The 288,358-nt window shown below is 36.0% G+C and overlaps 12 protein-coding genes across 12 annotated transcripts in view; 3 read left to right on the forward strand and 9 right to left on the reverse strand.

The window, feature by feature from the left end:
• Nucleotides 1-22,582: 22,582 nt before the first annotated feature.
• On the reverse strand, nt 22,583-32,287 carry LOC138310004 (keratinocyte proline-rich protein-like). Its single transcript, XM_069251154.1, has 4 exons — nt 32,259-32,287; nt 31,896-32,031; nt 22,866-23,740; nt 22,583-22,646 (listed from the first exon to the last, which is right to left on the reverse strand). Exons 1-4 carry the CDS (start codon nt 32,285-32,287, stop codon nt 22,583-22,585), a joined length of 1,104 nt encoding a protein of 367 aa, XP_069107255.1.
• Nucleotides 32,288-32,473: 186 nt separating this feature from the next.
• LOC138310006 (keratinocyte proline-rich protein-like) lies at nt 32,474-33,700 on the reverse strand. The gene has a single exon (XM_069251155.1). The coding sequence runs from the start codon at nt 33,698-33,700 to the stop codon at nt 32,474-32,476; it is 1,227 nt and encodes a 408-aa protein (XP_069107256.1).
• A 4,595-nt stretch (nt 33,701-38,295) lies between these two features.
• On the reverse strand, nt 38,296-62,124 carry LOC138311054 (ATP-binding cassette sub-family C member 10-like). Its single transcript, XM_069252484.1, has 17 exons — nt 61,049-62,124; nt 60,700-60,927; nt 60,370-60,532; nt 60,070-60,242; nt 59,705-59,956; nt 59,482-59,580; nt 59,139-59,328; nt 58,764-58,988; nt 58,464-58,581; nt 58,124-58,316; nt 57,267-57,482; nt 56,887-57,014; nt 56,523-56,692; nt 56,228-56,385; nt 55,859-56,112; nt 39,654-39,897; nt 38,296-39,471 (listed from the first exon to the last, which is right to left on the reverse strand). The coding sequence occupies exons 1-17, from the start codon at nt 62,102-62,104 to the stop codon at nt 39,217-39,219; spliced, it is 4,122 nt and encodes a 1,373-aa protein (XP_069108585.1). The 5' UTR covers nt 62,105-62,124; the 3' UTR covers nt 38,296-39,216.
• Nucleotides 62,125-81,344: 19,220 nt separating this feature from the next.
• On the reverse strand, nt 81,345-194,078 carry LOC138311126 (uncharacterized). Its single transcript, XM_069252574.1, is given in 136 exon segments — nt 81,345-83,375; nt 83,672-83,786; nt 84,191-84,354; nt 84,964-85,176; nt 85,537-85,928; nt 86,358-86,959; nt 87,149-87,477; nt 87,835-87,921; nt 88,542-88,727; nt 90,126-90,281; nt 90,550-90,720; nt 91,171-91,404; nt 91,621-91,869; nt 92,201-94,218; nt 94,587-94,757; nt 94,988-95,161; nt 95,509-95,748; nt 96,095-96,430; nt 96,650-96,877; nt 97,047-97,317; nt 97,655-97,903; nt 98,197-98,342; nt 98,709-98,907; nt 99,433-99,621; nt 99,880-100,042; nt 100,705-101,072; nt 101,402-101,590; nt 102,062-102,232; nt 102,648-102,871; nt 103,297-103,542; nt 103,817-103,954; nt 104,363-104,514; nt 104,907-105,264; nt 105,913-106,053; nt 106,507-106,719; nt 107,247-107,504; nt 107,865-108,065; nt 108,382-108,507; nt 108,698-108,868; nt 112,397-112,596; nt 112,974-113,205; nt 113,552-113,710; nt 114,116-114,470; nt 114,841-115,343; nt 116,473-116,667; nt 117,165-117,317; nt 117,842-118,246; nt 118,829-118,963; nt 119,449-119,626; nt 119,976-120,148; nt 120,563-120,742; nt 121,126-121,304; nt 122,337-122,357; nt 122,359-122,432; nt 122,435-122,553; nt 122,818-122,940; nt 123,318-123,498; nt 123,814-123,964; nt 124,314-124,449; nt 125,061-125,348; nt 125,712-125,874; nt 125,876-125,946; nt 126,522-126,854; nt 129,043-129,222; nt 129,571-129,723; nt 130,290-130,448; nt 130,779-130,947; nt 131,510-131,847; nt 132,159-132,383; nt 132,686-132,867; nt 133,348-133,537; nt 133,870-134,258; nt 134,652-134,934; nt 135,246-135,416; nt 135,736-135,939; nt 136,341-136,493; nt 136,820-137,109; nt 137,871-138,148; nt 138,592-138,854; nt 139,204-139,425; nt 139,932-140,180; nt 141,094-141,396; nt 144,088-144,335; nt 144,892-145,171; nt 145,468-145,614; nt 146,203-146,347; nt 146,936-147,063; nt 147,540-147,722; nt 150,163-150,966; nt 151,466-151,750; nt 152,311-152,475; nt 152,689-152,931; nt 153,398-153,635; nt 156,384-156,499; nt 157,187-157,300; nt 157,761-157,916; nt 158,540-158,718; nt 159,091-159,259; nt 159,522-159,992; nt 160,240-160,433; nt 161,246-161,507; nt 161,949-162,124; nt 162,525-162,690; nt 163,338-163,481; nt 164,009-164,239; nt 164,670-165,016; nt 165,537-165,750; nt 166,135-166,332; nt 166,909-167,091; nt 167,546-167,738; nt 168,212-168,432; nt 168,824-168,963; nt 169,594-169,732; nt 170,029-170,127; nt 171,206-171,355; nt 172,160-172,330; nt 172,614-172,751; nt 173,010-173,216; nt 174,320-174,517; nt 174,924-175,025; nt 176,048-176,287; nt 176,781-176,965; nt 177,484-177,612; nt 178,090-178,368; nt 178,923-179,094; nt 179,658-179,804; nt 180,522-180,740; nt 181,002-181,118; nt 181,890-182,011; nt 182,910-182,979; nt 183,859-183,984; nt 184,635-184,778; nt 185,342-185,564; nt 185,710-185,797; nt 190,940-191,039; nt 193,753-194,078. Coding segments are annotated over 136 exon segments (29,919 nt in total). The 5' UTR covers nt 193,823-194,078; the 3' UTR covers nt 81,345-83,177.
• Nucleotides 194,079-198,566: 4,488 nt separating this feature from the next.
• LOC138310433 (epidermal growth factor receptor-like) lies at nt 198,567-211,289 on the forward strand. Its single transcript, XM_069251653.1, has 6 exons — nt 198,567-198,761; nt 206,766-207,176; nt 207,601-207,732; nt 208,301-208,384; nt 208,953-209,074; nt 209,357-211,289. The coding sequence occupies exons 1-6, from the start codon at nt 198,665-198,667 to the stop codon at nt 209,447-209,449; spliced, it is 939 nt and encodes a 312-aa protein (XP_069107754.1). The 5' UTR covers nt 198,567-198,664; the 3' UTR covers nt 209,450-211,289.
• A 3,883-nt stretch (nt 211,290-215,172) lies between these two features.
• Nucleotides 215,173-216,218, forward strand: LOC138310007 (uncharacterized). The gene has a single exon (XM_069251156.1). It carries the CDS (start codon nt 215,173-215,175, stop codon nt 216,136-216,138), a length of 966 nt encoding a protein of 321 aa, XP_069107257.1. The 3' UTR covers nt 216,139-216,218.
• A 9,388-nt stretch (nt 216,219-225,606) lies between these two features.
• Nucleotides 225,607-226,566, reverse strand: LOC138310008 (uncharacterized). Its single transcript, XM_069251157.1, has one exon. It carries the CDS (start codon nt 226,564-226,566, stop codon nt 225,607-225,609), a length of 960 nt encoding a protein of 319 aa, XP_069107258.1.
• Nucleotides 226,567-235,465: 8,899 nt separating this feature from the next.
• On the forward strand, nt 235,466-244,370 carry LOC138310009 (uncharacterized). The gene is made up of 2 exons (XM_069251158.1): nt 235,466-237,010; nt 242,827-244,370. Exons 1-2 carry the CDS (start codon nt 235,495-235,497, stop codon nt 244,368-244,370), a joined length of 3,060 nt encoding a protein of 1,019 aa, XP_069107259.1. The 5' UTR covers nt 235,466-235,494.
• A 13,007-nt stretch (nt 244,371-257,377) lies between these two features.
• On the reverse strand, nt 257,378-258,283 carry LOC138310010 (uncharacterized). Its single transcript, XM_069251159.1, has 2 exons — nt 258,085-258,283; nt 257,378-257,949 (listed from the first exon to the last, which is right to left on the reverse strand). Exons 1-2 carry the CDS (start codon nt 258,281-258,283, stop codon nt 257,378-257,380), a joined length of 771 nt encoding a protein of 256 aa, XP_069107260.1.
• Nucleotides 258,280-258,897, reverse strand: LOC138310011 (E3 ubiquitin-protein ligase TRIM13-like). Its single transcript, XM_069251160.1, has one exon. It carries the CDS (start codon nt 258,895-258,897, stop codon nt 258,280-258,282), a length of 618 nt encoding a protein of 205 aa, XP_069107261.1.
• A 12,964-nt stretch (nt 258,898-271,861) lies between these two features.
• On the reverse strand, nt 271,862-273,793 carry LOC138310927 (uncharacterized). Its single transcript, XM_069252256.1, has one exon. It carries the CDS (start codon nt 273,441-273,443, stop codon nt 271,935-271,937), a length of 1,509 nt encoding a protein of 502 aa, XP_069108357.1. The 5' UTR covers nt 273,444-273,793; the 3' UTR covers nt 271,862-271,934.
• A 13,160-nt stretch (nt 273,794-286,953) lies between these two features.
• The window catches only part of LOC138310013 (uncharacterized), a 2,390-nt gene continuing 985 nt past the window's right edge, over nt 286,954-288,358 (reverse strand). Inside the window, exons 2-3 of the mRNA XM_069251161.1 lie at nt 288,088-288,129; nt 286,954-287,626 (exon numbers count right to left, since the gene is read on the reverse strand). Coding sequence (XP_069107262.1) covers nt 286,954-287,626; nt 288,088-288,129 — 715 coding nt within the window. The remainder of the gene's footprint in view (nt 287,627-288,087; nt 288,130-288,358) is intronic.

Below are 288,358 nucleotides of genomic sequence, written 5' to 3' on the forward strand. Positions count from 1 at the left end.
TGTTAGAGTTGTCTTTCTACCATTAATAACACAGCCGTGATGCATCTCCATTTCGCCATGAAATGTATTTGCTCCGAGACAAATTTGATTCAAATTACAAAATTCATTATGGTAACAATTTTGATGTTCGAGGTGAAATATTGATTTCATTTTTTTTCCGTTGCGGGATAACTGTCACTAATAGGGAGTAAACGTCTGGGGGGAACCAGCTTTGGAGCTAAGCATTTTTGGGACGAAACGTCTTCATTCATTGTAAACACCATTTTGGGGACGAAAAGTCGAGATACTTTGTAAACAATTCAGGTGAAAATTTCAAACAGAAGATCTTTTTGGATAGTGTATATAGTAAGGATATGAAAGCCGTAATATACTATTCCTATTTCAACGTTACAGATACGCTTGTTTCAGTAACTTTCATATTCAAAACTTGCTATTTAAAATTCCCGGTAAAATCAAAGTTGTTGAATACACTGCCGCTAGAAGCGCTAGTATCTGCGAGCAATTTCTAAGGCAATCATATTGAGGAAATTGACTGTAAGAGAATTTTGCAACCACGATCACAATGGCACGTGCTATTTTATCAGTAGACCAAGTTTGTTCAAAATTTTGTTAGAGTTGTCTTTCTTCCATTGTAGTAATAACACAGCCGTGATGCATCTCCATTTCGCCATGAAATGTATTTGCTCCGAGACAAATTTGATTCAAATTACAAAATTCATTATGGTAACAATTTTGATGTTCGAGGTGAAATATTGATTTCATTTTTTTCCGTTGCGGGATAACTGTCACTAATAGGGAGTAAACGTCTGGGGGGAACCAGCTTTGGAGCGAAGCATTTTTGGGACGAAACGTCTTCATTCATTGTAAACACCATTTTGGGGACGAAAAGTCGAGATACTTTGTAAACAATTCAGGTGAAAATTTTCAAACAGAAGATCTTTTGGATAGTATATATAGTAAGGATATGAAAGCCGTAATAAAAACCTGGTAAACTATCTAAATTCAAACCATTTACACATGAACACTTCATTAAGAAGTTTTTTGTATCAAATTTTTGGTCATATTTATTCAAATAGAACATTCCTATCCTACTCCAACTTTCATTTTTTGAGTGGTAAATGTTGTAAATTGTTTTGATGTACCTACTTTCAATAAAAGTGTCAAAGCTTATCATCCCCATACCCCCTTTTCCAGTTTCTGTGCAGCATACTTTACGATCTATTTGATTTGGTTTGCCGTCCCAAATGAAGTTCCTAATAAGTCTGTTTATTTCATTTTGGAATTTTAATGGTATACCACGTACTTCGATTTCATATCCAATTACAGACAATATGAAAGTTTTTTACAATCACGGTTTTTCCAATAAAAGTTAAATTTCTTCTCTTCCATATTTGTAAACAATTTTTTATTTTTTCTATTTTCTCCATCCACACTTTTTCATTGTTTATTTGGTGTCCATGATAAATTCCCAATGTTTTTACTGATGTCTTAGACCATTTAATTTTAGTGAAATCAGGGTTTTTATTTTTCCATGGTCCAAGATATAAACCTTCTGTTTTTTTCATAATTTATACTGGCTCCTGATGCTTTCTCATAAACTGCTAATAGTTTGAAGGCTTCTTTTATTGAGTTTTCTGATCTATTAAAAATGTTGGGTGTCATCTGCAAACATGCATAATTTTGCTTCTACATTTCCAGGACCAGGTAGTTGCATCCCCCTAATGCTATTGTTAGCTCGTTTAGCACAGGCGAGTGGCTCTGCTTGTACAATATAGATTAACGGAGAAATTGGGCATCCTTATCTAGCTGATCTATTTATATTAAAATAAGATGATGTAAATCCATTAGTTTGAATACATGTTTTTGGCATCTTTTAGTGGCTTTCAATCCAATCACAAAAGTTTTGGCCAAAATTGAATTTCTTTAGACATTTAATCACCCAATCCCACTCGATTCTATCAAATGCTTTTTTTTGGTCTAGAAAAATAATACTACCCTCTTTATTTTCTCTGTCGCTATATTCTATAATGTCTTGGATAAGTCTGTTTGCTTCCGAAATTTTCCGTCCTGGAACAAATCCTTTTTGGTCAGGATGTATGATTGTATTTAAAGTACTCTTCAATCTAAAGGCTAGTATTTTAGAAATAATTTTGTAGTCTGTATTAAGCAATGTCAATGGTCTCCAGTTTTTTATTTCATCCCTATCCCCCTTTTTGTATAACAGTTTTAGTATTCCCCTGCCCTGTGATTCTGTCATTTTCTTTTCTGAAAATATTTTCTTTATAACTTTTGTAATTTCTGGTTTAACTAATACCCAAAACTTTTTTATAGAACTCTGCTATTATTCCGTCTTCGCCTGGCGATTTATCGTTTTTTCAATGATTTTACCGCTTTCTCTATTTCTTCATCTTGGATTTGTCTATCAATGTTATGTCTGTCATTATCAGATATTTTATTTTCTACATACTGCAGTAAATAATTTCCCTTTTCATCATCACATCCTTCAGATGTAAACAGCTTCGTATAAAATTTAACTTGTTCCTTGAGTATATTTTTTATCCCTGTTTTTATAATTTCCATCTTCACATTTTACTCTGTGCCACAGTTTGTTTTCAGCATTTTTCTTCTCTAGATCAAAAAAATATTTTGTTGATTTTTCATTCTCCTCATAGATTTGTGTGCGAGATCTAATTCTTGCAGCCTCTGCTTTATTATTGTAGTATTGTTTAAGTTTTAATTTTATCAATTCTATTTGTTCTATCATTTCATCTGGTTGGTTACTTTCAAGCAATTTAGCTAACTCATTTTCCATATCCTTAACATCCTTCTTCTTGATATTAATTTTTTCCCTATTTCGATTGTTAATGATTTTATTCTTATCTTAATTAGATCCCACCATGTGAGTATATCTGTTTCATAGAGTCTTTCATTAAGCCATATATCCCAACAGGCACGCAAAGTTTTATCAAATAAGTCACTTTGTATTACATTGCTGTTCATTTTCCAGGTGCCTGGCCCTTTTTCATATCTATTTAATGTTACTTTGATATCTATTGCCTCGTAGGGCGTTAGAATTGTACCTGCTGCCCCTATTGCATGATCGTAAAAGGCGACTAAATTTAGGATCTTATCTTTTCTCTTCTTCCTAACTGACTTTATCTTTCCTAATGCCTACCTTGGCACCGCCTCACTTTTGGCCTTGAGTTGAGCGTTCGCCCCTGTGAGGAAGGCTCTGGGTTCTGTCCCCTGGCCGAGACACACCAAAGTCTATAAAAGTGGTAGTTTCTGCTCCTGCTTAGCGTTCAGCATACAGGGAGTGGGACGACTGGTTCGCCCGTTGTCAGTATAATGTGACCGGGTGGGGTGTGTTGCTTGGTGTCTTCGGCGGCATGCTTCAGTGATATAGCACTATAAAAAGGGCAACAGTTCCACTATACAAGAAGACACAACACGAATATACCGCAGTCTCCCAGTCCACTCACAACTCGCACAACATACACGCAACACACCGCATACATGGGAGGCCGTCCTTACTTGACCATAGCTGTTAATAGGACGTTAATAAATCAAACAAACAAACAAAACAAACTATTGCCTCGTGATCACTAAATGGACAATGTTTGATACCTGCCCCAATAACTAGATGGTTGATAGCAGTTTGTGTAAGGAAAAAAATCTATTCTAGATTTTGATGTGCCTCTCTGGAATGTTTAATTTTTCAAGTCAGGATTACAAGTGCTCCATATATCTTTTAAGTTGTGAGTATTAATGAAGGATTTTAATTCTGTATATCCAATATCATTTTTTTATAGCATGGTTTCCTATCAAGATCTGGGTCCATAACACAATTGAAATCCCCACAAATAATTTTGTCATAATTATTGTAAGTATTGAGAAAAATTGGTAGATTATCAAAAAAGATCTTTCTGTCATTACCTTAATTTGGTGAATAGATGTTTAAGAATTCTATTGTATTGTCTTCGGCTTCTACTTTTCATGATAAAATGCGACCTTCTTGATCATTCTTTTCTTTACTTATTCTGTTACAAAGTGAATTTTTCCATAATATTGCCACACCTTTTGATTCTGAACTACCATTATTCCATATGCTGCCACCTTTTGTTATATCTTTCCAATTGTTTTGCCATGTCACTATGTCTAAGCCAGTCCAATGTGTTTCTTGTAGACAAATGATATTATACTTCTGACTATTTAACCAATGGAAAATCTTGTTCCGTTTCTTCTCATCTCTCAAACCGTTAACATTCAGACTAGCTATGAAATATAAATTATTCATATATGAAAAAATAAAATACATTAATTACTAATTACATCTATATATACAATAAGTTGATTTACAACTACGTGTAGCGTAACTAGTCACGTTATCGCGATATGACGAGTTATATATATTAGCTGTAAACATTGTCTTTCATTTGTCTTTCTCATCATGGCGACTTACTTTGGACATTTGACGCTCTGAGGGGGTTGATTTACTGCTCAGAAAACGTTTACGGGACATTGGTGTGTCTTTATTGTCCTCGAATTTGCTCACAACATACCTTGAAGTCTCGTACAAGAAGTTGTCAATTAAGTCAAGGATTGTGCTTGCACCTTTGTGGTTTATTGGATACATGACGAGTCTTTCGTGTCAAAGTTCGTCGCAATAGGCTTACCATTTTTCACGAAGGACTTGTGGAGATCTATAACACGCATGTCATTTGTTTGAGTAGATATTTCTTTATAGGGATTGGATTTCGTTTTTATGTTAACCATGCTTGTATGGAGCAATTCCTCTAAGAATATATCCTATGGGGCGCGGCCCCATATTGAATATATTCTTAGAGGAATTGCTCCATACAAGCATGGTTAACATAAAAACGAAATCCAATCCCTATATTTACACTCACACGACTTTTTATTTATATTTTTATGCAATGAAAATCGTCATTTGAAAGTGACGTAATTATTCAACAAAAGTCGGTCAAAAGTGGGAGGAGCTTACTCAATTGAACAGCGAAATGATGACGCTTCACGTAAGGTAGAATTATTCATCCGCGACGACAAAAAAAGTTCAATATTTTAGTGTAAAATTAAACATGACAAACAAAGTAAATTTCAGAGATAATTTTTATTTAATCAGATCAGAACTTTAAATATATATTCAATTTTGCTAAAAGTTAATATATAGCGTAATAACATAAAGAATTTGTACACGGCCACATGTGTGAACTCGGTGACCGTTATTGTGCAGCGAGGCGAAGCTGACGCACGCTTACACACTTTAGGTTGCCGAAGTTGCGAAAACACCGATTTTCAAGTAGCTCAATGTGTTTGAGATGTCGTCTGACTTGACGATATTACATCCTTGGGAGCCATGTGATTATATAATCTACGCTTTAGATCCATATCGCCATCGATAGATGAAACAAATTCACTTGTGTTCGATGGATACAATGTATTTGTGGTGACGCGGAACTGTCAACACGTGGATTATTAGCGGTGCATGTTTTATAATACACATGATTAAATACTCAAAGAACAAAGACAAGAGGATATGTTTATAACTGACCTCTATCAGAGGGTCTCACACCCGTCCACCCCAAAGGCTCGATCGTAGGACGAACATAGGCACAGAGGTAATGTTTACATTTGACACCCATCATTTTTAACAAAAAATGAAAGCACGTCGCCCCGGTCGGGATATTTTTCCGTTTCTTTATACAATTGTTAATTTTAAAAATTGTTTGAATCACATATAAATATAAAAACATGTATATATTGTTTACATTTTTCCAAAATTCTATGAAAGACAACAATATACAAGTAATGTTTCGTCAAAATGTAAACAAAGCCATGTGTTTCTTTAAAAAAAGTAGTCCTTTTACGTTGCACAGAACATTTCCTTACGCAAGTTCAAAGTTCAATGTTACCATGCAGTTATGGTAAACAAAATCGGCTAGTATTAGCGTATAGTGACCAAGCCTAGCAAGTGTAAATATAATGAATTGGTTAACTTTCAGGGTCGTTTGGGTAATCGGCGCCTTTGGTTTCTCACCATTTCGAGGTATTACCGTACACATAGACTGGTTCCCGCCTCAGTTACCTCCCTTGCGTACGCTTCACTGAGGACCGGTAGCGAGTAGCCATCTTGAGTGAGAATTCCAACTCCAGAGTAGTGCGCATCATTTCTGCGCATGATATGTCATCATGGAGACGGCTACTTCCGTTAAGAGAAAATAACGTCATTAACGTCGTTCCTATGAACACACTAAACTCTGTTAGCACGAAATGATTTCAAAACTTAAGATCTTATTTAATTTTGTTTTATATATCGTTCAAATAAATTATTTATTCTTTACGTTAAGATCCGTCGCTTCGTGCGTAAAACGGGTTTCCCACGTCTAAAAAAGTAATACCAGCGAACCGGATATGTAGATTGACCAATCAAAAAAATCATCATGGTTACCCGCTACCGGTCTCTAGTGAGCGGAGCGCAGCCTGGCGGAGTAGAGAACTAAGGGAAAGGAACCAGTCTAACCGTAACACAGACCTAAAGCCTCCATTTCCGGAAACGCTTCCCTTAGTGATTCAAGCGCCTCTTTGATTTTGATGTAAAACAGAATCTGGGTCCTCCTGTGTTACGACTTATATCATTCGTACCTAAACAAACGATCACTTTGTCCACTTTCTGGCCTTTAGTTAGTTTGTTTTTTGACAGGTCGATATTTCTTTGGATTGTGGCATACGATGCTCCACTAATCGAAGCGTTTATGATTTGACTATCGCTGTCTATTGTGTTTAATCGAGTACCGTTGGAGGCTCCAATGAGTTCACAAACTTTGTTGTCGGTCCAGTTGTGAGTTTCAGTTTCAGAATCTGATGAAGTACGGTCGTCATGTGAAACTGTTTCTGATTCAACTACATTGTCATGGGTTTGTCCGTCTAAGATTTCGTGTGCATAATCACCGAACTTTTTTACGGCCTTGTCGGTTGTTTTTTTTTCTCGCACAGTTTTTCGATATGCCCTTCTTGGCCACAATAGTTACAGATCCGTTTGTCTTTGATGACTTTATTACAGTCTCTGATCATGTGATCATGGGCACCACAGTTAAAACATGCTTTTAGTCTGTCCGATGTAGATTTTTGGACACATTTGAAAGATGGATGGTCTGTGTTGCCACACCTAAAGCAATGTGTTATATTATTGTCAGCAAAGATCCGTACTTGGAATCGACCAAAATATGTTTTAAGGGAAGCTGGGGTTTACATTTCAACATTTGTTACGTACCTTGTACCGTTTTCAATGTTTGTTCCTCGTATAGTTCCCCGTTTTACTGATCCATTTAGCACTTCTCCAAATTGGGACATAAATGAAGATATCGCAGTGTCTGACATTTCACATGGCGCGTCCTTAATGGTCACATTCGTGATATTCTTTTCCACTTCGAATAGTCTTTACAGTTTTGGTTGAAAAATTTCTAGATTTCCGATCAAAATCTTATTTTTTAGAGTCGATATCAGTCAATGTTATGATGCATTCTCTCTCAGTTATCTGTATAGACCTGTCAGTTCCTTTCAGAATATCGTCGTAGTTAATCCCTCGAAGGAATTTGTGGTTGAAAACTAAAGACATTGGTCTTTGTAGGAGATTTGTACTTGTGCTAGTACCAGTAGCCATTATACAGTAGTGAGTAGATTTCACAGCGGACCACAACGGACACTTGTAAGTTCCAAATAAAGTTCATTTCTTGGATATAAACATAAATCCCGCTGCTGCCTGTGGATTCTAACGCTAGTTGGAAAGATCTGTATCCTAAAGAGACTAAAAAGGAGGCTTAAAAGCCAGTTTCAAACGAAAAATCAAAGTACTGAAAGTACTGAGAGCTTAAGGCAAGTGAAGAAATTTAATTTGCAGGTATTCAGATGAGTAGACATAAAAAACAAGTGTTAGCTACCCAAAAAGCTAAGAAGGCTACCATACAGTATTGTTTATTAGGAAGCAATGATAGGAAAGCTTGACAAATTGTTCTTTTCACAGTTACCTAGGGTAGCTGCCATAGTTCTTATTCTCGTTTTTTGAATAATGATAATTCAAATGCTTTCACATTCAATGTAAAAGATTATCAACTTCATGATATTCATGAAAGGGCCACTAGGCTACCTTTCCGAAACAAAAAATTAAAAATCTTTTTATAACAATTATAATATAATAAATTGAAGTTTTGCCTTGTGGCGCAGAAATGGTCAACTAACCCATTGTAATTATGACGACGCCAGGAACATAATACAACCTGCGATATGAAACTTAACCTTTTATTTATTTCAATAAAGTTGTTCATAATGTGAAGAGGGCCTTTTCCTTATGCTAACAAGTTTTCCGTCAAATATACACTATACTGATATACATTTACATGTACTTGGACAAGTTGGTGAAATACATTAGTATACAAGCATAACTTTTCGGTTAAAACTGTACTTTAATTTAGCGCATACAGATCCACAAATATCCCCTAAGTAAAGCCTAACTTTGTTTCAGCATCTCCCATGTACCGACAGTTTTTACAAGTAGGTCATGGCCATCTAGCGTACAGTACCAGTTAGGCTATATCTAGATGCTCCACATGCTCCCGGCAATGTTTCTATTCAGTACGTGTAGCGACGCCTTATGTGATTTCTGAGAATAATGTCCAACAACCAGAAAAAAACATTCAGACTTCTCTGGGTTTATCTAATGATAATTTGTTTGCAATGATTCCCCACTGGTACCCCTTACACACATGAAATCTTCAACAACAAGTAACCAATATTTTTTGTTGGCCCTGCAGGTAGGGCGTTAGAATTGTACCTGCTGCCCTTATTGCATGATCGTAAAAGGTGACTAAATTTAGGATCTTATCTTTTCTATTCTTCCTAACTTACTTTATCTTTCCCAATGCCTCCATTGGCACTGCCTCACTTTTGGCCTTGAGATGAGCGTTCGCCCCTGTTAAAGGAAGGCTCTGGGTTCTGTCCCCTGGCCGAGACAGACCAAAGTCTATAAAAGTTGTAGTTTCCGCTCCTGCTTAGCGTTCAGCATAAGGGGAGTGGGACGACTGGTTTGCCCGTTGTCAGTATAATGTGACCGGATGGGGAGTGTTGTTTGGTGTCTTCAGTTGCATGCTTCAGTGATATAGCACTATAAAAAGGGCAACAGTTCCACTATACAAGAAGACACAACATGAATTTACTGCAGTCTCCCAAAACACGCACCTCGCACAACATTCACGCAACACACTGCATACATAGGAGGCCATAGCTGTTAATAGGACGTTAATTAATCAAAAAAACAAACAACACACGTAAATCATTTGGGAAAGCCAATCAAAGTGCAGTGATAGGGAAGGCCACGCGCCCTGCGCCATACGCGCATTTGTTGGATAAATGACGCATCAAAAAACATACTTAGACATTTTTGATTGATCATCGGTAAGATATTATGGTTTTTGAGACGGACCCCGGTTTCTAAACACGATGACGTAAGGTCTTTTTTTATTGGTTCCCCACCTGCTGATTTGTCAAATGTATACAGAGGTTATATGACATGTATTACAAACCACTAATGCATTGAAATATCGAGTTTTGTTTATCGTTTTTTAAGAAAATGTAACTATTTATCGTGTTCTGCCTTCGAGTGTAAGCGTTTTTCATCTAAATAAGCGACTTGTCACGTGACACTCAGCAATGGTATAAGCGGTCCGATGTAAACAAAGATGTCATAACGCAAAATCTGATACTGTTCAGGGAGTTCCCTGCGTTAGAACCTAGATGTAAATCTGATACTGTACTTGCTGGTCGAAATCATCTATGAGAGATAATTTCCATTCTTTTCACTCAACAGCTTGAAAGCGACAGAGACAATTTCTTTAGCATCCCCCCGATGTGGTCGATCACATTCACGTAACTTTATCTGAAGAACACCTGAACAACGCAACCACGTGCATTACGCTAGTAATCTTCAACATCCCTTCCGTATTTGGAGACAGAAACAGTAAAATTCGTAAGCGTTCATTTCGTTTTGTTTCTACACTTGTGTTTCTGATTTTGTATTTGACAAACAATGACGCATGAAGTGAACTAGGTAACATGTCTGTGTATTTCTGCTAACATACATATAATCAATGTTTTGTTTTACAACAAGAAAAAAAAAGTTTAATATTACTTCTAATTTTGAAGCAGTTTCTGGTTAAATTATCAGTTAACAAATTCATCTGCTAGCATTATTTACTTATTTGCTGAATCAACAGTACACTGACTAATGAGTGACTAATAAAACATTGATGATACATGCTGATGTTAATTTTTGTTTTCGCCTCAATGTCCCTAGAAAATGTTGTTTTGGCGCATTGTCTGATCAAATGTCCCATCGAAATTTTATTTCAAGGGGACATAGTCGCATCGTAACAAATCTCCTTCCCTATCACTGAAGTGAACTGTGTTTAATTATGTTTGTTCAAAAATACTTGAATAAAATAACATAGCATAACATAACAAAACATTATTTTATTTTACTCTTTAGTGATACATGTCCATCTGAACGTATGCTTTTTGATATGTTTTTTACATACCGTAAATCTGTTCAATTGCAAATTTACTTGAAACCTGCAGTCCGCTAATTATGTCATGTTCATCATTAGATGTTTTGCAACACTACGGTCAATTAGACAGAATTGTAACCCTAGATCTGACGACAAAGTTGTCTAGAGCTTTATATATCTGCCATTGCAGCTAGTTAATATATGCCCGGTATTATTTCACTGCTTCTTGATAATCTCAATTCTTCAACATTTTGAGTCTGCTGTGGATGACTAGCAAAATATTGGGTCCTGTTATTTTTTAGAATTTAACAAAATATGCAATAATTTCAATAAAAAGTTATAGAGTCCTCTAACATAAACTTAAAGAATTTTGTTAAGTTCAAGTCAGTTGTGGAGTCTTGTTTACAAGTAATTTGAGTTAATATATTAGCATCATTTTTAATCTTTTTATTTTTAATTTTTATCAATATTTTAAGCTCATGTTTCCAGTTTTTAAATCAGAGATAATAATTGTCTTAATAAAATCTAGCCTTATTAGTGATTACACTTGTCTCTTTAAACTTCATATACACACATGTATATTATGTACAAATGTATTGTGTATGCATGATTGTGTAACAGGAGAGGAGAAAATGTAGCGGCCAGACCGGGATTCAAACCCGGGACCCTCAGAACACTAGCCGAGTGCTCTACCGACTGAGCTACCTGGTCTCCGATGATTGAACCCAGTCCAATCCTGCTACACTCCTCCCTCCTTTCTCGAAGTCTTCACCCTCGAAGACATACGAGAATCTTCCAAATACCACCAACGTGGGTTATTTAGTTGGGCGCCAATTTTGTAACAGGAGAGGAGAAAATGTAGCGGCCAGACCGGGATTCAAATCCGGGACCCTCAGAGCACTAGCCGAGTGCTCTACCGACTGAGCTACCTGGTCACCGATGATCGACCCAGTCCAATCCCGCTACAATTGTATCTCTATATTGATTAGCTACTGTTGTAGCAGAGTCAGTCAGAAGGTGATATCTTTTCCTCTACAACAGTAGCTATATATTAATTGATTACATCAATATGCTAATTCATTGTCATGTATGTTACACACTATACAAAATCCTACATACTGTTATGTTTTGTGATGTGACACTCCATTAACACGGTATCAATATGGACAATTTGGCAAATTAAATCTGTTATACCTACTGAATTAAATGCATTAAATTGTATGTCATAAAATTAGAAAATAATGCTAGCAGTTAATTTTTGTCAACTTCGAATTTGAAAAGGAAACTGCTCCAAAATATAAAGTAATGTTCTTGTTCTTGTAATAAAATAAAACATCTATATCACATACGTTAGCAGAAATACACAGAGACACGTAAGTTCACTTCATGTGTAATTTATTTACTGTAGACATGTATAAGCAAAACGAAATGAACACTTACGATTTTTGCTGTTTCTGTGTCCAAATACGAATGGGATGTTGTAGGCCTTGATTATTGCCACACGGGTCGTGTTGGGGAAGTACCCGGGTACCCGTCAAAATACACGTAGGAACCATGTGTAGGCTTCCCGGCCGGGCATCCGTCAAAATACTGACGAAACATACTGATACTGAGTGTTAGATGTCTGTGTAAACGTAAAATTCAGTAACAAGAAGTACAAAATAGCACTCTTTTGTTCTATTATACTCACAAAGGATGACACTTCATCTGCTAACGACATGTTCACAAGCAACATTGTTGCAATTCTTATTTCCCATGATCGGAGAAGTGATCATGAATGGCGCACATGTTTACTTTCACTATCGGTATGCTGTATATGACAACACCAGAGGCTATCCGAATGAAGACTACGTCACTCTTTTGTACTTCCTGTTGCGCATGTGCGGTAAACAACATATGTCACGGACATTCTGGGCTCTGTCAGCTTGTTACATTACGATTGTATGATGTTACCGATTGATATTAAATTGATATACCAATGCCATTTGCAGTATTGGAGAATAAATCTCTCACATTTCATTATGATTACATTGAAATTTGCTCCATCTGCAGATCGCCCCAAACAACATCGGTAAATTGTACCACTAAGCTAACTCACGAAGTTGATACGTTCACATAGGAATACGTTCACATACTGTAGGAATACATGTCGAGTATCTAGGTACGGATCGGATACTTCAATTCGGGTACACGAGGACAAAATTTAGTACCCATACCAACCCTACTTATACATACTTAAATCCTGTCAATTCCTTTATTTAGTGTTATCTAAACTAGAAGTTCATCCTATATGCAAATGATTGGCGAGAATTTAGGTCATCGATCGCTATCATTCATGCAAATTATTCTCACTATTTTCCATTAATAGACCATGATATTATAGCTTTGGACACATTTTTGAAACTATAACACTTAAGGAAATACTACAGATTTTTTTCATGCAATCATAATTACACCATGACAGCATATTTGCTTTAGAAAGCGGATTTTTTGGACCTGAGGTGTAGTACTTTTTCACGCTAGGTGGTGTCGTAGTCGAAAAGGCATTTCCAGTATTTCCGGTATCGAAGGCAATGACAATACGCTGTAAGGCTATATAGCCTTAAGCGTAAAAATAAAAATACTTTCCGACGTATATCACAACCACTCCGAATCAAGGGCAGTAACTCTCTCCTAATTCCTTCACATTAATGTGCTGAGAAAACATCGCTGGTAGGTCCAAAGCCCAGTTATAATAGAAATAGTCTCCATTGCAATACCCACCTGCACCTTCATTGCAAGCGTCTGTTTGTAGGGATGTCACAGGTTTGGGATCCAATATTAAACGATTGTCATTAAAGACAATGATGAATGAAATCCACCATTTTAGGTCATCGAAGAAATCTGGTGACAAAATTATTTTATGATGACGGTCGATTGCAGATCTCTTTTAGGTTAATTATTCTACGGAGAAAAGTCCTGCCCCCACATATAACTTGAGAAGCCCAGCTAAGTTTATCGCACAATGTTTCCAATTGTGGTCTACTGGCCCTTTTCTTAGTAGAGAATGACTGTAACAGTTGTGTAAATTCCTTCACCTTCAATTCTGGCAGTTCAAGAGTCATATGATCACTATCGAGGATGACTCCTAGAAAACAGTGTACGCGTAGCTGGGCCCTCTACTTTATTCCAGTAAATCGCGAAACCGAGGTCATGGAGTACAGCGATGAGGGTGTTTAGTTAATAGAGACATGCATTAAAGGTCTGTCCAAATACTAAGAAATCGTCTAAATACGCTATCACTTTGTAGCCATATTTCTTTTTAATAATTCTACAAACCGCACTACTCAAACGTTGAAATATCTGTGGTCTCTTTGATACACCGAAGGGTAAACGAGAATCAAACATATAAGTGGGCTCCGATTCTCCTGTAAATGTCCATTTAAGACCTGTCGCTTCGAAATTAGACGGATGGATTGATACCGATCTGTATGCACTAGACAGGTCCACTTTTTCCATAAAACATCATGGACAGATTAATTTTTTAGCCTCGCGGAGGTCCATATAGGAACATTGAAGTGTCAGATACATATAGTTGATGAGGCATGTCTGTAGTATCAGATTAAACGAATCTTGTCTGATTTTTTGTATAGCCCCGAATGCGCTTACGATTTTTGGTTTTTTCTGGGTAATGACATGATTTACCATGTTTAAGTCGTGCATTATTTGTTCCTCAACCAGGTTGGCTTATTGTTTATGCAATGAATGAATAATTGTCAACTTCAATATCTGATAATGTGTTTACATCACAATCAACAAAAATTTTAAAGCCATATTTAAACGCCCTCCAATCAGATATTCACGATCAAAATCATCATCTTGTGTCCAACATTGTTTCCCAGCTCTACTATCACCTGAGAGGCCCAAGACCCCCCGTCCGATTTATGGACGTATCATAGCTAGGTAGGAGGGAGGTACTGTGCTTTTGGGTACCCCTATGTTTTATAGTTTTTTGTTGAACGGGGTGCTTTTGTAGGCCGGAGTGATCTGCTAGAATAAACAGATCATACGAGTTGTGGGCCATTTTACATACCACCAAAGAACAATTTTCTACTGATTGAAGCGACGGCAAATTTCGCGAACCCATAATCGACAGGAATGGACCTCTGCGTTTTCTCGGACGTGACACCTTGCTGTTTGTTAGTGTTAGCATTGTCAGATTGTAGCAGTTTCGTGGCCGCGTTCATTTTTGGTAATCAGTTGAAAATCCTGAATATCCGTCCGCGATGAGGCACCATTTAAACCTTCCTTTTTCTGCAATTCCCCGGTACTCCATGTTGTAACATAAGGACACTTCCTCTAACATACACGCCTAATTTGACTCATGATTTGTTGAGCGGGAAATTGGTAACCTAAGCCTTCACACCTTCCGAAATCAATTCTGATAGTTTTTCGATCATAATGTAGAAGGTGAATGCCTAACGTGCCGTATCCCCTCATTGTTCTATTGTCAGTTTTCTAAGTATGTGGGTTATGCTTTTTGTTTACCTGGCGAACCTATTCTTATTGTAAACCACGACCGCGATTTCGTACCAGAATTAAACTGGGGCTCCATCCCTCAGATTATCAGTGACTTTTTGTCTTATGACTTTAATGCTTTTATTGAACACATGATTCATATATCCTTTATATAATGTTTTACCCAAGAAGCTTAAACATACTGTCTGGGTAACACTCTGCCTTATCCACTTCATTTTACCCGACTCACCCGAAACAGTTACTTGGTCCCTCGCGCGGAAAGTGGGGCGAATTGACGGGGGCTGGAACTCGACAACCTATCCCGTTTTTCAGCTATTTCGTTTAGCAGTTTCCGTTTCCTTTCCGCTAGCTTAAGCTCATTCAATTCCTTCTCTAGTCTCAAGATTTCCTGTTCTTAAGGTTCTATATCATTAAAATCGTCTGGCCAAGCCTCGCCATGTGGTTGTCTCGTTGTTGTCGGGGAGGCCAACTCGTTAAAAATTAAAGTTGCTTAAAAGTTGTATGGTCTATAAAACTTTTTGTCATAGTGAAAACTGTATAAGTGTTATACATATTTTTCTCCGTCTGCCTGAGTTTTAAACTTTCTAATTTTAAATAAAAAGGCAGCACTGGAAGTATCTTTAATTATAAAAGTAAAAAATCTTTTTAACGTGTGTACACGTGAAAAATAGGCTCGAAAGATGCCGAATCATTCCGAACTCTTCCGAACATCGTCGCGACAATCTCGAAGTAAAACGAGAGTTGTGAAACCAAGAGAAAATATCAACAATTTTTCATAAACAAAAATATGTGGTCGACCTCATCAGACTCTATCTACAAAGAAAATAATGCTCGCACATTACAATATTTGATACACACAACATTTTACGGTAATGTGTAAATTGGATGTTTCAAATACTCAATCTTTGGACATATACTAGCATGATTTGCTCATATAGGCCAGAAGGAAAACGTAAACAAACACATGTGTGCTTACGCTAGTTACTGGCTCACCACGTGCAGGTCGTGTCGAACGTCAGTCACGTGATACGATTAAGAATCCGACAAAACCCGAAGTCACTGAACTTGGCGGTGATTGAAGGCGCTTTATTCAAAACCAGGAAGGTATGATTCCTAGATTTCAGGCTCTCTTATAGGCCGACATATGCTTTTGGGGAGCTAAATCATCAAGTAACATGTCAATGTTTTTTAAAAAATATCAAATGTTTAAGTTACATATCGATACAGTGAAATTAGCAGCAATACAACTTTAATTCCCCCAACGGGCTGAAAACCGACTTAGTTCGCCAATCTTACTGGAGATGTTGAGCTCAGTTCTCTTTCGCAGCTCCATTTAAAATTTTTGAGCAGGGAGCATCCTTGCTGCAAGCCAACAGCGGTGGCGCCAAAAGCACATGATGCGGGAAGGGAGATCACTCTGACATCCCCGCGCAAAGCCATCAAAAAGGCCCCAGAGGGCCTGAAACCCCAGACATACACAAAACTCAATTTATTCTAAATTATCACATGTTTACCTGTCGTAGAGGTCTTTATATTATAGGCCGGAGGCCTCTCTGACCCATCACATTTTAGTCTCCTATACCGAGAATTCAACAAATACCAAGACCATCAATTATTACAGGATGACCTACACAATTTAGAACAATGGGCAACCAATTGGGGAATGAAATTTAATGCAAAAAAAGTGCTACATCATGAACATGAAAAGGAAAAAGTCACAATTCTACATCTTAAACGGACATATCCTGGAGCAAGTAAAAAACGATCCATATCTTGGTCTTACAGTTTTCGGACGATTTGAAATAGGGACACTTATATAACAAAAATAATATAAAAAAAAAGCTAGCTCCACATTGGGCTTTCTAAAACGGAACCTGAAAAAACTGCCCAACTACATGCAAAAAATAGCATATATTTCACTGTTGCGCTCCATTCTTGAGTATGGCGCAATAATTTGGGACCCTTTATTATATCAAAAAAGACATTGACAAACTTGAAAGAATACAAAGACTAGCAGCGAGATTCATTTCCAACGACTACAAGACCAGAGAGGAAGGATACCGTTACAAGAATGATTGAGGATCTGAAACTACCATCACTTCAGATCAGACGTGAACAACAGAGACTGACCTTCCTCCTATATAAAGTGGTGGAGGGGATGCTACCATCAATACCCCCAGATGATACTTAACAAAACAAACGACCCAAAAGAAAACACCAAAGCTAAGTATTACGAAAATCGAACATGTCATCATCACCACCCAAAATATTGTTGAAAAACAAAATGTCCCCAGAAATTCAAAACCCCTCACGGATAACCGACAACGCACACACCCAACTGTGAGCAATACAGGAATTCTTTGTAAACATCGTCTCCTCTACCGTTATTAAAACCGGAAACGGGTTCTACAACGTACCATATAGAGATATATAGATATAGATTTCTTTTCCGAACAGTATTTAGCTTTTTCAGACATAGCGGCCGTCAGTGCTTGGTAGTGACATTTAATATACCTCTACTTTATTTACACTATATAAAAGATACTTTGTTAAATTTACTAGCTCCCTGCTTTTTCCAAAAACCTCTCTCAGCTGTGTGTTAGTCATCGAACTAGCACACCCCTGGAAGCTAGCACACCCTTGCACTCGGGTATTTCCGTTTAACCAATCAGAATTGAGGTGGGCGGGACTTGTTTCCGATGACGCCATCAGTTGCTAGGTGACGTAACAATTGGACGGAGCTAGTTTCCGATCACGCCATCTCCGTTGACGTACTCAGACGACGTAAGTATCGATCGGAAACTGTTACCGAACACGTCGTCATGTTTATCTTGTAAGTGAGAGGCTTGTGAATATATGTAATGGGGTCAGAGGACAATACCTTTTACATGTATGTACAGTTGTTATGTATATACATGTATTTAGGCTACCTGTAAGTGGTTAACGTTTTCGGAATTTCAACAATATTTATATACAAATTTAGTATTTTGCCTAGTGGTATAAATGTTGAAATATCGAGAAATCATAGCGGAATCAAATTTTAACCTGCGGTTTGAATAGAAGCAAAACAAAACGGACATAGAATCACAGTTATCATCTCAGAATAATTTGTATGTTTGAAGATAAGATTACGTAGATCGATTACAATGTAAAAGTATCTCAATCTCCAATGGCCATTGCCGTACGCGACAGGAATAGAGAGAACGTTAGCGCATGAAAGAAATATATTTTTAGTCTTATCATAGCTTTTTGTATGTATCGGTATATCAAAACATTTAAAGTATGGGATTGAGTGATATATCAAGTTTCCGGTTTCCCTCGAACTTGCCTATTTCCCTCGGCTCCGCCTCGGGAAATAGACAAGTCTCGGGAAACCAGAAACTTGCTATATCCCTCAACCCCATACTTTAACTGTATAATATTACATGACGTTGTTGTGTGATTGAGAGGTTGGTAAATACTGTATTGGGAAAACTCGCTACATCTTCGCCAGATACACGATAACACGTCTTTCTTGTTCCAAGTCTATCTTTATTCTCTCAATACGTAGAGATTCAGCAAAGGGGAATAACCCATATACAGTAAGGGTTATGATTATCTCCCTTAGACCGTACAGTGTGTAAACTAGCTACACCCATGCAACCATATACACAACATCGCCGCCCACAAAATAAAATTGGGCTTATACAATTTTACCATGGGTGTAGTAGATTACAATTTACAATAGAAAATGATGTGATATTTAGAAATATTGAACTCAACATTTAACAATGTCATAAAACTTATAATAGAAAATTTGTTAAGTTTTTGTTGTAGCACAAAATCATTTTCATACAATGCAATTCTATATATATCAAACACTCACGCTTACACTTTCCATTGAGCTCAAGATGGATCATACATACACCACACAGATAAAATAGCAAGGATAGAAGAGATTTAAGATACACAGAATATATAAGTCAACCAAAATATCTAGTTAAACCAGAGAGACGTTTTATCAAGCTCAATTTTTAAGACATCAATAGCAAAGGTAGTACATATTTATTAATTATTAAATGTCACATATTTCGTTTGTTCTGGTACTACTCAACTTACTGTTTATTATAACAGTATCAACATGTTGCGTCATATGACCAATGTGATTTTAAAGTTATAGAGTAAATGACAATAATAAAACTTACAATATATCAACAATACATAATATTATTAACCTTCCAGCTTTATAATCTATCCCTATCAGCCTGACCGTAGCTTTATATACGTGCTGAAAAATATCTCAGCATGGCCTTATGGTTCCTCAAAATCATACAATTCCATAATATATAACAAAGTCACAAATTTACAATAATGAAATCACAAAACCTTCAAAAAAAACCATTAAAATCAATGTTAACAATAATATAATCCTACTCATCAACTCCAGAAGTTGGTATGTATGAATTTATATGCTTATCTCTGGAAATGTTTTACCAAATATGACATGTTTATTCACAGTAATATCAGCATAAGTTTCGATCTTAATTAACATAGTATATTTCTGATATATTTATCTCATAAAACATTTCATTTAGAAAACATTTATGCTGTGCAATAAAATCAATTAATAACAGAAGGGCAATTATACACATATGAAAAAAATCATGAGTTAGATAAAAGGTGCAAATTTATGAATAACTTTCAATACAATAAAGTTCAGATATATCTATTTATATTCAAATGTCAAAATCAAGAGTTCCGTTTATTTTCATTTCGGTGACAGTTCAAATTTCTGTAGATCTAGAGTAGTGGGCGGATTTAAAAATGTCAGACTGGAACCGTTCAACTTATAAAAAATCAACAACGAACAAACTTCAAAGTTCTCCTTGAACATCAAGAAAATTCAGCAGGTACAAGACATCAGACGACGACATCGAGTTGTCTGTACTATCTGGGCCGAGTTGATACAAAGTAACAATTATTCCTGCAAGGGATGGGCCAAGGACGTCTCACTTATAAATCCTTGTGTGGGCTGATAGTAATCCGGCCGGGCTCGCTTGCTGGACAGTTAAAAAGACGAAGATGGGAACTCCTATCTTGGAAAACTATGTTCTGAGGGTCATCGAAAAATAAATCGGACAGTATAACAGCATTTATGAACAAATACGAAGATGGAATTCCACTCTCTTGAAAACAAAGTCCACACAAACAGGTACAGATCAACATTCGGTGAGGTCAAATCGACGAGGAAAAAATCCACACATCAGAATAAATCAAAGTCAAAGTTAAAGGCATAACAGTAAAAAAAATTACGCATGATCGATATGTAAAGCATTCTAAAATGTCACCATGAATACGTAAACCATTCAAGGAATGTAATGTCCAAAGATATAAACGTGACGAGAAATCACAATAAACATATATCAGTTTCTCCGCCAAAAAAAGCACATGGCACGGGAACAATGTCTGTCTGGCCGGCAAGTCCAAGACCCGACGAGTACCGAGACTCGCCGGCCACACGGGTGAAACGCTATCTAAAAGTTACATACTGCTAGCTGCTTGTAGTCATCGAATAAGGATTCTCCACCATGTTGTGTGATTGAGAGGTTGGTAAATAGTGTATCGGGGAAACTCGTTTACATCTTCGCCAGATTGTCTTAAATTGACTAATTACATGCAGAGATTTAGATGGTAAATTATCTTTGTCTTTGTTGCATGCAATATAATTTGATTAAGAGAAAAACATCGAGGACGAAAAATGTCTGCTTTTTGACATATTGACCCATGTCCATTTTAAGGCAATTATGATAACATTTTAATCATCAGTTGCATGATGTTGTATAGATGTACTTGTTATTCATTAAATAAACACCCAATCAACCCCAGGCCCTAGATGGTCCCAACGTAATTACTACCAAGTATTAACTTCCCAATGTTCTGTTCACAGTTAGCTGCCATAGTTCTTATGACTATTCATTTTTGAAGAATGATAATTTAAATGCATTCGCATTCAACGTAAAAATAATCAACTTTCATGATATTCATGAAAGGGCCACTAGGCTACCTTTCCGAAACAAAAAAATAATAATAGTTTCTCCGAAGATGAGGTTACAACACCAAACAAGTTGAAGTTTGCTGTCTGGCGCAGAAATAGTCCACTAACGCGTTGTAATTATGACGACGTCGGGAACCATAATACGACCTGCGTTATGAAAACTTGAACGTTTCGTTTAATTTTAATAAAGTTGTTGATGGTGCAGTGGGCCTTTTCCTAATGCTAAAGCAACAAGTTTTCCATCTGATATACACTGTACTGATGTACATGTACATGTACTTGGACAAGCTGGTGTAATGCATATACGCATAGAAACAAGCATAACATTTCGGTTAAAACTGTACTTTACTTAAGCGCATACAGTCGCACAAATTGAAATACCCCCTAAGTAAAGCCTAACTTTGTTTCAGCATTTCCCATGTACGGACAGTTTTTACAAGTAGGTCATGATCATTATATAGATGCTCCACGCGCTCCCGTCAATCTAAACACAATCGCGACATCTCGGAGTACCTGCCTAGTGTGATTTCTGAGAATAATGTCCGACAACCAGAAAAAAACATTCGGACTTCTCTGGGTTTATCAAATAATAATTTGTTTGCAATAATTTCCCCACTGGTACCCCATACACACATGAAATCTTCAACAACAAGTAACCAATCAACACACGTAAATCGTTTTGGCCAGAATCAAAGTGAACAGACTATCTATAACCATGTGAAATCCCAACAACATTGCAGGCGAAGCGACCAATTATAAAAGAGCAAAAACAAGATTTTATGCGAAATTTAGTGTATGTGGAGTGATTTTTTTTATATATGTTACCGATAAAAGGTTTCAAGTTTCAATATTTTTGTTTATCAAATGCAATACAACATATGTGCCGTAACTGGGCGATAATTTTGACATGCTATTTTTTTCATCATTACTTTATTAAAAACTATAAGTTTTGATGAATAAAGTTGTAAAAATCATTCAAATGGCTTCAGATGACTTATAAACGTTAGTTATAACACAGAAAATTTGTACTGAAAAAAATGTGTTTTTATGCCTTAAATATGTTTAAGTGAAAACATACCTGCATAAGTCACTTTATAATTACTAATAACATTGCAAAAATGTGTAATGAAATTGTAGACCACAATTTGGCTTCATGGTCTGACCGTATGTACTCATTTCACTTCACTATTGATGTAAATAAATGATTTTTGGCAGTACTGCCATAAATCATTTTTCAGCTCTTATTTGTTACATGTAAAATTAAAACCTATGCATTGAAAACACTGTGATTATCAAAATGTTAGTAACTTTTTGGTGATGAATGACATATTAAAAGCTCATCTTGATTGGTTGAGTATGAAAAATACGGCATATATAACTTTGAAATAACTGTATAGCTGTAGCCATTCCGAACTTTCTTGCCCCCACTCGCTTTGTACCAACATCAACAACCTCATAGGAAAACAGCGACGTCATCTACGACGGATACATCTATGGGAGTCCCATCGTCTAAATCGCTAAATACAATTTTAAAAATGATAAAATACTCAAGATTTGAATCAAATAAATACATGATAAAAATAAATGTGCTTCATTACGTACACAACCAGTGTTTGTTGGATATGAAAATTATTTCACGCGATCATTATTAAGGCTTTTTACCTTCACCTTTTTGACAAAATTATCTTGCAACAATCAACGTAGGATACTTTGTTTTAAATAAGTAAGAAACTTACTTCCCACAGTGAATCTCCACGGACTCCATAGATGTTTTGCTGGCGTTAAAGGACACGTGAAAATTTCCTTCTGGAGTTGACGTCGAGATCGTTCGTCCGGATGACAGAGGTGTTGATAACTCAGCAGGAACACGAGCTATTCTCGGGACGGGAACAGGGAGTCTCCATGGGGCAGGTACATGGGCTGTCCGTGGGGCAGGAACAGGGAGTCTCCGTTGGGCAGGAACAGGGGCTGACCTTACAGGGGCTGTTCGTGGGGCAGGAACAGGGATTCTCCGTTGGGCAGGAACAGGGCTGACCGTGGGGCAGGAATATGGGCTGTCCGTGGGGCAGGAACAGGGGCTGTCCGTGGGGCAGGAACAGAGAGTCTCCGTGGGGCAGGAACAGGGAGTCTTCGTGGGACAGGAACAGGGGCTATCCGTGGGGCAGGAACAGGGTCTGTCCTTGGGGCAGGAACAAGGAGTCTCCGTGGGGCAGGAACAGGGAGTCTCCGTGGGGCAGGAACAGGGGCTGAACCTTGAGGCAGAAACAGGGGCTGTCCGTGGGGCAGGAACAGGGACTGCCCTTGGGGCAGGAACAGGGAGTCTCCGTGGGGCAGGAACAGGGGCTGTCCGTGGGGCAGGAACAGGGAGTCTCCGTGGGCAGCAGGAACAGGGGCTGACCGTGGGGCAGGAACAGGCGCTTTCCGTGGGGCAAGAACAGGACTGTCCGTGGCGGGGGAACAGGGAGTCTCCGTGGGGCAGGAACAGGGACTGTCCGTGGGGAAGGAACAGGGAGTTTCCGTGGGACAGGAACAGGGGCTTACCGTGGGGCAGGAACAGGGGCTGTCCGTTGGGCGGGAACAGGATATGTCTGCGGTAAATTATCGGTTGACTCTACAAAGATTATGGAGTAAACATTCATTTTCGAAATCAATTTATCCCATAACTATATGCATGTTTCACAACGGAAAAACCATGTGATAAATTACATAGCAGTTGGTTATCATTTATGTTTTCACACTCCAGTGTCTAAACACCTACGGCGCCTCTGATTTGTCAATGCCAAGATCTTTTGATTCCGATTGGCTTTCAACTTTAGGCTACATTTCATAACATCATTTTCTTTAAAACAGCATTGTAATAAACTGTATAATAGGCAAATGCTTATTCAAAGTATTAAACAATAGAATATTAGTTCACTATATAAGGCACTATATTTTATATGGCGGAAAGATATCATTACACATTGTATGGTGGAGTTAGTTTTCCGAAGCGAACACGAGAAAATGGTCACCAAGGTATGAATATAGAGAAGTAATGGGATAAATAAGTTTCCCCAACGCATGCCAGTTCTTTATGATGTTTATCTAAAACTCTCGTAAGTTTATTTTCAAAATTTCAAAAGACACTCGCTAAAGCTTTTTGTCTTTTAAAAATTTGAAAATTAACTATCTCGAGTTTGATTAATATGATAAACAACAGTCACTTATTAGGGAACCTCAATGTTTTACATATGTGTAATAATTAGGTGAATTTTTATTGATAGGATACAGTTATTTATTAAGTTATCAAACACGATGTATATACATATAGATCACAATTATATTAGAGAATGGAATATACATGTAAATATCAAATACTAAATTAAGAAGTATATATATCTAAGTTAGATTATGAAGTACATACATCTTAGGTGAAAATACATGTACTTAGTTATATATTGAAATGGCGACTGATGCCTTATGAACATTAGTTACAACACAGAAAAATAGATGCAACATGATGATTTTTAACAGTACTGCTAAAAATAATTTCCAGCTCTTAATTGTAATTATAAAATCAAAACCAATGCATTGAAAGTATTGAAAATTATGAACTTATATATATATCTGTGGTGAAAATACTAGAAGTTTATATATTCTAAGATCAAAAATACTAAACTAAGAAGTTTTTATATATAAGTTAAAAATACTAAAATTAAGAAGTATTTATATCTAAGTTAAAAAATACTTGATTATGAACTATATATATCTAAGGTAAAAATACTTTATAAGAAGTATATATATATATCTGAAGTGAAAATATGTAGAAGAATATATATCTAACCTAAATACTAAATTAAGAAAGTACTGTAGTTACTATTATAAAACTCATTTAAAAAGGAATTTGCGAAATTTAATAGCCGCGAATAAAGGTTGGGTTGAGAGTATACATATCTATGTTAAAAAAAAACATTTATTTAAGAAGTATATATATATCTGACCTAAATACAAAATCAAAAGTATATATATATTCTAAATTAATTTAAATATGTGTACATAAATATTACAAACTTCGGTAAACTTATAAACTAAGAAGAAATATATATCTAACCTAAATACTAAATTAAGAAAGTACATATACATATCTATCCTAAATACTAATTAAGAAAATACATATGCATATCTAACCTTAATACATACTAAATTAAGAAAATAAAATACATGACTAAATTAAGAAAATACATATACACATCTAACTTAAATACTAAAGTAAGAAGTATATATATCTAAGATAAAAATACTAAACTAAGAAGTTTATATATAAGTTAAAAATACTAAATTAATAAGTATATATATCTAAGGTGAAAATACTTTATAAGAAGTATAAATATCTGAAGCGAAAATACTAAATTAATAAGTATATATATCTAAGGTGAAAATACTTTATAAGAAGTATACATATCTGAGGCAAAAATACCAAATTAATAAGTATATATATCTAAGATGAAAATACTTACGGTAATTACGATATATACATATCGAACTTACATGTTTTCAAAGTAAGAAATAGGGGCCTTTCTAACTTAAATACTAAATTAACATAATTTAAATATGTGTACCTTAATGCTCTGCTTCAAACAATCCTAAGACTTTTGTTTAAAAGCATACGATGGAACCACATGTGGTGACCACCAAGGAACCGGATGTGACATCAGCACCATCACCAGTGTACCACCTCCTATTCCAGCACCTGGAGTGACCAGATCTGGAAGGATTGTGAAGGCACCAACCCGCCTAGATGTGTGATGTTCTTATAGACAGACTGTGTATATTTGTAAATATTCAAGTTTTGTGTTCGAGTTTAAAAGACTTATAATTCGTGTTTTCTAGTCAAACATCTTCATGCTAAGTTAGAAAGACAACAGACAATCTAGTGCAGTGAAACAAATTTATTTCTAATTATTCAGTTTTGAGTTTGTGTTCAATCAGCTACAGATAAACAAATGAACATTCAAGCTTAAGTGATTCTACAATTTACGAACTGTAATTGTGTTCTAGAGACAGTAAAATACAAAGACATTTATCTGGTAATTTAAACTTATATGCTGAAGTATATTTCTAATAACTTGCAGTTATGATTTATAAATATACTATTGTGTTCTTAGATATCATATTCTTTGGTATGGTAAAGATTATCTAGAAGATAATAATTTAGTATACTTTGTGCTATATGCTTAAGGAGGGGGATGTAACGTATCTATCAGTTAGGTTCGCTTACTTGTGTAAAGTACTAGTAGCACTACTTACTGTATAACTGATATGCTTGTGTTGAGTAACTTGTTGAATAAAAACATGGCTGTTCGATATACATGGTTGTTGTCTAGCTGCTGCATTGTGTGTGCTATAGAAGCCATTAACCCACGTAACAATAATCACCTGCGGTTGTTTTTTTTCTCGCACAGGTTTGTCTTTTGAATAGAAGCAAAACAAAACGGACATACGGACATAGAATCACAGTTATCATCTCAGAATAATTTGTATGTTTGAAGATAAGATTACGTAGATCGATTACAATGTAAAAGTATCTCAATCTCCAATGGCCATTGCCGTACGCGACAGGAATAGAGAGAACGTTAGCGCATGAAAGAAATATATTTTTAGTCTTATCATAGCTTTTGTATGTATCGGTATATCAAAACATTTAAAGTATGGGATTGAGTGATATATCAAGTTTCCGGTTTCCCTCGAACTTGCCTATTTCCCTCGGCTCCGCCTCGGGAAAAAGACAAGTCTCGGGAAACCAGAAACTTGCTATATCCCTCAACCCCATACTTTAACTGTATAATATTACATGACGTTGTTGTGTGATTGAGAGGTTGGTAAATACTGTATTGGGAAAACTCGCTACATCTTCGCCAGATAAACGATAACACGTCTTTCTTTTTCCAAGTCTATCTTTATTCTCTCAATACGTAGAGATTCAGCAAAGGGGAATAACCCATATACAGTAAGGGTTATGATTATCTCCCTTAGACCGTACAGTGTGTAAACTAGCTACACCCATGCAACCATATACACAACATCGCCGCCCACAAAATACAATTGGGCTTATACAATTTTACCATGGGTGTAGTAGATTACAATTTACAATAGAAAATGATGTGATATTTAGAAATATTGAACTCAACATTTAACAATGTCATAAAACTTATAATAGAGAATTTGTTAAGTTTTTGTTGTAGCACAAAATCATTTTCATACAATGCAATTCTATATATATCAAACACTCACGCTTACACTTTCCATTGAGCTCAAGATGGATCATACATACACCACACAGAGAAAATAGCAAGGATGGAAGAGATTTAAGATACACAGAATATATAGTCAACCAAGATATCTAGTTAAACCAGAGAGACGTTTTATCAAGCTCAAATTTTTTATACATCAATAGCAAAGGTAGTACATATTTATTATTAAATGTCACCCATTTCGTTTGTTCTGGTAATACTCAACAACTGTTTGTTATAACAGTATCAACATGTTGCGTCATATGACCATGTGATTGTAAAGTTATAGAGTAAATGACCATAATAAAACTTACAATATATCAACAATACACATTATTAACATGCCAGCTTTATATCTCTCCCTATCAGCCTGACCATAGCTTTAAATCCGCGCTGAAAAATATCTCAGCATGGCCTTATGGTTCCTCAAAATCATTCAACTCCATAATATATAACAAAGTCACAAATTACAATAATGAAATCAGAAAACCTTCAAAAAAACCATTAAAATCAATGTTAGCAATTATAGAATCCTACTCATCAACTCCAGAAGTTGGTATGTATGAATTATATGCTTATCTCTGGAAATGTTTACCAAATATGACATGTTATTCACAGTAATATCAGCAGAGATTTCGCTCTTAATTAACATAGTATATTTCTGATATATTTATCTGATAAAACAGACATTTGCATTTAGAAAACATTTATGCTGTGCAATAAAATCAATTAATAGCAGAAGGGCAATTATACACATATGAAAAAAAATCATGAGTTAGATAAAAGGTGCAAATTTATGAATAACTTTCAATACAATAAAGTTCAGATATATCTATTATTCAAATGTCAAAATCAAGAGTTCCGTTTCTTTTCATTTCGGTGACAGTTCAAATTTCTATAGATCTAGAGTAGTGGGCGGATTTAAAAATGTCAGACTGGAACCGTTCAACTTATAAAAAATTAACAACGAACAAAACTTCAAAGTTCTCCTTGAACATCAAGAAAATTCAGCAGGTACAAGACATCAGACGACTTCATCGTTGTCTGTACGATCTGGGCCGGGTTGAAACAAAGTAACAATTATTCCTGCAAGGGATGGGCCAAGGACGTCTCACTTATAAATCCTTGTGTGGGCTGATAGTATCCGGGCCGGGCTCGCTTGCTGGACAGTTTAAATATCGGACAATAACAGATTTATGAACAAAGACGAAGATGGAACTCCTCTCTTGGAAAACTAAGTCATCACAGGTTGATCATCGGTGAGGTCATCGACGAGGAAAAATCCCCACATCAGAATAGAATAAAAGTCAATAAAGGCATAACAGTAAAAATGCAGCAATTATATGCATTCTAAATGTCACCATGAATACGTAACCATTCAATGAATGTAATGTCCAATGATATAAAAGTGACGAGAAGTCCACAATAAACAATACAGTTTCCCGCCAAAAAGCACTTGGCACGGGAACAATGTCTGTCTGGCCGGCAATCCAAGACCCGACGAGTACCGAGACTCGCCGGCCACACGGGTGAAACGCTATCTAAAAGTTACATACTGTTGCTTGTACATAGTCACCGAATAAGGATTCTCCACCATGTTGTGTGATTGAGAGGTTGGTAAATACTGTATTGGGGAAACTAGTCGCTACATCTTCCGCCAGATAAACATCCTTCTTGTTCCAAGTCTATCTTTATTCTCTCAAAACGTAGAGATTCAGCAAAGGGGAATAACCCATATAAGTAAGGGTTATGATTATCTCCCGTAGACCGTACAGTGTGTAAACTAGCAACACCCATATAACCATATACACAACAACGTATTTAACAGTAGTCTGACACAAATTCTAGTCGTAGATTTTCTGCTGAACCACGTAGATTTTCTGGTAAACCATGATTTAAAAAATCATACAAAATGCCATTTATTTTAGAAACATGTCCAAAAGAAATTCGAAAATTCACTTAAATATTAAAGCTGGCTTTATTTAATGTGTATAATACCAGGTTAAAAATTAAATTAATATTATTATGTATATTTTATATAGAATTGCCTCGTAATATGTTTGTAAAACACCAAAGACATTATGTAAAAAATGTTAGATGCATTAGGATTGGACTTTTAGATTCAGCTTAACCCTATTTATTTGACAGTAACACAGACATTTGGCACTTTTTGTAAATATGTTTTCTTAAAAATCATTTAATAATTTTTTTCTATTATTTTGAATAATTTCAACCTAGAATCTATTCTTAATGCTGTCCTAAATTGACAAATTACATGCAGAGATTTAGATAGTAAATTATCTTGTCTTTGTTGCATGCAATATATTTGATTAAGAGAAAAATATCGAGGACGAAAATGTCTGCTTTTGACATATTGACCCATGTCCATTTTAAGGTAATTATGATAACATTTTCATCAGTTGCATGATGTTGTATAGATGTACTTGTTATTCATTAAATAAACACCCAATTAACCCCAGGACCTAGATGGTCCAACGTAATTACTACCAAGTATTAACTTCCCAATGTTCTGTTCACAGTTAGCTGCCATAGTTCTTATGACAATTCATTTTGGAAGAATGATAATTTAAATGCATTCGCATTCAACGTAAAAAATAATCAACTTCATGATATTTATGAAAGGGCCACTAGGCAACCTTTCCGAAACAAAAAAACAAGAGGCCCAGTGGGCCTGCATCGCTCACCTGGTTTGTAATGCCAAGTAATGTTCTGAATACAGGTTCAATGTTTCTTTTCTGAAGGAATTTTAATATTAACCTCTCAATCCGCTATTGGGCCCCACCCCTCCTACCCCCAGGGGGGTTAGAGCCAAAATTTATACAAGTTCTGTTCCCCTTACCCCAAGGATGTTTATGGCCAAATTTGGTCACAATCCAAGCAAAACTCTAGGACAAGTAGCGATTTAAAGGATTTTACCTCTATTTCCCCTATTGGGCCCCGCCCCTCCTGCCCCCGGGGGACCAGAGCCAAAATTTATACAAGTTCTGTTCCCCCCTCCCCCAAGGATGTGTGTGGCCAAATTTGGTTACAATCCATGCAGAACTCTATGACTAGTAGCGATTTAAAGGAATGTTGACGGACAGACGGACGGACGACGGACGCCGCGCCATGACATAAAGCTCACCGGGCCCTTCGGGCCAGGTGAGCTAAAATAATTTTAACATAAAATGTCCAAAGATAAGGTTACAGCACCAAACAAGTTGAAGTTTTGCCGTCTGGCGCAGAAATAGTCCACTAACGCGTTGTAATTATGACGACGTCGGGAACCATAATACGACCTGCGTTATGAAAACTTGAACGTTTTGTTTATTTTAATAAATTAAAGTTGTTAAGATGGTGCAGTGGGCCTTTTCCTAATGCTAAAGCAACAAGTTTTCCATCTGATATACACTGTACTGATGTACATGTACATGTACTTGGACAAGCTGGTGTAATGCATATACGCATAGAAACAAGCATAACATTTCGGTTAAAACTGTACTTTACTTAAGCGCATACAGTCGCACAAATTGAAATACCCCCTAAGTAAAGCCTAACTTTGTTTCAGCATTTCCCATGTACGGACAGTTTTTACAAGTAGGTAATGATCATCTAGCCAACAGTACTAGTTAGGCTACATATAGATGCTCCACGCGCTCCCGTCAATCTAAACAAAGCTCGGCAAATCACCGAACTTATACAATCGCGACATCTCGGAGTACCGCCTAGTGTGATTTCTGAGAATAATGTCCGACAACCAGAAAAAAACATTCGGACTTCTCTGGGTTTATCAAATAATGATTTGTTTGCAATAATTTCCCCACTGGTACCCCATACACACATGAAATCTGCAACAACAAGTAACCAATCAACACACGTAAATCGTTTTGGCCAGCCAATCAAAGTGAACAGACTATCTATAACCATGTGGAATCCCAACTACATTTTTTATATACTACATTAAATGTGTGTTGATCTGCTATAAGCTCATCAGAGTTATTCCCCTTTACTTATCGTTCCAATTATATAAATGCTGCTTTGCTATAAATCTAGTTTATTTCTGAATCCTGAGAATGTTACAATAAATCTATTTTATTTCTAAAGTAATGTAAATTATGTATTTCTGAGTCAAGATTTTTTTATATTCTGAATATTTGTTATAATTAGTTTTCCGGATAATTTTGTATTCGTTTCCGTTTTGTATTTTATGATGGATATCTGCGTCAGGAGGGCGCTTGTGAAAAGAAGAAAAGAAGAGAAGGGAAGACTTGAATTGTTGTTATTTTATTAACTAGCTCCCTGCAATGAAATTATGAACAGCCATACCGGTAGCACATTGCAGGCGAAGCGACCGATTATAAAAGAGCAAAAACACGACTTTATGCGAAATTAAGTATATGTGGTGTGATTTTTTTGTATATATGTTACCGATTAAAAGTTTCAAGTTTCAATATTTTTGTTTATCAAATGCAATACAACATATACACATTAACATACCTTAACTGTATAGCTGTAACTTTCGAACATCCGAACTTTCTTGCCCCCTCGCTTAGTACCACCATCAACAACCTCATAGGAAACAGCGACGTCATCTACGACGGATACGTCCATGGAAGTCCCATCGTCTAAATCGCTAAATACAATTTTAAAAATTATAAAATACTCAAGATTTAAATCAAATAAATACATGATAAAAATATATGTGCTTCATTACGTACACAACCAGTGTTTGTTAGTTTGTTGGATATGGAAATTATTTCACGCGATCATTATTAAGGCTTTTTACTTTCACCTTTTTGACAAAATTATCTTGCAACAATCAACGTAGGATACTTTGTTTTAAATAAGTAAGAAACTTACTTCCCACAGTGAATCTCCACGGACTCCATAGATGTTTTGCTGGCGTTAAAGGACACGTGAAAATTTCCTTCTGGAGTTGACGTCGAGATCGTTCGTCCGGATGACAGAGGTGTTGATAACTCAGCAGGAACACGAGCTATTCTCGGGACGGGAACAGGGAGTCTCCATGGGGCAGGTACAGGGGCTGTCCGTGGGGCAGGAACAGGGAGTCTCCGTTAGGCAGGAACAGGGGCTGACCGTGGGGCAGGAACAGGGACTGCCCTGGGGCAGGAACATGGAGTCTCCGTGGGGCAGGAACAGGGGCTGTCCGTGGGGCAGGAATAGGGGCTGTCCGTGGGGCAGGAACAGAGAGTCTCCGTGGGGCAGGAACAGGGAGTCTTCGTGGGACAGGAACAGGGGCTGACCGTGGGGCAGGAACAGGGGCTGTCCTTGGGGCAGGAACAAAGAGTCTCCGTGGGGCAGGAACAGGGAGTCTCCGTGGGGCAGGAACAGTTGCTGACCGTGAGGCAGGAACAAAGGCTATCCGTGGGGCAGGAACAGGGACTGCCCTTGGGGCAGGAACAGGGGCTGTCCGTGGAGCAGGAACAGGGAGTCTCCGTGGGCAGGAACAGGGGTTGATTGTAGGTCAGGAACAGGTGATGTCCGTGGGGCAGGAACAGGGGCTGTCCGTGGGGCAGGAACAGGGAGTCTCCGTGGGGCAGGAACAGGGGCTGACCGTGGGGCAGGAACAGGGACTGCCCTGGGGCAGGAACATGGAGTCTCCGTGGGGCAGGAACAGGGGCTGTTCGTGGGGCAGGAATAGGGGCTGTCCGTGGGGCAGGAACAGGGGCTGTCCGTGGGGCAGGAACAGAGAGTCTCCGTGGGGCAGGAACAGGGAGTCTTCGTGGGACAGGAACAGGGGCTGCCCGTGGGGCAGGAACAAGGAGTCTACGTGGAGCAGGAACAGGGAGTCTCCGTGGGGCAGGAACAAGGGCTGACCGTGACGCAGGAACAAAGGCTATCCGTGGGGCAGGAACAGGGACTGCCCTTGGGGCAGGAACAGGGACTGCCCTTGGGGCAGGAACAGGGGCTGTCCGTGGGGCAGGAACAGGGAGTCTCCGTGGGGCAGGAACAGGGGTTGTCCGTGGGCAGGAACAGGGGCTGACCGTGGGGCAGGAACAGGGGATGTCCGTGGGGCAGGAACAGGGGCTGTCCGTGGGGCGGGAACAGGGAGTCTCCGTGGGGCAGGAACAGGGACTGTCCGTGGCGCGGGAACAGGGAGTCTCCGTGGGGCAGGAACAGGGAGTCTCCGTGGGCAGGAACAGGGGCTGTCCGTGGGGAAGGAACAGAGAATCTCCGTGGGACAGGAACAGGGGCTGTCCGTGGGGAAGGAACAGGGAGTCTCCGTGGGGAAGGAACAGGGAGTCTCCGTGGGACAGGAACAGGGGCTGACCGTGGGGCATGAACAGGGGCTGTCCGTTGGGCGGGAACAGGATATGTCTGCGGTAAATTATCGGTTGACTCTACAAAGATTATGGAGTAAACATTCATTTTCGAAATCAATTTATCCCATAACTATATGCATGTTTCACAACGGAAAAACCATGTGATAAATTACATAGCAGTTGGTTATCATTTATGTTTTCACACTCCAGTGTGTGAACACCTACAGCGCCTCTGATTGGTCAATGTCAAGATTTTTTGATTCCGATTGGCTTTCAACTTTAGGCTACTTTTCATAACACATTTTCTTTAAAACAGCACTGTATAAACTGTATAATAGGCAAATGCTTATTCAAAGTATTAAACAATAGAATATTAGTTCACTATTAAGGCACTATATTTTATGGCGGAAAGATATCATTACACATTGTATGGTGGTTAGTTTCCCGAAGCGAACACGAGGAAATGGTCACCAAGGTATAAATATAGAGAAGTAATCGGATAAATAAGTTCCCCAAAGCGTGACAGTTCTTTATGATGTTTATCTAAACTCTCTTAAGTTCATTTCAAAATTTCAAAATACACTCGCTAAAGCTTTTGTCTTTTAAAAATTTGAAAATTAACTATCTCGAGTGTGATTAACATGATAAACAACAGTCACTTATTAGGGAACCTCAATGTTTTACATATGTGTAATAATTAGGTGAAATTTTTTATTGATAGGATACAGTTATTTATTAAGTTAACAAACACGATGTATATACATGTAGATCACAATTATATTAGAGGATGGAATATACATGTAAATATCAAATACTAAATTAAGAAGTATATATATATCTAAGTTAGATTAAGAAGTACATATATCTTAGGTGGAAAATACTTAGTTATATATTGAAATGGCGACTGATGCCTTATGAACATTAGTTACAACACAGAAATAGATGCAACATGATGATTTTTGACAGTACCGCTAAAAATAATTTCCAGCTCTTAATTGTAATTATAAAATCAAAACCAATGCATTGAAAGTATTGAAATTATGAAATATATATATCTGAGGTGAAAATACTGGAAATTTATATATCTAAGATCAAAATCCTAAACTAAGAAGTTTATATATAAGTTAAAAATACTAAATTAAGAAAGAAGTGATTATGAACTATATATATCTAAGGTAAAAATACTTTATAAGAAGTATATATATATATCTGAAGTGAAAATATTAGAAGAATATATATCTAACTTAAATACTAAATTAACTTAAGAAAGTACTGTAGTTACTATATGAACTCGTTTAAAAAGGAATTTAATAGCCGCGAATAAAAGTTGGTTGACAGTATACATATCTATGTTAAAAACATTCATATTAAGAAGTATATATATATATCTAACCTAAATACAAAATCAAGAATATATATATATATCTTATAAATTAAGATAATTTAAATATGTGTACATAAATATTACAAACTTCGGTAAACTTACTAACCTAAATACTAAATTAAGAAAGTACATATACATATCTATCCTAAATACTAATTAAGAAAATACATATGCATATCTAACCTTAATACATACTAAATTAAGAAAATAAAATACATGACTAAATTAAGAAAATACATATACACATCTAACTTAAATACTAAAGTAAGAAGTATATATATCTAAGATAAAAAAATACTAAACTAAGAAGTTTATATATAAGTTAAAAATACTAAATTACGATATAGACATATCGAACGTAGATCTAAGTTAAAAATACTAAATTATGAACTAAATATATATATCTAAGGTGAAAATACTTTATAAGAAGTATACATATCTGAGGCAAAAATACTAAATTAATAAGTATATATCTAAGATGAAAATACTTACGGTAATTACGATATATACATATCGAACTTACATGTTTTCAAAGTAAGAAATAGGGGCCTTTCTAACTTAAATACTAAATTAACATAATTTAAATATGTGTACCTTAATATTACAAACTTCGGTAAACTTATGTTAAAGATGCTCCACCGCCGACAAATGCTATTTTTCACTATCAAAAACAGGAGCAGACGATTTAGTATTTTTTTTCAGTTAAAAAAGTTACTTACTTTACACCATTACCACCATTGGCAAGTTTGAGCTTCTAATTTTACTTCAAGTTAAAAATATGGAAAATAATTAATTGCATCCCGAAACAATTCCGTGGCACTATATCCTATATGGAATGAAGTACTGATTGCGCATGCACCAAAGGCAAAACGAATTATTTCATATTATTTTTTGTGTTAATTAGACATATATATATATATACACGATTAAATACCAATTATTGTTCAAATGATGGATATCATTTATGCTCTGTCGGCGTAGGAGCATCTTTAATATCGAAGTAAGTTGTCATGTTTTAGGGGTATAAAATAGTCCCCCTGTCCCCTAGGTCCCCTTGTATGTCCCCTGGTCCCCTAGTATGTCCCCTTGTATTGGAGCTCTCGTTCTCCTGCTGTACACTTGTAAGAAGAACACACTTCATAATTGGTATAGTATTGCACATTATAAACGTAAAAGTACTATAGATAAAAACGTATACCCAGGGGAAAAGAGTTTTAATATGAAAACGGATACTAATTTTCTCATAACAACTGTCACCTACTGAGAAGGTATACAATTAGACACTGATGAAGTTTTCCGATAATAGCGGAACGACACTAAGGCGACAGGACCCGACTGGCTCATTTTTATCATAATTACACTGTATCATATTTCACAATGAGCATTAAAAAACCATCAGTGGTGACCTATCCTTTGGGTGTATTCTAAAATATATAGTCGATATATCTGGTGTTAAAAGGTTAGTTCAGAAGCCACGATGGAAGGTAGCAACACCATACCAAAGTGTATGGCAAGCCAACATGACATTTATTGAAAGAGCAATGTCGATCCTTAACTTCACTGCATACATATAAGATATCTTGATTGAAATATAAGATATCTTATATAGAATATGAGATATATCATATAATATATAAAATATTTTATTTAATATATAAGATATCTTAAATACTATATAATATATCTTATATATTATCTTATATACTATATAAGATATCTTATATATTATAAATGAGATATCTCATATAATTTTTTTTAAATTAATCCTATATAAGATATCTTATATCGTACATGAGATATCTCATTTAAGTTATCTATATAAGATATCTTATGTAATATATAAGATATCTTATATAATTGAAATCTCCTTGCTTTATAAGATATCTTATATAACAACAAGATTTCAATTATATAAGATATCTTTATATATAAATTGAAAATATCTTATATACGATATAAGATTTCTTATATAGAAAATTAAATAAGATATCTTAACTACTATATGAGATATCTTATATACGTATATAAGATATCTTATTTATTTTTTATATGACATATCTTTTATACTATATAAGATATTTTATATGATTATATAAGATATCTTATATGATATATCCGATATCATATAGACTTTATGAGATATATTATATGCTTTTATAAGATATCTTATATGTTATATCTTATATACTTTATAAGATATATTATATACTTTGTTAGATATCTTATATATATCTTATATATTTTATTTTATTATATAGATACAAGTTATCTCATATATAAGATATCTTACATAATTCTATAAGATATCTTATATAATTCGATTAAATACGGGATAGACCTTGCTCCTTCAATAAATATTAAATTGGCTTGCCATAAAAGTGGGCTGTACGCTTTTAAACATCATTCAAAATACTTCACAAGGAGCATTTAAAAAAAGTTCACAGTGAACTTAAACTCTGCGTGCAAACGCACACAGAGGAAATAAATGCCTCTGTGGAGAAATGGAGGGAGGCTTTTATGCTTTCTCAATCTATAGTGGTCGAGACCCGACAGGGGGTCTCTAGTATTGAAGACTACCATTCCTACCCAGAAAGGGTAGTCTTCTTGTTAATTCGACATTCATAACAAGAAGGAAATGTTGACGGACGGACGATACGAATCTAAAACAGCATGTATCGGTCCAAAGCCCGATCAGCCGGATTTCCGGCCAATGGTGATAAGAGTCAAAACACCAAAAAATTACAACGTTAGAATTCATTTACATGATCAGTTTCAATAAATGTATCCTAGATACCCATAAAACGAGAGAGTAAATTTAGTAATGTATTGATGGACCAAAGACAAAGTATCTCGATATTTTATGAATTGAAAAATCATTACACTTTTGAAGTTAAAATAAATCGAGATCCCATCCAAACCATTTCAACCATGTTATCATCTAAACATATAGAAATCAGGTCATCCTAGTAAATATCAGGCTGACCTCCCATTACGTATCATTGTGAAATAACCAAATGGATAACGAGGCTAGCAATACCAAATTCTACGAAATACGAACGTATAATCAAAGATATAGATTTTTTGTGCACAACATTGACACAGAAAGTGTTCGAATCGAGCCATTTTTTTGCGTATGATAGTGAGAATGACCGTTGTCAAGCTTTCATTTATTTGAGAGAAAAAATCTGCAGTTTGAAAATTCATATGGACCCAGCATTTGAGTAGCATTGTGTGATAACTCTACTCGAAGTGTTGAAAGCAATGGATATAATTTTAATGCAAATCTCTCTTTCGATAGACAAGCCAGACAGGTCTCCATCCATGTGTTGTTGAGAGAGGAGGTAAGAATAACTATGACATGCAGTCTTTCGTGTGATTATGATATGAACGAAACAATAATGGGACCTCTCTCCGTCAATGCGGTCGTGAAATTACGGAACTTGTGACGTAATATATCCATCAAATGTACCATTCGAGTGATAACTCAGTGTTCGTAAGGTAAATATTCACGCATTTAGCATTAAATATAGCTTACTCCACTATATATTTTTTTTCCAGTAAAAAATACTGGAGAGAGCAGATCATCATACACTACCATACAAAACTAAAGTACATTAATAATCATCTACAAAACACCATACAAAAGATTATTTATCATTACAGTCTTAAAACGTCTATCTTTTATCCTTCTTCTAATGCACAATCCCTATTTTCCCGCGTTATTCCCAATACTCGTTATTTACATCAAACATGCAAGATTGCATAATATTCAGAGAACTAAAAGGACATAATTTGATCCGATAAAATAGACTTTTAAAGTTTTATTATATTGAAAAGTAAAATAAATATTTATAGAACAAGTTTAAATAAAGTAACTATTTATCAATATAGCATCTCGAATAAAATCTATATTTCTAGACTTCTGACTAACAACCTGGATCCAGCACCTATGATAGCAACAGTAAACAACAAACAATTCAAATATCTGTCAAAAGTCAATGATTACATTAATTAAAATTATTCATGGAATGAATCATCGGTATTTTAAATTTAAACTTAATGATTCCTGTAAATTTCTGCGACAATAACAATCTTTGAATGTATTATTATTATATGAATATTACAAGATAAACGAAACTCCGTGTCTCAGCTAATGATCAGATTGTTTCCCATGAACTAATTGGTAGAATTTAGACTGTGGGTTTTTGAGAAGGTTTTCAGGGGAGTCCAGTTCAGCCACTCGACCTTGGTCCATGACCAACACCCTATCATTGTCCATTATGGTATTGATACGATGAGCGATGGTTAACACGGTACTGTTCCCGAACTCCTGGCGAATTGTTTCCTGAATCAATTTGTCTGTCTCCAGATCTACACTGGCAGTGGCTTCGTCAATACACAACACCTATAAAGCAACGCATAACATTGAATTACATACATTGGTTTCAAATTACATTCATTAATGCTTGTATTATTTAATTGATAAACATTTATTTAGTTGTTACTTGTTACAGTTCAACGTGAATACATATTTGGGGATTTCATTTCTATAACAAATACTCTCAGTTCCGATAACTGGTAACTTACCTTTGCCTTAGTGAGGAGTGCTCTAGCCAAACACATGAGTTGTTTCTGACCCACAGAAAAATGTCGTCCCTTCTCTCCCACTTCTCCCTCGAGTCCCCCCAATCTGTCGACAGGTACACGGAGATGACATCTATCCAGAACACCCCAGAGTTCCTCGTCACTGTAAGAGGATGTGGGGTCCAGATTCTGTCTGACGGTGCCACTAAAGAGGAACGGATCCTGGGGAATCACAGCCAGACGTCGTCTGGAAAAGTTTAATTTTTATATTAAATTGCTATTATTTCTCATATTATTTTTCTTACTAAAACACGTTAAAACCAATAGTAATCTATGGAACGCCATAGCTGCCTTAAGACTATAGGTTTTATAGCATCACGTCCCCATATTATAGCATCGTGTCACTATGTTACAGCATCGTGTCACTATGTTATAGCATCAGATCATCAGGTTATAGCATCGTGTCATCAGGTTATAGCATCGTGTCACCACGTTATAAGATCATGTTATCGTGTTTTTGCATCATGTCACCATATTACAGCATGATGTCACCATGTTATAACATCGCGTCACCATGTTATAGCATTCTGTCACTATAATATAGCGTCGTGTCACTATGTTATAGCATCAGGTCATCAAGTTATAGCATCGTGTCACCACGTTATAGCATCATGTCACCATATTATAGCATGATGTCACCATGTTATAACATTGTGTCACTATGTTATAACATCGCGCCACCATATTATAGCATCATGTCACCGTGTTATTGCACCGTGTAACATTATGTATTTAACATCATGTCACCATGTTGTAGCATCGTGTCATGACTATGTTATAGCATCATGTCACCGTGTTATACATCTGATTCATGTCACACCGTGTTATTGCATCGTGTCACCATGTTATAACATCGCGTCACCATGTTATAGCATCATGTCACCTTGTTATAGCATTTCTCAAATGTACTGATAATAATCAAGCTGAAACACTTCTTCGATGTTTCACTGCAGTAGTTACAAAATACGGGTTTGTTAGGGGTCTAAAATGTAGCAACTGCAGAATTTATGATTTCAAAGCGAGGCACTGCGAATCGAAGTATAATTACAGGAAGAAGTGTACACAATTAACGCATTGAGCGACTTTGGAGGGATGTCTATACAGGGGTTTTGTCATACTATTACCAACTATTCTTTCATATGGAAAATGCAGGACTTTTGGACCCCTTAAATGATAAACGTATTGCAGCTCTACATTATGTATTTCTCACAAAGATTAATGAGAAATCACAAGTCTGGGGAACTGCATGGGCAGGCCATCGACTGCGAACAGTTGGATCGTCTCCTCATGATCATGTGTTGTGGATCTCCGGACAGCTACAATACCCAGTGGGTGTTGATGTAGAAGACGCGATATTTATGGTGTTGAAGGATTCATTGACACAATTCCAGGCGGTGATGTTGATGGTCAACGAACTATCATTGATCCAACCGCATGCAAAGTGCTGAATGTGGCTTGTCGTCAAGACCTTGAATCGATCATTTCATCTTTGATATCTTCCAACTTTGCAATGGATGCTTATTCAAGAGCTTTAGATATCATCAACATACATGGTGATTAGTATGTTCACTAAGCATCCAGGTTAATGAATCAAGTGTGAAATTTTGCAATTTTTAGTATGTAAATAAAAAAACAGGAGCGAGTCATCTTATCATCAGCAATGTTTAATTTGAAACAAAAGCAGAAACTTCTCGAGAATAAATGGTAAGATGGGTAGTGTATTGCAAGTATTTCTTTTTTTATTACAACTCAAGTAATGTATCTGAAAGAAAAACTCAGTGCTGAAAACAACATAATTTTTAAAGATATACACCCCAGGGCACGCGAGTTTAAAAGTTACATTTGGATTTCAAAGAAATTAACCTCAATCATTTCCCAAAATTTCGGCAGTTTATTTCGTCAAACATTGGAGGAAAAGAGGTTAAATATTGTGAATTGAATATCATTTAACAATATTGTTTTAAAGAAATGGATTTATGAACTTTTATTTTCCAGTATTAATGCCCATCCAAAAATTCTTAAGTGTTAAATATATGGTATATGAAAACGGAATAAAAATCAATATCAATGACTGCACTTAACTGTTCAAATCCATGAAGACAGCTAATTCAAAATTACATGGAGAACCTACATGTGAAATATACCTTCATTTCTTCTTGAACGGACAATATCCAAAATTGTTATCGGTCAGCCATTTTGCTCTTTCTTATTGGAAAAAACTGAAACTGAAACTGACTTATTGCAAATCTTAATATGCCAACCTACATAGTCCATTATTTGCATACACTCTGCTTGTACAGTTTCCTGAACTAACATAAACAGTAATTTATATACATAACAAGTCGACTATGATAATGATAAGCAGTGAACAATACTATACTTATCAACCAAAAAATATTCAATATTTTTTAGCCAAACTTATCCTTCATTTGCCATAACATTTTTAATAGCTCATGAATTGTATACTGAATTAAACAAAGTCATGTCATTTACTAATCTGAAGGTTTCAGATGTTATATCTGTCTTTTAAACAAGAGGCCTTAATGGTCACCTGACATCTGATACAAATTAATGAAAGAATGTCAACCTGGAACAACTTATTGATAGATGTGAACATCAAAGCTTTGTCAATCTCTTGATCATTTACTGATCTCATATTGTTGTGAAGTATTTCATATATAATTGAAATATTCCAGAAGCTTCATCAATCTTGGTTCATATTTATCATATGACAAGGTCAAGAAACTCTTAACAATACATTGGATTTCATTTTTTACATTTTCAAACTCTATAATAATATAAAGCTGTAATAGCTGTTCACAAATGATAAGAAGGAGCATTATCCCTGTAAGAAAATCCCATGTTATAAGCCATATGGTTTATATTTACTCAAGTTATCTTGTTCATGATATTCATTCTTAAATTTTAACAAAGTGCAAAATTTAAAAATTACTGTAGAAAAAATAAAAATAAATCCATTTTTAGTCCCGTCCGAGATCTCACTGATACAAGGCTGCATACAAATACATGTAGGTCCAACACTTGCGATGACCATAGGTCAAGGTGAAGGTGACCTATTGTGATGGCCTTTTGTCTATCATTATGCGTTGTCTGTTAACAATTCCTTGTGAACAGAATAACGTTTTGAACAGTAAATATTATCTGAGATTGATGAGACCGAGATAAATACTCAAAGTACTGCAAATGCAACAGCAGAAAAAGAATGAAATCAAACGAATTTCCAAAATTATAATAAATTAACCATTATAAAGACTTTCATAACAATTCAACTGCTCACAGAAAATGCATGTTTTGTTTGACATTCTTCTAAATTAAAATTTCTAAATCAAATAAAAGATTTTAAATAAACAAGCAAATTCGTGGAATTTCCATCACCCGCTTTCAGGATATATTGTAGGTAAACATTACCTTCCATTCCACTCCAGAAAAATCTGGGTTTGAGTAGCGACAGTGTTCTGTCACGACATTGATGACCTCGGTCATCATGATATGCACCTAAAACTCTTGATTTCCACTGATATGGGAGTACGATCCTCCAAACGTGCTCTCCATCAAGTTGTATCCTATGCACCAGCTTTCCTTGTCTAATATCAAATCTTTCCCAATCCTTTAATAGTTTCTTTACAGACACAGATTCTCGAGATAATTTGTTCCCTCTTGCCCAGCTGAACTAATTCTACTACTCGCCTAAAAACAGTATCCTTCTGTTGCTCTTCAAGCCAATCAACTTGAGTAAAACTTTCACCAGACAGTCTCTCATCTTGCTCTGAAACAGGTAACTGTAATGAGCTGGTGACTACCATAGCTTCTGCTAAAGGCAACTCACCCCTACGTATAGAAGCAGCCATACATACAGCCTTAACAACTTCCGGAAAAAATGCATTCCTCCCCCTGACCAGGCTTACGAGATAAGCCATCTGCATCCCGGTTTTTTTTACCAGACCTACAGACCAACTTAAATGCATAATTGGCCAATTCAGCTACCCATCTATGACCTGTTGCATCCAACCTGGCTGAAGTTGTTACATATGTCAGCGGATTGTTATTATTATACACTCAAACACTTACAAACTGTTCCTGCCCAAAAAAACAGATAATCCTTAAACATAAGTATCCGTCACAGCCCATTTAAGACACAAAAATTCCAGTTTATGGGCTGGATAGAGTTTTTCACTAGGTTTCAACCCACGGCTAGCATAATAGCCAGTGAAACCCAGAAAAGTGCGAACTTCCTTAACTGACTGAGAAGGTTTCCAGGACCTCAAAGCTTCAACTTTCTCATCATCAGCAGCTATACCCTGTTCGCTCACCAGGTGCCCCAAATACTTGACCTCGGTCTTGAAGAACTCGCATTTGGTGGAGTGAGCTTTAAACCATTTGCTTTAAGCCTCTCTCAAACACTGCCTCAAGTCTCTCAATATGTTGCTCAAAACTCTGTGAAAACACCAACACATCATCTAAAATATCAAACATTAGGTAAAACTAGGATCCTAAAACAGTTGATTTGATTAGCCAACCATTTGATGATGGTGTGCTAAAAAAACCTGAATTAATCTATTATAAAAAACAAGATGCACATAATATACCGAAGCCCATCTCAATGTACCATTCGAATCAGATCTAATCTACTCATTAAAGCAAATTTCTGTCAAATTTGATCAGTAGTTTGACTTCTACGAGCAATTCAATTTTCGACCAATCAAATGCAGCTGCAATCTTAAAAAGATTTTGAAAATACGAAATAAAACAAGAGGCAAATGGGCCTTAACGGTCATCGGACTACTGACACAATACAACACCCGAAAGAACACAGTAGTATATCCTTGTCCTTTGATTACATAGATGTACTGTATATATAAAATACAAACTCTTAATATATATTTTTTTTCTTTCCTTTTCCCCCTTAAGTATTTTTTTTTCAAACTATTTTATATACATGTCTTTTTATGGTCTTTTTTCTGTTTTTGTTTTAAATCCTAAACCAAGTATGATTGAGTGAGAGAAGAATGTCACAGTGAGTAAATTGAATTCGAAATAATTGCAGAATTGAAAATGTGGTGGCGAGGAAGTATGTATGTAATGATTGCGTGTAAATTAATATGTATATATTTACTGTATAGATGACATGACACTTTGGAAAATAAAAGAATTACAAAAAAAAAAAAAAAACAATAATTAGGAAACAACCACAAAATTTGATATTTGATTTTTTCAGTGAGATAGCTAGACTAATAACCATTGACTTAGATTCATGGACTCCTCATTTTACTTAGATAATGGCATATATCAAAAAAGATATATATTTCAAGAGGCCAACATGTCTAAACGGTAAACCATCATCTGATTTTAAATATTTGAAGCGTGGAAAATAATTCATCAGTATTAAAAACAGGTACCTTTCGTCCAAAGACCTTGACCTTTGGTCAGTTGATTTCATGTTTAATTCTTGCCAACTTTACTTCATAGTAAACATAACAAAATGTTTCATCAGTGAAAATGTGCATAAATTAATCTTTAAAAAGTTCCAATTTTTGGGCCCCATCCGTATGTCCCAAAAGGCTGAACCAGACTCATTTATACAAATTAAGATAGCATTCCCCGCTTTTCGTTATTTAATGGGGCGTAACTCAGCCAAAAAGGGTCCAATCAAAGTCTTGATTTACATTAGCCAAGGCCCTGAGACATATAACTATGTTAAAAACTTTCTAGAAGATCCGATATTATTTGCGAGAGTTTGTATATGGAAACAGCCAAAAATATAATCAAAGGGCCATAACTCCGCCAAATAGAGTCAAAAGAAAATGCCGAGCAAAGTCATCAGAGTTCTTGGCCTATTTAACCATATGTGACCAATTTACAAAACCAACGCTGAAGATTTGTGGCAGTCATTGCAGGGAAACCAAGTGTTACACACAGACAGACAGACAAACAGAAGGACAGATAACCTAAATCAAGATCCCCTGTTACGGTAAAAGCGGGGAAACAAACTAAATATGTCCACACAATTTCTTTGTACTGTAAACCAACTTAATATTTTGGGGAAAGATCCCAACACATCTGGGTTCCAGCATAGGCTAAAAGGTTATTCGTAACCAGTGGACTAAATGTTGAAAGTTCAGGTGAGCTGAAGTATTACAAGATGCCATCTATTTGATCCAGCTATATATGTTGAGCTATGCCAGTTTGGTTTAAGATAGGAAAAATGGCACTATGATAGCTCTAAAATCATTGCAGTCCATAAAACGTGTTAGAAAATGCATAGTCATAAATTTAGCTTCTTCTGGGAGCTGCATATGAACAGTCAGTCTTGGCATCCTCATCACATTGATGCATGTATTAGCTGTGGGAATGAACAATTCATCAACGCCATGAAAAACTATGGAAGGATGAAGTTCAAAACCAAGAACAGGCTCCTCCTCTGATGATGTTGTGAATTGTAGCACTTTTCCCAGAGTAACACATCTTCTTCTGACGCCTATAAAATATTAATAATATTAGGCATTAGAATAGAAAACAACCCATACCTTGACCAGTTAAAGTTTAATGACTTATATTTAATATATGACATTACCCATAATCCCATTATAATATTTACTGAATAAGGTTATGTATGGCTGCATATAAGGTCAAAGTTTTATTTTTTCCTTGAAGTCTTTTCTCCACCATACTGACATGGAACTATAGCTCTATTGATTACATGTAAATTATAAACACTCATTCAACCATAGATATCCTGTCAAAAGTTTTGGATTATAGGAAAATGGATTAAATTACTTTTAAAGATGGAGGACAAAACAGGGTCTCTGGCTCATGGGATTTTGCAGACAGACTACAATTTCTTCCTAGAATGTAGTAAAGTTATTAAAAATACTTACTGGCGACTTCTCTCAAATATCGCAGGAATGCTGCATATACTTTCTTTTCCATTTCTTTACTGTTACTTCCATCTTCAGCAATGTGGTCAACATTCTGTATGTCATTTTATTGGTTGTTGGTTGAAACAAGAATTGGAAAGCTGGAACGTTCTTGCAAAGCTGTAGAAATGTAAGAGAAAAGAACAGGCGACATCAATTAAGTTAAAACTCAATAAATCTCCAGTAACATCATATAAATTGAAATCCACATCTTCAAACAAAAACTTAACCAATATATATATGTCTCTGTCTCAACCCAAGTACACCTACTAGTATTTTTACGATGTGTATATAGTGAAAACAATAAGATTTCATATCAGTTAAGTTTCAGTAACCTGCCACAGGTGCATCTTAAGAGAAGTTTACAGTTTCCAGGAAAATTTCAATTCCATTGACATGATACAAAATGGTCATCACACATTTGACTGTTATTGTGCTATAACCATTTTCCCCCAAGGTCAAGAGTTAACAAACTTTTTATATATGGACATACAAGAACAATTAATTCGAATAGCCCATTACTCAATAATGATCACTGTATTCACATGCAAAGAAAGGAATTTATGAAACACACATTAGGCATAAAAATTGTTAAGAGGCCAAAGGGCCTTCACAGTTATCTGACTATTAGCAGAAACAACATACAAATGTAGTAGAAATATACAAATACAAATAACCAAATGGGTTGAAAATATTCCAATGTTCTCCACTTTAAGTCCAAATATCCATATCTGTCTTATATTTTCATGATTTAGAAATATGTTGAAAAAAATTCCTGTTGTAAATCATGCAGATACAAGACTAAATCGAAGTCAAGATGACGATAACGATTAGGAAACTTTCAACTACATCTACAAATACTAACAATATCGGGGTCGAATCAATCTAGATTTTTTTTGTTGAAAGTTACGTATAGTGTGGCTTTAACTAATACATTATGTACATTAGTAGAAGTTGTTAGTTCATGATATATTTGACTCTATGTGCATCACCTTGAAACAGGGTCATATTTTCAAGTAGAGAAACTTAAAAGTGCTTCGAATTCATGCAACATGCGACAAATAAAATATCTAAGTACTTTTAGCATTTGTTTTCTTTAGAACTTTCACATTTAACCTGAGACCTTGAAAAAGGTTGTTTGTTCATATTTGGTAGCACTCCATCCCAGCATGCTTCATGCCCAATATTAGTACACTGATCCATTATTATTGAGAGGTTATTTGAATGAAAAGTTTACAGACGGCACAAGGTAGCGGAGGAAGCATAATGACCATAGCTCATTTGGATACTTTAGGTCAGATGACCTAAACTGTATGTAGCATAAAATGATTCTTTATGATAATGTTTGTAAATCATATTAAAATGTATGTAAAGCTTTTAAAATGTGTCAATAAATCAACAAACCTGATAAACTCTGAGAGTGTCAAGGCCAGAATGCAGACTGGTAATGCATGGGTTTACTGGGTTCTCTCCAAACAGTTCTTATTGGACTTCTTGTGACATAAAAGTCGGGATGCTTCCATTTTGTCTTAATGGTAATTGAAACAACTACAACTGTAAGACGATGGCTGACTTATACCCCCCCCCCCCCCCCCCCCCCCCGCCACTTCCACTATTCATAGGTGCCCGGTTTGTTTTAAAATATCTTTACATAGTCCCCTACATTGCTGCGAGGTCTCATTGAAATTGACCCAGTAGGAGGGACAATATATCTACAATAACCTGTGTATAATGACCTGGTTACCAAGAAATGATAATAGAATACTTACCAAATATCTTTCCAACAACTTCATAATCTTCCCTTAGAAAATGGCGAAGTACTCTATCGAAGTAGATGTCTTTGATTTCCCCAAAGTCAAGAGCAGTCTGAAGAAAACATGTTTTTAAATTGACATCATATTTCCTTTCCATTGAAAATGCTGTTTGGTGGTCATAAAACATTCATCGAATAGTCATTTGATATTTTGACCTTGATCCGACAACTCTGAAACTTTAACTTGTCCAAGATATTTTTGTCCTCGACATCTAGATCTGTTTGAAGCCTAATGAAAATCCGTGACATAGTAAAGTCGCTATACTTCAGCTATATAGAGCACCGACAAAGATCTAGCAAATAGTTACTGGTACGTACATACTTTAAGAGAAAAACTGATCTAAAAGCATCCTGCTGATACAAAATTAATTATTGTATAATGCTTGTTTAAACATGCAAAATGTGTACCTAGCATAAAGGATGGATATTGAAAATATTATATGTTTATCATTTATGTAAAGGAAGGGTATCAATATGGGCCGTTTTACGGTTACTCAGTGATAAGCAAAATATTTTGTATGAATATACATTAGGGTCAGCTGCATATTTTATGCTATTCAAATTAGGGCTGTTACGAGTACCCGAGTACCCGGTTACGGGTCGGGTTGGGGATGTAACCGGGTCAAAAAATGTGTACCCGGGTACCGGTCAAAATAGGACAATTCGTCTGGATGTACGTAAACAAGTCTAGAATTTATATTAAAAGTATTACAAAATCCAACTCATTTGTTTTGTTTTCACTCAACAAGGATGCCACCTTATCTTTTCACAACATTCTCACATGCAACATTGTTACAATTTTTATTTTTGATGCGAGAACAATCTACTTGACGGACATGTGCTCTCAAATAGGTCACACTATAGTCATATCCGATAACACTAGAGACCGTCCGAATGAAGACCGGAAGGTTTCCGGTTGTATTGTTGAGCATGTGCAAAAACATTTCCTCTCGGACTGGTATATGCTACAGACACGCTGGTTAGACTGACAGTTTACGGCAGCTCATTATCAATAATGAATGTCCAATAGAAATGAAGTAGACAATTAACGACTGAAGCTATCTTTACTGAACTTACATATGATTTCATTGAATTTCCATCGATCAACCGATCTTCCCAAACAGCAAACATAACGTAACCCAATTTGTTACAAAAGCAGTAGATCTGTGTCGAGTACCTGGGTACGGGTCGGGTACTAAATTTCGGGTACCCGGGGACAAAATTTAGTACCCGTGACAGCCCTAATTCAAATATCCGATTTTTTCTGCGCTCATGGTAATTTCAATTAAAAGTCAAAGGTCAAAGGGTAAAAAATTCACATTTTCATTGTTAAAGTGCTTATTAATTAAATACTAGAATAGAGATAACATTTTTGCAGATTTTGCCTGTAAATATTGGGTTTGTAAAGTTCAGTTCAGAAAACAGATGAAAAGTTCAAAAAGTAGTTCACAGTGACCTATTGATAAGGATCTTGACATGACCTGCTTAAGATAATTACATCCTAGGGTCACGTGCATAAACCAGGTCATATTTAATGATGTCCAAAAGATTTCCAAAAGCATGATTTGAAATTATTAAGACTTGTTTTATGAGCTTAATTCAATCAACGGCTTCACAGAGGTAGGATGTTAGAATTATGCCTGCTGTCCCACTGTATGATCATGAAAGGGACTAAAGGAATCTTAATATCACCGTTATTGAGATGAAAATATTTACTCTTTCAACCATTTCAAAGCTTTAGAGTAATGTTTAGCACTTGATTTGTATTTTGTCCTTTCACCTCTGAAATTACACAGAAAGAACACAGAAAATCGGCTCCAAATCATGTTGTAATATGCAGATATATCTGGTTTTGTGGTTCCCCAGGGGTTCTTTCTGTCAATAAGTATAAAATTTGTACTTCCTTCAATAATCTCAGCTTCATTTTTTATTTCCAATGGTCTGCCCGTGACAATTTTGGATTGAAACACCCTTAAGATTTCAATCTGGTTTGAAAAATTTTCTGTCGGGCACAATGCTGATATATTGCTGACAATACCACTAACAGCTTCTTGAGGCACAGAAGAAGATGCGTCAACAGGATTTGGCACTGGTGTATCCTCATCACGATGAAATGATGGACGAGACAGCGATGTATCTCGACGGTTTGGCAAAACTGACAAAGAGTTGTGTTGATTTGGCACTGGTGTATCCTCATCACGATGAAATGATGGACGAGACAGTGATGTATCTTGACGGTTTGGCAAAACTGGCGATAAAGAGTTGTGTTGATTTGTTTCTATGATAGGCTCATGATTATCATATATTCCTTCTGATCCTTGATTTGTCCTATACAATCCTTCACATGACTCAACATGTTGTCTCAAAGTTTTTATTGGATAAGTTTTCTTACATAAATTACATTTACTTTTTACCTCTTCCATTTCTTCAGCATTGGCAATTGGATCACAGTTCACGTTGAATAGGTCTTAGATAAATTGTTGACTGTGGATTTGTGTGATTTTGTTCTTTCCTGACCAAGCTGAATGAATAAGTTCCAAATTCCGGCTCTCAACAGTTCAAAACCACCAGCATTCTGCAATTTTGGAAATCCAGAGATTTGGCCTTTTCTCTCCAAAATATATGATGATAATTTCTCTAGGATATCATTTGGGGTATCAAATTTTGAATGTTTCATTCTTTTGATTCCTAGTCGTGCACTTAAAAGGACCTTTTCTTTTGGTGTTGATACTTTTTCTTGGTTTTTAGAGGCTAAACACAAAAGATTTTGTGAAAATGTTTTATCAGCCCTATTGTTTCTAGTACCCTGTCTTGACCGAGACCTAATCTGTGTGTATCCATTTGATGAAAATAAACGTGTTTTTCCAGCACTGATTTCCTGTACAAGGTTTCTGGCTGATGAACCTGATTGAGAGACGACGCCACGCTCATTTTCTGGATATGTTTCAAGTACTACGAAACCTATATCTCTCTCCTATTGTTACGATTCCTAACCGTGAAAGCTCTGTGTCAGATAATTTCTTGGTTGTATTTATGTCCACTCTTTCCCTGTCAACGTTTGACAGCAGACTTTGCAAGCATATTTTCTTCAAAAGGTCTTCCATAGTGAAAATAATCTGGGGAAAAAACAAGGGCCTTAATAGTCATTTGATAAATGATGAAATTAGAACTGGCATGCAAGAAAAGGACAATAGCTCAAAAAGAAGTCCTGTATCTTAATGTGCTTTGATTGATAGCTCAATACAAAATTTCATGATATGTGATATTTTATCATTTTATCTAAACAATTAAGTTTATATATGTTTCCAGGTCAATTAATTTTCATTTGTAGAATAACTGTGATTTTCCAGTAATTACTGTCTTTAATGATTTTCAATAACAAATCCAAAACATTTTGTCAACATTATTCTAGTTATAATGTTCACAAGGTAAAAATAATATATTATTCCAAAGGGCGATAACTTTGTAAGTTACAATCCAAGATATAAAAAATTATAAGGCACCATATGTTTTATCACTCAAGTTATCTGTTTAACAAGGGAAAGTTCAGACCAAATTTAAACAAAATCCATTATAACATTTTAAAATTAAAAGAACTATTGATGAACGTAGAGACTTGCCATGACCGCTGTTCAACAGCCCTTTGGTTTTGGATAGGTTGAGACTATATACTATTATAATACAATTGTAAATTTTTTTTAAAATTCTGGAAAGATTTCCAACATAACAAGAACTGTTTGAGAACAGCAAACCTCGCTTCTGGAATTTTGTTGTCTTAAACCAGGTCCCTTGTATGTTATTTACCAGCATTGTAAAATATAACAGGCTCCATGTATGTAATTTACGAGTATTGTAAAATATAACAATGTCATTACATAACTTAACCTTTTAGCCCAATGGGCCTCTTGAAATTATTAAAATTCGGCAGTTTCCTCCTTTCAGTGATTGTCAATATTGTCAATACCCAATTATAATCATAATGATTGTTCAACACTTTCACTAAAACCTTAACCTGGCTATTATGGCCTATTGGGCCTCTTAAAATTCTAAAAATCCTGTATTTGGTTCCATAAAAGTGACAGATACGTTTTTCGACACTTCCACCAAAACCTTAACCTGGGATTTTCAACGCTGACGCCGGAGTGATATCACAAGCCCCCTCCCCCACCTCTCTCTCCGAGGGGAGATAAAAATGTACTAATGAAAATATATTAAGAAATTATCTAAATAAGGTGGTTTATAAATCAATTTTATTGAAACAAGAGGCCCATTCACCGGAATTCGGATACAGAATGAAACAAAGATCTAGGCATATAAACACTATACATGTACGTATATATTGGCCTATCAGGCCCTTGAAATCAGTCAGTGACTTTATAAATTTGACTTTAAAATGTATTTGATTCTGGAATTTCAGAAGAAGATTTTTGAAGTTTTAGCCTATTTGACTCCCTTTGGCCCCACCCATCAGGCTCCTGGCCCTAGGGATCAGTCATGGAAAAATTGTTAACATGATTCAATGGTCATTCATACTGATAATTCAGACAACATTTGACTTATGTCCTATTACAAATGACCAAATAATGCTTTAAAATGTGCTTTTCCAATATAAACTATAGTAAACTTGGTCCCCTCCCGAGGGGGAAAAGTGAGACCGCAGGATCATATAATTCACACATTTTGTAAAGGATCTTGAGATTTTTCCATCTATGAAGAGCATTTAATTCTACCATTTCTGGAATTTGAGAAGAAGGTTTTTGAAGTTTTAGTCTAGTTGACCCCTTTTGACCCCACCCCTCAGGCCCCTTGGGGTTTGGGACTCATAATTCACAATTTTGGTTGACCTTTGGCTATGGAAGGTTTCTGCAAAATTTCAACAAATTGTCCGTCGTCGTGCATCGTATGGCGATAAACATTTTACATTTTTGACGTTTTCTCCAAAGCTGCTGAACCAAATTTGTTGAAAGTTTGGAGAAACCTTCCATGGCATCAAAATCCACCTTCTTGATCCTGCGATATTAGCCTTTAAACATGACTATTTTTACCTGTTTGTCACTAGCTTTGACTCTCTTCGTCTTTTATTTGCAAAGTTAGCTTAACTTTTAGTTCACGAGTGTTGGTACTCTGATATATTTTTTAATGAAGCATGGATGCAGAATCAAGTATGATTTACGGGACTCGCCTAGACCAGTCCTGGACTCATGATTTTCCTGTGGGACTCAACAAAATTTTGAGAACCCTCTATATTTCTTTGTATTGGGACTCATCAAAATTTGAAAATTAGTCTTCTGGACTCGCCTTCAAAAATCTTACATAGATTGCTGAGTGCAATTTGATGTACAATCTACATTTTCATTAGTGCCAGGCTGTGAATCAACTGTGTGCATCATTTGTTCATACAGATACAGAATGGGTAGCATATATTGTACATATATACTTGTACATTATACATTATTTCCAACCCAATTAAAATCCCTATAAAATATACTATACTGCAATGATCTGCATTTTCAACACATTTTGAGTGCATTCTGTACAGACTAACTAGTAAAAGTTCCAACACCCCAATAAAAAAAACCTTTGTATTTCTGAAACATCTTCTACCTATTCTGATTTATTTTAAGGATTTAGACCGTTATTTCTCAAAACAGCAACAAACAGTATTTTCTTATTCCATAACCTATTCATATTAGACAAAAAACAAAGTCAACTATTTCGTGGATAATACACCGGAATTCATGTGTCAGGCTACACACGTTTTAACAAGGCGGGAAGTGAACCAAACTTGAGAAAATCACATTTTTTCGCAATTCATGCCAAAATATGCTATTTTTCTTAAAGAAGAGAAATTTTGCTATCTATCATTTAAAGATAATTAAATATTTTTAGAATACTTCTAACTTTTCATGCGATGATGTTTATTTTGGCGATCGTCAATTTTGCTATTTACCGTTAGACATCGTCTGCTCATATTCAAATGTTTCTTATCAATTGGCGGAAAAACAGTGTTAACACACACCACAATTACCATGCACCATGAACAAAGTGGTAGGCCTATGAAACGACAGAAACAAATAATTTTCTTTCCATGTTTCTTTTCATATTTTCAGAAAGCCGTTTTAGCTGTTTATCTAACAGATAATATGACCTACCACTGAAACGTCCTCCCGCCAAACAACACTGCAGAAAAGGATTTCCGAGTAGCAGATGGTGATCGCGATCGTGTTGCACTTGACTGTAAGGTAGAATCCAACTGCTTCCGAGTAGTCTTAATAACTTCGCGACACGATGCAATAACATGGTGATATGATGCTTAATATGGAGACATGTTGCTGTTACATGATAACACGATGCTTTTATATAGTGACATGATGCTATAACATTGTTACATGATGCAATTAACGATGCTATAACATGGTGATGCGGTTTTATAACACGAAGAAGTGATGCTATAAAACACGAGTCTTAAGACAGCTATGGCGTTTCGTACCTGGTGCTATAACATGGTGAAATGCTGATGTTGACATGATTTTAAAACATGGTGACATGATGCTATAACATGTGACGCGCGGTTTTATAACATGGTGACACGATGCTAGATAACATGGTGACACGATGCTAGAAAATGGTGACACGATGCTAGAAAATGGGACATGATGCTATAGCCTGATGACCAGATGCTAACATAGAGACACGATGCTATAACATAGTGACACGATGTTATAGCCTGATGACCTGATGCTATAGCATAGAGACACGATGCTATAACATAGTGACACGATGCTATAACGCGAAGACGTGATGCTATAAAACATATAGTCTTAAGGCAGCTATGGCGTTTCATACCTGGTGCTCTAACATGGTGACACGATGCTGTAACATGTTGACATGATGTTATAACACAATGACAGGATGCTATTACATGGTGACATATGCTATAACATGGGCGACGCGATGCTATAGCATGATGACACGATGCTTAAACATGGTGACATGATGCTATAACATGGTGACATTATGCTATAACATGGTGACATGATGCAATAACACGGTGACATCACGATATAACCTGGTGACACGATGCAATATCATGGTGACACGATGCTATAACATGGTGACATAATGCTATAATATGGCGACGCGATGCGATATCATGGTGACATGATGCTATAACATGGCGACGCGATGATGCATGATGCTATAACATGACGTGATGCACATGATAAAATGCTATATCATGGGGACGTGATGCTGTCAAACATATAGTCTTAAGATAGCTTTGGCGTTCCATAGTATTCACTGAAACTCTGTCTTACGACTTAGAACATGGAATAATGTAACTGCCAAGTATACTGGTTGTATAGTGGTAGTTATACGAGTTAGTTGACTGTGACAGTTACCTGACGTCTGTAAGATTCAGTTGCTGGATGTTCACTCCATCGATTGTAATATCGCCAGAGCTAATCTCTACTATACGGAACAATGTTTGGAAAAGACTGGACTTCCCGGATCCAGTACGTCCCACAATTCCCATCTTTTCTGCAGATCGCGTGCTGAACGTGAAGCCTTTGAGGACATTAGGTAACCCATCTCGATATTTCATATAAACGTCACTATAGCTGATGACGCCTGCAGATGGCCATGCCGGGGATGACTGCAAATTTAAATATCAATGGAATAAAATAATCTGCATTTTAATTTAGATATAAATTGATCGATTTGGTATATGTATGAGCGATGATTCTCACTCTAATCCAATGAAAACTCACCTGTGAACCTTCCCATTTCTCGCTGGGCGTGTCTTCTATGTACTCATGAATCCTTTCTACACTGACCATTTGTTTCTCTGTTTCAGTCACGCAGTTGACGAATCCATTTAAAAGTCCAGACAGTGATAGGATATAGGATATGGCAAGTCCGACAACTCCTGCAGGGTTAAAGAAAATATTTGTGATATGGAAATATAATTTTCGCAAAAATCTTGATAATCATTTTCATGTGATGGAATTTCGAATAAAAAGATATATATACAGAAACAAAATAGCACAGTCAACAAAAATGTACCTGGGTCGATGCCGTAAAAACTCTGTTGGATCACAGCCATTGTAGCTCTTCCAGTAATCATAATAATTCCAAACATTTGCGTCCGGAGCCAAAGCCACATCCCTAAATTGTGAGCTGTATAAATGGTTCTTAACCACTTGTCAACACGATTAATGTGTTGGTCTGTGAATCTGTAGGAATAAAACCACCAAATACAATTAGAGGTATCTTAACACTAGTTCATAATATAACGTATAATGTAGCATTGTTTGTTATGATAATTTAATCATATCTTTGCAACACATTTACAATTAAATGTAAGCATATTCCGTTTAACCTTTGTGATTAATTGTCATTATCATATAGGTTTACAAATATCACTGACCTTTCAGATTCGCGAAATGCTCTTATAGTGACCAATCCCGACAATGTCTCCGAGAAGTGGGAGAAGATAGGTGAGCGGTTAAGACTTCCAATTCGTTTGACTTCTCGAGATGTGTGGCGATATTTCTCCTGCAAATTAACACATACATGACCAATAAGTTTTTAACCAATACCCACCGTCAGTTACTTTACTTAATTAGCTTAAAAAGAACTTCTTTTTTTAAATAGATCAAATATGGCACGAATGAGGCCTTGAATATATATATATCATCGCTTCTCAGCTTCTTAAAAAAGGAATTTGCCATGAATGATCGAAAATTTTGTATTTCTAATGACTAGAAAATGAACTACGGAATATGATTTCGCATGAAAGAACTTTACCTGTAGCCGATAGTAGATTGAACCCACGGGTATAACGATAGCAATGAACCAAGGCATTCCGTAACACACCATGACTACAGTTCCAACAACTTCAAATAATTGACTGACAATCACCATCACCATGTGACTTAAGGAGGCGTCGATGGTCCCCATGTCCGATGATAATCTGTTAAGGATTCGTCCAACTGGAGTTACATCATAGAAGGACATTGGCGCCTAAAAGCAAAAGAAAAACGCATTTGTATTAGAACCATTTAAAGTAAACAGATAAACATCAATCGAGATCCTGTAACACAAATCCTGTCTGATGAACAGCCGTGATATTTTTGGAGTTAATAAAGTGTTTTTCTTTCATACCTAGGGGTGTAATACTGGCTGGTCTAGGGCATTACACTCATGTCGCCTGAGGCTGTATTGCATGGCTACCCATGCAATAAAGCCTCGTGACGTCACGGCGTCAACAAAAAAAACTATTTTTTTCGGTTAAATTTCACATTTTTTTCACCAACTTGACTTGTGTTACTATAAAAGATGCATCAACAGAAATTTTGTTGAAAATATCATGTAATTTTTCATGTATTGAAAATTGACTTCCAGTCGTGAATTTCTTCGAATTTATTTCAAAATGGCGGGATATCATAGTTGTAAAATTACAATAAAACGTCGAGGTATGAAAGAAAAATACTCTTTCATAAGTGAATATGAAGGAAAGGAATATTCTACTCTCGGGATCACAAAATGTTGCAAAACCCTCGGCAAGCCTCGGGTTTCATTACATTTTGTGACCCTCGGGCAGAATATCCCTATCTTTCACATCCACATATGAAAGAGTCTTATATAATTTAATAGTGACTTACTTTCAGCATGGTGTTGAGTAGATTACGGTGTATGTTCCTAGATACATTCATCCCACTATAGACAAAGAGAATCTCCCTGGCCAAAGAGAAGAGAGAGTAAACGGCAGAGAGGCACGCATATACCACCATATAGTAGACGAGTCTTGTTTGTCCTGATGTCTCACTTGGTGTTGAGCCATAACGTTCGAAGAAGCTAAAATAAAAAAAATACCATATTGTTTACTCAAAATTTTGTCAATATATCGTTCTTATTTAGATATCATTATTTAGTTTATTTCATTTATCATTTTTATCATCTAAACATTAAAAAAATAAACTTAACTATTACAAAGTCACTTACCTGACGGGTGTTGACATATTGTCGTGGAAACATTGGTATCCAGAGAGGGAAGAATTCACACCAGTGTTAGAATTAGATACCCAGTGAGTCAGCCACCAGTCCTTCATCCTCTCTGACACTGAAACAGTAATATATATCATGAATGTATTTTGTATCACATCACTATCAATACTACACTATGACGTTATCATCATAACCGCGATTCAATGTTATTATTATGAATACATCTGTATAATAAATCAAACCTCCACGGATAATGTCAGAAAATTAAGGACATATCAAGGTATATCACAAACTTACCTTGCATGAAGACGATGGACATAACCATTGTCAGGGCCAGCCATTGACCTAGCGCGGCCAGGTATGCTTTGTACACTTTTAACTTCACTTCTCCGGTAGCCTTGGTTTCCTCTCCCAGTTTCCCGTCATTGCCGCTTTTGTCATTGTGTTCAACTTCCACGTTTTCTTTTCCCGATGATTTGCGTTCAGCGAATTTGATATCGGCAAGGACCTCAGATGGAGAACCTGATAAAGATAGTAATGTATTTTATATTAGTGTTAGATTTCTAATGTGATCGAATTTTTATACAAACATAATTCCTCTATCCTCACTGGAAATGGAAAAAACTCCAATATAAATAATATCTATTTGGACGGAATTATTGCCTGACGTACCCATTTTCGAGATTATTCCATCGTCCATAACAATAATTAGATCTGCCTCACCAAGGAAATGGGTGTGATGTGTACATAAAATTCTGGTCTTGTTTTTCAATAATCCCATGATGCATTTGTCATACATTTGTTGTGCCACGTGAGCGTCAACTGCTGCTAAAGGATCGTCAAGGAGGTACACATCCTTATCCTGGGGAAAGAATTCAAATCTACATAAACGAACGGTCTTGAGGTCATAATTGAGATAATGTTAAAACATGCCGTTCTTAAAGCTTTCCTATATATGTTTTTTTTTAAATCAATGATACAATTCATTACATTAATATAATAATTCTTAATTTACCTGATACAATGCCCGCGCTAAAGCCAGTCTGGCTTTCTGACCACCACTCAATGTAACGCCATTCTCACCAACTTCTGTTTTGTCACCTGCCGGTAACATCTGCAATCAAACGTAAATAAGAGTATTGGATGTGTATGGATAACGGCGGAGATCACCAACATTTACTGAGGATATACTGAAGCTATATATCGTCATTGTAGATCACAAATCTTATTATACCAACCTCAATGTCTTTCTTGAGAGATGCTGCATCCAGAACCTCAGCGTATTTCTTGGCGTTAAATGGACTCCCAAATGTAACATTATCTCGAACGGTAGCTTGTTGTATCCAAGGTTGTTGATTCGCCAGAGCAAAACCATTTTTGAGGATAGACACGGAAATTTCACCTTCTTTCCGATACATCTCAGCAAGAATAGCACTTAATAAGGAACTTTTCCCAGAACCAACTTTGCCGATCACTCCTATAAACTGACCCTATAAAATAGATATAAAGGGCTTGTTTTAACTGTAACAGACAGAAATAATCTTATTTAAATATTGTTATTGTCCATCGCGTTGATATAAATAATTATTTAAAGACTACTTACGTCTTTGATATCGACACTAATATCTCGCAGACAAAGGGTTCCGGATGTAGTGGTTGTCTCCCCTGACCTGTTTGCAGTCTCAGTTTGCCTTGATTCGTTGATTTCTAACTTCTCGTCTTCCCATGTAAACTTTCCTGTGTTCACCGATATCACATTTTTGTTTTCCGTCGATTCTGCAAACATATCAATGATGTTATTAATATCCAGTATTAGCTGTCAATTACTTATTTTACCGAAAACCATTCGATTAAATAAGTTCATTGTATTGATAAATGTTCGTTAAAAAGATAACGAGCTTACCTTGTATTTTTGCGTAATAGCTTTTGAGGTCAATATCTTCCAATGCCACGAATTTCTCAATCCTTCCAAGGGAGATAAATGCTTCCATTATGCCATTAACGACCCATGGGAGATAGTTGAGTGATCCTAGGAGCTTGAGAAACAGTGCCAGACTTGCAAACATCTGTAATAGATTTATAAATATTGATTACCAAAGTCAATCATTGTTATTCAATATATACAGTAATTACAAAAACGAATGAATGAATAGACAAACGAAGTATGAAACGCATCGAGAAATTAGTATTCAGATAATAAGTTCAATCCCAAATCTACGGGTTATTGTCTTACATAAGCGGCAGTTAGGGTATTTTCCATCATAGAGTAGGCGCTGAATGTCAGTACAGTCATACAGATTGGGGTCAGAGTCCACAAATATTCAGTGATGGCTTGAAGATTTTTTTGTTGTTTGATGATCTTTAACTCGGAGTCCCGAAGTTTCTCAATCATCTTCTGGAAGTGATCTTCCCAAGTGTAAAGCTTGATTATATTCATTCCACCCAGTATCTCGTTCATCAACTGTAGAAAAGAAAGTCTGAATTAGATATCTTATCTTAACAGGTGAATAGCCAACCATCTGTTTGCACTACTACAAATGTGTACACTTGAAATAAAATTAGAAGTAAAATAATCTACTAACCTTCGTTCTCTTGTCTTTTTGTTCCATGAGTGCCTGTCCGAGAGCAATCTGTTTCGATGATACGATCTTGTTAATAGGGACAAGCACCAAAGCAGCAACCAGTCCTCCCAACATGGCGATCCCAACCAGTTGATACATGATATACATGCATATAACGGTTTCAAATGGAAGACTCCATAGGGCATGGAAACAGTGGCAAAAGCGCATCATTCGATCGGTATCAGTTCCAAGAAAATTGACAATCTCACCTGTGCTAAACTTTGATTGTGATACAGTACTTATATTTAATGCTTTCTTATATATTGCTGTCATTATGGAAATTCTCACTTTCATAAAGACGTGCATTCGTATGAAGTGAAATCTACTCTCCAGAAGAGCTTTTCCAAAACTGGACAAGAACAAGAAGAATGCATAGCGATATCCGATGTGTGATGGTTCCTCTCCATTCTCGAAAAATGCAATCAACAAACAAAGAGATATGGGACCTGTGAAGCTAATGAGTTTGGCAATCAACTCTAGGATACCACAATACAGAAAGAAAGCCAGTCCGTAGACTTTGAATAACGTCTGAAGTAGAGTAGGCTTTTTCTGATCTGTCTTTGTACCAAGATTATCTTTTGGCTGGAATCTCTTAGAAAACGCTTCTTGTACATTTTTTACGTTAAGACTTTTTGGCAAATGGAATATGTCCTCAGATGAGAGACTGACCGCTTTATTTCCTTTCTTCAGAAGTGGATGTACCCAATAGTAGGTTAGACTCGAGAGCAGGGAAACGCCATCCTCATTAACTGGGTAATCTGTTATATCAGAAGATGCATTATTCTCTTGCTTTTTAGACTCGTTTTCAACGCCATCTTGTTTTCGGTGTGATGTTTTTCTGGTGAGGAAATAGAAGAGAGACAATGTGACGACGGCCAACAGGACATTGACGATGATTGATGTTTCCATGTTGAACGTTCCCTCAGTAACAAATCCCCGGGGATTCGTAGAATTGTAGCTTTGTAAGACTGATGTATTAATGTCTTTGTGAAATGTGACGTTGTCATCCATCACCATGGTCCCTGTTCATTCCTCCAGAATGGATACTCTATATATGTTACCTGAAATGTATTTAACCATTATTTTAAATCATAAAATGTACCTTACCATAGTTATATACACAATAGTTGTATACGTCAAATATATTTAACCGCAGTTAAAGATAATTTTTTCACTTTAAATAATTCACTCTCTTATTTGTCTATTCATGTTTGCTATATCTTATTTGTGATACGCATAATTTAATAAGGAAATGGCAAAATAATTATTTCGTCGTATAATTGAAATGTATAGATATATGCCCTATGGTGGAATTTGTAAATCCTGTCGGTATTGTAATAACATAATTTTAATATATATATATTTCATTCGCTTACACTTTAGAATAAAACTCTTTCCATATGTGGTCGAAATAAAAAATATACAATGTTAAAGATGCTCCACCGCCGACAGAGCATAAGTGATATTCATCAATTGAATGATAATTGGTGTTTAATCGTGTATATATATGTCTAATTAGCATAAAAAATAATACAAAATAGTTGATTTTGCCTTTGGTGCATGAGCAATCAGTACTTCATTCCATATGGGATATAGTGCCATGGAATTTTTTCGGGATGCAATTAATTATTTTTGATATTTTCAACTTGAAGTAAAATTAGATGCTCAAACTTTTCAATGGCGGTAATGGTATAAATTAAATAATTTTTGTAACCGAAGAAAAATACTAAATCGTCTGCTCCTGTTTTTAATAGTGAAAAAATACCATTTGTCAGCAGTGGAGCATCTTTAAACATTTTCATGTATTTAGTTACTCATTCGTCAATCTGCTGTATACTGATAGTCGAAACTGTTGTAGAATTTACTTTGAGTAGAGTATGGTATAACTTTGATTTGTCTGTGGCTGAGCGTTTTAAGTGGAGCTATATGAATATGCATACGGTGTTTAACCAATAGCTTTAAATATCCGTTCGATATTATACTTACTCTACGGCCAGGTCTACTGATTGTAGGATATGTCTCAAAATAATGTTTCAAGTAGAAGGCTTTAAAGTTGTTTCTAGGTGTACTCCTGCGAGGCTGAATGACCAAACCTATCCGATACCTCATTTTATTTACCATTTTGGCCCAAATTTCTGGAATTCAGTATGCTGATGATTTTCCTGGTTATGGGTAAAGGGGAATATATTCTGACTAGAAATAGAAATATTATCGTTCCAGCCAAGCCAGTACTTAGTGGTACAAGTATTAGCTTCCCAAAAAGCTAAGAAGGCTACCATACAGAAGTATTTAATAGGAAGCAATAATAGGAAAGCTTGACGAATTGTTCTGTTCACAATTAGCTGTCATAGTTCTTATGACAATTCAGTTTTGAAGAATAATGATTTTAATGCTTTCACATTCAATGTAAAACATAATCAACTTCATGATATTCATGAAAGGGCCAATAGGCTACCTTTCCGAAACAAAAAATAAAAGTCTCTTTAAAACAATTATAACATAATAAAATTGATAATGATGGCCAAAGATGAGGTTACAACACTAACGAAGTTGAAGTTTTGCGGTCTGGCGCAGAAATAGTCAACTAACACGACGTCGGGAAACATAATACGACCTGCGTTATGAAACTTTGTTTTGTTTATTTTAATAAAGTTGTGCCTTGTGTGATTTCTGAGTATTATGTCCGACAGCCACAAAAAACATTCGGACTTCTCTGGGTTTATCTGATGATAATTTGTTTACAATAATTTTCCCACTGTTACCCCTTACACACATGAAATCTCCAACAACAAGTAACCAATCAACACACGTAAATCGTTTTGGCCAGCCAATCAAAGTAAACAGACTATTTATAACCATGTGAAATCCCAACAACATGGCAGGCAAAGCGACCGATTATAGCAATAATATCGAGGTGCGTGACTGTATTCACCGAACGACATAGTTTATGTCAATAGAGATTTAAATGCCGTTTACATGCATGTGTTTATATTCAATGTTCGTCACTGATAGATATTACCGTTATGACTTTCCTTTGTATTTTCCAAACTTACTAGACAGACCAGTCATATTATAAGAAAAACAAACAAGATATGTAATTTGTTATCTAAGCAGTTTGACCAACAGGGGCTGTCAGCCACATCCCTGGCTGTACCCGTCTACGTACGTACTAGAAGCCTGTAAATGTACCGAATGATATATAGTCTGTTACATGTATCTATAAATGTTTCGGTCCGTTCGAACGTCAGCATAACAACGCACATAATGTATTTGATTTATAATCCGTCTCTTATTAGGCCTACTCCGGAAATCCAAATCTGTGAAAATATTTTTCGCCCATCACAAGATCAGGAAAATAGTGAATTTCACACAAATGACAAATTTTTAAAGGGTGATCTCTGTCTCATTTGCAATACGGGGGGGGGGGGTGTACAAATTTAACTGTATGTGGAGTTCAAATATGTTCTGGAACATAGCAATTTTATCATGTATCCCTCTTCAGATACAGAAAACACTAATAGTTTTCCCTAAACAAATATAGTTTTTTATTAGATTCTTCAAACATGACATTTTTGTTTAGCATCATTGCATATAAGATCATGCATCCACATGATACAAATAAACAGAAACATCAAAGTTGGTCGGTCATGTCAGTGTTATACTGTATGGAAAATAACCGTTGATATTACTCCCTTGATCCTAACCCAAATCAACAATTTACATAATTCTTGAACAAGTATTTTAGGTAAAAAAAGTAATTCCACTTATAAATTTCTTTTTAAATGTGGAGTGCATATTGAAAATGTATTTTTTTGTTAAGCAGATTTTTAAATAATTCATTATGTACTGAAAACTACTGTATTTTATGCAATTCGGCATAAGTGCTGAAAAAGTTCATGAATCTGAACAACAACAAAAATCATTTTCTGGATATATTCATCCTATTAAAATAAAATTTTAAACGAAAATACAATAAATGATTTATATTTGACCCATAGATAACTTCATAAATTTCTCCAAGTTATGTATTATCCCATAACTTTATATTGGGGAAAAGGGAAAATTCTCAATTAAAAAAAGACCAAATTGGAGTTGTAATCCCCATTAATCCCAAAGTCCACGCCATAATGGCAATTTGAAAAATACAGAAATATATCCATATTTAGTTCAAAATTTGTGGATATTTGCCACCAAATGAGCTTTTCGTGAAGCTGAATTCAATCATTATTAGTAAACATCTTAACTTTATTTTCTTAATGTTTGCGGGGTTGAAATAACCACTTTCCCAACTTTCGATTCCTTATTTTTTCCCTCTATCAATACATACTTTAATCTTTATGAAAACCCAAAAATAAAACCCTATATTGGCTGAACTATTAACAAGGCTACTGAACTGAGAAATTAACAAGTTCTACAATAATATCTTTGAACTCTACAATAATAATGAAATAATACAATAAATAAACTGTTCCTTGAATGTAATTTAATCTTGTTACCAGTCTAACTGTACTACTGATAGATGATAGAGTGTCCATTGTTTTAACGCCATCAACATAGCAATTAAGTTGTGTATTATGTGGAGAATTATGTGGTGAGAAAATTGAAAATATAAAAGAGTGACAAAGGCTTGTAACAAACAAAGGTGAAATGACAGAATATTTCTTTTTAACTGAAAACAAATCATCTAAGTTACAACCTATTCAGAAGGATCTAACGATGTTTGCTGCCGTCGATGTGTGCGTAAATTGTTTATTATTGATATTATTATTATCAATCTGTCAAGAAACACGTGTGTCGACAAGCGAAAAACTTAAACTAAAACAACAAAACGTAATGTCTACAAGAACAAGTTTGTCCAAATCCAGTAAGTGGAAAGTTCTTTTTGAAATTGAAAATGCCAAGATTGAGTTTAATGGTACATACAATATCTGAATGCAATGTGCCTCATCTACAACTATTGATCTATAGCTTTCAATGCACGGTATTATACATATCTGTTATTAGTGATCTGTGATCTCCAATGAGTGACTCGGGGCTTGCACAAATGATGCCAATGCCACACAATAAGGTATATCTTGTAAATAGATGACATTGAGTCCTTTCTTTGAAATGTTCTCAGCTTGATATTTCATTAGTGCTACCAACGGTGAGATCACATACACAGATTTGATCAGACCTTAAGTTTCAAACTAGGGGTGATAAACTTGTAAAGAACTCTGTTGAGAAAGTCTTATCAACAACTTAGGGTCTTATGGCCAGCCTAATGTTCGTGTAAACTTCGCTATAATGTTTAATATGTATTTTCGTTTCCTTCACAGTTCTCTGACTTAATTATTCTCCTCTTAATTGATGAAAATGGTTCGCACAATGATAATTTCATGGAAAGTGTTTAACTGGATTGAACATTTAACACCGGTAATGAAGTCATAATCTAGACACTATATACATAGTTTCTTATATTTATGGCACAGGTATACTCAGTGATGTAAGTTATATAATGTTTGATGGTATGGGTAAAGTCAGGGATGTAATTAATATACGTTGTATAGTACGGATACAGTTAGGGATGTAAGTTACATATGTTGAATAGTACGGGTACAGCCAGGGATGTACGTTATATATGTTGTACAGCACGGGTGCTGTCAGGAATGTAAGTTATACATGTTGTACAGTGCTGGTACAGTCAAGGATGTAAGTTATATATGTTGTACAGTACGGGTACAGTGAGGGATGTAAGTTATATACATTTTGTATGTTGTATAGCACGAGTACAGTCAGGGATGTAATTTATATATAATGTATAGTACGGGTATGTTGAATAGTACGGGTACAGTCAGGTATGTATATATGTTATAAACGTTTGATAGTACAGTCAAGGATGTAATATATGTATATGTGTTGTATAGTATGGGTACAGTCAGGGATGTACGTTATACATGTTATACAGTTAGGGTACAGTCAGGGATGTAAGTTATATATGTTGTACAGCACTGGTACAGTCAGGGATGTAAGTTATATATGTTGTATAGTACGGGTACAGTCAGGGATGTAAGTTATATATGTTGTATAGTACGGGTACAGTCAGGGATGTAAGTTATATATGTTGTATAGGACGGGTACAGTCAGGGATGTAAGTTATATATGTTGTATAGTACGGGTACAGTCAGGGATGTAAGTTATATATGTTGTATAGGACGGGTACAGTCAGGGATGTAAGTTATATATGTTGTATAGTACGGGTACAGTCAGGGATGTAAGTTATATATGTTTGTATAGGACGGGTACAGTCAGGGATGTAAGTTATAAATGTTGTATAGTACGGGTACAGTCAGGGATGTAAGTTATATATGTTGTATAGGACGGGTACAGTCAGGGATGTTCGTTATATATGTTGTATGAGACGGGTACAGTCAGGGATGTAAGTTATATATGTTTGATATTACGGGTACACATGGTTGTAGGTTATATTTGTTGTATAGTACATATTTAGACAGAGATTTAATTCATATATGTTGTATAGCACGGATACAGTCAGGCATGTCAGTTATACATGTTGTATAGTGCCGGTACACTCAGGGATCGATGTAAGTAATATTTTTGTATAGTATACATGTATGTTTATAGTCCGGGTACAGTCTGGGATGCAACTTATTTATTATGCATAGGACATATTTAGACAGAGATTTAATTGATATATGTTGTATAATATTTTTACATTGTCAATACACCGAAAAAGTCTAGTAACTGAAATCAGTAGTGATACGGCTACAGTCACGGATGCGCCTGACTGCCCTTACTCTGTTTGACCTCGTGAAATTTATTTTCTACACACGTGCTGAACATGTGGTAATATTTCTACCTTATTGTCACGACTATATATTTTGTTTATTAGAATTCGATATGTATTCATCCGATGCCCAATGTCCTCGTACCTCCCTGGACACGACGACAAGGCTACGATGTAGCTGAAAGCGGACAACAGTCCCATGTGTAAAGTCATCAATCAAAGTAAATATACCCCGAACCAAACACAGATTTGGCCGAAAATATTTAAATCTAGAGGACATCCAAATAGATATTTCTATTTATTTTTTAAGTTTCTGTTTGCCTCTTTATTTTCAACGTAATTGCAAAACGAAAACTCTTTTTTTAAATCCCCGCAATGACTTCATAATGTTATTGTTTTCATTTTCCCGATAAAAGTGGCAGCAGCATCTTTCAAGCTCTAGTTAAAACACGTAAGGGCAAAAGCAAGCGCTCGCCCAGTAACAAAAAGATCACACCAAGTTCACAACGTTGATGCAAAGCATCAAAGATCGACCCCAACACTTTTGAAATGAAAATACAATTTAAAATACAATGCTAGTCTTATTTTTATCAGAATAAACGAAACCAATAAATCCTAGATAGAAAGACCCTAGCGGCATGTGAAACTATATATGTTACATGAATATTGAGGTTTCGACTTCATTTCGAAGTTCTCTCTTTCTAAAAAAAAATGCTTGATCGCGTAAGCTCTCTAGCTTGCCATAGACGTCAGCTTATCTGGAGTCCAGTACAGAATTTAGACATGAGATATACACTGCTACGGGAGTGGCAGGCAAGAAATGTTACCCCCTCATCTCTAGTTCAGCAGGAGGACTGTGTGTTCAATTCTTTTTTTCTTTTATTACCTTGAGCCTTTCGGCTCATCGGTTTGAAACAAACATATATACAAATACAATACACAAAAACCACACTCACATCCATGCTCTCGCCATACTTACATACACACTGATACACAAACAACCCTCGTAAGTATACATAAGGCTAGTGTAGAGGGATTTTGCTAATATTTAACTTATAAAATGTTATTTCTTATTTTATTACTTAATTTAATATATCTTGCTAAATTTGACAACTCTTTTTGTTCTCTGTTTCTAAAAGTTGAACTAATTTGTACATACTCGGTCTTATGAAGTAACATTTTTTCATAAAACGCTTTCTTAAAGCTAAATAACATTCACATTTTAAAATAAAATGAAACTCATCTTCAATGTCCTCACTGTTACAGTATCTGCATGTTCTTTCATTTCTTTCTAAATTGTTATACCTTCCCGTTTCAATGTTTAATTTGTGAGATGACAATCGTATTTTTGTTACTTCTCTTAAATTCATGACACAAATTGGTTTTGTTAAATAAGGTTGTAAGCAGAAATTTTGACCAATAAACTTGAACAATGAACACTTTGAAGAAGAATCAATTTTTTCTTTACATTCCTGCTTGAATATATCACATAATTTACATTTTATATACATCCCCAAACTGCCACAAATACCCCACCCCTATCCTAAATAATTCAGTTCTCCCTCCATCCAACCATTCACTTCCATTTTCTAACATTTCATGATAGCAAGCGTTCAAAACACAATTGTCAGTCTGTTTAAGTTTTATCCAATATTTGAAAATTTTAAGTTTTCTCCCTATTTCTAAAGGCATTCTTCCTAATTCTTGATATACCATAAAGTTTGCTGTAGTTTTTTTAACGCCCAATAATGGTTTACAAAAACCTAAATGAATTTTTTCTATGTCAGGCGCCTGATGAAACCCCCAAACTTCAGCCCCATAATTAAAGATACTACTGACATATATATCAAACTCAGATTATGTATTGTTTGTTTCTATTTTAATGTCCTTGCTGTGACTACGATATGGTATATATATAAGCACAAGGTTTTCCTGATTACTATACACCGTCAACTGTAGTACTTCATGGAAAGGTTCAATACTCTTAACCAACCTTCACCATGACGTGGGTATCATCGGGTTACTGGCTGGCTGATACACAAGGCCAGGATAGGGACTCTGAGGAATTAATCATTCAGATATATATGTATATATATGTATTAAATATATTCGCCCGAATTTTAAAATGATAATAATGACATAGGTTGTCACAAAAAAGGTCCGTAATGTTAAATAACGTTTAAATTTTTGGCCATTGATACACACATACACACGTACACGGAACAAAATCATAATTCAGCTATAAACGAATTATAACGTCAACGGCTGCAGGCTGCTGAGCTGCCAACACCTCTTCGTAGTGTAAATTGTGTTTCCATAAGAATGAGAGTTTTCCTTACTTACTCGCTGATGAGTTAAATTAATCAAATAAGAATCTTTCCAGATCGAACTCAGTAACATATCTTTCGGTGTATTAAAATAATTGCTTCCTAAAAGTTATACAAAAGCGTAACGTAAGAATTTTCATATCGCTATACATTATTACAGTATAATGTAATAGTGTAATATTTATAGTAACAGAAATAAAAGTTTTCCCTAAATACTCGCTAATGAGTTGCGTTACTGCTATCATAATCCTTTCAGGTCGAGCTTAGTATCATATCTTCGATATATTTAATCAATTGTTTCCTGTATGTAATATGCCGTAATCGTTGACGAAAGGCACACAAAAGATGCGACCCATAACTATACCTCCCTCAAACTACATCCGGCGAGATAAATATATCTTATTCTCTATAATAACAAATCAAACCAAAAATTTCGAATTATATGATATCTCAAATAAAATGCTTGTTATATCGGTATTCATTCGACGGATGATCTGTCTTAATACTTCCCCTTTAAAACAGCTTAACCTTACCGAGGATCGCTTACAGTTTTCTCCATCCTTCTCGCACCTTCCGGGTAGAAAAACAACTTTGTGAATGGGATGTGATATATAAATGACAATAGATAAAATAGGAGTGCTGCGAAACGCGTCACCGGAGCGTGAACCTCCGTATTACAGCTGATGATGAAATAGTATCACTGGTAACCCCAAATGTGTTTATATTGCCGAAACTTGTTACAACAACGACAGAATAGTTAATTTTTAACAAGTTTCGTCAGAATTAGCATATGTGCTTTTTTATTCAGTGTTAACCCTTAATATTAGCACTTTTCCTCAGAATTCCAATTCGATCAGAAAAGTTAACTATTCTGCCGTAAAATTAACTATTTTTCTGTCCGCTGTCGGCGCCGTGACGGCCGATTAACAAACCATCAGAGGCTATCAGTTACAAGTACCCTCCTTTAATTTGTTAACGTGCACGGCTATCTATTGCTACATAGTCGGGGTCAAACTCCTCCGGGCGCTCCGAGCCGTGACGTCCGAGTACACACGCACTGGTAGCCCTATTCTGTTAATTTTCGTTCTCCAACTATTATTTTAATCAAATTAGTTATTATTTTAAATATTTACGTTAGTTATATATGTTTTAATGTCATTATTAAGATTTTAGTTATTTTTTACTAATAGCATGTTATATTTTTGCTACTGGGTTATCTTTATCTTTGCATGAGTTAGTCTTTTATAAATGATGTTAGATTTAGTGACTGATGTTATTATTTATTGTGCATTGTTATTAATTTAATTTCCCTTGTTATTGCCAGCATATCACGTTAGTTTTATGTGGAACTTTGGTAGCATCAACAGAACAAATTATTTTTACGTGACCACGTTACAATTAAGTTGAAACGTTATTTTTTCGTGAAAGCGTTATTTTTTCCTTCAAATACCGCTTCCCCATAGTTCCCAGTGACCCACTACAGCGGCAGCGCACTGAGCCGGCGGGAGAGCTTCGCTAGTGCGTTGATCACCTACCTTTGACGAGAAACTCTGCAGAGGTGAGGAGGTTATACCCGATAATGCAACACCATAGATCGGCTGGCCACCACGTTAATCTTGTCAGAGATAGACTCTATATCGACGGCAAACTCTTTCAGGATTCTGCATGGAACACTGAAAACTCACGTCGAAAGGATGAAGAGTTGACTAGTTCTCCCGAAGAGGAAACCTTTCAGAAAAAGGTATATACTAACAGTCCTGAAAACATACACTACATAAATGACTTTGGTAAGAGAAAACGGACGGCATCTACTCCCAACAGTGCTGTGGATCGTCCTACCTCTAGAGCACGATTATCGTCTTTCGAGGCTGGTAATGGGTCTTTTGAAGCCAATGGTCATTCCAGCGAACGTCAGCCCCAACTTAACCTGAGAGGAGACAACGAGTCACGGAACGCCATTCAACCTGAGATAGTGAGGCGCGGAGAGTGACTGTACGGATTCTATATCCGTGGTTTCATGGAATATCGGGAAAGGTCTTTGCAAAAAGTTGAATGACAGTGACTTTTTAGAAACCATTAAAAATACCGATATTGTGTGCATTAGTGAATGTTGGATTTCAGAGGAAGGTTTGATATAATGTCCTGGTTATTCCAGTTTCGCATTTCCTTGAAAAATTGGAAGGGGAGGGGGCATAGTTATTTTTTATAAACATAATTCATTTAATAACATTAGAGTTGCACATAACACTTACGATTCAATAATAGGTCTGAAATACACCAAACAAAATTGTACAATTCATTTCATTTTTTGTTACTTTCCCCCGGAAAATAGTGTATTCTATACATCTAATAATACTGACTTGTTCCAGAGTTTAGAGGAAATACTTGTCAAATATAATAATGAAGGTTCGGTATACGTGCTTGGAGATCTTAATTCGAGAACAAGTGTTAGACATGATTTTATTGAGAATGACATACCAAATAATGATCTACTAGATAAATTAGAAAGTTTAACTACAACAGTGATGTAAACTTAGAGATTAGAAGTAATATGGATGAATATGTGAACTCATTTGGTAGAAGACTTTTATCGTTGTGTAAAGCTAGTGGTTTACGTATTGTCAATGGCCGTCACGAAGGTGACAGAGATGGAAGTTTCACTTTCTACCGTAAAAATGGAAAAAATACTATTGATTATTTATCGACATCTATTGAAAACTCTAATGCTATTATCATGTTTAAGTCTGAAAATTTTTAACGATTTTAGATCATGCACCTATCACTTTTAGAATACGATTGAATTATAAACATGAAGCTTTGTCTATAAATATACGATCTAGAAGTAAGGAAAGAGCTGAGTGTGAGTCTGTTAAATGGAAAAATGAAAATATTAACATCATTCGAAAAAGCTTGAGTGATTATTCAGGTAATTTGATGAATATAAGTAACAGAATATTTAGTTCCCAAAAAGATGTAAATGGTGTAATTGATGATTTTTGTCAAGTTATTGATGCCTGTGTTTTACCTTCTTGTGAAGTTCGTAAAGCGTATTCAAAGTGTAATATGTCTGAGCCAATTAGAGCTCAAAGGTGTGATGATAAATCATGGTTTACAAAGGAATGTAAGAAAAAAGTATGTTGACTATAAAAATGCATTGACAAATTTTAATAAAGTTAAGTCAGAAATTAATCATCATATACTTATTGACAAAAAAAAGAATACAAAAGATATGAGAATAAATTGAAAAGACAATACAAGAGACATGAAGGAGATATGTTAGATCTGATTCGAAAAAAATAATCCGAAACAATTCTTTGACTATTTCTCGAAACAAAAAGCTAAAGTAACGCAGTCGGATTTAAAGATTGATGATTTTTAAACCCACTTCAAAAACTTGAATAATAAGGAGTTTGACAACGACTACATTTCGAGTAACGGAGAGCCTATTTTTGAAGAGTCAGACATGCAGATAAGCACCGATGAAGTGTTAGCTGCCATACAAAATCTGAAAAGGGGCAAAAGCTGTAGCGAAGATAACATTTTAAATGAGGTTTTTATAGACTGTTCGAATTAACTACTTCTGTGTATTACTAATGTTTTCAATAGTATTTTCAAGTCTGTGTTTTTTTCCAGAGTCATGGTCAAAAGGTTGTGTAGTACCAATTTACAAAAAAGGTGATATCAATGACCCAAATAATTACAGGGGGTGACATTAGTTGGTTGTATGGGTAAATTACTCCCATCGATACTTAATAAAAGGCTGATGAAATGAGATCAGAAGTACAATGTAATAACAGATGCCCAATTTGGTTTTAAGCCTGGATGTTGTACAATTTATGCAATTTGTGTTTCAAAAACATTGATAAACAAAACTTTAAAAAGTACAAAAAGATTATATTACTGCTTTATAGATTATAAGAAAACATTTGATCCAATTGATAGAAGTATTTTATGGACTAAACTTATAAATCAGGGAATCGATGAAAACATACTAAATATCATTCAATCACTTTACCAAAATGTGAAATCTTGTATCAAATATAATGGATTTTTGTCTCAATATTATAGAAACACGATCGGTCTATTCCAAGGCGAAATATTGTCACTGATTTTGTACAGTTTATATGTCAATGATTGTGAAATGTGTTTTATTAGAGAGAATTAACTATCCATCAGTAGAAATTGGTTTGATTAACTTGTTTTTGATTATGTATGCAGATGATACAGTTCTACTCGCTGAGTCGCCCAAATCTTTGCAAGAAATTATTGATACGTTATATAAATATAATAACGATTGTAAGTTGACTCTTAATGTTGATAAGACAAAAATAATGATTTTCAGAAACGGGAGTAGACAGAGGGAAAATGAATATTGGACTTACAATAATGTTTACATTGATGTCGTCTACGAATTCAATTACCTTGGTATGTTAAACTCAAATTCATGTTGCAAATCAAGGAAGAAAAGCTTAGTTTTCCATATGTAGTAAGTTGAAAAATCATGCATTTATTATTTCGACACAATGTTCTATTTTGATACATATATTAATAGTATACTGGGATATGCAAGTGAAATTTGGGGACATCATAAAGCTCCTGATTTAGAAAAGGTGCACACTAACTTTTGCAAAAATGTTCTTGGAGTAAATAAAACAACTTTTAATGATTTTGTCTATTTAGAACTAGAAAGGTTGCCTTTGTATATAACCAGAAAAATTAAAATTTTGAAGTATTGGATAAAACTAAAAGGTACTTCTAACTGTATTTTAAAAGAATGTTAGATACCAGAATTGAAACTAATGATAAGTGGTCAATCAACATTTAAATGAACTAGCAAAAATTTGATTAGCATACCTCTGGAATGATAGTTACGTTGACTGTTATACATTTAATATTATTGAGAATAGAATTAATGAGGTATATAGACAAGAGGTTATCAACAATGACAGTTAAATGATAATTTTTATTTACCATTTTATTTAAGAAAGCCTATTTTGACACTGTATATAAAAATAAGAATTTCGGCACACTATCTGAATATTGAAAAGGGTAGAAAACAAAATATCCCACGAAAGAATAGATTTTTTTTATTAAATAGAATTATCCTTAAAGGAACATGAACCTTAAGACGTGTCAGACACCTTACTAAGTAATATATACCAGTTATTTTGCAAATGTGTCAAATAAAATAATCATAATGGAAATGCCATCATTCTATATTTTGAACTGGCCCGGGCGCTCCGAGCCGTGACGGCCGAGTACACACGCACTGGTAGCTCTTTTCTGTTAATTTTCGTTCTCCAACTGTTATTTTAATCAAATTAGTTATTATTTAAATATTTACGTTAGTTATATCTGTTTTACTGTTATTATTAAGATTTTAGTTATTTTTAACTAATAGCATGTCATTATTTTCTAGCACATGTTATATATTGCTACTGAGTTATCTTTATCTTTGTATGTGTTAGTCTTTTATATATGATGTTAGATTTAGTGACTGATGTTATTATTTATCATGCATTGCTATTAATTTAATTTCCCTTGATATTGCCAGCATATCACGTTAGTTTTATGTGGAACTTTAGCATGAACAGTACAAGTTATTTTTTACGTGACCACGTTACGATTAAGTAAAAAACGTTAAAACCAAAACAATGAACGCCATAAATATACTTACACCAAGCTTTATTCATTATCGGTATCCTACAACTACGAACTATAGAACGAATATACGTACCCGGCCTACTATACCTTTCGGCCGGGTACGAATTGGTCCCTATGTGTCGTTGTGGAGCAGCGCCTCCGAAAATCACTCGGGCACAACTTTCTATACTTTGTTGTAGGTTTCCGATTAATTTACGCATATACAAACATTTACATAATGTTGTTATCCTAAACAATCATAGCTACCATTCTTAATATCTACCGTACCGCTCACAAGACGTCAAATTCATAATTTGAAGACTTCCGGTAAAATTTCTCTTCAGAAAGGCCTTCATATGTATATGTAAAAAAATAATGTCTAGCTGAGAATTTGATATTTTATACGGTTTAATTTTTATTGTCTAGTAGGTAAACGATATAAAACAAATAAGATAAAATGCATGCAAACGTTTTAATAATGGTTTGCATAACTATTACTTTGCTCCATTAGCAGTAATAGGCACCAATTGTAGCTCTAAAGACGACATCATTATCTGTCTAAAAGTCTTTTGAGCTACAATATTGCAGCTATACGAACTAGTGCCTGCAAAACTTATCTTCTCCCATAAAAAACCACAATTTAATTTAAGGTAATCTAATCTTCCCCCTTACCATATTTGCACAATTATAGGTCATTGCAATGTCAGGAAGGATCCTAAAAACACGGAACTGACCGCCTGTGTATAACATACACTTAATGGCACATCAGCACCCCCCAGGTAAAGCACGGGTTGGTCTCATATCTCCCCAAAATAATTTTGAGTGAGAGCAATCATACGACAATCCAGTTGATGCACTGCCATTTTGTGCATATCAGCACTGTGCACATAAGCCTTGTATCTATATACATACATCGCATTAAATAGATATTCCATCTATAAATCTGTTGCTCTCCCCTGGGTAAATCATATAACATTGCTTCATATAACATATGATTTTCCATGGTGAACAAGAAATCCCCAGTGGTAATTAACACCAGTGAAGTTACTAGGTCGTCCCACCTGGTGCCTCAGGAGTGAACTAATTTTAGTTTTAAACTAAAATGCTTGTCTCCCTATAGTAAACATGGATGAGACCTAACAGAGCCTACCATGTCCCACCCTGTTTTCTTCGGGAGTGGACTAAAATCCCTGTCCCCCCATGGTTAATCATGGATGAGACCTAACCTAGAACTAGATTGAAGTCTGACTTGATTGCATGCGAGTCCGAATCCCTAGGATCCTGCCATACATTTGGATCAAATTCTGCTACGACAATTTGCTTCAATCATTTTACCATGCTTTTGTTTCCCTTAATTCTCTATTTCTTACATCCATTCCTGTAATGGCACAAAGCATGATTTGTTTGTTTGTTTTTCTTTGTTTTTATGTGTACCTGTATTTCATTTTTCCTTAAATTGTGTCGGTACAGGTAAGATTTGTGATCGTCATACCCAGCAGCATAATAAATTTCATTACACAATATACTTGTTTATCTATTGTCCCCGATAATTTTAGTATCTTTACAGACACTAGTCGCAGACTATACACTTATATATAATTAATAGCAACCATTGCTGAGTTATCAAATATAGCTTTAAAATATAAACAACAAAATAAAGAATAAGCTAAATGGTTAAGACTGTTTAGCTTAAAAAGCATTCAGATCGCGATATATCTATTTCACAAGTTAAAAAACTGCCATTTTGTGACAATGCACTACGAAGTCATCCTCAATCAACCACACATTCTCTTTAGCCGCTGCCAGCGTTGATTGCAGGTATAATATTAATAAGCTTGTCTTTAAATTCTGAAATTCAATGGTCGCTGAACCATGAGAATAATTTGAAAATTGACAACAAAGCACTTGTACCAGGGAATCCAGCACAGAACGTGAAAGGTGTCTTGTTGCGGTGGTTCCTCTCTGTATCATGGCCTACAATTGAAAAACTCAAAGCAGAAAAAAGGTACTGGTTAAAGCAAGGATAAAAGAACAATGCAACTACCTTAAAAACCCTCATATCAGAAAAAGGGGGTGGGAGGGAGGTAAACAAATTTGCACTGCCATGGACTATACAGATGGGTTCAAAAAGTTAAACAAGCATCCAAGTCAAAGAGACGCTTGAGATAACTGTAATCCTATTAATAAACACTCTAACAATCAGAGTTAGTTAGATGCTTAACTATATACAATCTTAAAGGATATTAAGGTAGCTCCATACTTTTGGGAAAACCCATGTCATTTTTTTCTAACAGGTCTTATTTTCTTGCATTTTTCATGTAGATTTCAAATCTGTAAAGATAAATGGGTGTTCTCGAACTACTTTTTGAGATATTTGAGCTTGAAATATACCATCCATGCAGATTTGCTGGCCGAAAATAGAAAATTCATAAAATTAAGTTTTCTGTAATATTAGGGTGAACGTAGTCTCGATCCTGTTGATTTTTTGTCCTAAAGTTCTAACGATAGAACAATATACAAAACTCTTGTATTTTTACAAATGCTAACTAATTTTTGTTATTTTCCAGGACCGTTTCTATACGTAATTATCATGTTTTGCCATATTTTCGCCCGTAAAAAATCAATGAATAGGCCAAAAAGAAAATGATAAAAACCCACATGTCAATTTCACAATATTTGTATATGATATGCCCAATATAATATATTTTTCAAATATCATATAAAAACATAGGGTCCTCGATCAAAATTTAACAATTTTGTAAGCTTGAAGTTTGTAAGTCACAACCCTACCCCCATTTTATCCAGTGCTAAGATGGGTCATATTTGACTATTTTTTGAAAATCATGCCGCAAAAGAACATTCCACATCAGTTCATATGTTTTTGTGATAGTATATCTGGTTTATGTCTGTTTTTATGATTTTCTCCAAATTTTGTGTTTAAAGAAAATCTGTATGCGATTTTTTTAGAATTTCGGTCCGGCGGGTCCCCTCTTATCATTTATAGCGACGAACGGCATTTCCGGTGTTTGAAAATCCATTCCCATTTACGACAGGGAACGCAAAAACCTCAGAGATAGCATATAATTTTCACTTCACTGCTTTTATTTGATTTATTTAATGATTGTAAACATTCAATATTATATGTAGACAATTTTCACCCATTGAAAAAATATCCAATCGGGATGTCGTGGCGTATCGGAAACCATTCTGGAATTCAAAACAACCTCCGCAACTTCCGGTAAAGCGTCATATGAATTGGCGCGGTTTTCAAAAGTATGGACCTACCTTAAGGACGCACCTCCGCTAATCTTGGACAGCTAATCGGCGATCAGCTGACCCAGAGAATTGTCTGTTTTAACCGGCATTTATCATTCATAATTGGATTAATGCATTTATTTTTTCATGAAAGCGTTATTTTGTCATGCAAATACCGCTTCCCCATTGTTCCCAGTGACCCCCTACGGCGGCAGCGTAGTGAGCCGGCGGGATAGTACACTAGTGCGTTGATCACCGACCCATGACGAGAGCACGCGTGCGGCTCACAATATTTGTCGACTATATCGCTACCGCATCACATGTGCTGTGCGATCTGTGCAACTGAACATGGAGTATACAGTTTTCAGTTACTATATTTCTCCCGAGTTTGCTTTAACTGTTTTAACAGTTATTGTGCAAATGTGTCAAATAAAATAATTATAATGAAAATTCCATCTTTCGGTATTTTGAACCGGCCAGGGAGCTCCGAGCCGTGACGGCCGAGTACACACGCACTGGTAGCCCTATTCTGTTAATTTTCGTTCTCAAACTGTTATTTTTTTACGGTTGTTTCTGGTTGATACATGTATCTCTCTTTCAAAAAAAAAAAAGTTTTGTAAATGTAAATCTTTATTTGTAGTCTTCAGAGTATTTACTTGTACTTTAATATCTAAATTACATTTCCACGCTTTGACATTTTCCTAACCACTTATACGTAGTTATAAATGTAATTTATTGTTGTGGTCTTGAACATTGTTTCCGCCAAGGATTTATAAGTCCTTGATTCCGCTAACAAGAAATTCTACATTCAATTTATATGTCAACATATAAAAGAGTTCTGATGATGTAAAATAACATCATCTTAAAAGATGTCTGGATTGTATTCTTGAAAAGTGTCCCTATTTAGTCTCAATAAACAGCAAGGTAGCGACGATTCCGCGTCTGGCCTTCCACAAACCGTTCGCCTTCCTTGCTTTGTCTATTACAACTCGACTTTTAAAGATTGTGTTTATTTCAGAACCTGCTAACCGTGTCCAAGCTAAATACTTCGGATGTTGCTAATGCATTGACAGATGGAAAATCACCAACAGCATCTCTGGTAAGTTCAAAGATATTTTAGCTCAGTGTTCGTCCGTCCCTAACATGCCAAAATTGTTTACTAGTCACATATAACTTTGATATAAAAACAGAAACATCATTGGGGAAGGGAACACATACATATTGGCTCTGACCCCCAGGAGCAGGAGGGGCGGGATCTGTCACATATAGGGAAAATTGCTACTAGTTCTAGTGTTCTGGATAGATTGTTACCAGATGTGGTGAGAAACATCCTTTGGAGAAGGTGAAAGGAGTTTAAATAAATATTGGCTCCGATAGAGACATAGACAGAGACATGGTCAGAGAGGGGAGCATTGGGAAAAATAGAAGAGACATAGTTCCTTTAAATTCGTTGTTTATATGTTTTATATGCAGAAATTTCAATCAGATTTGGTCAGAAACATCCTTGAGAGGGAGGGAGGGAACATATTTTGTTTAAATATTGAATCTGACCCGATGTGGAAGAAGGGATCTGGGCACAATAGGGGTAAATAGAGGTAAGTTCTTTAAATTGTTTCTGGTCATAAAGTTCTAGATTGTGTCCTTTCGGGAGTGGAATTCACAAATGATTTGATATGAATGATGAATCTGAACCACAAAGCCCCTCTCCCATCAGAATGGGACTTAATAAGAATTGGGGTAAATTAATTTTAATACCATCCTTGGATAAAGGGAACCCAATGGTATCCGGAAGTTTGGTGTAAAATATTTTGTCACCATTTGCCAGATGAATGGCGTCCTGTTAGGATTTGTTGAAATGCTTCATTCTCCTTGAAATTTTGTATTTTTGCCGTAATCATTGCAATATCCAGGCGAGTGATACAAGCTCTCTGGGGTTATTTTTTGTTTAACTGAGATCTTTGAAGTCAATAGACTTCTAGAAATATGCTTTGAAATACATCTGTTTAGTTTGGTTTCGTGTTCTTTTAACAGTCAGGGTCATTGAATGACCTGGGACATGTTTATGTGGTGGAGAAACGCCACTGACATGTATGGTTAATATTAGCAACTGCCTCGTGTGGGATTTGATCATGAACTCGTGACCCAGAGGTTGATGTTTTGTGATATGTCTGAACCACTTAGCACTGCGACACCTTGATGCACATACAACAGGCATTCTATTATCAAACAGAACAAACGTCAATAATTATTTTTTAAATTTTTATTATTTTTAGATTTTTTTAATTTAGTTTTTTTTATACAGAAAAATAAACAATTGTATATGTTAACCGGAGTCTGGGGGGAATCGTCATATTTTTAAAAATATTCAAGTTTACAGAATAATTTTGATTAATTATGCAACAAATTTATTGCTTTCCCCTTTCTACTTTAATTCAAAACTGCACCAGACATAATATTGTTATCATTATCTTTAAATAATATTTCGTTTCTATTTCTCTGTGACTAATATGTTAATCTTAAAGTTTCTCAAAATTTGGAAGTTTATCATAAAGTAAATTATCTTGTATTCTGTTGCATAATTAATGGACCAGCCACAAAAATATGTATGTAAAAAACATGGCAATCAAATATATATATTTATCTACAGTAAACTTCTAAACAAATATTAGATACATTGCATCAAAAATTAACACCCCTCCCGTCAAATTAGACATAAATACGAAAATCAAAATACTTTATTTGGACGGAAACAATATCTGATTATATCCATGGAATGTAAATATTAGTAACTTGGAATGTAAACAGAAATAAATTGAAAATTAATGAAATCAAAGTTATAGATATTTTTGTATAAATCTTTATAACACACCAAATTGTGCTGATCGTCATGAAAGTCGTAAAGAAAAATAAATAAGATATTAAAACTACATAATACGAAGTACGATGGTAGCAACAATCTTTATTTGCACCTGCAGTTTTTCTTTTTGAAAAGAAAGAACTATTATTCTGGTCCGGCCAAAATATTTTGATTATAAGAATAAATCTCAGAATGATTGACAAACTGGGTCTGTCGTCAAATAAAAAATGTTGCCAGCTAACAATGGATAATATTAGAAATTTTAGAATTCTGCTTATCCTTATCTCTAAGTAAAATTTTAAAATATATTTTGAATTTATCTCTGTTACTTTTTGTACATGTTCCAAAATAACTTTTCATATACTCACTTTAAATTCTATGTATTCCTTTAAACATAAATTGCATATGATTTTCAAATTAAATTACGACAACGAAATCATAATCTTTCAATTTTACAAAATATTAGAAAAGAGAGCACATTCTTAAAGTTGAAATAGCTTCCATAGAAAAGTTCAAAATTCATAATTAACATTATCAAGTATAGAGAAATGAAATAAAGCAGACAATGTATATTTTTAATATTAGTAACAAATATAATATAAATGGAAAAAAAATGGCAAAATTATATAAAAGTGTATCACAATTTTTCGTTGGGACGGTTTTAAGTTTTTTTGGGACTAATACACAATGTCAAAAGAACAACTGTTTTGTATAATACATACAATAAATATCTAAATTATGGACGGCAATTTTTTATTATATGTTTTTTTCTCCCGAAAAAGTTTCTGAATAAAGCAATGTATGATTAGGATGTCTAAATACTATAACTGTTATAAATATTTTCGAAAAGCACTTTAACAATGAAATTTTTCAAGCTACAAGGAGAAATTTAGTTGTAGAATTTTTCAAAATACACTCTTTAAATTTCTTATCTTTACATTCACACTTAATCTAAAATACATCAATGTCCATCCAAAAAATATAATCCCAAATAGATCTATATCATTAGTTTTCACACCTGTCTTGTAACGTTGATCACCAAAGAATGGAGAAGAATTCTTTAAAACAGAATTTTTGACAGAGAAAACACCCACTGTTGATATATCTTAAAAAATGTCCGTACGTTTGTCCCACTTTAATACAGTGTGTTTGTCTATTTGAATCAACACTGTCACATGCTAAAAATGAATCCTAGTTGTTGCTCGAATTGTTCACAGAAAGTTATCTTCTCTTAGATTTGAGTTCTTTTTCTTTCTTTGCTATGTCTGCCTCCAGACACGAAATTCGCTTCAGCAGATCATTTTTCTTGGCAAGGACTGTCACTAACTGATCACGAGCCTGACTTAACCGATCTCCAGCAGATGGATTCTGTTCCAACTCCTTAATACCTTGTCGAAGATCAGCCTCCGATTTCATTGCCTGATGCAGAAAAAAAGTGATTATTTTGTTTAAAACAAATAATTATATTGGTTGTAAACATTATGACTTAACTTCATTTTCAATATTTTGGTAGATGACTATGATATCTTATAACGGTCAGCTTTGTGAGTCTAGATATATGTCTCAACCTCTTTCTAGAGTTTCTCTTGTCAGAACGTAGCTTAATTTGAATTGGTTTTCTTACAAACAAAAACGTAAAAGAGATGTCAAACATTATCACCACAGAGTCAAAATTAATTCAACTTTACAAATAATCAAAACGTAGGTAGACCAACCTCTGCGAGGTCTTTGTTCATTGCATCATTCCTCGTCTCCATGTCAACCAGTTGAGTGTCCAGGACGTCTCTAGGGGACTTCATGGGGGGCATGTTCCTCGGCCGTCTTAACGGACTGTGGGAAGAGAGTCGTAGTATTATAAATACAGTTTAGATTCTAATATCCTGATTATATTTCTTGCTCTTTTCCTATTGTTTGGGACAGTGTCGGTCAACTGGTCAAGAAGTTTCAAAATTCTACCACTAGCCCTTCTCCGAGAAGTTATGAGTTGAAAACATACATAGGCTACTTATTAGGTTTTGATTTAATGTATGTGGTTTTTGGCTGGGATTAAGCCCTTATTGACATTGATTTTAGGTCTAAGCGTTTTTTTATTTGTTTTTTTTCCCCTCTTTTTTTGAGGATTAAAGCTGATGACTTTTTGATCAGATGTCTTCCTAAGGAACACATGCACTGCTGAACTAAAGAATTATTCACATATGTAAATCATTAGATTTGTATTGCTACACATTTCTCACCTTGGTCGTGGTGACGGTGTCGGACTTCTGATGCCTTTGAGTTCTGACATACGAGAACTGACGAAGTCACTGGACGCTAAGACACCACCCTTTGATGCGAGGTACTGCCGTAAACGGGCGTTACTGGCAAGAGTCTCGGAACCATACAATCTCTGTGACATTTGCTGTGAAATGAAAGATGTCAATATTTATTGAAATAAAAACATATCATTGTGATATTTAAGTTACCATATATTGGGTAACAAATCAAGCCATATATTGCATCGAGTTCACCATCTTTTTATCATACCCGGTATAGAAATGCGGTAATTTCCTTTGTTTTGTTTCTTCTCTTCAATTTCGTACGAAGATCTCAATAAAAACCGTATTTATACATTTCTCATTCTCTTATCAATATGAATTTGATTTCGTTAAAGTTGGAAAATTGGTCTGATGCAGTTCAATAAGGAAGTCAAGGGCTACTACATGTATAGGTTGCTTATTCACAGGACAATTAACCCTACAGAGATCTAAAATGTTACCTGGTCTGAGAAGCTGCTTATTCACGGGATAATTAATCCTACATACAGACAGATTTGAAATATTACCTAGTCTGAGAAACTGTTTATTCACAGGACAGTTAACCCTACCGACAGATCTAAAATGTTACCTGGTCTGAGAAGCTGCTTATTCACGGGACAATAAACCCTAAAGATAGATCTAAAATGTTACCTTGTCTGAGAAGCTGCTTATTCACGGGACAATTAACCCTATCTACATATCTAAAATGTTACCTGGTCTGAGAAGTCCAGCCTTGTCGGTCCATCAATCTTCATATCCACAATCTCATCAATCATAAGTATCTTCTCATCTTGGTTTTTCACACTACCCAAAGCCTGTTCAAGAGCCACTCTGCTATTGGTCGACGATGAGCCAATGAGATTCTGTGTCGTTGGTGTGTTTCTTGCTCTTGAGAAGAACATGTCTTGGCAGACAACTCGTAATCCCTGAAATTGTAGAATTGGATACAATATTTTACAACTGAACTTAATTGGATTTCATGCAATATTTTTACACTAATGCAGAGGAACCTAAACTAGATATCTTAGCAGTGTTACCTTTCGCTAGGGAATTTCTTAGGAAAGTTTAAAAAATAGACTATTTTATGAGAAATATGACGATAGATATAGAATTATGGATAATGATATCATATTTTCAGTTACTTTAAGGCTTAAGGATTTGGTGTACAAAAAAATACAAAATTCCATTCATTACATATAAATAAAATCCCTATCAAAATAGAAGCCTTGTAATGATTTTGATTTGATTAAATATTGAGTCGATAGCTAACATATATTATTTCTCACCTTGTAGAACTCTCTCATAAACAGCGTATTGCTATCATCAGTCATGTCTCCTGATTTGATATGTGCCAATGAATGTAAAATCACAACCACAAATTCACCAATGGAGTCCATTCTCTCACGACGTACGAACAAGATCTTACGAGCGTGTTCGAAATGCACTGAATTCCTAAAGGCATTGCGATCATAATTGTTCTTAGGAAGATTTGAGGCCAGGAGTAGACTGACTTCCGGAGTTCCAATGGCCTGGTGAAGCATTCGGATAATGAACACACCGAAACGATACACAACAAACTGACTAGGAGATATGTTATTGATGTTGACCGGGGCAAGGTCACCTTTAGATTCCCACTGAGCGTCCTTCACGTCGAGGTACGACCTTGAGTAGTCAGCACCTGAAATAAAGTAAAGTTTTGGTAAAGCTAGATGATTCAAATAGAGTAAAGGTTTGGCAAAGCTAGGTGATTCAAATAGAGTAAAGGTTTTGGTAAAGCAAGGTGATTCAAATACTAATAGAGTAAATGTTTGGTAATTGTTCATAAAATTGCAGCTCATGTCACTTGCAGTGATGTGAATGGTTTTTATCACGGAGATTAAAATGAATTTTGGACTGAAATTTGATTGTGCTGACATAAGAACATTTACAATTTGTTTATCAACATAGTATAAGTATTGCGCAGTATGGTATTAATGACAGAATATTCAAAATATTAGAAATTTAAACTCCAAATAGTAAATAGCAAAACGATTTTATGATACAAAACTTGTCCATCTGACAGACAACAGTTCAGAATATTCAAATAACTCGTCTTAAAAATACTTACCAAGTACTCTGTTGAGTGAGCCCGATCCGCCTTCGCTGTTATCCAACATGTCCGCCAGATCGTTGATCTGTTTGAACAGAGGTGACATCATCAACATGTTAACCCAGTCCTGCTCTGCGTTGCCTGTCGATGTAAATCCGCCTGACGCTCCTGTGGACGCTGGAGTAGGTACACTGGCTAGACCAAACTGGTCTTTATCAGCAGATTTAGGTAGACTGCTCTGGAGCATGCCTTCTTGCTGTCTACTGACTAGATCAGCCTTCTGATCTTGGTTACTGTCCATCAAACTCTGTTTCTCAAGCTTAGCCCGTTCAGCGGCGAGACGACGCTGCTTTCTAGCATCCAGACGAGACTTTAACGTTTCTTTACTCCGTGTGTGGTCCTTCTGCATGGTCTCCTTTAATCTTGACATGTTTTCGTCATGTTCTCTCATGAGACGCGTTTTCTCATCTTCACTGACATTAGACTTTTTGATTTCCTCTTTCTGTCTGCGATCACGCTCTTCCAGTTGTTGCTTTCTCAATCTTTCCTTTTCTGCCTCGCGCTCACGGGCCCTTTGTGCTTCAAGCTCCTCTTCCCTCTCTAGATCTTGTTCCATTTTTCTGTGGAGGTAAAAGATCAGATTGATTATACTCTTTAAAGTAAAAGTCTTAATTTATTTTGTTTATGTGATTGACAAGGATACTCGAAGTTATTCTTGGCACCAAGCCCTGTAATTTTGGGTATGTTCTATACTATGAAAATACCAAAAATAGACCTATTGATAGAATCTATACAGAAACCTATATTACCGGAGATTTTCCACCAGTGCACGCTTTCTCTCCTCTTCTCTCTGTTTCTCCTCAGCCTTTCGTCTCTCCAGTTCTTCCTGCATCTTCTTCATGATGCTGTTCTTGTAATGCTTGGCTTCCTCCATGGCCAAACGAGCCTCCTCCTGGTACTGTTTGTACAGTTCCTCACTGGGTGAGTACCGTTTCATGGCGTCAGCTAGTTCCTGTAGCTGTTTCTCCTTCAGTTCGAGCCGGGCGTACATCTGTTGAACCTCCTGTTGGGGAGTGGTCTCCTTCTCGGCCTGTGTAATCAGTTGTGTCGTCAAGTTGTCAAAGTCCTTCAATGTTTTCTGAATAATTGAAAGAAAAAACGAAATTTAACTTTCATTTCAGATTCTGTTTTTTAAGATTTTGAGTGATGGAATGGAGGTTTTAAATTTAAGACACATTTTAAATTTTAGCATTTCCAATGTAAAAGACATAAGTATCATTCTTTCTCCTTTTGTTAAAATATTAGGCAATCGATATTATATTATATATCGACATTTTAAACAAATCATCCTCTTTAACCGCCAGCATAAAGACATTTCAGTTTAGCTTGTGTAAAATAGGGTAAATCTGTTTGCTTAATGCTGTTTCTTTCAATTATCCTCATTAGTGCTCGTTATTATTTCATTTCTTTTACTGAAATTTGCCATTCCACTTACCTCCTGCTGTTTCTTAAGCTGTTCCTTCCTCCTAGCTAACTCCTCTGGGGACATGTCTCCAGCATTAGCTATCAGGTCTCGCATTTCCTAGAACAAAGTTAAATGCTTAATATAAAATTGCATCCTTATCATGACTTTTTAGAAGTTAAATTATATATATATAAACTTTATTTCTTTTACATCGATTACGAAACAAGTTATACGACTTAGATCTTAGACTTAGACTGCAAATCAGTCTCGATGGCCCGCATGTAAGCGCGCGAGGGGTCTTAGTTTGGGAGGAAACCGGAGTGCCCGGAGAAAACCCACGTGATCGGGCAGATGACCCCTAACCTTCTCACGTCTATGCCGGGGATCGAACCCCGGCCGGCTAGGTGAAAGGCGAACGGCTTAACCACTACACCACCCGATCAAAATTGACCTGACCTGATATAATTATTACACTCTGAATTTCTTAATAATGGAGTATTTCATTGTTAGTAATGACCAAATATTTCATAATGCATTGAAGTACACTGAAATCAAATTTCTTCCGTTACCATGGTCAAGTCAACTTTGAGTTCATGCGGTTTAGCTGTCTATTGAAGTAAGTGAAGATGATTCTTAATTTTTACTGAAGGAACACATGACTCCATACAGGATCATAAAGTAACAGTAGATAACTTAAGAAAATATTGTTAAATGGGAGTAGATAATTCTATATATACCTGTTCAAATGTTCCCAGTAAAGCGTCTCTCTGCTTCTGTCGATTCTCATCAATGTCAATGCATGCTTTCTTCCTCATGGCCTCCAACTCGCGTGCCAGCTGGTCTTCTAGATGGATGGCCTCCTTGAGGTGGCGCTGTCGTAGCACGGAGTAGATCATATTCTCGGCCTCCTCACTGTTCTTGTTCTGATAACATAACAAATGTCAAAGGTCAGCATTTCACTGAAGAATTGTCCATACATATAAACACCGATAATTAAAACATAGTTATTTATTATGTACCATGAATGATGAGTCGATACAATATAGGGTCTATTTTTCTTATCTACAATTTTAAGATTAACCCCGATATATATATAAGGAAACATAATTACGGATAATGCTATATGAATTTTACTCAATAAAACACCATACGTTATATTGTTTTCATTTGAAAATTCTTAAAAAAATAATTCAGTTGTAATATAATCGTAATTTGTAGAGAAATTCAATGATGAAAGAGTAAACTTTTAAGTTTGAATCATAAAACTTTCAACAACCATGTTAATTATGATATGTTAAGCTATTGTAAACCAAAACAAAACATCTGTTTCACACTGACATAGTGATACTGTGGTGTTAAATATTCAACATGTAACACCCAACAAAAAACGAAAACTAACAAAATAAACGAGTGAGCGAATCATCCCTTCTGAATCAATATTCAATGTGTAAGCTGTAAGTTAAAATATGAATTTCATAGTTCATCCAAATTTTATTGAATATATTTTGATAAGTAGATCCGATGTTCCAATATTTTAATTATTTTGCAACAAAGAATAATTAATAGATATATGTCTTTATGTTAATGAAGTTAATGTTACATAATGATCCGTTTTAGTACTCATCAAATATGTTAATACTTGACTGCCTGTTAAGTTGCAATCTATTAAATTCCCAACTTTTAACAACAAACTTTGTCAAAAAATTCATGACATCGATAATAATTCTATCCGTGTGTGCTATTGTAGTCGAGTATATGAATACGACAAGAAAATAACATGCTTTTGAAGGTTTCATCACGGAAAAGAACAAAAACATCAACTTTGCCTAATCAACGGTCTTTCTAATAAAAAAAAATTGTTAGAACACAATATCAATAAACATTATATATAAGTCCACATTCCACATGCATACATTAAAATATTGTGATGAAGCGTTAACATTCACATCAACAGACAACATCAGTCTAACAAAATAAAAATATTTCTGTGCGACACGATTACCTTTCCCTTCTTTCCTTTGTTCATGGTCTGAAATTCATCATATTTTCAAAATAACATTGAAACTTAATCGTTAAGATTCATTTCCTTTATTTTGTGGTGTCATTTTAAATCATTCTATATCTTAAAGATACTACTTATACCTTAGTCACCTTTTCATGCTAGAATTTTTGTAGATTTCATTTAGAAGAAACTTTGCTTTGATTCAAACAGACTTCTTTCACATAAATATTGTTGCAAAAGTAGACAACTTTTTTTTGGTTGAACATTTTCTGTCAAATGCATATCTTGAATATATAATTGCTTTCGAAAACTATCTTACCTTGACACTTTCCACCAGAGTTGAGTTTTCAACATTGCGTGCGATTTTGTCGTTAACCTTGTCCCGTTCCTGCTGTTGCCGAGACAACTCCTTAGCCATCTCGATGTCATGTTTTTGAGCCAGCTGTTCAGCTCGTAATCTCTTTCTCTTCTCAATCTGTAAAGTTTTTAATAAGTCCATTTAGATTAATCTTCATTTCACTTGTATACATTACTCTCATTCACAAACTTTGAGAAAAAAAATGTTTACAGTTTTTGCAGGTTGAAAATGTTAAGCTCATTTGTTTTTATATTTGCAGAAACAATTTCATTTCCCCAATGTTTGATAAAATTGGACCCCCCCCCAAAAAAAAAAAATTGATTTCACAACATGTTACCAGAATTTAGGAAATATTAATAATTTACAATTTTGTAGGATCACTTACTCGTTCTGACAGAGCGTTCTTCTGTCTATCCTTCTCCTTATCTAAATTCTCCCCAAGAGCTTCCATTTCCTTTCTGTGAGCTGCCAATAATTTCTCATACTCTGCATCGTTCAGATTTTTATGATGTAAGGCGACATCACGATCAAACTTACTCTGATGAGCAGCCATAGCCTGTTAAGAAAAAACATGGTTAATATGTATTTTTGGACAAAAACATTTTTATTATAGTTCTTGGTTATATTATATCATCATATAGTAAATTTTGATATTCGTATAAAATACTCTGTTACATTAAACTTCGATACTAATAAATAATAGCAATTCCCAACAGGATGACAGTACATGTGGCTCATCAATACTCATACAATGTTTTAGTCTCTATCTTTATCTCCTGTGACGCAGCAGTAGAAGGCGTAGCTATGTTTGGCTAGGCAATTGGGTGCCGTAGATCGTGAGTTCGAGGCCCGCATAGGACGCGAGTTAATAAATTGTCATGCTTTGTTAAATTGTGTTTTTTTTGATATTTTATCTTTATCTCTTCAGACATGTTTGAACTCTTCCTATTCAAAGCCTGGAACATTCCATTTTGAAATATGAGGGGTGAATTATGATTAATTGTACCAGTTGTTTCTGCTGTCTGATCTGCTGATCGATCTGTTGTTCCTCCTTTGCTGCCTCGTCAAGAATAGCTTGTTTTTCCTTCCTCATTTCTTCCTTCTGTCTACGCTCCATCTCCTCCTGTTCGCGGAGTTGCTGGTCGACAATCTTTTGTTGTTCTGGGGCGAGTTTGTCGTTGTTTACCTTGTTGTTGATTTGCATCATCACATTGGCTGTTTCCTGATCACCCTGAGCAGCCTGTCAATAACAAATTCATATTGCAATATTTATTTTTATTTTCATTGAATATTCTGGATATTCAAACCTATGACTATTATATATAATAAAGTTACGGTGCCCCAATGGTCAAAATGTTTGCATTCCCTTAAAATATCCAGTAGTAAAATTATCGATGAATAAAACATTCTCAACCGTAGGAATCCATATATTTTAGAGTTAATGCCCTTGACTTACATGTGTCTTTGTGATGTGGTCCAGTTCTTTATTCACCGCCCTCTCTTTGTCCAGTTCTTCTCTCATTCGTTTCTTGGCTGCCAATTTCGCCTTCATCTTATCATGAGCCTCTTCTCGGTCGTTGTCACGACGACTATTCAACTGTCTCATGTGTTCGTTAAATTCTGCCATAATGCGATCACGATCCTCAGCATTCACATTCTTCAGCATATCCTGCATTGCCTTTTCTTCATTTCTTCTCTGCTGTTCCTGTGAAAACCAATCACGTAATCCATCAAACCTTTGTTTGGAAATTTTACTTTTTATTCTGCGTGTTCTTTCTGTACTAATCTTTTTTCATTAGTCGTATTACAATTAAGTTTTTTTCTGTTAATCTGTTGAAGATTTAACACATTATAGAAAACATTGATGTAGAGTCTAAGACTAATGTTACGTAATTGACAATGGTAACTGATTTTGTTATGTTAGTATTCTAAGTTGTTTGAGCTTCGCGAGTTTCCTTAAAATAGCAACTTTTAAATAATCCTCCAAACAATATACCGTTTACATTACCATTCAACGGACTAAAAGTTCAACCTACCTTCTCCATGGCGACGAGGGAATCCAAGATGGCCTCGTCCTCCATGAGTCGGTCAGCATCCTCCTCAGTGCCTCTAGCCTCCAGTAACAACCTCTTCTCTTCTTCACTAACTCCCTCTAAGTCCTCTTCATCCAGAAGCTTCATGCCAGCTTTACGATTCTTCCTTTCCCTCAACTTCTTCTTCATGTCCTCAATCTGTTTATGCAGGTCCTGGTTACGTGTCTTGGTAGAGTTGAGTAACTCTTCCTTCTGTGACTTTGTGAGATCCATAGCACGGATCTGTCTCTCGAATTCTGGGTCAATGTCGACTGCTGGCATGTTGTCAGCCGCCTCCAATCCCCCTTTCCTCATGTCCGCCCACATTTGCTCCTGCAGCTGTTGTAACCGTAACAACTCCTGTTTCAGTTCCTCGTAAGATGGCATGTGGATATTTGGTACAGCAGTTGCCGGCAGATCATGCATTTCTGCTTCGTTCAAATGTTTCTTGTGTAATTCTTTCTTCTTCTGTCGACGTTCTTCCATGAGACGTTTGCGTAAGTTCTTCAGCTGTTTCAGTTTCTGTTTCTCGAATGCTTCGTTTAGTTTCTGGATGTCTTCGGCATGTTGCATCATCAGTCTTTCCTTTTCTTCCTCTGATCGAGCCTTCAGTAACATCTTTTCAAGTTCTCTCTTGGCTCTATCTGTCGAGTTCTCCTTCTTTTTCTCATATTCCTCCAATGTATCATTAATTCCATCGGTTTCAGTCCTCTTTAAGTCGTTCTCTAACTTAGCTGCCTCGTACGCTTGTTTCTCAAATGCTGCCCTTGCCCTATCAAGAGCTGACTGGTCATCCTTGTCTTTGCCTTTTGTTCCGAAAACTGTCGTGTCACCATGTATGATGGTCTTGTGGTCTCCTCCAGATTTGACGTGTGAGATTTGCTGAACTCCACCTTGTCCTTGGCCTCCAGATCTCTGACCTTGTGATCTTTGATCTCCTGACCTTGAGTTGTCACTTCCTGATCCTCCAGGCATGTGACCTCCATCAACTTTCATGTTGGTGATATTATTGGTCATACCGCCAGCTCCTCCTGTACCCATATTGATAAGATTTAGCAGTTCTGGTGAAAGACAGAATGGTCCGCCAGATTCCAACATGGCAATAAGTTGTTTGAGTAACGGAATGAGCTCAGAGTCACTACCGCCGCCTTGCGAATACACATCACCATAAACACCAGACAACTGACAGTCATAATCACCAGCCAGAAGTCCAGCATGTGTCAGAACAATCTTGGCCTCTATGGCACAAAGTTCAGATCTCTCCCTGGCATATTCCAGGGCAGAGTGGGCCTCATCTAACGCCTCCATCTTATTTGTCAGATGATCGTGAAGTTCCGCCTGGAGGCGTGTCTTGGCCTGACGATAACGTTGCAGCACTGTATTTTCTGCGTCGGGGTTCAGCGCCCCTTCCAACTCGTTTATTCTGTCTCTGTAATTTCTCTCCTCGCTCTGAAGTTTTCCGAAAAATCGTCGTAACATGTCACAGAATTTCACATGAGCAGCAACATGTGCCTCTTCCATCTGATGTTCCATTGGATCCCCTTGGAGAAGCACAGCTATGACCTCTGGTGGAATAATTGTAGCATATTCCTGTTCAGCACCCCCACGGCGCTGGACCTCTCGTTTCTCAGCCTCCAGCAAGTGATGTGTTCCACTGTCAATCTCTTCCAAAAATCGTTCCAGTGTCTTTGTCGTGACAGAATCGATGTCGAAAAGAAGCTGCTGAGCCAATAGATGTTCTTTGGTGGTTAACTCTCGTTCCATCTGTCTCTGACGTCGCCAGAACCCGCGACGTGCGACCAATTCTTCCTCAAGCATTGCGAGAGCTCCTGGTGGGGGTTTGCGTTTGCGAGGCCCTCCAGTGGACAGAGTAATAGGGATTGCTAAACTATTCTCAGGATTGAGTCTGACTCCTATTACAGGACTTATCTCCCCTGTAACAGGATCAACAGCCTTTCGACTGATGGCAATCGGCACAAGACCTGCAAATACGAAATTTAGAGATTTACGTTTTCTTGGACTGAATGTACATTATGAATAATAGATGTTTGGAATGCTTCCCCGTTGTAGCAAAGCATTAAACAAGGAAAAGAAAGATATTATTTTTTTTGTTTCCTAAAATTTGTCAAGTTAATAAAAGCAAATGTTTATTTACAATTAAGTTTCTTGTCCTTTCCTTAGTTAGCTGTTTGAGCTGACACAGCATTATGTTGGTGTTCGAAAATGTCCAATGGCACATGTTATATGGAATTTGTTAACCAGGGCTGTCTTCGTAATATCAAAACTTTGTTAAGCCTGACCAGTTCTAACTAAGTACTTATGACAAAGTTCATAAGTTCGGATTTGTTACCTCCTCCTTCTGGGTCCTCCATGGTGCCTCCGACAGGGACTATGTTATTTGTCTTCTTCTCTTTCTCGGCTCCTAAAATCGGTACTTCCTGTCCGGTACCCGCGGGATCCTGCATTGTTGTTCCAACAAGTATTGGAAGTAATTGTCCAGTCTTCGAAAATTCATACATTCCTGAAATTATGAACGAGGTTACATATTTGATATAAATATACAGTCATAATATGTTGATAACAGATTAATTAAAATTTGACTTAGTTTTTTCCTTCCTAATTATCAAATTTGAAAAACTACTGTTATCATTTTAGGGACGTAAAAAAATCAGTTTTCGTTACATGTTTGTTCATTCTACTTATTCATAGTAACAAAGTGAAAACTAAGTAACATTAAACATTGTGCGTTACCTGGACATCCACCAGTAGCGGCCAGTATGGATGCACGGTCCAGTCGTCTCTGGATATCATGTTGACTACGGAGTAAGTGTGCCCTTGACCTTGACCGGGCCTTCTCCAGTTCCTTCAGAGCTGCTTCAAGCATCGACTCCTCATGGCGTAGGTTAACGTTAGGGCCATTGGCTGCTATAATACACGACAGAAAAACTTTGGTTGATAATTTATCAACATCCTGATAAAGTATCAATTTGTATTTGCATAGACTTTACAATAACCAACTATTACATTCACCAGATGTTACCATTAATAATAATATCTTTATATAAACCAGGTTTAACAATAACCGCTTACATTTATTAAGCATAACATCGAACAGACTTTACAAGTACTATAATAGTCTTTACTTACGCATATATAACATTAACTAGATTTGACAAACCAGATTTATCACTTGCCAATTGCAAGTAAACTTTAGATTCACCAGACTTTACATTAAGCAAACTTTACATTAACCAACATAACAACAGACATACCCATTAGAGCATCCTTATATTGTTTTACAGCATCACTAGCCCGAGCCTCACAGGCTAGTACACTCGAGTCGAGAAGAGCCTGGTAACCTCCACCAGATGGCAGCACTGCTGTGTCCTTGAGGTATCCACCATGGATTCGGACCAATTTTCCACTGAGAGATTCCACAAATGAATCTCCAGGAATAATGGGATATCCATCACGATCTCCGGGTTTGGTGCCACCCACCGGGACCACTTCTCCTGTAGGTGTAATAGAGGTGAAAACACAATGAATTTTGTTTTTCGTTTAGGTAGAAGTAAATATTCCTTTATGAAGAGAACAAATGCTAATGAATTGAAATAACCCTTCTACTAAAATGAAATAGTATGCCAATTTAATATTCGAATGATTTCCTCAATGTTTTGGTCAGTGGTTTTTCCTTTGGTTCGCTGGTTTTCCTCCACCATCAAACCTGGCACGTCCTTACTGTTCTTACGTCCTGGCTGTTAATAAGACGTAAAACTAAATAAACCAAATTTTCACAAAATGGTCCAAAATGATAGACAATCACCAATATGATAATTATACATGGAAGACAACACTAACCGGACTCTGGGTCCAAAGAAACAGCCAAAATGGGGACAGGTTGTCCAGAATTGGGGTCCACCATGAGAGAACCCACTTCCATGGGGATGGGCATCCCGGTGACTGGATCAATGTGGGTACTTCCGATGGGAAGAACCGCTCCAGTCTGTGGATGGATAGTCATGGCCATGATAGGAACATGCAGTCCGGTCACTGGGTCAAACATCGGTGATCCGTATTTCAGGTCACTCTTGTGTTCCATAGGCTTGAGGGGTGTAGATACAGCCTGACCGGACTTACGGCTGATTGGGTAGGGTACGTACGGAATGAATGGATCTTCAGATCTGGCTGCCTCACCTGTAAATATGCAGGTAAGTGATGAAATAAAAGTACATAAATGAACAGGGGTACATGCTTTCATAATCATTTTATATTAACTCAAGATCAGTATGATTAAATATAAAAGGATGTTAAAGTTTGATAAACTTTGCTGATACAATTAATCAGTTTTAATTTTACAAATTAATTTTTAATCTTTCAGGGAAGTATTAACTGCATCTTGAACAAATATCCTACCTGTAGCTGCATCTACTACAAACACTAGTCTAGAGGTCACGGGGTCAAAGGCCACATTTCCTTGTATTGGCAACACATGACCAGTCTGGGGATGGACGAAATAATCAGCAGGTACTTCAATGATACTTCCGTCTCCCAGGAGCATCTTTGTTCCCGATTTGGGTCGGATTAATCCAGTGGTGTTGTCTACGGCAATCAGATCACCAGCCTTGACACTCATATCCGATCCTAAAACATCAAGAATTAAATGAAAAGTTTCCATTTATTAAACAGCTATTGATTCAGATAGATTTACATATAGATTACTTCTGATTGCCTTTTAAAAATTTTGACCAATTTTATTTCATGTTTGTCGTATTGATTGTGAATTAAATACAAAATCAAGATTTAGTCATACCTATCAATTCTTCCCTCTTCATAGGAGAGTTCTTTCCCGGCTTCAGTAGCTGTCCTCCAGTTCCTTGACCAAGCACGCCCCAGGCACTTGTTCTCTTGCATTCCTGTCGGTTCTCGTCAGACATCTTGTGGAGGAGCATTTCAATTCTAGTGTTTACTGTTCGCTGTGCTTCACGGTTCAGTTCATTATCGCTGGTTGCGCTCTGTAGGAGTTGGACGGCGTATTCCTTTAGAGTACGTACACTCTCTCTCAGACTAGCTTGGAATAGCACCTGTGGCAGAACAAACCTAGGATTATTTATTCATATCACAATAATATATTTGAAAATTGTCTATGAAATTTAGGAGTAAGTAAATCATGTCAAAATCCAAGATGGCCTCCTGTCCGTTAACACTGTTTTCCTATCATTTCCATTATGGAATGTGTTTAATGTGCACAATGGAATTATCTCTTACTGAACAATATCACAGACAAGAACTGCTTAAGGACAGACACATGGCGGTCAATGATTGATCAGGAATTTTTAATAGTAAACCATCCATTTGATGGTGTAGACCATCTAACAGATGGATACCAGACATTTCACGTTTATTTAACAAACAGTGTACCTGGTGATTTTCTCTAGCTTTCTCATCCTCTTCCATCAGCAGATTCTGCCTTCGTAGTATCAGTTCGAACTTCTGACCTACATCCTTGCGTCTCTCCAACTCAATCTCCAGCATGTGGAGTTTGCTGTCATAAGACGCCAGGTCTTCATCTGTAGCTAAAGCTGCTTTTCCTTTCAAATTCATCTTGGCAGCCCATAGTCCCTTGAGAGACTCATTCTGATTGGCCATTCTGCCATACATTTGTTTCATCTGGAATAATGTATTAAATATAACTGAATAATAGCATATGCAGTGGATCTCTTTTACCAAGTCATTTTAGTGGAAAAAAAGTAATACTGTCAGTTAAAACAAAATTTGCTTTTGAATACTAATCTGTTCAATTTTCAATTCCAACGCTCAAAATAATTTGTTTCTGGATGTTAATCTGTTCAATTTTCAGTTCCAACGCTCATAATAATGAAGTTTCTAAATGTATTTACATCAATATTTAGAATTATCCCCAACCACCAGAAATTCTGAATGAAATCTTTCTGCAAACTTACCTCGTCTTTGTGTTTACTGATCGTCGTGGTGACGCCTCGTGACTGTTTGGAGAGAGTATCGTACAGTGTACGAGAGTTAAAGGCCTCTAGATCCACCTGTCTGTCATAATCCCAGAATTCATCATCTTTCACGTCAATGTTGGTGGCTGAATAAGCAAATATAATGTCTTATTTACCACTTATTTACCACACAGTAGAGAAAATTAATCAAGTAAAGAGAAGAACTGTATACCAATGACTAACTTTTACACTCTATACCCTTTGTTGAGATCATGGTAACCATGGTAACCATATGACATTTTTTTTTCCATACACAAATTTTGCTTACATGTATGTTCCTTTTGAAGTTTCTTTAATTTATAGATTCGTCTGATAAGACTATAACCATGGTATTTGTCACCCTTAAAACACCTATAGAGCAAATTTTCATCTTACATTTTGACCAATCAGAAGGCGGTTCCATACTACAAAATTGAAGAGGTACACATATCTGTAACATACATGTAACTTACCGTCTAGAACAGCCAGTGCATCATTATCAGGGGGTCCGTTACCCATGGTGAGGGCGCCCATATTACGATGGTATTTACGGACCGGGTGAACTGTGGAACCTTTACTGGCGTAGTCGTCAAAGTTGTATTTCTTAGTGACTTTACGGTAGAATGGGAACAGGTAAGATGCCTTGGACCATCCGTACTTCCGGAACAACAACTATTAACAAATTAAAGGTTTTCCTTTATCAGATACCATTAATTATAATAAATGATTGGAAATTAGGTGTTACAATGACGTTATAAATCAAGTATATCGAAATAAGGAGTCTAGGAAAAAGTTTCAAATTTACTCAAACTGTATTTTAATTTATTCGCAAGAGTTTATTTTCGCTAATCTTCTTAATTTGAGCTATTTAAAGCGTTATTCATGTGACAAGAAATTTATATTAAGACCCTGAGTTTTGAAAATAACACTGAGGAATCAAATTACGCGAAATCTGGAGAAATTTTCGTTCAGCTCTATGAACAACTATACAGTAAAATAACCTTGCTATGAAGTTATTTGCTGAACAAAAAATACAACTTCTATTTTCCTGGACATAACAGATGCGAGTATACAATACATTCTTCTCTCCAGATCAGTCTCTCTCAACTGTTGGAGTTTTAATACTGGTTTGCCTTAACAGGTTTAATCCTAATTTCAAATCCAAAGATTCATATATCATCCTACAAGTCTACTGACCAATGCTATCATCATGATGACCATTGCCAGGAGTGCCACTCCAAAGATGATAAAGATGATCTGCCAATCGGGAGCCTGTAGAATGTCCGACTGCGTGGCGATACCATTTGCAATGATATTGGCCGATGTGGCTGGGAAGAAAGGTCCGGTCTGGGAGCATTGGGCACTTGTTTGCATCACACGTACGTACTGAAAGAAGAGGAAATTGGATAAGATATAGCCAAAACATTTTTAGAATATGTAGCTATGTTTTCCTAAGCTACTATCTCACAAGATAAAATCTGTGTTAATACTCAATATGAAGAAAAACGTTTTATCGGACAGTGCGAGTCTTCAAAATATATAAGTTCCAAGTTGCAAAATTTTCAACTGTAATCATACATTTTAAACAATTTTAATCATAGATTTTTGTGGTGTCCTGAAATTCACATGTCTTAATTCTCTTACCATTTTCTTTGTGGAGTCGGCATTGAGTTCGAAAACGTAAACACCCGGATCGTTGAATTGATACGAAAACAGCGTGGCAGATGAGGCAGAGACGGCCAATGCTTCTACTGCAGCACGGAACCCGCCATAATCAAAGGCGCCGTTAGTGTTGTACAGGTTGTTTCTGGTGGATAAAGAAATCATTAATGGTGTTAGAAATTTACATTTTAAACATTGTGTGTTCTAAAATATGTTCACCCCAATTTCCACGGTAACCCAACTCGATTTACACCTACTATCAAAAGTAAATGAAACAAAATGACTGGCAGATGTTTCAAGATACATGTACTACAACTAGAACTGGTGCCAGAGTGGCAGACTAAATACCCCAGCTCGGGCTAATTAGCCCTTTAATTAATTAGTATTAACTCCATAAATATTGGACATTGCAGATCCCTATATAGTTTACTCAACTTCCCTTTATGCCAGGGTTCTGTGAACTAAATTTTATCAAAATCTGTCTAGTAGTTTAGGAGTTCGCCGGACAAAGTTGTACCTACAGTCGGACATCGACAGATGGACAACTTGATTCCAGTATACCCCTCCTAAACTTTGTTACGGAGGGTATAAAAATGATTGAATGAAGAAGTTAAAGAAGACCTGTTCCTACCCAAGTCCCAAGTTGGCATTTGAACAAACTTTTCTCTTGTTTCAAAAAATGTGATACTTGCATTGCAACTGTTTTATAAAGCAGCATAAAAAACTATATACTAATGGCATGGTTGTATGTCTTAGGAAATACAGGAATGACAAAGAAAATGCAAACGTTTGATCGAGAAAACTCACTTGTCGTAGACGGGATAGTAGGTATTGGTGACACTGAACATCATGATCTCGCCGAATAGCAGACACACGACAGGGTTCTCAATACCTGTAAACAATGACCCGGCGACACTGGAGGACGCTAGTAGTCGACGACGACTAAATGATCCGCTATCAACTGTGATATTTCCTGTGAAGTTGCCTTTGCTGTTGTTTGTCATCAAGTCTATCAATTCATTAGGGTCGGGGTTATACACCCCGAGAAATCCTCTCACACTCATCTGAATGATATTAATGTTCTGTTCAGAGTTGTCCCTATCTGTACACTGGTCCGTGGAAAGTGAGTTCCGGGAATTGATTATCTTTGTTAAATACTGAACATCTATCTCAGTCTGCAAAAGAAATGGTTTAAAATCAAATTTTCTTTAATTACTAAATACAAAATAACATATAAGATATCAATAAAAACTTTTCAACAAAATCCTAATTATTGTAGTAATTGATAAAATTCCAGTGTCCTAATTTGGAAATAACCTCAGGTTAAAAATTCATTTTGTTAATAATTTTTCTCATAAAAAAATGATATTTACTCCTTCTGATAAAGGCAAGTTCTAGGCATTATCAAAATATAGCATTACATATTAACACTACATAATTTTGTACGGGAAGACAATTCAACACAGAATTGCCAAAAATAATTCTGAATTTGATTGTTACTTACCAAAATGTTGTCGTTGGCATCACGTACAGCTATATGCACATTGAGTGGTTCAGCAGCACATACAAGCGATATGGTGTTTTGCTGGGCTAATCGGCACTCAAGGTCACAGACCTCGTCAAGGTCTTCCGTCTCACACTGACAGAATCCCAGCAGACGGTCGTAACTTTTATACTCACCAGCAGGACAAAACTTCAAATTGAAACATTTAGAATGTTATGAAAAATAGAATAAATGAAGGAAGAGCATTAAGACGTCTGAATTATATCCATAGCCTCTTTTCAAAATATTTTCAAGTTTAGTATCATGAAGCATATAAATTCACCAGTTTTTTTCAAAAGTACCCAAATTTTTTTCACTGTATCATGAATTTTAAATGTACAGTCGATTTCCTAAAAGTCTAGTCTTTTCCTCATAAATGATCTGCTTCAAAAAGGAAAATTGGTTTATAATCCAGACTTATATGGCAACGCATTATAGTATATCCTGCGATAGCAACCACCTATGTATAAAGACCACCTAGTGGTCCCTTGTGATCAAAATGATTTGACCTATGTACAGATGTATAAGACCATTTTCTTTGCCTTGGTGGTCTTTATAGACAAGTTTGACATTTTCGCTATAAATGGTTTTTTTAAATAGGCAGTAATTTTGAAAACTTACCTCATCCCTACAGTAAGCCTCCCATTGATCTGGGGTCAGACATCGACCATCTTGAGCTCTTGTAGCCCCCGCCAGACATAAGTCAAACACCTGTTTGTAACAGTCAGCCGTCGACGATGTAGCTCCAACTTCCAGGAAACCAGCAGCACAGACACACTTACGATCACTCTCCTGTTGCAGTGGTAAAAAACAAACATTACAATCAGCACAATTTGATGATAAAACAAAAAGTTTCGTATAATATGAGTAACATTTATTGGACAATCTTGTTTTAAAGGATATGAGCTTGGTGGGAAAGAAAAGCTTATCTCTTACAACTGAAATCTCCCTCCATCCCCACCCTACTGCACAAATTAAGTAATAACTCCATTAATAGGGGACATCGCAGAACCCTATATATTTTACTCAACTCCCCTTTATGTCAGGGTTCTGTGTACAAACTTTTTTATAAAAATCTGTAAAGTAGTTTAGGAGGAGTTTGCCAAACAAAGTTGTGTCTACAGACAGACAGGCAGACGGACAATCCGATTCCAGTATTTTAAGCAATGAGTCACATACATTGTAAGGTGTATATATTTCATCTCACCTGGAAATCTCGTCCCGATCCTACACAAGTACATGTAGCTTGTCCTGTTAGTGATTGGCTAGCCTCACCACCACATACAAAGCAAGCCTTCTGTCCTGTGAGGTGGTTGAAGTGGTCAACAGGACACAGCCCACAGTCATCAACACTTCCTCCGTACTGCTCTGTGCGGAATCGGCCAGCTGGACATGGTGTGGGTTGTGAACTTCCCTGCGGGCAATAGTAACCTGGGAAAGAAAATATCAGAGATATTATCATAAATGGTAGAAAACAGAATCACATGTAATAAGGGAGATAATCATTTACGGTAAGGGAGATAATCATTTACGGTAAGAGAGATAATAATTTATGGTAAGGGAGATAATCATATATGGCATTGGAGTTCATCACATATGTAAACATCTGAGGCAAGATAAATAGTCATTAGACAAGCAATTCAGATAATCAAACTAAATAATGGAAATCAGTTTTAAAGGGATTATATCAATTTATCAAAAGAATTATATCAAATTACCTTATGAATTCGGAATAAAAACACAAATATGACAAAGGTTTTAGTTTTAGGATAAAGGATCAAGAGGTTCCAAAGAATTCTGATTGCCCACAATTGGTTGCTCTAGTCATCCTATAGGACAAAATGAAGAGATTTTACCTTCAGGACAGGGGAAGGAGTTTGTAGCATTAACACCATAGTAGGCACTCGAGTTGTCGCCCGGTTGGTCTGTAATAGCCAAGGCAAGACAGACAACGCCAGCACGACAGTCAGCACAGACAGCACGATTAGGATCAGCACCAAAGGTTCCCGGAGAGCATGGTTCACAGGTGTCTGCAAACGACTGTCGGAGAGCTCCATCTCTCTCTTTGTAGCCCAATGGGCACTTGATGGGCTCAATAGCACCTAGAGGACAAAAGAATTTTCAAGATTCTCATTCAATACTTGTAAACTTAAGGTTTGTTTACAATGTAAGACAAACGTCTTTCAAACTACAAAAATTAAAATCACTTGATGGAATTTGTTACATATCTTATTTACTTTACATCAAGCATAAAAAAGATTTAGCAGTGGCCAAATTTGAAATTATTGAAACAATTTAATAAATTTCAAATTATATAAAAGTAACTCATGCAAGATCATCCCTCTCAGTCTATAAATAAATAAAACATAAACTTACCTGCATCTGTCATGTTACAATCATCCAAGTTCTCACAATAATGGCCCTGGGGACAGACAATGGGTGTGGCTGATCCCTCTGGACAGTAATAGCCAGGGGGGCAGGGGACCTGAGACATGGATCTGTTACAGTAGTATCCTAAAGAACGGATCAGATTTAATAATTTCATTACAGAAGAATAAGTGTAAATAATGGCTTAAACTATATAATAATAAACTTTATTTTCACACATACTTTATCTTGTGTCCTTTCCAATTTATACATATTTGCGAACACATCGAATCGTCGTAAAGGGCTTATTCATTAAACGTTTGAATTTGAGTTTGAGATTGTACACAAACCATGCTTTGAATTCAGCCTCTGGTTCATATAAGCGAAACAGTAATGTATCAGAATGATAGCCTGCGACCAGGTAGCTCAATTGGCTAGTGTTTGAAGGGTCCTGGATTCGACCTCTGGTCTGGATGAGCATTTTCCTACAATTCTTACACCAGTAAATGAAGTTGAAGAATATAAGATTTTCCCTACACAGATTTTGACACAGACCTGCCTGACAGATGGTTTCATTGTGAGAGCCCTCTGGACAATAGTAGCCAGTCGTACACTGGTTACCTCCGTAACTCATACTAAAGTCTGGACACATAAAGCCAGCTGGACATCTCGCACAATCCGCATCACTTCCTGCTGCTATTGCATCTCTGGGTTAAACGTAAATAAATCATTGACAATGATATAAAACGTTGCATTATTAGCTTCTGCCAATATATCTTCAAGTTAAAAAACGTACGTAGGACTGTCAAAATCAATCTTTACATTTCAGTAATTATTCCAAAAAATCTTTAAATTTTCAAGGATTAATTCAGGCTGACAGAATCATACCTCCTGTCATTCATAGAAGATAAGATTTCAAAGTATGTTTCTCCTTTTGAGTCTCACTTTCAGCATCAGCAAATAAATAATTACAAAGCATATGGCAGCTCATTTGCACAATACTTGATTATAGGGCTATTACAGATGTTAAACTCTTTGTTTTTGCCATAGGGCAGGGTACACTCCTCTATATCTGTCTTTGGACTGGGAACAAACTCACCTGTATGTGCCTGGCGGGCAGGGCTCGGGCGCAGTCGTTGCATTGGTACAGAACCAGCCAGTCGGACAAGGGTTGATGGTATAGTTAGCCATGCCTGTTGTGTTACAGAAGTATCCGGCAGGACACGGGAGACAGTAACTTCTGTCGTCTGCTCCTTGTACAGGATTATAGGTTGTCACGGGACAGGCAGCAACGGCCATACTCACTTCACAGTAGAATCCAGCAGGGCATGGTTCGGACACGGTCGAGTTATCTGGACAGATGAATCCACCCGGGCACACATCACATTCAGCAGCCGAAGCAGCGCCTTCCCAGTTAATAAACCGTAAGGGAGGACATGTTTGTACCGATGTGGTGCCTGTGGGACAGTAGTAGGACAATTAAAACTTTTTGTTACATCAAAATCTTATGGTTCATTAAAGTGAATAGTCAGCTAAAGGAAGGATAAAGTCAGTAAAATGGTGTTGATATATCCAGTATAATTTCGTATGAAATAGAAAAATAAAACTTCCAACCAAAATCGCTCTGCATGCGAAGAAATTAATTTATATTATGGGAATTCTAAAATATCCTCCCAGGTGGCTATGACTGTGTTGACATTCCCAATCAGCCTCGCTTTCAGAATTTAATTTTAGAACTGTGCTAAATTTACATGGGGCTTTTCCATAATTTCAAAGGTAAAAAATGGACAACGTAAGCAGAATTTGACTGTCGTTTTGATATATAAGAACTTTTGATTGGCCAATGAACACACTTAGACTAGTTTCAATGCCCGACTATTCACTTTAATAATACATTCTTCAAAATAAATGTATAGAAACTATGAAAACTGAAGAAAATTTTCTCTATTTGATTTCTTTTGCAAATTGCTTAATGACTGAATAGCGGTTAATGTAAAGGTGTGTTCACATTTTATATAATTTTGAGAGAGTCTACATGAATTAATATTATAGTGCAATCTTACTGAAAAATATGGCTTAAAAAGTTCAGTAACAAAGACACTTACCAGCAGGGCAGTAGAATCCATAAGTACAGTTTCCTCCCAGTGGGCGATTCTCGTCAGGAGGATTGGGAACACTTTGGCCTTTTTTACACAGGTATCCTGCGGCACAGTCACCGGCAATACGGCCACCAACACAGTACTTTCCTGTGATTTGTATGAGTAACAGAATCTCAGATGTGTTCAATATTAAGGCCACATTTGAAAATCATTATAGAATTTGTTGTACTGCGATTTTTGCATAGGCTGTAATTCTTATTTATCAAACTTAAAATTGATAATACTAATTTAAAATTATATTAAAAGAAAACGTTGAAAGCACACTTGGAAAAAAATACTTTGCTCTTTTCTAAAGTTGATAAAATATTTGGTTTTTAAATATAATCCTAAATTCGTGAATTTTTCTAATGTTGAAAATGATTAAATTTGTTCAAAAAGTGATAGATAAAATATTGCACAATCCTCAAAGAAAAGGGTTGAAGAATCCATTACTTGGTTGTCTACATTAAAAGGAAAGAGCTCATTTGAGGACACATACAATGTAAGGTAAGAAGGCTATTTTAAGAACAAATATAGAAAGGGTGAAATAGTATCCAATACCTGCGGTACATTCTTTACAGTCCTCTGGTCTCTCAAGTCCAGTGTCGATAGCATCAGTATAGGTTCCATTAGGACACAGGAATGGATCGGAGGTGCCATTCGGGCAGTAGGAATAAGCTGGACACGGCTCCGGAACACTGGTGTTGGACATGCAACTGAATCCACTGGGACAAATCACACAGTCCAGCTGTCCTGTATTTGGCTGGTAGGTACCTGTCAATCAAAATCATCATAAAGTTAGAAAATTCTGAAGGTTTAAATGATTGTTTCTTGGAGTTTATCATCGAGCTTGGATATCATGACGGTCTGTGATGGCAGATTAGTTCAGATGTCCTGACATATATATTACCACACGATGTTAAGAAGGTGGGAAAAAGCTGGAGTAATTGGAGAAAAACCACCAACCTCAAGTCAAAAACCAACAACTGCCTTAAATGGGATTTAAAATTGTGACCAAGAGGCAGGAGTTTTGCGGTAAATATGTCGGGACATCTTAACCACTCTGTTGTATCCGAGTCATTCGTATATAGTCTTTGTGACCATGTTTGTGACTACAGGGCCACGAAATCACGAAACAGTCGTAAGTCTAAAACAGCCTTAAGTTTAGGACACAGCCCACAATTACATCATTTTTGAATGGCTAAGCAAAAACTAGAGTATAAGACTGTTTCATGATCCTGAGGCGTGGTCCTACTTTATATATAACCTATATATATCGAGTAATAAACTGCCTTTCTTACCGACTCCACAAGGCTCTGGATCAGCCGTTCCCATGGGACAGTAATGTCCTGTAGGACAAATGTAGTCAGTTGGTGTAGCTGTGCTGATGTTGGCAACCTCGGGACAGTAATATCGCTCCGCACACTGACCCGTTGGCATGGTGAGAGCCTCATTCTGACAATAGTAGCCTCCGGAACACATCCAGCAGTCACCCAGGACACCTCCGCCAGTCTGGTTACGGAAAGTTCCGCGAGGACAAGGTTCAGCCGTAACACCACCTGTAATGAAAGAAAAAAACATCAAACTAGTTCAACGAATAATCTCTCTTTTCATATTAAAAATATAACAATTAATCCCATTGAAAACTGCAATCATAATTCAGAAAGATCTTACAGTATAAGCTGTCAAACCTGGAGCCCTGTTTAGTCTGGCATAATAATTGTAATGCCTATTTTCCATCTAGATAATTTATATTGCATTCAAACATGTATAGATCCAGATTCCTCAGTCTATACCAGCCAGATATCTTGGTCCTGATGACATCATGTTTGGACAAGTTATTCTGTAATTCAAAAAGCTTTTGAGAAAAAAACCAGGAAAATATCTGTAACAACAACCAAAGAAAAAATCTCTCGTACCTTCTAAACAGTAATATCCAGCTGGACAAGGCATATTGAGACCATCATTAGGAGCAGCCTCTGTGGCGTTTTCAATACAAAGGTATCCAGCGTAACAATCTCCTGCCGGAGCACTTAGTCCTGTTGTGTTACAGTACTTCCCTGGGGGACAACCCTGGCAGTCCCAGGAGTTCACCAGGCCTGTCAGGGAACTGTAGGAACCTGAAAGGTCAAGTAAAAGGTCATGATTTATGACTTAAAAGTCAATTGGAGGACATACGTTTCATACTCTGGGCCTCTTTATTAATGCCACGCAGTCAAAAATTCATTATCATATAAAATATAAATCTCTGCATTTAAAAATATTCAAGGTCAAGTTTATCAATATTTTTTAAATGCAGCGGTCAAGTAATCTGTCTTTGCACAGCATAAAATATTTTGCTCAATGCCTACTTTGAATGAATAACAGACAGGAAATCATACATACCTGGTTAGATCTTTCATATGAGGAAATATTAAACAGTAAAAGACATCATACCTTTAGGACATGGTTGTCCGCTGTCCGAGGTTCCGTTAGCACAGTAGTATCCAGCAGGACATATATCTGTGTAGTTCATTCCCTGGTACGGACAGGTCCTTCCCGCCGGACATTCACGACATAATTCTAAAAGAGTTACATAAATTTATGTTATGTCATTAGTTGAAAAAGAAAAAGAAAATCCTTTCAGGATATTGTAAAAACTATGTTATAATGATTGATGAACTGGGTCGAAAATTCTAAAAACAGTATTTGTACTTTCAGTTAGTTAGTCCTGAGACTTTTAAAACAAAATGGAAGGTAATAATATACAAACCATGTTTGGTACTTGGGGCATAGGTTCCAACCTCACATGGAGTTTCCCTGACGTCACCAGACTGACAGTAGTGTCCGGCCGGACATTCGTATCCGATGACCCCATCTGTTGGCCTGCCAACGTTGGAGCCATTCAAACAAATGTAACCAGCATCACAGCGCAGACTGTATCCTGGAGAGAAATATGAAACATATCATAGTCTGATTAGTATAACTCAGGTTACTATACCTTGAAATCAAACAATGTAATTCACAATTTTAAATGAAACAGAATATAGAGTTGGAAGAGAGAGTGGCATGTGTAATTGAATCGAAGCTGCCAGTCTTTAGTACAAACCTTTAAATAAATCAGACGATAAGATACGACAGTTTGAAAAGATACATGATAGTGTAAACCAACTCTTTCGTGGCGACTTAATTTCACAATTTACATTTAAAAATATTTTTGCAGAGATTACATTATGCCGATTTTTAAAATGAATGAATATATCTTTGAATTTAATTGTGCAAGAATTGTCTCAGATATCAATTTGCAGAGAGATAAACTTTTGTGAATTTACCTTAATCGCGAAAGCCGAGACAGTAATTTGCACGCTAAAGAAAGTTGGTGTAAAGTCGTATGATAATTAAGGAACAGTTACATTGTCAATTATAGTGACGATATGACTTCATGAAGAAATGATAACAGTTGAATTTGGGACAAGTTTTCTGAAACAACCTGCATGAAAATTAATTAATATATAAATGATTTATCTACATTGAAGACAGAGAAAACAGCTGATCACAGGTAAACGATCCAGTAAGGTAAGGTTATGATTCTGTTATTATTCGAGAACATAAATGACAAAACTTAATTTCATGTGAAGGAGCTAAGGGGTGTTCAGTCTCCATGTTATGAATTTTCCTCAAAAGATTAACTCATGAATTTTCAAGAATTACATGGACTCCATACTGCTTTTAATTCATGCAAAGGAAGCAATGTAACTATCTTGACATCATGCAATACATGTATATATTTAATACATTTAAAGGTATGGCGTGAACAGTTTTTTGAAATTGGTATCATGCTAATCTTTTGGTGATCCTAATGTGATCCTGCACTATCTAAAGCATATAATGTGTGATCACGAATTTCAGGTCCTAAACTGGACCATATAACATGCGCATTAAATCAGCATCAAAGCCAACAACACCGGACTGAATGGGAGACATAAAAATTAATTCAAAATAATCCATTTAATTCAAATAACTGGTTAAGCATTAATATAAACCAAATATCTATGATTACAAAAACAACCCATACACAAACAAAAATTCATCCCCGCAAAGAAATCATTTTCATTTTTTTTTTTTTTTTTTAATAATTTCATCACCAATACATTCCATAAGCCAGGGCAGTGGACACTTCATGTCCTCAATCTAAAGAGGACCCTAATTTGCAATACACATCACAAATATACCTCAGCCTCCCAAAACATACAGACATTCAAACACATACCACATATTACACACATTTGACAGAGGTCTCTTTTCTTAAAAGACCCTTATATTAGTGGGGATTTATAAGTCTATGAAACCAAACAATACACCTCCCTCCCCTTTATAATTGTGTCTTTTCTGTGTGAGAGAGTAAAGAATGCTCCCTCTCTCTTATTTCATAACTGTGGGTAAAGAATGTCCCCTCTCTCTTATTTCATAACTGTGGGTAAAGAATGCTCCCTCTCTTATTTCAAACTAAGGGAAAGAATGTCCCCCTCTCTCTTATTTCATTACTGTGAGTAAAGAATGCTCCCTCTCTCTTATTTCATAACTGAAGGTAAAGAATGCCCCCTCTCTTTTATTTCATAACCGAAGGTAAAGAATGCTCCCTCTCTTATTTCATAACTGAAGGTAAAGAATGCTCCCCCTCTCTTATATCTGTAACTGAAGGTAAAGAATGCTCCCTCTCTCTTATTTCATAACTGTGGGTAAAGAATGCTCCCTCTCTCTTATTTCATAACTGTGGGTAAAGAATGCTCCCTCTCTCTTATTTCATAACTGTGGGTAAAGAATGCTCCCTCTCTCTTATTTCATAACCGAGGGTAAAGAATGTCCCCTCTCTCTTATTTCATAACCGAGGGTAAAGAATGTTCCCTCTCTCTTATTTCATAACTGTGGGTAAAGAATGCTCCCTCTCTCTTATTTCATAACTGTGGGTAAAGAATGCTCCCTCTCTCTTATTTCATAACTGAGGGTAAAGAATGCTACCTCTCTCTGATATCATAACTGAGGGTAAAGAATGCTATCTCTCTCTGATATCATAACTGAGGGTAAAGAATGCTCCCTCTCTCTTATTTCATTACCAAGGGTAAAGAATGTCCCCCCTCTCTTATTTCATAACTGAAGGTAAAGAATGCTCCCTCTCTCTTATTTCATAACTAAGGGTAAAGAATGCTTCCTCTCTCTTATTTCATAACTAAGGGTAAAGAATACTACCTCTCTCTTGATTCATAACTGAAGTAAAAGAATGCTCCATTACTCTTATTTCATTACCAAGGGTAAAGAATGTCCCCCTCTCTCTTATTTCATAACTGTGGGTAAAGAATGCTTCCTCTCTCTTATTTCATAACTGAAGGTAAAGAACACTTCCTCTCTCTTATTTCATAACCAAGGGAAAAGAACACTTCCTCTCTCTTATTTCATAACTGAGGGTTAAGAATGCTACCCCTCTCTTATTTCATAACTGAAGGTAAAGAACACTTCCTCTCTCTTATTTCATAACCAAGGGAAAAGAACACTTCCTCTCTCTTATTTCATAACCAAGGGTAAAGAATGCTACCTCTCTCTTATTTCATAACTATGTCATAAAGATAGGCTATTGTTTAACAGATTCAGTCTTTAATTTTTTTTTCTTGACAATAAAATTCACAAAATATTTTTTTTTCTTTCTTAACTCTAAAACGTTTACGCCTAACAAAGCCAAACAACACAAAGACAAAGTTTAACATGGCGTATATGTACGGAAACGATTCACAAAAAATACATTGACAACAAAACATGTGGTGATAAATACAGCACCACCTACCAGTCACCACTTCACCTGGAATAAAACCAATTAATATATAAATATCAAAAGGTCTGTAGGGCCTGTAACATATACTAAAAAAGTTTACAAGGCCTGTATTGCTTAAAAAAATATGACATCTGCAGGAGACAAATATTTCATCAAACTTTAATAATTATATTTGCTACAGTCAAGAATATTATAGAATTGCATATATACAGCTTCACGAAACGTCAACAGGGGTCACTACATATTGGTTAAAAACGTGAAAAAAAGTCATGTGTTGGCCAAAAATGCATCCTTAAAAAAAAGAGCGATAGAAGCCTTGTGTTTGCTATTAAATTCAGTGTATTATAAATTTATAAATATAATGTAATACATGTAGTTGCCTGAATCAATACCTACTACACTGTGTACATAAAGTCACCAGCTAATTACTTTTATTGCAAAAAAATTAAAGCTGTAAAACAATTTTTGACTCCATGCAGAACAAAATTATCGATCATAAGTTCAGGAAATCAAAGAAAGTGGTCAAAAACTGCAGAAGTTGAAAGTTCCTATATAAAAACACTTCTTTCCATGACTAAATATATTCTAGGCATAACTCTCATGAGGAGATGATCGAAACTGTCTAAAGGGGAGATAACTCAAACTTACCATTTTTAGAGCTGTCTGGTGTACAGTAGTTTCCAGGTTTACAGGGCTCACAGTCTGCAAGCTGCATATTTCCGGTACTGGAGGCAATAGTTCCATCCGGACAGGGAGTTGGTTGGTAGCTGCCTTGTGGACAGTAGCTTCCTATTGGACACAGACCTTCAGAAGGCGTCGGCTCTGTGGTACTTCCATTACAGTAATACCTACACAAACCATGCTCATCAGTATTTGATAAAGTGGTTTTCATATTCAATAATTTTAAGGCCTGTACCTTCTGGATTGAGAAAACATTTTCTTCCTAAAACACCATATAACATAATAGTTTTTTTTCCTTATGGGGGAAGAAATCACATGCTCTTTGGGAAAAGGTTTTTACTCAGGGCCAAATGCATGAAAATTATCTCTGTTGTATACAATACACTTATTATAATTTTTTGTTCTTACAAACAATGAAAATTTTCTCTTTAAAAAAAAAAAAAAATAAAATTTAAAATATTTATGGGTTTCAAACTTATTGAGCAGTTAATAGTTTGAGTTTACAAAGTCTGGGGTCTTAGTGTATTTTCCCACAGATACCTACCCTGCGAAACAGTCACCCTCTGGATCGGGTAGGCCTGTGGCCTGACAGTATTTGCCTGGTGGACAGGCCTGGCAGTCCACTTCAACGGTCAGTCCTGTACGGTTGTTGTAGGTACCAGATGGACATGGGAACTGGCTGGACAGATTGGTCATTGCTGGACAGTAGAAGCCCTGAGGACAACTGCTATTGGTCAGTTCACCTACAGGAGCTACACTGCTGTCACAGAAGTAGCCTGTCAAAGGTCAAAGGTTAAAAGTAGATTTATTCAAGGTCAAAGGTTACTGTAAACGTGTTAAAGGTCAAAGGATAACATCATAGCTATTCATGGGCATTTGTTGAACCTGAAATATCTGACACTGCTATCATAGAAGTAGCAAGAATAAAGTCTAAGGTTAAAAGTATATTATAGTAAATGAATTTTTAAATGACAAATATTATTTTCAGTTTTCAATGTACAATGGTTATAGTACATGAATTTTGAAATTATTTTAAAATTTAAGTTTTCAATTGAAGTTAAATTTGAGTCATCTAAGGCAATAATCCTTTTTTCGTGTTTTATTGCTACAGCATGTACTTACCTGCTGGACATGGTTTACAGACAGATTTCTGGTACTCGTTTTGGTACTCCCCGCTGGCACATCTGTAGGGTGTACCAGTACCGACGGTACAGTAGTGTCCAGGAGTACAACGGTACTCATACGGATCAGGAACACTCTGACCTCCGGGGCAGTAGTAACCTAAAGGTCAAGGTCAAACTTATAACACAAGGTCAAGGACATACATATCACATCATTCTTTTATGTTTTCTTAATCACTTGTAATTGATCCACTATTCCTATCAAACAAAAACATATTTTTGAGTACAGAGTGATAATAGCTGAGCATGTCAAATATATTTCCTGATGATTATCAAATAACTTTCAATATAGCAAAAAAATTACTTATTCTAAAAATTAAAAAAAAACCCAGTAAAACTTGCTGTTAGTGTAATAAGATTTCAGCAGATCATGCACTCACATGTGGTTCTGGCATTACAAATGGCCATTTCAAACACAATGTGACTATTTGAGTGTCTGTTTGACTATCAAGGTAATCTTTTCTTTGTTCATTTTCTAGTCTTTACAGATAGGTTGACTACATACCTGCATCACATTGTCCCGTGGTGGCACTGAGTCCCGTCCCATTACAGTAGTAACCAGGATCACATTCCGTACACTCTCCCTCGCTCATGAGTCCCAGTGTAGGTGCGTATGTCCCATTCCTACAAGCATTTGGAAGATCTGTTCCGACTGGACAATAGTGTCCGACTTCACAGATGATTTCCCGTGCTGATGTGGCGCCACCTGGACAGTAATAGCCAGCATCGCAGTCCGCCGTCGGAATAGAGAGACCAGCAGTCTGACAATATTTTCCTGGTGTACAGTTCTGCATGGCATATGATCCTTCGGGACAGAAGAACCCAGGCTGGCATTCTCCACCATATGTACTGAGCGTGGGCTAGAAATAAAAAATATCAATTAAGATCCTCATTATGAAACCTTACATCACCACTATGCTTCAAATTCATCGTGAAATTTTTATTCACTCTTGCCAGATACATTCCTTCTAAACTATGAAAGGTAGTCTATGTAACTTTGATATAAAAAACATATGTTTTTTTGTCTTTTCTTTTAGTGAGAGCATATGAGATATTTCTATCACATTGAATTAGTACAGAAATGTTTTAAGATTTTTTTTCTATTGGAAAGACAAATTAAAACATTCCTTTCTTAAAGTTCAAAAATGAGCAATCATGGTTTTGATACACCTAAAATCAATTACCATTATATTGTTACATTTTTCTTGTTAGAGCAGTTATCTCCCTTACCTGTGCTTCGTAGGAGCCATTGATACAGTACCATCCAGCAGAGCAGTTTCCTGTTGGGATAGCGTTACCATCACCTTGACAGTACATTCCAGGAGTACACGGCACGCATGAATCGATCGTCTGCTGAGTCGTAAGGTTATTGAATGTTCCTGGTGGACATGGTAACATGGTTGGGCCTGTAGTGTTTAGACCACAGTAATGGCCGCCCGGACACACATTAGGAGTATAATCAGACGTATTGGCGTAACAGAAGTAGCCCTCTGGACAGCTCTTACAGTTGATCTGATTGGTTAGATTTTGGTAGGAACCTGCAGGACAGCCAATCGGATTATCTGAACCCTCAGGACAGTAGTGACCGACTGGACATTCATGGCCGATGATTGGATGGACAGTGCCTACTGGACACTGCGAGTCGTTAAGCATGAGAGGGTTGGCACGGTCACAGCCCGAGTTACAGTAGTAACCTCCCATAGAGAGACCAGTCGGGGACGTCAGGTTGGTTCCTAAAATAATGTTTATTGTTTGTTAAATATGGCTACTCATTTCTTTTCTATTCCATCTTTCCATATGAAAGAGTTAGCTCCCTTGCGGGCAGGTATCCATTGTGACGTTGTTATTTTGTGGGCACAATTAAGGTTGTTTTCTCTAAATATGTTAAGCTTGCAAACACATGACGTCACAATCAATACCAATCCCTAAATGCAGATATAGAGGTTACACAATGAGTGGTTGTTGAATATTGAATATGTTCCACACTCGTAAGTTATTTTCTAAAAGTTACAAAAGACACAAGCTTTAGCGAGAGTGTCTTTTGTAACTTTTAAAAAATAACTTACAAGTGTGGAAAAAATTCAATATTCAACAACAACGAGTAGTGTGACCTGTTTCTACCAAAATCATTGTATATAGTTGCTTCCAGAAAATAAAAGTAAATGTCAGACTACATGTTTACATGTAAAAGCAGTGGCATGACGCGGCATCGTCTATTTCTCGCCAGATAATCATCAAGCCATTACCATCAAGATCAAGTTCGTTTCATATACATTAAATCTCCAAAACTCACCAGTAAAATTCTTGTCCATCAAGATGTATTATTAGAAATAAAGGTCAATTTAACATGCATAAAACGTCACATATTTTTGACATAACGACCATGACGCATACCCTTTCCAACAGCAGTTTTGGATGTTAAGCAATGATCACATAGAATGACGTCATTTGATTATTGTTGACGTTGACAATGTTGACGTGACACTGAGAAATAAGTAATTCGGTCAAAGTTCACCATGTCAGCCAATCAGAATGCATACAGCGTTTATACCACGTGTGGTATAAACAAATTGTTAATCAACAGCTGCAGTGTTTATTCAATATCCTGGGAGTTGAATAACACCGCTTATTTTGGTAGAAATGCAAATATAGAATAACTACATGCACTTATAGTGACTCACTGTACTTATAACGAATAGATATCTGAATCCACTGTACTTGTCTTTATGTTTTTAATTGCTGGACTATTTGCTGAAGTTTTGAATAAATCTCTTCTATTACATTACCAATACCAACAGAAAGATCTTCTTCTTAATATTTCCATAATTTCATTTTCAGGATAGAAGATAAATTGACACAAACCTTGACAGAATTGTCCACTTGTACATGGTGTACAGTCCTCAGCCTTCTGGAGACCGGTGATGTTACTGAAGGTTCCAGCCGGACATGGCTGCCAGTCATGTCCAGTTCCGTTCGGACAGAAGAATCCCTCTGGACAAGCCACCTTGGATGTAGAGGCAATGCCAGGTATCACGTGTTCAGGAACACAGTAATAACCTACAAAATCATGATTTAAACAAATTTTCGTTAATTATGTTAAACGAGTTTCTTGTTGATCAGTTTATCATCTGATTAAAATATTTGTTTGATGGAGTTTGACAGTAAATGTTTTTAAAGGACATTGAAGAAGACTCATTCTAAAAGAAATTATTACACATCATGATATCATTGTCAATTCTACAAAGTCACGATACAATCAAACCTGCTTTATCAATCACCTCTGTATAAAGACCACCTATGTAAGACCATTTTCTGAGGGTCAAAAATGGTTCATTTGAACACGATTTGACCTGTATATAAGACCACTCAGCTATAAAGACCATTTTTCGTGATACCTTGTGTGGTGTTGATTAAGAGGTATTAATGTATTTATTTCTGATTTCCTTAATGAATGAAATGTGATTAAGGGTGGAAACCGATGGAAACGAGAAACACTAAGTGTTTCTATCCTGTTTTGTGGCAGATATATAAAAAATCATGTAGTTAGGACAAACCTTCAGGACAAATTGCGCAGACTGATGCTCCGTCGTAATCCACGAAGTAGCCAGGCGGACAGTCCTGTGGTGCTCCACTTCCTTCTGGACAGTGCATGGCAGCCGGACAGACTACCTGGGTCTCCACACTGGAGCCGGACGGACAGTAGTGACCTACGGAAAAACATCACACATTGTAACTGAGATTAATAAACTTTTTTTTTATTTTGAATATCCTAACATTTCAATAGAACAATTTCACCTGAATAACAACACATGTCAATCTATGCTATTTTCCTATCCGTTTTGTCCCCGATTCTGACAAATAAAAAGTTTTTTTTTATACTAGTAAATTAATATGATTGACATGATGAATTTATGCATGTAACAGAAATAATAAGGAGTTTCTCCCACTAAGAGCTTCCAGGTGCTTAATAGGTTGAATATTATATCATTATGAAATACTTATCTATATATATATATTACGTGTTTCTACTTTTTATTTCTATATGTTAACCGGCCACTGAGAATATATATATATACAGCTTAATATCCTAGAACTTTCATAAACAGCACTGATTTTATTAAGTTACAAAGTCAAATATACATGTTTATATGCCAAGTCTTGTTCAACAATAAAAGCTTGACAGGTGCCTGTTGCATTTGTGAGATTATTTTGTTCCACTACAAAAACCTACCAGCTTTACATAGGCCTGTGACATTTGTAAGTCCGTTTCCATTACAATAGTACCCAGCGGTACAATTGGCACACTCGTAACCATAGGCAAGACCAGTCGCGTCGGAGAATGTTCCATTGGTACAAAGGTCAGGATATTCTGTACCTATGCCACAGTAAGCACCCTGTGGACAGAGGAGTTCGGTGGCTGACCTTGACCCTGATGGACAGTAATATCTCGCCTCACACAGTCCGACTGGAGCCGTCAGACCAGTAGTGTTACAGTAGGATCCGCCAGTACAGTTGACACACTGACTTTCCATGTGAAGGTTTGCAACATTGCTGTATGTGCCCTGTGGGCAGGGGATGGGTTCATCTGTACCCTCGGGGCAGTAAGATCCTGGTGGACAGTCATTAGCATTGGCCACTGTAAACAACAAACAGAAAAAATTGCGTTATTTAGCATAGGTCCTTTATAACGACAATGACAAATTTAAATTTTTGACTTTTAAATTATTAAAGGATTTCAATTATATCAAAGTACTGAAAGTACTGAATCAATATCAAGTACTGAATCAATATCAAAGTACTGAAAGTACTCAATCAATATCAAAGCACGAAAAGTAGTGAAGAAGGACTTTCAGATATCTGAATCATTTCTACAGTCAAACCGGTCTTAAATTAGAAACAACCTCAGTGTAAAAAAACTCTGCTTTATAAGACCAATGTCCTAAGGTCCCAAATTATCAAATAAATATCATTTGGCTATAAAAAACATTTTTATTGTCCCTTGGGTGGTCTTTAGAGATTTGAGTCTACAATATATCTATTATCAAAATTTTACTACTAGGTGATAAAATATGCTACTAAATTTTACACGTAAATTAAATTATATAATTTCTTAATTTCAGTTTACAAATTCTAGCGAATTGCTAAAAATTGATTATTTTACTGCTAGAACACGCAGACAAATTATCAAATAACATATTGGCTATATCACACAACTTACAGTTAGGTGTGGTGGAGTCAGCTCCCTCGCGACAGAAGTAGCCTGCTGAACATAGCTGTAGTGGATAGGTCAGTCCGACCTGATCGCACGCCCATCTACCGGTACACGGAGAACATTCCGACGAATTTGTCAATCCTGCAAAGCAAAGTAAAAAGGTGTTTTTATCAAGTGATAAAATTTGCTGGAAATAAGGATGACTGGATCAATGCATTGAGGCTTCACTTACAGTTAAACTGTGATATCAGATAAATAGTTTGTATTTATTAAAGGATGAATAATTGATGTAATAATATTGTTACACAACCAATGAACATTTCATATTTTATATAGCATTGCATAAAACATACTTCCCAAACTAGAGGAAAATGTTTAGAACAAGATTGTAATTTAAACTATATAAACCATTAATTGTCTCTATATTATACAGTATAATCTGTCAATGAATGACACTCAAGCAGCAACTTCAAAGTGTCCATCATACATACAATACATATTGAAATGATATCATTCCAACTGCCAAGTCCACCTGTTCTGTATCATACAATAGAACCTAACTATAAACGACACTCATTCCACAAAGTGGAAGTGTCCACCATACTTATTCCAACTGTCCAGCCTACCTGTTCTGTTATTAAAGCTTCCTCTTGGACAGGGGTATTGGTTAGCATGCTCCGTGCCATTCGGACAGTAATAACCTTCAGGACAAACTGTGGAAGCGAAATTGACCACAGGTCCAAATGTTGCATTACAGTAGTAGCCTTCCGGACAGGTCAAACACTCAAACTGACCAGGATTGATCTGTAAATAAAGGTCAATGTCACAATTAAATCTCCATAACAGACACGTCTGTCATAACTAGATACGTCCAAAGTGCATATTAATTGCCCTCACTTCAAAATAAAATTTGAATTTGTTTATTGTTTCAATCTATATAATGATGGAGCCATAAAATATATAAAATCATATCATATCATAATGTAAAGGGCTACAATGTTTTGTTGAAGGGGAGATAACTCGATTATTTCAAATAAAGGATAAGTTCTAATACAAACATACCACATCATACCACACAGTAGATGCAAAAGAAGAGACAGTGAACATCAACAGATCATTCACCTGTATGAGACATCTTATAAATCATATGTACCTGGTAGGTGCCAGATGGACAGGACTCTTGCGCCTCTTTACCGCCCACACAGAAGTAGCCAGGATCACAACTGTAGTTGGCTGGAGTGGAGGAGATTTGACCGGCTGGACAGTAGTATCCTGGGGAACAGTCTCCAGCAGGGGCACTCAGACCCTCAGTATCACAATACTTTCCTGTAAAAGTAGAGCACAATAAGGTTAGACCCTTCAAATCCAAATTATCATATGCTTACTTTCTGAGAAAATTGAAATATTTCTCAATCCTAATAAAAAAGCCTTTCTTAAAAATTAGGCTATATAAACATTTAATGCATTTTTTCTGGATTATACATAAATATATACATTAATACAAAAGACTAAATTATACTAAACGTAATACTTCAAATTTAGGAAATGTTCTTTTAACAAAAAATGAGAATCAGTAAAACACAGTGCTCTAGGGACCAATAAAATCACCTTATTATAAGATTAGTTTGTAATACACATATTACAAATTCATAGTACTACTTTAATTTATAACCATGAACTCGTTGAAAACATGTTCTTTATAACCTATTAGGGCAAGTATATGTTAATAGATGTTCTTACCTTTAGTGCAGATGGTACAGGATGATGGATTTGTTCCTCTGATTGACCCTCTGTAGTATCCGATTGGACATGGTGTTGGATAAGCACTTCCCTCTGGACAGTAGTGTCCAGTCGGACAGTTACCGCCGGTAGTACCGTCCGGAGGTGTGCTCAGTGTACTGCTTCCATTACAGTAGTATCCTGTCACATGACATGATAAATTAGTCACATGACACAATGATAAGTCATGTGACACCAGTAATAATTCGCATGGTGTCATCAGGGATTAATCACAATGTACAAGAATAATGTTATTTCAACAAAAAGATTTTAACATATTGTACTGAGTTGTTTATTATTGTGTAGCCAACTATTTGTGCAGGTCATAAACTTTCGCCATTATAAGTAAAAACAAGGAAACCATATGTCAGCGGTTCTAAATCAAGCTTTCACAGTTCAACCATTTCTCAATATTTCACTGATAATTTTTCGCTATCATAGCAATATCCCGCAAAATGGCAAAAAATCGTCCTTGTGAATATACGGCTTTACAGAATACATTTTTACTTGATAAGGAACCTCACCCTGAGAGCAGTTTCCAGTGGGTTCTATGAGACGTATACCCAGACAGTACATGCCAGGTGTACACTCAATGGCGGCATCACTTCCCTCAGGGCAGTACTGGCCAAACTGACAGTTTCCTCCCATAGCGGGGTCGGTAGGGCTCGGACTTGTGGATCCTCCAGAACAGTAATATCCTCCGCTGTAAGGGAGACAACTTGTATGCAAGGGAAATAACTTACATAATAAAGTATCATGAAAGAAAGAAACTCATGTCTTAAGGATGTACACCTCTTCAAAATTTTCTTGTATTAAACTTTTTTCTCATATAGATTTTTTGAAAAGGAGTTCATACCATAAAAGAAAATGGATGTCCGTGTGCTCAGCTTTTGTCACTCAAGATACCTAGTTCAAAATATGGATTTTATGGAATTTTGCCGTTTTGCATATATATAAAGCCATAATTTCCTAATGAGGTGTTTGATATGTATGAATATTTGTAGAATTCATTTTCTGGTAGTCTTTTTTAAAATATACCAATTTTATCAATTAGACTAATACTAACAATATATGCTACCCCCACCCCTTAATTTTGAGCTACAAAATGCACCATTTTCAGCCATTTTTGGATTTAACCCTTCGTAGAAAAAGTTCTGGTATTAAACTTTTGTATATTCATTCAACAAACTGTTCTTTCTAAATCAGAAGAAAATTGGGGTCCGTGTGCTTACTTGTTTGCTCCATTTGAATTTTTGTCATTGTTCATTTTAGAGTAAAAAAAAGTGCATTAAATTTTAAAATAAAGTCACAAAAGTGACACATATTAAGTATCTACGAACCTAGTAACAATTTGCAGCAAAAATTAGCTAAATACAGCTAAAAATGCTGGCGCAGTGATGATTTAAGTAAAAGCAATTTCAGTAAAAAATGGACTTGAAGCGAAAAAAGACACAATTTCAAAATTGCCGCCAAATGGGACATTTCTTAAAATCCCCTCTCAATTTTTGACAAATTTGCATCTGGCACTTGCTGAAAATCTCAAAACTCTTTGATCTATGTTGAAACGAGACTTCAACGGACTTCAGAAGAATACATCCTTAATATGCTGTAAAGGAGACAGCTCATATAATTGCTATATACTAAGGAGATAACTCGCATAGGGCATATATGAGTGGCATTTATAAGCATAAGTATCGGTACCGACTAGCAAAGTGAAAGGGAGACAACCCAGTACCTGCAGTTGCCTGTAGGGCAGATAACCCAGTCTCTGACAGTATTGTCCTGGAGTACATGATACACAGGCTGAAGAGTTGATCTGGTTGGGGGCCGAGAGTTGAAGGTTCCTGCGGGGCAGGGGTTAGCATACTTCTGTGTAGTTCCGTTGGGGCAGTAGTAGCCGGGGCTACAGGACTTGTCAGTGTAGTCAGTGGAGTTAGCCAGACAGTAGTATCCTGTACAGATCACAATCAAGTCAACATCATCTGATGAACTACCCTTGATTTTATCAATGATTTCCTTTTTTATTTCTCTCTTTTTCTTTTTCAATCAGAACTCTAGTTTAAATGGTTTAGTACAAACATTTATTTTCCATAATTTTTCCTTAACATTCTTTTTGAAATTTGATGTCAGTTTGTTGTTCTTGTCATTTTTCAAATTCTTTATTTTATAATATGAAATTCTCTTCTCAACATCTATATCTTCCATAGCAGCCTTACCTTCAGGGCAGACTTTACAGGTGCTCTGAGTGGTCTCGTCCTGGTACTCTCCAGCCGCACAGCCAATAGGGGCATCACTACCTTCAGGACATTTGTAACCCAGGGGACATATATCACCATAGCCTGGGAAAAATATAAGAATGAAACAAAAAGTGTTGAATGTGGATATTTCTTAAGTCGATATTCAAACTGTATGCAGCTTGATATTTCATACATAGTCCATCTATAGTATAATCAGTCACATGAGAATATTTGCACTTGTTATTATGTTGGTGTATGGCTATGAATAATTCCACTTGAATAACATTTTTCTTTTAGTTTTCTATTAACTAATTCACATATATATTGTCCTAAGATGAAATTGATGGCCACCATAAGAATCTGAAATCAATCTACAAATTGATTTACCCACAAGTATGTCCACTAATCAGAGGACAAGTACAAGTAGTATTTTTCCACCAATCAGAATTTTGAATCTTTCTATGAATAGATTTTCTCACCTGTATGTCCACCAATCAGAGGACAGGTAGCAGGATAGGTGCTGTTGACGGCTGCGTTATCAGGATTTGGACGATCAACGCCAGATTGACAGTAATAGCCGGCCTGACAAAGACCCGTTGTGTTGGTGGCGCCCTCTACTGAGCAATAGGTTCCTCCGTCACAGTCGCGACATTGGTTAACCTGAACCAGGTAATCATTTGTTCATTTCAAAATGACATTAATAAGTTAGAACACAAATTTAAAAAGCTATTTTTGGAGATCTAATTGACTAGCCCGATTACGAATTCAAATCCAACCTGTTTAAATTGTATTACTCATGGAAATTGAATATTTCTTAACCAACTTAAAAAATTGCGAGAAGTGGAGACCTGGAGTTATTTACTCTTGCTTTATTACCTTTTGAATCTTCAACATGAGTTCAAATATATGACCTAGAGTTATCTACCCTCTGTATAATTTTAAAGATTTTACAATTCATCATCCAGAGTTACCTACCCTGAACAGATTAGTTTGCTGACTGTAGGTACCCTTTGGACATGGCTGCCAGTCAAGGCCAGTTCCCGCGGGACAGTAGTAACCCATCGGACAATTATAATAGCCTGAGACTGGGACTGCAGCACTGACGTTCTGGGCAACACAGTAAAATCTGAAAGACAATATTGAAATATTATAATACAAACAACAACAACATGTTAATTTTGTTACCTTTGTCTTGACACTATGTTTAATAATAGTGATCCCAAACAAATCATGAACAATCTTATCAGAACTAGAGGAACAAAAACAGGTCTAAGAATAGCCCTAAGCATTGTATTGTCTTTATTGGTTTTATTAGTTCTTGCATTTTGTCATGATGAATTTCCATGTAAAAGTTTCATACAGAAAATATAGGCTGTATACATATGGACAAACAAAATGTAAGTAAAGACGTGTATTTCCATTTCAGTGAACACATCACATGATAGTGAACACATTACATGATAATGCTAACTTACCCATCAGGACAGATTATACAAGAAGACATGCCAGAAGTGTTGGTGAAAGTGCCAGCAGTACAGGCTAGTGGCTGGTCACTTCCCTCCGGACAATGGAGACCAATCGGACAAATGATGGCATTATGAGTGCTTGAACCTGAAAATACAACAGTGTTAATGTAGTTATTGAAAATATATTCATTCTTGGGAGAGATCTTTTGTGTATATCAGCGTTTTGGATCAGTATTCAGCTTAACTGAACTATGACAAAAAGAATTTTTAAGAGATTGAAATTTCATTGAGCCATGAAAAACAAGACATTTTTATTAGTGTTCCTTATTTTTGTAATATTGTGTCAACTGAATATCTTAGTTAACACTCTGAAATCAATGAACCATGCATGACTGGCATGTAAGAGGTTTAGGATCAGTGATAACCTGCAGCATGCTGATAGGTTCACATCAATGCCTGTGACACTTGGTTTTACTTCCAGAGGTTTTCCGGTCCAAAAATGATGTGGGTAAAGTACGGTTTACTGTGCATTAGTACCACCTTCCAGTGATTATGACATAATCGTTTGATGTGAATTGTGGAACATCATAATCACCGGAAGGTAAGACTAATCGATCGTAAATTGTACATAACCCATGCTGTTTAGGGAACTCGCAATTCATGTATAGATTTCTTGTTCATTGTAATATACATACGTATTAAACATGATAAAAGAAAGTTTTAACAGCAAAATTTGTTTGAGATTTAGTTACTGACCTTCAGGGCAGTAGTAGCCGGCCGTACAGTTTCCTTCGACATCAGTTAGTCCTGTTTGTGTACAGTAACTGCCACCAGTACAATTTGTACACTCCGATGACGCGGTGAGACCAGTGCTGTTTGAGAATGTTCCCGCTGGACATCGTACTGGCGTGTGGGTACCCTCGGGACAGTATCGTCCAGCGGTACAGATCTGTGGGGCGTTGTTGTCTGATCCTTCGATACAGTAGAATCCAGCCGTGCACAGTCCAGTTGGTTCAATCAGTCCAGAATCGTTACAGTACCAGCCTAAATTAAAGACAGGGGAGGTAACTATTGCGTTTTTTTTTGTAATACAGAATTAAGATGTTATCATATTTTCACACTTTTGCACTAAATATGTGGTGTTAAAATATGATCCAGCTAATCATATATTCAGGAAAGTTATAACTACAAATGTGCAAAATTGTTCAAAATCAATATTCCACTAAGATTTGATTGCATTAAAAAGTATATTAATTTAAAGTATTAACACTTTTGACTTGACATGTTTTTATAAAAATAAATGACCTTTGACAAAGAGGCTTCATTCAGTAATCATCCGCACTTATGGAACAGGTATTCAAAAAAATCACCTCCTAAAAATAAATGACCTTTGACCCATTAACTGACCTCTGGTACAGGAGTTACAGTCGGTCAGATTCATCAGCTTGGTGTTGTTGGAGAAGGTTCCGGGCGGACACTTGATGGGTTCAGTGGTCTGTTCTGGACAGTAGTGACCGACTGGACATGGGTCAGCATTTAACCCTTGTGTGGGTGCAGCTGTTTGGGCAGCGGGAGCGGCAGAAGTAGCCGGCGGCACATGGCAGTGACGGGACAATCGTACCTGCGGTACAGTATAGCCCACCTGAAATCAACAATTGAAAAGAAATGTGTCACATGTCAATGTATTCTTTGTGGATGGACGTAACATAATAGGAAACTTATTCTGGTTTTCACTATAGCAGCTTTGAAGCAAATAAAGATAATGTTTTGGGTTTTATTGTTTGATGAAGTATTAATATGTTGACCGGGTCATTCTGGAACTTACTAGAACTTACAGGTAAAGAACATCAGAATCCAAGTATTAGGACTGTTCAATTGCCATATGTTCCATAATATGGAAATTAATACAAGTACATTGTATATGTTGTACTTAATCCTCCTTTATTCAATATCATTTTTGTTTAAACTACGAAAACCCAGAGAAAAGCCATAAACCTATAATCAGTCGTTCTTTCTTCGTATGTGTTTCAAATTGTCTCTTCCTTTACATGTATCTGTTTATCATGACTGATGTTATTTACATTCACAGTACGTAAACTCGATTATATGAAAGAGGAACCAGGAGCAGGACAGGACGTGACCATATAGATAAGGGTAACATTATATACTCCCTCTGCCCATGAACAAAGAGAATAGAAATGACAGGAATAAACTTACCAGTGCATGGCATACATTCTGTGTCCCATCTCAAACCAGTCTGATTATTGAATGTACCAGCCGGACATGGGAACTCGTTGGAAACTTTTGTCCCGTTAGGACAGTAGTGACCCTCGGGACAGATGTAGTCGGTGTAGTTAGAGATCGCTCCGACGGCGTTGTCGCAGTAGAACCCTTCAACACACTCCTTACATGTCCATTGTCGGACTTCGTCCTGGTAGGAGCCCGCTGGACACAGTTGGTAGATACTCGAACCAGTCGTACATTTGTGACCGACTGGGCATTCGAAGGCACTAGGATTCCTCACAACCTGGCCTTCAGGGCAATAATAGCCTATAGAAATACGGAAATATGAAGATCTTTAATTTTACATAAATTTCAAGGCATTTCATAGTGAGAAATGCTGCCTAGAAAAAGTCTAAATTAAACGAACAGTGCTAAAACTACATATTAAATTGCCTCTTGTCATTTTGGTGTTTCAAACTGCTAACCAATGCTAAATCAAGAATCTTCATGCATACATTCAGATTCTCTGATTAAATCATGGAACATTACACTAAGATGTCTGTAATTTGAATATCTACCTTGTAAGTTGTAAGTGAACCACATGCATAATTGAGTATCTACCTCGTAAGTTTTAAGTGGTCCTACCAATGTTGTAAGTGGTCAAGCGTTGACCATATAAAAGTGGCCCAAAGGGCCTTAACGGTCATCTGACTACATTGGCAATAGTAAAATTAATTTCATATGGTGTCACTTTGTCAGGACCATGTCAGGATCATTTTCCATTTCTTTCAACAAATTTTATTTCAAACAAGAGGCCAAAGGGCCTTAACATGTAGGAAGTTAATTAGATATAGTGTCATGGTAGCCATCTTCGATTTGGGATCAACCAGAGATGTAACAACACTTTGTCGGGACCATGTCAGGATCATTTCATGCAAGTTTCAGCCAAATCGCACCGGTAGAACTTGAGAAGAAGTTCAAAATGTGTTTTCAAGATGGCGGCTTTGGCGGCCATCTTGGATTTCGGATCGACCCGAAAAATAGCAACACTTTGTCAGGACCATGTCAGGATCATTTCATACAAGTTTCAGCCAAATCCAACCGGTAGAACTTGAGAAGAAGTTCAAAATGTGTTTTAAAGATGGCGGCTGTGGCGGCCATCTTGGTTTTCGGATCGACCCGAAAAATAACAACACTTTGTCGGGACCATGTCAGGATCATTTCATGCAAGTTTCAGCCAAATCGCACCGGTAGAACTTGAGAAGAAGTTCAAAATGTGTTTTAAAGATGGCGGCTGTGGCGGCCATCTTGGTTTTCGGATCGACCCGAAAAAATAACAACACTTTGTCGGGACCATGTCAGGATCATTTCATGCAAGTTTCAGCCAAATCGCAGCGGTAGAACTTGAGAAGAAGTTCAAAATGTGTTTTAAAGATGGCGGCTGTGGCGGCCATCTTGGATTTTCAATCGACCCGAAAAATAACAACACTTTGTCGGGACCATGTCAGGATCATTTCATACAAGTTTCAGCCAAATCGACCCGGTAGAACTTGAGAAGAAGTTCAAAATGTGTTTTAAAGATGGCGGCTGTGGCGGCCATCTTGGTTTTCGGATCGACCCGAAAAATAACAACACTTTGTCGGGACCATGTCAGGATCATTTCATGCAAGTTTCAGCCAAATCGCACCGGTAGAACTTGAGAAGAAGTTCAAAATGTGTTTTCAAGATGGCGGCTTTGGCGGCCATCTTGGATTTCGCATCGACCCGAAAAATAACAACACTTTGTCGGGACCATGTCAGGATCATTTCATGCAAGTTTCAGCCAAATCGCACCGGTAGAACTTGAGAAGAAGTTCAAAATGTGTTTTCAAGATGGCGGCTGTGGCGGCCATCTTGGATTTTCAATCGACCCGAAAAATAACAACACTTTGTCGGGACCATGTCAGGATCATTTCATACAAGTTTCAGCCAAATCAACCCGGTAGAACTTGAGAAGAAGTTCAAAATGTGTTTTAAAGATGGCGGCTGTGGCGGCCATCTTGGTTTTCGGATCGACCCGAAAAATAACAACACTTTGTCGGGACCATGTCAGGATCATTTCATGCAAGTTTCAGCCAAATCGCACCGGTAGAACTTGAGAAGAAGTTCAAAATGTTTTTTCAAGATGGCGGCTTTGGCGGCCATCTTGGATTTCGGATCAACCCGAAAAATAACAACACTTTGTCGGGACCATGTCAGGATCATTTCATGCAAGTTTCAGCCAAATCGCACTGGTAGAACTTGAGAAGAAGTTCAAAATGTGAAAAGTTAACGCAACGGCGCACGGCGCACGGCGGACGGCGGACGGCGGACGACGACGGACGAAACATGACGACTATAGGTCATCCTGACCCTTCGGGTCAGATGACCTTAAAAGGTGTAAGTGGTCAAGACTTGAGCACCTACCTTTACAAGTTGTAAGTGGTCAAGCGTTGACCTTATAAAAGTGTTAAGTGGTCAAGACTTGAGTACCTACCTTGGTCACAAAGGCCATCTTCTGAGGCCAGTCCACTGCTGTTACAGTAATACCCAGCTGTACAGGCCAGACACCAGGTCAGATTCTGCGCGGCCATACTCGGCTGGAATGTTCCCGGGGGACAGGCTGCTGGGATGGAGCTTCCCTCTAAACAGTAGTGACCCAAGGGACAGCGGTCACCTAAAATAGTGAGGATTGTTGTAGAAAACATTTTGTCTTGAAATATTTCAATGTGGAGAATGCCGAGGGACAAACCGCCCTCTAGATGTAAAACTTGACAAATTGGGTATCCCTGAATGTCAATGACTTGATAATACCCTAATGTAACATTTGTTTCCTTCATTAGCAGAGAGGACAATGTTACATTTAGAAGCGCTGATCAATATCCAAAAGTTAATGGGTTCGTTCTCGATATCGATTTATGGAGTTTTTACTGAATATTCGAAAATAGATTTTCACAAAAAAACAAAAACCATGTATGTCTTAAACATTTTGAAATATGAATAAACATTAATCTAATTTACATACCTCCAGTTCCGGTTGGCTGCATCGTTGTTGAGTTAGAATCACAGTAGTACCCAGCGGAACAGTTTCCGGCGGGGCTGCTCATCATATCCACGTCACAGTACATACCAGGATCACATCCAACAGGGGCTGAACTTCCCATCGGGCAGTAAGTTCCTGTAAGGGAGATAACTCTGTTAGTGAAAGTATTCAGATATGCATATTCAAACTCATTCCTTGTTTTATAGAAGGTTCCAGAAAAGGAAAATCATTAGATGCATTGAAGACTTACAGTATTTTACTAAAATTTTGAAAATATTGAAAATGATATTCACCTTTTTTCCCTATTCTACTATGGATACCATAAATTATTCACTTAGGTTGTGGAAATCCAACTTTTACAGGAAATCACGATTGATTTTTATTTTACCCGATTCACTTTACTTAGAATAGATCATGATGACTTCAGGAATCAGGCAACAATGTTAGACTTAAAACCTTATACATAGAAAACTAATAATGTTGTACCATTTTCATTAGCAGCAAAAACTTAAGACTATTTTAGACATTTCATTATCTTGGCAACTAGGTTTTAGCATTAATTACCTTTTAGCACTAATGACATGTCCTTAATCCAAAAAATGTATTCTCTTTGTTTACATTGCTGAAATATCTTTTGAATTCTGTGACATTTGTAGAGTAATTTCTTGTGATTCTAATGACCTAAGGATCTAACATCATACCTGCCACACACTTCCCACCGTCAGTCAGGGTCTGGGCGAGGCTTGAGCCTATAGTACAGTACCATCCGGGGTCACACATCCCTGTGGGGGAGCTCATCCCTGGGGAACCGCAGTACCATCCAGGGGTACACGGCTCACAGGCAGTCGAGTTAGATTTACCTGTAAAAATAGCATGGTGCATAAGTGATTTACATATTTTTTTTATTTTTTTTTTATTTTTTTTTTTTTTAAATTATCTTATATTTTTTTTTTAATAAGACAAAATATATGATGCATCACAAAGTGTCATTATTTTAGAAATGAATGATGGCAAAAAAGAGATTGTTTTTCTTTCAACACAACAATCTCCATTAAAAAATGAGATTTTTTTATTTTGATAAATCATACATTTTCATTTTATTTACTTAATATCAAAGTCTTAAAAACTTGTCTTGAATTCAAAACAATCCTTTCCAAGTTTTACAAAAACAAAAATTTGTCATTTCCTACCTGTCAGATTATTGAATGTTCCTGCTGCACATGGCCATTGGACATCGTAGGTGGTGTTTTCTGGACAGTAGTGACCTGATGGACATGGCTTATCAGCATATGTTGTACTGTTAGCGATACAGTAGTAGCCGGCCGGACACGCCTTACATGTGGCTTGATTACTCTCATCCTGATATAGAATAAAACTAGTTATAGGGATTGTGACACTTTTCAAAGCCATAAAGCTTGTTATTGGTAGCGATGATTAAATGAACTAATCTTCATATTAAATCACAATATACTTGTGTTTAGTTTGATTAAGTTTAGTTTAACATCCCATTGACAGTCAGGATCATATATAATAAGGATGTGCCAAGTTTAGACGATGGAGGAAAGCAGGAGTACCCCGAGGAAAAACCACTGATCAGCTGTCAGTCCCTGCTAACTGCCCCACATGGGATTCAAAAGTGTAGCGTGATACAGATGGGTTGGTGGGGTGGGTCTGGGTGCTTACTGTAATATGTCAGGATTCAACCTATGTCTTTACCTATGAGGTGAATTAATTCTTTAACAAGCATGTTGAAAATACTCCCACTTCCATATGAAATTGATACAGTGGTACAATGGGATGGCGTAACAGGATGGACACATGTAAATTTACTTACAACTAAATATTGATGTAACAGAAAGGACATGGGTAAGTCTACATAGTACCCCTAGGTTTAAGTTTTACTCTTATCCCTTCAGTATACCTGGTAAGATCCAGCATCACATCCCTGTGGCACCACTGTGCCCTGTGGACACTGGTATCCGATCGGACAGATGCCACCGACGCCAGTGTGGTTCCCTGTTGGAGTGGCAGTATCCACACCGGTCTCACAGAAGTATCCTGGCGCACACTCGGCCACGGGGGCCGTCAGATTTGTGACATCACAGTACATTCCCCCGGTACACTGTTGGCAGTCTGACTCCTGGACCAGGCCAAGCACGTTACTGAAAGTTCCGGCGGGACAAGCAGATTCGTTGCGACCAGTGCCAGCCGTGCAGTAAAATCCACGTGAACATAGGCGATGTCCAGATGTGGAATTTCCTGAAAATGTCAATGAACATACTGATGAAGCTTATGTTTTTCCATCATTCATTCAATTACATAGTTTATTTGCTCTTGAATAAGCCAAGTTGACCATAATAAACCTCTGTCACATTTTTTACTAAGAATCGTATTGATAATAATACAACAATAGCAGTTCAGAGTTATATGGTAGCTTCTTTAAGCTTAACACACCACTGAGTTATTTTTTAGGACAAGTAAGAACATGTGTTTATATCTTTATATGAAATATTCAAATAAAGACAGAGTTAATCAAATCATTAAAATCAAAGTGATCTAGAGTTATCTACCTTGGATGACCTCTTCTGGTACACAATAAAAGCCTTCGGGACATGTAAGACACATGGACGCCTGAGTGAAGTTGGCATAGGTTCCTGGGTCACATGGTACTGGTAGACCACTTCCCATTGGACAATGTAGACCAATCGGACAAGGCGTTGCAACAGGATTTGACACTGTATCAGCTCCAGGACAATAGAACCCACCATCACACAATCCAGTTGGTGCAGTCAGACCTAAAACAATATTCAGCATCATTTTGATTTTATTTCCTTTGTATAAACTATATGAAATGGACAATAAATGTAAACAAATACCATGCACAGTCAAACATGGCTAATGGAGGAAAGAGGACAGTGGTCTTTATATAGAGGTAAAATTGTATTGAAAACGGTCATTTGGGACTTTGGAAAATTAGTCTTATATGAAGGACTTAATTGTTGTAAGATGTCATCCATCATAACCATACGGTTATTGCGATAGAAAGAAATCCAACATGGTGGATGGAAAAAAGTGGAAAGACAGTTTGTTAGTTTACCTGTATCGTTACAGTAGCTTCCTGGGGTACAGCCTGTACACTGACTAGCATTGACCAGCCCCTGGGTGTTACTGAATGTCCCAAGGGCGCAGGGTGTAGGCCAGCCCGACCCCTCGGGGCAATGGCTGCCTGCCGGACAGATCTCTCGCCTCGAATGGTTGGATGCCAACTCACAGTACCACCTGAAGAAATATAAATGGATGCAGAATTCCTATGAAAAATACCATGCACAGTCAAACATGGAACAAACATGATTTCTGTCAAAATGATTACTTTTTATTAAAAGTCCATTTTCCCCATTTGAGAAAATGTTGCAATAACGTTAAAAGGTTGAACTTACTATACTATTGACTGAGGCACATGATTTCTACAAGAGCTGAAACCTTAATTTGCTGAACTCTTTCATAAGCATAGAATCAATTGAAGTTGAATATACATATACTTCACTCAGCACATATTCACAAATGGCAACCCCAGCAAATTATTCTATATTCACAGAATACTGAATAGTTTGGGATATTGCCAATCCATAACACCAAAAATCGTGTTGAGCAGGGGGGTCATTATACAGATGGAGCACCTAAAAGCAAGCTTTCCTATATTAAGATTATCACATTAAATGAAAAATACATACATCTTGAATGCTTTAAATGTAATCTTACCCTGCTTCGCACGGCCCGGTGACATTAAGCATGCCTGGCTGGTCACAGTAAAATCCTGCAGGACACTGGGTACAGTCTGACTCGGCCTGTAGTCCTGTTCCGTTACTGTAGGTGCCCTTAGGACAGGGGACAGGGTTAGTGGTTCCCACAGGGCAGTAGGACCCTTCAGGACAGATGTTCGCATCGGCTCCTACAAATAACATTCACGATTTAATCATGTCATCTATTACAACAAATTATCATGGTACATTATATGATTTTTTTTTCCATTGTGTGACACAAAAATAGATTCATTCTGAGTCTTTGGGTAAGAATATAATTCCTTAAAGGAAATGTATGCAATTGTTGTATACACAATTATTATGGGACAATCTGGACGTCTTAAGTCTGTAAAAGTCAGTAAGGGTATATCAGGAACGGATCTTATCATTGCCAAAGTAAACAAAATCAAGCATGCATGCAGTCCAGAAAATTCGCTGTCAAATACATAAACTGACACATGATAAATGTGAATAAACAAACCTTGGTTGGGTGCGGATATGTTGGCGTACTGTTTACAGAAATATCCAGAATCACACAAGTCTACTGGTGTTACCATGCCGACCATTGGACAGTGGTATCCACCCAAACAAGGAGTACAATCAGACACCAAACTCAGGCCAGTTCTGTTGTTAAACGTTCCGATCGGACATGGGAACTCATTGTTAAATCGTGTCCCTGGTGGGCAGTAGTATCCCATTGGACAGATGGTTGTACTGTTGTCGAGGACCACAATTGCCATGGTGTTGTCACAGAAGTATCCGGCTGGACATTGTTTACAGGTACTTTGTGAGTTTTGGTCCTGATATGTACCGTTCTCACACCGGATGGGAGACTCCGAACCCACCGGGCAATAACGTCCGACAGGACATCTGCAAAATAAGTAAAAACAATTTTTTCATCTGTGACCTCAAAAAAGCCCAATTGCTATCGAACCCATTCCATGGTGTCTGTTTCAGTTGCAGCCTGCAAATCATTCCTAGGTGTGTCTGTCAATGGCAGCCTAAAACCTCAATCACTTTGACTCTGTTTCTGAAGTGTTAGTCTAATTTCAATAGCATTTTCTTTTCTATTTGAGGTGAGGAGAAATAAATCTGTGAAACAGATAGGAATATTTCAGTCTGAGTGGAAGATTCTAATTTTTCCTCAGCATGAGGGTATGAAGATTCTAAACAATTAATGTTATTTTACTTTAACTAAAATTAAATTTCAATATTGAAATAATCAATTTAAAATAAATCAACAGTTCATTTTGCATTTTTTACCTGTAATCATCAGGTGTTGACGAGTTTTGACCAACTGGACAGTAGAAGCCAGCAGAACAGTTTCCGGCTGGTAGCTCCGCTCCGGAACTCGGACAGTAACTGCCTCCGAGACATATCTTACAGTCACTGAGCTGAACCTGCATCACAACATCTAGGTAGTATCCGACAGGACACGCTGTCGGGGCAGAACTCATCTCCTCACAGTAATGTCCGACTGGACACACAGCACCTGTTATGTTGTCTGTCGGCGTGGCAACAGCTGCTTCCAATGTACAGTAGTAACCTTAAATAGAAATGCATATACAGTATGACTTGTTCAAACCGGCCCTTGTCTAATTGAAATCCCTAGTCTGTCTATTCCATATCATACTTGTACGGCATTTATCTTCTTTCTTTTTGTAATGAAAACCTGGCTATACCATCCAAATATACTGGTTCCCAGTGACATTCGGTTTAAACAAGTAACACTGTAATAATTTATCTTTTTAATATCCCGTCTGACAACAAAATTGTCCGCAAAAGTACCGCATATACAGTTAATTTAATTTTCGTACCCGGTATGTATCTTATTAAAATTTCAGTTTCCATAGCTACCTTGAGTACAGTTCCCTGTTGGTATGGCTAGGCCTGCAGTCTGGCAGTACTTTCCTGGAGTACATTGCTGAGGTTCGTAAGATCCTTCAGGACAGAAGAATCCTGGCTGACATTGACCGCCCTCGGGGGCAGACGGCATCAGGAGGCTAGAATTACTGGTACAATACCAACCTTGAATGGAAGACACATCAAAATTATTTACAAGACTTTTTAAAGTTTTCAGGAAAATATTTCATTTTCTGCAAATATTTCAATGTAACATGTTTTGAAAAATTCTATACAGATTTTTTTCTTTTTCAGACTAAATTAAATCTTAAAATAATGTGGACGACATACTTTTTCATTGAGAGAAAACTATGAGTATTAATTATTAAATTCATAGGTAATGGTTTATTCCTACAAAACATTTTAACAATTTTTTTCCCCCCATAAAATAATTTAATATTGATTGATTTTTTCCGACTTTGAACAAGTATCCAAAGTTTATTACCTGGAGAACAAAGACCGGTTGGTGATGAAAGTCCATCGGTGCCGCAGTACTCGCCGCCTGGACAGGGGAGACAATCAGCGAGGTCCCTAGCCATAGTGAGGTTGTAGTAAGTCTGGGCTGGACAAGGGAACTGTGTGGAGACATAGGTTCCGGGTGGACAGTAGTGACCAGATGGACATGGACTATCCACATAGGTTACAGATCCTACCGAAAAGAAAGTTAATCATAAACGTCAAAATAACTTGATGTGATATACTGTAATGAAAATAATTTTTTAGGATATTGTCTTCCTTTACAGCGAAAAATTAATTACCTGCTGTTGATTATGCATATATCATATTCAATTCTTTTAGTATGATTTTTGTTCTAAGATTTGATAGGGATAATTACATGATTTGTTCTTTATTTTCCCATTTATTCCAAATAAGAGAAATTAATTTGTCATTAAAATTAGATTGAGCAAAAATGTGTTTGCAGTATACCATATCAATCTTTATTATCAAATCTTGAATTCCAACTTATAACAGAATTTGAACACTGAAGAGATTTGTGACATTCTCCCCATTGATTTTTTTTATATATATTTACGTCATTGCATTTGTTACCTTGTACACAGTAGTAACCGGCTGGACACTGGTGACAGGACTCTAGTCCTGAGACATTGCTGAATGTTCCCAGGCCACAGGGGAGGGGCGTGGTCGTCCCCTGAGGGCAGTAGTGTCCCTCGGGACAGATTCCTCCAACACCGGTCTCTCCACCTGGAGGCAAAGAAAAGAAATAAATGATTTTGGAAAACCTGAATTAAAACAAGTAAAACTTGATTTAATTTTGTTTTCTTTGAAGAAGACACAAAATAATACATTTTAGTGATTTTCATTTTAAATCAAGTTTGCAAATATTAACAATTGCCGATTAAAAACTACATGGTAAATACTATCAATATAAATACAGTAACTGTGTATATTAATTCACAGAGATGAACTTTCGCAGAAATACAGGTACAGTTGTCAGATCATGAAATTTGTGAAAATAAATCGCATACAAAAAAAAGTTGGCTTTAAGTAAAATCTATCCATTTCCTTACCTGGAACCTGACAGGTGCCGTTGATGTACGTAGCGTTTCCACCTGTTGGATCTTTCCTATCGACACCATATTCACAGTAGTGACCAGGGTCACAGAGTCCAGAAGAGGTCACCATTCCTAGGGAGTCGCAGTAACTTCCGCCCGGACAGGGCTTACACTCACTGGACATGCTCAGACCTGTCTCATTGTTGTAGGTTCCGACTGGACATTGCTGCCAATCAAATCCAGTACCCGCTGGACAGAAGTGACCAATCGGACAGAGATCTACCAGGTTACCTAGGCGACAGTACCTGAAAGGAAACATTTTCTTGATTAAAGCCAATTCAAGAACTTTGTTATCTAGAATACAATTTATCTTCAGAATGAAATATTATATAGCTATATATGTAAGTAAAGATCAGGTGTGATGAAAAAATAACCAAGAAACATAATTAAGAATCAAGGGAGATAACTCATCACCCAGAACACTTTAAAATGTCAGGTAGAGATTTCCAATGTTCTGCAAGTATTTCACTAGAACTGTCTACAGAGTGGACAATTAATATTAACCGCTGCACAAATTAAGCAATAACTCCATAAATTGGGGACATTGCAGACCCCTTCAGAGTTTACTTAACTCCCCTTTATGTCAGGGTTCTGTGACAAAATTTTATCAAAATCTGTGAAGTGGTTTACGATGAGTTTGTCAGAAAAAGTTGTGTCAGACAGACAGACAAATGGATAACTTGATTCCAGTATACCCCTCTTAATGTTGTTAGGGGGGGGGGGGTTATAATAATGGGTAAATATACTGACAGAGGGATTAGTGGTGGATACCGGGGAATTCTAACAGCACTATATAATCTCCATATAGAATGTGGAAATACAAAAATTAATATGAATTTACCTACCCTTCTTCATACTTCTTTATCAGCATATATATTAAGTTAAGATGAAGAGAGGTCAAATGGAATCATTAAGGGAGATAAATAGGAATCAAGGGAGATAAAAAAAACAAGACAAAGAAGAAATAACCAGGGGACTTAAATAAGAAACAAGGGAGATAACTCACCATCCTGCTGGACATGTGTAGCATTCGGATGCCATGGTGTGGTTCATGTAGGTTCCGTTAGCACATGGTGTTGGCTGTGAAGAGTTGATTGGACAGAAATGGCCTACTGTACAGGGATAATTGTCGGGACGGGAGGAGTTCTGTCCCCCTGGACAGTAGAATCCAGCCTCACAGGGGCCTGTAGTAGCGTTCAGTCCCTCTGTCTCACAGTACTGTCCCTCAGTACATGGGGTACAGAAGTCAGAACTGTTCAGTCCAAGGTAGGGGTTGAAAGTTCCCTGTGTAAAATATCAATAGGAGTTAGGTAATAAAATTTCTTTTTTTACATTATAGACATAAATATTTGATATTTTACATTTATAAAATTGCAATATTAAAGGTTGTCAAACAACTTTGAATTTTATTCAGAAACCTGAATTATCAGTTGCAGTTTATGCAACGTATGATGAATATTCTTAGAAATTCTCCTTCCCTTAATAATCAATACACTATAATATCCAGACAAATATTTCAATTAAGATGACCCAAGTGAAAAAGAAAGCCCTATAGCTTTATAAACACCGATCATTTGTGAAACAAAAAAGTATGGTCTTATAAAGTTACACAGCAACATGCTGCAAAGATCCTTCAGACATTTTAGATAACATTTACTTTTTCCTCACATTCAAATTAACAAAAGAAGCCAAAGACAGCACCATTCCTTATAGATATCTCAACTTACCTCTGGACATCGCTGTGGTGTCTGGGTTCCTGTTGGACAGAAGTGACCAGATGTACACAATTCCTTGACCCTTGAGTCGGAGCCACCTGTACAGAAGTAACCAGCTGTACAGTCACCTTGCGGAGCGGTCAATCCGGGAATCTCACAGTACTGACCGCCCGTACACTCTGTACATTGGGTCACATTAGCCAGGCCTTCTAGTCCGCCGTATGTGCCGGCTGGGCAGTCGATAGGATTTATAGTGCCTTCTGGACAGTAGGACCCTGTAATTATAGTGTAACAACTGAAGTATATATCTAAATCGGGAAATATGTAAAAAGATTTTTTTCATTGTTTAATTTCAAACATCAAATGCATTCCAAAATAGCATATTGAATTGAGTTTGCAAATCTGCTTTAAAATTTAATTTCACCGATTGAAAGTTTGTGATCTAGCTAAACTGTATAAGAATGTCATATATGATTTATACATTAATTAAAATCATTTATGGATTTAATTTTATTGACCGTATGAAATGTCCAGGGAACGGGCTTGGACATCAACGGGCCTATTGCTACAAACTAGCACCAAAGACATCTTAAAAGACAAGTTCTAAATCCTTGATCATTTTACCTTGTGGACAGATGCCAGCAAAGCCAGTGTTGTTAGGGGTAGCTAGCTCCGCATACAGCTGACAGTAGAATCCCGCAGCACACAGTCCAACAGGTTCTGATTGGCCAATAATACTACAGTGGTAGCCTGCGGTACACGGGGTACATTGGGAGCTCTGGTTCAGTCCGGTCATGTTGTTATAGGTTCCCAGTGGACAGGGGTACTGGCTACTCTGCATGGTACCTAAAACGTTAAATCATTTATATATAATTAAGAGTCATCATATCTAACAATTCAAATTTCGTAAATCTCAAAATCATCATACTTTAAAATCACAATAGGGTCTGTTGTGGGCAAGTGGTTATGATGTCCCTAAATAGTACTGAAGGACCTCCACCACTAAGTTGGTGTTTTTTCTCTGGGTACTCTGGTTTCCTCTGTCTCAAAAATATGACATGTCCTTAAATGTTAATATGACATTAACAAACCAAACCAAATGAAATCAGATCTGATATTGGAGAACATCAATTATCAACAACACCGTTATGCTGCATGAATTCATGATGTCAATGAATTGGTTTGCCTTAACCTTTGGTTCAAAAGGTTAGCGTACTCAATCTGTTGTACCCTAGAGGTTGACAGAGAAATCTCTCACGGTTAAAAGCGGTGACAAATCAGTGATTGGTGAGAGATATCGTAACATTTGACCACCTTTAGGCTTTACCAAAGAGTTATAAACTATACTGTACCTGCTGGACAGAAGTAGCCGGTAGGACATTTGATGGTTTCGTTGATGACCACAACGCCGAGACTGTTATCACAATAGTACCCCTCCGGACACAACTTGCATGTCCATTGGCCTAGTTGGTCCTGGTAGAAGCCGCTCGGACACAGAATAGGGCTGGCTGTGGACTCAGGACAGTAGTGACCAACAGTACACAGGAAGGGTGTGTCTGTGATTTGACCCTCCGGACAGTAATATCCTTGGGTGCAGTTACCTGCCAAACATAGAAATATTTGTCATGTAAACTGAATTATCATTCAGTGCAGTTACCTACAAAACACAAAAATACTTGTGATGTAAAACTGAATTATCAAGTTTCAATTATGAAAACAATTTTTGACTTGGTAATATATAATTTTGAAGTCATCCAATTACTTGTTGTAGTGTTTGGCCTTTAAAAAAGGTTATGATCACTTACAAAACTTATTTGAGTTACAATAGGTAATGATCACTTACAAAACTTATTTGAGTTACAATAGGCTATGATCACTTACAAACTTATTTGAGTTACAATAGGTTATGATCACTTACAAAACTTATTTGAGTTAGAATATGTTATGATCACTTACAAACTTATTTGAGTTACAATATGTTATGATCACTTACAAACTTATTTGAGTTAGAATAGGTTATGATCACTTACAAACTTATTTTAGTTACAATAGGTTATGTCACTTACAAACTTATTTGAGTTACAATATGTTATGATCACTTACAAACTTATTTGAGTTTCAAAAGGTAAGATCACTTAAAAACTTATTTGAGTTACAATAATAATGATCACTTACAAACTTATTTGAGTTACAATAGGTTATGATCACTTACAAACTTATTTGAGTTAGAATAGGTTATGATCACTTACAAACATATTTATTACAATAGGTTATGATCACTTACAAATTTATTTGAGTTTCAAATAGGTCATGGTCACTTACAAACTTATTTGAGTTACAATAGGTAATGATCACTTACAAACTATTTATTTGAGTTACAAACTTATGTTACAATGGTATGGTCACTTACAAACTTATTTGAGTTTAACTTTGAAAAACACAGGTTGAGGCCATCAAGTCAAACTTGTTATAACTTTACTTTTAATGAATTCACACAAACCTCCAGCAGCTTACCTGTAGTAGCAGTAAGGTTATAGTCGCCACAATATTCTCCAAAGGAACAGGCGAGACAATCGTTGACAGCTCGGTTTCCTGTACTAGGACTATAGGTTCCTGGGGCACAGGGGGTGGGGGCAAGTGATCCTTCTTCACAGTAGAATCCCGGGGGACAGATGTCTCCAGTACTATCCCCAGGGGGTGTGACTGAGGAGGCCTTAGCAGAACAGTAGTAGCCAGCCGAGCAGTTGCCTGTTGGTGAGTCGAGGCCTTCAAACTGACAATACTTTCCTCCTGGACACGGTGTTGGGCTACTGGAACCTGAGAATAGGATTCAATATTAGACATTGAAAAAGTATTGTTTTCATAATGTTAATCTTTGAAATATGATTGATATTTTCAATATCAATGTGACTGAAACAAATATAAATACTATGCAAAAACGTTTTTATATTTGACAATAATGTTACTAAAATTATCTCCCCTCGCATTAAACAATGTTACTTGAGTGTCACCATAAAATTTTCTTCCCTTGCTATTGACAATAATGTTACAAGAATATCTCAGCAAAATGATCTCCCCTTACAACTGAAGGTCTCCATGAAATACCCTCTGATAGCAATTGAAAATACTGACACCAGATTATCTTAATAATTTTTTTTTTATCTAGGTAAAATGATCTCCCCTTAGGACTGAAAATTTTATTAAACAAGAGGCCCAAAGGGCCTTAACGGTCATCTGACTACCTTGACAATAGTAAAATTAATTATATATGGTGTCACTTTGTCAGGATCATGTCAGGATCATTTTCAATTTCTTTCAACAAATTTTATTTCAAACAAATTGGCCCAAGGGCCTTATAATTAACACAGAGGAAATTAATTAGATATAGTGTCATGGTAGTCATCTTCGATTTGGGATCAACCAGAGATGTAACAATACTTTGTCGGGACCATGTCAGGATCATTTCATGCAAGTTTCAGCCAAATCGCACCGGTAGAACTTGAGAAGAAGTTCAAAATGTGTTTTCAAGATGGCGGCTGTGGCGGCCATCTTGGATTTCAGATCGACCCGAAAAATAACAACACTTTGTCGGGACCATGTCAGGATCATTTCATGCAAGTTTCAGCCAAATCGCACCGGTAGAACTTGAGAAGAAGTTCAAAATGTGTTTTCAAGATGGCGGCTGTGGCGGCCATCTTGGATTTCAGATCGACCCGAAAAATAACAACACTTTGTCGGGACCATGTCAGGATCATTTCATGCAAGTTTCAGCCAAATCGCACCGGTAGAACTTGAGAAGAAGTTCAAAATGTGTTTTCAAGATGGCGGCTGTGGCGGCCATCTTGGATTTCGGATCGACTCGAAAAATAACAACACTTTGTCGGGACCATGTCAGGATCATTTCATGCAAGTTTCAGCCAAATCGCACCGGTAGAACTTGAGAAGAATTTCAAAATGTGTTTTCATGATGGCGGCTGTGGCGACCATCTTGGATTTCAGATCGACCCGAAAAATAACAAGACTTTGTCGGGACCATGTCAGGATCATTTCATGCAAGTTTCAGCCATATAGCACCGGTAGAACTTGAGAAGAAGTTCAAAATGTGTTTTCAAGATGGCGGCTGTGGCGGCCATCTTAGATTTCGGATCCCAATCAACCCGAAAAATAACAACACTTTGTCGGGACCATGTCAGGATCATTTCATGCAAGTTTCAGCCAAATCGCACCAGTAGAACTTGAGAAGAAGTTCAAAATGTGTTTTCAAGATGGCGGCTGTGGCGGCCATCTTGGATTTCGGATCGACCCGAAAAATAACAACACTTTGTCGGGACCATGTCAGGATCATTTCATGCAAGTTTCAGCCAAATCGCACTGGTAGAACTTGAGAAGAAGTTCAAAATGTGTTTTCAAGATGGCGGCTGTGGCGGCCATCTTGGATTTCGGATCGACCCGAAAAATAACAACACTTTGTCGGGACCATGTCAGGATCATTTCATGCAAGTTTCAGTCAAATCGCACCGGTAGAACTTGAGAAGAAGTTCAAAATGTGTTTTCAAGATGGCGGCTGTGGCGGCCATCTTGGATTTCGGATTGACCCGAAAAATAACAACACTTTGTCGGGACCATGTCAGGATCATTTCATGCTAGTTTCAGCCAAATCGCACTGGTAGAACTTGAGAAGAAGTTCAAAATGTGTTTTCAAGATGGCGGCTGTGGCGGCCATCTTGGATTTCGGATCGACCCGAAAAATAACAACACTTTGTCTTGATCATGTCAGGATCATTTCATGCAAGTTTCAGTCAAATCGCACCGGTAGAACTTGAGAAGAAGTTCAAAATGTGTTTTCAAGATGGCGGCTGTGGCGGCCATCTTGGATTTCGGATCGACCCGAAAAATAACAACACTTTGTCGGGACCATGTCAGGATCATTTCATGCAAGTTTCAGCCAAATTGCACAGGTAGAACTTGAGAAGAAGTTCAAAATGTGAAAAGTTAACGCACGGCGGACGGCGGACGGCTGACGGCGGACGGCGGACGGCGGACGGCGCACGGCGCACGACGACGGACGAAACATGACGACTATAGGTCATCCTGACCCTTCGGGTCAGATGACCTAAAAAGAGGTCTATGGGCCTTAACAGTCACCTGATATTTCATACAAATTAGTTATTTCATTTACAAACAGATGTCTTTAGTTCACGAATTAGGAACATAGATCTAATAGGTCTGCATACATAGTATCATTAAGCTATGTTTATATTATCGCGTCACACGGTCCAATAATAATCATAAGTGCAAAAGGCAATAACTCTGTAAATTACTGTCGAATGAAGCTGATTTTTGAATTCGTTCAAGATCTTTTTAATGTTGGTCTACATATACAATGTTTCATAAAGCTCAGTTTATATTTACTCAAGTTATCACGTTCACAAGGAAATGTTCTAAAAATATCTCGGTAAAATTATCTCCCCTTACATTGTTACTAAAATCTCCCCTTATCTCCCCTACCTTCTGGACAGTAGTAGCCAGGCTGACAGATCCCTCCGTGTGTGGTTGTGTTGGCGCTATCAGATCCGGAGACACAGTACCAGCCAGCTGAACAGTTACCGGTTGGAGCAATACCAGCGTAGTCTTGGCAGTATTGTCCCGCATCACAGTCGCGACAGTCGGCCAGGGCCGTCCCAAGTGTGTTAGGGTTATATGTCCCTGGAGGACATCTGTACTGCGTACTGAAGGCTGTTCCGTTTGGACAGAGGACAGGAAGTGACCTGTTTGGAATAGTGAAAATGAAAATTTCAGTAAAAGTTATTCATTTTGATGACTATTTTATGCTTGCACAAAGATGAAATTTTATGCTCATATCATTTACAAATTATGATAGAAAGAGCATAAATCACAGAGTAATAGTAATGATTTAAGGCAAAAGCTTAAACGGAACTATTTCAAAACTGTAAGTGTTTACTAATATATATTTTGAATTCTTTTTTTCTTTTCTTTAAAAAACATGTTTTGTTTCTGTTTTGCTTTTGGGAAGGGGAATACAGATTTATTTCACAACATCAAAACATCAAATGTTAATCTATGTTCAATGAACCAATTTTACCGCAGGACCATTTAAAGTATCAACAATTATTACGAAAAAAGACATAATTTTAAGAACTTTGCACTTTCTGGATGATATTTTCATAAATTCTTCTTCTGCATAAATTTTGATTTTTATTGTAAATCAAAATTTCTCTGAAGTGAAATTAGTGTCAGTTTGCTAAATAAAAATAGATTAACCCAGAACAATTTATAAGTGATTTGTAGTACTGACCGGCTGGACAGGGCGATGATAGGTATTCTGAGGCGTTGACCAGACAGTAATATCCCTCAAGACACGCAGCACACTCCGCCAGTCCCGTACTTTCGGCGTACGTCCCAGCCGCACAGGCTGTAGGTGTGGCTGAACCCTCTGGACAGTAATGACCCAGGGGACAGATTCCTCCCACACCTGTGTAGAAAGCTTGGTCTGGACATGTACAATTGGCTGCGACGCTGTCGTTACTGGCACCAGGCTGGGGACGATCTACTCCTGAGGTGCAGTAATATCCTGAAGAGGAAGAAACAAAAGATTATGACAGTTAAATTTTAATAGATTGTAGACATAAGCTAAGTCGCCTTTAGCATACTGTCTTTTGGGACATAAATAATACTGTAGTTTGAAATTGCAGTTGCAAATCAAAATAAAACAAACAATTTGAGAGAAAACATACGTGGTGCAATTTTATTATGTTATTTCCTCTAAATTAATGATTTCTTCAGGTAAGTTGCCAAGCATCTATCAGGTATATAATGTATATATTATAGTACAATCTCACCGAAACATACTCCTGACAACCAACTCACCTGCAGAACAGTTAGCCGTTGGGGCAGTCAGATGTTCGCCCTGACAGTACATTCCAGCAGTACATGCCTTACACTGGTCAACCTGGTACAGTCCGGATTGGTCACTGTACGAGCCACTCGGACACGACATCCAGTTTATTCCAGTTCCTGAAAACAGCAGTATTTTGAAATAATTATTTCAAGCGTAGAAACTTTAATTAATATCGTTTACTGATCGCTTTTTACAGAATGTTTTAATTTTCATCAAATCCCTTTTCTAGGAAAAAATACACACACCAAATTTTGGTGTGTGGTTTTGCAAGAAGTGACAAGTGATCTATGTTTGAAAAGATATAAAATTATGTTTAAAATAGGAATTGACAAAATAAAATTGTATGCAAATATCTTGATTATACTGTGAAATTTAGAATAATACTGAATAACTTTAATATTTAAATGATTTCAAATGACATACTTGCTATTCTAAAACCAGTCTTTATAGTAATGTTATAGACAGGCAGTTGTTGGAACAGGTTTAACTGTACAATATTCATGCTATTCTAACATATCACTTGCACTGCATTCATATTCACAATAAATGCAATGTAATAACGAAATATGTAAATGTTAAAAAAGTTATAGTTGACTCACCTGCTCGACATGTACAGTAGTAGCCATTAGCACATTTATATATTCATTGTGCAAAAGCAATGTAATATATATGTAAATGTTAAAAAGAAGTTAAAGTCTACCCACCCGCTGGACAGTAGTAGCCATTAGGACAATCTTGTGCATTGAGTGTATTGTTATAGGGCTGGACAGGGAGACAGTAGAACCCAGCTGGACACACATCACACGAGGACGCACCAGTATAGTTGGTGTAAAATCCATCTGGACACTCCTGTAATGAACATGTGTACACACATACATCAAAACATGTTAGTATGTGTATATTGAGGAAATATAGCTGGTACTTATTACCTTTAAATTTTAAAACTAACAAATCAAATTTTTATGAATTAAATAATTTTGCGATGTGGCTTTAAGAGTACCTAATGGATGGTTTCCATATTTTCCAGGAAAATGAACATCGAGAAATTATCATCCCTGTGAAAAAAAACTGTGTGGTATAATGTATTATCTTTGATATTATTTAGGTATGCACATTTCTTACCAATTATATTTCAGTGATATTTCAGGTATATGACTGTGCATCATCTTGTATATTTCAGGCAGATGTACATTTCTTATCTTGTATATTTCAAAAAGATGTACATTTCTTATCCTGTATATTTAAAAAAATATGTACATTTCTTACCTTGTATATTTCAAAAAGATGTACATTTCTTACTTTGTATACTGTATATTTCAGTTATATTTCAGTTACCGTAGATGTACATTTCTTACCTTGTATATTTCAGTTATATTTGATTTCAGGTAGATGTACATTTCTTACCTTGTATATCATAGGTAGATGTACATTTCTTACCTTGTATATTTCACTACCGTTGGGACAGTGCATACCCCTGGGACAGATGTAAGCCCCGGGGTTGGGGACGGCCATTCCCGTGGGGCAGTAGTATCCTCCCCAGCACTGTAAAGTCGTCTCTGTCATTCCTATTAAAACAAAACAATTGGATATGTTAAATCTAATATTCTACTTTTCAGCATATTGGAAATATCACATTTTTCTTTTTTTCTTTCTCCCATCCTCAACACAATCTCACAATATTTCTTGATACCAAAATATCTCAATATATGGTGTAATGTAATGTTTATCCAATTTTAATTTCAGTTGAAAAAGTAACAATCCATTTAAAACATTTCATTGGCTAAGTCAGTTCTTTAAAACCCTGATGCAACAAAATACAATAAAATTTATCCAACATAAAAATTGATAGTAAAATGATATCTATCTATTATATCTAATTTCAGTTGAAGTAGTAACATTCCTTTTATAATGTTTAGTTGTCTAAATCAGTTTTAAACCCTGATGCAAAATAAAATAAAATTTATCTGACATCATCAAGACAATGTATGTCACACTACAAACTAAAAATGATGCTAATTAACTTAATATCCATCTGGTTTACCTGCAGTTGGACAGTAGAAACCATCAGTACAGTTGGTACACTCAGATTGAGCAGTCAAGCCGGTCACGTTTGAGAATGACCCAGCAGCACATGGTATGGGTTGGTCACTTCCAAGTGGGCAGTAGGATCCCTCTGGACACAGGATAAACTGGGCCACATCCGCTTTAGATGGACAGTAGTAACCTTGGAAAGGGAATTCATTATATAAATTAACAAAATATTAAATAATTTATTAATAAGTGCTCTAGAAATCATTAAATATCATCTTTTCCTCATAAAAATATTTTAAATCATATTTTAGTGTATTTCATTACGAAATGGAAGACGATAACATAAACAGGGCCATTATGTTTGATAAAAAATAATATGAGAATTTCCAAAAAAAATGGCTTAAGGGAGGAAACAAAATCATACCTAAAATTACAAGAGGCCCAGAGGGCCTGTATCGCTCACCTGGTTTTTTGTTAGTAATTATCACAAGACTCAAAAAAAAATAAGCAAAATTGACTCCCAAAGTTTAATTTTGAATCACAACCATACAATGATGCTATTGATACCATACAAATATGCTATCCAATACATAGGTTCAGAGACAAAGTAATTTATATGAAAATAGTAGCCTAATTGACCTTTTGACCTCGCATCTATTGCCGTCTAAGGCCCCGGGGGTCAGCCCTATCATTTGTACAATTTCAAATCCCAAACCTATAAGGATGCTACCATTGCATTATAAGTGCTCTTCCATTCTTAGTTGCAGAGAAGAAGTCGTTTATATGGAAATAGCTAAATTGACCCCTTTTGACCCCACCCTTCAGGCCCCCGGGGGGTCAGCCCCATCATTTGCAAAATTTTGAATCCAAACCCTATAAGGATGTAACCATTGCATTATGAGCGTAATCCCATGTTAAGTTGCAGAGAAAAAGTCATTTATATGGAAATTGACCACTTTTGACCCCACCCCTCAGGCCCCCGGGGGGTCAGCCCTATCATTTGCACAATTTTGAATTCCCACACTATAAGGATACTACCATTGTATTATGGGTGCTATACCATGCTTAGTTGCAGAGAAGAAGTCATTTATATGGAAATAGCTAAATTGACCCCTTTTGACCCCACCCTTCAGGCCCCCGGGGGGTCAGCCCCATCATTTGCAAAATTTTGAATCCAAACCCTATAAGGATGTAACCATTGCATTATGAGCGTAATCCCATGTTAAGTTGCAGAGAAAAAGTCATTTATATGGAAATTGACCACTTTTGACCCCACCCCTCAGGCCCCCGGGGGGTCAGCCCTATCATTTGCACAATTTTGAATTCCCACACTATAAGGATACTACCATTGTATTATGGGTGCTATACCATGCTTAGTTTCAGAGAAGAAGTCGTTTATATGGAAATAGCCAAATTGGCCACTTTCGACCCCGCCCCTCAGGCCCCCTGGGGGTCAGCCCCATCATTTGCACAATTTTGAATCCCCACCCTATAAAGATGCTACCATTGCATTATGGGTGCTATACCATGCTCAGTTTCAGAGAAGAAGTCGTTTATATGGAAATAGCCAAATTGGCCCCTTTTGACCCCGCCCCTCAGGCCCCCTGGGGGTCAGCCCCATCATTTGTACAATTTTGAATCCCCATCCTATAAGGATGCTACCATTGCATTATGGGTGCTATCCCATGCTTGGTTTCAGAGAAGAAGTCGTTTATATGGTAAATAGCCAAATTGACCCCTTTTGACCCCGCCCCTCAGGCCCCCGGGGGGTCAGCCACATCATTTGTACCATTTTTAATCCCTACCCTATAACGATACTACCATTGCATTATGAGTGCTATCTCATGCTTAGTTTCAGAGAAGAAGTCGTTTATATGGAAATAGCCAAATTGACCCCATTTGACCCCGCCCCTCAGGCCCCCGGGGGTCAGCCCCATCATTTGTACAATTTTGAATCCCCACCCTATAAGGATGCTACCATTGCATTATGGGTGCTATCCCATGCTTGGTTTCAGAGAAGAAGTCGTTTATATGGAAATAGCCAAATGGACCCCATTTGACCCCGCCCCTCAGGCCCCCGGGGGTCAGCCCCATCATTTGTACAATTTTGAATCCCCACCCTATAAGGATGCTACCATTGCATTATGGGTGCTATCCCATGCTTGGTTTCAGAGAAGAAGTCGTTTATATGGAAATAGCCAAATTGACCCCTTTTGGCCCCGCCCCTCAGGCCCCTGGGGGGTCAGCCCCATCATTTGTACAATTTTCAGTTAGTAGCCCATAAGGACGCTACCAGCCAAATTTTGTTGAAATCCGACCAGCGGTTATGGAGAAGAAGTCGATTGTTGACGGACGGACGGACGGACGGACGGACGACGGACGACGGACGACGGACGACGGACGACGGACGCCGGACGCCACGGTATGGCATAAGCTCACCTTGGTCCTTCGGACCAGGTGAGCTAACAAGATAATTAATAGTTTTTAAAACAAATTCATGTGTCTTACAAAAGTAATCCAAACTTATTACTGATCTTAGCTCGTCTTTAATGAGGAAGGGGAGGTAACTAATAGGGAAGGGGAGATAATCATGAGCCACAAAATAAAAGGAAGTAATCTATATTGTCACTTACCAGCTTGACAAGCCGGTCCAGTGGCTGTCATGTTGTAGTCTGGACAGTAAGTTCCACCCGTACAGTTGGTACACTCATCAATGGCCTGACGTCCGGTGGTGGGGTTAAAGGTTCCCAAGGGGCAGGAGACGGGACTAACAGTGCCCAAAGGACAGTAGAACCCAGGAGGACAGATGTCTGCATCAGCTCCTTGTGATGGAGTTGAACTGTTGGCTCCAGTTAAGCAGAAATAGCCAGCGGCACAATCTGCAACTGGAACCGTTAGTCCAACCTGGTCGCAATACATCCCACCGCTACAAGGGGTGCAGTCCGAAACAACAGTACGATGGGTGATGTTATTGAAAGTTCCAGCTGGGCAGGGGAACTCGGTGGACATTGTGGTATTCTCTGGGCAGTAAAATCCAGTGGGACAGTGGGAGCTGTTGAAAAGTACAACAGGGTCCATGGTACTGTCGCAGAAATATCCAGCCGGACAAGCCTTGCACCATGAAGAGCCGATATCATCCTGGTAGGAGCCTGACGCACACCTGAGTGGTGCGATGCTACCCTCGGGGCAGTAGTGTCCCTGGGTACAGTTGTAGCTGGCAGGGGTCGGATTGTCCTGACCGGAGGGACAGTAATAGCCAGAGCTACATAGTCCATCAGGAACGCTGTTTCCACTTCCGCTGCAGTAACTTCCGGCAACACAAGCCACACAGTCTGTATCGGCATCATTTCCTGTGCTGTTCAGGTATGTTCCGGCCTGACAAAGCAATGGTGCAGTACTTCCGGCGGGACAGTAGGCTCCCATAGGGCAAATATCACCTAGAACAAAGTGCACCATAATGTAATATTTACTGTACAAGAGGCCTACATGACCTGTACCTCTCATATGTCAGCGGTTCATTTTACAGAATTGTGTTCATTTGTCACAATGTTTTCCAAGATTTGACTATAAAACCATGGCAAGTTTTTGTTCAAATATTGACATCAACATGAAAAGTAGACTATGGGTAAATGTTTCTATGATCCAAGATGCTATTTCAAAATAATACCCTGGTCAATCTTACCTTGTATCACCAACGATAACTATATAGCATTTTAAATCTGTTAGGCCAAAATTTCACATTTTTGAGTCATAATCGCAGAGTTTAAACTTCAGAGTTCATATAAAACAAAGTGTAATATGTCAATTACATGATAATATTATTATTATAATATCATTTTTCTAAATATTTCACTAGTGTCTAGAGTAAAACATGCGAAAAAATTTCATCCACAAAATATAACTGCTGTACAGTATCTAGCTACAGATATCACCTACCTGTGACATTTCCATCGGTAGGATTAGATACAACAGCCATCTGGGTACAGTAGTATCCAGGGTCACAGAGGCCAGAGGTCATGTTCAGGAGGTCAGTTCCACAGAATGACCCGGGGGTACAGGGAGTCGGGCTTGCTGACCCCTCGGGACAGAAGTAGCCGGCGGAGCAGTTGTTTCCTCCAATACCTGAAGGCGTTGCCGTGGCAGATCCAGAGTCGCAGAAGTAGCCGGCCATGCACAGGCCAGAGGGCGAGGTCAAACCAGCTTGTGCACAGTACTCTCCACCTACAAACGGTCAAGGTCATGGTAAGGTCAACAGGGGATTTTTTTCTCCTTAAATGTTTCTTAGTAAACTTTACAAAAGAGGGTCTAATATCATGATTGCATACATCACCCGATATTGTGTGATTTTTCATTATCATGACATATTCAGGAGTTGAATATTTTGTATTAATTGACCTGGCTTTAGGCCAGGAGACAAGAGCCTTTGTTTACCCAAGGCATGTCATATTTCCCAAGGGCATATTCAACAACATAGGAAATCAAAAGTTCAGATTCCTGATGGGAATCTGTATTTTTTAAGGGAAAAAAGGTAAGATATATTACAGTGTTTGAAGTTAAATGTACGTAAAACCAACTACTTTTCACAATTTTCATTTAAAAAATATATCATGAAGATGAAAATTTGTGAATTTAAACAAATGACTGGAAATTTCTATTGGTATCACTGATGTTGATGTTAATTTATGGATGTAAACTTCCACAAATTCCGATTGGATTGTGAAATTCACAAAATAAATCACATGGGAAAGAAAGTGGGTTTATGATAAGTTAAAAAGTCGTACCTGGACAACTGAGGCAGTCTGAGTTGGAGCTCCTCATGGTCAAGTTGTTGTAAGTACCGGCCAGACAGGGGTACTGGTTCCAGTAACCAGTGCCCACTGGACAGTAGTAGCCGGACGGACATGGAGTGTCTGTGTAGTTAGACGTCCCCTCGCCACAGTAATATCCTGTTATAAACGAAAAAATCAAAGTAAGCTGTGAGACAGTATTAACACTGTATTTTTTTCTGGATATCGGGAGAGTAGCTTATATGTGACCATGTGATGAGTGTATCATAGCATAATGCCATCAACTGTAGGTCTCCAACAATGAATATGAATGAGAAACAATTACAATTCATATAATTTTTACTTTAGAAAAAAAATTAATGAATTTTTTACCTGCAGGACATATTGTACAGGCGTCCATTCCTGTGGCATCTGCATACGTGCCGTTAGCACAAGGTATCGGGTATACACTGGCTGTGCCTCCGGGGCAGTAATTCCCTAGGGGACAGATCCCTCCATACCCAAGCTGTCTGTCGTCATAACAGGAGATATTCCACACCGCTGACGACTGGTTGTTTCCGTCAGGGTACTGGCGATCAATGCCGTACACACACCAATGTCCTGGGGCACAGTCACCTTAAAAACAAAATATTTGTTTTAAATCAAGTTTTATACAATCCCCACTTCACAATCTTTTTCACTAATCAGATAACTTTCATTTTTCAAAATTGGTTTACAGTGTTTGTATAATTATTTTTTGATTTAGATGACAATTTCTTTTAATATCATTTTATAATTATTTACATTAATTTTGTTATCTCTCTTGACCTACTTGTGTATTTAATTGACAATTTTATATATATATATATATTTTATAATTATTGATATTAATTTTGTTATTTATCTTGACCTACTCGTGTATTTAGTTGACAAACTTTTTGAACATTTTTATATATCTTTTTATATTTATAAAATTTCTTTATATTAATTATTGATATTAATTTTGTTATTTATCTTGACCTACTTGTGTATTTAGTTGACAATTTTTTACATCATTTTATATATTTTTTTTATGCTAATTTTGTTATCTATCTTGACCCACCTGTAGCAGCTGTTAGATGTTCCCCGTCACAGTATTTACCGGCAGGGCAAGGCTTACATTGACTCTCATCACTGAGTCCCTCTATATCACTGTATGTTCCTCTAGGACACGATTTCCAGTCGATACCAGTCCCCGCGGGGCAGTAGTACCCAGCCGGACAGATGGTACTCAGACCGGTCAGGTCACAGTAGAAGCCAGCGGGACAGGCATTACACTGAACAGCATGTGTATGGTTCACCTGATAGTCAAATAAAATATTGATTAGTAAAAAAAACAAGAGGCCCAGAGGGCCTGTATCGCTCACCTGGTTTTTTGTTAGTAATTATCACAAGACTCAGACAATTAGAAAAATAAGCAAAATTGACTCCCAAAGTTTAATTTTGAATCACAACCATACAATGATGCTATTGATACCATACAAATATGCTATCCAATACATAGGTTCAGAGACAAAGTAATTTATATGAAAATAGTAGCCTAATTGACCTTTTGACCTCGCATCTATTGCCGTCTAAGGCCCCGGGGGTCAGCCCTATCATTTGTACAATTTCAAATCCCAACCCTATAAGGATGCTACCATTGCATTATAAGTGCTCTTCCATTCTTAGTTGCAGAGAAGAAGTCATTTATATGGAAATCGCTAAATTGACCCCTTTTGACCCCACCCTTCAGGCCCCCGGGGGGTCAGCCCCATCATTTGCAAAATTTTGAATTCAAACCCTATAAGGATGTAATCATTGCATTATGAGCGTAATCCCATGTTAAGTTGCAGAGAAAAAGTTATTTATATGGAAATTGACCACTTTTGACCCCGCCCCTCAGGCCCCCGGGGGGTCAGCCCTATCATTTGCACAATTTTGAATTCCCACACTATAAGGATACTACCATTGTATTATGGGTGCTATAACGTGCTTAGTTTCAGAGAAGAAGTCGTTTATATGGAAATAGCCAAATTGGCCCCTTTTGACCCCATCCCTCAGGCCCCCTGGGGGTCAGCCCCATCATTTGTACAATTTTGAATCCCCATCCTATAAGGATGCTACCATTGCATTATGGGTGCTATCCCATGCTTGGTTTCAGAGAAGAAGTCGTTTATTATGGAAATAGCCAAATTGAACCCTTTTGACCCCGCCCCTCAGGCCCCCGGGGGGTCAGCCACATCATTTGTACAATTTTTAATCCCTACCCTATAACGATACTACCATTGCATTATGAGTGCTATCTCATGCTTAGTTTCAGAGAAGAAGTCGTTTTATATGGAAATAGCCAAATTGACCCCATTTTGACCCCGCCCCTCAGGCCCCGGGGGGGGGGGGGGGTCAGCCCCATCATTTGTACAATTTTGAATCCCCACCCTATAAGGATGCTACCATTGCATTATGGGTGATATCCCATGCTTGGTTTCAGAGAAGAAGTCGTTTATATGGAAATAGCCAAATGGACCCCATTTGACCCCGCCCCTCAGGCCCCCGGGGGGTCAGCCCCATCATTTGTACAATTTTGAATCCCCACCCTATAAGGATGCTACCATTGCATTATGGGTGCTATCCCATGCTTGGTTTCAGAGAAGAAGTCGTTTATATGGAAATAGCCAAATGGACCCCATTTGACCCCGCCCCTCAGGCCCCCGGGGGGTCAGCCCCATCATTTGTACAATTTTGAATCCCCACCCTATAAGGATGCTACCATTGCATTATGAGTGCTATCCCATGCTTGGTTTCAGAGAAGAAGTCGTTTATATGGAAATAGCCAAATTGACCCCTTTTGGCCCCGCCCCTCAGGTCCCTGGGGGGTCAGCCCCATCATTTGTACAATTTTCAGTTAGTAGCCCATAAGGATGCTACCAGCCAAATTTTGTTAAAATCCGACCTGCGGTTATGGAGAAGAAGTCGATTGTTGACGGACGGACAGACGGACGGACGACGGACGACGGACGACGGACGCCGGACGCCACGGTATGGCATAAGCTCACCTTGGTCCTTCGGTCCAGGTGAGCTAATAAATTGATTTGTAAAAATGATATTCATTTTTCAAATATTTTATTGATTAATTATTAATTTTTCTTCTTTTCTGGCTTTCTGATAGAAAAAATTCCAGGAATTTTTTGCATTCCACGATGAAAAAAAAATCCAGGAATGGCACGGAAATCTGACATTATGGTGAGGTCATAATAGAAACATTTACATTGCGTATTGATTTGGCAAAAATAATTCCTTGGAAAAATCAATGGAATTGTACGTGTAAACGTATTTCATTTTATAAAGTAGCCGGAAAATTAATTATAAGCATTAAAGTCAATACTTCTTAATTTCATTGGGTTATGAAATAAATTTTGTTTGCAAACTTTTGTGCTATGCTGTTCACAGTTTGCAAACAAAATTTCTTTCATACCCCAATGAAATTGAAAAATAGTGACTTCAATGCATAAATCAACAATAACTATTAATTTGAGAAGATAGCAATGGACAAAAATAGTCTTTAAAGTAAAATTTACTTTAAATACAGGTCTAATTTGTTGAAATTTCTCCAATAAAATGGTCTTAATGAATAGTTGGTCATTATGTACAGGTTTAACTATACTTGTTTACATGCCTAAATGCTAATGCAAGGTATGCAATATTTCATTTATTTATCTGAGTTTATCTAAGTGACTTAATGGTAGCTCAGACTCAAATAAGTTTGAAAAATCATTAAGTTGGATGGGAAATCTCAATAATAATATTTGCTGAGAATGATCTTAGTCTATGCAGCCAAGAAGGTAATTGAAACCTTGAATACTATTGGTTATTTTCCTCCCAAAAAGATTGATACAAGTCAGCTGTATAGAATAATTTTTGTTTTGTACAAATAATCAAAAACATTTTGAATTGTTTCTGTTGTTGTAACTTTGTTTTAATGCCAAGTTTCATAACCTCAAAAGTTTTACTAATAGTTTGTCTCCCACTATTCTTTCTGAAATTTTTGACAAAATGACGTAAAATTTTACCTGTGTGTAGTTTCGACATGGTATAGGCTGGGACACACCCTCCGGACAGTAATGTCCTACTGGACAGAAGGTGGTGGCAGGTTCCTTGTAAATCGTTCCCTCCGGACAATAGTAACCTGAAAAACACATCAAATATCAACATCCACTGTCTTCATAAAATTCATTCTCACTTCAATTATTGTAGCATAAAAATTCTTCTTCCATATTTTAATTTGTCCTCATCTGAATTAGTTGCGCACAAAAATTTCAACTTACATTTTTTTTTCTATAAAGTTATCTGTAAATAGGAAGGGAGCTTATTGGCAGGTGACAATGTCCTAGCTCTTCAAGATTTGTTAAATAGGGATTTGTTCCTAAGCAGGAGCTTATTGCAGGCAGCATATGGTAATCATTTTATGACTGCACAAAAGTCAATATTTCAGAAATAATGTAAAACTTTTGATTTTCTTTTAATTAATGAATTATGAAATCTTATGATTCAATTTCAATTAACATCATTAACTGAGGAGTGTAACTTGTTGTAGATATGTTCTCTTAGCTCAGGACTTGACCTTTCCTGAAAAAGAAATCATTTGACCTTGACAGTGAAAAATATGCAACATGCGTCCTTGACCTTAAGAAGAAAATAATATGTAACCTTGACATTGGAAAGAAGACCACACAATGACCTGACACTGGACTAAATAGAGAAACAGAAGTGGTCTTGACATTGCAAAAACTCCTTCACAGCAATATGACCTTGACAATATATTTGAAAGTTATACAATGACTGGAACAGATGTTTGAGGACGAAAAGGACCTACCTTGTCCACATAGGCCTGTAGGTGCGGTGAGGCCGGCAGTCTCGCAGTATGAACCACCGGGACACTGCAGACATTCCGAGATATTTGTAAGATGGGTCATGTTGGAGTAGGTACCTGAAAGCCGCAGGGTGTGAAATAATTTAATATCTACAATCGGCTATATCATTTTACATGTGTCTTTTTATCATGAATATAAAATAATGTGGTACAATGCATAAAATAGCATACATTCTAGAATCTGAATTAAGTATGATGTATAAGGTAGCATACCTCCTTAAGTGTAGTACATCCTAAGGTTTGACATAAACAAAAGGTATGGTGTATTATAGTATTAATAACACAAATTGGAGATACAGATAAAACTGGAGATACATTGGAGATACAATTAAAACATACCATACATGTTTAAGTTTGATATAAATCAAATCGAAGATAATGTGTTAGGAAACAGATGCCAGTAGAAAATACATGTATTCGGCATATACCTTAAAGTCATATCAACGGACGTCTTTTTTGTTTTTAGAATATTTCCATCAAAGTTTTTATAAATTTAATTCAACGTTCCACATCTTACCTTGGGGACATAAACTTGTGGTGTCGCTGCCATTGGGACAAAAAGCGCCCTCGGGACAGACAATGTAGGTGGGACTATCAGCGCCTTCTGTACAGTAATATCCGCCCCAACATGTCCCCGAAGGTTCCACCATATTAAGATCAGCACAGTAATGTCCTAGGAACAAAACCACAAATGTTACATACATTATATAGGTAGCACTCCTGAAATGAACAGGCTTATAAATACACTTCATATTTTGAATTTATTAAAATAAATTATTTTTGTATTAATATTTAATTCGTTTTACAACCTTGGCTAGGTTTCATAACCATTCCTTAAGCTTTAGGAATTCCTTAACATAAAATTTTCAATAGGAAAGCATTACTTGGGTTAGGCAAACCCCTTAAGTTAGAAGCCTTCCTTAAAATCTGTAATGCCTTCCTTTTAATGCAGAATTTTATCTGTAATGCCTTCCTATGGAGAATTTTAAGTTAAGCGATTCCTTAAATTTAAGGAATGTTTGTGAAACTGGACCCTTAATTTGGTCAATATATTTTTTTTTTTACTTTTTAGCTTTTCTGTAATTTTAGATGTTATGGACATAGAGATTCAAAGTTTGGTATTGTACAGTGAAACTGTTACAATCTGGATGCCAATAGGACGGAAAACTCACATTCTGTAAGGAAATATAAGGGATTAAATTAGGATTATTGAAGGTCGACTGTAAACATTTTATTGATTAATTTACAACTTAAAGTTATAGAATGGTCGTGAAACTGGGCCCTGATCATGCATACCTGCTGTACAATTAGTACATTCGTCCTGGGCTACCAGCTTCGTGTTATTAGAGAACGTTCCCTGCGGACATTTCTGTGGTTCGGACGTTTGTACTGGACAATAGTGACCCGCTGGACACTCATCGGCATCCACTCCTTGTGCCGGAGTACCAGATGTAGCCCCTTGTTTACAGAAATACCTGTGGGTAAAACATATTTTACAATTTACTATTTTACAATTTACTATTGGAATTTATTCACAGTGAATTATTTTCATGACTTTTCTTTGTAGCCTTTGAAAGGGTTATACATACAACAAGCTATGATATGTAAAACAAACAATTTTGATAAAATTTGGCGAGGTATTAAATTTTATGAATAAGGATGAATCTATGAATTTAGAGACATTAAAACTCACGTAAATATTGACAATTATACAGTACTTTTATTGTCCTGATAAAAAATCTCCAGAAATGCTGCCGTACATGAAATGTTAAAATAGAAAGCAGGACCATGGAAATTATTTGACGTGGGATATCGGAGGAGTGGTGTAAGGGCGGGGTATTACATACCCAGCATTACAAATTTTGGTGTAGTCAATCTGTGCCAAAGCATCACAATAATATCCTCCCGGACATGAAATACAATCTCCGACAGCCTGGAACCCTGTGATGTTTCCGAACGTTCCGATAGGACAGGGAAACTCCGTGTTGTATTTGGTGTTCAGTGGGCAATAATAACCTATAACACAGAAATCAATCATATCCTGAAATGTCTAAACAATAATTCGAACAAACTTTACATGACAATTTAATTTCACATTAATAAACGACCTTCAGCTTGAACATGATTTATCAATGACCTTGACCTTAAACAAATTGTGTTATTTTTTCAGCATGATTTATCAATGACCTTGACCTTAAACAAATTGTGTTACTTTTTTCAGCATGATTTATCAATGACCTTGACCTTAAGTATAATAATTTGTGTTTAATATGTTTACCTTCTGGACAGATGGAGCTGTTGTAGAGGACTACAGGGGACATTGTATAGTCACAGAAGTAGCCCATGGGGCAGTCCTTACATACACCCTTTCCTGTTTCGTCTTGATAGTATCCAGACTGGCAGCGAATAGCTTCGTGGCTTCCGATTGGACAATAATGGCCTTGAGGACAGGTGTACTCAGCAGGACTGGACAGATTCATTCCAGATGGACAATAGAAACCAGCGTCACACTGACCACTGGCCAAACTGTTTCCATATCCAGCACAATAGTATCCTTGGTAACAGGGGAGACAATCTGCTGCATCAGATCCTCCTGTTACATTCAGGAACGTACCGGGTGGGCAGTCATCACCGACACTGCTCCCGGCAATACAGAATTTGCCCATTGGGCAGGCGATGGCTGTGGGTGAGGAAGAACCTACTGGGCAATAATGACCTGCAGAACAGTTCCCGGTAGGGGCAGATAACTCTGAAACATGAAAATCAATTTATTATATTATTGTGAAAAATGACTTTAGTAAGGAAAGATAACTTGTTAAATTTGTTAAATTAACAGATGACACAAACACAAGCTGATTGAATATTGTAAGAAAACCAAAGTTAACAAAATTCTGATGAACCTGATCATCTGTTTTCTTAAGCATATACCTAGATTTTTTATGATAGGTCTGTAACATATTCATTTTAGACATTACATACAAGCCAGTTATACTTACCAACGTTGTCACAGTACATTCCCGGAGTACAAGAGATTTCTGCAGAGCTGCCATTTGGACAGAAGTTTCCGATGGTACATTGCCCTCCAGTAAGTGGGTCGGAAGGCTGTTTAGATGTTGCTCCTCCAGTACAATACCAACCACCATCACAGTAACCAGTTGGTGTGCCAAGTCCCTGTGTCTCACAATACATTCTGTAATATAATACATTTATCAAGTCCCTGTGTGTCACAATACATTCTGTAACATAATTTATAAAAGTCCTTGAGCCTAACAATACATTCTGTAACATAATGTATCAAGTCCCTGAGTCTAACAATACATTCTGGAACAATACATTTATCAAGTCCCTGTGTGTCACAATACATTCTTTAAAGATGCTCCATCGCCGACAGAGCATAAATGATATTCATCTTTTGAACAATATATGGTGTTTAATCGTGTATTTACATGCCTTATTAACACAAAAACTAACATAAAATAATTTATTTTGCCTTTGGTGCATGTGCAATCAATACTTCATTCCGTATAGGATATAGTGCAACAGAATTTTTTCGGGATGCAATTAATATTTTTCATATTTTTAACTTTAAGTAAAATTAGAAGCTCAAACTTTTCAATGGTGGTAATGGTGTAAAGAAAGTAACTTTTGTAACTGAAGAAAAATACTAAATTGTCAGCTCCTGTTTTTGATGGTGAAAAAATACTATTTGTCAACGGTGGAGCATCTTTAACATAATGTATCAAGTCCCTGAGTCTCACAATATATTCTGTAACGTAATGTAGCAGGTCCCTGAGTCTAACATTACATTCTGTAACAGTCACAATACATTGTGTAACCTATTGTGTTAACAAGTCCCTGTGTCTCAGAATACATTTTGTGACATAACAATCTAACAAGTCTCTCTGTCTCACAATAAATTATTAAATTTGAACATTCATTAAAACTCTGTTGACTTTGATAATGATTACGCTATCTTAATCAGACTAACAACTCTTCACTTACCCTGGAGTACACGCCTGACAGTCAGCTAAAGCGTTCATTCCCGTCAAGTTGTTGAATTTCCCGATGGGACACGGTAGGTCATATGGCAGTGTTGAGCCGACCGTACAGTAGTGACCTTCTGGACACGGTATTGGGTCGCTGGTATTCACCGTACAGTAATAGCCTTCCGGACAGGTCAAACAGGTAGTACTTCCTGTTGCATTGGCGTACTTTCCAGCCTCGCATGGGATGGGGTCCTGGGTTCCGGTTGGACAGTAATAGCCTAAAAATATATGATATACAAAAAATGAGGGTTACAGTATACTGTGTAATTTCACGAGGAGAAAATTTTCAATGATTTTTTTTTTCATTGATACTAAATTGCAGGATTTTAATTTACAGTTATAAGAAATATATTTCTTGCTATCTTTTTCACTTAATGTGTGGGTATCTAATATAGTTCATAGAAATCAACTTGACCGTGAAAGTAACAAAATTAAATCCTTTGGGAGTAAAATCCATTACACAACAATTAACAAGTATTTCTATGAAATAATTTATTAAATTAACATCAAAAGATGAAGTCATTTAGAAATCAGGTGAAAACTTTCACCAACGGACAAAATATTTATATAAAATATCAACTAGGTCAATTTAATATACATAGAAGATAGACACAAATAAAAGAAAATTTATTAACCAATCAGATTGATCCTAGAATTACCTGTTGGGCAGATACCTCCCCACGTCTCGTTGACCGGAGCGGCCTCTGGTGAGGCTCCTGAGCAGTAGTACCCGGCCGTACACTGAATTCCTGTCGTTGTCATGTTACTGTCTGCACAATAATAGCCGCCGTCACACGAGGTACATTCAGCTTGAGACTTCAGCCAGAAAGCAGGTCTACAGAAAAACGGACAAAAATTTTAAGTAAACTTTGACAGACCCTATAAATGTAATTATAAAATTTATTTTTTTGGCACTGACATTTATTCCCTATCCCCCACACCCTCATCCCACCCCCAAATTTTTTTCAAAAAGACCCATAATGTTCCCTTACAAATTGATGACATCACAATGCATACCTGCATGCAAGGGCATATTAATCTGTAACATGCAAACTCTCAATATGCAGTATTACTTGATTTTCATGTACCAGTGTACAGCAAGGTTATACAGCTGAAGATTGGTTGGGAGGGATGAATTTCAGGATAAAAACAGCAATATCACCATAATTTTTCTCTTACAGATTCATGACATCGCAATCCATACATGCATGCAAGGGCAGATAACTCTAACATACCCGTATGTTCCAGGAGCACACGGTGCAGGTGAACTGGTGCCCTCTACACAGAAGAAACCTTTTGGACACTTTCCACGCAGGTCAAGGTAATCGTCAGGCTGGGCTACTGTAGCTCCGCTCACAGACCACCAACCAGCTGCTATCTTCTTTGTCACATTAACCAGAGCTGTCAAGGTCAAAGATGGTAAAAGTGAAGGTCAATCATAAAAAATTATCATAGTCAATAGAATTGTGTTACGTCAAATGAAAGTAAAAATATCAAGGTCAATGGTACAGAAATGTCATGGTCAATGATACAGGAATGTTAAGGTCAATGATAGAGAAATGTCAAGGTCAATTGAACAGGAATGTCAAGGTCAATGATACCGAGATGTCAAGGTCAATGATACAGAAATGTCTATTACAGTAATGTGAAGAGGCAGAATCCTTTTATATAATACAATATTATAATCATATTACTATTGAAATACATTCAAGTTGTTTGCATGACTAAAAAGACCCAAGGCCATGCCAGGAGTCACTGATTAGATGATATTCAGTGTTTTCATATAGAATTAAATTCAAATATCTTTGATAATGTTATGCAAAATGCAAAGCAAGCGAAACAAATGTCTTTTTTGAGGAGATGACAGTTAAGGCATGTTCATAGAAATTTAAAAAAAAAGATTCCGCCTTCATACATTTCTATTAATAACTCATTCACCCCTGAAATTTCATAATGGACTATTCCCCATTTAGAATTAGAAGAGTTGAAATGTGTTTTTAGGGGTGGATGGGTTAATAATTGAAAAGTAATACTGGTAAACAGCTTACCAATTTCATCACAATAGTGTCCTGCGGAACAGTCGATACACTCGGTGATAAGAGAGAGGCCGACATTTGTACTGTAGGTTCCTATGGGACAGGCGTCTGGGTTATCTAAGGGATCTGATATTGTACTAGCAGGACAATACTTCCCTGTAAAAAGAAAATACAGAATTTACATTAAACACATCATAGTGATAATATTTTGTAAATTTCCATGAATACACGATTCATAAATAATATCATAGTATATTTTTGTTTGTTTTTGACATATCTACTGTCTATAGTTTATTCCTGTATCCTAAAATTTTACCTTTAATTATCATCCTATACTATAATATCTAAATGGGAAGCAATGTGAAGGAACATAACAGGATCGACTCAGGTCTATTTTATATGCCAAAAAAAATTAATCGAACACAAAAGTTTCGCACATCTGACTTCGTAAACATATATCAAATGACCTTGAAAATATATTAAATGACATTGAAGGTGTATTATATGACCTTGACCTTGAGGACATTTAAAGTGACCTTGAGTACGTATTACCTGACATTGAGGGCATATCAACTGACTTTGAGGACATATTAACTGACCTAGAGAACATATTAAATGACCTTGAGAACATATCAAATAACCTTAAGGGCATATCAACTGACGTTGAGGACACGTTAACTGACCTTGAGGACATATTGTAGGAGCCTCCCCTGGGTAACAGATGTAGCCGGCGAGGCACAGTTGACACGCTGACATTCCTGTGGTGTTGGCATAGTAACCGATGTCACAGATCTTGGGTAGGTCCGCTCCTTGTGGACAGTAATTGAACTGCGGACAGATGTTTCCGGTGGAGTTGTCAACAGGACTAGGTAGCCATGCTCCACCCATACAGTAGTATCCATCTGAACACAGTCCTGGAAAAAAAGTCAATCAACCATGAAAAGATGTTAATCATTTAACCATGACACATGTTAAATCAAAGAACATTGTCAAATATATCATTCAACATTTCAACAAGTAAATATTTGAAGTGAAAATATTCAGGAAAAAAACATTTAGATAATAAACACTTCATTCAACCCGACCAAAATTTTAAAACATAACGACAAATTCATTCAAACTTAGAAAATGAGTGAAGAATTAACAACAAGAACAATCGTTTTGACAGAAATAGAATAAACTCAATTGTCACATTAAATGTTCAATTCGTAATTCAAACAAGTGTAACAAAGAAAAATCCCTCCACCAAAACAGGTAAAATCATTCATCCATGACTGAGAAATCCCTCCACCAAAACAGGTAAAATCATTCATCCATGCCTGCCTATCAATTAATTGTTTTTACCTGTGACGGCTGTGAGTGCAGTTGTGTTGCAGTAGCGTCCAGGGTCACACGGTAAACAGTTGGCTACTGACTTGCCGCTACGGTCGGGATTGTATGTTCCTTGTGGGCACTCAACCATGACGGCCGATCCCTGGGGACAATAGTATCCCGGGGAACAGGAATCACCGTAGGTTATGATGGTTTTATTTCCCGTTGGATCAGTATTGAGTACAGGATCTTTGGATTCAGCTCTTCCGAAGCAGATGTGGCCCGCTGAGCATTCTCCAGTGTAGTTAGAAGCTCCCCGATCCTGGCAATAAAATCCGGCCGGACAGTCCGTGCAGTTGTCCAGATGGATCATTCCTTGTCTGGAAAACGGAAATTCATTCTTGATACAAACATCGGAATTCATTACAAAATGGTCATATTTTGGGAAAAAAATTATTAATAGCTTTCACTGATTGTGACGTCATGTGTTGGTGAGCATTACGCCATATATTTTTTTTTAGATAAGGTAACATTACTTTTGCCCACAAAATAATGACATTTCAACAGATACCTTCCCACAAGGCTAACTTAAGTTTGTAATATGCGTAGACATAAAATTTTCTTTTATGTGTGATTTGTTTTCGCAATTTAAGTAAATTCGCAAAAGTTTATCTCTACTAGGCAATTCCATTCAATTTTTAAATACAATTAAGTCAATTTTTAACTTCTTTTGCCATAGAAAATGTGAAATTTAGTAGCAGCGAAAGACAGTACACAGGTCAAATGTGTTGAAAGTCACCATTTAGGACCCTGTGAAATAGGTCTTGTTAAACAGGTGGTCTTTATACAGAGGTGGTCCTAAAGGCAGGTTTTACTAAACATGGACAGACATGAACTTACGAGGCTAGGAAAGTCCCTGGTGGACAATCCGAGGGAATTGTGCTGCCTTCTGGACAGTACTGACCAGACGGACAGATGATACTGTAGTTCATGGCTTTATCTGGACAATAGAAGCCGGCTGGACAAACAAGACATGCTCCTTGTTGTGGGAGAGGGTTGTACGTTCCTACTAAACACTCGGTTATAAGGCTGGATGCCGCTGGCGAAAAATGACCTGGTGAAATGAAAGCAAGATGGTTTTAAAACTACTGTATTCAGCCTAGCTGTCTTATGCGTTTGACATATTTTATTTGGTATGTCTGGAAAAAGGGTTGCAAGATCGATTCTCATTGACATAAAATTTTTAAAATCAAAATTTAATTGATTTATATTGAGATATAAAAGATATGCCATTCTTCTTTCTTTTTATAAGTAAGAACGAATATACGAATCTTTAAAGGACTTCTAAAGACAGAATTAATGGCTTGATATGTTTTTTCGCTAAAAATCTTATTCTTGAAGTGAAAATTACAATGGATATTTGGTTAATCAATCAACAACAGATTACTCTACTTGACATAATATAATTTACATAACTTTTCCTTCTGTTGCACTTTACCTGCAGGTGTAGCAAATTGGCAAGAACTTTGGGCAGCTCCTGTACAGTAACATCCAGCATCACATTCCCCCGTGGGAGCCCCTCCCGACACCTGCGAGCAGTAGTAACCAGGGTCGCAGTCGGTACAGTCGTACTTATCCACTGATCCCGAGACATTACTGTATGTCCCCATGGGGCAAGGCCTTGGTTCAAAGGACCCTAGAAATTAAAAATCAGTTTTGTATATAAACAGTGGGACCCACTTAATTTGATATTTATTATACTGAAGTGCTTCTTAATATGAAATGAATTATAATCCTTGTTCACATAATTATATTCTATGTCATGCTCCTTGGTTATATTAAAATTTAGATAATTTGAAGATATTTTCCATTCTTCTAAGACTTCAATATAACCATATTCCACTGTAAATACTACATCAGAGGAAAGAAATTTCATGAAAAATTGCCCAGAAGAACACCACATTCCTGGGCGAAACCAGTAGACGTACAGAAAATAAAGATAACTAATTATCCTGAACTTGTTAGATTAAATATTAACTTTTAAATAATGATCCAATGTCAATGCTGCCAGAAGCAGAGGAGCTACAAATCAAATAAACTGACATAGTATTAAAAAAAAAAACCAAAAAAAAACCAGTATGAATCAGAAATAATATTACAAGGCTGCAAAGAAGTGGGGAAAAATGTCAAAAGCAAACGAAAACTTTGTTACTTTCTGAATCTGAAAAAAAAACATAAGATTAACTACTGGTAACAGTAACATTTAAGATACCTTTTAGACAATATCCGCCCGCTGGACACAGAGCTCCGGTCGTTCCATCGGTTGGTCCGGATGTAGCCGCTCCACTGTAACATACAAATCCGGGGTCACACTGGTCACGAGGACTGAGAAGACCGGGAGCATCACAGTAGTACCCAGGGTCACAAAGGTTACAGTCTTCCATAGCCATCAGGTCTGAAAATGGTGATATGTAAATTAATGATTTGTTCTTTGTGAATCAGTATTTGATAAACATAGTTGTCTGCCTTAAGACGCAAACTAGTGCCATTTTTGTTTAATACAGTTCAACTGTAATGAGGTAAAAAATGTATAAAGCTCGTATATTAATAATCCAAAATAAATTCAAAGTAAAATGAAAAATTATTTCTATGGAATATATATTCAGCCACTATAGTGCCTTCTTCAGTCCAAAATAACACTAACACAACGTGTTCGTCTACATGTTTGTTAACATCTATTGTGTGCAGGTACGAAATGTTTCGACCCGCTTGATGTTTATGGCAGGTCAACAGTTCAACTGGTCAGACAGTTTGTTATTGTAATTATTTCAAGCATAAATCCTAATGGACCTGCAGATTTTCCTTCTTGCAGGGGCAGAAAACCAGGAGACTGAAGATCATTCACTTACTTGTAGCGTTTCCATAGCGACCGATAGGACAGGGAGTGGGAACTGAAGAGTTCTGTGGGCAGTATGACCCCTGTGTACAGTCGATGGTAGTCGTACTGGCCTGTGGGCAGTAGTAGCCCGCTGGACAAGGGATACAACTGGCCAGGTCTGGGGTACCCATCACATCTGTATAGGTCCCTTCTGGACAAGCAACCTAAAACACCAAACCAATACAATAAAATATTTCAGTTTTTAGTAAATTCTTAATTACGATTTTTTGTTTTCATTTTTTTTCCCTCTCAAAATTCATTCTAGACTTATTTTTAGAAACATTCAATCAAATTTTTTATTAATTTAATTATTTTTTATTTTTTGTAAATCGATACTTGGTCAGTTAAATACATTTTTACTGTACACCTAAGTGTAAATTGCAAGGGGAGACAACCTTTGGTAAGAGTTAACTTTTAATGCCCTCTTTCTAAATATGAATATTTTTTTCTAATAAATGATAACTTTTGAAACAAAAGATGCATTTTATCAAAAATAACAGTAAGTGACGAGGTTTAATATTTTCACTTGTGCAAATTGACAAGGGGAGACCTCTAATGACAACTTCTGACCTCTAATGCCTTAATATCTCTTTCTAAATAAATCACATATAATTGAAAGTGATGGGGTTATTCTCACCTGTCGTGGTCCGTACGCTCCTATCAACGCAGGAGGAGTGAAGTAGACAGTCGGTACAGGACTGGGGCAGTAATATCCCTTGTCACACAAACCCGTCACTGTGGCTGCGGCTGCGAGACAGTACGAGCCCGCCGGACAAGGAAGACAATGGAGGTCAACATCCCATCTCTGTGTCTCGTTCTGAATAGTTCCGACGGGACACTCAATCATCTCAAGGGCACCTGTAAGTACATCATCATGACATCACCATGAGTTTCAGGACCAATAAAATATTTCTTTAGGAATCGTATGAGATTGCGTCAATGGGGTTCAACAGTTGATAATGGATGCCTCAAGCACGTAATGAGATTTTTTGTTGGCATTAATCTCATCATAATAAGATTTTGATCAAACAATTTTAGAGTTAAAATGTAGAAAATTTTGTTTTTCCTTTTCAAAAGTTCTTTCAACAAATTTTTTAAATGAGATCTGAAAAAGTTTAGAATATTTTTTTTATATTTAATTAAAATTTCAACAATGACACCCCTATAGACTATTATATGGTGGACGATGATAAAGAAACAGCAGAGTCTACTTTGGTATTAGAGGGGTTGACAGAGTTAAAATACTAACCTGCAGGACAATAAGTCCCAGCAATACATGGAGCCGCTAGGGCGGGGTCTGTTAGCCCCTCCCCACACAGGTTACCCTGGGGACAGACCTTGTCATTCAACATGGCATTCTCTGATGTTGTGTCATTGTCACAGTAATGTCTGAAACACACACCATTTTATTGTAAATCTATTTCAATGCACATTTAAACCTGTCAATAAATACCATCCAATATAGAGTCACACCTGTCATAAAACTACCCAAGAATGTCTCTATTAACAGGTCAAATTGTGTTGAAATTTACAATTTGGGACCCTTAAGAAGTGGTCTTGCTAGACAGGAGATCTTTACACAGAGATGGTCGCTAAGACAGGTTTGACTAATTATGATATTGTCTAAAATACTTGATTTAATTGTTGAGTTCATGCCATTATGTTACAGTAAAACTGCTTAAATTTCACTTATTAAAATCTGGAATTAAGTTATGGGTTCTAAAATTTGGCTTAAAACAACTTTTGGTATATACATTTATCATAATGTATCAATTGCCAATGAGATTTTGATTTTTTTGTTTCACAGCTACTCAAGTTCGTGGAAATAAACTTGACATGGGAAATTAAATTCTCCTCAAATAAGATTAACTTTACACTACGTAAGATTCCATTCCTGAATATGTTGAAAATAGCAATGCTGAGAAATATTGAATAGTATAGAAAATAACCCTTGCCATTTGAAAATCCGGTAAAAGATCACGGTCAAATTACCAAAATAAATCATTTGGGTGTTCTTACCCCATTATACACGTTTTACACACGGACTGGCCCGGTTTGGAATAGAAGCCTTTGTTACAGTTATGCGGAGTTATGGTTCCTTCTCCGCAGTAAAATCCTCCAGGACAGTCCCAGCAGTCAAATTGTCTTTTGGCGGGCTCTATAATTACACAGTCATTTTTTATGGATATTTTCGTAACAAAATTCAATTTTGAATATAAACTTATTAATAAGCATTGTTCGATAAAGGTTTGATTACATGATCACATTTGGCCTCCCTTTCAATAGGGTTTATTGTATTCATTTTTATTATAATCATACTTGTCTCTTTTGTCAGCTTGTATTTTCTATTGTAAATTCTATATCATATGACCATGTTGATTTGAGATAATATGTTTGACAGCCAGATATCCAGAATTAGAGACAACTGTTTAATTAGATGCTAATTTGACTGACCTTCTCCAATCATGTTTCCTGATCCATCGGTACCCCAAGGCATGTAGGTTCCTGGCTGACATTTCTCGGGAATGGTAGTACGGAACTCGCAGTAGTGGCCTGAAAGCACAACATAAAAACATCAATGTCAAGTACATAGAGGGTGGCAGTAATTGGCAAAACTTACAAACTTCACAAATTGATATCATTTGTAACAGGAGTGGGTTGGTGCAGCTTGTATGGAGCATGCTTCTTTTGGTTCAGTCGTTATATTAGGAAAACCATTGGTTTATCAATCTAGCTTCTAACTGGTCAGAGCAATCAACATGTGTATAAATTTTCCCTGTTTTTCTACATTTTGCACCCAACTAAATAACCATGGAACAGTGGTTTAAGCAATATATGATGCCTTCAACTTAGAACTAACCTAAAAAGAGCAATTTTCCACTTCCGTAATGACATTAAATAGGTCTCAAATGCGAAACAATTAAATGCTTAAAGGTAAACAGGCCTGTTTGATCCAAGATTTTGGGAAACTTGATCAGAATATTGTAAGTATACTTATTTCAGCGACAATTTTATTTTTAACATTTTTTGCACTTTCTTTAAAGCAGTATTTCCGGTATTGTAACTCAGGAGAGATAACCAGGAGAGATAAGCAGGAGATTAAACCAGGAGAAATAACCAGGAGATTAAACCAGGAGAGATTACCAGGAGAGATAACCAGGAGAGATAACCAGGAGATTAAAGCAGGAGAGATTACCAGGAGAGATAACCAGGAGAGATAACCAGGAGAAGTAACCAGGAGATTAAAGCAGGAGAGATAACCAGAGAGAGATAACCAGGAGAAGTAACCAGGAGATTAAAGCAGGAGAGATAACCAGAAGATTAAACCAGGAGAGATAACCAGGATAATTAATCAGGAGATATAACAAGGAGAGATAACCATGATAATTAACCTGGATAGATAACCAGGAGATTAAACCAGGATAATTAATCAAGAGATATAACAAGGATAGATAACCAGGAGATTAAACCAGGAGAGATAACCAGGAGATTAAATTAGGAGAGATAACCAGGAGATTAAACCAAGAGATAACCAGGATAATTAATCAGGAGATATAACAAGGGGAGATAACCAGGGGATAACCAGGATATTAAACCAGTGAAATGACTTTGTATTATAGTGTATACTTACCCTGAGTACAGTTGGTACAGTTGCTGAGTGCCATGGCTCCCTCTAGGTTGTTGTAAGTTCCATTTGGACAGCCGTATTGTTCACCATTAATCGTAGATTCTGGGCAGTAGTATCCTATTGGACAAATTCCAGTTGTCTTGTTTTGGCCACCTTTATAAAATGATACAATAAAAAGATATGTACATTATAATCAGCACATGGGTCTATATACACAGGGGTGTCTTGTCATATTCACCTGTACCATACTATACTATATTTACCTGTGTAGTATATCATATTGGCCTGTACACCTTATCGTTATATTTACTGATACACCTTACCGTTATAGCATATTTACCTATACACCTTACCGTTATATTTACCTGTATAGTATAGCATATTTACCTATACACCTTATCGTTATATTTACCTGTATAGAATCTCATTACATTTACTTATACACTATCTCATTACATTTACCTGTACAGTTTCTCATTACATTTACCTGTACACTATCTTGTTATATTTACCTGTACACTCGATCGTTATATTTACCTGTACACTAGATCGTTATATTTACCTGTACAGTAATATCCTGCTGGACATGGCGTGCACTGACTGGACTGGTAAAGGTTAGCCTGATCAGAGTATGTTCCAGCCGGACACGGAAACTGTTCCGGGTTGGGGGATCCCAGTGGACAATAGTAACCACGTCTACAGTTCTGTGGACCATTTATAGTTCCCATCCCAGCTGTAAGAGAATTGTACAATTACTGACTTGTTTTCATATGGACATAGTGATTTATTAACCCAAGGAAGTAATATAACTCCATGGAGGCCAAAGACAAAATTATTTAATATATTGAACTTGATGTGAATATAGAACATATCTGTAATTCAAATGAATATAATAATTTAGATTTACCTGTACACTTGATTGTTATATTTACCTGTACATTATCTCGTTATATTTACCTGTACAGTAGTATCCTGCTGGACATGGCGTGCACTGACTGGACTGGTACAGGTTAGCCTGATCAGAGTATGTTCCAGCCGGACACGGAAACTGTTCCGGGTTGGGGGATCCCAGTGGACAATAGTAACCACGTCTACAGTTCTGTGGACCATTTATAGTTCCCATCCCAGCTGTAAGAGAATTGTACAATTACTGACTTGTTTTCATATGGACATAGTGATTTATTAACCCAAGGAAGTAATATAACTCTATGGAGGCCAAAGACAAAATTATTTAATATATTGAACTTGATGTCAATTATTTAATAGTACATATCTGTAATTCAAATGAATATAATATTTTAGTGTAAAATTTCTGTTGCAAAAAAATGTGAAATATGCATGAGCCAATCACATTCTACCAAAGGTCATGTGACAAACACTAGCCAATCACATTCCAGAAAGAGCTACGTACTTGTCGCCCATTCACAATAGTAGCCTGGTGGACAGAGCTCACAGTCCTCAGCGCTAGTTAGGTCAGTTCGGTTGGTAAATGTTCCGGGAAAACACGGAAACTGATCCGGAGTGCTAGTTCCCACTGGACAGAAGTATCCTGTAAAATCAAAAATATTTTACTGAATTTATATTTCAAAGGAAAAATAGCCATTTTTGTTGGGGTTAACAATGCATTATTATGTACATGTTACTAAACAATAATGAACATCAAATAATTTTTGACTTTGAAAACATTTCAGATTTATAGCATGGAATTTCATAGCATTCTTTCAAATCAGTCAAGATAAGTTAGTCACCTATCAATTTGAATCACTTCTGGACATAATATTAATAATAATAATTAAGTTTTGCTGACCTTCCTGACAGGCATGAGTGGAGTTGATCTGACCCTCCCAGGGGCAGGCTCTTCCTGCGTCACACAATTTACAGTTCAGTTCAAGTCCACTTCCAGTGTCCGGGTTATATTTTCCAGCGGAACATTTTGTGGGAGCTTCCGTTGGAGCCACTCCAGAGCCGGCGGGACAGAAGTGTCCAGCTGGACACTCTATACATTGTGTGTCATCTATAAATAGAACAGGATAAAACTGTAAATATTTAATCTAATATGATAACAATGCCAGTTATATATAAATGAAATGAGGATGGAATCAGTCTGGACAAGATAGGACAGGATAGAACACGATGGGACAAAGTGGGACAAGATGGGCCAGGATAGGACAAGATGAGACCAAGTGGAAGAGGATAGAACAAGATAGGAAAAGGTGGGGCAAAGCGGGACAAGATAGGTTGAGATGGGACAAGATCGGACAAGGTGGGTCAAGATGGGACAAGACTGAATAGAACAAGATGGGACAAGGTGGGACAGAGTTGGACAAGGTGGAACAAGGTGAGACAAGTTGGGACAAGATGGGACAAGATGGGACAAGACTGGACCAAATAGAAGATAGCTAGAACAAGATGGTACAAGATGGGACAATGTGGGACAAGATAGAACAAGATATGATAATGTGGGAAGATGGGACAAGGTTGGTCTAGATAGGATAAGACTGGACCAAATAGAAGATAGAACAAGATGTGACAAAATGGGACAAGGTGGGACAAGTTAGGACAAGATGGGACAATGTGATTTAAAATGAGACAAGATGGGATTAGGTGGGACAAGATGGGACAAGATGGGGCAAAGTGGGACAAAGTGGGAAAAGATAGGACAAGGTGGGACAAGACTGGACCAAAAGGATGGGACAAGATAGGAGTCGAACATCTGTAGTCACACAATCATGACATTGACAGTTTACGGCAGTTCACATCATCGTGAAATGGTCATTGTCTTTGCTATTTTGAGTTTTATCTTATGCAATGATATGAGAGGTAATTGCTGATTATATGACATTGTGTTGTTCATGACATGTCCTTGGTTTTTTATTGAGTGAATATGATACATCCTGTAATAAATGAAGCTATATAGTGTTTTCTTTGATATAATAAACAATAGATAACTCAGATGTTTTCTTGCCTTGTCACTGTGACAACTAACCACAACTCAAAGTGTAAATCAGGAGTTGACAGAGAATTCTCTTACGACTAAAACTGGTGATAAATCAGTGAATTCTGGGAGGAAACTCAAATGTAAGATTTTTTTCTAAAAACAAAGTAAGCTACACTTACTAGTGTATCCCTCAGCTGGACCGTACGTTCCTACTGGACATGGTTTGACCGTCGGGTCAGTCTGACCAGCCAGGCAGTAAAATCCCTTTGGACAAATAATTCCTTGGTCAGCTGTTCCGTCAGGACAATAATTTCCCGCTGGACACACAAGGCAATCGCTCAACCGTGTCGCATTTCCCAGTTCATTGTAGGTACCACCTAAAAGAAAGATAATCCTTATTATAGGGTCAAAAGGTCTAATCTTAGCGCAAAAAACAATCTTCGAGCTATAAAGTGCAATGATGAATTTCACATAATCACCACAATATATAATACAGAGAAAACAAAATTTAAAGCAACCATGTTTTATGCAGCATTTCTGTTCCTAAAAAGCACACAGATAACCGCCTACAATGATATGTTAACAGCTGTATGAAATCCCCGTAGCTGATAAAATAATGGGGATTAAGAAGAGTACTGCCAATCAGCTTTCTTTAGTAGAATATACTTTAAAAAATTTTGCTATCAAAATAGCTACACAAAAGTTTATCTTCGCAAACCTAATTTCAAATGGAAATTTTGAAGCCACATAAAAAGCTAGTTCAAGAGTATAAAGAGTAGGTACCAGGACAGTTTGTTGGTTCGACACTCCCGGAGGGACAGTAGGCACCTTTGGGACAAACATTTACTGAGAAATCCTCCATCCCTTGTTGGTCGCAATAGTAACCTGATGAAATAAAAAAAGAAAATATGAAAATGTCTGTGACTAAATGAAAGGGGGCGCAAATTGACGAGACAGGACAAGAACGAACGGGGTGGAGTTAGCTAGGTATAACACTGTTCCATCTTTGCAAATTACAGAGTTCTCTAACCTTTGGTAACTGTGACGACATGTATTTCAAGCACACAAATCAATGACTGTAGCATTCAAGGGCGGAATAAGCATATCCCCTTTCCATTAAGGGCCTAAATAACACATTAAATCATAAAACAAAGGACGGCATTGTTTTGGACAGCTGCAACCGGCATTTTGAGTATTTGGAGTAAATTTGTGTATTGTTTGACTTTCAGAACCAAACTGCTTGATAATTATCGCCTGATGAATACTAATTTGATAAAAGCAATTTCCTCAAAAGACTGTCAAATGTCAAAACATCAAATTCTCCATCAATGCACTGTTAATAAAAACAAGAGCTGTTGGAGAACAGCAAAGCTTGCCTCTTCATCAGAAGTTGATGTTCAAGTATTTTTTATTTAAACATGGAAATATGACAAATTAACAGATTCAAAAACCCCCTAAAGGGACCCAAATTGGTTGTATTATCACGTTCAGCATCCATACACATTAGGAAAATAAAATCATAAACATTTATGATGACTTAAGCTTAAACAATAGACAAAATAGAAACTTGCTCAAAAACTTTAACATGGAAATATGACAAATTAACAGACTCAAAAAAACCCTAAAGGGCCCCAAATTGGTTGTATTATCACGTTCAGCATCCATACACATTAGGAAAATAAAATCATAAACATTTATGATGACTTAAGCTTAAACAAATGACGAAACAGAAACTTGCTCAAAAACTTTAACATGAAATGGGACGCCAACGCTGACGCCGACGCCGGGGTGACAACATTAGCTCCCCCAATTCTTCGAATAGGCAAGCTAAAAATTCAAAATAATTTCTTATGCATATTTTTGGTATATAAATGTTATTGTTAGAAAAAACTTGCTGAGCATTGTACCTGCAGGACAAGGGGAGCACTGTGTTTCTGATGTTGATCCATTAAATGCATTGTATTTTCCGGCGACACAGGCTACAAATCGTTGACCATCAGGGCAGTAGCCTCCCTTGTTGCACAGTCCAGCAGGTGGCGCCGGTGTTGTGGAAGCCATTGGACATTGGTAACCCGGGTCACACTTGGAGCAGGAAATCTGTCCAGCAATGGAGTACTCTCCTTCTGGACACTCAGTCATCTGTGAGTCTGCAAATCGTAACAGATAAATGAAATATCAGGTAAAAATTGCATCAGAAAGCGTTTTTGTTCAAAATTTAGAAAAAGCCACTGATCAAAAATTAGAATCAAAGAAACCACCTCAATGACATTATTGCAAAAACAACCTTACAATAAAATTTATAAAATAAATTTTAACCAAAATTGGTGGCCATCTTGGATCATTTCAATACAGTGATTTCAATATACCAAAACGATGTGGGTAAAGCACAATTAGTCCAATCTTCCTTTGACTGTGACATCACAAAATCACGTAAAAAAATATGTCACAGTTACAAGACGGTGGGACTAATCCAGAGTAAATCGTATTTTAGCCACGTCTTTGGTATCGTAAAATCAACATATTAGCCCCGTATCTGGATTTCATCAGTATATATATACTAACCACCATCCACTATGTTTTTACGACAAAGCCCTTACAATGATTTCACCATTTTGAGACCATAAAAGATGATGTACTTACATCTGGTGGTCGGGCAGTAGAAGCCGGCCGTACAGGCCGTACAGTTTGTGGAAGCATCAGTGCTGACATACCCCTGGGCACAATCGAGGCCACCCTCGGTGGTAAATTCACAATATTTACCCTCCGGACAGGTGGTACATTGTTCCTGTCCTCCATTAGAATAGTAGCCGGGCTGGCATGGTGTACTGAAATATCAAATTAAAATACACCTTAAATGCCAGGGAAAAACAAAGATACTTTTAGGGCTGTTTTATGACTACCTTAAATTACTCAACACATTTACAGTAGCTTGAAACGACCTTACTGTAGATGGAGAATCACATAAGGAAGTCCAAAATAAAACATTAAAGCAATATAATTGTATCTTAAGAGATGATTAAACAAGATACATGATAGGAAGAGATAATCTGTCTAAAACATGTACATAAGGACAACTGGATACGCAGAAGGAGCTTACTAGATGCTAACAAGGATAAAATAAGTCATTTTACAAAGGGAGACACTTGGACTAATTTGAAGGGGAGATTATTACAAGGCGAGATTACTTCTTATGTTATTCTGACCTGCTGTTGTTATTAATATCTGAACACTTGTATTCAATGGGATAAAGGGAGACAACCAGAATTATTTTCAGGGGAGATTATTACAAGGGGAGACAACAAAATACATCAAAAGGGGAGATAACTATGTGTCGTAAACTGACCTGCTGTTGGTATTAATATCCGGACACTCATATCCAATGGGACATTCAGTACATGCTGTTTGGTTTCCAACGGAAAATGTTCCAAGGATACAGACGTTCTCAACATTTTGTGTGGAGAAAGGACAAGCACTAGAAATTCAAAAAAAATGACAATATAATTATAACAATCAAAATAAAATGCCAATGGTTATAACTCATTATTTCCTATTTACATTTAAGCTTCAAAAGGATGGTGCCATGATAAAATCTTCAATAATTTGAGTATTCAAGTGAAGTGAACTTAATGAATACTGTTAACCCTGGTGACCCATTTTTGCGTTTTTATTACCATCTGCTTTTCATTTAAAGTCTATTCTTGCGATAATTTTTTTAGCATTTTATTTCCACAAATTCTAGTCAACCATAAAATACTCAAAAATAAATTGCATACAAAAATAAATTGGTTTACAGTGATGAAATATTTGGCCTGAACTGACAAAAAAGTGATCAAGTTTGAGTTAGTTTACTGTGATGAAATATTTGTCCTGAACTGACAAAAAGTTCCTTTTTCTCCCCTAGAATAGTTCAAGCATCAAAATTTCGAGCTCGAATAATCGAGACAATTACCTTCCAGCTGGGCATTCTGTACATGACGTCTGTCTTCCAATCGAGTAAGTTCCAGTCGGACATTCTATGGATAGATCAGAGGAAGTCGAGGGGCAGTAAAATCCAGCAGGACAATCGGTGCAGTCAACCGAGTTACCAGTGGCATAGGTACCGTCTGTACAAGCTGTTATACCGACACCATTGGCGTTTGGACACTTTGACCCGGCTGGACATCCAGTACAGCTTGTAGAGTTAACCAGGGAGTAGTATCCCATGGGGCAAGGCAAAACTGTGTCTGTCCTGTTAGAGCGAAAACATTTATACTGATTATAGTCCTTGGTTAAAAACACGATAAAACATTTGGATCAATTTCAAGATTTTTAATGTTAGGATTTGTGATATGATTTACGATATAATTATACTTGACAAACTTTATACCTGACCTGGTATCAGTCTTAAGATATCAAGGCTCAGCACCATAAAACTATCCTTAGACAAATTTTTACTCATTGAGTTTATGATTTTACATAAATTTGAGTAAAAAATCTGTCTGAGAAAGTTTTAGATGCCAGGCCTTGGAATTACTAGTCGCTCAACTGATCAAGCTAAAGAGACGTCCTCTCTAGCCGAGGGGTAAATTATAGCTAGTAATGACAAGGTTGCACCAATATCCCATTGAATCTATGTATTATGCATCACCTATTACACAAACTTTGTGTCCACAGACAGACAGACAAGACATGGCTATATACTGCCTAGCGATCGGTCAATTGTGCTTGTTTTTGGAGATTACTTTTGAGGTCATTTTCAGGCTTGACCTCCTGTATCTGCCTCATAATCATATTACAACTTACTGAGTGTCCGGACAATAAGATCCAGCTGGACAGTCGGTACAGGTCATCTCTCCGGCCTTTGAGTACTGACCAGGCTGACATAGGACATTAGCGGTGATATCGGCCAAGTCTGGACATCCGTACCCAGCTGGACATTGAGTACAGGAGATGGATCCGGGGTTACTGTTATAGCCTAAAACAGGAAAATAATGATTTGCAACTTTGTATCTCTATTTAGTGTGAATGATTTATCATAAGTATTATGGTACCATTCTAATACCATTCTGTCTTTTCATATGACAGAGTTACCTCCCTTGCAGAAGGGGATCGATTGTGACATTCATTACTACAGGAGGGAAATTATGACATTACCTTAATATACACATAACATCACAATTAATATCTATCTGCAAGGGCAGATAACTCTATCTGCAAGGGCAGATAACTCTACTATGTACTATGCAAATATGGAATAGGATAAAACTCAATTGCATCTGTCCCTGTCCAAATCAAGATGATAAAAGGTTTTGTTTGGAAGGTGAAAGTAAAAGGTTATATAGCATAAATTTGTCATTTTATGATTCATTATTTAAAATAATCCAAACATTTTGTCATACATATGAATTGATATCTATTCTGAGCTGGTACTGTAAAATACTGTGTTACTGAAAAGTGACTTTTAAAAATCAATTTCAAAGGAATGACTATTAAATTGCATATCACTGAACGTTTTCTGATTGGTGTAGAAAGCGTTACCTGCAGGACAGGTTGAGGGGCTGACCGTAGTTGATGGGCAGTAGGACCCTCCAGGACATTGTACACAGGCAGTGGTTGAACCGGCCAAGTTGTATGTGCCACTTGTACATGCAACAGGCGAAATTCCTTGGTTGGTGCACTCAAATCCTTCAGAAACAAAAAGAAACTTTAAAGCTTTAACACAAACCAAAAGGCAATTCATTGTCATAATTACATATTCACTCACTAGATGTAGTATTCAGTTTGAGCATATTTTTTTTTTTTGCATTTTTTAAATAGGTCAAAGGTCAAAATGTATTCCAGTGACCTACTGCCTCACTTTTACAAAGCTGTAACCCAGGCATCATGCCTTGATATATGATAACCCACCCTTGGACTCTATTGCCAGTTAGAGACTAAGAATGTGGTCTGATCATAATATTACAAATGTATACAGGAGATAATCTGGACATAACTAAATATGACAAATTTTAATCACATACATCGTGTACAGTGAAGCCACTTATTGTCATGTTGGTTTAGAGTACACTCCTCTTAATATCACACTCCTCTTAATATCACACTCCCTCTTAATATCACACTCCTCTTTATATCACACTCCCTCTTAAAATCACACTCCTCCTTAATATCACACTCCTCTTAATATCACATTCCTCTTAATATCACACTCCTCTTAATATCACACTCCTCTTAATATCACACTCCCTCTTAAAATCACACTCCTCTTAATATCACACTCCCTCTTAATATCACATTCCTCTTAATATCACACTCCTCTTAATATCACACTTTTGCCTGACAAATGGAACATGATAATAAGAGGATTCCACTGTATTACTTTGGGCAGATTAATCATTACTTTACCTGCTGGACAAGTGGTACACGTTTCCTCGCCTAGTAGAGAGTAGGAGCCGGCCGAACAGGCAGTGGCAGCCGTGGTGGTACACGAACTTCCTGCAGGACACTGGGAGCAGGAATCTGCTCCGGCGGCAGAATAAAATCCTGTCACAGTACCACAACTTGTTTCAACATCCGCTCCCTGCGGACAATAGTTTCCGGCCGTACATGTGATGCAATTCATTGCTGGGAAAAAAGGAAGGTCAAACTTAGAAGGGGTCACACAAATATTCTAGTGCAGAATATAGAGGTCAAAGTTTTAAATTAGAAGGGGTCACACAAATATTCTTGTGAAGAACAAAGGTTAAAGGTTAAACTTAGTAGAGGTCACAAAGACATTCAGTGAATAGTGACAAAGGTCAAAGGTCAATATAAATAAGATATTCATGCAAAACAAAATTTCACCCTTTGGAAACCTGGTACAAATATAGATATAATATAACTTACTTCCTGCAGGGCTGTATTCGCCAGGGTTACAAAGTACAGGCGTACTCGTGGCATCAGCACAAGAGTGACCGCCAGGACAGTCAGTACAAGATGTCTGACCGGCTGTTGAATATTGTCCTGCAATTCAAAGATATTCACAAGTCATGAATCATTCTTCATAAAATATGGCCGCCTAGTGAATGTAATAAAATTCACTTGCATTTCAAATATGTTCATAAATAATCATAAAATATGGCCAGTTGTTCAATATTACATAATTGACCTGCAATTCAAAGATATTCATAAGTCTTTAACAATTCTTCACAAAATTGAAATAATTGAGCTGCAATTCAAACATATTCACAAATATTTAACTGTTCTTCATAAAATTTGGTCAGAAGTTGAATATTACATAAATGACCTGCGATTCAAAGATATTCATAAATCTTAAACAATTCTTCACAAAATTCAATCTGATTAAAATACAGATCCTAATAACCACTCCGTTCAATAGAGGATCTGACAAACATGCCGTAAGGGGTCACGTTTGGATGACCTTTTTACCACGTGTACTTCAGATCAAATGCATTTTGTACACATTGATAACTCTATTTCGTCCCAGTATATATTTGCATTTTCGTTGTGCTCTTTGGGCGAAATGACTTTGTACACAAAAATAATTCAAATATTTGATAATAGATTTTACAAGTTATCTTAAAAAGATTTTTAAGCATTAATACTAAGTAATAAAACATGATGTTTTAATTTCATCAACATTTGATAAATACTTGTTTTTATGGACAGTGTCACACCTTAAATTTCATAATGGACTGGTCTAGTCTTTGATTTAGAAGAGCCTACATGGGTCTTCAGGGGTGATTAAGTTCAATCTTTTTTAGAGGTACATACCAGAACTACAGGCGACGGGGTTAGCATTGTTGACAGAACACTTTGATCCAGCAGGGCAGGTCGTACAGGTAGCGTCACCCAATAACGAATAAGTTCCGGACGTACATGCAGTCATAGCAAGCCTTAACACATGAAAACAACCAAATATAACATCCTATCATATTAATGATAAAAATTTAAGATATTCAATCATCAATTGTAAAATATATATCAAGCTTATACCTTTACTGATGCATATGCAATGAGCCAATTTTTGAGACCTTGATTTCAATTGTCCAGAGATAAATACAGACCAAAACTACACAAAACAATTTCATTCTAAAGCAATATCACATTACTTTGATTAAATAATCCTGTCCAATTGCTTCCAACATTTTCACTGAGATAAACAAGTATGAGTTTCCAAACAGTCGCCCTCCAGAGGGAGACCTTATCTAATTCAAACAATACAAATTTCTCTTCTTTATTTGTAAATTTGCGGCCTCTTTGCAATCCTCAGGATGGATTTTACATAGCTGTGTTTTTCCATGTACATGAGGATAGCCAAGAAGCCAAAAATTTGTAGAAGAAGAGAAAGTTGTAAAGTTAAACTAGTATGGTCCCCGTTTAGAAATGGACAGATAGGAGGCCAAATAACAAAATTGTGTGATTTCCCTTCCATTGTTTTCTTTTCCTTTTGGTTGCAAGTAAAGGGTAATTGTCAAGTCATGACAGTAGGACAATGTTTTTCTTCCAGGAACTCTATTTTTTTATGACTATTGCTGTTTCAAAAGTTATTCAGTACCTGCATATTACAGAGTTATCTGCCCTTATCAGTAGGTATCGATTGTAACATGTGTTTACGAGTGTAATGTCATACATTTCTAAGAAAACAACGTCATTTTCGCTCACAAATTGATAACGTCACAATGGCTACCCTCCCCACAAGGGAAGTAACTCTAGGTCTTAAATGTGTAAAAACAGAATAAGATGTTATTTGAAATCAAAGAATTCACAAACCAGGAAAATGTTACTACTTACGTAGGGTTTGTACATTCATACCCCGCAGGACACTGCTCACAGAGTGCTTGATTGCTGTCAGCTCTTTGGTCTGTACAAAACAAATGTAAATATTTCATATATGAAATAACATAACTAAGCAACATATTAATCAACCTGAATAAAAACAGAATTATCAAACATTGCTTGTTAGCCAGGTTTTATATTCATTACTGATGTCAAGAAATCCAAGAATCTTTTATCATTTCATGTGCCAGAGCCCAGATGTTCAAAATAGTAATTAGGTTAATCAAATACTCACATTTACGAAAAAAAATCTAAATATTATAAATAATCTGTGGTGAACTTAAACTTCGTGAAGTCTTTTTATAAAAACACAATTCCTATCACTTTGATTGAATTGAATACCTTACAGATATTTCAGTAAATTAGCAATGGAATAATTACCAATTAAGTGATTAAGATTTATACTGTCACTTTAAGAACACCTGCTTCAACAATATACTCCACTATTTGCATTCAAAGGGATTACATTATTGCAAGAAAAGGTGCGGTGGTCTAGTATTTAGAGAACCTACCAACCCACCAAAGTCCCTTCACATCTGGGTTGCAGCTTTGAAACAAATGCGTGGCAGTTGCTATTCTAAATGAAGACAGCACTCACTAACCAATGGTTGGTGGTTTTTCACTGGGACTCCATACTTACTATATTTTCAAATTCTAGCACTTTTCTATGTATGCAGTATAATATTTGAATGTTAAAAGAAAGAAAACAGACCCTATACATTGAATGAACCAATCTCACCCCCTACCCACAATACAAAAACCCCTGGCACTAGGATATTAAAAGAAAACAGACCCCTAGGCATTGCAAATGAAACCAATCTCCCCCACCTCCCCATCAGCACCTCCTCCCCCCACCCAAAAAAAAAACAACAACAAAAAACCCAAACCCTCCTGTGAGACTTACTTGCAGCACACAGTGTACATGATGAGGATCCAGTAGCAGCCACATAACCAGTGGAGCAGGGAGATGGTGTGGATGTAGCGTTTCCACAAGAGTTTCCTTCGGGACAAGGCGTACAGGTTGTGGATCCTGTAATATCAAATTACAGTCATCTCAGTTTAACAGTTCAACATATTCATTGTTAATATAAGAATTTTGAAAAGATAATATTTTCAACTACAAGATTTTAGCCTATTTGATTCATGTGACCTTGAATAAAGATCAAGGTCATTCATTTGAACAAACTTCATGTGACTATGCTACATGCTAAACATATAGGCCTTTCGATTATTCAGAAGAATTTTTTTTAATGAAAAGTTTATGTAGATGGATGGCACACGGCAGATGATCTTGACACGATGATGAACAGAGCATGATGACGCTTGATCATCCTGACCCTTTGGGTAGGAAATTAACTTTTAGAACAAATATGGAAATTTTATTAATTTATTCCATTTTTTCAAATGATTTTCTTTAAACATGAAATTTTTTTTACTTGAGAAGCTTTAAAATTCATAATCTTATGTTTAATAGTGATTCAAAATTTAGTCAAACGTGATAAACTTAATTATTATTTTTTTTTATTTGAAACTACGAATTCAGTGAAGAAGAAATCAACAAAATCAAAATAGGAGTGCAGGGTTCACTTTACAAATGGAGTGTTTCACTTCAAGACAACAATTTTTTATATCGTGGTCGAAGGTTGAGATCTAAATTAATTTTCACAAAGAGATACAAACCTGCAGAAGAACTGTAGGTTCCTTCTGGACAAGGTAAACATGTTCCGGAGCCGAGAGTGCTGTACAGCCCTGCGATACACTGGACCGGAGCTCCGTGGTTTGGACATTCGCTTCCTGCTGGACATTGGGAACACGACGTCTGGCCTGGATAACAAAACAATTTTATTTGTGTACCACAAGCAAACGAATAAATCACTCTGTGAATATTCAAAGTACTAACCTTTTCTTTCTTCAAAATGCCCTAATTCATGACCATTTTACAATACAATAAAGATTGATGATAGTTTTTTTGACAATTAATGTTTTGTTCTTCCTTTCAAAATGATTCTGAGTGTTTACCTGATATTTGTTATAATTTTTTCATACCCTTAATATATAGACATTTACTCATTTACCCCTGAAAATGTATAATGAATTGTTCCAGTCTTTGACTCAAGAGAATTCAAATTTGTCTTCAGGGATGATAGAGTTTTAAAGAAGATAATTTCTCAGTTCTGAGATATCTTGATCACATTCAGATAACTTTGTAATATACAAACACAGAATAGCATCTCTGTCACACCCTTAATATAGATAAAGATTTAACACTTTACTGAACTCATTCATCCCTGAAATCTCATAATAGTCTAGTCTTTGATTTGGGTGAGTCTAAATGTGTTTTCATGGGTGAACAATTTAATTCTTCATTAATTTTGTACTGGTCTTACCTGTGGAGGAGGTGTAATACCCGTCCGCACAAACCTGGTGAGCGGTGGATACAGACGGACAGGAACTTCCGATTGGACACGTCGTACATGTGGCTTGGCCTCCAGTGGAATATGAACCTGCAGCACAATCTGACGCAACGGACGCCGTACACGACTTTCCAGCTGGACAGTCATCACAGGATGTCTGCCCTGTTTGATCTTGATATTTTCCAGTTGCACATGCCTACAGAAGATTTGTTAGAATTACAGAAATATCTGAATTAAAATATTGCTGATATTCTAATATAAATGGAAATTAATGATCAATATAGTGAAATTGTAATGTTTGCTAACATAATATGCCACGATGAAATTTAAAAATAACTTACGATACAATCCGTGGAGGCTGTGTTTCCATTGGCGTTACTGTAGGTTCCGGCCGGACAGTCCGTGGCCACATCACCTCCTCCAGTACAGCTAGACAAATCAAAAATAAATGGAATCCATTAGTACAACAGATCATTTTGTGTCCCTAAATGTCTGCCGATGGGCCATTAAAGATGCTCCACCGCTGACAAATGGTATTTTTTTCACTATCAAAAACAGGAGCAGACGAATGAGTATTTTTCTTCAGTTACAAAAGTTACTTACTTTACACCATTACCACCATTGAAAAGTTTGAGCTTCTAATTTTACTTCAAGTTAAAAATATGAAAAATAATTAATTGCATCCCGAAAAAATTCCGTGGCACTATATCCTATATGGAATGAAGTACTGATTGCGCATGCACCAAAGGCGAAATAAATTATTTTATATTATTTTTGTGTTAATTATGCATATGAATACATGATTAAACACCAATTATTGTTCAACTGATGAATATCATTTAAGCTCTGTCGGAGGTGGAGCATCTTTAAACAAACTTTTAGTATAATGTTTGGTTTGATTGTTGTAATGTCCTATCAACAGTCAGGGTCTTTGATGGATGTGCCAGGTTTGTTGGTTGCGGAAAGCCGGAGTACCCCTGGAAAATCCACTGACATACTGTCAGTACCTGGCAACTGCCTCACATGGGATTCAAACTCGACAATGTGATTGATGGGATGGAATACTTGTGGTAATATGCTGAGACATATTAACCACTCCAATACTCGGATAACAGATTTAGGCTTGGGACCATGTCACAAGTGTAGATTTACAACACATTCTCAACCCTGATAGGGCATGAGTCAATAAACTGTCAACCTTTGTTAAATTGTGGCTCTTTGATATATCATAATTTAAACACAATATATCAAATGCACTACATGTTGTTGATCCAAAGGTTTAATTTGAAATTCCTGTTGAAATTTTACTCCGTTGATGATTATGTAAAATATGTGTACAATTTGTATCCATGTCCCAGGTATGTATATACAATGTGATCCAGCAGTTCAGAAAATAGAATTGACATTTTCCAAAGTGGTCATGTCAGCATATCAAACCGAATATCACTCTGTCATTGAAACATTTTTTTTTTTTGGGATGTGGCTCGGTGGTAAAAGTCACAGGTATGTTTGGCTAAGCGATGGGATGCCATAGATCGTGAGTTCAAGGTCTAGATAGCTAGCTAGATATAGATAGGGCAAGAGTAGTTATATAATGTCATTCTTTGTTAAATTAAATTGTGTTTCTTTGATATGTTATATTTAACTTAATGCAACCAGACAATTATGGGTTACCTCCCCTGGATGTGCTGTAGATATAGATATTTATCAAAATATTGATTATCACTGCTGACAAATAGAACATTTAGGTATGACTAGAAAATGGTGGATAAATAATTAATGAGAACTGTTTTAGGCTATCACGCAAACACATATACTGTGTTAAAATACACATGTGGTTCCTACTCAACGGAAATACAGACTTTAGAAATGGCCTGTGTATCATTCAAAATCATGAAAATTTACTGTATAGCCTGTTATTTCATGAGGATGATATTTTAACGCTTTCACATAAGTGGTATTGCTATAAATGCAAAAATATGATCTATGAAATATTAAGAAATGTTTGGGTTACATATAAACCTTAAAGCCATAGTGCAAAAATTTAAAATCGCAAAAATCATTTTCTCGTTCTTAGATCAAACTTTGTAAAAATAACAAGCTATTTGGTATCACATCTACCAGAACCTATTTATAGGGTTGTAGAATATGGGAATGCTAAGAAAATAATTGGTACCAAACCAAATCTCATATTAATGTATAAGTTTAACTTTATGAAGTTGCAAAACAAATATTTAACATGAAGAATTTTTCAATGTTAAATTGAATTATGTCACTTAAATCCTGGACATATTTTTACAGTTATAATACAGGTATGCAATATACATCGATTGATAGCCAGTTGATCAAATTCCCAGGTAACTCAACAATTCTAAGCTTAACCGATATCAAAATTTCTACTTGTTTTGTTTTATCACATAAAAAAAATAGTCTTTATTAAAATCAAATTTTATGTGAACTTATTTAGTTGATAAAAATCTAGTACAAACATCTTGATGTATATAGTACAAGTCTGTTAGGTATTGCACCACACTTACTTCAGAAATGGCTGACATTTCTATAGAAGTTATTTGTATATGTAATTATAAGTAATATAATACCTAGTTCCCAGGACAGACCCTACCTTAACATATAAAGCCTGTAAGAAATGTCTAAATGTCTTGTGGGTTACAGTAAATACCTAACCATAACAAAGAATGCCACCAATTATATAAAGTTTTAAAAAGCCAAGTACCTCTGTACTTCTAATGTTCCAACTTTGATATGTATAGTACATTTATATTGACAAACTTTATTCAGTATAAAGTAATGATGAATCTAGAAACCAAAACTGGTCAACAGTTTAAAAGTAATAAGGTTTTCTGAGATATAATTTATAGGTCCCAATGTATATATATATATAAGGTCCAAGCCAATTAAACCTATTAAGGATATAATATAGTATACCGTTTCTTGATACTCCAGGGGTTACTATCACTGTCATTATATCTACCCCATGGACTATGTCATGGCAAAACTACAGGCATTCAGTTCAGGAGACACACAGAGTCTTGTAACATATGTAAATACTTTTGTTCTGTTTAACATATCATAAAGGAACAGGTAATTTATATTCTTTTCTTATTTTTATTCTTTTCTTTTGAAGTTGTTGATAGAGCTACCATGTATGTATACGAATGACAGTACTGCAGACTACCAATCTCTCAAATAACAGGCCACGGTTCTACCTATATACCTGTCTCAGTAGACTTGTATTTACCTGACATAGGCCACGGTTCTACCTATATACCTGTCAGTAGACTTGTATTTACCTGACAGAGTTAACTCAAAGGCCCTGGTGCATGGTGTTAAAAAATCTTAAGCTTCGATCAAGGAAGAATAAATATGTACATACAATAGAGTGTGAATATGTCTAAAAACTTAATTTATTCTTTTCTGGTTTATCTTCTGAACATGCATTGTGTGTATTTAATCGCAAAAGACTACTTCAAATTCATGTTATTGAATTAAAAAGTTGTATATCTCATTTGCATAACTTTAATTTAAAGTTTAATGTAATCATACAAATCTATCTGGCATACATACAGCACACTGCCCTCGTGCAGTACTAGTGGAGATCCAACGGACAACATATTACATTTACTTATTTTCTCAAAGTAGCTAAATTTTACAGTTAACAAAAATTATCTTGTACATTTTTTCATAATATTTGTGTTAATAAAATGTTCTGTCACACTCTCACCAGCTAGATTATAGACAATCAAGAATGACAGTACTCCAATCATGACCCCCTCCCCGATCTAGCTGCATGAAGCTGTCCCTTCCTCACCTTTCCCTCATCACCATCCCCCTAACTGGGATTTCCCCCTCCCCCACTAGCTGGGAGGACACACTCTCCTCCTTTCCTACTCCATCCCCCTCTAGTTGGGATTGCCCTTCCCTCCCTTCTCCCCCTCTGTAGCTGTGAATGCCCCCCCCCCAAACCTCTGTAGCTGGGAATTTCATTTTTCTTGGCTTATAGTAAAGGGTATATAATAATCTTTCTAATATTGATCTATAGTCTTACAATAAATCGAATGTCTATCAGATCTTTCAAAAATTTAAAACATATTGTTCCTGAATTAAATTTCATACTTTCTGACTGACTTGTAAAACATTTTGAACTATTGTCTTTACCATATTCACTGAAATTATAACACCCCTACCCTTGTTCGCAATAGTTGAAGTTATATAAATGCACCATATACCATTCCACTAATTTAACTATGGTTTACAACTGTATGATGCTTGTAACATATCAGCATTGTATCCCATATTACATTAACTATTGTTATATTGTTAATCGCCCTGGGTGCTTATTACAGCAAATACAGTCTATCACAATTCTCAAAAACTTTGGTCCAACTAGAATTACCTTTAAGGTAACCTTGTACTTTGGATGAGACCAAATTAAGTTGAAATCTCATATTAACAGTAAATGGTCTAGGCTATTCCTCCTTTTAAAACTGGAAACTTTTCAACATGCATTGCCAATACTAAGTATTTCATTTATTCAAAAAAATTAATTCCATTTGAAATCTTTTATGTATATTTTTAGCTTTCTGAATGAGAAAAGTAAATACCATTTTCCATACATTTTGTCACTAGACACATAGAACTTATGAAATCAAAACATATGATTAAGCACTACTGTCAATAGATAATAATACAAAATGGAAGAATATGTTCTAGATAATTTGTTTTCACACCCAGCCAGACCAGACCTATACATTTAGTAAAATCCTTGGGCTTTCAATAGCCGAGCCTTAAAGCAAATTTTCTCCGCTTATAAAATTGGTTCTCTAAATTAAACCATTTAAGATTGACTGTAGAAATGAGTTTGGGGTTTTGGTAAACTGCCAACTGCGTCAATATCACCTATGATATATAAGTTTATGGCCGATCTACATTTAAACCTCCTTAATTTACAATTTAGACAATATTTATCGTTAAAGGTAAAATTCCAGGTAAAGTTTTATAACCAACCACCACAGTGACTTCTAGAAATAATAGATTTTATAACAACCTTCCTGAATGATATATATACACTTCATAATATTTATCATTTCTATATTATGAAGTATGTACAGTTATAAACACTGTTATAACAAACCTCTGGGGACCACAAAATTCTTTTGTTAAAAGCACAGTTCGTTACATACATATTATAGATATATTATAGGAGCCCTGACAGGGATAGCCATAAATTTTTGTAAGGGCGCATGTTCGTTATGAGGCGTTTCACTTATTTTAAAAGACAGCTCAAATATATTTTGTAAACATGTGTGTCTTTAATTCAATATCTGACATTTACCCAGACAACAATAGCGAAATTTCGCCATTTTCTTTTTCGTATTCAAGTCTTACATTTTCCCCAATCATAATGATTTTTTACCAAATTAAAACAAAAAAATATTAACAGGGGAGATAACCGATAGCACACATAAATAAAAAGTTCTTCATGAAGAGGTAAATTCAAAGCTTTAATGTTAGACAAGAAAAGAAATAATTTGTTAAATTTTGATAACTCACTATTTTCCTGGAGGACACGTTGCGCAGACTGACGCTCCTGAATCGAAATATTGTCCTGGGCTACAGTTGGTAGCACAGTCTGTTCCGCAATTACACTGGGCTGGAAAAAACAAGGGAAGTAACTTTTAACATGGATTGTTTATATCACATTTATACAGCTATACGTGTATAAACTGACAGAAAAGTGTTTGGTTCAAAAATATTCAGCAAAACAAATTTATGTCAATAATGTGTAACATCAGCATTGTATGCAATATTAAATGAATGAGTCTTCAGGGATTTCCCTCTCGTATTAACTTTGGGAGTCCCATGGACTAATAGGTTTGAAGTTTGTGAGTCCCTTATAAAAACATTGGAGTCTTATAAAACTTTCTATGCTGTGTCAGAAAATATATCTTGCACTGTAATAACTGTACATGTACATGCCTTTGAAAAAATTGACAATTATTGCTTCTAAATATACTTCATCTTTATGAAATGTAATTTTATTTTTAATTTCTTCCACATTGAGTCCCAAGGCTCCATCATTTTATTTTATGAGTCCCTAGGCATTTTTGTACGTCCGAGAAATCCCTGAGTCTTTTACATATGAATCACAACATAATAACATATCTCAAAGATTAAGCCCCAGACCATATATAAGGCATTGATAAAATTTTCTCAGCAAAATTATAATACTAGATTATCTCCCCTAGTTTGACTCTACATGTTTGAATCAAACGTGCAGTAAAGTTCAGCCAAAATGAAGTGACGTTTTTAAAAATCTGAAGACTATTGGCCAAGCAGTCTTCTCAGTTCCTGTATAGCTATCATATTCTAAGCATTAAAGCAATTGTTATCATTTCTGGTTCAGTGCCAGCATGTTTTTTCCTGGTGGTTTAACAAAGCAAATAACAAGTGTATTTATCACAGAATAATCAATACATTAACAGCAATAAATATATGTTTGTAGCTATATATAGTTGTACATGTACAATTAATACACTCCAATATTTACTGAGTATCGATTGGTACATTTGTTTTCTTTTCACAAGCAAAAGATAGTTTTTTTTTAAAGTATAATAATTTGTTCTGTAAGCTTCGTTCATTTCCAACATTCTTCAATTAAAAATTCAATTAATAATGAACTGGCTATAGGCCAAATAAAACTATAAGTGTGTTTACTTTACTTTCTGCTTCAAAAGGATAGAGAAGGAGTATAGTTATGAAATGTTTTATTCATTTATACCATATTCTGTATTTGTATTCTTTCGTTATGCTGCAAGTGACAAGTATGTTTGGTGCATAAAAATACTAAATATTTATAAAAAAAAAGATCTGCATGTTAGTAAAAGGAATTGGCTTAATATTTCCTTTTTCAAAATGAATACATTATACAATTTGATACCTTTAAAATATATAGCTTGTAATATCATTACCTGATTTTAAAAACTACTGTAAATATAAAATATTCACAAGTCAACAGCAGAAACATGGATGGTCAGGGAAGGGGAAACACACCTTTTGTTTCATTTGGCCTTTTGTACAGACCAACATCAATATATGAACATGGTGGTAACTTTCAAGTATGTTTCTTTCATGGAAGCATTTAATAACCTGACTCTATAAAAAGCAATTAGGTCATACAACTTTAAATATATTATATAAAAACTTGTAAACATGACATGTATACAGTAGAAATGAATTATGCAATGATTTCTATGGAGAATTTTAATTAAGGGGTAATAAAGTAATTAACCCTAGGAATGTATGAAATCTCTGATAAAATTTGAGACCCGACAAAGTTTTTCTTTGATGTCAAATAATATGTGGGTCAATAAGTAAAATGTAGGTCGCAGTGACCCAGTACTGTCTCATTCTAAGTCTCCCATAATCACACTAACAATCTATATATATATAACTAATGTGATCTGTATAGTAAAGAGAGGAAGCTTGGGCAAACTTTTCTTTGATTGATATATGTAGGTCAAAGTTAAACCTGATAACCTGTTTTTGATAGCGAGAATGAAGGTCAAAAACTGAACCTAGTTAGTGACCTATTTTTCTGATCAACATATAGGTCAAAAGTTGAACCATGCAATCACAGTGACCTATTTTTGCTTGATGGGCATTTATACTTAGCCTAAGGTCAAAATTTGAATGTGTTTAATGGGGTTTTTTTGTGAGTGAGTAAAATGTAGGTCAAAAGTGAAACCTTTTTTGTTACTTGACTGACAATCGATCAACATTAAAAAGACCTAGTACCATGGTTGACAGCCTTTTTATTCTTTGATAAAAACTAAAATATAGGTCACTGCAACATCATTTTGGTACATGTACAACACTATGCAAATCTATAAAGTTCATTAATTTAGAGATTGATATTAAAGTTGAATATGCAACGACTGAGGCAAATAAAATTTTTGCTTATGTTACATTGGCAAAAAAATAGGGTTGGTCGGTCGGGAGAATTATATTTTTTTTTTTTTTTTTTTTTTTTAAATGCAAAAAACAGAAAAGATTTTTTTTTAATATTTTGCATCTTCCCATAGTAATAGCTCATAAATCTAAAAGTAATTTAAAAAAAAAAACTATTATGAAACCGATTTTAAAATTATAGCCAATTTTTTCATTACTTATATAGACTTAATTTGATACCATATATCTACATACTATGCGTGTATGACCAAAAAATAATTATATAATCATCATACTGTGCATGGCCATCGAAAGGGACTAAAGCAAGTCTATGAACCCGCGATTCTGTACAATTCACGTGCGGATCTACGTGTAGATTGACTACATTCCCTATACGGGTGTCTTAATCAACTTACCTGTGACGATGGAGCGATGTGACCAGCACACCACTAAAAACGCCAGGCATAAATCCATAAACTTGGCCATCGTGTTTCGTGTTCCTTTTCTGTGGTGCAAGGCCTGCTCACAACACAACACGACGACCGGGTAGAAAAATATAAACAACAATAAAAATCACAAGATTTAAACAAGAGACCAGCTCTGTTTCGGACACGATAATTTATCTATATATCTAATCCATTTTGGTGTGCTTGTCACATATTGAAAGTTTCGTGTGTCCTCAAAATATCGAAAGTTTTACGACTCGTCTAAGTTCCTGTAGTGTTCGTCTCGAGTCTCGGCAAGCTCACTGTCAATAAATCATGAATATTCATAAGTTTACCGTATTCGCACATCCGGGTAGGGAAAGTGCGCATGTGTGTTCGGATGTTACCTAGAGACCGATAAACAAAGTTATAAAAGGTGAAAAATTACCTGTGCCCAGGTAAAGACTTTGCTTGAGTTTAAATTCTTGACACAGATGACCGGATAAGGCAACATGTTCAAATGTCAATATATCATATATACTTTAGACTTAGCTCTATTGAAGGCATTGCATATATGTATACACACATGTGGCCGCGGCGCGCACATGTCAATTAAAAAAAAACACAGTAATTATAATGTGCATACCGTATAGACAATAAGAAGAAACGGTGAGACGAGACATCTTTTTTATCCTTTAATCATTATCCATAAAAAATGAACAATTTAAAAACTTCAAATGTATATCAACAATGTATAATTATGTACACGTATTTCTTTAAAATCGAATTTTGAATATACATATTATACATGATGCAGATTGAGGTAAAGTTATAAATCTCAACATATAATGTACATGTATTTAAACATTTTGATCATCTAAATTCGACGCCTTGTAAGATTATTTGTAATTTTATATCTATCTAAACACTTTCTAATCATACACTGTAAAATTAATCAAATTGTAGGTTACATTAAAACAATATTTTTTCGACTCTAAAGTGCATGTACATGTTCAATGTATTCATACATTTTCATTTTCGGTTCATACAACACATTTTCGGTTCTGGAAACACAATCTAGATCTGTAGATATCTATGTTTCAAAATTTTGAAAAAATGACATGATAGAGTCTTAAGTTCTAATGAGAATGTGAAAATGATTAGAACAATACAAACATATATAGTATGAATTTAAATCTCAAAGAAATCGGCCTATTTATACTAAGTGCACATGTACACCAAAAGGTTCCTAAATTGGCGGGAAAAGATAAATGTCTGCAAGCTATTTTTGTTATGCCTACTAGAGTTACTTCCCTTTGTTCGGAAAAAAAAGTCTGTACATAGATTTGACACTGCGTAATATCTTTGTACCATCGACTTAAACATACATGACTGTGTCAAAATTCCCCGATAAAAAACAACACAATTTGTTGAATCATTTGAAAAAGGTATGCATAGGTACATTTTGCAGTTTACCAGTTTCAAAACGAAAGTAACCGAGAGAAAAAAAGATTTTGAAAATGTGTTAGACAGAATCGACGCTGATTTTCAAAAAAATTATCAAAAAAAAAAAAATAAATAAAAAAAAAACTATAGTTAAATTCTATCGTAATGAGCATCATTGGTAATTGTATAATGCATACTATGTAGTTAGATCGCATAGAAAGAAGGCAAGGACATTGCAGAAAGTTATTACATGTCAATGGCGGACATGTTTTTGGGACACCCTGCACATATATAAGCATGTTGACCCCAAAAAGGTACACATACTTTATTTAGATAGACGGTAATGGAGAGTTAGCAAAGTGGAAGCTTCACTTTCTTTCTCCATTTTAATGAAATTGTATTGAAATTAATTGCATAGACAGTTTCTGGCGTAATGGATATCCTTGTATAACACTTTGGGCACATTGGATGTTTGGGAATATAAAATAAAAAAAAAATATCAAAGAAACACAATTTAACATGGAATATAAGATATACATATAGATCTGAAGTAAGCTCCTTTCAGACCAATGATAATAGTTGATGCATACAATTGTATATTTCTGAAAATAGTGATGAAGACAAGATATTTTTTCTTCGTTTCTTCCCCAAATTTATGTGTGCGTAATTTGTGGGATGGGGTATCAAGAAAATGCTCTGTACAATAGAAAACATTATAAAATGCTCCACCGCCGACAGAGTGTAAACGGAACCCACCATTTAAAAAATGACTGATGTTTAATCGTGTATATATGAGTCAAATTAACACAAAACTACATATAAAATAATTTATTTTACTTTTAGTCCATGCGTAATTATGACCTCATTCTATGTAGGGCATAATGCCGTGGATTTTTTTTTGCGGGACGCAATTTATCATTTTCAATATTTTTATCTTGAAGTAAAATAAGAAGCTCAAACTTTTCAATGTTGGTTTAAATGTTGAAAAAGTAAGGTTTGTAACTGAGGAAAAAATCTAAATCGTCTGCACCTGTTTTTGATAGAGAAAAAAATACCATTCGTCAACGGTGAAGCATCTTCAATAAAAAGAAATGGGAAAAATATTTTAGACATTATCTGAATCAAAAATTTCTTAATTTCTTATGAAAATGAAACCATAACTGCATAGATAAAATCTGGTGAAATGAATCATACCACTATATATAGTTCAACTGTTGCCCTTTTTATGGTACTTTATATCACTGAAGCATGCCGCCGAAGCTATTTTTAAACATAAACCCTGCAATGAGATTTTCAGCGAAACATTTGAATCAGAAAAACAGTTTTTTCTGGAAATATGTCCTGTGGAAAGATCATAAATGTTACTAGTGATGTGTTATGTACATATGATATTACCATTGCTTTGGAATCGAATTTCATTCTCCTCGTCATGACTAACTCCTGAAAATTGAACTCTCATCGAAAGGAAAAGTAAAAGGAGGGCAACAAGTCGTATGTGCCCCCAACAGTGAAGGTGCTTAAACTTTCGCTCTTTTGGTCATAGTGAAAACTGTTTAAGTGTTATACATATTCTTCTCCGTCTGCCTGAGGTTTAAACTTTCTAATTTTACCACTTTTTATAAAGTTGCAGCACTGGGAGTATCTTTAATTATAAAAGTAAAAAATCTTTTTAACGTGTACACGTGAAAAATAGGCTCGAAAGAAGCCGAATCATTCCGAAATCTTCCGAACATCGTCGTGACAATCTCGAAGTAAAACGAGAGTTGTGAAACCAAGAGAAAATATCAACAATTTTTCATAAACAAAATATGTGGTCGACCTCATCAGACTTTATCTACAAAGAAAATAATGCTCGCACGTACATTACAATATTTGATACACACAGCATTATACGGTAATGTGTAAATTGGATGTTTCAAATACTCAATCTGTGGACATATACTAGCATCAAACACATGTGTGCTGACGCTAGTTACCTGGCTCACCACGTGCAGGTCATGTCGAACGTCAGTCACGTGATACGATTAGGAATCCGACAAAACCCGAAGTCACTGAACATGGCGGTGATTGTTTGTTTGTTTGTTTGTTTCTTAATTAACGTCCTATTAACAGCTATGGTCATGTAAGGACGGCCTCCCATGTATGCAATGTGTTGCGTGTATGTTGTGCGAGGTGCGTGTTTTGGGAGACTGCGGTATATTCATGTTGTGTCTTCTTGTATAGTGGAACTGTTGCCCTTTTTATAGTGCTATATCACTGAAGCATGCCGCCGAAGACACCAGGCAACACACCCCACCCGGTCACATTATACTGACAACGGGCAAACCAGTCGTCCCACTTCCGTTATGCTGAGCGCTAAGCAGGAGCAGAAACTACCACTTTTATAGACTTTGGTGTGTCTCGGCCAGGGGACAGAACCCAGAGCCTTCCTCACAGGGGCGAGCGCTCAAACAAAGGTCAAAAGTGAGGTGGTGGTGTTAAGGGAGACTCTAGGAAGAACAAAGTAATTTAGTGAGAAAGAAAAGATAAGATCCTAAATTAAGTCGCCTTTTACGATCATGCAATAGGGGCAGCAGGTACAATTCTTACGCCCTACCTGCAGGGCCAGGCGGTGATTGAAGGCGCTTTATTCTAAACCAGGAATATATGATTCCTAGATTTCGGCTCTCTTATAGGCCGACATATGCTTTTGGGGAGCTAAATCATCAAGTTACATGTCAATGTTTAAATATCAAATGTTTAAGTTACATATCGTTACAGTGAAATTAGCAGCAGTACAACTTTAAAGATGCTCCACCGCCGACAGAGCATAAATGATATTCATCATTTGAACAATAATTGGTGTTAAATTATATATATATATATATGTATAATTAACGCAAAAAAATAATATAAAATGATTTATTTCGCCTTTGATGCATGCGCAATCAGTACTTCATTCCATATAGGATATAGTGCCATGGAATTTTTTCGGGATGCAATTAATTATTTTTCATATTTTTAACTTGAAGTCAAATTAAAAGCTTAAACTTTTCATTGGTGGTAACGGTGTAAAGTAAGCAACTTTAGTAACTTAAGAAAAATACTAAATCGTATGATCCTGTTTTTGATAGTGAAACAATACCATTTGTCAGCGGTGGAGCATCTTTAATTGTCCTGTTAGTCATATCGATAGTAAAAGGTTAAAGGCCAGGAGTGGATGAGGTTATACATGTACAGGGAGCGGTACACAAAAATATTATGTGCATAAAGCGAAACATTGACTCCATGCCAGGCCTTTCACTGTATCGCTTTGAAGACTCGTTACCATGGTTACAGCCTCCTCAACTTCCGCACACCATCACCCTAACAGCTTTCTCTCTTCATAAAGTCACGTGACCTGTAGTGAAGTACGTCGAAAGGCTGTAAGTTTTCGACAGCCATCTTGTGTTTTGTTTTCTCACACATACAACCTACGATGTGGGGATTTGTTATACTTTATGTGTGTACACTCGGACTGACCACTGTCCACTCGGTTGAGATAGTGGACGTCGTGGATGATTTTTCGGGTACAGGTATGATATTTCTGACCACTTACATATGTCTTTATATATAGACTACACTATACGTGATATAGTACCCATGAGTGCTTGCTAATATCTTTTCTTATAATTATGTAAGTAAAGTCTTCGAAACTCGAGCATAATTATTTCTATGCAATAACATATAGACGTGCACTCGTATTTTATCATGTATTATCGATATCTATTTTCATGTAATGGAAAAGAAATGTTTCTACTTGATGCACGTGGCTAATCAGGGAAATAAGCAGTACATCATATAAATCACACGACACATTAGTCTCCATGGAATTTCAGATAAACGACGAGTAATTAATAGTTTCCTTCTAACTTCAAATTTTCTGTCTTACTGCTTTACTTTTTATATATTCCACCATGCTGTTAGTATGTTTTCTAACATGATACGTATCCTTATATGACCCTGACTGTTGGTGTCCCCTTGACACCCATCCTTATATGACCCTGACTGTTGGTGTCTCCTTGACACCCATCCTTATATGACCTGACGGTGTCTTCATGACATCTATCATCATATGACCCGGAATGTAGGTGTCTCCTAGACACGTATCCTTAAATGACATTGACTGTTGGTGTCTCATTGACACCAATCCTTATATGATCCTGACGGTGTCTTCATGACATCTATCATCATATGACTCTGACTATTGGTGTCTCTTTGACACACATCCTCATATGACCCTGACTGTTGGTGTCTCCTCGACACACATCCTCATATGACCTTGACTGTTGGTGTCTCTTTGACACCCTTCCTCATATGACATTGACTGTTGGTGTCTCCTTGACACCCTTCCTCATATGACATTGACTGTTGGTATCTCATTGACACACATCCTTATATGATCCTGGCTGTCGGTGTCACCTTGACACCCATCCTTATATGACCCTGACTGTTGGTGTCTCCTTGACACCCATCCTCATTTGATCCTGACGGTGTCTTCATGACATCTATCATCATATGACCCTGACTATTGGTGTCTCTTTGACACACATCCTCATATGACCCTGACTGTTGGTGTCTCCTTGACACCCTTCCTCATATTACCCTGACTGTTGGTGTCTCTTTGACACCCTTCCTCATATGACCCTGACTCTTGGTGTCTCCTTGACACTCATCCTCATATGACCCTCGACAGTTGGTGTCTCCTAGACACACATTCTCACATGACCCTTGACTGTTGGTGTCTCCTTGACACCCTTCCTCATATGACATTGACTGTTGGTATCCCTTATATGACCCTGGCTGTCGATGTCCCCTTTACACTCATCCTTATATGACCCTGACTGTTGGTGTCTCCTTGACACCCATCCTCATTTGATCCTGACGGTGTCTTCATGACATCTATCATCATATGACCCTGACTGTTGGTGTCCCCTTGACACCAATCCTTATATGGCCCTGACTGTTGGTGTCTCCTTGACACCCTTCCTCATATGACATTGACTGTTGGTATCTCATTGACACACATCCTTATATGACCCTGACTGTTGGTGTCTCCTTGACATCCACCCTCATATGACCATTGACTGTTGGTGTCTCCTTGACACCCATCCTCATATGACCCTTGACTGTTGGTGTCTCCTGGACACCCATCGTAATATGACCCTTGAATGTTGATGTCTCCTAGACACCCGTCGTCATATGACCCTTGACTGTTGGTGTCTCCTTGACACCCATCCTCATATGACCCTTGACTGTTGGTGTCTCCTTGACACCCATCCTCATATGACCATTGACTGTTGGTGTCTCCTTGACACCCATCGTCATATGACCATTGACTGTTGGTGTCTCCTTGACACCCATCCTCATGTGACCCTTGACAGTTGGTGTCTCCTAGACACACATCCTCATATGACCTGGACACCCATCGTAATATGACCCTTGAATGTTGATGTCTCCTAGACACCCGTCGTCATATTACCCTGACTGTTGGTGTCTCCATGACACCTATCCTCGTATGACCCTGACTGTTGATTTCTCCTTTACACCTATCCTCGTATGACCCTCATTGTTGGTATCTCCTTGACATCTATCCTCATATGACCCCGACTGTAGGTGTCTCCTTGCTGTGCCATTGTGTTTCTCTCCCTGCTTTAACGATTTGCAAGCGTTTAAGTTGCATACCACATGCCTTTGGCTTTATAGATATACGGACACCTCTTTATATGAGAAATGTTGTGACACAAATATAGAGCTGTCCGAAGACCTGTGATAGTACATAATTTGTATAACTATCCCACTTCTGGATTATGATACTGTTTGTCGAGTCGGTAGACATTCTGTTTTCATAATCTGCTTAGTTTCTAACCATTTTTCTCGTTTGTGTGTTTGTTTGTTTGCTTGATTAATTAACGTCCTATTAACCCTGTTGCCCTTTTTATAGTGCTATATCACTGAAGCAGCCGCCGAAGACACCAAGCAACACACCCCTACCGGTCACATTATACTGTGATCTCGAGTTTGAGACCTTGAGAAGTCACCACGAATTACTCACCGATATCTTGAAGATTTATTTCCTGCATTTCTGGACTTTCCTTGGTTTATAATTCTGACAAACCCTTCAAATAGTCATTAATTTAAATACATACCTGTGTATCCATCAAAATGGTATTTCTGTAATCATCATTTAGAACAACCAAATGAAACCATTTTTAACAAATGAATTTAATCAGTAATACTTTATTATCGATTATATTCGAGGATCGCAATTTCCGCGGTTTTGATTAAAAAAAACCAGCGTGAAATCGAATTTCAGTGTTTTTTGAAATTTTTCGACCTCGACGTAACGGAATATAATGTGTTCAGGTATTTTTTTTTCAAATATTCCGCGGATAAAAGAAGTCCGATCCCTTTCTCTTTTGTTCTGAAAATAAAATATTTCTAAACAATCAAACGTTTGCGACAAAAGCATTGTCCTGCGGAATTGCGAAAATACCATCCCCACGAAAATAATGTTATTTGAAGAATAAGACTAGAGACAACCGGGAAGTATGGACTTCTACGTTGTAGACAGAGATAATGAAATCAGAAAATAAAACTGGGATGGTCCGGGGGTATTTTATGTCTGGTATTTCTGTAATATTTGACCTATAAGACCACAGAGGAATGTTATCACATTACTACATGTATTTAACTATTCTCACTGACACTTACGTTGTTTACTTATCAATGTATATACTAATTAGTGCCGTAATGAGGTCAGTCAGATGTTTCATTTTGCTTGGTTCATTGCCTCAGCATATAGGGTAAGTAGAATGCACATCTGTGTATTACCATGCTTTTGAAAGATTTATTTCTTGGTATTTCTAAAAATCTTGTATAAAGTTGCATTCACGATATGAAGAAACAAGCCCTCTATCTCTGGGTTTCGAGTTCAAAACCCATGTGGGACATTTGCCAAGTACTGACCGCTGGTTATGTTTTTCTCCGATACTCCGGCTTTCATCCACCTACAAAACTGGCACATCTTCAAATGACCATGGCTCGTAATATAGGACGTTTAACTACTAAAACCCAAACCTGATTCTATAGATCAGACATAATTTCCATGATCATGGCTCTATTATGATACATTTGTATCTTTTGTGTATTTAATGAACCCTGTAAGAGGCATTTGACATGAATTGTGGATATAAAATGTAGCTCAAACAGTGTTTATTCAATATCATCATCGTCTTCATTATCATTGATTCCTCACTGTTATCACTAAACGGTACCTTCTGTAACAGAACTGTATTTATGACAATAATTATCATCGTCATTATCATTGATTCCTCGTCGTCACCAGTATAACGCAATTACTTTAACAGAACCGTCGTTCTAGATCTGACGATCATTATCATCGCCGTCTTCGATGATTCCTCGTCGTCATCGACATTATAAGAATACGTACAGTTACTGTCTTTCTGACAAGAAAGGGATACAAAGTACTGACCTCACAGCGAGAAGAGGTTTATTGGGGAACCGCACAAAGACGTCAAAATACCGAGAGTATAATAATCTACTCAAAGACGCATACACACGGCGGGTTACTGAGTACAAGGTACCAATTAAAACAAGAGAAAACATCTGTACAGTGTTGGGCTTCGTTCTACAGGCGGACGATCAGCTTTCTAAATATAGATCGTGCGCATGCCTTACAGGTGTAATAAACACCGACAACATATGTTTTTAATTCAATCTTAAAATCATGGTTGAATATTTCGGCAGAAATTTTGATTATTTACACAAAATGTTGTCTGCTATTTATAATTATATAATTTATTATGTATAAGAATCAAATGCATACTTCGTGAATCTGTCGAGTTTAGCGTTCAAAATATACAACATTCTGAAAGATCTTTGCAGTATATTTTATGATATACCAATATGCATTAAATGAAAAGTTAATGTATCATGAATTATTTACAACAAAACAATTAAAGTTCCCATAAAGTAACGTTAAGCTAGATCTGAAATGTGAACTTTAAGTATAGTTAGGTAAAGCTAGGACAATTTTACTTTTCTTATGATTCTGTCGGCCTTTCAAGAAAGAATAAGAAGTATCGATAAACACACGTATGGCAAGTTTGACTCGTACAAAACAATCTATATAGCGGATTTTCAAAAATGGGCTAAAATGAATTACAACTAAAATGTCCATGTTTGTATTAATTTCTCCTAATTTAAACTAATCATAATGACTATGGTCGCTCTGGGTTTTTTTTTCCATTTCTATCCATCAAAGCAATTGGAAACTTTCGCCACATTAAAATTCCGTAAAAGAGAAACGTGGACCTTTACGGAAAGTGCCAAAAGCACCCGATTGGTAAAAAATAGTACATATTGTATTGTTATCCTGTTAGGACATGTTTGTTTGTTTTGGAAGACTGCCGTATATTTGTGAGTGTCTACTTGTAAAAGAAGAACTCTTGCCATTTTTGTAGTGCTATCTTAATGAAGCACGCCCCACCAGAGGAAAATGCACAAACCAGACCAGACTCCCTTAATGCTGAGCGCTAAACAGGAGCAGAAACTACTACTTTTATAGACTATGGTTTGTCTCGGCCAGGGGGACAGAAGCCAGAACAATGATGAATCTCCACAGGATTAAGCACTCGACCGATAACAAGAGAGACGTTAGGAAGAAAATATTAAATCCTAAATTTACTTGCCTATTAAGATTACATAACAGGGGCTGCAGGTACAATTTTAATGCTCTATCAGTGACATCCATACCCCTGCCACACCAATTTATTGCACGGACAAGTATGTTCACACAAGGTCGATTTTGAACATAGAATTTCCTTTCCATTCGTGAACAAAAAGAAACACACAGAAACTTAATTCAAATGTAAATGGTGGATGGGCAATCTGATTAAAATACAGATCCTTATAACCATTCCGTTCTAAAGAGGATCTGAAAATTCTCATAAGGGGTCACGTCCAGATTACTTTTATACCACGTGAACTTCAGATCAAATGCAGTTTCTACACACCTTGCTACATTAATTGAAAACGTCATTTCGCCCCAGTAAACATAAACAACTACATGTAGCTTTGTCGTGCTCTTTGGACGAGATGACTACGTACACGAACATAATTTAGATAGCATTTTCAAACTATTTCGTCCCCTGAAATTCACTGTCAAAATTTTGCAAGTAGCAATTTGATTGGCCATTTCCAAAGGTCACCTGGACACGACCCCTTATGGAAAAAAAACCCTCAGATCCTCTTATCAAACGTAGTGATAATAAGGATCTATATTTTAATCAGATTGGTACATGGGGTACTTCCCTACTGAATGTGCATAAGCTATAATAGTAAACGGCGACTTAACTTGGGATCTTATATTTTCTCTTCTTCCTAACGTCTCTATTGGCACCGCCTCATTTTAGCATTCGCCACTGTGAGGAAGACTGTCCCCCCCCTGACCATTGTCTATATAAGTGGTAGCTTCTGTGCTCTTGCTAAGCGCGCAGCAAAATGGGAGTGGAACGACTGGTTTGCCCGTTGAAATATTACGTGATCGGATGGGATTGTTTTTTCGGTGTCTCTGGCAGCATGGTTCCATCTTTTTTTCCCAAAACACGAAAAGACACTGGTACATGGAAGGCAATCTTTAAACGTCTCTATCCGTTAACAGGACAAACATCAAAATACACAGTATTGTAGGTCTACATATATAGGCACTGGCTTTAATACAACAGTTCCACTACACAAGAAGACACAACACAACACGAATATACCGCGGTCTTCCAAAACACACACCTAGCACTTCACACACGCTATAACACACCGCTGAATGGACGTCCTTACATGACCTTGGCTGTTAATAGGACCTTAATCAATCAAACAAACAAATCCTATTACAGCTCTATCTATAGGATATCTTGAAAAAATAATTACTTGACGAACATGTATTAATTGACACCAATAACAGCATGTAAGTTAATTAAATTAACTCAAGATCGTGAAGTTCACATGTACGAGAATCCCCGACATTGAAAAGACAAGCTTCCGTTGTGCGTTGGAGTACGTATTTCCGGCGTGGTCGTGACCGTGACAAGTGACACGCGTGCGACTGAATACATGTTCGCTTTGACATGTCTTCACTCTAATTACCATGTACATAATGCTCATATTGGGTTTTGTTAGGAAGCAATCGTCTTGTGTATGCGGTTGCGACAGAGAAAGTTTATTTTACATCCATCGAAACACGATCTGTCTGTATATGTTATTCAAATTATTAAACAATGTTGACATGTCCATGTATGACCCATAAACATTTCCCAATCCCAGCATGCTGATGGCTCAAATATGTTCCGATCAGCCTATATTTTTTTATATAAGCATTACTAGTCTCGATATCTTTTGGCTTCATGAAGCTATAGACAAAAACGGACTGACATTCCTTTTCATAGAAGCGAAAAACGGAAGGGCATTCTTAATAGACGCTAAACGTCTATGAAAAAGAATATGTCCGTTTTTTTATCCATGACTTAATCAATTCCAAAGATATTGAATTTGTTTGTATGTTTGGTGCATTAGCCTGTTAATAGCCATGGTCATGTAAGGACGGCTTCCCATGTATGCGATGTGTAGTGTGTATGAAGTGCGTGGTGTATGTTTTGAGACCGCGGTTTATTCGTGTTGTGTCTTCTTGTGTAGTGGAACGTTTGCCCTTTTTATAGTGCTATATCAATGAAGAATTGAAAATAATGCCTAGAATTTAATTTCAATAACTCAGTACTAATTAGATATCACTTTCATGCAGGCCCTGCAGGTAGGGCGTTAGATCTGTACCTGCTTCCTCTATTGCATGATCGTAAAAGGCGACTAAATTTAGAATCTTATCTTTTCTTTTCTTCCTAACTGACTTTATGTTTCCTAATAGCTCCCTTGACACCGCCTCACTTTTGGCCTTGAGTTGAGCGTTCGCCCCTGTGAGGAAGGCTCTGGGTTTTGTCCCCTGGCCGAGACACACCAAAGTCTATAAATGTTTCTGCTCCTGCTTTGCTCTCAGCAAACAGGGAGTGGGACGACTGGTTCGCCCGTTGTCAGCATATTGTGACCGGGTGGGATGTGTTGCTTAGTGTCCTCGGCGGCATGCTTCAGTGATATAGCACTATAAAAAAGGCAACAGTTCCACTAAACAAGAAGACACAGCAGGAACATACCGCAGTCTCCCAAAAAACGCACCTCGCACTTAACACACGCTACATACTGCGTACATGGGAGGCCGTCCTTACATGACCCTGGCTGTTAATAGGACATTAAAATAATCAAACAAACAAAATCACTTTCATGCTTTTACCTTTTTTTACAAACCCATTTTATTGGCTATACCCGCTGTTACTGCATGGTAATATGGTGATATTAAAGTTAGAACGCAAACATAAAAAACTCAAATATCATATTTGAAATTTAATTATGAACTAAATTTTTGTACATAATTATATTTCGTCCAAAAATTAAGAGATATGTTTGATCATTTACAGAATGTCAGGGGACGCATGTAGGGTTTGGGTTTTCGGGCGGTCACGAATTCCATTACGAGGCTCTGAAGAGACGATACAAAGATTGCACATACGTTGAGGGAAACCTTGAAATCACCAATCTGGTCAACTCTGCCAACATAACCTATGACCTCAGCTTCCTGTCTCAGATCGAGGTTGTGACGGGCTATGTTCTTATTGGTCTATTGGACGTCGAGTACATCCCCCTGACGAGCCTTCGACTTATCAGAGCAGACAACACATACAGCATCATGGGAGAAGAGTACGGCCTCGTTTTGGCATTAACTGCAGAGGCTGAAGGGAAGGAATTTCAAAAGGAGAATACTACTGATGGCGAAGTGCAGGAAATATATAGACATGGCTTGGTGGAGCTTCAACTTCCGTCACTAAAAGGTAGGTTATTGTTGCCATAGAAACGATGTTGTTTCTTTCATATACAAATGAATATTGCTTTTTCATAATCTTTGAATATAGTTGCAGTCTTGTATTGCCAATGTTTTATGCATGAATGAAGTAAAGCACAGCAATATACGTATAGAAACTGTTACCAGTATACAACTACAACTAAGATTACCACCATAAAATATTTACGAATTTAATAAAGTAATCTGAATTTGAATAAAATCGCTAAAGAATAATAAATCTTATTATTCATTAAGATTATATTCGTTTTGTTTTCTATAAGTCAGTGAACTCATCAATAATGTTTATATAACTAATGTTTTCCGTTAACGTTTTTAGCAATAAAATAACTATCTCTATTTCTGAGAGGGAAAACAATAGAAAGCTGCGCTTAGGATTTTCAATTTCATTTCAGAAATTTCTAAGGGGAAAGTGTTGTTCTATAAGAACCCAATGTTGTGTTTTGTTAACACTGTAAACTGGCACGTGATCGTTCCCGGGAGAGAGGACCCCGTTTACTACGGCGACGACGCCTACAGATTTGACTGTAAGTATCGGTAGTGATGACTTAGTTATGTAATAGAATGCATCTATATGGTGACACCACTTATGATATAGTTAATGATGTAGCGACGCGTGGATGAATGAATCGCTGAAATGACATCTTTTGTAAGCTTCTGAGCTTGTTTGATGTACGTTAATACTTTCTTCAACTGGTATAGTACTATACATGTACATGCGCGTACTAAATGGCAATACCGCATATCAAGCTGCTAATTTGAGGAAATGTGTGAAGCAAGAATATCAGCCTCTTGTATTGATTCAGAACATATAATCGAGGCAATACCTTGTTCAGTATTTTATGGAAGGAATCATGACTGCATCATTCAAGATGGCTGCCATCACGTGCCGTATGTAGATAGCCATCTTGGATGATGCATTATGGAGACATTTTACCAGTGCCAGAGAATCATGATATATCTCGTTTAGAATTCTCAGTGATTGATGACTTGGTTAAGTCTTTGTAACTTGGAAAGCACCCAACCAATATGATTTACTTTAATCAATTACACAATGAGAGCTTATGTATATCTTGTGTTAATTATCTCCCTTAGGTCCACTGGAATGTAACCCTGCATGTCGACAGGATGACGAAACGTCCCACTGTTGGGGACGTAACCCTCTTATGTGTCAGCGACGTAAGTATAAGCCAACTCGCCCCACTTTTGCTGACTAAATAAGATTAATTGTACCAAGCAATTTACATACAATGGTTAATTTATAATATCATTCATTGTGCAGTTGATTTTCAGTGTGTCGTATCGCTTGTTGAGGTCATTCAGTAACACTAGTTTTACATTTGGGTAGGAAATGGGACGACTGGTTCGCCCGTTCTCACTATGACTGAGTGGGGTGTATATGTTTGGTGAACCCGGTGATATGCTTCGGTGAGGTAGCACTATAATAAGGACAGAAGTTCCACTATTACAAGGAGACAAAACACGAATATACCCCAGCCTCCCAAACACACAGACATCCATGAGCCACATATACTGTAACAGATATCGTTTATGAAACTAAGAACACTTGTATCGGAGCACGTGATCAGTGTAATAAGCTCAGGTTCCAAACCGTAATTCAATTCGATTTGAAGATAATGTTGATTCTCTTTGCTAGGTATTACGACCCATACAACTTGAACTGGTGTTTACTACAATATATTTGGAAAATACAAAATCTGTTCAAATTGGAAATTCAATTTTACAGACGAGTCGCCAGTGAGATGCCATCCAGACTGTCCTGGGCGTTGCTATGACGGCTACATCCTGGGCTGTTGTCATCCGGAGTGTGCCATTGGCTGTTATGGCCCACGTGATACAGATTGTGTGGTATGATTGGCTACTTTCAATGATTACTTCACACTTTGATTTGAAAAGTAGATAAAGTTTAAGCTTATATATACATGAGAGTTCTTTTTCATCTGAAATGCATTATTCTTTTTAAATATCGTTTGCATGGGTTGTGGCGAATTGTTTGGTCAATGAATTCAGTTTTCCTTTTGACGTACAATGCTGTTAAACTGTGCAAAAATAACCTCAAACTTCTAACCAATGAAAATTAGCGTAACAAATGAAATCAATTTATGTAAATATATCCTCATTTATTTACAGCTATGCAAATACTTCAAACACGAAGGAAGGTGTATTTCATCTTGTCCAGCAGGAATATCATATCGGAAAGGACAGGAATGTATCAGATTATGAATGTCAATCGATTTTACTGTCATCGGAGTATGAATGCCATTCGATTTTGCTGTCATCGGAGTATGAATTTTAATGCCATCAGACAGTAAAGATACTAACAGCCACTTGGCGTGCCCAGTTCAAATAAGGTGAGCACCAGAATGATTCACACTGTGAATGCCGTCAGACTGAACGACACAAGACATTAAGTAGAAATTCTCCTCATAACTGACTGGGATTACTATAATGAATGTATTAAACCGTGAACGCAATCAAATGTGACGACGTTCATTTCAGGATTAACAAGTTGTGAATTTGAACTTGAGTATTGCATATTGTTAGAATATTTGTTGAGTATGTATATGTATATTGATTTATTATGTATATATTTTGATAAAATTATTGAAGAAAATTGAACAGGGTCATTCAATCTATTTTTGTCATGTTGAGTTAGGGTTTCACTGCCATTTTGGGATTCAATCCAATTTATATTTACTTTCATATATTTATTATGCATATTCATACACCAACAGAAACATGCCTTTTATTTATGTCAGTTTTGTTTCACAATCCAATTATTTATTGAGATTATCTAATATTGAAATTTTAATTTATATTGCATGGCTTAACTAGTCACAGATGCGTTTTAAAATGTAACGTCTATTTTAATGGTTAAGAAAATACATTTGAGTCTTAAGTTATTTAATGATTTCTGCGCCAGTATTTACATGTTTTTAAACTGTGGGTGCTTATAAGAATATTTTCAGGTACTTATAAATAAAAATATTAATATAATTTCAAAATTTTCAATCCGATATGTGATCATATCCCGTTGTTTGTTTTGGAAATATTTGCATGGAATCAATTGCCTAGCTAACAAAACATACCGTAGCCTCGCAAAGCGTCGGCATTCACACAGATGAATACAATGCACACATGAATAGCCGTATATAAATGACTCTGACTGTTACTAGGACGTTACATGTAAACTTAATAAACCAAACCAGTTTTTCATATCTGCGTTACATTAATAATATATAGATCAAAACAACAGAAATTCAGATTGGTTAAAGATGCTCCACCGCTGACAAATGGTATTTACAGTAGCAGACGATTTCGTATTACATATGTAGTTACAAAAGTTACTTACTTTACACCATTACCACCATTGAAAAGTTTGAGCTTCTAAGTTTACTTCAAGTTAAAAATATGAAAAATAATTAATTGCATCCCGTAAAAAGTCCGTGGCACTATCTCTTATATAGAATGAAGTAATTATTGGGCATACAATATAGGCGAAATAAGATATTTTTATGTAATGTTTTGTGTTAATTAGGCATATGAATATTCGATTAAACACCAATTATTGTTCAAATGATGAGTATCATTTATGCTCTGTCGAAGGTGGAGCATCTTTAAGTGATTAAAATATCCCTAAATTAAAAACAAAGTATTAATCCACCTTTTGATTGTGAATTAGAAACCCAATTTCCAAGTACGAACAGTAACTCAGTATTTTTCCGGGTACTCTTGTTTACAACTAGCGAAAATCGACATTTTTGAGAGGCTTATTCTAGCCTATCCGAGTTATTTCCCTTTCCCCCACACGCAGAAACACATCACTACTAAGATTATCTACATAAATCTACCGTCATAACATTAGTGTCCGGATGATACAAAGAAATAAAAGAACCTTTTTTGAAAATTCATCATACCAATTTTATTTTTTATTATGCAACGTTTGATTTTAAATATGCATCAATATTAATGTATGTTTAGGTTTCCTTGACCAACGAACTGTGTTGTATTAAACTCCCTGATCTTAATTTGTTATCAAAATTATGTATTAAATATTAGTACAAATTACTTGGCTAGTTATTTTTGCATCTTAACAGACATCGTTTTTGCGGACTAATATATATATATATGACGTTAACTGGGAGAAATTTTTGACAATTTTTTCTCCAGTAATCTATTGAAAACCATGGGATTTGTTGCTTAAGTTATATAGCACTAAAAAAGGGCAAGAGCTCCACTATACAAGAAGACACAAACGAACATACGCTGTCTCCCAAAACACACATCACGCAGTCATATACACTATATACCGAATACATGTGAGGCCGTTCTTAAACGGCACTGGCTGTTAATAGGAGGTTAATTAATCAAACAAACAAAATTGATGAATTAATTAATTAAGTTATGAAAATCATTCAAATGGATAGTCAAACATATATGATGCCCTATACACATTAGTTACAACATATAATTTATTCACTGTAAATTTTTTCTTATATTTCATGTATGTTAAGAAGAAAACATACCTACAGAAATAACTTCAATTACCAATAAAACTGTATAAATGTGATATGGAATTGTACAACAAATTGATTTCATGCTTTAACGTATATATTCACATTTGTAATTTTATTAGCTTTCCGATAATACTACAGTTATCATTACCTTCTTCAATTTAATAAAAATAGATAAAAGGTTATTTAATTGTCATACCTCTGCTCGTCTTATTATCCGCCGTCATTCTAACTACCTGGCGTTAGTTAATTATTACTGCGTCAGACAGACGGATTCACAGCGAAACGAATATTCATTGTTAACACGCAGAGAATCATGCATTTATTTGGTGTTGTAACCTCATCTTTTGCATTCATTATGAATTTCTTATACTATAATTGTTTTTAAGAAGCTTAATTTTTTTTGCGGTCAGATAGTGGCAGTTAATGATGCTCTCTATGTTCGTTCTCTATTAAATTATTCTTTTTATCGACACTGTTGAAAACAAACTCACAGAAATACAACAAACCCATGACCAATGATAAGATAACAGCAAACATATTAACTAGACAAAAATATCTAATGTTGTTATCGCTGTTTGAAGAAATTCAGTCATATAAATGTATAATTGATTAATTCACAGACGACAGAATGGGGGTCATCGTGCATTACTTGAGATCATAAAGGCCACCAAATTTATGATATTGCCTTCTCTTCTTCCTAAATAACTTTGTTCTTCCTAACGTGTCCCTTGACACTACCTCACTTTTGGCCTGAGATTGAGCGTTCGCCCCAGTGTGGAAGGTTCTGGGTTTTGTCCCCTGGTCGAGACACAAAGTCTATAAAAGTGGTAGATTCTGCTCTGCTTAGCGCTTAGTATGAAGGGAGTGGGACGACTGGTTTGCCCGTTGTCAGTATAATGGGACCGGAAAGGGTGTGTTGCTTGGTGTCTTCGGCGGCAATTTCCGGTGATATATCACAATAAAAAGGGCACATTAATATTGTTCTTCACTCACGAATGACACCACATTCACGGGAGGCCGTCATTGAAATATAATAAACCAAACCAGACATGTGCATTTTAAACTTTGGAAGATGTCACGAGAGCAGTAGGATATAAGATCAGTCTGTAACCTTTTACAACAACCTTTGAAAGTAATTTATTTATAATATTGTAAACAAAAGATCGCGTTATCGTTTGTATTTTTCCAGATTACAAGCGATATATATCATATTTTACCTTTATTCAAAGTAGACTTCTCTATACACATAGGGGAGGTTTTAAAGCCGCTAATGGCTAAAGCGGCTTTATTAAGATAGGTATGGACCCATATCCGGTTGATGCGTGCGCATATGCTGATTTCTGGTGTTGACAGTTCGCTAGATAAACAAGCGATATCAATGTCAACAACCAGTTCATATGATTATAAGGACAAAGCCCTTCGTGCTCTAAGGACGAAGGGTACGAAATGCGAAGCACTTCTAAGGTACGTAACACGTACATGAAAATATAAGAAAAATCTCTATCTTTAAAATCCTATCCCACACACTGACAGCTTCAGTTTGCGGCCGCCATTTTGTTATACCTATGGGGAGGGGAATCACAGGTAATCACCATCGATATGATGCTTTGAAGTAAGCTCATTGTATAATCGAGCGGTTCAAACGCTCTTATGATCTGACACAAACGTAATCTTTATCCGGCAGAAGCTCAGTGCTATCCGCTCTTTATTTGCAATCGTCAAGTGATTTAGACTACCTTTCAATTTAACAAGCTGACAAAAAACGGAATATCCGTTGCGGAAATAAAATTTCTTCGTTCTCAAATGGAAGTTTCCTTCTCAAATGAGGGTTTTTGGACAAGGACAGAGTTCGAATACATGAATAAAAAAATAAACAGAAAATTCGGCTCCGTTATTTCCATAAATTGCGCTTTTTAACATTGTGCTGTATAACCAATAGGCACTAAAACATCCGGCTGCCTTCAGTCATATTAACCATTACTTGATATTTTTGCAGTTCACAAATTTAAATGGGATTTCAGTGATGCATTTTTCTGTATTATAAGCGTGTTTCTCGGCCGGTATATGGCTTCAGACGATGGTCTAGTTTTGGTCACTTGCAGTACCGTGGAAAATAGCGTCGGGTGGAAGCCATGCTTTCACATTTTCACTCCGGGTCGTGTTTGGGAATTCGATCGGTATTGCTATTGATACGAAGATAGTTTGATAATATTGAGATTAATGCATGTATAATATTGAGAATAATGCAAGTATTAACGGCATTAAAAACATCGTAACAAGTATTTTTGTATCCAGAGTAAATTACGAAACTTAGTGGTTAATCATAAAATACTGACTGCGTAAACAAAACATGGCGACCGAAAAGTAAAGCATGGTTTCTCCAACTGATCGTGAACTACAAGTACGTAACGTTCACAAATAAAGATATTTGAAACTGTTAATGCCTTAAGTAGATGTGTTAGGTAATGCTTTTATGGAATTAGACTGCAGAAACGATGTGCATCGATGACGAATATCTTTTCCGATTCATGTCAAAAATGACAAGCCGTACGAACACTAAAACGTGTTGACCATGCCGGTTTGAAGTGAAGACAGTTTACATGGAAACATTTATTTGGTCGTAAATAACATTGAGTTAAATATGGGCACTTTCCATAATTCCTAATTCTTAATAAATGAAATAATAACTTGAACTGAATGACAGAAATAACAAACACAAACAGTTGCAGGGTATTCAACACACATGTTTCGTAGTATCGGTTGTGTAGGATATGTTGTTTTTAAGATGAATTAGCAATCAAAATTTGTTGTTGCAGCGGCATTTCATTTCATACTGACATAAGTCTAGTTTTATTTTGATTGGCCAAAAATAAATAAATTTGCCATATCTAAGGCCACGAAGAACATATTTCTGATATAACATGCATATAGATATAGATCTGATATCAATAGTTCTATCTTACCACAAATATGTACATATTTTCCTTTTTTATTTTCTTGTTAATGTATTTTCGGTGTTTGTTATCGACTGACCCGCTTGGTTGTCACAGGGATTGTTATACGAAAAAGAAATAACGACTTTATTCGGACACTGTTATTTCCTATTTTTTAATTGAAATATATTTTCGTTGGGCTAGTCTGGTGTGGCCAAATAAACAAAACATTCCTACCTTTTAGTATGTAAGAAAATTAAAACAGTCCCAAATTGTTCTGTAAAAACGTAGAAATATGCTGTCAACAGAAGCACGGACAATTTAAGTGACTTGTTTGAGTACCATTACAAGTAAAACATATGAAAGAGCGGAGATATTTTACAAGACTACGTCCCACACACGGCCCCACACGCAACTTTCACACCGATAAGAGATTGTACGCGTGGTTAAGTAAATGCTGAGCCGTGGCAAAGTTAGCTGTTGAGAACCAAGCAAGATGTCGATAGCTGAGCTGTTTCTCTTTTCTCTGATGATGATGGTAGACTGTACTAACGGAGTTAGTCAAACCTCATATCCAATAGGGAACATCGACCAGCAATTCGAACGACTTGAACGTCTTCTGCTGGAGAAGGACCACAGAATTGACCAGCTCGAGGCCAAACTGACGCAACACGTGACTGCTTTCACGAACTACGTCGTAAAACGTGACGCGGAAATGACTTCAGTAAACTCAGAGCTTGTTAAGCTTGAACTGAAAGTTAAACAAAAGGAGTATGTCATACAGGAACTCCGACAAGTGGTAGAAGATTTGGAGACAAAGGTTTCTAACAGAGATTTCACCAAAGAGCGGAAAATCTACCCGAATGGCGACGACATCTCTACATCTCACGTAAGTGATCATAATAGTGAACGTATAACTGAAAATAACGAAATTGGTAGGAATGGGACGATACTTAACGTTCGTGACGACATAGAGAAAAGTCTGCCATCAAACGATATCCCGAGTGTCGATGAAAATGGTCGCGATCTAATTAGAGTTGCGCCGAATATCGATACGAACATCGCTTTTCATGCCGTGATGACAGTATTTACTGGACCTATGATTAAGGGATCTGCATTAGTATACAACCAAGAGATTCTAGACCATGGGAACGGATACTCTGAAACTGATGGCCTCTACCTTGTACCCGAGTCTGGAACGTATGTGATCACGTGGACAACCGTTACATACCACGACTATGTTCAGACGTTATTGGTCGTGAACGGAGTAACCAGAGGTTCGTCCGTGACAGATGCTGGAGAAGTGACAGATATACATCAGACTACCATGATTGTTGTCCTCGTTTTGAACCAAGGTGATCACGTGTCCATTCGCGTTGGAAATGTAGGAAGAGGCACTTTACACACCTCTGATGCTTACAACTATCCCGCGTTTTCTGGATGGAAGCTGGCAGGGATGTAGACAAGCAGCGCAGCATTGGCAATAGGATTTGAGATACATGTATCGTATAATTTAAAAGTCTTGTCGTTTTATAGTCGATCCTAGTCGCCAATGTTACAACCAGAACACGTCATCTTATTATTACTGTGATGTCTATATATTCTATGATGGCCGATTATCCCACAATACCTTTGTGGGTCAAGAGGTATAACGTGCTTACATGTATTTAATTTGTCACTACACATTATTAAAAAAGTATAATAGTTATTGTGGTTTAATATTTTTTTTGTATTCAGGGTGTTCTGCGACGGATGACTCATCTTGTTCTTTAAGTTATGGACCTAAGCCGAAACCTGGTTTATATGTGAAAGGTGTTTTCGCACAGGGAAATAACACATGATACCCCGTGCTCAATTTTTATATTTCGTCCGAACTGTCTGGTACTTTTCAGAATTTTACGCCATTCATGTAACAATCGGTGAATGTGACGTTATAATCTTGAATCGGTAACGTCACACGCTTTTCAGAAAATCATTATTATTAGAAATATGTGCAAACAGTCTTCTAACACGCATTGTTTGGTTTTCGTTTTTAGGCCATCTGACCCGAAAGGTCAAAATGACCTAATATCATTGTGCGCCGTCCGTCGTCGTGCGCCATCCGCCGTCCGTCGTCCATAAACTTTTCCTTTAAATCGCTACTCGTCAAAAAGTTCACAACGGTGACTCTGACCACCCTGGGGCCTGAGGGCGGTGCCCAATATGTGAAATTTTGGTAATACTTTTAAAACGCTACTTGTCAAAAAGTTCTCAACGGATTTTAACCAAATTTCGTCAAAATTATCCTTACGGGAACGGGAGCAATTTTTGTGTTCGGGTGGTGAAGTGGTTAAGCCGCTCGCCTTTCACCTAGCCAACGGGGTTTGATCCCCGGCACAGACGTGAAACGGTTAGGGGTCACCTATACCCGACCACTTGGGTTTTCTCCGGGCACTCCGGTTTCCTCCCACATTAAGACCCCTCGTGCTCTTACATCCGGGCCATCGAGAGTGATTTAATAAATTGTATAACTTTTTTCTCAATCGATATAAATATAAAATAAATAAAGTTTATATTTATAGCAATTTTTGTATAATAGGTGACTCTGATCCCCTGGTGCGAAAGGGGCGCAACCCAATAGGGAACTAGAGGAAAATTCCTTCAAAATGCTACTAGTCATATTATTGGATTTTAACCAAATTTGTTCTGAAATATCTTTTTGGGAATGTGAACAGTATACCTTTGTATAAATGATGCTTCTGATTCCCCTTGGGCAGGAGGGCCCAATAGGGAAAATTTTGGCGATTCTTTAAAACGCTACTTGTCATTAAGTTCTCAATGAATTTTTACCAAATTTGATCAGAAACTTCTTTAGGGAAATGAAACAGATTTTATATAAATGATTACTCTGTGTAAATTGTATAAATATGAATTAAATGTGGAAATGTGGAAATGAATATATTAAACATTGCTTATCCAACTGCCAAAACATGTTTTGGAAAGATGTTCTCCAACGTATTTCTAAGTTACATAATTCCCCAATATCAATCTAGATATAAACAAGAAACTCAATTGAAAACAACATTATAGTATAATGCAGATATTAAAGTCGGAAATAAATGTATATTTTATCAAAACTGGTTCAATGCTGGTGTTGTTACCCTCAATGACCTTATTAAGAATCCTGACAGCTTAACATTTTTCACTTTCGATGAGGAAATTGAGGTTTTTCAAAACCAGGAATATATGATCCCTAGATTTCGGCTCTCTTATAGGCTGACATATGGTTTTGGGGAGCTAAATCATCAAGATACATGTCCATGTTCAAATATCAAATGTTAAAACGACATATCGTTTCAGTGAAAATTACAAGAAATACAACTTTAAGTATATAATACCCAGATTGTGATTTATATATATATTTATTACATAATTTGTTTACACCAATCTATATATGAAGAAATATAATATTTTCAACTATTACACCGACCGTTCAATAAAACCTTGTTATATTGCACGGTTCGAAGTTATATTGCACGCTTCCATGGAAACGTTATATTGCACGGTTCGAGATGTTATATTGCACGGCTTTAGGAACACCTCGCTGTTGTTGTCTAGTTTTGTAGAAAACTTCCGAGGAATTGCGAGTAACAGTGAGTTACGTTATTATGACGTCACAAAGGTTCACGCTCAATTTCGCGCTGGATTTATAGATCTCGAATCAAGCACGTCATGTAGACGTTTACTGTACCGAGTAAAGGACGGACACGATGAATGTATTAGATCAAAAGGCTGCAAGCAGGTCTAATAATGTGAAAACAGACAATAAGACATCCAAACCGGAGTTACAACGTGACGTACGTGGGCTATACGTCAATCTTCAATAGGATATTAAGTTGTTTTTTTCCGTACGGTACGGTGTTGATGATTTTGTTAAGTGATTGTCGTATTCGTTTTATAAAAAAAATATTCAACTGAAAAACTGGTGATTATGTAATAAAACAAATATTCCATGGTTACTGTGCTCTAGTTCATAATATTTACCCCTCGGTGATGGTAATCAACAAATGTTATATTGCACTCGGCCTTTGGCCTCGTGCAATGTAACATTTGTTGATTATTATCACCTCGGGTTAAATATTATGAACTAGAGCACAGTAATCCATGAAATATTTGTATAATATACATATTTTAAGACAGTAGTCTCCCCCCCTCTTTCTTCTTCTGTCTGTTTATTTTTGTCCATATGTCCATCCATTTTATCAGTTGTCATTCTTACACTACATGTGCATTGTTGGTTTGTTCAATCCGGTCTGTATACAGTTTTCAGTGTCTGTCTGTATGTTTATCGATGTTTCTGTTTTGTTTTCACTTCCTGTCCATCCCATGTGTTTGTATGTCAATACATGTTGTGTACATTGTAGTTTTGTTTATCTGTCTTTGATCTTCATTTTTTTGTATCGTTACCTACCATTAATTTGTGGCTGAATTTGTCCTTCTTGTATATGTTTCCAAAATGTTTTTTGGTATATGTGTGTGCATACTTATCTTTCATTTAAGAGTGATGTGTTTATATATCCATGTATGTCCATATGTATAAACTGAGTATCTAAATTGTGATAAGAATAATGTGAGTTGGTATGTGATCGCATGTATGTCAATGATGGTAGGTGTAAGAATAGGCCAGAGGTTAACATTTTTGTGTGTTATTGATATTTCAGAATAAAAATAAATTGAACTGGCTGTATGTAAAGGCGTGTGAGTGTGAGGCTGAATATGTGTATGTGTGTTTATTTTGCATGTATGTGTATTCCATATATGTACCATCTTAATAAATGTAAAAAAAAAATTTGAAAAATAAAACAATTATAAAAAATAAATGATTACTCTGATCCCTCTAGGGCAGGATGGGCGAGGCCCAATTGGGAAATTAGGCGAAAATTCCTTCAAAACGCTATTAGTCATAAAGTTCTTATTGGATTTTTACCAAATTTGTTCAGAAACATCTTTGCGGTAATGTAACCAGATTTTGTATCGGAGCCCCTGTAGGGGAAATATAGGAACATCCCTTCAAAATGGTACTTGTCATAAAGGAGGAATTTCACCCAGGTTTGATCTAAAATTGGAAAGGGGAACATATTTTGTATAACTGGTTATTCTGACCCTCCAGGGGCAGGAGGGGCGGGGCCCAGTATGGAATATAGAGGAAACTTACTTCAAAACGCTATTATTGATACAGTTCCTATTTGTTTTTGACCAAATTTGGTCAGAAACGTCTTTTGGGGAATGCGAGCAGATTTTGTATCGATAATGGCTCTGACCCCCCTGGGACAGGAGGGGCGGGGCCAAATACAGTAGGAGAAATTGAGGTATTTGGTTAAAACGCTACTTGTCAGAAAGAACTCGTTGCATTTTAACCAAATTTGCTCAGAAATATTCTTGAGGGAAGGATAATAGATTTTCTATCAATGTATCCTTTTTGGAATGTGAAAAGATTTTGTAGAGTGACTCTGCCCAACACCGTTGTTTCGGTTTCTATTTCACCAAATATTTGTTTCCCCTGCAGGTAGGGCGTTAGAATTGTACCTGCTGCCCCTATTGCATGATCGTAAAAGAGGCGACTAAATTTAGGATCTTATCTTTTCTTTCTTCCTAAATTACTTTAATTCTTCCTAATGTCTCCCTTGACATCACCTCACTTTTGGCCTTTGGTTGAGCGCTCGCCCCTGTGAGGAAGGCTCTGGGTTCTGTCCCCTGGCCGAGACACACCAAAGTCTATAAAAGTGGTAGTTTCTGCTCCTGCTTAGCGCTCAGCATACAGGGAGTGGGACGACTGGTTCGCCCGTTGTCAGTATAATGTGACCGGTTGGGGTATGTTGCTTGGTGTCTTCGGCGGCATGCTTCAGTGATATAGCACTATAAAAAGGGCAACAGTTCCACTATACAAGAAGACACAACATGAATATACCGCAGTCTCCCAAAACATGCACCTCGCACAACATACACGCAACACACCGCATACATGGGAGGCCGTCCTTACATGACCATAGCTGTTAATAGGACGTTAATAAACCAAACAAAAAAAAAACCTCCTTCCTGTTATAATTTGTTGAAACGATTTTCAGATGACAGTTAAGGCCCATGTTCCTCTTGCTTATTATTCAAACAGTTTTTACCGATTGATCATCGGTCTTCATTGATATAACAGAACTGGAATTTTTACGCGGAATTACTTCGAAGCGCAGATGAAATGGTTAATTAGTTTTGAACCAAGAGGCCTAAGATGGGATAATTACACTCTGAACGCGTATATATATGGGTTTTGTTATACGATAGAGGCGCTAGAAAAATATCTTTTCCTATATGTGATCGATATCTCAGTTTCTGGCTTAGATTTTGTAATATCGAAATCTCGGCTAATGTCTCGGTTTGGATTGTGTTACCAAATCTTAACCCTCGACTGAGATAACCTGATCTCGATCACTTACAGGTAACAGATTTTATTATTCTATACTTAAATAAAAAAAATTGCTATGTTTAGATTTAGTTGAAATAATTTAATAATCCTCCAACTGTATATTACGTGGGAGAAAGAATGTATCGAGGTAGCCGAGGTATTGTTCTCTCTCCCACATATTACAGTATACAGAATTTTCTCTTACTTAAACTTAGCAATTTTCTGTGTTGATAAAGAACTTCTTCATTTTTCGTTATAAACTAGATTGTTGCATTTTCCTTGAGCACAGCGCCCAATTTCTTGATTCAAACTCCAGTAAAAAAAACCTGACTTCAGTCAAAAAAATTTCATATAAGTTACATAAGGAGAAAAAATTTGACTTAAATTCGAACTTTTGTTTCGAGAAATCGAAGCCCGATAGCTCTAATTACGTGCCTTCAACCATATCAAATCCAATAAGACAATGTATGGTTACAATTCACATACATTGTTAGCCTGGGATATATATGACAATGGTTCTTGTACTAATTGATTGAAGTGTGCTTTGTGGTTGGACAGTTTCTACCAGGAAATTCACTTTCAGCATATACACAAATGGCGAATGACGACTGGTTTGCCCGTAGTCAGTATGGTGTCACCGGATGGGGTGTACTGTCCGGTGTTTCTTGTGGTTGCTTCAGTGAGATATCTCTAGGGACCATGCGGTCCAAGATTTACCAATTTCGTATGCATATCGTCATAACATCGGCTATTACCATGTGAACATGTATTCTAAAAAGCAAACTGTTTGTTAACGAAATGTGAAATATTGTAGAACCAATGGGAAAATATGTGTAAAAGCAACGAGGAAATTGGTATGTTTTATGTAAATTTTGTAGTTTCAGGCAACAGCTAATGGAGTTAATAATGGCGCAGCACATGACTGGTTTCACGAACTATTAACATTCGCGAATTTAAAATTTGAATGAAGAGATTTCAATATAAATGTGGAGAAAACATTCGCGAATTAACACGAATCGCGATATTAGCGGAAGTAAATCGCACGCGAAAGTTGTTAGTTTACAGTATTTTCAATGCAAATGTACGTTATTTTGTTTCCAAACAACTCTGGCAACAAACTTACTTACATATTATCAACTTAGTCATTTACTAGAACTTTACCAAACAATGCCTTTCTCTTAAAACGTTTATATATGGTTATGGGTAAATTGTGGTTTGCTATTTGTATGTAAAATGAGGTGAATGGACGCAAGGAAGAATTCTTTATAAACAAATAGTCGATATTTAATGTTCGTAGCACACATTGTAGGTCACCTGACCATATAGGTTATGGGGACCTATTGCAATAGTCTGTTGTCGTGCGTCGTCTATCGTGCGACGCTCGTTAATTTTTTCTTGTGAACGCAATAACTTGAGTAAATATAAACAGAGCTTAATGAAAATGTATGTAGACTAATATTGGAAAGATCTCGGACGAGTTCGAATAATTTACGGATTTATTACCCTTTGCACTAATAATTATGACTGGACCTTGTGAACGCAATAACTTGAATAAATATAAATTGAGCTTAATGAAACTTTTGTGTGTATACTAACGTTGGAAAGATCTTGAACACGTTCGAAAATCAACTTGATCAAACAATGATTTACGGAGGTATTGCCCTTTGCACTAATAATTATTTTAAATATTTTGAACACGAAAACCTGATTAAATATAAATTGAGCTTAATAAAACTTTGTACATAGACTGACATTGGAAAGATCTCAGACGAGTTCGAAAATCAGTGTGATTCGACAGTAATTAACAGTATTATTATCCTTCGCACTAATAATTATTATTGGACCTTCTGAACATGCTAACTTGAGTAAATATGCAGTGAGCTTAATGAAACTTTAGTATGTAGACTAACATCAGAAAGATCTCAGACAAGTTAAAAAATTAGCGTGATGCGACTGTAACATACATTATTGGAATAATTTGAGTAAATATTCACCCAGCTGAATTTAAACTTGTATTTAGACTAAAACTGGAAAGATCTCGGACGAGTTCGAAATTCAGCTTGAGCCTACTCCAACTAAATAACAGAGTTATTGTCCTTTGTAATAATAATTATTAAACCTTTTGAATATGATAATGTGAGTGAATATGCACCAAGCTGAATTAAACTTTGTATGAGGACTTATTAGATCTATGTTCCTAATTCATGAACAAAAGACATCAGTTGGCTTGTAAATGACATATATATTACTTATAAAGTGTAATTCTGCAATTTGGAATATTTTTCCATTGTTCAAGAAAGTTTGTTTGATTAAATGAACGTCCTATTAATAGCTAGGGTCATGTAAGGACGTCTTCTCATGTATGTGGTGTGTACTTAATATATGAAATGCGTGGTGCGTATTTTGGGAGGCTACGGTATATAATTCATATTACGTCTTCTTGCATCGTGAAACTTTTGCCCTTTTTGTACCGCTATATCACTGAAGCATGCTGCCGAAGACAAAAAAAAGTCGTTCTAACAAAGTTTGTTGTATCTACTGTTTATTTCCATTATGCCATTTATTTGTTTTAGATGACGAATATACATATTATGTATACAATATGGTGCCAGAAAAAGCAGTTAACAAAGCGATTTACTGCATTCCATTACCATGAATCAAATCGCGAAAAATATACTGGATAAAGCCAATCTATTTACAATGCATATCCTTATTATTACTATGTTGGATTAGAGCAACCTAATTGGGATAAAACATATTATATACATTTAGTGTATATCATGTTAAGCTTATCTACATTAGTGTATATATGTATTTTGTTTAGCTGAACAGTACTATTTGAAACATTAAGGTAGGTCCATACTTTTGAAAACCGCGCCAATTCATATGACGCTATACCGGAAGTTGCGGAGGTTGTTTTGAATTCCAGAATGGTTTCCAATACGCCACGGCATCCCGATTGGATATTTCTTCAATAGGTGAAAATTGTCTACATATAATATTGAATGTTTAAAATCATTAAATAAATAAAATAAAAGCAGTGAAGTGAAAATTGTATCATAAAATCATAAAAACAAACAGACATAAACCAGAAATACTATCACAAAACATATGAACTGATGTAGAATGTTTTTTTGCGGCATAATTATCAAAAAATAGTCAAATATGACCCATCTTAGCATTGGATGAAATGGGGGTAGGGTTGTGAGTTACAAACTTCAAGCTTACAAAATTGTGAAATTTTGATCGAGGAGCCCATGTTTTTATATGATATTTGAAAAATATATTATCTTGGGCATATCATATACAAATATTGTGAAATTGACATGGGTTTTCATTTCCTTTTGGCCTATTCATTGATTTTTTACGGGCGAAAATATGGCAAAACATGATAATTACGTATAGAAACGGTCCTGGAAAATAACAAAAAATAGTTAGCAATTGTAAAAATACAAGAGTTTTGTATATTGTTCTATCGTTAGAAATTTAGGACAAAAAATCAACAAGATCGAGACTACATTCACCCTAATATTACAGAAAACATAATTTTATGATTTTTTTCTATTTTCAGCCAGCAAATTTGCATGGTTGGTATATTTCAAGCTCAAATATCTCAAAAAGTAGATCGAGAACACCCATTTATCTTTACAGATTTGAAATCTACATGAAAAATGCAAGAAAATAAGACCTGTTAGAAAAAAATGACATGGGTTTTCCCAAAAGTATGGAGCTACCTTAAACGACCTTTATAGTCATATACTTTTCTTAATAATGTTCTGGGCCCAGTTGTTCAAAAGATAATAAGGCAAATCACAATTTTTACGACAATTTTCAAAGCAAGATTAAATAATTTTTGGTAATACATATTTTTACAAAAATGTATAAGATTCTTACGTACTTTATCTGCTTGCTGATTTTCGTGAAAATAAAATAACAAATGTTGCAGCAAAAGAGAAATGAAAATTTCACTTATTATATGAATCAGCCTTTGAACAACCGGACCCTGGTTTGAAACCAAATATGTACATAAACATACAGTGTTAATGCTATATTATACAGGAAAGTGGCAACGTATATCCATATGCACACTTGTTAAAATTAATTTTCCCGAGGATTACATCCTTTCCTCTTAAATGCGTCAGTGTATAATGATCAATGTTACATCTATATCATCATTATCCGATCTGAACAATAATATTCAAATGTGGAATCACATATCTTTCCACTCAGCACAGCACCGTGAAATACCATCAATGGTTGCCACACACATTACGGATGTGCCTTAATTTGCTGTAGTAAGCTTAAGCTAACCATTCGTGTCTAAGGAGAGAAACAGTTAAAGCTTTCAACAATGTCATCTAGCAGTTTTTATGTTTAGATCTCTGTTACCTTCTAGAAGTATAGTTAATGAAGCAACGCCGGACTCCTTATCAGGATATTTCACAACAACTTGCAGTCAATACGAAGAATACGCTTTTCAATGTAAGTGTAAACTTACACCAAATAAAACACTTTGATGATGCGCTTATCTTCTTCCGACAATACATTCTTATGCTGAGAAACACAAATCATTTTCTGGCTGGTTGATGTGAGGAGTTTCCATGGAAACGCAATAGTGTTTTTGCTAAATGTTTTCAAGCTGTCTCCCTGTGAGGACAATGTAAACATTTTGCCCGAATCCCATGACGCCACCAGTAATTGTGTACCCAAAACAGAAATTCCAGTACAGACACGAATTTGTCCATCGGCGACCTTCCACAGAGCTGTTCCATGGAAATCTATACATTTTATATGTGGGTTGGAATTATTATGATCTGTAATGAAAACCTTTTTCTCTGCTGACGTCATGGCTATGTATGAGAACTTCGCAGATGTGTAGGATTCATCTAGAACCATCATCCATGATTTACCATCGGTTTCAAATATTTCCAAGTCGGATTCGGAGCAAACTGCTACATATCGTTCATCAGATGCAATAGCTTTGCATGCAATACTGGTCTTCAGTCTTTTCCCGAGAAGTACATTACCATTTTCTAATACCTCACAGTTTAAAAGTTCCTGAGAGTCAGGAATCGTCATCATCACGTGATCTCGAGTAGACGAAATAGATGCTACGTCATAAGGTGCTGGGTAGATATGTCTTGTCCGCAGGCAGTTCAGCGAAGGACCAAAAACAGTAACGACTTCATTACTGTGGTCAATGAGAATTACCTTTCCCGAAGGAAGAATGGCTATACCTGTTATCCACGAAGGTTTCCCCTGAAATGGTAGATTGATGGAATGCATTGGCATTTCTTTGTCTGGTGGAACATGTACTTGACCATTAGTTACTTCCCCTGGAAAAATCCCTTCCTTTCCTTCGCCTTGCTGAATCACCAATTTATCAATTTTCTTCTTCATTGATTCGATGGCCTTTGCGATATCCTTATCGGACGTCGAAACAGCGGATGCCATGGCTAACACCTTCTGCAAATATAATCTACATTATTCTTATATTTCTATAATGGGATTCAAGTTATTCAAGACTCATTTTTATTTGTAACGTAATTAATCAAAATGCCAGATAAATACTTCACATGTGTGTGACAACTGCTATAGAATTATTTTGATGAAAAAAAAAATTATAAATGCACAATGCAAAAATTTGTGAGAGACGTGGGGAAAAAACATACTAACGCCCTATCTCATTTTTTTGTATTAATTTGTTGCATTGCTATGCATTGTCTAGCTTTTGTTAAACAGTGTTGATAAGTAGTTTACGAAAATGAAATTTTAAAATCGATACTTAACAAGACATGGCGAGCAAAATTCACGCTCATCACTCAGTATTTGTTTTTGAAGTTTTTGAATTCAATGTATTTTCTAAGGCTGGTTTCTATCATCCTCATAATCAAACATTAAAAAAAAACAATTGCTGTGGAGAAACGCCATTTCAACTACTGAATACAGTTGCTAAGTCCAGTGCTATATGTGTGCCTTTTAGTCTGCCATTTTAGTACGCCGTCTTAAAGGATAATAGATTATGGGTTTGGGTTTTAGAAGTTTAACGTCCTATTAAATTCCATGGTCATGTAAGGACGTGCCAGGTTTGTTGGTGGAGAAAAGCCGAAATACCAGGAGAAAAACCACCGACCAGCGGTCAGTATCTTGGGGGTTGGGGCTTTGTGGTAATATGTCAAGACATGTAAAATGTAGAACAGCATAACCACATTGCTGCGAAAGCTGTAGAATTTGGAGGCATGCTTCAGTGAGATGGCACTATAAAAATCAGAAGAGAAAACAAATATATCGCGGCCTCCCAAATCATACCGATATCCATATTGCGCCCGTGTGAGACCGTACTTAGATGACCCTGGATGGTATCAAGACAATTAACCAAACCGAAACACTGCCTGTGGAATATAATTTAGTTGGTGATGTTAAATTCATATTAACAGACAGGGTCATTTTTGGGCGTTCCAAACGTATGTTATTGTGTGTGTCAATGTCTGTATAATTTAGGAGGCTGCGGTATGTTCGTGTTGTGTCCTTCCTTAAATGATCATGTCTTTAATTTTGGAAAGTGTATGAGAGTCAACAACTGTGAATTTCTTCATTTGTTACTAAAGGGTATATTAAATATAATATTGTAAACGAGTTAAGAGTAAATAATTGCTATGTAGCAAATATGTAGATTTAACGCATTTTTGAACAAAAAGATACAAACCTTTCAAAAATAACAAACACGTAGCTATATAAAAAAGTAATTAAGGTCAAAATTGGTCAACATAGATTTGTCAAAACTTGTTAAATGGCCATGGGTGGCGACGGTGAATATATCGTATTAGTCATCGAAACGTCACGCATACATTGTTCAGTGGCTGTGTACCATTATCGTTGTATAAACCATCATTTCCAGCGCACAGAAGATGTTGTAAAATACTTTTATTTCATTTGAGAGGACTCGGTAATCTGTCTATTATCTAATGTATTCTCATATAATCCATATTTATGGTAATATTATATTGTTTTATTAAAACTGTGACTCATCGCTAATTTAGTCAAATGGTATGCATATCAAATGGTCACGGATCGCACACACGAACGATGCTACATTATACATCTGTGAATATTGGCTGTTTCAACAAACGTGTTTAGTCTGTTTTGGACATCAATTAAGTTGAAGTGTTAACTTGTATCATAAAACATGTAATTTGAATTTTGATTTTTTTTTTAAACTGTGGTTTATCTATTGATTGATATTTCATTTAAAATAAAATCTTTAAGTATTGTCCGTATACACTTACCAAAAAATGTTTGCTGTATTCGGCACTGAAGGAAAAAATCTTTATTTTAGAATTTCAGCATATACGCTGATTCGATGACATATTTTCGAAATGAAACAGTGTTTCAAATACGGACATATTTGCAACATTGATGTTATCTTTCACCCTACACGTGTGTGATTATAGGACGTTAATTAATCAAACAAACAAAGTGTGTATATTGAATTTAAGTTGCAGAATGAAATGTATGCAAAGTATTTAAAAATGTAATTTATATTTTTGGCATTACCTGGACAGAAAAAATGTCTTTCTTATTCCAACTACAGTTTATATATTAGAAAACTGCGCACGTTCATGTATTCCCATTTTACTTCCATGTTTAAAATTATTGTAAATTTGCAAGGAAACCGCGGTTATCGTGATTGCGGAAGGTTTATATAGCTATATTTCAACAATTAATTATTATTTGTTACCACAGAAAGCCAATGAATGCAAACCTGTTTGTATACGTTTTCTTCTTATTCGACCACAAAGGGAAGGTAGATATAAGTGTATATATCTCTCATCCAGCTCGCTTGTCTAGCTTAACCATGTCTGAATGATCCCAACTTATATACACGAGGTAAAGCCTATGCTGTTGATTTGCATATTTTATTTTTAGACAATCCGGTAACCTTTTAAAACGTTGTAAGAACGTCATATTCATGAGAGCTCAGGGATGTTGGATTTGTTTTCTTTCCCGGAGACGGGATATTTAAATTATGTTATCGATGTATTAATATGAATGAGAATCATTTGGGTCACCTTCAAAAGTGTCATCGTGTGGTTGTCTGACCGACCTTATCTTAAAATCGATAAACACAGACACGTTTATGTTAAGTTTAACCGCATTCGTAAATATTTACTCGTGTACACTTGTTACTTGATACAAATGATACAAACGAAGCACAAATAAACCATAATACAACGTTTACTTTTATTTTATAGCTCCGCCTTTCATAATAATTCATTGGTATGTTCACTTCCATGTGTACAGAAACAAAATTTAGAATTAAAGTCATATATTGTTCATGATTTAAGTAATGTTTTGTTTAAATCAGTATATATTAACAACGAATAAACGTATGATTGTGTAGTTCTAAAGACCAATAGTTAAATAATTCTGTTACATTAAAAAAATATTGAATCTCGAAAATAATCATTTGTGCGATTTTATTTCTGAATTCGTCAGATATTTGAATAAAGCGATTTACGACGGAGCTGGAGGAGACCTTTGTAATCCAACAGCCGTTTCAACAGATTGTGAGTAGAGTTAACCCGGATAATAACCGGCGGGCATTACTACTGGATTCGAACTAGCGACAAAGCGACAAACGGGGAAAAACTTGTGGTAATATGTCGGGATATGTTACTACTCGACCACCGCAGCCCCTACGCGTGCAACAAAAAGGAACTTCATTCTACTAGTTTGTTCTTTCGAATAGGATGAAGTTCATTTTGCTTTTGATTATATCAATCTGATTAACATACCGATCTTTGTTATCACTACGTTGGATAAGAGGATCTGACAACACCTCATTAGGGGTCACGTCCAGATGACCTTTAGAAATGGCAAATCAAATTGGTACTGCCAGAATCTTGACTGGGAACGAAATAGTTCGAAAAAGCTGTCCGAATTATTTTCGTGTACGTAGTCATCTAGCCCAAAGAGCACAGCAAAGCTTAATGTATATGTATACTTGGACGAAATGGCGTTATTATTTGACGTAGCAATGTGTAGAAAATGGGTCAAAAGGGTCATCCGAACATGACCCTTTATGGGATGTTGTCAGATCCTCTATTGAACGAAGTGGTAATAAGGATTTGTATTTTAATCAGATTGTGATTATATATAACATAACCCCTCAAACTCAGATTTCCCAAATACCCCGTTTGTCATGTTGATCGCAATGTCACGGCCATGTCCCTATATATTTCATGTAGACAATCCCCTAATATATCGAACCACTATTTGTTGAAACTTCGTATTCCTCGAACAAAATATATTCCCTTTCTATCAAATAGATATTGTTGAAACCATTTTTCACCTTGAGATTACTTTTCACTTCAGCATTTCTAAGGTATGTTTTATACGATGTTAGCATAACGATTGAAAGTCAGTTTATAAATGATTATAGAATGAAGAAAAATATAGAAATTAAAAATGTCATTGATATGAATGATTTGGTATTGTTTCATATGCCATCTTTACTACTGTATATAATATACTTTAAGTTATTATGTATACTCAGATGACCAAACACGGACGATTTGAAAACCAATGCATTAAGTACCTTGCGGTTCCACAGTATGTTTGTAATTTGGTCCAACAACCAACAAAATAAGACATTAATAAAAAAAAATAGGCTTGCCTGCTAGGATAATGAATAAGAGGAAAAAAAATATTAATATTTTCAGTAATTACTTAATTTCATGATTTTCAAAACTACAGTTTTTATATTCTTAACCGAACAACCATTCCTGAAATCTGAATTTAGTAGCGAGATAAGTAATTAATAACGAACCTGGACAACTCGAAATTAATTAAAAAGTACTGAAGAGTCTTTGGCAAAATAGATAAAATTATTTTACCGCAAAAATGTCCTCTTTACTTCTCTCTGATACTGGCACACATACACAAACAAAGCCTCATTTGTTACTGTTTTATGTGTATAACGGGGCAGCCACATTATAATTGTTTGAGGATCAGTGTGAAAATAAAGCATTGTTGATTGTTGAATTTCTATTAAAAGGTCAGGGTCATTTAAGTACCGTTTTTCATATAGTCAAGGAGGTGCTAGCTTGTATGGATGTCAACATGTATTAAAACTTTGGTTCGCTCGTCTTACTAAACACATCCAACTCGGTCACATTATACTGACAACGGACAACCAGTCTTCCCACTCCCTAGTACACTACCACTTTTATAGATTATGGTGTGTCTCGGCCATATATGCTGTGTCTTGGCCAGATACAGTGTTAGCGCTCAACTCCAAGCAATCTGATTAAAATACAGGTTTTTTAACCACTCTGTTCAATAGAGGTTCCGAAAACATCCGATAAGGGGTCATATAGGATGACCTTTATACCATGTGTACTTTAGATCAAATGCATTTTTCTGCACATTGCTTCATCAATTGACTACACCATTTCGCCCAAACATACATTTATAATTAGTTTTGTTGTGCTTTTTTGGCGAGATGTCTACGTACAGGAAAATAAATCTAACAGCTTTTTAAAACAATTTCGTCCTTTGAAATTAAAAGCTTTAGGACTTTGCAGGCAGAAATTTGATTGGCCATCTTCAAAGGTCACCTGGATATGACCCTAATGGTATGATGTCAGATCCTTTTGTCCAACGTAGTTTTTAGGAACCTCTACCAAAAGATATTTGTCAAGCTATTTGCATAATATGTGTATTTTGTGCAGTGTACTAACATGAGTGAAAGACATTTAAAGACTGTGGTAAATTGGGAGAGAAACGGAGTATTTAAAGTAAAAATTGGCGACCTACGGCCATTACTTTCTATAATAGAAATTATTTCAAATTAACAAAAAAAAAAAAAAAAAAAAAAACAATAACAAAAAGAAAAAAAAAATATTGATTAAATTATTTTTTAATTCATGAATGCCAACCGTCTAGATTAAGTCTAGATACATTACAATTTAATTCATAGTGTGATTTTTCGTTTATCCATATACTATTATCAGGTCAGTGCCCGCTGCTGATTAAACACGTGTACGCCACAAAACTGTTGTTATACATGTGTATCAGCAGTTTGTTGAAGTATGAACCATCCAGACGTTCGTTCATTAACCATGCAAATCTGACAAGACAAGTTATGATCTGTGTCTGAGCTAAGAAATATGTGATGTCATGATAATTAGTTCGTGTATTGTATAAATACTTCCTCCAGTGAGCGGAGCATAAGTTTATTACAAAAAATAAGTGTAACGTTTTAAATTTTCTTATGACTTTTTTTTTTATTGACATTTAATGCATTCACACACGTGGCAATTGCAAAGCGTGAATGTGACGGTGTCCAAAACTTTACTTGTAGCCTGTCTCCAAAGTTATAATTCTCATCATGTATTATATTTATGCTAAAACAACAACTTTGAAGCTTTTATCATCATATTCATTCCAATTTGATATGTGTACAATTTTGATATTAAATAAAAATTTTAAGTTTCATGAAAATAATTATATAATAAGAATATATATATCGATGGTCTAAGATGCCGTTGCAACACCAAACAAATGAAACTTACACGTGTGTCATATATATACAGATTGTATGTAAGCAAGTTGTTTAGAAGATCATATCTAATTGTTGTCGCATCGGTAAAATAACTTCTGCGACTCTACAAAATTGCTAATCTTAAATTAACATTAAAAAAAATCGTTTTGAAAAAGTTTTTGGCGTTTAAATATAACCCCCCCCCCCAAAAAAAAAAAACGCAAGAAAACCTATGAAGTAAAAATAAATGTTAAATAAGTACTATTTAGGGATATGTATAATAAAAACTTTTCTTTTCTTGTGTGTGGATGGAAGCTGTTATTGGAAGCAAACAAACTTGTATAAAAGTCGTATAGTTTGGGAATGTTTCACACCTTAAAATAATGTATCAAATATTGTAAAAATCGATTTGTATCAGTCTGAAGAAATAGAGATGAACTATAACTGATACCAACAAGAAAATTGAATTAGATAAGAACAATGGTTCATTGTTTTTTAGAAGTATTCCAAATACATGTAGCTAAGTTAATCATGAAACGTTTTTTTGTTCATTTTTTTTTGTATATAAAATCAATTATACAAATATAGAAGCGCAAAACACGATAACAAAACATTTAGCTTATTAAAACTACATAACTAGTTAAGAGGTTAATGATTTATCTACATAAAATGTTAAATAAGCGAGTCTTTCAACTCTAATGAAATTCCTTTTCTTGATAAGTTACATTCTATGGCTGCCAAAAGCGGAATAATGAATCTCTCCCTTCACTTGATATAGTCTTTCCATTTCAAAAGATGACGACGCGGGATAGAATGACTAACAATTCGACATATATATCAACATTATCATATTATACAAAACAAATGTGAATTTAAAAAAACCAAACGACGTACAAAACATGTATTCACACTGAAAGGTTGTTAATTGTACTGTAATTAATTTTGTCAATATATAAAAATGGAATCAACGGCCATACCAGTCAATTTCACCAACCGTTACAAATATAACGTTCGAATGAAGTCGTAGATGTTCACCTAACTTCAATTATTTTATTGCATAAAAGGTCAAAACTTAAACTTACTTTACTTACTATCTTATTTTCATAGTCCTCTAAATTATAAATCAATCTTCATGTCTACAATTAATTACAAAATATGTTCCCAAAACAATTCATATTACCTCTTATTTCTCTCTATATATTTTTTCTATAAAATTTCATGCTCATTTGAATACGAAATTCTAATATCTGGAAGCGAATGATGAATTTAAATTAGGTATTCCCTTAAGCAAATGTTATTTCTATTTTAAATGCATGACGTGATGCCTCGTTCTGGATGATGATCAAATTCTACAAAAATAATATGCAAATAAAGGAATAAATTGTGAAATCCGTGTATATAAGACACTTTCACTGCTTTGTCAGACAGCTGAGAGGCGGAAGGCCAACAACGTCCTACATACAATACTACGTTGGCTGTCGTCTAACAGGAACTAATGGTTTTATACAGGTTTGTTTTGGATATATTCAAAGGCCAAAACATTAGCGCAGTATAGCCATACCGAAATGCTAAAACCTAGACAAGCCGCCGATCATACATTGGCGCTATAGCATAACAGAAAACTATCATGACATTTTCGTATATCAAACATTTGAAGACATATCGACGCAAAACGATTAGATAACATACATACGAGGAAAAATGAGAAGAAAAAAAACTAACGATCAAATCGGAAAATTGAAGGTTACTTTACTGATTTAACATTTAAAAATGATGCTTCTGATATCAATTTTTAGTTAGCACGAGGTTAAACGTATATTATTTTAAGTGCATATGCACTGAAATCAAGCAGAATCCTTCAACAATATTTTCTAAAGAGGTTTTTTTCTTGACTTGAACCTGCTTCACACACAGTTTTGCTTTATTGAAATGTGAAACTGTTAGCTATTTAAATAGTGCATTTTCTTTTGTTTAGTTCAGCGTTATCTTTACAGTCAGCATCATTTAAGTACGTACCAGAGTTAAAAGGTGGCTGCGGAAAGCCGGAGAAAAACACTGAAATCGCAACCTAAGGATGGAGGACTTGTTGTATATGTCTGTCGTAACCACTGAACTCCTATTGCAAATATGTCATTTCGGGTTATTGTTCATTGTTGAAGGAGGGGGGGGGGCATTGGGTGAGTCATTGCAAAACGTAAAACTTCAATTTTCAAATGATGACAACTGTTGATCCGATGAACAATATATCGTTTCATTTTCAAATCAACATTATTTCATTCTCAAATCATAATCTTATTTTAGATTCAGCAAGGCGGGACTGTCCAGATAATGATTTGAGGTTCCAGATGAGGGTCCAATTCGCTTAAAGGGAAACTTTGATTTAATGTAGATGGTCACTGATATGTACAACTCCTATACATTAACAATAAAACAAGCACGACACAAAACATACATGCTACACACCGCATACATGGGAGGTCATATTCACATGTTAATCAAACAAACAAGCATTGCCATTAAACGAAACAAAAGTAATTTTTAAAGAATAATCGTGATTAAACAGATAAAGAAAAATATCCTACTCATGCTAACATAAATGATAAAGGTGTGCTTTTTGTATATAATGCAATACTCACCAGGAGGGCTTAGTTTCAACTATTCTTTATCAGTTCTGTTATTTCATACAACTTTGTTATTCTTCTATTCTAATTTATTTTATTAAAATAACAATTAAATACAGCCACTTGCTAATTAAATATTGCAATAACTACACGCTTTATCTGAAATATTTATTTCCAGATGGACATTGAATTCGATCGTCACAAACAGACGTCACCATGGCAACATCAATTATCCAGACAGCGGAAGACCAGATCACATGTACGATTTGTCTAGAAATATTCCAGGAACCTAAAGCCTTGCCATGTCTACATTCATTTTGTAAGAAATGTATCAGCAATTACATTATAGAGGGACATTCGCAAAATCCTCACCGAAACGGATACCATTGCCCAGTATGCCGCCGATACGTCTCGGTTCCATTGCATATGAAACAAAACCCGAAACGGTGGGTAGATCAACTGGTCAGCAACCACGTGATCAGTACAATGATTGATGCTTACAGAACACCAACGAAGACCGAGCACTGTAAAGAACATCCTCAAAAAGAGCTTGGCCATTTCTGTGTTGATCACAATAAGTCTATATGTTCGATATGCTGCCAAGACCATCGACAATGCAACTACGTTCTCACTCAAAATGAGTCGCAGATCAAAGCTGAAAGGTTAAAAAATTCAGATGCCGTGAAACTGTCAAGGCAAAGCAACTTGGAACAAGATCTAAGTCTTCTATCTGAACAATGCGACCTTCTCGAGAAAACCATTGATAAGGAGCGTAACACGTGGACATTTCTACATCAGTCAGACCAACATCTTCGAGGAGAAATTTATTCGATGAGGAAAAGGATCAGTGAGTTGATCCGACAACGCAAAGATGAGAAGGTGAAAGATATATCAACAGAGACAAACAACTCGTCTGAACAAACATACAATCCTAAGGATGAGCATGTCCATACCATCAAACTTCCGTTTCAAGGAAAACCGTCATGGATCACGGGCATTGTGATTTTACCGTCAGGAAAACTACTACTTGTGGACCACGCGAATGCAGTCCTGACCGTACAGAGTCTTTTTCTCAACTGTGTGTGTTCCACAAACATCCACCCAGCACCCTATGATGTTGTTTGCATATCGTCGACTCACGATCAGGTTTTAATGTCCATTCCCGATACGCAGGAACTCCTGAGATGTGACGTTTCACAGGACGGTTCAGTGTTGCTTGGACGTAAATTAAAAACCAGCATCACATGCAAGGCGATAGCTTCTGATGATAGATATGTGGCCGTCTGCTCCAGTTCTGAGCTACAGATATTTGAAACTGATGGAGAGTTGTGGATGTTAAATTTAGATGAATCCTACGAATCTACAAAGTTTACATATGTCACCATGACGTCATCAGAGCAGAAGGTGTTCATCACTGACCAAATTTATTCAGAACCGCACATTAAATGCATGAATTTTCACGGAGATACCCTGTGGAAGGTTGCAGATCGTCAAATCGGTATATGTACAGGCATTTGCGTCACAGGTACACAAATACTGGTGACGTCAAAGGACTCAGGGAAAATCTTTTCATTGTCTTTCAATGGCGATGACTTGAAAGCCTACAGCAGCAATACCCTATTGGTGCCATGGAAACTTCATACGTCATCAAGACAGAACATAATATGTGTTTCTCAGCACAACAGAACATTGTCAGAGGAAGATAGGCGTTTGGTGAAAGCATTCCATATAATATGAAGATTTTATTTACTATTTACGTTTTTCTAAAGGGACGATACTTTCACGAACTCAATGGATATGGTTGTGATATGGAAACTTATTTAGGACGAAAGTATTTAGAAGATCGCATTTAAGCTTGTAGACACCTTGTTTCTTTTTTTCTCTCCATTTTTTGCATTTTATAGCGAACTTTTGACCCGTGAACATTATACCATACGGTGCCATTTAAGTTCGAATGATAGTAAAGCATCCGTATGATTTTTAATTCATATTGAAGGATTTCCCTAAATACATACGAATATGTCCCCAATAGAAATCACGGAAAATAAGTAAACTGAATGTACATGTTACAATGAGAACATTAGCCTATAATAGCAGTGGATTAAGCGACTTTGTGGTAGACTAACTGTTTTAATGGTATTGATATTTATTGATGTGGAATTGTTTCAACGTTCACGTTTTACAAGTAAAAATCATCATCATTGTTTCAACTTCAAGGCTTTTTGTAGTCAATTGTAAGGATAAATGAAACTTAATAATTGTAGATTATTTATTTATTTAGTATATTGAAAATGACATAAAAACATCAGTTTTGATGGGTTTTTTGTACGGAGCGGGGAAGAAGAAAGTAGCCAGGTGGTATCTACTAGCAGGTTAAATTGAAATTTGATTGAAATTGGTCATTTTGGATCTTACAAAAAGCGGCCTTCTTAAGCAGGTGTTTGTAATATAGAGGTGGTCGATTAGACAATTTTTTTTGTATGTTGGTGTTTTGATAGTAATAACAACAACCTTGTTGCACACTTTCGATAGAGACACTGTTGGATTTGCTTATTTGTATTAATGTAAATATGCCTCAGAAATAAGAATATATAGACTGGTAACGCTATAATTGTAAACAGGAATAGTTTCGGGTATGGATATTTGTGTTTTAAGTCAACGTTCAAACAGTTCATATAAGGGTTTCCTTTATATGAGAGAGGATTATTGTAAAAAAAATATAGTTTTAGAAATTCATTTTCGCGTTTTCATGTCTGATGTGTTTTTCGCGGTGATATAATTTGGTGATTTAAACTTAAATGATTCTACTGATCATATCCACTAAAATATTATTCTATTGATCCTGTGTTTGGAACATTTTTGCGGCGATTACTTTTCCAGTTCACCGTAAAATACGCGGAAATCAGCGTATTTACAGTAAAAGAATCCGAAGTGAAATCAGTCTTGTTTTCAGTAAAGGGATGCGAAGTAAAAATAATCGAAAATGTCCACACCACGAAATATTCCACTGATACATATCTGTTACTTGGACATTTGTTAGACTGAATACATGATTAGTATTTGTGTTTGACGAAAACATCTGGTGGAGGATATTTAAATAAAAGGAATAAACAATGTCTCCGGGTTTTTAGTTGTCATTTTATGAGTAAGGCCATTTTTCTGGTTTGTTTCTTCGTGAATATGATTTCATATAAAACTCTCCTATTGTCATATATAGAACAAAGGTCGATTGGCCTTATGGCAGTTTTTATTATAGAAATGTTTACATTCTAAAGTTAATTGATTGAAGTATATAGCGGTAATTTCACGAAAAATGATACTCCATCACACATATCATTATACATGGAATTTCCATCAACGATAATTTTGTATGATAAATAAACTCTTTTTTGAAACTAATAATAAAGACATATGCATGATGTAAAATCTATAAAAAAAAGTATGCCCTTGACTAAAATTAACGAATTAATCTCTCTATACTAATATCGCATACTCATTCGAATAGGAAATCTCAATAATAAGTAAAAAGATCATCAATGCTATCAAATGCGTGACGCGATGCCCCGTTCTTGGTGATGATCAAATTCGCTAAAAATAATATGCAAATAAAGAAATAGATTTAAAGTCTGTGTATATAAAACGCCGACATTCAGTGCTTTGTCAGACAGCTGAGAGGCGGAAGGCCACCAGCTTCATACTTACAATATTACGTTGACTGTCGTCTAATATGTTACAAATAGCGAAACTTTTTATTTATTGTAAATATTCCTTAGAAATAAGAATACAGAGACTGGTAACGCTATAATTGCAAACAGGGACAGTTTAATATTTACATTTTTATTCAATTTTAATGAAATTAAAGAAAAGAAGATGATGATAAGTGTAGTTTTAACGGTAAGCTAATAACGTTCGCAACTCTACGAAATTATTAATCTCGTTTTAAATTCAGATTTAAAAAATAAAATTCGTTTTGAAAAAGTAGTTGGCGTTTAAATACTAGGGGCCTTAACGGTCATCTGACTATTGACACAATACAACACCTCAAAGGATAAAGTAGTTGCAAACAATTAAGGCAATGAAAAACGATTCTTTTAATAGAAGATGTTCAGGTTATAATATATTTGAAAAAAAATAAAATGAAATAGTTTAAATTAAAATCAATTGAATTAAGATCAAGGTCATTCATTCCAGCATGTCACATGCTCACAAGTTATTCACAAATGTTGTTTAAAGATTTTAGCCTATTTGACCCCCGCGACCTTGAATGAAGATCATGGTCATTCATTTTGGGGGATATAATTGGCAGCAAACAAACTTGTATAAAGGAGTATAGTCTGGGAATCTTTCACATCTTCAAATAATATATCATATTGTAAAAATCGATTTGTATCAGTCTTAAGAAATAGAGATGACCTATACCTGATATCGACAAGTAAATTGAATGAGATAAGGACAATAGGTATTTTGTGTTTAGAGGGATTCCAAATAGCTACGTTAAACATGTAACGTTTTTTAAATTCATTTTAGTGTATATCAAATCAATGATACAAATATAGAAGCGCAAAAGCAACACAACAAAACATTTAGCTCATTAAATATTTAACAAGCACATAATTTGTAACTTATAGTTAAAATATTTATATTAATGGTACATATCTGCACACTGTACATAAAATGTTATAAATGCTAGTCTTCCAACTATAAAAAAAATCATTATGTTGATTGATTACATTCTATAGATGTCAAAAGTGGAATAATCAATCTCTCCCTAGACATGATGTAGGGTTAATTTCCCAAAGATGTCGACGCGGGTTAGAATGGCTATGCTAACAATTAAACATGTCTATCAACATTACCATATAAATATACATATCAAATCTCAATCCTAACATACCAAAATAAGTACAAAACTTAAAACATAGATTCACGCTGAAGTTTTTATATATACAATTCAACATTGTCATATACATAAAAACCAAATGTGAATTGGATATTCGAATTGAAAATCAATCGTCATGCTTTTAAATTCCACCAATGAATTAGACCGTTAATACTAATTTATAGTAATTTTTTAATTATGTCATTGTTGTTCACCTAACTGCAATTTATATATTGCATACAAGGTCAAACCGTAATTAACATACGAAATTTTAATATCTAGTAATGAGATGATGTATGATGAATTTAAATTAGGTATTCCCTTAATCAAATTCTATTTTAAATGCACGACGTCTAGCCTCGTTCTGGATGATGATCAAATTCGCTAAAAATAATATGCAAATAAAGGAATAAATTGGAAAGTCTGTGTATATAAGACGCCGTCATTCACTGCTTTGTCAGACAGCTGAGAGGCGGAAGGCCAACAACGTCCTACCTACAATACTACGTTGGCTGTCGTCTAACAGGAGCTAATGATTTTATACAGGTTTGTTTTGGATATATTCAAAGACCAAAACATTAGCGCAGTATAACACTACTGAAATGCGAAAACATTAAAAGGCGTCCGGTCGGAATTTGACGTTAGAACATAACAGAGTACTACCGGGACGTCACCAATACAACAAAAGTCAAATGACCGTTATTCTATTTTATATTACAGAAACTAGTACATACTGAAATATTATTATAACATAATTGAAACCTGTAATTAAAATTTGGTATTATCAGTTTAACAGACAGGGTTATGTAAGGACGTGCCAGGTTTGTTGTAGGAAAGCCGGAGTACGCGGAGAAAAAACACCGACCAGAGGTGGAGAGCTTGTGGTAATATTTCGAGACATCTAAACCACCCGGCGACCGCGGCCCCATGTAATTAAAAAATGACATACATACGATCAAAAATGGAGAAAAAAATATTGCGATGAAATAGGTAGAATATGAAAATTGGCAGATGTAGAAAACAGCTACTTTGCTAGCTAAAATTAAAAAAAAAATGATAAAAAAAGATTATAAAGCTACAGATAGTACAGACACATGAGTAAAACCCAGTACCACTAATAGTGCTGACAGGTAGTATTGCATAAATTTAAATAAATTAAAATGTGAAAGTCACGATATAATACAGTTACTGATTTATGGGCGTATGTATTTGACTGTTATTCAAATTGGAATTCTTCAACTTATTTTCATTAGATATTTTTCTTCAGTTTAACTTGTTTCAAACAGAGCTATGTTATAGTGGAATATGTATTTTGTATTGTTTGATTTAACGTGTTATATTTACAGTCAGTATCATAGAGTATGCATAATTCTTTAATATCACATTTATTTTTATATCACATAGTTACACTGTAAATCATTAGGTCTACCGCATGCACCGCGTGGTTCTAGGACTGCGTTATCGTAAGCAAAGTCATGTGACATTTCGAATATAAGTAAAACTATTTAAAACAGAATAAACATAATAAGATATAAATCAAAATAATAAACACAGAAACACATTTATGTAGACTCTTATTACTACTGCATATATGTAAATTGTAATACTTACTTTATGCATGGTGGCGAATGAGAGCGGTGAGCAAAATGAATGTAAGCCGCTGGAGTGAAAGAAGACACGTGTGTAATTGGTACGGAGATCATGATTGTTTATTAAAACTATACAACTAATGTGCCTCTTTATCGAGTACACTAGCCTGAGTTGTTTATATAAATGTAAACTCTATTTCGACTGTTCGGACCTGATTTCTAGTGATATTAATATTAACTACTACTTCCTGATTGTTTTGAAGTTAAATAACTATTAACATAAGTCCTTTTGTGAAAGGAAAAACATTGTTATTTACATGCATATATTGAATAATGTTTAAAAAAAAAAAAAAAACAGATTGAAACAAAATCAAGGGGAAAATGTATAACATATATATTGTACTTGGGTGTCAGGTTTAAAAGAAGGTGGCAGAATGTCGAAGAAAAACCCCCGACTCGGCAACTACCACACATGGTTTTCAAAATTGTAAAGTGAAGTGAGGTGAAGAGGTTGTGATAACATTTTAACCACTCGACTCCTAGTACAAATAGTGAGTCATGCAAATAGTAAAACTTTAATTTTCGTTTTATTCTCCAATCAACCTAATTGTGCTAGATTGTGCTAGACCAGATAATGATTTGAGTTGAGAGTCCCAGTCGTTTAAATACAGGCATTGATTTAATGTAGATGGTCATTAATTATGTACAACTCCTATACATTAACAATAAAACACACACGACGCACTACATACATGCTACACACCACATACACTTGACCCTGGCTATTAATAGGACATTTATTAATCTAACTTGCATTGACAATAAACAAAACAATGTCATATTTTCAAATAATAATTGTGATTTAATAAAAAGAAATAGTGTTTGTTCAATCTAATATAAATGATAAAAGTGTATATTATGCAATACTCAATAGGAGGGCTTGGGGTCAACTATTCTTTGTGTTTTTAGTACAATTTTGCTATTCTTCTATTTTAATTTAATCTATCTAAATAAGGATTAAATACAGCAACAAAATAATTTAACATCTCTTAAATTTATTTCCAGATGGAGAATGAATTCAATCGTCACAAACAGACGTCACCATGGCAACATCAATTATCCAGACAGCAGAAGACCAGATCACATGTACGATTTGTCTAGAAATATTCCAGGAACCTAAAGCCTTGCCATGTCTACATTCATTTTGTAAGAAATGTATCAGCAATTACATTATAGAAAGACATTCGCAAAATCCTCACCGAAACGGATACCATTGCCCAGTATGCCGCCGATACGTCTCGGTTCCATTGCATATGAAACAAAACCCGAAACGGTGGGTAGATCAACTGGTCAGCAACCACGTGATCAGTACAATGATTGATGCTTACAGAACACCAACGAAGACCGAGCATTGTAAAGAACATCCTCAAAAAGAGCTTGGCCATTTCTGTGTTGATAACAATAAGTCTATATGTTCGATATGCTGCCAAGACCATCGACAATGCAACTACGTTCTCACTCAAAATGAGTCGCAGATCAAAGCTGAAAGGTTAAAAAATTCAGATGCCGTGAAACTGTCAAGGCAAAGCAACTTGGAACAAGATCTAAGTCTTCTATCTGAACAATGCGACCTTCTCGAGAAAACCATTGATAAGGAGCGTAACACGTGGACATTTCTACATCAGTCAGACCAACATCTTCGAGGAGAAATTTATTCGATGAGGAAAAGGATCAGTGAGTTGATCCGACAACGCAAAGATGAGAAGGTGAAAGATATATCAACAGAGACAAACAACTCGTCTGAACAAACATACAATCCTAACGATGAGCATGTCCATACCATCAAACTTCCGTTTCAAGGAAAACCGTCATGGATCACGGGCATTGTGATTTTACCGTCAGGAAAACTACTACTTGTGGACCACGCGAATGCAGTCCTGACTGTACAGAGTCTTTTTCTCAACTGTGTGAGTTCCACAAACATCCACCCAGCACCCTATGATGTTGTTTGCATATCGTCGACTCACGATCAGGTTTTAATGTCCATTCCGGATACGCAGGAACTCCTGAGATGTGACGTTTCACAGGACGGTTCAGTGTTGCTTGGACGTAAATTGAAAACCAGCATCACATGCAAGGCGATAGCTTCTGATGATAGATATGTGGCCGTCTGCTCCAGTTCTGAGCTACAGATATTTGAAACTGATGGAGAGTTGTGGATGTTAAATTTAGATGAATCATACGAATCTACAAAGTTCACATATGTCACCATGACGTCATCAGAGCAGAAGGTGTTCATCACTGACCAAATCTATTCAGAACCGCACATTAAATGCATGAATTTTGACGGAGATACCCTGTGGAAGGTTGCAGATCGTCAAATCGGTATATGTACAGGCATTTGCGTCACAGGTACACAAATACTGGTGACGTCAAAGGACTCGGGAAAAATCTTTTCATTGTCTTTCAATGGCGATGACTTGAAAGCCTACAGAAGCAATACCCTATTGGTGCCATGGAAACTTCATACGTCATCAAGACAGAACATAATATGTGTTTCTCAGCACAACAGAACATTGTCAGAGGAAGATAGGCGTTTAGTGAAAGCATTCCATATAATATGAAGATTTTATTTACTATTTACGTTTTTCTAAAGGGACGATACTTTCACGAACTCAATGGATATGGTTGTGATATGGAAACTTATTTAGGACGAAAGTATTTAGAAGATCGCATTTAAGCTTGTAGACACCTTGTTTCTTTTTTTCTCTCCATTTTTTGTCTTTTATAGCGAACTTTTGACCCGTGAACATTATACCATACGGTGCCATTAAAGTTCGAATGATAGTAAAGCATCCGTCTAATTTTTAATTCATATTGAAGGATTTCCCTAAATACATACGAATATGTCCCCAATAGAAATCACGGAAAATAAGTAAACTGAATGTACATGTTACAATGAGGAGAACATTAGCCTATAATAACAGTGGATTAAGCGACTTTGTGGTAGACTAACTGTTTTAATGGTATTAATATTTATTGATGTGGAATTGTTTCAACCTTCACGTTTTACAAGTAAAAATCGTCATCATTGTTTCAACTTCAATGCTTTTTGTAGTCAATTGTAAGGATAAATGAAACTTAATAATTGTAGATTATTTATTTAGTATATTGAAAATGACATAAAAAATATCAGTTTTGATGGGTTTTTTGTACGGAGCGGTGAAGAAGAAAGGAGCCAGGTGGTATCTACTGGCAGGTTAAATTGAAATTTGATTGAAATTGGTCATTTTGGATCTTACAAAAAGCGGCCTTCTTAAGCAGGTGTTAGTAGTATAGAGGTGGTCGATTAGACAAATTTTTCTTTATGTTGTTGTTTTGATAGTCATAACAACAACCTTGTTGCACACTTTCGATAGAGACACTGTTGGATTTGCTTATTTGTATTAATGTAAATATGCCTCAGAAATAAGAATATATAGACTGGTAACGCTATAATTGTAAACAGGAATAGTTTCGGGTATGGATATTTGTGTTTTAAGTCAGCGTTCAAACAGTTCATATAAGGGTTTCCTTTATATAAGAGAGGATTATTGTAAAAAAATATAGTTTTAGAAATTCATTTTCGCGTTTTCATGTCTGATGTGTTTTTCGCGGTGATATAATTTGGTTATTTAAACTTACTTCTACTGATCATATCTACTAAACTATTATTCTACTGATCCTGTGTTTGGAACATTTTTGCGGCGATTACTTTTCCAGTTCACCGTAAAATACGCGGAAATCAGCGTATTTACAGTAAAAGAATCCGAAGTGAAATCAGTCTTGTTTACAGTAAAGGGATGCGAAGTAAAATAAATCGAAAATGTCCACACCACGAAAAATTCCACTGATACATATCTGTTACTTGGACATTTGTTAGACTGAATACATGATTAGTATTTGTGTTTGACGAAAACATCTGGTGGAGGATATTTAAATAAAAGGAATAAACAATATCTCCGGGTTTTTAGTTGTCATTTTATGAGTAAGGCCATTTTTCTGGTTTGTTTCTTCGTGAATATGATTTCATATAAAACTCTCCTATTGTCATATATAGAACAAAGGTCGATTGGCCTTATGACAGTTTTTATTATAGAAATGTTTACATTCTAAAGTTAATTGATTTAAGTATATAGCGATAACTTCACGAAAAATGATACTCCATCACACATATCATTATACATGGAATTTCCAACAACGATAATTTTGTATGATAAATTAACTTTTTTATGAAACTAATAATAATGACATGTGCATGATGTAAAATCTATAAAAAAGTATGCCCTTGACTAAAATTAACGAATTGACCTCTCTATACTAATATCGCATACTCATTCGAATAGGAAATTTCAATATCAAGTAAAAAGATCATCTATGCTATCGAATTAAATTAGATATTTTCTTATTCAAATTCTATTTTCAAATGCGTGACGCGATGCCTCGTTCTTGATGATGATCAAATTCGCTAAAAATAATATGGAAATAAAGAAATAGATTTAAAGTATGTGCATATAAAACGCCGAGATTCAGTGCTTTGTCAGACAGCTGAGAGGCGGAAGGCCACCAGCTCCATAATTACAATATTACGTTGACTGTCGTCTAATATGTTACAAATAGCGAAACTTTTTATTTATTGTCAATATTCCTTAGAAATAAGAATACAGAGACTGGTAACGCTATAATTGCAAACAGGGACAGTTTAATATTTACATTTTTATTCAATTCTAATGAAATTAAAGAAAAGAAGATGATGATAAGTGTAGTTTTAACAGTAAGCTAATAACGTTCGCAACTCTACGAAATTATTAATCTCGTTTTAAATTCAGATTTAGAAAATAAAATTCGTTTTGAAAAAGTAGTTGGCGTTTAAATACTAGGGGCCTTAACGGTCATCTGATCAATGACTATTGACACAATACAACACCTCAAAGGATAAAGTAGTTGCAAACAATTAAGGCAATGAAAAACGATTCTTTTAATAGAAGATGTTCAGGTTATAATATATTTGAAAAAAATAAAATGAAATCGTTTAAATTAAAATCAATTGAATTAAGATCAAGGTCATTCATTTTAACAAACTTGGTAGCCATTCATTCCAGCATGTCACATGCTCACAAGTTATTCACAAATGTTGTTTAAAGATTTTAGCCTATTTGACCCCCGCGACCTTGAATGAAGATCATGGTCATTCATTTTGGGGGATATAATTGGCAGCAAACAAACTTGTATAAAGGAGTATAGTCTGGGAATCTTTCACATCTTCAAATAATATATCAAATATTGTAAAAATCGATTTGTATCAGTCTGAAGAAATAGAGATGACCTATACCTGATATCGACAAGTAAATTGAATGGGATAAGGACAATAGGTATTTTGTGTTTAGAGGGATTCCAAATAGCTACGTTAAACATGTAACGTTTTTTAAATTCATTTTTAGTGTATATCAAATCAATGATACAAATATAGAAGCGCAAAAGCAACACAACAAAACATTTAGCTCATTAAATATCTAACAAGCACATAATTTGTAACTTATAGTTAAAATATTTATATTAATGGTACATATCTGCACACTGTACATAAAATGTTATAAATGCTAGTCTTTCAACTATAAAACAATTTCATTATGTTGATTGATTACATTCTATAGATGTCAAAAGTGGAATAATCAATCTCTCCCTAGACATGATGTAGGGTTAATTTCCCAAAGATGTCGACGCGGGTTAGAATGGCTATGATAACAATTAAACATGTCTATCAACATTAACATATAAATATACATATCAAATCTCAATCCTAACATATCAAATTAAGTACAAAACTTAAAACATAGATTCACGCTGAAGTTGTTATATATACAATTCAACATTGTCATATACATAAAAACCAAATGTGAATTGGATATTCGATTTGAAAATCAATCCTCATGTCAGTCAATTCCACAAATGAATTAGGCCGTTAATACTGATCTATAGTAATTTTTTTAATTATGTCATTGTTGTTCACCTAACTGCAATTTATATATTGCTTACAAGGTCAAACCGTAATTAACATAACATTTTATTTTTGATAGTCCTTGCATTTTAAATCACCCTTTATGTTTACATTAGAATAGCTAGTAAACTATATTTTCTGTATATTTTTATATAGCAAAATCGTATGTTCATTTGAATACGAAATTTTAATATCTAGTAATGAGATGATGTATGATGAATTTAAATTAGGTATTCCCTTAATCAAATTCTATTTTAAAAGCACGACGTCAAGACTCGTTCTGGATGATGATCAAATTCGCTAAAAATGATATGCAAATAAAGGAATAAATTGGAAAGTCTGTATATAAGACGCCCGCATTCATTGCTTTGTCAGACAGCTGAGAGGCGGAAGGCCAACAACGTCCTACCTACAATACTACGTTGGCTGTCGTCTTACAGGAGCTAATGGTTTTATACGGGTTTGTTTTGGATATATTCAAAGGCCAAAACATTAGCGCAGTATAACACTACTGAAATGCGAAAACATAAAAAGGCGTCCGGTCGGAATTTGACGTTAGAACATAACAGAGTACTACCGTGACGTCACCAATGCAACAAAAGTCAAATGACCGTTATTCTATTTTGTATTACAGAAACTAATACATACTGAAAGATTATTATAACATAATTGAAACCTGTAATTAAAATTTAATAAAAATCAGTTTAACGTCCTATTAACAGCAAGGGTTATGTAAGGATGTGCCAGGTTTGTTGTTGTAGGAAAGCCGGAGTACGCGGGAGAAAAAACACCGACCAGAGGTGGAGAGCTTGTGGTAATATTTCGAGACATCTAAACCACCCGGCAACCGCGGCCCCATGTAATTAAAAAATGACATACATACGATCAAAAATGGAGAAAAAAATAATATTGCGATCAAATTGGTAGAATATGAAAATTGGCAGATGCAGAAAACAATTACTTTGCTAGCTAAAATTAAAAAAAAAATGATTAAAAAATATTACAAAGCTACAGATAGTACAGACACATGAGTAAACCCAGTACCACTAATAGTGCTGACAGGTAGTATTGTATAAATTTAAATAAATTAAAATGTGAAAGTCAGGATATAATACAGTTACTGATGATTCATGGGCGTATGTATTTATGCTAATTGTTTTATTAAAGACGACTGTCATTCAAATTGGAATTCTTCAACTTATTATCATTAGATATTTTTCTACACTTTAACTTGTTGAAAACAGAGCTATGTTATAGTGGAATATTTATTTTGAATTGTTTGATTTAACGTGTTATGTTTACAGTCAGTATCATAGAGTATGCATAATTCTTTAATATCACATTTATCTTTATATCGCATAGTTACACTTTTTAATTAAGTCTACCGCATGCACCACGAGGTTCTAGGACTGCGTTATCGTAAGCAAAGCCATGTGACATTTCGAATATAAGTAAAACAGAATAAACATAATAAGATAAAAAAATAATAAACACAGAAACACATTTATGTAGACTCTTATCACTACTGCATATATGTAAATTGTAATACTTACTTTATGCATGGTGGCGAATGAGAGCGGCGAGCAAGATGAATGTAAGCCGCTGGATTGAATGAAGACACGTGTGTAATTGGTACGGTGATCAAGATTGTTTATTAAAACTATACAACTAATGTGCCTCTTTATCGAGTACACTAGCCTGAGTTCTTCATATAAATGTAAACTCTATATCGACCGTTCAGACCTGATTTCTAGTGATAATAATATTAACTACTACTTCCTTATTGTTTTGAAGTTAAATAACAATTAACATTATGTGATATATATATATATATTGCTAAAATTATTAAATGTATAAAACCTTTAACTGAATATAATAATATATTAATTCTATTTAAGAGTTGTGCCTCTTGAAATTAACTTTTTGAATGGAAGTATAAACAACGAATGTATCTGTAATTAATGTGAAAGTGGTGTAAGTGCATATTTGAAATAACCAATTTAAATATGGAAATTGGTATGTCCTTGTGTGAAAGCAAAACTTTGTTATTTGCATGCATGTATTGAATAATGGTGGGTTTTTTCCCTAAATACTTTTGGGTTCCAGATTGAACCAAAATCAAGTGGGGAATTTATTACATATATATTGTACTTGGGTGTCAGGTTTAACAGAAGGTGGCAGAATGTCGAAGAAAAACCCCCGACTCGGCAACTACCACACATGGTTTTCAAAATTGTAAAGTGAAGTGAAGAGGTAGTGATAACATTTTAACCACTCGACTCCTATTACAAATAGTGAGTCATGCAAATAGTAAAACTTTAATTTTCGTTTTATTCTCCATTCAACCTTATTGTAGACCAGATAATGATTTGATTTGAGAGTCCCAGTCGTTTAAATACAGACATTGATTTAATGTAGATGGTCATTAATTATGTACAACTCCTATACATTAACAATAAAACACACACGACGCACTACATACATGCTACACACCGCATACACTTGACCCTGGCTATTAATAGAGGGCAACCAACTAAATAATTTTACATAGACCACAGTGTTAAACTTTGTTAAAGTTTTGTACTGTATTATTAAAACAAAGGAATATTAGTTAGCTATTGTGTTCTATAATTAAAGTCTAGGTTTTCATATAACACTAAATAGAAAAAAAAAATTGGGTCCTTCTGCTCAAACTCCAACCAGGGTAGCTTTATTGAAATCAGGCGCATTTTGCACTAAACATCCTGAAATTCTAATGCTTTTACCTATTCGTTATCAACGTTGACATTTTGAACCTAAATCGCAATATGAATTTCCAAATTCATATCATTGTTATCTAGGAATAATTACCTGTTAGAAAACATTTTTACTTTTGAAATTCATAATTAGCCAGCCGGGTTAAAATTCTATCCTGGGCTCAATCTTGTATACACAGGGGCCATTTCGAAGGTCTTTTTTTATTTAGTTGGTTGATCCCTATAGCAGAAATTAAAATTCCAATACTCACCTATGATGTAAAGTGTATTTCGGCTGTATGTCAAATCTGTAATATGAACTTAATCGGTCAAGTGGTTTGTCCAGGACAGGGCTTCACCTTCGGACAGTCACCCACGGAGTAATTCTGAAAACATGAAATATTGAACTTACACACTGTGTTGATTAATTGCAAATTATGTATTAAATATTGAAATAGTATTAATGTTGTTTAAGTTAATTATTGATTATATCATTAAACTTTCTGAATATAATGAAAAAATAGGAAAAGTCCTCAGCCAAGGGGAGATAATCCATTACATAATCAGGTACCCCTATAATATAGAAAATGTCAAGATTTTGGAAGAAAACCAGATATACCAAACCTTTTATATATTCAAATTTACCAGGAACATGGTTCCAGAGCCTTTCTGTTTAAAGTAAACAAATTAAACAAAGATCAAACCTGTAATGAGCACAAAAGATGCATGTCTTTGTACGTGACTGGAATCTGTGCAACCAACATATATTTCCGGTAATCTTGAATGACACTGAAACACCATTAATATGTAAACAAAAAGTATGATGTTAACATCAATTCAAAAACACCCAAAACTGGATTATTTTGTTTAACAGTCTTACTTCAAATCCGCAATCTAGTTTCCATGGCTGGCCCCAATTTGCCATATACATCATGAATATATTTAGTTTATGATAATGAACCATCCCTCAAATATTGTCCATAAACTCAATTTCAAACTTTATATTTCATCATTATACGAAATTTATACTAAAATGTTACATTTTAAGTTTAATAGTTATAAAACAGCCTTTTATAAAATGGTAACTGAAATATGTGAAATGAATTTTGGTTATAGTGAGCATATAATTTTAGTTTGAACGCAATCATTGAGTACAGCAAGTTATGGACAGAGATATTTTAATTAATAAACAACCATTTAGTTGTTAATGTCATCCCATCAAAAGGACAATGTCATATACAATCAGCACAATGGTTTAACGTTTTTGCTTACTGATGACAGTTTTTAATTGTCACAATGTCAAATAAGTACATTCGTATTCAAGTACACATAGTTTTATCTCGATTTATAATGACGTAGAGTCCAACCCACTGAATACAAACTAAGATAGTATAAAATCACGTTTTCTATGAGTGGAATTCAAATAAGTCTTGGAATAATTTTATGTGGCTTAGAAACTCTAAACGAAATTGAGAACAAAGCATTTATTTGACCATGTATTTGAATATATAGTAAATTCAAAAAGATTCTGAACACCCCCCCCACCTTCCTCTCTCTCTCTCTCTGTCTTAGTCCCCCCCCCTCTCTCTCTCTAAAGTATGTATGTGTGAGTGTGAGCGTGTGCGACATTTGTATGTCTTTGAGTAATTGCATGATCGTAAAAGGCGACTAAATTTAGGATCTTATCTTTTCTATTCTTCCTAACTGACTTTATCCTTCCGTATGCCTCCCTTGGCACCGCCTCACTTTTGGCCTTGAGTTGAGCGTTCGCCCCTGTGAGGAAGGCTCTGGGTTCTGTCCCCTGGCAGAGACACACCAAAGTCTGTAAAAGTGGTAGTTTCTGCTCCTGCTTAGCGCTCAGCAAAAAGGGAGTGGAACGACTGGTTCGCCCGTTGTCAGTATAATGTGACCGGGTGGGGTGTGTTGCTTTGTGTCTTCGGCGGCATGCTTCAGTGATATAGCACTATAAAAGGGCAAAAGTTCCACTATACAAGAAGACACAACATGAATATACCGCAGTCTCCCAAAACACGCACCTCGCACAACATACACGCAACACACCGCATACATGGGAGGCCGTCCTTATACATGACCATAGCTGTTAATAGGACGTTAATTAATCAAACAAACAAACAAACAAACTTTGTGTAATTGTACATATTGTTTGTTTGATATATGTTAAGGAGAGCACTAGTAGCCTTCGGGCTGTTTGTAATCCTCGTTAAATAAATAAAGAATTAAATTAAATTCCCTGCATATTGCATTCAATACTCTTGTATTTATTACCTGTTTATTTAATCGGTTAATACGAAATCCCGCGCAATACGCAAAGATTCCCCTGGGTAACATTTACGTTGTAATAAACTCACATAATACCAAGTGCCAAAACCAGATAAGTTTTGATCTTTACTGCCATGTTTCGGCATATTTACTCCAATTATAGGTATACATTAGATAATCAACTAAAAAAGAATGACAGGTTTTCGATAAAACAATAATATATCCCTATTCAAAGTCTCAATTTGTTTCATTTATGTGCTTGTTAACCCACTTAGTGCGAATCTTGAATAATATGTACAGATATCAAGGGTCCCCAGGAATTCATAATAACTGAGTTGGACTGCGTTTCTTAAAATGCTCATCATTTGAACAATAATTGGTGTTTTAACATGGCACTCTGAAATACAGGGCTAACTATGGCCATTGTGTAACTAATCTACAGCTACAGGTTAGGCATTCAACTAACTTTGACACTAAACATTTCAAAACAATTGTGTAATGTCTACTCTGGTCATGCATGTATTGCATGAAATTGTCATGAAATTCCATACCAATGTTTTACCAGAAAATTTGTTGTGAGTTTTAATTCTCTTCATTCTGAGTGGAGCTGTACAAGAAGCAACATGGAAGACAGTGCAGATCAGATCTTTATGAAGTCAAACTATCTAAGATGATTATCAAATTTTAATGAAGTACAAACTGATTTTTTAATATATCGCTCTACGTTATGAAAAGAATAACAACAGTTAAAGAATATCATTGGTCCTTTTTAAAACCACAATATCAAGATTGAGTGAATTTATAAAGGAAGCTGCATTGGAATTAAGTGAAAACGGCAAAGTGATAAAAAGAAACTAAAGCTTTTTTTTCAAATATATCCAGTAGGCTTTGTGTGAATCTTGAATAAGGAATCACACAATCAATCACTGAAAGTGTTCAATTTCGGAAAACGTGGATTTATGTGTTATGTGTATGAATTCAAGAAATGAAGTAATTTAAAAACAGTGAAATTATTGGGACAAGAAAGTTAATGAAAGCATTCAATTTTCAAAGAAAGAAAGTGCACGTTTCTACTAAAAATCAAAACATCATTTAAGGAATGCCTGTGCTGTCAAAATACATGTACTAAGGAGTTTTCGATACAAGGAGTGTTTTTTAGCGTTGTGGTTGATATAATTGGATTTAAGCCGATGTCTACGAATTAATGTATTAAACAGAAAATATGTAATAATATGTATTATTGAAGTCTTGTATTACATTTATATTGAATTTAATTTGATTTATTTATTATTTATCTGTCTTTTCGCAATGCTGCATGTAGTTTTGCTCTCTACCTTTCACTGTACATTAGTTTACCTGGACCTGTAGATTAGTTGAAACTAATCTATAGCTACAGGTAAACTAATGTACAGTGAAAGGTGTACTTATCTACAGACAGAACAAGTACTTGAACAATAGTCCAACTAAAGCAGGGTGACAGCAAAAGATGACATCATTGCAATGTTTTAAGTATGTCTAATAAGCACAAAAAAAAAAAAAAAAATTTATTTTGCCTTTGGTGCATGGGCAATCAGTACTTCATTCCATATAAGATATATAGTGCTACGGAAATATGTTCGGGATGCAATTAATGATTTTTCATATTTTCAACTGAAAATAATATTAGAAGCTCAAACTTTTCAATAGTGGTAAAGGTTTAAAGTAAGCAATTTTGTAACTGAAGAAAACACCAAATGGTCTGCTCCTGTTTTTGATAGTGAAAAAGTACCATTTGTGAGTGTTGGAGCATCTTTAAAATGCGTGCAGGAAATGGTAATATTTTTTTATTCATCAGCATTGCTTAATAACATGATTCGAAATGAAATACTTATTTAACCGCAAGACCTATATAATTTGAACAGGCTTGAAAATTAAATACTCAACATGTGTAAGAATCTGTATCGTTATACAGAAATATAAAGGTTATGGAATCATAACACCATTTTCCAGAATTTCTAGTCTTAAAAGTTCCTAAAATGAATAACAAAAAGATAAATTGATTAATCTTTCTAATTGATTAGATTAATTAATAAATTATTAATTGCGAGCAAATTTTTATTTTTTAAAGTTTCTAAAATAGACCTTCCCACAATACTATCTTCAGATGACAACTTTTCAGATTTCAGATTTCAGATTTTTCTTAAATCGTAATCATCTTTTGATGACATGATAGTCCAAATAATTACAAAATATTTTGGTGTTTAAGAACCGGCAGTGGGTGTATTACTTCGGTGAAGATTTGATAGGCCTCCAAATTTGACCTTTTTTGGTTTCGATATTATTATCTGTAAAAATTATTTAGAAGTTTTCACGCCACAAATATTCAGTCAAAATTTGCAGAATTAAACACTTTTGAAAATATGATATCGTTTCACGAAACTGAACATCAATTTGATTTAGTTTTTGACCAAAAAATGAACGCCGGTGTACAGTCATTCCTAGTATAGCCCCTTGGGCCTTTTAAATTTTTTAAAGGTATCTTACAGGTTCTCTGTCATAGTACTACAAAATGCACCTAGGTTTGGTTGAATTGGTTTGTGGGCAAAATTCAATGGTAGCTGTAACATATCCTTTAGAGATATGTTATACTCATATCAATCAAAATTCAATGGTAGCTACAACATATCCTTTAGAGATATGTTATACTCATATCTTATATCAAAATTCAATGGTAGCTACAACATATCCTTTAGAGATATGTTATACTCATATATCAAAATTCAATGGTAGCTGTAACATTCCTTTAGAGATATGTTATACTCATATCTTATATCAAAATCAATGGTAGCTGTAACGTATCCTTTAGAGATATGTTATACTCATATCTTATATCAAAATTCAATGGTAGCTGTAACAGATCCTTTAGAGATATGCTACACTCATATTTTACATCAAAATTCAATGTAGCTACAACATATCCTTTAGAGATATGTTATACTCATATCTTATATCAAAATTCAATGGTAGCTGTAACAGATCCTTTAGAGATATGCTATACTCATATCTTATATCAAAATTCAATGGTAGCTGTAACAGATCCTTAAGAGATATGCTATACTCATATTTTACATCAAAATTCAATGGTAGCTACAACATATCCTTTAGAGATATGTTATACTCATATCTTATATCAAAATTCAATGGTAGCTGTAACAGATCCTTTAGAGATATGCATACTCATATCTTATATCAAAATTCAATGGTAGCTACAACATATCCTTTAGAGATATGTTATATTAATATTTTATATTAAAATTCAATGGTAGCTACAACATATCCTTTAGATATATGTTATATCAAAATTCAATGGTAGCTGTAACAAATCCTTTAGAGATATGCTATACTATATTTTACATCAAAATTCAATGGTAGCTACAACATATCCTTTAGATATATGTTTTATCAAAATTCAATGGTAGCTGTAACAGATCCTTTAGAGATATGCTATACTCATATTTTACATCAAAATTCAATGGTAGCTACAACATATCCTTTAGAGATATGTTATACTCATATCTTATATCAAAATTCAATGGTAGCTGTACGGATCCTTTAGAGATATGCTTTACTCATATTTTACATCAAAATTCAATGGTAGCTAAACATATCCTTTAGAGATATGTTATACTCATATCTTATATCAAAATTCAATGGTAGCTGTAACAGATCCTTTAGAGATATGCTATACTCATATCTTATATCAAAATTCAATGGTAGCTACAACATATCCTTTAGAGATATGTTATACTCATATCTTATATCAAAATTCAATGGTAGCTACAACATATCCTTTAGAGATATGTTATACTCATATCTTATATCAAAATTCAATGGTAGCTGTAACAGATCCTTTAGAGATATGCTATACTCATATTTTACATCAAAATTCAATGGTAGCTGTAACGTATCCTTTAGAGATATGTTATACTCATATTTGAACATATTAGGAAACATTAATTCTCTTCTTGTATTTTATTTAAAAAAAAATGTTTGTGATTGTTTGTTTTCACTGATGGGGACCTACCACATAAACGCAAAAAAAAAACCACCACAAATTCCGACTATATGATAAAAACACAGCGACAAAACGAATTAGTCCTGTTTTCAATATTTTATTTCCTTAAATTCCCCCACCAAATATTTTCGTTCAACACAAATACAATTCATGTATTCAGTCCAACAAATGTCCAAGTAAGAGATACCGTATCACAGGAACAATTCGTGGAAATGCTTGATTATTTCTGAGGATTGCATGGTTATGAGGACGTATACTTATGTGTATAAGGAAATCTTCACTATAATTCTAATTAAAGGGAAATCATAGCCTCGTTCCATTCAAATTTCTTAAATAATACCGTATATCCAATAATAACTGCGAGTGAAACGTTTCGCGGTTTAAACATAAAAAGTGAAAATGAAAAATTCGGAACAATATGTCTACAATTCGATCTACTAAATACGTTTGACTAATTGATCTTGCTACACGGCCATGTCCAATGACTTCGTGAAAGTAGGAAAACGTATATGGTATATAAAATCTTCATATCATTTGGAATACTTTCACCACACGCCTATCTTCCTCTGACAATGTTCTGTTGTGCTGTGAAACACATATAATGTTCTGCCTTGATGACGTATGAAGTTCCCATGGCACCAACAGGGTATTATTGCTGTAGGCTTTCAAGTCGTCGCCATTGAAAGACAATGTGAATATTTTCCCTGAATCCTGTGACGTCACCAGTATTTTTGTACCTGTGACGCAAATGCCTGTACAGATACCGATTTGACGATCTGCAACCTTCCACAGGGTATCTCCGTGAAAATTTATGCATTTAATGTGCGGTTCTGAATAAATTTGGTCGGTGATAAAAATCTTTTGCTCTGATGACATCATGGTGACGTATGTAAACTTTGTGGATTCGTATGATTCATCTAAATTTAACATCCACAACTCTCCATCAGTTTCCAAAATTTGTAGCTCAGAACTGGAGCAGACAGCCACATATCTATCATCAGAAGCTATCGCCTTGCATGTGATGCCGGTTTTCAATTTACGTCCAACCAACACTGAACCGTCCTCTGTAACGTCACATCTCAGGAGTTCCTGCGTATCTGGAATGGACAATAAACTTGATCGTGAGTCGACGATATGCAAACAACATCATAGGGTGCTGGGTGGATGTTTGTGGAACACATGCAGTTGAGAAAGATACTTAATACGGTCACGACTGCATTCGTATGGTCTACAAGTAGTAGTTTTTCCGACGGGTAAAATCACAATGCCCGTGATCCATGACGGTTTTTCCTTGAAACGGTAGTTTGATGTATGGACATGCGCTTTGTTAGGATTCTTTGTTTGTTCAGACGAGTTGTTTGTCTTTATTGATATATCTTTCACCTTTTCATTTTTGCGTTGTCGCACCAACTCACTAATTCTTTTCCTCATCGAATGATTTTCTCCCGAAGATGTTGGTCTGACTGGTGTAGAAATGTCCACGTGTTACGTCTCTTATCAATGGTGTTCTCCAGAAGGTCGCATTGTTCAGATAGAAGACTTAGATCTTGTTCTAAGTTGCTTTGCCTTGACAGTTTTACGGCATCTGAATTTTCGGACCTTTCAACTTTGTTCTGAGCCTCTTCTTGAGTGAGAACGTATTTGCATTGTCGATGGTCCTGGCAGCATATCGAACATATAAACTTATTGTGATCAACACAGAAATGGCCAAGCTCTTTTTGAGGATGTTCTTTACAGTGCTCGGTCTTCGTTGGTGTTCTGTAAGCATCAATCATTGTACTGATCACGTGGTTGCTGACCAGTTGATCTACCCACCGTTTCGGGTTTTGTTTCACATGCAATGGAACCGAGACGTATCGGCGGCATACTGGGCAATGGTATCCGTTTCGGTGAGGATTTTGCGAATGTCTTTCTATAATGTAATTGCTGATACATTTCTTACAAAATGAATGTAGACATGGCAAGGCTTTAGGTTCCTGGAATATTTCTAGACAAATCGTACATGTGATCTGGTCTTCTGCTGTCTGGATAATTGCAGTTGCCATAGTGACGCCTGTTTGTGACAATCGAATTCACCGTCGCCTGAAAGTATATGGAATGTATAATGATAACCATTGCTTAAATATTTTAATTTGACAGGCTGATTGTTATTTAGAAAAGTATTCCGTATTTGCATATTATAGATTATCTGCACTTGTGGGGTTCGATTATGATGGCATAAGTTTCAGAGAAAACAACTTTAATTGCGATCAGGAAATAATGACGTCACAATGGGTGCCTATCGGAAGAGAGCCAATTCTATAATATGCAAAGACGGAATAGAAGAACAGCAAAATAACAAAAGTGAATAATAAAAATGCTGAAAAGAAGAGCAGAAAATTAAACACCGTGTTTATTATCCATAACATGAGAAAGTATCACACTTTCATCACTTCGGTTAACACGAGAAAACTCTCTCTCCACTCCCTCTCTCTCTTTGTCTATTCAACCACTATGAATCTTTTTAATAATAATTGTGTCGGTTATTGTCAATGTATGTTAGTAGTGTATATTATGAGACGTTTGACTACATTTTAATCAACGTATGTCTTTTCCTACTAATGGTCTCAACCTCATAATATTCTCATTAATTAGGAACTGAAAATCAATTTACAATATCTCAAATTGAATATTGATAAATGAATAGAATGTGTCCCGACATGTTGCCACATATTGTTAACTCCACTTAAACACAAGAAAAATATCTAAAGAAATGAGGTTGAACGATTCTGAATTACTTTTGTACAGTTGCACTGTAAATAACACGCTTTTAAACGTGTGATCTACACAATTTAAATTATTCACCTCTAAAAAAAGCAATTAGCATACCCCCATAAATCTGTATTGAATCGTGATTTTTACATGTTCATAATTTTAAGGATAATTACTATTTGGTACTCTCTGTGTCTTTGTGTAATTCATCGTTTGTTTTAGCTCTAGCCAGATCGATTTTTTTTTAATTTAACGTTGATAGCGATTATATGTACTATGATTTTTTTCATTTTCTTTTGAATATGTTTTAATTATATTTCATGTATATTCATATTTTCAGAACATACTAACTTATATTATACAAATGTCATAATGGCCATTTGACTTTTGTTGTACTGGTGACGTCATGATAGTTTTCTTTTGTGTTTTAAAGCCAAATTACCATCGGACGCCTGTTCGGAATGGCGAAACTGTGTTTTGGCCTTTGGATATTTCCAAAACAAACCTGTATAAAACCATTAGCTCCTGTTAGACGACAGCCAACGGAGTATTGTGTGTAGGATGTTGTTGGCCTTCCGCCTCTCAGCTGTCTGACAAAGCAGTGAATGTCGGCGTCTTATATACACAGATTTCACAATCTATTTCTATTTGCATATTATTTTTAGAGAATTTGATCATCATCCAGAACGAGGCTTCACGTCACATATTTAATATAGAAATCGAATTTCATTGAGGGATTACCTGATTTAAATTCATCATACATCTTCTTAAATTGATAATGGTCCTATTCAAATGAGCATGCGATTAATTTACAAAGAAATACATGTATACATAATTTTTTATTTTCAAGTACATTTTTACCATTTTTGCTCAAAAGTTATAATTTTGATTCTTACATCAAAGAACAATTAATACATTTAAACATAAAATTTTCACAATACATTTAGTTATTCATGGTAGACATCATCAATATTTTATTATTTTACAGTAAATAATGTTTTGACCTTATAAAACAATATGAAAGTAAGTCGAACATCAACGATATTAATCAAAAAATAAAATTAATACTTTTGTATTTTATTCCATTGGTGACATTTGCAAGCATGCACGTTGAGTTCATAATGATGTATGTTAAAAAAGACAAATTATACTAAAATTTACAAAATTATTATGTGAATTTATGTTTATACTTAATTTTGGTATTTTGTTTTGTATAATATTGCAATGTTAGTATACATGTTAAATTATTATCATAGCCATTCTAATCCGCGTCGACATCTTTGGGAATGGAACCCTATATCATGTCTAGAGATTAATTATTCCGTTTTTGACATCTATAGAATGTAATAAATCACCTAATGGATTTGTTTTATAGTTGAAAGACTCGCTTTATTAATATTAATATGTTAACTTAAGTAACAAATTATGTAACTGTTAAATATTCAATGAGCTAATGTTTTTTGTGTGTGTTTCTTTTGAACCATTTGACTGTTGACTTAATATACACAACAAGAGGCCCATGGGCCTTAACGGTCATCTGGCAATACAACACCATGAATGAAAGTTCCTTGATCCCCACCATGCTACAAGTCCGATATCCATTCTCTACGACTCTAAGTTATTTAATGGCGGCCAATTAAAATCTAAGCCTATTTGACCCCTATGAGATTGAAGGCCAATGACATTCACTAAACAAACTTAATAGCCCTTCATCCATGCATGTTACATGCCCAATATCAGGTCTCTAGCCTCTTACTTTTTTACACGTCGTTTAAAGATTTTAACTTTTTTGACCCCTGTGAACTTGAATGAAGGTCAAGGATATTCATTTGAACAAACTTGGTAGCCCTTCATCACAGCATGCTACAGGCCAAATATCAGTACCCTGTACCTTTCGGTTATTAAGAAAAAGTCATTTGAATGAAAATTTCACGCACGCCGGACGGCGCCTGGCGCACGGCGACGGACGGTGCATGATGATAATAGTTCATCCTGACCCTTCGGGTCAGATGACCTAAAACGAATGAAAAGACATGATGATTTTAGCTAACTGGAAGATATCTATGACACAAAATATCAATTGTCTCTATTGGGTTTTACATTCGCAAACTTATTTTTTTACTTTTTGTAAGGAATTAACGGACATCCTTATTGCTTCGGACAGCAACTATTGGATTAATTGGATGTATTATTGATTATTAATAAGATGTCAAACATTTATCGAATATGCTCCTTTATAAAAGTTTGTTTCCAATACGTTCTCTCCCCCCCCCCCAAAGTAGAATACTTAGATTATAGATTTTATTTTTTCGCTTTCGCTGTTTTTAGGTCATCTGACCCGAAGGGTCAGGATGACCTATAGTCATCATGTTTCGTCCGTCGTCGTCCGCCGTCCGCCGTGCGTTAACTTTTCACATTTTCAACTTCTTCTCAAGTTCTACCAGTGCCATTTAGCTGAAACTTACATGAAATGATCCTGACATGGTCCCGACAAAGTGTTGTTATTTTTCGGGTCGATCCGAAATCCAAGATGGCCGCCACAGCCGCCATCTTGAAAACACATTTTGAACTTCTTTTTAAGTTCTACCAGTGCGATTTGGCTGAAAACTTGCATGAAATGATCCTGACATGGTCCCGACAAAGTGTTGTTATTTTTTGGGTCGATCCGAAATCCAAGATGGCCGTCACAGCCGCCATCTTGAAAACACATTTTGAACTTCTTCTCAAGTTCTACCAGTGCGATTTGGCTGAAACTTGCATGAAATGATCCTGACATGGTCCCGACAAAGTGTTGTTATTTTTCAGGTCGATTCGAAATCCAAGATGGCCGCCACAGCCGCCATCTTAAAAACACATTTTGAACTTCTTCTCAAGTTCTACCGGTGCGATTTGGCTGAAACTTGCATGAAATGATCCTGACATGGTCCCGACAAAGTGTTGTTATTTTTCGGGTCGATCCGAAATCCAAGATGACCGCCACAGCCGCCATCTTGAAAACACATTTTGAACTTCTTCTCAAGTTCTACCAGTGTGATTTGGCTGAAACTTGCATGAAATGATCCTGACATGGTCCCGACAAAGTGTTGTTTTTTTTTGGGTCGATCCGAAATCCAGGATGGCCGCCACAGCCGCCATCTTGAAAACACATTTTGAACTTCTTCTCAAGTTCTACCAGTGCGATTTGGCTGAAACTTGCATGAAATGATCCTGACATGGTCCTGACAAAGTGTTGTTATTTTTCGGGTCGATCCGAAATCCAAGATGGCCGCCACAGCCGCCATCTTGAAAACACATTTTGAACTTTTTCTCAAGTTCTACCAGTGCGATTTGGCTGAAACTTGCATGAAATGATCCTGACATGGTCCCGACAAAGTGTTGTTATTTTTCAGGTCGATTCGAAATCCAAGATGGCCGCCACAGCCGCCATCTTGAAAACACATTTTGAACTTCTTCTCAAGTTCTACCAGTGCGATTTGGCTGAAACTTGCATGAAATGATCCTGACATGGTCTCGACAAAGTGTTGTTATTTTTCGGGTCGATTCGAAATCCAAGATGGCTGCCACAGCCGCCATCTTGAAAACACATTTTGAACTTCTTCTCAAGTTCTACGGGTGCGATTTGGCTGAAACTTATAAAATGGGCAATAGTTCCACTATACAAGAAGACACAACACGAACATACCGCAGTCTCCTATAGTACACTCACCTCGCACAACATACACGCAACATACGGCATACATGGGAGGCCGTCCTTACATGACCATAGCTGTTAATAGGACGTTAATAAATCAAACAAACAAACAAAAAATGCATGAAATGATCCTGACATGGTCCCGACAAAGTGTTGTTATTTTTTGGGTCGATCCGAAATCCAAGATGGCCGCCACAGCCGCTATCTTGAAAACACATTTTGAACTTCTTCTCAAGTTCTACCGGTGCGATTTGGCTGAAACTTGCATGAAATAATCCTGACATGGTCCCGACAAAGTGTTATTTTTTTAGGTCGATCCGAAATCCAAGATGGCCGCTGCAGCCGCCATCTTGAAAACACATTTTGAACTTCTCAAGTTCTACTGATGCGATTTGGCTGAAACTTGCATGAAATGATCCCGACATGTTCGGGACAAAGTGTTGTTATTTTTTGGGTCAATCCAAAATCGAAGATGGCTACAATGACACTATATCTAATTAATTTCCTATATGTTAAGGCCCTTGGGCCTCTTGTTTGAAATAAAATTTGTTGAAAGAAATTGAAAATGATCCTGACATGGTCCTGACAAAGTGACACCATATATAATTAATTTAACTATTGCCAAGGTAGTCAGATGACCGTTAAGGCCCTTTGGGCCTCTTGTTTATTTTGTATGTTTGTTTTTTCATCCTTGAAATCCTTGATGCTCCACCGACGACATAAACGATACTCAACAATCTGAACAACTGTTTAATCGTATATATATACATGTATGTCTATTTAACACAAATGATAATACAAAATAATTTATTTTGCTTTTAGTGCATGCGCAGCCAGTACGTCATACCATATAGGACATAGTGTTACGGAATTTTATCGGGATGTAATCAATCATTTTAACATTGGAAGTTCAAACTTGTTCATGGTTGTAATAGTGTAAAGTAAGTAAGTTTTGTAATTGCTGACAGAACATCTTTATTCCACTGGCCTTGTTTTCAATAGAGTAAAAACACCATTTGTTAGCGATGGAGCATCTTTCTTGGTTTCTTATCTAGTTAGTTCTAAGAATATATCTCTTAAGACAATACGTTGCTGAACCATCGACCATGTACTTGGCCCTGCAGGTAGGGCATTAAAATACCTGCTGTCCCATGCACGTGGTATTTTGTTTGTTTGTTTGATTAATTAACGTCCTATTAACAGCCAGGGTCATGTTAGGACGACCTCCCATGTATGCTGTGTGTTGCGTGTATGTTGTGCGAGGTGCGTGTTTTGGGAGACTGCGGTATATTCATGTAGTGTCTTCTTGTATAGTGGAACTTTTGCCCTTTTTATAGTGCTATATCACTGAAGCATGCCGCCGAAGACACCAAACAACACACCCCACCCGGTCACATTATACTGACAACGGGCGAACCAGTCGTCCCACTCCCTGTATGCTGAGCGCTAAGCGGGAGCAGAAACTACCACTTTTATAGACTTTGGTGTGTCTCGGCCAGGGGACAGAACCCAGAGCCTTCCTCACAGGGGCGATCGCTCAACTCTAGGCCAAATGTGAGGCGGTGCCAAGGGAGGCATTAGGAAAGATAAAGTCGGTTAGGAAGAAGTGAAAAGATAAGATCCTAAATTTAGTCGCCTTTTACGATCATGCAATAGGGGCAGCAGGTACAATTCTAACGCCCTACCTGCAGGGCCAATGCACGTGGTATGTCCCGTGTCTGAAGTGTATGGTACCTATTTTGAGAGATTGCAGTATATTCCTATCTTTCTCTTTTCTGTTACCCTTGGCCAATAAAGGAAAAGTCTATGTTCTGTGTCCGAAATACGCCATAGTATACTAAAGTGGTAGTCTCTGCTCCTGTTAAGCAGTATGTGAGTGTTATGACTGGTTTTGCAGGTTGTCAACATAATGTGAACTGATGGGATGTGGTTAGTTGTGTTTTCAGCGACATGCTTCAGCGATATGACACTTTGTCCACCTGAGCGTTGTTATGTCACCCGAGGGCGTAGACCGATGGTAACATGACGACTCGAAGGTGGGCAAATTGTTTTATAATACGAATATTACAGTTTCTATCCAAAATGGACTTATTGAAAGTATTGAAATATTATGTTTCAATTGCCAATACTAGGTTAACGTCGGCCAACGCACATTTGTTTGTTGGTTTGTTTATTTTTAGGTCATCTGACCCGAAGGGTCAAGATGAACTATTGTCATCGTGCACCATCCGTCATTCTGTGCCGTGCGCTGTGCGTAAACTTTTTCTTTACATCGCTACTAGTCGTAAGAATCTTAATGGATTTTAACAAAATTTGAGCAGAAACAACCTTAGGGGAAGGGGAACAAATTTTGTATAAAGGGTGACTCTGACCCCCTGGGGCCTTAGGGGCGGGGCCTAAAAGGGGAAATTTTGGTAATTCTTTAAAACGCTATTTCTTAAAATGTTTTCAACAGATTTTAACCAAATGTGACCAGAAACATTCTCAGGGGAAGGGAAAAAGATTTTGTTTAAATGGTGACTCTGACCCCCCTGGGGCCTGAGGGGTTGGGCCCAATAGGGGAAACAGAGGAAAATGCCTTCAGAAAGCTACTAGTCATAAGGTTCTTATTGGATTTTGATTCTTAGAGAAAAGGGAACAGATTTTGTGTGAATTACGTCTCTGACACCTAAAGACGAAATCTTCGAGTGGCTTGAGCAAAATAAGCTGCTGTGGAGAAGGAGGCATAGAATGTTCAAGAATATGGACAGAAATTGTGAAAGGCACGTGGATCCTCATTACGAAGCTCTACCATCAATTACTGTACATGCTATGATCCATCCTTCTACCAATTCATGGCCTCATCAAGACAACTCTTTGCGTTCTTGCTCGTCTTCTTGTAGCAATTGATGGAACTGTATAAGTTGATTGTTGTGTGCTGTTGAATGACAGCAACTGCCCATAACGTTCTTTGGGGTTTATAACTGCATAGATCCTTCTCATCAACTGGACTGACAATAACTAATAATATACTATCTTTACAATATTTATATAGCAATTTGGATTGACGTGCAATGTTTGGTAGTTATTCGCAAATTGTTCGGATATCAAATTCAAAACAGACGTAATACAAACCCTTTATTCGTGTCCAATCTTTATACATTCGCTATACATAAGTCTAGTTCTTAATATATACGTGATATGCACTCTATATATCCGTTTTTTACACTGTCCTAAATCATTTGCGGATATCATCGGATACAAGCGTATGTAAAACGCATGAACTGAATATGTATTGAGTGTGTATTGCGTATGCAATGCGGATATTATCCGATATTGTGCAGTTTAAAAATCCTTGGAACGGCAAAAACCGCCAATGCGGATAATTGCAAACATGTGCGAATATTAAAACACCATTACAAGTACGATTCACGAATATTGCGGATGTTTAGCGAATATCAGCAAATTTTGTGCATAATGCATTCGTAAATAATCCTAAACGCCAGTGGGAACGGACCTTTAGGCGACAGATACAAGTACTATTTACGAATATTGCGCATGTTCAGCGAATATCGGCCAATTTTGGGTGCTATTCATTTGCAAATCTTCTTAAACACCAGTAGTACCTGGCCTTAAGCATCTAAAATTATTACTATACAATAATGTTCACTAACGGACTCTGGAATCATAAACTAGAAATATATAGCTAGATATACTAACAAAGAAGTAGTCCGTTGCTACCTGCGCTCTCTGTTTCTAAGTCACTCATTTTCCCGAATTTTACTTTCATAACCTATTTCAACATTGACAGAAAATATTATGAGAGTGTTCTTAATGCGGGGTAAAATTGTGGACAAAACCCGTAACAGTGTGAAATCAGATTACAAAAACAATATTTCATTTTTATCCAAAAATAAACGAAATTTTCTATTAACAAGAGGCCCATGGGCCTTAACAGTCACCTGATATTCGATAAAAAATAGTTATATCATTTACTAGCCAACTGGTGTCTTTTGTTCATGAAATAGGAACATAGATCAAATAGGTCTACATACAAAGTTTCACTACGAGTGGTGCATATTAACTCACAGTATCGTGTTAACAAGGTTCAATAATTATTATCGCAAAGGGCAATAACTCTGTAATAAAGTTAGAATCGAATCAAGTGATTTTTCAACCCGTCCGAGATCTTTCTAATGTTAGTCTACTTGCAAAGTTTAAATTAAGCTGGGTTCATATTTACTCAAGTTATCGTATTCACAAGGTCTAATTATAATTATTAGTGCAAAGGGCAATAATTACATAAATAACAGTCAAATCACGCTGATTTTCGAACTCGTCCGAGATCTTTCCAATGTTATTGTACATACAAAGTTTCATTTAGCTCGGATAATATTTACTCAAGTTATCGTGTTCACAACGTCCAACAATAATTATTAGTGCAAAGGGCAATAACTCCGTAATTTACAGTTGAATCACACTGACTTTCAAACACTTCCGAGACCTTCCCAATGTTAGTCTACATACAAAGTTTCATTACGCTCGGTTTATATTTACTCAAGTTATCGCGTTCACAAGCGAATGCTAACGGACGACGCACGACGGACGGCGACGAACAAAAGACTATCGAAATAGATCACCATGACATATGGTCAGGTGACCTAAAAATCTAAAAGAGATGACTTTATAATAAATATAAAGTATACGATCTACTCAACTGATTTATGAAAAAAAATGTAGAATGTTTAACAAAGGCTAACGTGGTTTGACATGTCTGTGCAGGCAGTTTAAATGAAAATGAATACGAAGAATTCAGGCCCTTTCTGTGTTTTTAAAATCCTGAAAGGAAAAAGTATCATTTTAAAAGGTCAACTAGTATACTTTCGATATGCAAAGTTTCAAGAAAATTGGGATTTAGGCAGTTTCTCTGGGATCTTTAACATTACCTTGAACACCACCTTTTCAACATTTGCATTATTAGCAACGACCCATCATTATAACAACATTACCAACTGTTCACCCATCATAAATGCTGTTTCCTGAAAAGAATGATCAATCCTAGCTCATTCATTATATTCTTCACGTAAGTTGATTATATGCTAATGTATTGTTCAATGGAATTTAATATAATATATATATACATATGTATATATTTATATATGCCCCTATATAGTCAATGGGAGGGGAGTTGCGTTCAAATTAACGTAATCGCAATGAAGTATGGATACAAACGCAGTACAGGTTCGGACTACTTCTAGTTCAAGCTTCGATAAGATTTTGCGTCATAAGTTGACGGATTTCAATATAACAATAAAGAGTTTTTATTAGATCCAATTAAATATGTATTTGACATCAAACAAAAGATGTGTTCAAGCATTGTAACGGTAATAAACAACAAAATGATTCGCTGGTCGGGGCTACAACCGGAGGGCTTTCTTTAGGAATGTTCAGGAATGCCATACTATTACCATTGCTTTATATGCAATAGAAAAATGATTAATGTAAATAGTTTTGTTTTGAGCATCTTTCTCACGAAGTCACGAAACATGAAAATGAAGGTTATTTTTAGACAATGGGGCCATATATTTAGTTAGTAAGTTAGTAGGTAAAAGGTCATCGACGTTGATGTATGTACAAGGTCATTGACGCTGATTAATATTCATACGAGATACTGGTGATAAATTCATCAATTATCTAAAAGTATAACGTCTAGTTCCTCGTTGGAAACTGGTTGTTCTATACATCTCGAATGGCGTGTTCTCTATATATTGTCCATGTTTTAGTGAACGAAGAAAAGCGGTGGTATAGGAGAACAATGGAAAATCTAATATAGTCAATTCATACTAAATTTTGCCTGTGCTTACCTGTAGTTTGTCAAAAGTGCAGTTCTGTAATATATACGTGTACATATATCATGCATTTTGACAGACAAAAAATGTATGTCAGACATACAATGCCCATGGGCATGGCATTATAGATATAGCATTACTGCTGTATGGTTTTGTTTGGGTTTTTTAAAAAGTTTTTCAGGCTTTTTATTTACTGTTGCTGTATGTTATGAAGGGAAGTGGACGGGACGGAACTCAGCCGGGAGTTCATACCTTCCAACACTCATCCCAGCTTTTCCCAGTTTTGACATAGATGACGGGGTTTCTAAATTACCCAGACACCCCTCACATGTGTTGCAAACATTGCCACATGGTTTAATATAATATGTTACACTTATTTCGACTGGTTAGATATATGATGTTCTTTTTCCATTGACCGAAAGAACTGTACGCCACGTATTATCGCGTCCCGTTTTCGCGGGGAATTTTAAAAGTGACACAGTCATTGGTCGAACTGAATATATCGATGTGCCACAACTCAATTTGTTTTATTGTAATTGTTTGTTATTTGTTAAAGTAAGTAAAATAATGGTTATTTTTACGTAACTAGTACCTGATTTAAAAAATAAGCATTATTCTCAAAATAATATAGGGTTTATGAAGTCAATGACAAAAACCTGAGGTATTCCTTTGTAATAGACGCTTATTCTTAAAGATGCTCCACCGCTGACATATGGTATTTTTTTCACTATCAAAAACAGGATCAGACGATTTGGTATTTTGCTTCAGTAACATAAGTTACTTATTTTACACCATTACCACTATTGGAAAGTTTGAGCTTCTAATTTGATTTTAAGATAAAAATATTGGAAATATTTAATTGCATCCCGAAAAAATTCAGTGCCACTATGTTCTATATAGAGCGATGTTCTGACTGCGCATGCACTAAAAGCAAAATAAATTACTTTATATTATTTTGTGTTTATCCGACATATATATACACGATTGAATATCAATTATTGTGTATCAGTAATGTTCTGTCGGCGGTGGAGCCTCTTTAAATTGTTACCACGATTTAAACGAAAATGTTAGGAAAAGTAGAAAGTAATATCCAATACTTAAATAGTTACCACAATTTAAACGAAAATGTTAGGACAAGTAGAAAGTACTATCCAATAACGATACAATAAACACCTATTTTCACTGTGACTTGATTTTGTGAGTTCAGACTTCTCAACAATAATCTGTATTTACGTAGGAATTTTTAAAAATAGAAAATTTGCAAAATAAAAACACGAACAAAAATAAGTTGAGTTATAGTTTATTGAACAAATAAAAACATAAGTACTGTTTATTGTTATAATACTGATTTCATTTGTAAAATTACAAAAGCTACTTTATTTACATATATTCACTTGCAGCGATTACTATATAAACTTACCAATAGAAGTATATTTTAATGCAATAATTAACAACCAGACATGTTCGTTATGACATTACTGACACGGAATTGTTAACTAATCACTTCAAACCTCAACAACTTTTAAGCATAGAAGCTGCTTACACTCACACACCAAATAATTTATACATAACGGAAATATAAACTTTGAAGGTATCTTTGGTCGATATGTATATACCATATAGTCCTTCAAAGATAGATTAATGATTAGCATGAAATTATAAATATATGGAGAATTGGCCTAAAACACTTAGTCTAAATTTAATTCTAATTTCTGGTTTAAATGACGATTTCTGATAAATGTTTAAGGAAAATACGATATATAAAAAAGCGAAATTAGGGGACACTTTGCATTAATTATGTGGTAAATGTTAAAATCATATCATTTATAATAAAAGCATCATAAAAGTATTCATAGTCCATATTCAACACTTTTAAATTTATATCTAAACCAATCTGACTGAAAGTCAAGTGGCCTAATAAAATTGTGTTTATGTTGGATCCATATCCTGTCGCCCATAAGACGACTTACTTCCGGTCCGATACTGAGATTATCATATCATAAGTATATTGCAAGATAAAGAGAATTACATAAGAATGATTAACTAATAGATATTACAGTAAAGATTCCTTAGTGTTTAACATTTCATATGAAAATGTAACTCTTTGGCTTTAGTGAGGTGACCTCTGTTATATTGACCTACATAATTACACTATTGACTTAAATAACACATATTACTTTCATTTTCACCCGGAAACTTCATTTTCACGTTTAAAACATAATTAAGCTGATGCAATGTTACAATATAACTGAAAAAACGACATTGATCACTATGAAATAGAAAAAGAGAGGAAAAATATGACAAAATATATGAACTGCAACATAAACGAAATGCACTAGGCCTACCTTGATACGTACATGGGACAGACATATTTCTATCCAAGTCTCTCCTTAACTTACAAGCAACATTTCTGGATTAATACAAATACTTATATTAGTTTATGGAGCGCGTATAAATATCGTGTATACTTAGTAATTATAAAGTTGTTAATTAATGAAGATAAGCCCTAGCATCATGAATGTATAAAATAAATCTTGTATAATATTCTGTACAGAAATATAGAGTAAAACCATTCTAATATATATAGATTGCAAGTATTTCAGCAAATTCTTCTTGAAAGTGAGAGTGGCTATCATTCTCACATAATTCTAGTTTCCATAATATTTAAAAACGTGATTAATAATTTAGTACCAACGACCCAAAAAAGTTCTTCAAAGCTTAAAAGCGTAATACACCCTAAGCTCATTTAAACGATTGTTATCTGTATGTTTTTCGTTTGCGAACCTTTTCTGTTCTTTTTTTTCTACAATACTCATGACATTTTGAATATTTTGATTGTTCTTTTGTCCTCTTCAGATATGGCTGTTTTGTACTGAGAAATGCAGATAATATTTTTGCTTGAGGAAGCATGCAATTTCCATGGATATGTGACAGTAGTGCGTCCGTACGAGTTCAAGTTGTTACCACTGAATGACAATGTAAAAAATATCTTCGAATCCCATGACGTCACCAAAACCTGTGTACCAGTGACGCAAATCCCAGTACAAAACTTTAGCCTGAAATCTGCAAACTGCCATAATGTTTCCCCGTCAAAATCTAAACACTTCACGTGATGTTCAGGATGTGTCTGGTCTGTGATGAAAACTTTGTGTTCTGATGACGTCATCGTGACGTATGTGAAATTTGTTGATTCATAAGATTCATCTAAAATGAGCATCCAAAGGTTTCCATCTGTTTCGAAAATTTGTAGCTCAGTATTAGAACAAATGGCCACATAGTTTTCATCTGATGCAACAGCCTTGCACACAATATTGGTTTTCAACTGTCGACCTACTTCAACAAACCCGTTCTCATGAACGCGGCATGTCATGAGTTCCTGTTTGTCTGGTATTGTCATCATCACGTGATCATCAATAGATGTAAACATTGCTATGTCGTATGGTGCAGGATGGATATCGGTTTTACATAGAAAGTTTAGGGATTGACTAAAAGCCAACACAGCTTCATTACTATAGTCCACTATCAGCAGTTTTCCGGATGGTAAAACCGCCATACCTGTGATCCATGACGGTTTCCCCTGGTAGGGAAGTATGATTTGCTGTTCTGCAATATTATGTTCATTGTCAACGTCATTTGTATCTTCAGATCGTTCCAATGATGAATGATCTTTAGAAACGCTGTTCTTGATTATAATTTCACTTAATTTCGTTTGCATGGCTTTGATTTCCTTGCGAAGCTGATGTTCCGATTTGTCAAGAAATCTCAAGGCGTCGTGATGTTTATCTACTGCATTTTCAATCACATTACATTGTTCAAATAGATTACCCATGTCCCGTTCAATACTGTTCTTTGGTGACTTTGAACTTGCTATTAATCCAGTAGCACGTGCCTCATCCCGAGTGATGACATCAGAGCAATGACGGTGTTGTTTGGAACACAAAGAACACATTAGTTTTGAGTGATCAACACAAAACAAATCCAGGTCCTTTTCGGGGTGATCCGTACATCGTTCTTTCTGTGTTTCTATTGGTGTCCGGTAGGCATCAATCATGGACGTAACCACGTGATTATTTTCGAGTTCCTCTGCCCAGACTTCCGGTTCATGTTTTAGGTGTTCCGGAACTGAAACATTTCGACGACATATTGGACATTTATAGCCCCTTCCTCTCCGATTTCTAGAATATTTCTCGGCGATGTATTTATCGATGCATTTTCTACAGAAAGTATGAAGACAAGGCAGGGCTTTTGGTTCCTCGAATATTTCTAAACATATTGTGCAGGTAATTTGGTCCCCCGCTGTCTTGATGATCGCCGCTGCCATGGCGACATCTGCTTAGTTGTCATGGAAACCTAAAATAACAAAATGTTTCAGGGTTTTAAAACTGAATCCGTTGATACTTCCTTAGGGTATATGGAATAATAAGGAAAGTGTATACCGTTTGAAAAACTCTTACCAACAGCGAGTTTTGGCATTTATATGTGCAGTTATATCGTGCCTTTTTAATGTTATGTAAAAACATTACATAATGATGTTGATTGTTGTTTTTTGTCAGCACATCCCATAATAATCAGTAATCGGACACTTTGGAAATGACATTAACGATTGTCATGTGTCAAGTGTACTATCGCATCAAAATTTAGTTTTTTGAATTAAGTATAATTTTCTGACCTGTTATTGTGAAGTTCTCCACAACACATAATATTTAATATAATTAATGTTATAGTTATAAAAACGCAACATTAAGGTACTCTTAGTTTATCAAAAGTCAGTGTTATTCGAATTAAATATAATTTCCTGACCTATTGCTTGGAAGTATCGCATAAGTACCTTGAACTGAAACTCAACATTGCGTCTTTAGAAAGTTAACTAATGCATATGAAATGTATATTAGTATTTTTTGTTTTGAAAATGCGGAAGTTTCATGGTTTTGAACAAAAAACATCTATCTATGAGAAGACTTACATAATCAGCCAAAAATCTGCCACTTTCTCCAATCATATCACGTACTAGCTACGAGTTTATCATTCCCGACAATCATATCACGTACTAGCTACGAGTTTATCATCCCCGACAATCATATCACGTACTAGCTACGAGTTTATCATCCCCGACATTACATGCGACTCTAAATGATCATGGTCGGCGGGCCGTTAAATATAGACAAACAACAAACCCCCATGACCCTCGTCCCATTTATAATTGTTAAATATGGAACTTTGCAAATAACGCTTTTATGGAAAGAAATGACTCCATTTAGCATTTGTTTGTTTCAGCTTTACGGCCCATCGACAACTAAGGTCATTTAGGGTCAAACCACAAATCGTGTAATAGATTCAAAAGATATATCTAATTATTGTGTCTAAAAGACCTTTTTAAAACATAGATGAATATGAATTAAAATACCGATTGTAAACTTTGATTTGATAAAAAGAATGCTAGGAATAAAAGAGGAGTTTGATGAGTATTTTCCCTATTGGAATGACATTTTTGTGTCGTTGCAGCAACGCAAAATTAGCATATCAAGGCCCAGGTTTCTTGAAATAATTTATTTATATATATTTTTCGGGGTCCGGTCTCCCGAAACACTAACAAACGACCCTTACGACCTGTACTGGTCAGATTTGAAACTTATTTTTTTATTCAATTAACGTCCTATTAAAAGCTAGGGCCATATAAGGACGACCTACCATGTATGCGGTGTTGTGTGTATGATGTACATGGTCCGTATTCTTGGAGTGAAGTGTCTTCTTGTATAGTGGAACTCTTACCCTTTTTATAGCGCTATATCAGTAAAGCATGCCGCCGAAGACACCAAGCAAAATACCTCACCCGGCCACATTATACCGACAAAAATCGTTCTAACAAAGTTTGTTGTATCGAGTTATACTGTACAAATATTTCCATTATAACATTTATTTATTTTAGATGACATTTAAACATATTATACATATAATATGATGCCATATAAAGCAGACTAAATAACAAAGCAATTTACTGGATCATTGTTGAAATATGATAACGGATTAGGCAAATTTGAATAAAATACAGATCCCTATTACATTGTATTACTACGTGGGATAAGAGCAGCATGATTGGGTTAACGTACATTATGTACATTTAGTGTATATCATGTTTAGCTTATCTACATTTAGTCAGCTGAACAGTACAATTTGAAACATTAAGCAACCAAAAAAATGATCATAACGAACAAACCAGTCGTCCCACTTCTGTTTTGCTGAGCGCTAAGCAGGAAATAAAAATATTAATGTTTTTAGAACATTTTACTATACCAGGAAGATAAAAGTATATGAAGTAATTTTTGACATTATGTGTTGATGTTTGTACTAAGGTTTATTGGTAGCAAATCTTAGGTCATTCATGTATGATCGCCGTAGATAATTAGAGATTATGAAGATGAAATCGTGTCTCTAATACGGTGTATCCGATTATTTTTGCAGGTCGACATTGTTTTTGGATTGTTTGTTTTTAATAAGAATTCCGCAAAACACGACGGAGAGTTGACCTATGTTGTAATATTTTACAGAAATGTTGTTTGCAATCACCCTATATCGCCCACAACTTCACTGCCTCTGCAGAATCCTTTCTAACGCAGTCAAACCCATACAGTCAGTATGTCAGCTTATCATCTGTGTCTATCCCATCATTTCATCTTATGATGATACATCCCTAAATTAAATATAGGCTAGGGCAAAACAACAAGTAAATAGTAACTTATACTGCCGAAATATAGTGTTTTTGTTTCTGAATGGAATTGGAAATATATATCAATCAATCCTATTTTGTTACAATATTACATGATAATTATGCCGATAACCTACCATATTTAATCCTAACTATATGCAACTACATTGTACATACAAGTACCACCTCGTGGTTGTGAGCTCGAATCACATTAAGGACTGACAACTTGTAGGCAGTGTTTTCTTCGGATACTCCGGCTTTCCCCACCTATAAACCTGTCACGTCTTAAACGACCCTGGCTGTAAGTAAGAAGTTTAAGCTTATGATCTTAACCATGTTTTAAACATACACTGAATATGGTACAGAGGTTGAATGCCAAATGAGTCAAAATTACTGCTATTACAGGAAATGGTTTGTCTTGAGCATCTTCTTTCTGGCAACAAGACCTGTAATATAGTTGTTAGTGAACAGCACCTAAAATAAAGAAAATAATAAATTAAGATCGCCATAAACATACTCACATGAAAATACGAAAATAATTATAATATTGTATAATTATGTTGTTTAAAACTAATAATCATTTTGAAAAATGTTGTCGCTATGCAAACGCGGGCCGGCCATGTCCGTATATAACAAACGTGTACCTAATGAAATATATCAAAACTAACATTTATTTCATGTCATGCACCTCTATCTCCCGAGACGATGGCAGAACGTGCATACATAAATATATCATACACGGAAGAGCTTAGGTGTGATATTACAGAGGTTATTAGCACACACGCATGCGCACGGTACTGCTAATTGAAATTCTGATTTCTACATGTCATCTTGTTGAAGAAATCTTGCTTGCTTGCAGTCATAAAAATGTATATTAAAACAGTTTTCACCGATTTATTCTCCTTTTCCTATTACCATTTTATGCAATCGTTTAGATGTTTAGTGATTAATTAACAAGCAGTGTGTCACTGAATACATAGCGCCATATTAAATTTACACGGTATTAGATCCACAAAATTAATTTAGTCGAAGTTTACTCCAAAATAATATGATTAAAACAAACCCGAACTATAATCAGATGAACATCGATTACAAAATAATTTATAAATATTTTATAAATCACTTTCAATAAACCCGAGTTAAGAAGTCTTTAGAATGGGAGGAAACGTGGGATCAAACCCCGGACGGCTAGGTAATGGGCGAATATCTTTACGCCAACCACCCCATCGCACATTGCACGCTCTTATTGAAATATCTAATCATTCTGTCCTCTCGCGCAGCGCAGAATTAGCATTTTAAACTATACGTTTTGAAAAATAAGGACCATTTCAACTATTTATCTGTTCAGAAAGATCATAATCAACCCGATGTTTCACATTGACGTATTTAAAGTCAAAAGACCTAGAAGAGTCTGAACTTTTATGTTTGTTGATATTCGACATGCCGATTGTTTAGTATGCAAACCTGTCCATGTGAAATGATATCTTCTCAGACCGTAGCCAAAGCCTAGGAAGGCACAGACTGTGTGCCCCTCGGCTGACTGACGAATCTCCGAGATCGTCAGCCTTATATACAGCTTGTGCTCATTAGCGTATTATTTTTAGAAAGTTTTGTCATACACCAGAACGAGGCTTCTAAATAAAACACAAGGTCTTCCATGATAAATGACTTGACTTTCATATTAACTACATAATTTATAATTGTTTTTAAAATTAGGTATTAATTCAAGCGTTATAATATTACCAACATGTCATACCGTATCTAACGTTGAAAGAAGGTGTGCACGATTATAAGGTGAGCGTATATGATGACAAAAGAGAAACATAAATGTCACATACAATGTCCTTTGCTTGGGAATGACCTAATAAATGAGATTTCAATGCTAGACATGGCGATTTATGACAATATCAAGTATGCCCTTTTTTAAGTAAATGACTATCAATATTAAACATAAACAACTGAAATTAAGTTAACATATTTACAAATGGATACATGTGATGGGAATATTTTAGTTTTGTAACACTAAAATAACGATCTTATCTTAAAGATGCTCCACCGCTGACAAATGGTATTTTTTCACTATCAAAAACAGGAACAGACGATTTTGTATTTTTCTTCAGTTACAAAAGTTACGTACTTTTCACCATTACCACCATTGAAAAGTTTTAGCTTCTTATTTTACTTCAAGTTAAAAATATGAAAAATAATTAATTGCATCCAGAAAAAATTCCGTGGTATTATATCCTATATGGAATGAAGTAATGATTGCGCATGCACCAAAGGCGAACTAAATTATTTTATGTTATTTTTTGTGCTAATTAGGCATATGTATATATACACGATTAAACGCCAATTATTGTTCAAATGATGAATATCATTTATGCTCTGTCGGCGATGGAGCATCTTTAAAGGGCTAAAAATCTTGTACTATTCCGAAACGGCTTTTGATTTTTAAAATGGGAATGATTTTTTTGTCGCAAAAGTTATAAGCTTACTTTTGTTTGTTTTTTTGTTTGATTAATTAACGTCCTATTAACATGGTCATGTTACTACTGCTTCTGAAACTTGCATTTGTTAACCTTATCTTAATTATAAATTCCCTGACATTATCATCGTTTTTAGAAACTTGTATTTTTTCGTTACTTTGTTTCGAAACAGAAGTGGACATTAACTTTATTAAAATTATTGAAAACTATATCATATCACGAAGAATTCGAAAAAATCCAAAAATAATGGAGAAACCTGTATATTTCTATAATTTTGTATAACTAATTGTATCAGGATGATGGTGTAGTTCTGTTTGGTTTCTTGTAGTTTTTCTTGTAGTTTTGTTAAGGACGGTCTACAATGTGTACGTATGCAGTGTGTTTCGTATGTAAATAGCCTGGCGCGTGTTTTGAGAGACTGCAATATATTCATGGTGTGTCTTGTAGAAGGTATATTTCAGTGGAACAGCACTATAAAATAATACGTCGTTTGATTAATTATCGTCATATTAACAGCCAGGGTCATGTAAGGACCGCCTCTCATGTATGCTGTGTGTTGCGCGCTATATAGTGTGCGGTGCGTGTTTTTGGATATTGCAGTATATTAGTGTTGTGTTGAACAATCAATTTAAATAATGATAAAAGAGACGTAGGCCCATTTATCGTTCAGTTTTATAACTGCAATTATACCTGCCTATAAGACCACCTATGTGACACTGAAAATATGTTGTTTAGAGAAAAGTGGTCCTTATACACAATTGAGTTGATACTGGTCATTTAGGACGAGTGGTGGACGCCAAGGTAGACTTCACTGTACATATATGTTGTATATTTATAAACATTCCAATCGGCCTTACCAATCATTAAATAGTGATCATGCTGCAAATTCTAGTTTTTAATACATACAGATATTTTCAATACTTTCTCCCTGTGTGTAATTTTTAAATTACAACTTTAATTATATCATTGATATTCAATTTAAATGTAGACACCGTGCGTACAATGACAGCCGATTTAATTTGATTAACTAATTAGTTAAAATCACGTGATGTCTGTATTACTTGTATAAACCAATTGAAATCCGAGCTAATTATGTCATTGTGTATAAATAGATTTAATGTATACATATATAATATATGAATATTTAATTTGACATGGCAATAAAATATAATATTCCGGACAGGTAGAATGTAGAATTGCAATTATGAATGAGTGTTTTGTTTTTTCAGTAAAAAGTTTGTTACATATACTCGTATGGTAAGTTACATAGAGTTAATGACTGATCTTACGAAACAAATGTTAAAAACAGGTGGTCAAGTTATGACTACATAAGAAACTATACAACATTATAACGGCGAGTTTATGGATGACCCCTATGGTTAGCTAAACTGTGTATTGCCTCTGAAATCTTCGACGTGGTGGATTCTCTAGAAGGTATGGTTAAAAGATTTAAGGCCAGAGTGAGGTAACCCTAAACGGGTTTTTTGTTTGTTTGTTTAAGTTTTACGCCCATTGACAATTAAGGCCATTTAGGCCCAAACTACAGGTTAGACATTTATGTTACGATATAAACAATGATTGCATCTAAATGTCCAGGGCCGCCATTGCTGTTAATAGGACGTTAATAAATCAAACAAACCAACAAACAAAAAAGTATATAACAAACGTTTTACCTACAGAAATATATCAAAACTATCAATTTATTTCATGTAATGTACTCTCTATCCAAGACGATGCAGCAGAACGTGCTTACATACATAAGTTATAAATGCAAGAGCTAGGAGGTGCGACATAACAGAGGTTATATTGACACAGTGTGTACACTGGTAATTAAAAAAATTCCTACATGTCATCCTTAAGGCAAATTGCTATTGCAGTCATTTAAATGTTAAATTAAAACATCTTGTAACAGATTTAATTTCAATTTTTATATTGTCATTTTAGTTTATGGCCAGCAATTATATGTCTACATTTATTATCAACATTTTTTTTCTGAAAAATATAACATTAGTTTGGTGCCTATGTGAACGTTTAACTCGGTCTTAGATTCTGAAAAGTTTAGTTGAGATTGTCAGTACAAGATTATCGATTATAAATAATTTTCCAGTTTCCAGGTTGACACTGAAATAATTTAGATTTTTCAATCGCAGAATTTTGTTGATACCATATAGGTACAATATCCACCATATTGCTAATAACTGGTGTCTTCTTTATCAATACCTTCCCTATGTATTACATATTCATTATTGTGTTTTATATAAAAAATATGCAGAGCATCACACATTGCGCACTCTTATTGAAACATCCCCTCTTTTACATTATCTCGCTATCCACACAACACCTTAGAACTAAACTTTTTGAAAACATAAGGACCATTTCAACTAGTGAGCCTTTCAGAAAAAAAACATACCCAACTCGATGTTTCACATTGTCATATAAAGTCAACAGACCTTGTCGAATTTGAACTAATTCTGTTTATTGGGATTTGACATGGCGATTGTTTCGTAAACCTGTACATGTAAAATGATATCTTCTCAGACCGCAGCCAAAGCCTAAGAAGGCACAGATGGTGTGCCCTCGACTGACTGACGAATCTCCCAGATCGTCAGTCTTATATACAGCTCGTGCTCATTCGCGTATTATTTTTTAGAAAGTTTTGTCATACACCAGAAAGAGGCTTATAAAATAAAACACAAGGTCTTCCATGATAAATGACTTGATTTACATATCAAATGCATAATTTATAATTAATTTTTAAAATTACTAATTATTCATTCAAGCGTTATGATTATACAAGCATGTGGAGACCCAATACCGTATCTAACATTGAAAGGAGATGTGCAAGATTATACCGCGCGGTGAGCGTATTTGATGGATATAAGACACATCAATGTCATATTCTTTGCTTGCGAACTAACCTATTGAGATTTCAATATCAAATATGACCACTATTAAGTAAATGACTATCAATATTAAGCATTCACAACTGAAATCAAGTTGACATATTTACAAATAGATATATGTGAAAGGCTTTTGATTTTTAAAATGGGAATGAATCTTTTTTTTGTCGCAGAAGATATTAGCTTTACGTTAATACTTACACCTTCTGAAATTTGAATTTCTTAGGTGTGGTAACCTCATCATAGGTCATTGATATGAATTTCCTGGCATTCTCATCTTTTTTAAGAAACTTGTATTTTTTGTTTCGAAACAGATGTGGGCCTTGAATTCATTGAAGTTATTGAAAACTTTACCATATTACGAAGAATTCGAAAAAGTCCCAAAATAATGGAGAAACATCTGTATATTACTATAATTTTGTATTACTAATTGTATCAGGATGATGGTGTAGTTTTGTTTGGTTTCTTGTGGTTTTGTTTAATTAAATTAATAAACTAACTGCCAGGGTCATTTAGGACGTCCTGCTTTGTGTTGCGTGTGTTATCAGTATAATGTGACCGGGTGAGGTGTGTTGTTTGGTATCTTCGGCAGCATGCTTCAGTGATATAGCACTATAAAAAAGGCAAGAATTACACTATACAAGACACAACACGAATAAGCCAAAGTCTCCCGAAACACACACCTCGCACTATACACACCGCATACATGGGAGGCCGTCCTTACATGACCCTGGCTGTTAATTATAATAGGACGTTAATAATCAAATTTCGATTAGTACGGTTTGCAACATAATCAATTATTCTATTTACAATACCAGATTACAATGTATCATTGAATTAATGAAAATGGATTGTAAATATTATATAAGAACGCAATTCGCAGTTTTAAACTTGTTTGTTTGTTTGTTTGATTAATTAACGTCCTATTAACAGCTATGGTCATGTAAGGACGGCCTCCCATGTATGAGGTGTGTTGCGTGTATGTTGTGCGAGGCGCGTGTTTCGGGAGACTGCGGTATATTCATGTTGTGTCTTCTTGTATAGTGGAACTTTTGCCCTTTTTCTAGCGCTATATCACTGAAGCATGCCGCCGAAGATACCAACCAACACACCCCACCCGGTCACATTATACTGACAACGGGCGAACCAGTCGCTCCACTCTCTTTTTGCTGAGCGCTAGGCAGGAGCAGAAACTACCACTTTTACAGAACCCAGAGCCTTCCTCACAGGGACGAACGCTCAACTAAATCTTCTATCAATGTCGTAATTAAAGCCATGGTAATATAAGGACGCCCCTCTGTATGCGGTATGTAGCGTGTTGTGACACTGTGGTATATTTGTGTTGTCCATCTGGTATAGTGGAAATCTTGCTTGAAGGTAGGACGTTAAAATTGTACCTGATGCTCCAAATGTATCTTAAAAGGCGACTAAATCTAGGATATTACTTTTTCTTCATAACGTCTCCCTTGACACAACCTAACTTTTGGCATTTGGCTCAACCTATGAGGAAGGCTCTGGGTTCTATCCCCTGGCCGAGTCACACTATCGTCTATAAAAGTGATACTCTTTTTTTACTTTTTAGGGAGTAGGACGACTGGTTTGTCCGTTGGCAGTATAATCGGATGGGGTGGTTCAGTGATATGGCACTATCAAGACGCAACACGAATATACTGCCGTCTCCCTAAACACCATATATTCATTTGAGGCCGTCCTTATATGGCACTTGCTGTTAATAACACATGGACATACTTAATCCGACTTTCTCATTGGCTGATTTTTTTTGCATACCTCTATGAATAAAAAAGCGCCACCTACAAAATCAACGGAACTACTTTCGTCGGACATCCCATGTCGGTAAACATCAAAGGGATGTGGATCCCTTTGATCTTCAACATGGAGCTTCCGATAATAAAATTTAAAAGAAAACACTGGTTTAAAATTGTTTCAATTGAAGGAAAATTGTATTAAACTAAGGCAATAAAATAGTATTTGCCAAAAAAAAACAAATTTTGAAAAAAGAAAGTTTGGTATACAGTACCAGTAGCGTCGTCTGCTAGGGCTTCTGTTTAGCTACAAAATGGCAAGCTTTAATTTAGGAAAACCTAAAGAAATTCTACAATTAGAATACAATGTTACGGAAGTAAAGGACTTAGAAATGAACAGTGAAGAATTAAACAACATTTTTAATGACTTTGTTCGATATTCCGAATGAAAAAGATCTGAAAGCACTGGAAGATCCGAGACAATCCAAATCTACCAAAAATAATACGAAATGGGGGATGAAACTGTTCCAAGGTAAGTTAAAATATAATAAGCTCCTGTCATAATACAAATGTTTTCTTCCGGCCAGGACTCGAACCTGGATCATTCCATAACGTAAAGTTTTTCCTTAAACTACCAGAATGTTGAAAACAATTTCATTACAAACAGATGATTTTATTAAATTTAATGACGTTTAATAACATTAAATAATAACAATATATTTTTTAGATCAATTTTAAACTTCGATTATCAATCAATAAATACATTTTTAGATTGGAATATGGAGGTGTATGGACAAGAAGTTTCAATGGCTACAATCAATGAAGGACACTATTTCAAAATATCCGTCAATTTTATGCAGAGGCCACACCCAAGACTAGGAATTCTGGCAGGGGACCTACTGAATATCACAATAACACTTAAATAAATGTTCGAGCAGCTATAAATCGTCACTTGCACGATCTTGGACGCACAGAAATAGATATCGTGCGAAGCATTACATTCAAATCGGCCAATAACATGTTGGACGCCAAGTTAAAACACAATGTCCGCAGTGGATTATCGCGGCCAACTCAGCACAAATCAATTATTTCGAAACAGGACTTTGAACTACTGAAATTAACACGGTGATAATCCTGTCCTGTTGAGGTACCGGGTGTGGGTATATCTCGCGATTCACTTTGTCAGCAAGGGACTTGAGTTTCATATCCAGCTAACTCCGAACTCCTTTCAGTTTCTGAATGATGAAAACGAACAAACCTATGTTTAAAGGAGTAGTGGCATTAAGGGCCATTTTTGGCCCAAGCTTGGATTTTCTTGATTTTCACAACATAATTACCTGAATATACGACGTTTATGAAAACTGCATTATGAATGAATTCTGAAGTTGCGTTCCTTGACAATAGGCCTAGCAACATACCTAACATTTTTTACACATTCATGTATTCTAATGTGTGCGTGGTCGACATAATACTGAAATACGTTTTCTTCTTTTAGAAATAATAAATATAACTTATATTTTATTCTTTTACTGTATGTAAATGTATTTAGCGATGTATATGTGTCCTTATTACAGCTTTTTAATTATCTTAGCAACCAGTGAAACTACATAGCAACACTCCAAATCTAACTTATCCATAAGTAAAATTGCCCTGCAGGTAGGGCGTTAGAATTGTACCTGCTGCCCCTATTGCATGATCGTAAAAGGCGACTAAATTTAGGATCTTATCTTTTCTATTCTTCCTAACTGACTTTATCCTTCCTAATGCCTCCCTTGGCACCGCCTCACTTTTGGCCTTGAGTTGAGCGTTCGCCCCTGTGAGGAAGGCTCTGGGTTCTGTCCCCTGGCCGAGACACACCAAAGTCAGTTAAAGTGGTAGTTTCTGCTCCTGCTTAGCGCTCAGCAAAAAGGGAGAGGGACGACTGGTTCGCCCGTTGTCAGTATAATGTGACCGGACGGGGTGTGTTGCTTGGTGTCTTCGGCGGCATGCTTCAGTGATATAGCACTATAAAAAGGGCAAAAGTTCCACTATACAAGAAGACACTACATGAATATACCGCAGTCTCCCGAAACACGCACCTCGCACAACATACACGCAACACACCGCATACATGGGAGGCCGTCCTTACATGACCATAGCTGTTAATAGGACGTTAATTAATCAAACAAACAAACAAACAAACAAACCATAAGTAAAAGAAGCAAATATAACATTTCAGTAAAGAATTTTATGTTAAATTATTGTTTCTGATATCGAATAATCATTCATGGACTATTTGACTTCGATTCAGAACTTAAATAATATCTACCAGTATCTAACTGTTTGGTACACGATATATATAAGGGATTACAAATACAAGATTTTCAACATTAAAGAGAAAACAGCAGGGCCGACACCCACAACGAGGTTACATGTTCTTGAAATGTTCCGTACAGATATAAAACTCAAACTAAGAAAACCATATATATACTGATCATAATTATGATAAAATTATTTTGCATTGGTGAACATAGCGTATCCAGGCAAATGTATACATGTAGTGTAACATTGATATATGAGTCTGAACAATTCATTTTTATAATTTGGAAATGAACTGTATCAAAGTAGTTGAACATATGAATATTGGTAACAGCAAATGATTGGAAACATTTTAGAGACAACAACTTTAATGTTTACATAATATTCTGATTATTCTCATTAAATTACTATTACCTTAAAGAGACAATTCACTCAGGCAAATTCTTTTACATAACCAATAAGCAAAATATAGCATAAATGTATTGTTTCTACATTTCTTATGAAACATATAACGTAAAACAGTGACAAATTCCACGACATTGTTAAGTATTTTAATTAATATCGTTGAAATATCAAATCGTTGATCAATACGATTAAGCAGGTACAATATTAACTCTGTACCCATACCCGAGCCAAAGTCACGCACGTTAAACAAATGAACTACATAACCACTGAAAAGGTGATAAAATGATTTTTAGGCAAGACAATTCACCTAATAAGGTAAACACACTACTGTCAGAGCGATTTGAGCAGTTCTAGCCAAAAGTTGCATTACTTTACGAGCAAGGGACAGGGTTCGGCATACAAGAAGTTCGACCACAGTGTGTAATGGCGGACAGCGAGCAAGTTTGAATATTTCACACACATGTCACCACCATAGGCGTTTCAGGCATATCACAGTAAAACTGACTGATCTAATTTCCATTAGAACTTGTTTTATCTGATATATATATACAAATTTTAATGTTCTCTTAGACTGAATTGTCCCTTTAATAAACGTTCAGTCATTATTTTCAAAAAATATGAATTATTCAATTTTACAAAATATGAGTTTTTTCTGTATTTCAATGTTATAGTTATTGCAATATTTTCAATACAGACAAATCGATATAAACACTTTTAGAATTATAACACGTATCTGTAGTGCCTACTTAGCAAGAGGTTTGATTTTTTAAAGTCATAATTGAATGCAGTAAAATAACTTCTTAGATATTGTCTTATGTAAACATACATATAAACTAAGAAGTAGTGCTTACTACCTTAAGAAAGTAAAGTGATGTCTATGATTTATAAAGCAGAACAAAATCTTTGTAGTATGGCACATATAAATCTAATATATATATATATCAATAGAGTATATGTATACTTATTGTAAGTTGTGCTTTTAATATTTCGCTGATATAAAGTGGTATCACATTGCATTAGTTTCATTTCACCTCTAATACACATATAAAAAGACAAGCATATATAAACTATTACGCTCTGATTTCAAATTAACTTTTGGACCTTATATAACTTCTACAAATATTAAGAAACCAATCCACATATCTATATACAGATAATGCAACTCTTCAAATAATTGCATCCGCATCAACAAAATCAGCAATTGCTTGATAATAGCAACAAGGATAAAATATGAATGACATCTGCATATATAAGGTGAATAATTTCATTTTGCAAGTCACTCTTCCAATGACTCTTCGTCGCTGTGATCAACCATAACTGGTTCTGGACTAGCTGCATCCATCAAGAACTGTGACCAATCCTTTCCTACATGAAATTCTTTGTCAGAATGTTTCGCAAACCCCAGATACCATATTACCGAAGCAACATGTGCACACGAACCTACAGTTCTGGCACCAGTCCGACATTTGCAATACCATCCTTGAATTGAACATTCATTAAACATAATCCACGATTGGTGCACTTTTGAACTCACATGCCTGCTCTGTATTTTTGCACTGATAATGTTACTCTCCACTTGACATACTGAAACCTCATACCCTCCTGTGGCATTCATGTGTTCCTTTGTGTATCCTCGAGCCAGATTTATCTGATAAACACCAAGCGTTAGATTACGCAGATCCTCTTCTGACAACACTGGAAAAAGAATGGACGCACTTCTATTGATTTTGGTCCATAGACTCCTTTTAGATGCAAGCCCCTCTTCTTCCATCTTCGCCTGGAGGTTGTTTTTCTGTTTGGACAGAAACAACATTTTTGTCCCTAATAAATCCTGTTGTGTATCACCCGTGCTAAGCTCTAACCGATACGTATTGCAAATGGCACATACGATCCGTACCATATCGCCAATGAAGGGTATCGGTGAGTTCGGTAGTATTCTGTCCAAGGATCTTATCTTTTCTCTTCTTCCTAAATGACTTTATCTTTCCTAATGCCTCCCTTGGCACCGCCTCACTTTTGGCCTTGAGTTGAGCGTTCGCCCCTGTGAGGAAGGCTCTGGGTTCTGTCCCCTGGCCGAGACACACCAAAGTCTATAAAAGTGGTAGTTTCTGCTCCTGCTTAGCGCTCAGCATACAGGGAGTGGGACGACTGGTTCGCCCGTTGTCAGTATAATGTGACCGGGTGGGGTGTGTTGCTTGGTGTCTTCGGCGGCATGCTTCAGTGATATAGCACTATAAAAAGGGCAAAAGTTCCATTATACAAGAAGACACAACATGAATATACCGCAGTCTCCCAAAACACGCACCTCGCACAACATACACGCAACACACCGCATACATGGGAGGCCGTCCTTACATGACGTTAGTACGTTAATTAATCAAACAAACAAACAAACAAACTGTCCAAGTACTTCCATGTCTTCAGACGGCCATTCACAGACTCCACCACCCATCTGAAATTGTACAAAATACCGTGCCTTAGTTTTATCAAACTCCAGAATTCAGTGAAATAAATTCAAAGCCCATAGTATGACCATAATTTCTACTAAGGCTGATTTTTTGTTTGTTTGTTTGATTAATTAACGTCCTATTAACAGCTATGGTCATGTAAGGACGGCCTCCCATGTATGCGATGTGTTGCGTGTATGTTGTGCGAGGTGCGTGTTTTGGGAGACTGCGGTA

The sequence above is a fragment of the Argopecten irradians genome, chromosome 16, assembly GCF_041381155.1.
Source record: "Argopecten irradians isolate NY chromosome 16, Ai_NY, whole genome shotgun sequence".
NCBI lineage: Eukaryota > Metazoa > Mollusca > Bivalvia > Pectinida > Pectinidae > Argopecten > Argopecten irradians.

Excerpts from the sequence above, each read along its gene's own strand:
- LOC138310004 (XM_069251154.1), bottom strand. The coding sequence starts at position 32,287 with ATGGAGTCCGTGGAGATTCACTGTGGGAA. Across the intron at positions 23,741-31,895 it reads GTTACAGCTATACAGTTAAG|AGTCAACCGATAATTTACCG; the intron begins GTATGTTAATGT and ends TAATCTTTGTAG. Across the intron at positions 22,647-22,865 it reads GTGGAGATTCACTGTGGGAA|CGATTTAGACGATGGGACTC; the intron begins GTAAGTTTCTTA and ends AATTGTATTTAG.
- LOC138310006 (XM_069251155.1), bottom strand. The coding sequence starts at position 33,700 with ATGCCCCACGGTCAGCCCCTGTTCCTGTCCCACGGAGACTCCCTGTTC.
- LOC138311054 (XM_069252484.1), bottom strand. The coding sequence starts at position 62,104 with ATGGTGATGGATGACAACGTCACATTTCACAAAGACATTAATACATCA. Across the intron at positions 58,582-58,763 it reads GTCCATCGTCTTCATGCAAG|TGTCAGAGAGGATGAAGGAC; the intron begins GTAAGTTTGTGA and ends TTACTGTTTCAG. Across the intron at positions 56,693-56,886 it reads GCATTTCGCGAATCTGAAAG|ATTCACAGACCAACACATTA; the intron begins GTCAGTGATATT and ends TTATTCCTACAG.
- LOC138310433 (XM_069251653.1), top strand. The coding sequence starts at position 198,665 with ATGTGGGGATTTGTTATACTTTATGTGTGTACACTCGGACTGACCACT. Across the intron at positions 198,762-206,765 it reads GGATGATTTTTCGGGTACAG|AATGTCAGGGGACGCATGTA; the intron begins GTATGATATTTC and ends GATCATTTACAG. Across the intron at positions 209,075-209,356 it reads CACGTGATACAGATTGTGTG|CTATGCAAATACTTCAAACA; the intron begins GTATGATTGGCT and ends ATTTATTTACAG.
- LOC138310007 (XM_069251156.1), top strand. The coding sequence starts at position 215,173 with ATGTCGATAGCTGAGCTGTTTCTCTTTTCTCTGATGATGATGGTAGAC.
- LOC138310008 (XM_069251157.1), bottom strand. The coding sequence starts at position 226,566 with ATGGCATCCGCTGTTTCGACGTCCGATAAGGATATCGCAAAGGCCATC.
- LOC138310009 (XM_069251158.1), top strand. The coding sequence starts at position 235,495 with ATGGCAACATCAATTATCCAGACAGCGGAAGACCAGATCACATGTACG. Across the intron at positions 237,011-242,826 it reads GGTGAAAGCATTCCATATAA|AATCGTCACAAACAGACGTC; the intron begins TATGAAGATTTT and ends GAGAATGAATTC.
- LOC138310010 (XM_069251159.1), bottom strand. The coding sequence starts at position 258,283 with ATGAGGAAAAGAATTAGTGAGTTGGTGCGACAACGCAAAAATGAAAAG. Across the intron at positions 257,950-258,084 it reads CGTCGGAAAAACTACTACTT|ATACGCAGGAACTCCTGAGA; the intron begins GTAGACCATACG and ends TGTCCATTCCAG.
- LOC138310011 (XM_069251160.1), bottom strand. The coding sequence starts at position 258,897 with ATGGCAACTGCAATTATCCAGACAGCAGAAGACCAGATCACATGTACG.
- LOC138310927 (XM_069252256.1), bottom strand. The coding sequence starts at position 273,443 with ATGGCAGCGGCGATCATCAAGACAGCGGGGGACCAAATTACCTGCACA.